This window comes from Epinephelus lanceolatus, chromosome 9 (assembly GCF_041903045.1).
Source record: "Epinephelus lanceolatus isolate andai-2023 chromosome 9, ASM4190304v1, whole genome shotgun sequence".
In the NCBI taxonomy this organism is placed as follows: domain Eukaryota; kingdom Metazoa; phylum Chordata; class Actinopteri; order Perciformes; family Serranidae; genus Epinephelus; species Epinephelus lanceolatus.
Window position 1 is genome coordinate 9557605 of NC_135742.1, and position 288358 is coordinate 9845962.

The window sequence follows — 288358 nt, forward strand, 5'->3', positions numbered from 1 at the left end:
TTTGTAACATACTGCAGATTTCACCTAATTTTATTTTGCTCTTTAGGAGATGAATTCATTTGTCATACCCAGCAGTATATCCTATTATATAATCTTATTTATCTGGTGGGATAAAAGCATACAGATCCAATGTAATATCTCCTTTGATGGTGCCGTTGTCCTGCAAACATATCTGTTGTGCTGTTTACTGTGACCGACCCCTCACGTGTCTGTCCAGCTTCCCCCGAGCTACTTCACTCTTTTACAGATTTCTATACATCATTATGGTATAACTGCGATGATACTTATTGCTTGTGCAAACCCCCCTCCCTGCCTGTCACTGTGAATAAGAATCTGTCCTTAATTGACTTGTCTGGATAAATGAATAAATATGAAATAAACACAAGATCACAGGTTACTAATAATACCCAAAGGGAACATCTGAATGTGTTTGATTGGTCCATCAGCGCAGCACTATGCGTACCAAGCGGGCTCCCAGCCTCTGTGAATTGTCCCTTTGTTGGCATGGTGCTGACGTTATGTTTTAATGAAGAAAGGAGATGATGAGGAGGGGGAGCATTTACATTCATGGCTCCCAGAAGAGCGCATCACTGCAGCATATTATTACATAAAGCAATTAGGGGGCCCCACAGCCCCCAGATTATGGGAGATGCTTTCCCCATGATGACACAGAACGGTGATGACTATTGACTCCAGCCGGCTCAGAGTATGTTGCATGTTTGCAATGATGTCACTGCACAAACCCCAGTGGGAAACTCTCATGAAATGAATTATAAGTTGAGAGGACAGAGGGGAAAAATACCAGCACTGAGGGAGGGATGGTGCAGAGTCCTTTGATTATAATAATAAAAACATTATTTATGGAGTGCCTTCCAAAACACAACTTCCATGAAGATGTGAGGTTAAAGCAGCTAGACTAGATATTTTTATAACAATATATCAAATTACATTGTGGGATGATATGAAAGGAGTCGCTCATAGAGAATTATGACTCAAATCTGCAGCTCCCTTTGGCTTTACAGAGCTGTATAATGAGTTTACACTCATTGTTTCGCTGCCAAGACCATATCTTTTGGTTCACTCTCACTGCTCTAATAGCGTTGTTTTCTGACCGAAGCAGACAAGTGTTTATTTTTTTTTTTTAGCAAAAAAGTAGTCTACTTTTTAGAGCCCACTGAGTGATCGTGAAGCATTTAGCAGCTGACGAGCCAGATAAAAATGGCCAAAAAAATCACTGAATTCATATTGAATACAATTCAATACACTTAGGGTGTTTCCTGCTGCAGCCTTAGTTGGTCCAATATGACCAGTATCTTATGGTGGCTAATGCTAACAAGCTTAAAGCAGATATTGCTGCTTGCATTTCTGCATCAGTTTGCCAACATTACAGCTTTTCTCTGCCTTTCCCTCTTTATAGCGGCCAACCAGTGGAATTACAACTTCCAAGGACTTTTCCCCATTGACTTACAATGTGAAAGAGATCTCTGTAGTCTGTAAATCAGTAGATGAATTTTTGTGTCTCAACCCCAACAAAATGTCTCATTTCACAATAGGGATTTGAGCTATTTGGTCCAATAACATTCCAAAGACTACAAGAACTGCACAACTGACCCTTTGCTAAGCCCCACCCCTTTGTGATGGTCCGACAAGCTGTCGGAGTGAGCATGAAGCCCACACTGTCACTACCTGCACTACCTGAAGAAATATTATCATATTAATATTATCATATTATTGGAAAACTGAAACAGTGATTCCAGAGAGAAGCAGACAGAGGGGTCTACAGTCTGTGTTTGAAGGATATAACCAGGATGTCAAACTGACTCAGCAGCAACAACAGGTTAAAAAGACAAAGATAGTTAGAAGCTAAAGCCGAACTATAGGCTACAGATCTCAGTGTAAAAGTGAACCACCACATCACTGCTGATCGCCACACAAGACAATGAATATAAAGGGAAACTCTGCTGATATTGAACCAGCTGTGTGGCATCACAGTGTGTGCAGATGAATGATGTACCTGGACGATGGAGGTCCAGGTGCTGGCAGCAGCATGAGGGCAAAGCCAAACATCATTCATCTGTGCACACTGTGATGACACAGAGCTGGCTCAATATGAGCAAAGTTTCCCTGCTTCCCTTCACTGGTTCCTGTACAGCAGGGTCGCTCTTTGTTTCACTGTTATAATCATTAAAGAGCAAAAGCAGCATGTGTATACATTCAGTAGGCTATATCTTCAGTAGCTAGCTAGCTAACCCTATACTTTTCAGGGTTTGATTTTGGTTTTGGAACAGGGAAGAAACGTAGATCTTTTTCCAACCTCTCCAGGTAACGAGTATCATTAATACACGACGTGCCCCAGGCACAACATTTAGCTCCAAATCCGCAAAACCAGCCTGAAAATGAAGGAAATCTGAAACGACTGCATTAGAGTCAATGGAGCACAGCTGTGTTGTTGTCGGACCCTGGTCTAAGCCGACCTGATGCTACGTTATGATTGGCCAGTCTGCGTCTTGGGGTGGGACTTAGCAAAGGATCAGTTCAAAAAATAAAATTAAAAGAGGAGACATATAAAATAACCTGAGGAGCAAAAAAAACAAAAACAAATGGGTAAAGATAACAGAATACTTGGGTTATCCTGTGTGTTCATGTGCTCAAAGAAGTCTTTCATGGTGCAAAAGCAAACAGTTTTAAGATGATGAAGACCATGAGACGCAGATGAATACTTGGGAAAAAACTAGTAAGTGTCCCTTGAGTCATTTCTTTCCTATTTCTGTCAAAGTTTTATCATACATTATTGAGAATCTTCCATATGCTCCAACGCTATAATATCACACTTTCAAATAGGAGGACGTTTTTATCACTATAAAGATAAAACAAACTCCTCCAGTTTCGCTCTATGTAGACGACAATCAGACCAAACAATCAGGACATCCAGAAAACACAAACATGTTTTTCTCTTCTCTGTATCTTTAAAGCTAATTAAGCAGAAGTAATTTTATCTGACCCAAGTTTTGGTCAGATAATTATAATTACAGTATCAACTTTACAGTGGACAAACGATAGCATCAATCACCTACTTTCTAAAAAAAGTGTTCTCCAATTTTCAAACAGCTCATAACTAAATGTTGCAGGCTTTGAAGTCCCAGCTATTCAGGGGCTGGGCCCTTTCCTGGTCGGACCGCCCCGTCGGATCTGGCTCGAGGGTGAAAGTCGACTTTGAAGTGCAGACTAGACCAGGGGGAGGTATTTCAATAGGCCTCTAGTTCAGTCGAGGGCTAAAGTTGCAGCCGTGAGGGGGGAGGGAGAAAATGAGAGAGGAAAAGGAGCGAGAGGGGGGAGAGAGAGAGAGAGAGAGAGGAGTCTTTTGAAATGAGGCACCTGTACGTTTGAGGCTTGCAAGAACAGGTATGTTCCCAGGGGTTAGGGGCTTTGGAGAATTCAAAGTCATTTCAGTCAGCTCCAGCGCTCATAATCTGCTCTGAGAAGTGAGGAGGATGGGGGGGATATGATGTTGATACACTCACACAGGCGTGAACATGTTCTCAAAGGACTGGATGGATGGATGGATGGAATCTGTGCTCACACTCACATGCACACACAAAGTAACAAGATAAAAAAAGAGAGTGATTTAGACAAATGTGGAGGCTCACTTTGCTTCATTAGTGGGAAAAATAATCTGTTACAGCCAACAGGAGCTGAAAACTTCTGTTCTACTGATAGGGCAACGTAGAAAAAATACTAAGGTCTTTATTCTGAACAACTGGAAACAGAATATATCAAAGAGAGGAAAAAAAGGGTTAGTGGCTGATGTCCTCATCAATGATCAAAGAGCAGAGGAGTGAGTTGGGTTTGCCTCGTGGCGACATGACGGGAAAGTGGATGAGGAAACAAGACTGGAAACAGGAGATAGATGACGACCCCTCAGGACAGTGTGTGTGTGTGTGTGTGTGCATGGACAACAGTGAGTCTGTTTTCATGTTTTCGAGCTTTTTCCACTTTACTCTCAACTGTTAAAGCTGTCCCGGGAAAGATTTTTTTCATCTAGTCTAAACATCAATTTCTGTTCCGAACAGAAATGAATGTTTCTATGGTCAGACGCAGGAAATATTGATGCACCAGAAGAAAAAAAATAATAGTTTGACATTTTGGGAAATAACTTTTCTTACAGGAAGTATCTGCCTGTTGAATAATCTATCTAGCGGAGTGTCAAGTATTTATGAGTTACCTTTAGAAGTGCTGGAAAGTTGATTTATTTTTAACCTTTGGACAAAGCCAGTTACGGGTGATGAGCAAAAGAATGAGGTTGCCGATACAAGCATCTGAAATGAGTTTCCTCCATGGGGTGTCTGGGCTCAGCCTTAGAGGTAGGGTGAGGAGCTCGGACATCTGGAGGGAGCTCGGAGAAGAGCCGCTGCTCCTTCGCGCTGAAAGCGGTCAGTTGAGGTGGTTCGGGCATCTGATCAGGATCCTCCTGGGCGCCTCTTGTTAGAGGTGTTTCGGGCACGTCCCACTGGTTGGAGGCCCCGGGGCGGACCCAGAACTCGCAGGAGGGATTACATATCTCATCTGGCCTCGGAGCACCTCGGGTCCCCCAGGAGGAGCTGGAAAGAGTTGCTGGGGAGAGGGACGTCTGGAGTGCTTTGCTTGGCCTGCTGCCCCCCCAACCCAGCTTCGGATAAGCGGTTGAAAATGGATGGATGGAGGGACAAAGCTAGTTGTTTCCTGTTTACTGTCGTTATGCTAAGCTAAGCTAAGCTAACCAGCTGCAGGCTGTAGCTTCATTTTTAAAGAACAGATATGGGTGGTATTTTTCTTTTTATCCAAACGCATGTATCTCCTAAAATGTCAGCGAGCAGAGTTACACAGTTCGCTTCAATGCTACTGAGTTTTTTTTTAGCATCTTTAAGCTCCTTGTTTTGGTTTTAGCCCCAAACTCCACTTTTGTTAACCAGCAGTAGCAGCAAGCAGCTGTTTGCAATGACAAAAAAAAAAAAAAAGCTTTGGCAACATATGGAAGACAGACAAAGTTAGCAACTGGCTGGGGAACATAGTGGAGCATTCAGCAGCTACATCGCAGGATACTTTTCTCAGCAGTTGGCGGAGAGCAAAATTAATGCCAGTGTCGCTCCGTGTCGGCAATTGTTTTTTAACATGTTGGCAGTGTTGGCAAGGTTACTCTTGAAATGAAATAGGTTACAGATTACTGGTTACCCATTTAAAGTGTAAATAAGTAAGTTAACTATTTCAATTATTTCATCAAGCTAATGTAACTTATTAAACTTGCTAACTTTTTGATAACTTTTCTGACAAATGTTTTCAATGGGGCAATAAAGCTAGACAGTGTAAAGCTCACAACAGTACTCAACACTGATTACTGTCAAACTTTATTAAAAATTCTTTAATATAATTAAAAAAAACAGAATGTTGTGTTCTGCATAAAAGCTTTTTAAACCCATAAATATATTTGTATGTAACCCCTTTGTAATCACCAACATTTTCATAAGTAACTATGATTCACTTACATAGTTTTCTCAGTAACTGTAACACATTACAATTACATTTGTTTTTGGGTAATACAATAACATAACTACGTTACATGTAACTAGTCACTCCCCAACACCGCAAGTTGGTTGTAACAACTTTTTAAGGTGATAATATGTCAATGTTGTGTTCACAGATGGTTGTGCTGCCCCCAAGTGGCCAAAAAAAGTAAATAAATAAATAAAAATAAAAATAATGCCATTTGGACTAGTGTGCTTCTTTTTAATTTTCTTTTTTTTTACAATAGGAAAGACAATGAGGGTATGCCATATATTCCTCGTTTCACAACAAAAATATGTTTTCTACGGCATTATATTAAATTACTTGAAAAAAAATAGAACTGTATAAAGTTGTTGGACTCATATACCTATCTTTTTGTGCACCTCTGATGTACAGTTAACAATTGTATTCAGCCCGTTCTCATTCGCAGTACATCAAATATGGCAAATTGGTCAGCAGCTGTTGGAGCGAGAAAAGTCCCATTAGGGTGGGACATAGGGTCGGACTTTCATACTGGAGACCAGCGTTCGTGTCCCATGTGAAACATTAAGGTTTTCTTTTCAGTATGGTACATAGTTAACGTCATTTAACATGTGTGTCATGTGATATACGTCACATACTTGTTGACTTAAGGTGTGTGAAAAATTTAGTTCTTTTTTTAACTTAATCATGAGCTTTTTTCTAAACCTAACTAAATGGATTTGTTGTCTAAACCCATGGTAGTTTCAGTAACGGAAGAGTTGGGAGCGTAATGCCGATGACCAAGCTCCTGTATTTGATGAGTCAGGAGTGAGAGCATGTCTTTTACTTTGTATGTTTAAATGTATTTATCTTTTACCATTCACACATATTACTTATTAATTTCAATATTACAATATATATTTTTTATTCATTTATCTTACCCTTTAAAAGCAGTTTAAAATGCTGTTCTTTATAATGCCTTTACATCTGAACATATGTTGTGTTCCTGTTTTGTGAGCAGAACTGACACACAAAGTCTGTTTTCCTCATAAATAAGACGAAATGTTTAGGCTTAGATTTATAGATTTGTAGGCAATAAACTCCATTATCTTTTATCTCTTGCTGACACTCGAGGCTGCCAAATTTCCTCTCCCTCTTCCCCACTCATTAATTGTCATTTCAGACTAACACTTTCACTCTTTCTCATCTTCATTCATCTCCTCCACATCTTCGTCTCCACCTCCCCCCACCAACTCCCCATTGCTCTCTCTGATGGTTCAACATATTCCCCAGCGTCCCATTCCATCGCTCCCTCACTGCGTCTGACTGAAGGCACAGATCATCACTCTGAGGAGGAAAACAATGCATCAGAGCACCAAATCCCAAACATCCAAATCCCTAAATGAAAAGCCGGTCTGCTCATCACTCATGCCGGTCTCAAAAGAGGGGATCTTTGGTTTGCGTGAGAGGACATGCTGACAAAGTACAACACTTTGCCACATGTGCCACCCAGTGGTTGGGTGGCAGTAGAGATGTAAGGCTGGGGGTTGGAGTGAGGGATGACTGGAGAACTGGTCGGGGAGAGAAATGCGGTTCACCATGACTGAAAACAGATCATCTTCCCTCCTGGGTCTCTTTGATGTCTGTGAGACTTATTTTGTTTTCTGCTGATTTTGTGGTAATGGGCACACACACACACGCTCATAGACTCACACACACATACATACACACACACACACACACAACAGCGTAGGATCCAGTTATAGGAGACATCAAAGGGACTTCAGTTCTAACTTAGCCGGTAGACACAAAAATTCAATTTCCCTTGAGAATCAGATCTTTGTATGAAGCACCAGCTCATTGAATTACTGCTTCACTGTGTCCAAATAATTAGTTCGCTAGATTTTCAACTCAGATGTGGGCCAAAACTCTCAAGTGTTGCAAGACTTGTTTTTACTCTTATGTCCTTAAAGAGAAAAAAAGGTATGACTGAAAGGTCATCCTTTACCTTGGAAACAGCTGCTAACAAATCATCTCACTAATATGTCTTTTCAGTGGCTGTCCGGGGGCTTTTGATCATTTTACATGATCTTCCTCGGCAGATGGAGGCGCAAACTCTTTGTGGTGCAAGTATCTTGTCAACAACTATCAAAGTATATTATTAAGAACAGCTTTGTGCAGCACAAAATTTTTTTCTTTTGTCGCCCATTACCCAAAAATGCAACAAAAAAAAGCACCAGTTAAGACAATTTTTTTCAGTACTTTAAATCAAGTAAAGGCCCTGAATTTACTTTGAGCAATGAAGCCAGAGTTTTTTTCATGTTTTGCCAAAATCAAAACAGTATGGGTTATTACCAAAAAGGGATTATCTCCAGGTCTGAAAAGCCAACATGAAAAGTTTCTTAAAGCTGCACTTTCTAATGACCAGCAGGGGGCGACTCCACCTGTTACAAAAAGAAATTTGATCATATAGAGGTCTATGGAAAAACTGACTCTACTTCTCATTTGATTTATTACCTCTGTAAACATTTCCTGACAAGTTTATGGTCTTAATCACTAGTTTCAAGTTCTTCTACAACACAGCATAATACTTAGTTTGTTCGTTATGGTCCCATTAAGAGTAAAATAGATGGTAAAGCCAGCCTGTTCTCATGCCCAGTTCGTTAAACCCACCACCTGTCAACTTGTGATGTCGATGCCATAGACAGTAAAAATAATGGACCTAGCTACCATGATGTCACTCATTGGTTTGTGGACTCTTGTTTTAAAGCTGGGCATTTTGGCTGTCACCATCTTTTTTTTTGGAGCCAGAAGTGACCATATTTGGGCGAGAGGCTGGCGCTGTGGAAGCGTGCGGGGTGGATCTGACTAGGACCCCACAATACCAGAGTAGCGACACATTGGTCAAGCGGAAAGTTGGTCACGTGCCCTCTAGTGGCGGGATAGCGCGTTGCATATCCGACCAAGAACTGACGAAACTTCAGTATTGCTGCATTGCTGCCGACCAGGAATTCTTGTGCGTTTCCGAAGTCAAGCAAACCTAAAAGCATAATCTACCGTAATCTACCGTAATAGGAACATCGGTGACCCGTTTACAGGTAAAAAAAACAAACAAACAAAAAAACAGTTGTCTACCATAATGTCACTCTCTACATTTTGAAACATACTGGACATACTGTATGTGAATGGGTTTTCTGGTCAGAAAGGTAATGCCCTCATGCCCCACTAGAGGGTGCGTGAGGCTTAACTTCAGCATATCACAGGAGTCAATGGAAGTGTTGTCACTCTGGTATTGTAGGGTCCTAGATCTGATTCAGAACCTGAGGATACTTATCAGCAGACAGCCTGTCACTCATAGTGGCCCGCCCTAAATTATGTGCAACTTTGAGCCATAATAAAATGTAAACTGATGAGATATATAAAAATCCACCCCCGTACAGTTGTCACGAAAGGGCGAAATTAGCTGTAGAGACCAAAACTGTTTGCTTTAACTCGGGGGTCTACGGGGATTGATTGGTTTCTGGAACCAGCCTCAAGTGGCCATTCAAAGAACGTTTTTTTTTAGCACTTCTACATTGGCTTCATTTTTCAGCCCCAGAGGTTGCTGCTTGGTCGAAAGGCAAAGGCACCCTTTAGCATTTTTATGAGATGCACCGACTAACTGCAATGTAAACCCATCCGTAGCAATTCTTGATGTTGAGAGCAACTGACGCAGTATAAAGAGCGAGAAAGTCCGCATATGGCGTGATGGAGGGGAGGTGAATGGGTCAAAAAACAGACTTTCACCTAGGAGACCACAGTTCGTGCCCTGTGTGAAACCAAAAGTAAAGCATTGTTTTAACATTACATAATTTATGTACAGTCGTCACGCTGACGTCACTAACGTTACATTATGTTACAAACATTTATATTTTAACCCCATGATCTTTCTTCTGACCAATTAGTTTTGTTGCCTAAACTTAACCGCAACTGTTTCACATTCACCACGGGTTACGGTGTGTTTCATCCGTGCATCACATAAAGATGCTAAAGGGCTCCCTGTGCGTTGGTATCACAGTCTGAAGGGTGTGATAAAGCATCTGTATTTCACAACCAGGCAATGAGGACAGGTTGATAAATTGTGGTATACTGTAGGGCATGGCTATCTTGTGATTGACAAGTCGCTACCACAGCAGTGTCCTTGGGCCCTCAACCCCTTACTCCACAACTCAACTCTCTCATCCAAATATGGTCACTCTTGACTCCAAAAAAGAAACAAGATGCCAACGGTCACAAAGCCAAACTTGAAGCCTCGAGACAGTCATCCACAAACCAACAACTAACGTCACGGTGGCTGCGTCCACTTCTTTTATTATACAGTCTATGGTTATAACACTTGAGAGATGTGAGAGGTTTTTGGTTTGAAGTGGGCGGGACTTGACTGGAAAGAGTTGACGTCACATATTTCCACACACCAATCAGGATTTAGCACCATTTGAATGAGAATCTTGTGTTGCCAGGCACCATCAATCAAGTGCTGACACAATCCCTGATAAAGCAGATTAGCTAAGCTTTTTGATGTGTTAAACTCAACTTAATAAATGTTTGATGTTTTTTTCCCTCCAAGATTTAACTGCTTAATTAATCCTGTGTATTTAATGACATAACAAAATTAAGATTTCAATCTAAGTTCCAGGGGCTTAAAGCACTTCTCAGGTCTCTCCTTGTGCTCCTCTACCTCATTAGATCTTTGATTGAAAGGCATACCAAAATCTGAGCTCGACTAAATTATGATTATTGTCAACATTTATGTAAAATCCAAACACCACTGAAGTCACAGCTGCGTGTGTAAACCAACTTTCATATCGCTTGCTGATGCCACCTTGTCCAAACTGCTGCTTGAGGAGAACACTCTCAGCAGCACTTTAATCAGAAATATAAACTGTATTTCTGTAGTCCTGCTGAAGCCAGTTCTTTCAGGCTATAAATGTCAGTTGTATCATCTCGGCTTTGGTTGTTGTATAATGTATTGTCTCAGCTACTGAGGGTGTGTTTTAAGGCAGCCTGGTCAGCTCTGCCCTGAGCTCTGAGCCATGGAGGCTTTTGGTGAAATTGCTGTGTGAGATGTGTTGGGTAAGCAAAAGAGAAGCTGTTGTGTCAGTGCTGTGCTTGTGAGGAGCACTTACTTTTCACTGTTTTACTTCTGAGGGCAAAAATAAAGTGGGTGGGGAACATTATAGAGCCGATTCAGTCAAATATCTGTATATCTCATGTAAGCTTTTTTATAAAGAAAGACGTCCTGGTTACCTCTATCTTGTAGGTAATGCAATTTATCGCCATGTGACAGCCTCCACTCTTATGCCCCTAAATGCTGTCTGCCATTCAGCCCTTCTTTATCAAAATGTGGGTTGGCCTCCTCTTTCTATTCGAAAGGAACCAGCATTTGTTTTTATTTATTTATTTATATGGTCCTCAGGGACTTCAAAAATTGCCCGCATGTTTGACGTCATTATTACGTTATTAACGTGACGTTATTAACTGGAGAGATGTATCACATAACATACGTTAGAACTAACACTGATTTGGGAAAGATTGCTTTTAGATTCTTTGCACAACACACCTGGAACGAACTGCAGTGCACTTTGAAGCTTGATACTCTGGTTTATATTATATTTGTATTCCTTTTTGTATTTGCTATATTATACTTTTAAAATGTGTTTTATGTCGTTATTTATGTACTCAGGTCTCTCTTGAAAATACAGTAACATTTCAATCTCAACGTGACTTACCTGATTAAATAAAGGTTTATATGTCACCTTATTAGTAACTTAGTATTATCTTTAAAAACAAAACACAAAATACATTGTTATGTTATTTATTTTTTTAGTCTTGCAAAATTCTATTAATTGTTGTTTATTTAATTCTTTATTTTTGTCTTTGTTGCTTTAAGTTTGCTATGTGAAGCACTTTTATCTGCATGTTTGTGCTATATATGGTAAATAAAGATGAGTTGAGTTGAGTTGTCTCTCTATACCCGATTTTATACAGTGGATTAATTTGTTGGATGGTAAGAAGGTGTTTTTTGATTGATTTGATTCACAAGGAGGCAGAAATGAGCTGTTGGCCATGCAAAGTTGTCTCAGTTTCACCACTTTGAATGGAACATCAACTACAAACTTTAAAAAATAGTTGAAAAATATCATGCAATGCTCCACTTGTTGTTGTAGAACTTGTTTACTTGCAAATACAAACCATCAATCAAGATTTCAGTGTATATTTTTAGGTCCAGCCAGCCTTTTTTCTGTACAATAACAAAATTGAAACCACACAACTCAACAGTGGCTTGTGTAATTTGCACACTTAAACACCAGAGGGTGGTAGGACACATGACTTCTGCATGTACAGCACATGCCAGACCCTGACCAGTTAAAAGCCTGAGTGGGAGAAGTTATGCAAAGGTTAATGTTGCGTCATATAAACAGCCTTGTTGTAGAAAAGTGTGCCCCAAACACATCTGAGTTTGACACTAATGAGTGGAAGAGGAAGTGCCAGTCATGGAGAAAGATGCAGGTTGTGATGAATGCAAGATTAACGTGGGTTTCATCACTTTGAGGGCCGAACGTCTTCTGTCTTGCCTCTGTGTTGCATCAGATCAAGGCTGCATCATAGTGGAGCTGATGAGATCTGTCCAAGTTAAGAGCCCATTTCATGCATGTAACCGTTTAATGCTCACCTATTTTGATTGCTGGTCCCTTTGTGGCAGATTTGTAAAGTATTAACACTGTCACATCATATTTTTCACTTCATCATTCCAGTATGGTGCCACTGAGACAAATTAGGTGTCAGTTACTGACTTCAAATTACTTTACAATTTTTGTAATTAGCAACATCTAATCAGATTCAGATTCAGAATACTTTATTAGTCCCAAAAGGGCAATTCATTTCTACAGTCGGCCTGTCCATAGCAACAAAAACACAATGCAACAAATAGCCAACATCCACAATCAAGCATCATCACATCAGCGACAACCACAACCAGTGACAGCACAGCAGAGCGGGATGCAAAATAATTCACAGTTCACAATAATTCACGGTAAAATAAATCACAGTTCATTCTTCAATCCATTGGATTACAGAAAAATGTAATCTGAATACTTTTGGATTGCTTCGGAATTAAACACTGAAAATATTGCACCTTCTACTAAAAAAATGGATGCAGCGACAAAAATTGAAGTTCTACCAATATTCCTTTTATCTTTAGACATTTCAAAGAATTTTCAATGCAAATAAAATGCATTTTGCATAAACCACTGATTATCATAAAGTAGTTTTATAATTTGTACAATTGAAATATTTGCAAGATGTAATCAAAAATGTAATAAAGTGATTCTTGACAACTTAATTATACGGCCCAGGCTACACTGCATGCGTGAGCAACGTGTGACGGCTACTTGCGGTGTTCACACGTACAGCGTTGTTGCTGCAAAGCTGCCTGCTGCTGTATCTACTGTATTTCCACAATTAAAAGCCACTGCATTCTCAACAACACAGTCATGCAAAATTTCACAATAAATAGCCTTGTGTTAATAAATGAAGGGATTCTGTCCTCAGAAACATTGTCAGACTGCTTTTAATTTGAAATGGAAACAGGAAAGGTTTAGTTAAACATGAGTATTTATGTTTCTTCACATCTGTGAATGATCTATGTGTAATGAACGGCTATATAACGTCAATATGACTATCAAAAGACCATTTTCATTGTCTATTTTTGCAGAGAACCGCCCACGCCACACGTAAATAACAGGTGAGCCTCTGAATCTCTAGATGTGCTGCACTTGAGCAGTGCTGCTCACGCGGGCAGTGTGGCTGCTCTGCCTTGTTAACATGGGCGCTGGGGAAAAAAAAGAGGGTCCTAATATAATTTTAAAATTTTGCAAATGTAGTCTGGTTATTTTTTGTAACCTGATTATGTAATCCCAATTACATGTGATGCTTTACGACCCAACCCTTCCTATACATGTACTTAGAACAGACTCACATCTTTTAGGCACAACATACAAAAACGACGGAATGAGCAGCACAGCATCAACAGGTTAGCAACACGCTACTGCACAGTCTTGACTCCCTGTATCTGAACATTACAGTGTTGTCGCTGGCAAACAGTGTTGTTGTTGTTGTTGTTAGTCTGCCAGTATGGTGAGAGCAGAGTAAATGTGGCCCGTGGCACAAAAAGAGCGCTATGTCAGCTCTCTGTACAAACAAAGCACGGCTTATCTGGGCGAACAAAGTGCTTGCAGAGACCCTAAGACAATTACGGAGAGGACGGACAACAAGCACTGTTCCGCTGGTTGCATTTAGGTCAATATATACTGAAAGATGTATTTGGCTTGATTGTTTGATTTCCCAGAAATGTCATTTGGTGCAGAAACTGTTTTATGGAAGGATTCATTAATAATTTGTGATGGATCAAAGAGCAGGGACATTTACAGTGCATGCTACTACTGTTGGTGTCTCTCATCTGTTTTACTGCCTGCTTACACAATAAAGTGTACACCTTATCTACAGATTGGGCTGGCACACATGCACATGCAGTCACACACGCAAATAATGAGACAAGTGATTGTAGGGAAACTGGTGTGGAAATATCACAGAGCTGAATGAGTAACTGCAGCTTCATGCTTCCATGTTATGGTGGAATGACACTGCAGCATGTCGACGGTGCTGCAGGGCTGCACAGACTTTCACACCTTCACAGCACTGAGATGCAAAGAGGAAATGGTATATTGGAAATGATGAAAAAGTAAACGACAGCTTGCTGTGTAAAACACCGGAAAGAAAAATGCATACATCAATATTTGTGATGATTACAGGAAATAGAGACAGAAATTGGCTCCAGAGAAATAACAAAAAACCTTGAGATGAAAGTGACAGAGCAAGAGACATTGAGGAGGTGGGTGGTGTGGGAAGGCTCAAGGCCAAACAAACACCCCAGTGAATCGTGGGTAGGGAGCGAGATCTGCGCTGGGGAGGAGGTTTAAGCAAACACGCCGACCCACCGCCCCCTGCAGCTGGACGCTGTCCCAGGGTGTGACCCCGCTCACCCCTATTGTCCAGCCCGGCTTTGGCCTATAACACCCCCATTTACGCTGGTCGCCGCCCCGGTGAGCACACACAGGCGTTACTGTTTACCCTGCATGCCATGCCTTCGCTGTAGAAACCAGGCCTTTCCTAGAAAAATAAAAAAACAAGCCAAAAAAACAGCCTCTAATAAAAATGCATGAGTATTTTGTTCTTAATTACAACGTGAGCGCAGGAGCAGGCATGCTGCAGTCTGATAATATTGTTTTAATCAAGGTTATAATTAAGAGAGAATGCAGTGGAGTGGAGTGGAGAATATACAGTTGATGTTACTGACGCCAACTGGAGCTGCCAGGAGTCAACAGTATATGCCAATATGCAAATACATTTAATTTGACTGTTTTCAAGCCAAAAATACAGATTGTCAGGACTCAATCCACAGAAAATATAAACCGAATTCTCCTAGATAAACTATTCATCCATTAACTAAATACATTTATTTTAAGGTTACCAATCAGTCCCAAGGTTTCCATGCCAGGGAAGAGGTCTGGCGGCTCACACTACCATATTCTATTGCATTAATATGATTAATTAATTTACAGGAATAACCTTACCAGTTACATAAAACATGCAAATGAATTAACATTTAATTATATTACGAGCTGCTTTTATGTAACAGTTTGTAACAAATTTGTGACATGATTCATTAAACCACATCAGGTGTCTTTATTAGAAGGTTGTTTGGACAGGTAAACATCATACTCACGGTGCGCTGTTCATTAAGCTTTTATTAAGCTAACCCAAAACATGAACTGGCCTAGCTTGAAACCTAAATGTATTAATTTGATGTTAATCAAAGCAAGCTTGTCCCAATAAAAAGATTTCTCTTTTAAAGGAGACTTGGCCGACAAAGAAGCATCGAAACAAACATAATAGTTGCAGACAATAGAAATACCACAACGTACTGAGACGGTACGCCCTCAGTCGGCACGGCAGCTTGAATACCACAGGGTGCAGTTTTATATCTTACATCACAGCTATGTCACCATCTGGAAGAAATAAGTGCGATTTATACACCCTGAGATGTTTTTGGGATTGGTCCATTTTGCATTGTGGTCTCAAGGACCCGCCCACCTTAATCACAGGCTCCAACTTTGAGCTCCAGGGAGGATCCCCACTTCTGCGTGTGTGTCTAAGTACTGGTTGAGCCAAGTCTAGCAGCCAAGGCGGACTATACTTAGGTGTAGCTGTGCACACAGTCTCTCTCTCAGAGCCTCCAAGGAAGATTATTTGAATCCAGGATGTGTATCCAATGATTTAATGCCGACACAGCAAACAGTGTTAGTCAGCTTGTCTCATGCTATGAAATATTAAATATTATGACTCCTTAAATAAAGCAAACACTCCTGCCAAATCAACTCAGCTATTTCTACATCTCTCCATTGCAAATGACGAGGGATTTCTCAGTGAAATGTGTCAGTATTTTAATGAAATTTAAGAAAGTGCGACACAAATTAAGAAATTTCAATTGAGATTATATCTATCTATACAGCTCTTCAAAAAGAAAAGCTACACTTTAAGAGGTTGTTCTTGTGCATGAGTGAATGAACTGAATACACACCGTACTCCGGAAGCTGATCTCTTAAACAATACCTTTCCTTTCCTGGAAGAAGTTACATTTCCAGTTCTTAACTAGGCGTCACCAGTTACAACAATACTCACATCGAAGATACAGTTGGTGACCTTTATACAAAAAAAAAAAAAAAAAAATTTCATGTTGTTGAAATTGTTGAGACATATCGCCTGTGAAAAAACTCCTCTGCCTTCTTTACTGGCTTTAAGAATGAAAACATCTAATCGGAGCCAAGGAGTCACTAACGCAGCTGTTCATTATGTCAATCACTGCTTGTCAGGCCCCCAGGAAACATGCTGAGCTTTATGGTGCATTCGTTTTGTACTCGGAGGTTGGAATTTCCCAGTTCCCAGTCGGAAGTTTAAACTCGCACGCACCCTGAGATCGGATTTCCAACTCGGAAACTCGGAGCAACCGCATCAACCCCAACTTACGAATTCAAGATGGCTGCCGGTCACATACATAGCGAGTAAACACTCTGCTAAAGTACTGTTTATAGCAATTTTATCTAATTGTTTTACATTAGGTCAGCCATACCCATAGTACTGTTCAATTTTTATCCGTGGTCATGTTGCTACGCTGTCTGTATGTGCAACATACCACATAGAGCGTTGTTATCAACTGATATTGCTAACAGTGGCTATGGCTAGCCCAACGGTAGAACGGTAACACCATTGCACCGTTTATATTACGTCAGCCTCATCTGCGGCTTTCATCACTTGGAGTGCATGATGGTTTTGAAGCTGTCTATACTCCGAAAGTGCAAGGGCAACAAAAGCTTTCTTGCAGGCGTCCATGTTTTTTTCTGACTTGTCCACCGTCGTCAACTAGAATGCAAAAACTGTTGTCAACTCGGAGGTGACATCATTTCCACTTCCGACTTCCGAGTACAAAACGAATGCAGCATTTGAGACAGTTTTCAAAGTGGCCAAACAGTGGAATTACAACTCCCGAGCCTGTCACGTGATGCCATTGGACCCAAGAAGACTTTTTCCCATAGGCTTACATCGGGAAAGTGACGTCTGTAAATCAGTGGTACATCACAAAATGACTCAATACACTATCAGGATTTGATCCATTTGGTCTGATAACATTTGGAAAGTCTACCAGAGCTGTAAGATTAAATCTTTTTATCCCCATTCAAGTTAGCAGAGCGCTAAACTGAAAGTAGCTGGTTCAGCTGGCAGAAGTCTCTAATGCACCTGCTCTATGGGCCCAATGATGTGGGAGCAGTGCTCATCATCTGGGTAATTTTATACCACGGAAATTGAGCTTTTTTGGCTTTGTGTGCGACTGAGCAACTTTCAGAAACGAACAGGGTCCCAGACTGTCAAACTAGGCAGCGCTGACCAAATATGAATCAAGATTCTGTTACCGCATTGCTTATTTCTCACCTTAAATGTTTTCAAAAACCAATTTAAGTGTACTGTTTAGCTGTAAAATGGGAAAGTCTGTGACTCAGCTGCCATGTTGGATCCAGTTAAACATAGTACCAAGCACTGCCCACCGGCTGGGCCAACATTCTCCTTATACAGCTAAACAGTACACTAAAAAAGGTGTTTGTGAGAAAAAGTCAATGCCATGCTGCCTAGTTTGGCAGTTTGACATGACTGACAGCTGCATTAGACACTCTTTGGCCCTTTTGGCTTTTGCTGCTGCACCACACTCTGATTCTAACAAGTGTATGAAGAGGAGAGACATGATTTTTTTCACAAACTATCTGTCTCATGTACTTTTTTTTTTTTTTTTAGAATATAGTGACATTTTTAGTTATTTTCATAAAAGACACCAACTGTAACCCAGCCGACATCTGTATGTGGGGCCCATGTGGGTAGTAAACATGCTGAAAAATAGGCCCTATGTGGGATTGTTCATTGGTTACATACCCATACCCACTTGGTACACAGGTAGCCCCAGCATAACCATGTGGGGCCCACTTGGGTAAAGCCATCGATGTGGGCAATTGGCATGGGGCCATTATGTAACCCATGGATGATCCCATGAAGGGCCCATTTTCAACCCATTTACTACCCACATGGGCCCCACATTCAAATGCTGGCTTGGAATAAACAGTTACCATTTTTAAAAGTGACAATTAAATGGTATTTTTCCCTATCCTGTATTCCCATTTCAAATGTTCTTTACATTAAATCCTCGATGTTACTTTACATCGTAACACAGGGCTCTCACAGACTATGTTATGACCACCAGTTTCAATTATTTTAACTTTGTTTCTACAAAATCATGGTTTGCCACTTAGTTTTACTCGTCAGGTTGCTCTAAATACTACAGTACCCATGAGTCTTAGCTGGCGCTGCCATGCAGAGGACGCCAGCCAGAGTCATCTTAAAATCAGTTTTCTCAACAGTGCACTCCAAAGGTTGGATCAGAAGATTACCCACTTTTATATGTTAAATAAATAAAAAGCTATAGCCAGCAGCCAGTTAGCTTAGCTTAGCATACAGACTGCACATAGGAGGAAACAGCTATCTTGGCTCCATTGTTTAACCAGCAAATAAAATGTAAAAACAACAAGTCATACTCATTGGATTTCATTACTGATGGAGAGTACCAGGCTAAGCTAACTGCCAGCTGGCTATAGCTTTTTAAGGGACATAACAAATGACAAAATGTGCTTCTACAGGGTTTCTGTGTACGCAGTCACTTGCTGAAAAGGTTTCTGATTTGGAACAGTAATAAGATGACGTCTCAAGAAGCTCCAGGGCTCTCCTCAAGGCTAACCCTTTTCACATGCATAGTTCAAGATCTCACTCAAGTTTTCTCCAAATGCTCTCCGCATTCTTTTGAATCAGTCGGGTAGCAAAGACCTTTAAAGTTTAAGAGCACCTTAAGCCTCCTTGTCACACACTGTATTCAAATGAGTGGTAATTGTTTGTGCTTACGTCGGGTTGTTACACCCATGTAAGCACATCATGTCATAAGAGGATTTTCATTAAGTACTTAGACAGTATTAGTTTGTGGTTACAAAGCTCTCCTCTATCAGTTCATAATGTTGGTTAAGTCCATCGGCAGAAAGTACTTTACTACTTAAGCACAGTTTTGAGGTACTTGTTATTTACTTCAGTTCTTTGTACTCCAATACATTTATCTGACAGCTATACTTTGCCATTTAGTTAATTCTCTGATCAAGATTTTATCAGTGTATAAAATACATAAAGCATTTCAATGAGCTATAACACTGAAGTACTGACTACATGTAAATTTATCAATAGTAATGCCCCAGTTATATAATGATATAACATGATGGGGCCCATTTTAACCAACAAATACTTTTATTTTTATTGATACTTTGGGTACATTTTGCTGGTAAATAATACTTTTGTACCTTTACTTAAGTGAAATTTTGATTGCATTACTTTTACTCATACTCTTACTTAAGTAAATGATTTGCATACTTCTTCCATCTCTGTCAATAGAGCCATTTAGCTATCAAATGCTGGGAAACAATGTGGACTTAACGCATGCTTTGCATTTCAACGGTACTGCATTTGCAGAACAAAAGCAACTACGTGACTTCGGACTGTCAGTCTGCACGTTTTCTCAAAGTTTGATGACAGATACCCACCGGCTATGTGCAGAACGACTGACACACAAAAAGAAGAATCCCTCGGGCTATTTTGCAGAGACATTTGAATTCCAGCACTCTACACTAAGGATTGGCTAATTGCCTGCAGCAAGGAAAATGCCACGATGGGCTTGTAAATCCAGCAACTTCTAAAGAATTAAACACGTTTTTTTTTCCATAGGTGAAGATGGACGTAGCTAAGGTGCAAGCAGTCTGAGCTGCACATGTGAAATACTCAGTGGTGCCCCCAGAAATTTTTCATAGGGGTGGCCAGATGGAGCCACTGAAAACCTTGAGGGTGGCACACCAAAACCAAAAGCCATAGCTGAACTTCACATATTTGCCTTCGCTGTTGCAGTGCATAGGCTAATGGAGAACAATGTCAATATGAAGAGTTTAAGAATCACACATGGATATACTTTGATCTCTCATTTTACAGTTGATATTACCAATCATCTGATGTGCACAGATAAATACCAGTACAGTTAACATTTTGAGTTCCACACCAAACCTGTTTTAATGTGTTATATATCTGTTCTTCCAATGGGCTGGTTGTTCTTTTCTTGAAAAACACAAATACACAGCTTTAATCTGAAGGAGTACATTGATTGAAGGGAGCCAAACATTCACTGGGAACAAGCCCTCTATCCTTGTTGGGACCATAAACTGTATAAAAACATGGACGACATGACAGCTCCCTAAAACTGCAGCCAAAACATCTCAGCTGGCTGCAGTATAGGTCAATAACCCCACTCCCTCCATGTTAGCAGATGGAACATGGGCCAAATTAAAAAATCAAAGTACAGGCAAAAAAAAATGTTTCCCCAAGATGATTTTTTTTTACTTTAGGTAGTTCTTATCAATCTGATGTATGTCTGAGTGTTTGTTTTTTTATTAGTTTGGTTTCAATTGGTTATTTAATACTATAAAAAGGGGGTCTGACATCACGATCGGTGTGCTTGAGATCAATGGCGCTACTTGCAATTGGTCAGACAGGTGTATGGGTAGGAACACGGCAACGTGGAGATCGCAACTGCACAGACTCTGGCTCCAAATGACATCACCAGTACCATATTGCAGTGGTTGTATCTGGAATATTATCTGGAAAAGTTTGGCTTCAGTTTTGTACAGGAAGTGGAGACGCTTTGTCCATCTTTATATACAGTCTATTGTGGGCGCTCATAGAGCCCATTTTCATTCACATACCTTGAGGTGAGAGTTAAAGGACCCCTTTGAAAATGGCCATGGCAATTGTTCACTTGCCACAATTTAGCCTAAGTCTGGAGAGTTATTAGCCCCCTTCCCATCAAGCTATGCTGACATGGTTGGTACCAATGGATGTACCCATGGATACCTTAGTTTCACAAGATACCCCCTTCACCCTAGCATATAAAGCAAGCACATAACAGCCTCTTAGACCATCTTTCGACAGTCATGGGCTGGTTTGGCTTGGTCTGGGCCGTCAGCCCAGCACAGCAGGGATTTGCATTTCCATTACAAGAGGGCTACCGTCTTGAAGGTGTGTCTGTAACTGATGATGGCTTGTCTTGGGTGATTACATTTAAAAGCAGAGTGATGATCCACGCCTAAACTCCCCTGTTATTTTTGTGGCATGTGTTTTTCCATCACACAGCAGGGCAGGTAAAAGAAGTTTACCTGTTGGAGGTGAGCTGTTTGCAGAGGTGCAGTAAGAGCCTGTTGTCTGCAGCTCTTCATCAACATCTCAGTGTGGTTGTTTCTGCTTTGCACTTTCCTCCCTTCTGTAATAATTAGACTTGACTTTATTGAAGAGAAGCGGCTAACAAAGTTCAGCTAATTCAGTAATATCACATTTAATTTCTTATAGAATCTTCACAATAAGTCCCCTGTTATTTTGTTACGTATAAATTTTTATTGTGAAGCAGCAAAATAAGGTAATGTTGAGTTTTCGAGCAGCAACTTCACACAACTTCTATTATGGCTGATAGCGAACATGAAACAGTAAAATAAAGCAGATATTTAAAGTAAAAACAGGACGCAGGAGAGAAACTTAACCCCAAACCACAGAGATTTAGTTAGAGGCTACAAAAGTGCTGAGAGCCACCACACCTTTCTCTCTGGTTTCCTGTAGACAGAGGTGAAATGAGTCTTGCAACACACACGCTTGTTTGGGGGGGAGACCAGGGGTCATCAGGGGTTGGCGAGACATCACCACTAACCACTTGAGGGCGGGCGGCCTGGCATTTGGACCTACTCCTGAGAGGCTCCATCTCCGGCATGGCTTGGCGTGGCACAGCGCATCTAAACTGACAATGAAAACACAAATCAGCTTGGCAAGGCTTTTCTCAGCGCAGCCAAGAATGACAATGGAAAAAGGGTGTTAAAAGACAGTGATCAGCCTCCAGTTATTTTTGCCAGGGGGGTTACTATGGGGGCCAGCAACTGTATTAGGGGGGCCATGGCCCCCTTGACCCCCCCAAACCTGGGAGTGGCGCCACATGCAGTATGTGTCAGGCACTATAAATCAATTTGTAAAGGGGTAAGTAAAAAATTAGTTCATCTAGTTCATCAACTTTGAACCCTGAAATCTTTTGAGTGGTTCCACCTCTATCCCACTCTGTGTCTGAGAGCTGCACACACTCAGAAGGTCACTTCACTATTTACAATGTAACACTTGTCTCATGCATGATGGGGGATCCCCAACCAACTTTCCATGTCTAAAATAATCGACTGTGTTTCATCGTACACCAAGAGGGAAGGATTTAACATTAACTATCTTCCCTATTTGTTCTCTTGAGTGACATAAAGAAACTTGAGAATAGGAAATGTTCATTATAAAGTTTAAAGGCACACCTATTTCCCTATTTGCTTTAACGCTTGTGGCAAGTTAGTGTAAACTTTCATTCATGCGGCCAAAGGAGTTTTACCTATTCAATATAGTGCTGTAATTACAGGACATCCTATATTCAAATCCTGTTCCTTTCTTTAATACTACACCCTGACACACACACACTGACACACCGTCATAAACTCCGGCTCTCACTTTCTCAGATGTTGATTCTGTAGTGACGGTAAAGCTCTGCAAACAGGCCAGTGTTTGCTTTAGCTGCTGTACTTACTCCTGCTGAGGTGAGAGACGACACGGGCAAAGGCCCTAAAAGCTGTAAACAATAACGGTGGCCAGATGCAGCAAAAACGTGAATTCCTGTTTGAGGACAAATAGGAGATCCAGGAAGAGAGTGTACTTGTGAACTTGCTTGATGTGTTTTTTCAACAGTTTCTGACTGAGGCCTGTTTACTTTGTGGGAAGGCCTTTGTTGGTAAAATGCTTGAAGCCACCTGAGGAGTTTAATTTCATGATGGCATCAATTTCTTCTCACAGCCTTGTTATATAAGTTGTAACCTACGCATTGTCATATTGGATCATGTCTTTTACCTCGAAGCTCTCAGTATAAAACATGTAGTGAACAAAACAGTTCACCTCTTGTTGTGTTCAAAGTTGAGCAACAGTGTGGTTGCTGAGCTGTCTCCTGTTGCTGTCACCATATCCGCTTGCTTTTGTTGTGTTGTAAGGAAACTACTTATGTTTTGTGTTATGTATTACTCCGTATAGGTCAAGCAAAGCACAACTTCACTACAAACAGGAAGTGAAATGTTACAAAAAGTTTCAGGCAAAAATAATGTTACTGTCATGATTTGTTATTTGCTCACAACATAACAAATCAAAACGTACTTTTCGCAGTAACATGATTCCTATTGCTTTCATTTGCAGTTAAATTGGTCGTTAAGGTCTGCAAACTGCTGAATGCTGACGACAACAAAATAAAGCTAGTTTGAAAACCTCCTTCACTGGAGTAAAAATAATAAATGCAATCATCTGACAGACAAGAAAGTGACAAACACTTCATCATTCCAACAGTCGTTACAAGAAATATGAACGAGTGCTTCGCTGAAAGCTTCCAGAGTGGTAAAACTTGTTTTATGTGTGTGATTAGACTCCTTTAAAGATAAGAATGAGGAAACAAAAATTAGGGCACATGCGTCTCACAAGAGGCCAACAGCATCTTGAAACCATAACTGAGCTTTAAAACAAACAAACAAACAAACAAACAAACAAACAAACAAACAAATCTGGTCTAAAACCTCTCAAAGTGTGACTTTATATTCTGCTATAGCATCTATAGCTATTCTGAACTTCTACTGGTATGGCATCCAAAACTTCAATGCAATCTTTGACCTTTAGAGCCAACATAAAGTACATGCAGTAAGCGCTGTTTGTCTTTACTGGAAAGAGAGGTTGTAAATACCATACTTGGATGGAATAGGAACAACATGGTGGGTCCAGGAAACTCCAAATTAATCACAGCTCCACAATCGATCCAGTGAAAGGACTATGGGCTTATAGTGTATTGATGTGAACTGTGGACTGAGCATGTCTGTGCGGGTAAAATCTGATGCAACCCCTGGAAACAGGGATCAGAGTAAACACTGAAATTGTAGTTTACTCTATTTAACTGTGGATTCAGGCTTAAGGGCCGCAATGTGTGGATAGAATAAAACAGAAGAGAATAATAAAGAATATAATAGATAGAATAAGATGGATAAAAATGACAGTGTTGATGCGAAACAGAAATTGATGCCAAGTCTTGATGGGAAATCACAGTTACAAGGAACTTCTGGGTGATTTTCACGCTGCCAGCAGAGCAGCACAGTCAAACTTTAAATGCAAATTACATCAGCACAGCGACCAATCAGAGAGCGTAAACACGTTGCGTCACAGCCGCTGCGAGCCAATCAGCTGTCACCACGATAGTAGAAAAAGATCGCAGGCGCAGCCCATCTTGTTGAACAGTTGAGAATTGCCGGCGGTCGGGCAACTAAAGAAACCATAAGGTTTCTATTGGATTCAACAAGGATACTCGATTATTTCTGATTTCTCACGCCGCCAGCAGGACATATCGACATGGTGGTGGTCGCAGCAGGGACCGGAGGGTCTCACAAAGTGCTCCTGATTTCTGGGAAGCAGACCGGCTCCTCTAACGGCTCACAATCAGGCTTCAACCGGCCCATCTCTGTCGTTTTACCGTCATCTGCCAGCCCGGCGTCGTCGGACTCAGACTCCAACTCCTCTGCGGGGCCGCCGATACGGAAAAGACAGAGGCTCACACACTTGAGTCCGGAGGAGAAAGCACTTCGCAGGTTAGTCTCACTAAAATACCTCTTATTGAACAGTATATTTTGGTTGTAACGTCATTTATAAAGCCTAACGTTACAAGCAGCCATTGTTAAAGGGGTCACAAACAGGGGCACGCCCAAAGATATTGATCCATATGATTTGACGTTTTAACCGCAGCACAAAAAACTGTCTGTGTTAAGTATTAATTAAGACGGTCGTATAAGCTGTTAAGAAGTAGGCAATTTACCCTAATGTCGTTACGATATCACCTTTGGACTTTGAACCGGCTTGTCAAAGTGCTATCTGAGTGATTTGCCTGCCCGCAGACCCGCCCGGCTCTGCCGTTACACAGCAGGATACTGATATCCTGGTATGCCTGCGTGGCAGGAACATGGCCGGTGATTGCGCAGCACTGTGATCTCAAGTCATGTCAGAGGGCTTAGTCAGTACCGTGTAAAGAATGTGTGTTAAATTCCTGTTTTTTTTCCTCTCCTTGTCTATTTTTTTCCAGGAAACTCAAGAACAGAGTCGCAGCTCAGACAGCCAGAGACAGGAAAAAGGCCAAAATGGGGGAGCTGGAACAGCAAGTCCTAGAGCTGGAGCTGGAGGTTAATATTTGATCATATTTCATCCACCTTCACCCACTTTCCTCATGTCTTCATGTCACCAGGGTGTCATTTAAAGCACGGTTTAGACACACAGCATCTTCACTCTCACTAGATATGTCTGTAATATATCCATCTCACACTAAAATAATGGCGCTAATTGCATCACATACACTACAGTTTTTTGTTTTTTTTAGTGTTGCATATGAAATCTAAGCTTTACCCCCCTCCCCCCAGTTTCATTTCAAGCTTCATGCATCACTTCCCCATTAACGGTTGCAAGTTTCAAGTACAACATCTGTTCATTTCTTGTCCTGCAGAATCAGAAACTTCACATCGAAAACAGGCTGCTTCGGGAAAAATCAACTGGCCTAATGACAGAAAATGAGGAATTGAGACAGAGACTTGGGTTGGACACCCTCGACTCAAAAGAGAAGGTAAAATTGCGATGCAATGGCTCGTAGTAATCGTGAAGCATTTCAGTGGAGTAGCCCGAATTCAGTCTCTTCATTTCATTTTCGTCACAGGTTCAGGGTTTGTTATCCACCGGGAACGACGCAGGTTTTGGGATCGGGTCTTCTGAGTCCGCAGCACTCAGGCTACGTGTGCCTCCGCAGCAGGTGCAGGCCCAGCAGTCCCAAAATCTGAAGACTTCTCAATGGATACAGATGGTCCTGACCCTACAGACAATGAGGTAGGTCTAATAAAGATGGCTCCTTTTTATGAAACGCGCATCTTGAGATTTAAATCCTGTTTCCAGCAAAGCTCTGTAGTAACACCAGAGTCAGGTCATGGGTTTGTAGGCTAATCTCCTGTTTTCCCAATTCTCTCCCCCCCCCTCTCATTAGTCTGATTTGCTCTTGGGCATTCTGGACATCCTTGACCCAGAGCTGTTCCTCAAGTCTTGTGAACAGGAGTGCCAGGAGCCGCAGGTGCTGCTGGTCGGAGGGGGGAACCCAGTACCTGCCGCCGCACCTGCGACTCTGGGGGCCCCATCAGTTAAGCTGGAGGCCCTTAATGAACTGATCCACTTTGACCACATCTACACCAAGCCCGTGGAGGAGGTGAGCAGCGGGCAGTACAACGACTCGGAGAGTGACACAGAGGAGAAGATCGACGGTGCAGCCTTCCCCGTCGTCGACGTGGTGGTGGTGGAGGAGGAGACCGTCTGCATCAAGGACGAGCCGGAGGAAGTGGTCATCCCCAGCTGTGACGGGAACAGTCAGGTGACTGACTTCTTCTCCGAAACCTCCTCCCCTGCCCTCAACGGCCTGGATAAGGAAGCCTGCCTTGCGGACACCTACAGCGACTCCGGATACGAAGGGTCCCCATCCCCTTTCAGCGACATGTCCTCTCCCCTGTGCTCAGAAAGCACCTGGGACGACATGTTCGCCAATGAACTCTTCCCCCAGCTAATCAGTGTCTGAATCAACCATCCTCCCAAATAAGTTATAATGTATATACATATAAGAGCTAACGTGTAGTGTTCAGTAACTACAGATAAGCACACAATGCTTCATAGTCACACAGAACACCACTCAATCCGCTCGTATATATAGAGGCTAAAGTTAAGCACATAATCTCCTTTTATTACAGCAGGTCTGTACCACTGGCAATGCTGCATTGACTTGTGGGAGGTGGAGTTCATGACAGCTTATTTTGGCATCATTAAATTACTGCACAGGATTTAAGATTGATCACAAATCTTTCACTCACTGTTCGAGATGACACGTGGGTGGAATCCAGTATTTCTGTAAATTTCTAGGGGGACGGGGACACATCATTTAAATATAACCTTTTTATTTATTTGTTTATTCTGCCTGGAGTCCTTGTATGTTCACATGTAAAAACGCTTTCTTCTAATTTGTTGTCGCTCTCCATGTAGTCGTAATTACTGCATTAAAAAAACTTTTTGCATTGCATCTTGTCTCCTCGTTTCAGTCATTGCTACAGATTATGAAGGGAGAAATGGGCAGTGTTGCTGAATGTTTTATATCTTTTTTTTGGGAAGTGTTACGGTTATATTCCTCCCAAGGAAACGCACACTTAAAAATAATTGAATGGAATACATTATGCAGGTAATGGCAATGCTTCAGAGGAGTAGTTCATGTCTCTATCCCTGAACTCTGCTGCTTTTTAATAATGGAAACTTCTGAAATATCAAACTACTGACCGATCAGCTTCTTAGAAATCTCAATGACAATTTGAGGTCACTAAATGAAGCAAAATCTCCAAATGCTTGTGTAGCTTTTACTGTTAAAATCATTGTAAACCAAATATCGTTGGACTTTGAACTGATGGTTGCACAGAACTATCAATCTTAGGATGTCATGTCGACCTCTGCACAACTGAGATGAGTGTTTTGGGGTATTTTTATAGTAAACCAGCGCCAATCTTGAGTGTCAAGACTGTCCAAAAAGTCCTAGGATCAATCTGAGGGACTGCAGGATGATTAAGGAACAATAAAGCAAAAAAAAAAAAATACAAGACAAAAATCAGTATTTTCTGACATTTGAGAAAGAAAAATCACTTGAAGGCAGCGGCTGCATTACATTGTCCTGTCCGTCATTTTGACAAAGGGTCATAAAAATTCCATCAATGTATTATCTGTCATTTTAAGTTAATTTTTAATGGTAAGACTTTAAATAGCATTTAAAAATGACCACTTATAAATCAATCAGTCACGCCATGTTACCTTGAATTCATGACAAAAACAACAGCAAAACTACGTCAAAACAACTCTCACACAACTCATGCAGTACAACTCAGGTCTCATTTATCGAGTCATTTGCTCAGCACACATGCATTTTCGCTCAAAATAAAAATTCTTTGTGCTGGAGTCTGGCTTTGAAAGCATCACAGACACGTTTCAGTTCAGTTTTAAATAATAAGGTTTCAATGAAAATGCATGTGTTTGGTAAACTACTGAGCTCGTGACTGGATAAATGAGGCTTGGATTATACTGCACGAGCTGTGTGAGTTGGAGACGCATGTTTTGATGTAGTTATGCTGTTGTTTGTCCCCAATCAATTGACAAATCAATATGTTTGCTGTTGGAGGCATGAGACCCCCAGACGTGGTTGATATATCAGGAGTTTCAATTATGCAAATTACAGCTACATTGTTTAGTGTTTCATGTGCTCTTGGTGCCGTGTGAAGGGTCAAAGGTCAGGGTATTCTGAATATTTTCACAAAACAAGTTTATCACACTAATTTAACTGTTATGTTATCTTAAACTCCCTAATATGAGCGATCAACATCCACAACTCAATCATACAAAGCACAATCTGTTCGGTTATCTGTCTGTTCCTCATCTGTGTAATAACCTCACATATGTGCAGATGCAGTGTTGATGTTCCCTATCTCTCCTGTGCCAGCACAACCTTGCTATTCTGAGAAGGAGGCCCGCTGCCTTATTACATAACACTTCTAATGTGACTGGGAGTTTCCTGGGAGTCTAACCTGAGACAGTTTAGGTCTTTACTTCCCATCAGAAATAGGTCAGTTGAAGTATTGTTGGTGTTTTGGCCTGCTGTGAAGACAATAGGCCGAGTGGGGAACACACCTTTCCCCTCGGGCCTTTATCCTCATAACAATGAGGTTTCATTCGGTCTGTTAGAGGAGACAGTTGCTCATTTTAAGTTCCCTGAGGCTGTGATTGGTATGACTCACCCATTGAACGAGAGCCCCCTGAGTCCCTGTTGTTGTATGAGCTGATTAGATCAGCTTTTCACATGCAACACTCATGTAATTGATCTTCACTCTTCAGGGCCTGGCTGCCTGTCTTCGTTAGCTTTAGCTCCTGGTCACTGATTACAAAGCTTTGTGTTTGTGATGTCATCCACTATGTTTCACAGCAGCTACTCACACACGACAGGAAATTATCTGGAAGACGCTGAGGAGGAAAAACAAAATCAGCAACTCAGCTATTTCATAGTAATTTGACCTCCATTTTGTTCTTGTGGTGGGTTGAAGGAAACCGCAACAGCCTTTGACGTAGATACGCCCCAGCTACCCCCGAAAGAGTGTGGTGAGAAATTTACCATTTCCTGTCTCGTAGGTGCAAACCACAGCAAAGACTAAGTCAGCCGTACAGCTGTGGAGCTGAAACTGAAAAATATCTGCTGAAGCAGGTCTTTCAATTTCAGGCTGTGGATTCGGGTTTATTTAAGTACAACAGACTCATCTCTGTTTCTACTCTGTGTGTGTTTGTGTGTGTGAGACAGTCACAGGAGCTGTCTGCATTAGATATCAAAACATTGCCTAATCCCTATAGTCACTGAGACATTGCTCTTTTACTTTATCCTCTTCCAATAAATTCCACTTGAAGTGATTCCTGCTAATCCAGACTGATTGTCCAATGCTGAGATAAAGCACATTTGTATTATTACTGGAGATTTCGATGATGAATTCCCCTTCAAGCACCCGAATAATTCCCTTTCAGCTGTTTGAAACTCAGTTCAGAACTGACATCCAAATCATCAACAGTAAACTGAAGAACATTTTGGGATTTGAAGAGGCTGGATCCAAATGTCCTCCCTCGGGACTTGTGGGATGAGTCCTCACAGACTTCAGTCGTACGCACTGTGACGAGTTCACTGCCATCACGTAAAGTCTGCAAGGGCAGAGACAACAGCTGTTTTAATAGGCTACTGTAACTATTACACACACATAAGTTTCATTTTTTTCACCGACTACTGAAAAACAATTACCACATGACGTCCATAATGCAATGAATTGTGGGCAATTAAATCAGTGAAGTCTACTCAAGTCTGCACCCCAAGCGGACTCTCTGGAGGTCTGCAGAAAGTCCACTTTAGGCCCCTTGTGGACTGGAAGATTTGGACAACCCTCAGCACTCCCAGACTTACTCCGAACATGCCCAAAAGGTCGACGAGCCTGCATGTGCGGTGAAGTCTGGACATTTGGATTCAGCCAGAATCAAAATGTGAACTTTAAGGGACTCTTCCACCTAAAATCAAAATCACATCCTATTCCGTTTACATGTAGTGCTATTTAATATATCTAGATCGTTTTGGTGTTAGTTGCTGAGTGTTGGAGGTATCAGCATTGACATAACATCAGATTTGAAAAACTCAACAGCAATGTCTCCTTCCAGAAGTCATGACCCTGTTACTCAAGATAATCCACAGACCTTGTTGTGAGCAGTTTCATTAGGGAACTATTTTCTTTCTACCCAACTCATCTCCCAACCGTATCACCAAGTAGAAGAAAGCGTGCATAGACTCATGGACAGGAGGCTCCTGATCATAAACATTAATGGCATCATCCTCAACTGAGCTGTAACATTAGCTAGCTCAGAGGTGCTAGGTGAGACAGCAGTGGATGCACACTTCCTTGTGCGTGGTGCTTCAGTTTCTGGGTGTAGTTCAGTAGACAGAAAATAGTTCCTTAATGAAACTGCTCACAACAAGGTCTGTGGATTATCTTGAGTAACAGGGTCATGACTTCTGGAAAGAGACATTGCTGTTGCGTTTTTCAAATGTATTTTTTTGGCACTTTGAGCACCACAAGCCGAGTGCCATCTAGTTCCATTATATTGGAGAGGCAGACATCCCTATGGCTGATATCTCCAACACTCTGCAACCCACACCAAAACAATTAGACTGATAAATAGCACTGCAGGTAAGAGGAGAAATATGCATTTTTGATTTTGAGGTGAACTGCCCCTTTAAGTCAACAACTAGTACACATAACTGACTCTGACTCTTTCATTTGTGATCTAACTGCTGACATCTTGAGAAAGAGTCACTGCCACTGCTTGCAACCTCAGATAAACTCTGTGTGACTGTGTTTCACAACTTCCGCTTCCTTTTTTTCAAACTGTTTTGTTTGGTACGGTGTATGGTGCACGGTAAAAAGCCATCTGTAAACTATTTGCTTACATGCCAGGATGCACAGTGTGTCCTGTAGCCTGCAGAATGAATAACCAATCAAAACCCAGTGCAGTCAACAGGATATCTGCTGCTAACTCATTCTGTGCACCACAGTCTGGATTTAAATAACTAATAGTTTGCCCCAAATTACAGTTATTCTTTGCGTGATTATAACCTGAAAATTCTGATTACAGGGCATGAAACATTCTAGCTTACATGAACCTTTTTCCTGCTATTGTCAGAACTGACATGTGAGATGCCTTGTGACTTAAAGACTGAATTCTATATTGATTCTTCTCGCCTAAGACCTGATAAAGACGGACTCTGGGTCAGTATGTTTCTCCAAACCAGTATAAAACCAACCTGGTTCTTGATGTCAAAGTTCATGCTTAAATTAGAACCAGATTTATCTCGCTAATATGACACTGTCGTCACCTATGCACGGATTTGGATAAACCTGACTGCGGGCCTCGAGTTACTACACTCAGCAGTATTATAAAGAGGATTGCTAAACCCACACTGGCAGCTGCCACTTCAATGTAAATGCGGGTTTTACGGTTGGAACTTTGAAGCTCTTCAGTCTGATGTGTTAACAGTGTGCTAAAAATGTACATTAAATCTGAGAGCGATGGGGTAAAGCTGCTCTGACGCTGTACAACAAGGATTCTGAGAAATAAGCAAAAAAAAAAAAAAAAACCTTCCACCTTATCAAGCAGGATTTAAAGACAAAGTGAGTTTGATGTAAAGCAAACAAGAGGTCAGGGCAGCCATGTGACAGTTTTGTCATGTGAGAGGTGATGTTAATGCTGGGTGAGGGTGAGCTGGGGTCACAAACTCTCTGCAGTCACCGAGGCTCGAGGGCTGAGCAGCTGGAGTCACCTGACCCAAATGAGGAATGTAAATCGACGACCCCCTTTCGGCTTTCTTTATTAAAAGGCTAACGAGTGGCTGATCACAAGCTTGGGAGGGGAGGGGGCATAGCTTTGGTATTTAGGCCACTTTATCTATAGCCATTTATAAACAGAGATTCTGCAATGCTGCTGTAAAGAAGATCTACCATTACGCCAGCTTTGCTTTTTTACATTGTGAAAAGGATCTTGTTTCTCTGCATCCTTATAGTACTTTAATGGCATTTACAAGAATCCACTAATCCAAATACAAGTTTGTGACCCGGCTGCCATGTTGAAACAGACGAATCAAAACCAGTGGTGGCCCTAACACATTGGTGCCCTAGACGAGCCTTCAAGCTTCTTACCAAAAGCTACATTTTACAGGATTACATTAAACACATCATGAGAAAGTTATAATTTACCTCTGCCCAACACTAATTTCACTGAATAGAGCTTGAACGCATCACAGTGTAAATGAATGCAGCCTCTGTGAACTGTTCATTACAGCCACCTGCTGCTTAGAGAGAACGATAACTAGCTGCTAACAGCTAATTATAACTAGCTCTCCTCCTGCTGATTTCATGTCCTTACTCTCCACATGCACTGCTCTCAATAGTGTAGAGGTAGTTGAGAGGGCTCCAGGGAGCTGTTGTCGTTTTGACATGGTAACAATTTCGGGGTTCACATGACATTGGAAAACTCGCTCATCTCCCCAAGCAAATGCCATTAGAAGCACTATGAAGACGAAGACCATGATTTTTCATCTGTCTAATAAACTACTGTGTGGATGTAGTGACAGTTTCAACAAAGTTATTTTTCCTAAAAATTACCAACTCTAGCTTTAACAGCATATAGACAATGCCCCCCATTTCGTGCTCTTCTGGTTTATACAGAACGGTGAGGCGGAATAACAGTGCAATATTAAACAGGCTGTATAAAAAGGGACCGATGATTCAGTTGGGGAAAAGTGTGTCATCGACCACGTCACTGCCAACAAACAACATCTGTCCATCTCTGTCGGTGGCCACGGAGGAACATGATTGACTAGCATGTCAAAAAGCAAACTGCTGCACCCAATCACCTGTTTATTCCAAGAAACAAGGCTTGTTGATCATGTTTCCCTGCTTTAAAAGGTGTGTTTCTATTCTTATCATCTGTTCATCTGGCTTGTTTTTCCGGATTGTAGTCATTCCAAATGATCACCTCAAACACAGTAAGTCATAGTGCACAAAGTAAACCGTCAATCATCAGTCCTTCTTTTGCATCATCCTGTCAGAGCTGCTCCATTCACATGCAAGAAAGAACCCAAAAGAAAAACATTGCTAACATGACAATCTTGCACCTCCTGTCTCGTCAGGATCAAGTCAACTGTGTCTTATTTGCATCACAACTTGAACATGTGTACAAACAGACATACGCGATCAATGAGGCACACATGCACACAGCATGCACTCACATGCAGACTTCACTCTTGTGCTCAGTCAAGGTGGTTTACTTTCCGGCTGTGAGAGAGAGATCGCTATCCTCAGTTACCACTGGCAACAAAGGCCGGTCAGTGGAGTGTGTTAATGCATGTCTGATCCACGGCACTGAGCCAAAGCCCACTGAGAGAACAGTAAGGCTACTTATGGGAGTCAGATGTGTCCCTGAGAGTCAAGAACATGCAGTTCTACAAGTTGTAGAACAGTTGTGGCCCTGTATTTAAAGATCCCCTCCAGATATGTGTAAGGGCATAAAAATACTAACAATAATAAGTGGTTTTGTCACGTTCTTAAAATAACATCTACTCTTTCACCCTCAAGACCTGAACTTATGAATGTGAAAATATTTTCCATTTTAAAAGTTTGTCTACTATACAAAAGATGTCTCCCACTGAAATGAAAAGTCAATTCTCAGTGTGCGCTGGAGGCTTCAAGTTTCTGTTTTAAGTTGCCTTTTGGACACCAATTATGCCAGCCTAGCACCAAATGGCTTTTCAAGTGATTTTGAAGTCTGAGTTTACCTCAGTTGTAATAATTGACATAGCTATCGTGACGTCACACATTGGTTTGTGGACGCCACAAGTTCGACATTTCTGCCGTTGCCATCTTGGTTTTCTGGAGCCAGGAGTAACCATGTTTGAGGCTGGCGATGAGTGAGGGGTGGATCTAACTGGGAACCCGAGGACACTTATTGGAAGACAGCCTGTTACTCAAAGTGGTCCACCCTTAATCAAGCGTAATTTTAAGTCTTAATAAAATGTAAACGGGTAAGTTATATAAAAAATCATCCCCCGTGCAGTTGTCATGTTAATGGAGAAATTAGCTCTAGAGATCAAAACTGTTTTTCAGTCAGGACCATTTTTGTCAAAGAAAATTTTGTTTCCATTTGCAGTATTAAATTTGGTGGTATGGCTTTGTTCTGGGGCCTCTCTGCCCTTCCATGTACCTACATGGAAGGCCCGAGGCGGAGAGAGCACCTCCATGTGGAAACAAGGAAAGCCAGAGACAGAGAGAGCAAACCTCCCTGCCCTTCCATGCCCCAGAAGCAGCAAAAAAACCCTGGTAACAGAACAGAGCAGCATCAATGACAAACAGAAATGACATTGATAAGTCAGACACAGCATGAAAAGGAGGAGCTGGGGTGAAGGTGGGTTGCAAAGTGGCTTGCAGAGGAAGCAGCAACAGTAGGCAGGCCAGAGCAGTTTCAATAGAGTGCTCTTAATGAGATTTGCCAATTGGTTGCATAGAAAGGAATCATGTGATCTATCAGCTGACTCCCTTCCATCAATCAGCTGCTCCATCAGTTGATTGGACTGTTTTAGATCAGCTGATGTAGCTGGGATGTGAGCTGAGCTTCACACTGTGTCCTGCTGTAAACATATTTATTTCTGCCGTAAAGCTGGGCATTTTTTACATGGGGGTCTATGGGAATTGACTGGCTTCAGGAGCCAGCCCCAAGTGGCCATTTCAAGAACTTTGGCACTGCTGTGTTGGCTTTATTTTTTAGCCCTGGAGGTTGCCGCTTGGTTGTGGCGCAGTCCTGTGTTCTCGATCATTTGGTATGAGGTGGTCATAAAACTTAGTCTGAGCTATCTGAAGTCTTTTTCTCATCTTCATGTTCCAAGAAAATCAAATGTGTTGAATATTATTTTAAGTTTTCAGTCTTAGCTCATGCAAATACTGAAGTTAAATCAACAACAACCAATAGCTGCGTTATCTACAGCACAAAACAAGAAGCAGCAAACTCCAGGAAGGCATATCAACATTAACAAGTCATGGTTCCCTTGGGTAGTGAAAAGCAAGAGTTAATATTGAATTCAGCGTGTATCTGATCCACCAACCAGCACGTATTTTAGTGAGAACTTTTTAAACAATTTGCCTCTCAATCCCTCTTTATGGATTATATCAATGCAGAATTGATGAGAAGACTGTCAACATATGATGCTTTTTATCTCATCTTTCTAGAGGTATGTGTTTGTGTGCACACATAAGGAATTGTTAATATGTCATATCATACTTACATTATACATTATATAGTCTTGCAAATAGTGACCCTGCAAGATCCCCAGTCTTTCCAAAAATCTCTCAGCCTGTGACTAAAAACTCACTTTCTCTTTAAATGTGAGAGGCTGTCAGACTGTAGTCCTTTAAAAGGCCGTTCAGAGTCTTTTAGTTTATGGTGGGCATTAGTTACAAGCTAGTTTTCAACACAGATTTTGGTTGAGCACAGAAAAGCTTTCCTTCTTTAGCAGATGAAAACAGCCCTGCACACGCATCACTGCATAGTGAAGGTCAAACAACCAAATAAAGTAACAATCAGCCAAACACACGAGACGATGAGACATTTTGTACAATGACTGACAGCAGGCTATCTGAAACTTCCTGGAGTGATATTTAATAGGCACAAGCTCATGCAAGCTGCGGGAGGACTCGCGTCACACATTACACAAGGCCATTGCCATGGTTTCACTTCCTGTACATGTGGCAGGTCTGCAAGAGGCAGCCCGTCTGCTGGAAGAAAAAACATTAATCACTTGGATTCCTCCTACACAGCGTGGCAGATTCTCCCTTTGAAGCTCCCTCAAAGGCAGCAAACCCACGTAACAAAGATTCAGAGCGGATCAAGGGGATTTAAACTGCACATCATGAATATCTTTTGATATTATCTGAATGCCTTCAGCTCTCATAACCTTGACACAGCTTTGCATTTTACTCGAGCTGCAATCTAATTCAAATTCTGAGGCCCTAACTTTCTAAGATAGTTTCTCTTATACAACTTTTGGATGGCCTTTCACTGCTTGCTCAAACCAGGCCCCTGAGGTTAAAGGCTCATACCTTAGCCTGTGTCTGCCAGCAATTACAGAGTCTGCTTAGACATGATCACAAAGCACAGGCAGACAGGCATGCACACTCATACACAGGCTAAGTAAGGTAATTCCTGTTTTGAATTTCATCTTTCATGTGTTTTCATCAGGACCACCTACGCTATCTGAGACAATAAACATCCCGTAGCTGTCACAGCTTGTACTGCGTCTGTTGCAATATTAAACACTCACGCAGTGACCAGGTGTAGGAGTCATAGATCAATAGGGTTCCTGTCAGGTGAAAACTTTGTACTGGGTGTCAGCTTTTTGGAAACTCAAAAGTGAAAGAACATTTTGCATTACACACTGATATACATTTTTAAACAAGCCATGCTGGTGGCTCTGTGAGGCTGTACATAGGCACAGTGGTTCTTTAGCTAAATGCCAACACTGTCATGGTAATATGCGCACAATGATAATGCTAACAAGGAGATGTTGAGCATGTTGTCATGTTCACATTTTACAGTGTTGTCCATTTGAACTAGGATGTTCGAATTTCTGAGCTCCTATTCAGTCAACTATAATGCCCTATAAAGTCTGATTTTCAACTCAAAAAGCTGGAGGATCCTCACCAACCCCACCTTAAGAATCCAAGATGGCTGCTCCATGCATCAACAGTAGTGACAGCTGTAGTGATATACTGTTAATAAGCACCTCCGTCTTATCTGTGTCTCATCTGTAATAGACACAGTCTTGTCCAACTTCTTTCTGCAGACATGTTGCTACAGTGTTTATATGTGCTAAATCCAGCATAGTGCATTGTGATCAACTGGTATTACTAAACACGACTAACCTGGCTAGAACTGTTGTATGCTAACATTGTGATGCTAACAACATCTTGGTTTTCTGATTTGTTGAACCGGAATGCAGTCATATCGGGTGTAATGTCATTACCAGCTTCGACTTCCGAGTTAAATTGAATGCAGCATTACGCAAAAGTACCAAAAACTGCAGTTCCGCTACTGGCCACTTGAGGCTGGCTCCAAGAGTGAGTCAATCCCCATAGACTCCCATGTTAAAATGCCAAACTTTACAGCAAAAATAAACATGTTTATAGCCTGGTACAAAAATGGTTTTGGTCTCTTTAACTAATGTTGCCCTTCATGATAACCGTACATGGGGGTGAATTTTTATATCACTCACCTGTTTACATTTGTTTAAGGCTTAAAGTTGTGCATATTTACGGACGGGCTGCTTGAGTGACAGACTGTCTGCAAGGTGTCGCCACAGTCTATGAGTCAGATCCACCCCTCGCTCCTCCACAGCTCGCCCTTTTGATCCAGATATGATCACCACCGGCTCCAAAAACCCAAGACGGTGATGGCTGAAATGCCGAACTCGAGGCTTCAAATTGAAGTCCACGAACCAATTGGTGACATCACTGTAACTACGTCCATTAGGCTATTTATACGGTCTATGGTTAGCATGCTAACGTTCGCTAATTAGAACTTAAGTAGATCTGAAGCTGATGAGAGTGTCGTTAGTTCATTCTACTACATGGGGTTGCACAACAAAATTCTAGTTGTAGTTAAGTTATACTTTACAAGAAAATAGCAAAGATATTTTTATGGCGGAGTACAGAGGATGAGGAGTCTCACTGCCTGAGGCAAAAAGCTGCTCTGAAGTCAGGTGATGGATACATCTGTATCGCTCAGGGTGAACAGGCCCTTACTTGCCCAGATGCTGTCTTTTAACATTTTAGTTTCAAAGTTTTAAGTAGAAGGTGAGAGAGACAGAGGCAGAAAAGGTAGGTGAAAGACAGAGGATGCTATGCAGCAAAGGACCCGGGTAGCACTCAAACCCAGGCCGCTGCTGTGAGGACTCAGCCTTAATGGTACGTGCTCCACACAGTGAGCTTTGAGATATAATATTCTGGGCGCTCTGCACTTCACCTCACTGATATCACTGTTGCTTAGTAGATGGGTAACAATGATGTTCTGTGCCGTTTTAATCCGCAAATCATACCAATTTGTTTCCAGTCGGGAGGCTTTCTATTGCTCCACTGTGAAAGTTGACAAGAACTTGCCATGGGAATTTGCTCACTCAAGTTTCCTCAAGAAATAAAGTCGTGTCAAAGCTTTCTTAACCAGGATGGAGATGTGAGATAATCATGTCAGGCGTTCAGTGATGCTGTATCCCAGGAACCTAAAACTCCTCCCTTGCTCCACCTCAGCTCCACTGATGTAGACAAGGGTTGGGGAATCAAAATTTGACCTGATGTTGGTGCTCAGAAGTCAGGAGATCTCCAAAGTTATTACAATTCTTTGTCTGGGAAATATGAATGTCTGTACAAATTTATGCAACCCATCCACTAGATGTTGAGATATTTCAGTCTGAGCCACAGTGGTGAACGACTGACTGGACAGATATGCCTCAGAGCTGCCCCACTGGAGTCACAAGGTTAAAAGTATCGTCTTTATGAAAACATTTGCTTTGGTCATAACATATAAACAGATGAGAGGGCAATGTTATTTCTGCCACTTAAAGGGAAGTGAAGTACAAAATACAGGAAACTACCCAACTTACTTCATGTTCCAAGGAAGATAACGTGATCAATGACAAACTGTACAGTCATAGTTAGATGTAAAATAATTACCAGGGACGGTGGAAAAGCATACTTCTACTACTGTACCCACAACAGGTGGTTTCCCCCAGTGGCCTCAGCTGTAAAAATGTCACATGTGTGTATAGCTAGCACTACGTGGCTATTTTGGTCAGCGGTGAAGACAGCCTTTAGCCGAGAGTGTGTGACAAGTCACTTTGAACTTGGCCTTAATGACATTTGTCACAGTGACATAAAAAAATCCAATGAATCACTAGTTTTTACCCTGATGGACCTCTGGACACAGTGTTTAGGTAGAAAATTCGAGCGTGTGTGACTTTGAGAACAGTGTGGGCAGCCCTCACTGTTTGAGCTGTGATAAGAGAGTATCTACATGAGCAAAATGCCAGCTGTGGGGAATTTATCAGTAGGACAAAGGGCTGACCAAAGGAACATGCAGGAAGACACAATGAGGGAACTGATAAAAGCATGTCAGGTAGCCATTACAGCATTTACTTTAGACTGAACTAACTCAAATACAAGTTTTATGGCCTATTTTCAAACACTTTAAGCGAGCAACAATAAAGATTAAGGAGAACAAATGATCACATATCGTTTGAATGTTAAATTACTGCTGCAAAACTACCATCATATCTGAATGTCACAACCCCCAGTGTCTTAATTCACAGTTGATTTCACTAAAACTTGGCTTCTTTACGCAATCATTTCGAGATCCAGCTTTTCATTGCGCAACTTTTCACCTTGAGCAAACACTTCTCTGTTCCCTGCCATGCAGCCAAATTCACTTTCATAACTACACAAGCACGGAGAGGGGCCGCCGCTCGTAAGCTGGAGAGTAAATATTGAATTTTCCTGGAGGCGGCTCGGTCGTTGTGCTTTTGATATGATGTGACGGAAAGGACACAAGGTTTTAAGATCAGGACGCCCACACGACTTCATCCTCCCGTGTGTTCTGTCATTGTTAATTAAACATATTTTCTGGTACATTTTAACAGAAAGGATTTCAGCAGCTGTTTTTACTCCTGGCTGCTTGTAATGGGGGTGATCACAGGGATTAAGCTTGTTCTACTATTGTACTCATAACAAAAGCTTTCACTAAAGATTCCTGAAATCCAATTTACATTTCCTCTCCTATCAAATTTAAGTTTCAGCTCAAGTATTTTTTGTCATTGGTGCTTCTAAAACTCATCTCTTCATTAGTGTAGTACTGTTGTACTGGGCTCTGCTTTTACATTAGTAAAGATCCAAGAACACTGAGAGTTTTTCTCCTGGACTCCTCTTCTGTCTACTTTAAAATAAAGTGCACTTTCAAGACACTAAATCCACACATACAAACAAATTCAGTGAATAGGTTTCAGATTCTTGACTCCACAGCAACTAAAGTTCAGGCACACAGTACATCTGGGGCCAACCACACAATGGCTGCGGCCACACTCTGTAGTGCCACCAGCAGACCAGCCTCGCAATAGCAGCTGTTTTTGAAAACAATTCTCCCACACACGATGACTCAAAGTCCACCCAGTTTACATCATACCCTGCATACATCTTTCATCATTCACTGTCTGGCCCTCACCACATGCAATCTGTATACACTAGATGGCAAAGGTGCACAATCAGAGGGATCATTTCTGAATACTTCAATGGATACTCTTGAAATTTGGTATTTTACTTCATAAAGTTTAGGCTTGTGAGAAATAGATTCAAAGAAAAATGGTCACATCAAAGCAGCAGAGGCCAAGGTATCCTGACTTAGAGTGGCATCCAAAAAGCATTGGATCCTACAGAATACAGCCTGATAGCATCTCTCATTACACCCTTCATGCCTGATAAATGCCCACATCCATCAAACTTGACATCATACAGACTTTCTTCAAGCCTAAACTGAGATGATCCTGATCACATCATTACATCACCATCTGGGTAATTTGCTTCACATTTCAAAAAAGCTCCCTCCTGATCAACAGATGACTAACTATATTGTCACAAATACAGCTGATTGCTCATTGAGAGGAATCAGCTGTATTTGTTTCCATTCAGACGCTAAAAATATCACAGATGACCGAAACATGCAACCCAAAGGTTTTGGCTAACAACTGCAGTCACATGACACATTGTTTGGGTTAAACATGAGCATGTTACAGTCCTGGAGGATTATTAATGTGCACCTCCTCCTGTACTGCCTTAATATGCACATTCAGCACATCCAATGCATCAAAACATTGTTTTCTAGTTGGAGCCGCGCCTCGTTTTCAAACTGTATGGTTTGACTAAAATGAACAATGACAGCAATATAGTCCACGATGAGCAGCGCTAAAATCAACCTGCGTAGTTGTCCCTCCATTGTGACATTAGAAAGTGTCACATTTATCTTGCAAGTGTACTCTTCTTCAACGTTTGCTTCACTTCCTGGATTTTTCCCACATGGAAATTCTGACCAATCAAGAGCAGCTTTCTCGTGCAAGGCATTTTATCTGGTCCGCTTGTGAATGCTGCCGTGAGAACACGAACCAACTCTAGACAATTATGCAGCTTTGTAACAAAATTTGTTCCTGATTCAGACCAAAGCGAGACAACTCTAGGTCTTAAAGCATCCTTGATGTACAGTATGCTTCTATCTACACCAGCTTGCGCATGCTCACTGCACCTAATGCCCGCCTTTCATCAAATGACTTTTCAAGGGGTTTCACAGTTGCACACAAATTCCCGTCTTGACGCTCCGACAAAATCAAACATGTTTAATATTGTACGTTTTTAGTCTTGGCTTATGCAAATAGTGAAGTTTAATGATGTGAACGTAGGCTGAACAGCAGCAGGTGTGCTTTCTCCAGCACCAAATGAGAAGCAGCAATCTGGGTAGACATGAAACATGGAGAGGACTCCAGAGAGGTGCAAGAACATGAACAAGTCTCAGTTCTCTTGGACTCTGGAAAGTCGGGGAAACTGGTGGAGTTGTGGAGTGAAAAAGTTCACCTCGAAATGTATCTGATCCACCTACCAGCACTGACTTTAGTGAGATATCATAATTGCTGAAACGATTTGCCCCCATTCCCACAGTCTCCACCAACTAAAAAAGCGCAGCTAACCAACAGAGACTGGTAGCGGAAATGGAGTATAATATAATAAGTATGTTTTCTTTAGTGTATAATCACCTGTAAATAAGATTTTTGTGGTTTTGCTACCTTAGAAGGAGCTGAATTATTTCTACATGGGGAGCAGGTCCTTGTCCACAAAGATCGCCATGTTTCTACAGAAGCCCAGAACAGACAAACCAAACCCTCTGACATGAGAGCGTTGGAAAAACACGTTTTACCTGATTTAATCACCTGGTTCATTTGTTTTGGAGAGGAAGAGACCTCTGCGGATAATTCAGCTCTTGGAATTCGACCCGAAATAAACTCTTTAGCGGTTTCCAGTCTGCAATCCTCACCACTTGATTCCACTAAATCCACTAAAACGTAGACACTGGACCTTTAAGGTGACAAAATCCAAATGTAAAGTTTGTCTTTATAGATTATATTGGTGCCAAATTGACAAGAATACTGTTCTGTTTTTGCGGACACATAAGGAATTATCAAGGATTCGTATTTCTTAAAGAGAGTTTTGTGTCATATTTTCCACTGGTAGCAGGACGGCAAATAATCTCAAAAGGCATCTAGTCGTAGTCTTGCAAATCGTGACCATGCTAGATTAGCAGTCTTTGCTAAATCTTATCGTGTGTGACTAGAAATTGACATTGTATTGAGATGTGATGTCAGACTTAAGTCTTCCAGTGTATGGTAGGTATAAGACTCATTCAGCTTCAGACCCTGCTCTATATCCTATTTATGTGCATAACCATAACAGTTTAAATCCACAGATTTGCAGCTATATTTATTATTAGCAGCGTTTTATTTGCCATCTCCCACTTGGTTTGGTCTAGACTGTGTGGCCTGAAGCATGAGCTCTAAAACCTGAGTGAAGAGTTCAAATGAAAGAATGCTTGTTCCCCCCCTCATGTTTTCCTCTGCCGCCCTGCAACCCACCATCCCCCTGCCCAGGGCTAAGCGAGGGGTGTGGGGGCGGGCTGAGCTCCCAGACTGTGTGGCATTCCTGAAATGAGTGCTAGCTCGCTGCTGCCCCTGTTTCCGATCCCACCCCTCCTCTTCAAGGCAAGGCACTTTTCCCTTTCGTTCCAAGCTGCTCCGCCACCATGACAGACTCACAGCCCTGTCTCTCATGGAAAAAGATACAATACATGTTATCAAGAATGGATAAGCAGGCCTAGAAGTTACTAGAAGTCAGAAGCATATTTGTCTGCTTCTTGTAATGATGTGCGATATGTTATCATGTTTGACAAACATTAATTTCCCCTACAAAAAGGCATCTCAGCTACATTAAGTTCAAACACTCATTCACAGGACATGATTTCAGCCACTTTCTATTTCCCCAAAACGCTGGTCGAGGCGCTGAAAAGAGAGTTCATTATTCTTATCTAACAGGCAGAGCTGAAGGTCAGCCGCTTTTATTCACAACCCCATCAGGAGGCGAGGCGGGGTTAAAGGTCAACATGCATGTTTGACTGGGTTCAACAGCACAACTGAGTGTCTGTATATTAGATTGTTCATCCATTGTCCCATTGGATCGCTAATGTCAACTTTGCCCCGCACTTTAGCAGAAAGAAACATTTCAAACAGAGGCCTGTTATATTTTTATGTAAATGCCTTTTATGCTGTTCTCTATAGACAGCTAATACTGTGTGTGATAGTGACTCAACCTAACCGCCTCGGAAAAGCTTCTACAGAACGTCTAAACACTGAGTCAAGTAGGACTTTCCAGGAAAAATGTTCTTGCAAACAGGAAGGGGTGGTTTTTACAACGAATTTTATATTTGGCAACATCTGCAGTGGTTTGTTAAGACTGAATAAAAGAAGAACTTGGTAGTTACAATTGAAATGGCTGCTGCAAGATGCAAGTAAAATGATGCACTGGGACATTTAGTGCAAACAAATAGACAAACACAAAAATATTTGGCCACATAGCACTAAAGAACTAATGACTGAATTACATCATCTGTGGAGACTTACAGAGAAATGTGTTAGAAAACAGTGAGCAGGCATCCAGGAAGGGATTTAGTTGCTCTTTGTAACCCTTGACTGTAGATTGAAAGGTATGCACCACTCAAACATCCTGCTTTCTCCCTCATTGTGTGTGCCTGTATCTCTGTGTTTATCCCGACCTGTACACATGTGTGACCATGTGCTTATTTGGGTAAAAAGTCCTGCACATTTGCAGGCTGTCTACAGGCATCAGACACTTAAATTTAATGAACTTTTAAAGATATTTTTTAACCAAATTCAAAAGTGATCTTTGGACTATTCATCTTTTTTTTTTATTCAAGCACTGCAGGTAAATATAAAGGTAAGTAGTATGTATGTGGTCCTGTGCAGATGTAGGTTTTATGTAGGAATATGGTTATTAGAGTGAGTTAGGTTAATGTACATTTTGCCAACAGGTGAGTGTGAGTAAAAAGTAAAAGCAGAGTATTAGGTTTAGTGGCAGGTTTAACGATTTGTAACATCAGAAATGTGAACTTTGATGCAGAAGATTTTGATTCTTTTTGACAAAAAGAAATAAAAAAGCTGTGTAAATTAAATTACGTGAAATGTTTGTGGCAATTAAGAGCACATACATTCAAATTTAAGACAATGTAAGGGCTTTTAAGGCCTGATATTTATCTTACTATATAATGACAAAAACTCTGTCTGTGTGTGTGTTCCACGTTTTTCTCCTCACTGACTTGGTCAATCCATGTGAAATTTGGCACAGTGGTAGAGGGTCATGGGAGGATGCGAACGAAGCAATATTACATCAATTGGCCAAAGGGGGGCGCTATAGCAACCCACTGAATTTGCAAACTTTGAATGGGCATATCTCATGCCCTGTATGTCGTAGAGACATGAAACTTTGCACAGAGATGCCTCTCCTCATGAGGAACACATTTGCCTCAAGAACCCATAACTTCCGGTGAAAGAGATTTTCCGCCATTTTGATTTTTTTGAAAAACACTTCAAATCGATCTCTTCCTAGGAAGTTTGAGCGATCTGCATGAAACTGAGTGAACTTTGCTCAAACTTTGACATCATTGTGACCTAATCATTTCTATAATTAAGTCCTTTTCTCCACCTATAAAAAATCAAGTACACAGTCAGAGTGTGGGACCCCTTTCTCTCCAACATTAACTCTCTAAATTAGACAATTAATTTGCTCAATAATTCTTTTTATCTCCTTGTCTTTATTTTTAAATTTTTATTTTATTTTATAATTGATTTATAATTGATATGATTTTTTTTCAATTTTTTTTTAAAATTTCATTTATTTCTCATTATTTTATTTTATTTATTCTCTTTTTCTTTATCTCTTCTGGCACTCAACAAAGTGTGATATGTACCCACTAGGACATTTGGGAGGGTGGGAAGGTGATTTCGGGGTGACTGAAGTGTTGTTTGTTTCTATGTTTGTTTATGGGCTGAAAATTTAACACTTTGGAAAATGTCAGACGTCTGTTTTGCAATCAGTACCTGTACTGTCTATTACTTGCTTTGAAGTCTGTTTAATAAATACACTGAAGAAAAAAAAACATCTGCATGAAACTGGGTGAACATAATCTAGGGACCAATATCTAAAGTTCCCTCTTGGCAAACTGTGCCGCACCTTTCCCATGTGAACTACCAGTGCGCCCCACTTTTAAGTCAATACAACATATAAACACTTTAACTGTCTGCCTTTCAACGTGCTACCTCAACTACTAATGTACAGTTTTAGCCCACTAACTATGCCTCTATTGGCAATGGTGCTACTGTACTTTCAATAAAGCAATCGTACAATCAAATTCACAAACACTCTGTCTGAATACATTGCTCTTCTTAATGGGTTCAGTTGACTATTTAATCTGCAATTTCCTATGACCTGTATCCCAAACACACACCATGTGAAACTGTACTTGGGCAACTGTGCACTCAATGGGTATGGACTAGTCTTAAATAAGGAATTAAAGGTATTTTAAGACATTTTAAGGACCTAAAGACACTGTTTTAATCTAATTCTTCCTTGTCTTTCAGCAATTGAGTTTAACTTTAAAATAATAACGATAACATCTTCTAAGTTTGAGTTGCTGAGTTTCTTTTCATGTTATCTTTTACTTATCATTAACCCTGTGATTTGCTTCAAGTTGGCATTGTCTGTGCTGCCAGCTTAAATGCAAAATAACTCTTACTTATCACTTTCACTTATCATTTCCCCCCGTTACTTTTGAGGCTAATTTAGGCGGCTTCAGCCTTGAGCTCACATTTAATTCACCACCTTGGTGTGTTTGTCTTCCCTTCATCTATTTGTCCATGTCTGTAGTCGTCCTCCAGGTCTTAATGAGTGTGGTTCACCTGGTGTTTGGGGGCATGGTGTTACTGTGGGGGCAGAGTGACCCTTGAACGCAACCAGGCATCGTACTCTGTCCTGGGCATCTGGACCACATGTTCTGTGGCAATCTGACAAAGAAGAAGAGAGATGCAGGAGGGATAGTTAAACAGAGGCAGACACGGGGAAAAATATGTCATACTGAGATGTGACAACTGATGATCACAGAGATACTGACGTAAGAAACACTGGACAAAAACTGCCTTGTAGATTAAAATTAAGAGCATATCTTTGTTGGCTTTGTAAAAAAACTCCTGGCAATCATGCCAGATTAAACTTTGGTACCCCAAACCCTGACACAACTTTCCAGCCCACCCTGGTGTTCTCCTGCTGAGCCAGAAATGGAAACCAAACCAGTCATCTGTGGTCTGTTTGATTCAGCTCTGAGCCTCAGAGCAGGACACTGCCACATACTGTCCTGAAAATGAACACCGTGCCCGACCCCCCACCACTGACCCCCTACATCAGTGAGCCAACTTGACCGTCCTCTGGTGTCATTTATCAGTCGGCTTCCTGTCATTACACCTTCAGCTATCTGCTCTGGAGGCTGGGAAGAATCTATTGCCCCTCATTTCTGACCGGTAGGGGCGTGTTCAGAGGGTCTGGAGTCTGTTAGTTTTGGGAGTGGGGCTCATCCCTAATTGATGGTTTGGTGGGAGTAACTGATCGTTTGCTGTCTGGCTTTAAGTTTGGGGGAAGATCAGAGGAGTTGAATAAAATCCCACAAGAGAATCTCTTTTTTTGTGACATGGAGCCTGTGAAAATACATCATGAGAGAACATTTACAGTGGGAACAAGAGAATTTCTATCTGTTATCCAACTGCAATCAAAATTCAGCATCACACATTTGTACAAATGCAGATTGACAATGTTACCCAGCTCAAGGGTCTCATTATAAACCTTGCATACGCACAAAACGAGGCCTGAAAGAGGCGTACACCGCTTATGCTTACAAACATTCTGGAGACAAGAAACTGCCAATGCAGATGGTAGAAATTGTTGAATATTTTTGTTTGTACGTACATTTTTAGTATGGATCCTACTCATTGTTTTATAAATGAGACCACCGAACACAGGATCACAACTGCCCAGATTCCATTTATAAAGATCCATAATGCTACACTTAATTGTGACTATTTCAGTTTGGTCGGGAAATCTGAATCTCAGACTTGTGCAAACTACAAAACCCTAATTTTTGCAAAGTCACCATAATCTTGAAAATCAGCCTTCAGGACCAAATCGGTAATTTAGTTTGCATTTATATCATGCAGTGCTGTTTTGTCTGTTCGTAGCATTTATTAGCCAAGTAATTTTTACTAAATGACACAGTGAAAACACGACAATGGTCAAACTGCTGGTTGATTTTGTGATTTCAGACCTCAAGGATTTGTACTATATCTTTATTATCATACGTGACTTCATCTATAAACATATCTATAAGAACTTTGCTCAAACTTTGACATCATTGTGACCTAATCATTTCTATAATTAAGTCCTTTTCTCCACCTATAAAAAATCAAGTACACAGTCAGAGTGTGGGACCCCTTTCTCTCCAACATTAACTCTCTAAATTAGACAAGTAATTTGCTCAATAACTCTTTTTATCCCCTTGTCTTTATTTTTAAATTTTTATTTTATTTTATAATTAATTTATAATTGATTTATGATTTTTTTTCTTTTTTTTCCATTTCATTTATTTCTCATTATTTTATTTTATTTATTCTCTTTTTCTTTATCTCTTCTGGCACTCAACAAAGTGTGATATGTACCCACTAGGACATTTGGGAGGGTGGGAAGGTGATTTCGGGGTGATTGAAGTGTTGTTTGTTTCTATGTTTGTTTATGGACTGAAAATTTAACACTTTGGAAAATGTCAGACGTCTGTTTTGCAATCAGTACCTGCACTGTCTATTACTTGCTTTGAAGTCTGTTTAATAAATACACTGAAGAAAAAAAAAAAAAAAACATCTGTAAGTTTATTATTTCATTTCATTTTCTCAGCATAATCCGAAGGAGAGAATTATCATTGGTTGCAGCAATTCCTTTCCTATTTCCTTTGTGAGACGTGGTGTGAGGAGGTGTTCTGTGTACCTGGATGGCCACACACAGCTCAGGCAGACAGAGCTCCCACGGCTCCAGACCCCCCAGCACCCTCAGGAAGACCTGAGGTTGAACCCTGAGAGTCTGCTGCTCTGCAAATCCACTCAGCTTCTCCAGCACCCGGCTCACCGCTCGCTCCCTGCACACCTCCTCAGGCAGGCTGCTCAGCAGAGTGGACAGCCTGGTAGAAAAATAACAGAACAAACCACAGTGTCACTGATAACATCATGCTACAGCTCATCAGAATATGATGTTTATTGGCTCTAATGTGGCTATTAACACATATGTATAGGACATGTGAATGCTATCCCACAGATGTGAGCAAACACATATTTGACCTCTGTCCCACCCCAATAAACCCCCCCATCCCCCCGGCTACACATTCCACATTAGATAATGTCTTCAGCAGGTTGCATACCACATATTGTTGTTGTGCGTGTTTTTATTGTTGCTGTTTGGAGCCTCTGTCTCTGGGGACGCGCAGGTCATGTGATGAGGAAGGCCATGGGATTGGGTCACGTGACTCTGGGCTCGATACCTCCGGAGACCGTTGTTTAACCTCTCTCTGGGTGGGAGAAGAAATCTGAATTTAAAAACAAAGGAACCTGCAAGAGCTCACATTATCGTCCACTCAGCACCTGGTTTACATTATAGTGGCACATTGTATTGGACTTATATTTAAATATGTATTAAACACAGACTGACATAACAGAGCACAAACACTGTCATCCCGGTTGATTTAGAGATCTAGCAAGGAAGCTATTTTAAAAATGTGGAACTATTCCTTTAGGTATCTTACTGTATAATGACGAAAACTCTGTGGGTGTGTCTGTGTGTCTGTTCCACGTTTTTCTCCTCACTGACTTGGTCAATCCATGTGAAATTTGGCACAGTGGTAGAGGGTCATGGGAGGATGCCAGTGAAGCGATATTATATCAAATGGCCAAAGGGGGGCGCTATAGCAACCGATTGAAATTGCAAACTTTGAATGGGCCTATCTCATGCCCCGTATGTCGTAGAGACATGAAACTTTGCACAGAGATGCCTCTCCTCATGAGGAACACATGTGCATCAAGAACCCATAACTTCCAGTTATATCGATTTTCCGCCATTTTGAATTTTTTGAAAAACACTTCAAATCGATCTATTCCTAGGAAGTTTGACCGATCCACATGAAACTGGGTGAACATAATCTAGGGACCAATATCTAAAGTTCCCTCTTGGCAAAAGTTGGAAAACTTACTAAAACTGAGCTTCTATAAGGCAATGAATATTGCGGATGTTTGACGGACCTGGCTTTGAGCTCCAGGATGTTGATGTAGCTCTGAGACATCTCCTCAACCCGCTCATCAAAGGCAGCTTTCAGCTCCTGCAGCATGGTGGTCTTGTTGTTGATGAGATGGCTGATATGTAGCAGGGGCTTTGCAGGACAGCTAGATGTAGGAAACACAAAGACAAACAATTAATTAATTAATAGTAGTGGTCATAGATTTATATTCATGATTATGCTGTATAGTGTGTCTTCGTGCAAGCTTTTGACTACTGTGTATATATTATAAGTATGGCGTTAATGTGCTCAAGCTCAGCTTTAATTTGAACTGAACAGTGCATTAACTCAAATTCTTCTTACACAAAACATATTTTACAAGACTAATCAAGATACATTTAAATGAGGTCATCATATTGAATATTTGGTGAAAAATTCTTTGCAGTCATTGACTTTTCTAAGTCAAAGACCCACAGATCTGTGCAGACACTCGATGCTCTGTCAGGTCTGTGCTGCAGCAACCTTCACTTCTTACTTATTCAGGAGCATTTTTGCCTTCAGTCCAGTCTGCAACATGTTCAGCTGAACTGAGGTGAGGTGACTGAGTCAAGAACATTGCTCTGTACCTAAAACTCACCAGTTGATTTGTCTGTAAATTTAGGATTACTGTTGTGCTACACTACTGTACAACTGCAGGATTACATATAAGAAAGGGCTGTGACTTTTATACTGTTTATAACTTTACTGTTTTATGTATGTTTGAACTGTACATACATATAATAGGGCTGCCACTAACCATTATTTTCATTGTCGACTAATCTGTCGATTATTTCTTCGATTAGTCGACTAATCATTTCATCGAAAAATGTGTTAAAATGTTGAAAAATGTCGGTCTGTCTTGCCCAAACCCCAAAATTATGTCATCTAATGTCTTGTTTCATACTCACGCCAAAGGCATTTAGTTCACTGTCACGGGAGAGTGTGTAAAGCTGCCAATATCTGAACGTAAAAAGCTGCAGTAAGAGTATTTTGGGGTACTTTATAGTACTTTTCTATGAAAAATGACTTAAACCGATTAGTCGACTACTAAAATAGTCACCGATTATTTTAATAGTCGATTAGTCATCGATTAGTCGACTAATCGTAGCAGCCCTAACATATAACATGTAAAGACAGAGTACACCCTGTCCTCATTATTGTATCTTTCAGGGCTCAACATTTTAAAAGTGGTGGAACTTTTGGTTGCTGTAACTAGATATATGTTGCCACTTTTAGTCACCTTATATTTTGAGTAATTAAGACACTCATACCTCAGCTTTATAATACAAAATGTGACGTACAAAATGTCTGTAATGGCAGGTTAGTTACTTCTCAGCTCATAGTCAGACAACTTAATTTTGCTTCACGGTTGTCTCTGAAACATGTCTGTGCATGAGAGGCAATGCAACAAGACACATGCAGCTTTGTCTGATTCCAGATATAACTGTAACATCAACATTTAAATATCACTAATATAACAGATATTTTAAAAACAATATTTTTGTTGGGGTGTATGTTTTGCTGTTCACCGTCCCTCCTTTATACGTCTATTTATCTTGAACGAAACACTGAAACATTATAAGATATAGGTATAATATTTTGACAGATGCAATAACCCAGGCCAAAAACTGCAGGTTACATAAGTTAATTAAGGTTATTGAATCATGTATATGAGTCATGGGTGCGGTTGCAGTTGCACCTTTTTGGCCATACAAAACTATTCGCTGTCCTGGAGCCAGTTTGGTCGCCCGTCCTTTGGGGTGACGGCCGTGCTTTGAAGTGAGGTGCAGTCAAACTGGAAGAGAAGACGGTTACAAGTAAGACTTGTTCATAAAAGAGACTGTTGAAATAGGGATAGGTCACATGTGGTACAGTGTCACACCTATTAATACTGGGATTAATACTACAGTGTGTCACCTGAGATATTTCTCCAGATACAGATAAACTCTTGCCTGTTTCACAAAAGCATTTTAAAGGGATAGTTTGGATTTTTTGAGGTGGGGCTGCATGAGGCACTGATCCATAGTCAGTGTATTACCTACAGTAGATGGTGGTTAGCACGGCCAGTTTGGAGAAGCAGGCAGGAGTACCACCACAGAAGCTAAGCAATGTACTGCTGTGGAAAGGGGCAGCAGCAAAATGTATTTTAGCCACCTAAAAAAAGGTGATTTAACTGTACTCTTCATTATGAATATTTTCACCACTTTACTTTGCTGTCAGTTAGCCCCTTCTGATGGGGAAGTAAACTGAAAATGAAACTTTCCTATGCTCTCCATTAACAAAAACAATACTTTTATCTTGCTGAACACAGGAGCTGCTGGTCTACCGCTTCCTCGATCAGTTAGTTTGCTGTTATTGTGTAACTTTGATGTTTTGAAAGGTTAGTTAAGATTACACACAGTAACACAAACAGATCGAGGCAGTGGTAGATGAGCAACTCCTGTATTCAGTGAGGTAAAATGACTGTTTTTTTTGATGATGCAGTCTGGCTTTGAAGAGAGCAATATAACGGCATCAGGCGAAACAGTAAAGTGGTGAAAATATTCTAAATAAGCCGACACTTAAACCAATATTCATTTTTTGTGGGTATGTGGCTGTAGGTAATACACTGACTATTTATAAGTACCTTATCAGCGTATGCTTACACAACGGTTTATATGATAACAACTGAATTAGCAACCCACAAATTAAATTATGCACTTAATGTGGGGTGGCAGTAGCTCAGTCCATAAGGACTGAACTGGGAACCTGAGGGTCGCCAATTCGAGTCTCAGTAGGGACAAAGTATGGAGCCTGGACTGGTAGCTGGAGAGGTGCCAGTTCGCCTCTCACAAGGCACTGAGCCCCCAACTGCTTGGGGCGCCTGTTCATGTGCAGCCATGGGACATCTCTCCATTTAGTGCATGTATAGGTCCTGTTTGTGCATGTGTATGTATTTCAGGCCTGTGTGTATACTGTAGGGCTGCAACGATTAGTCAACTAATCGATGACTTATCGACTATTAAAATAATAAATAATATTTAGTTTCAGCAACCAAAAGTTCCACCACTTCTAAAATGTTGAGCCCTGAAAGATACAATAATGAGGACAGGGTGTACTCTGTCTTTACATGTTATATGTTAGGCCTGCCACGATTAGTCGACTAATCGATGACTAATCGACTATTAAAATAATCGGTGACTATTTTAGTAGTCGACTAATCGGTTCGAGTCAATTTTCATAGAAAAGTACTATAAAGTACCCCAAAATACTCTTATTGCAGCTTCTTACTTTCAAATATTGGCAGCTTTACACACTCTCCCATGACAGTGAACTAAAACCCTTTGGCGTGAGTACGAAACAAGACATTAGATGACATAATTTTGGGGTTTGGGAGAGACAGACCAATATTTTTCAACATTTTAACACATTTTTTGATAAAATGATTAGTCGACAAAGAAAATAATCGTTAGTTGCAGCCCTAGTGTATGTGACAACAGAATGAAAAAAATTTAATTTCCCCTTGGGAATAAATAAAGTTCTTCTTCTTCTTCTTCTTCTTCTTCTAAAGGTATGTAGGTTACATTCAGGAAAAGCAACATGGTGACAACCTACCATAAAATTACTCCAAATTCTCTTGGTCTCACAACATCCCAAACACAAGTGTCCCGGGTGAAAGTCCTATGACCAATCCATCACCCCAACCTGACTCCTTACACGGACTACTTCCTTCTTTGCTCATGTCAGCGCATCGGTTGCATGTTCATAGCCTTCCCTATTACGTGGGTTTTACATGATTTTTTGGCTCATGATACGTTGGATATGTACAAATTGTGATGCATTACTTTTTGAAGGTAAACAGACGAACAGCGATTGAGTACAGCCAGACCTCATACAGCCCTACAAGCTGAAGACAATTTTATTCGCATAGTATTTAGTAAGGCTGGTTTAATGGTGCCATTTATTGTTGGTTTTCTGTTTGTAAATGTAGCATTTAACAGACTGAAGCACTTTCACATGTATTGTAGGGCTAATTGTTCGATTGACTTTCATGTGCTATTGTATTTTATGTACAATTGTTTTCTGTGTTTATATTTGTTGTTTGGATTGAATGCAAAACAGCTGAAATGCATATAAACATGTACTTAAAGGTTTTGAATCATCAGCCATCTGAAGCACAAATGTTGACGCAGACCTTGTTGGCACAAACCCGTAATTACTGAAAGCCGGCTGAGAGAAAACAGTCATCTGGAACATGTAATCAGTCATTGAATGGTGGTAATCATGTGATCACACCTTTAACAGCCAAGGTAAATATCAGGTAGAGAGCACAGATGAAATGTCGCTGATAAACATTTTACAGCTTGCCCTTTTGTCCCCTCAGTCACAACACAATTCCACTGACGCTTTGCAGCAAATTCCTGACATAGTCTTTCAGATCACTGCCTTTAAAACTCTGAATAGGCCAGAGGAGGAATGAAGATGAAGGGGACCAAAAATAGAAGCACAAATTGAAGGGCTGTCACCGCAGAGAGCGTGAGAAGAGTGCAGGTTGAGCTGCTGCTGTCGCTGGCTTCTTCTCTTTACACGATCATGCCGGGGTGACGGGAATATAGCCCCGGTCATGACGGCTTGGACTTTTGTCCTCTTTATGATTACCTGCTGTTGATCTGGGAAATAAAGCCTGGGCTACTGTTACAGTTATTGCAAGTGCCTAAATCATAATGAGAGCCCTGCCCTGTGGAGCAACAGCAGTCAGGGGTAGGATTTAGGATTTATGGCAGAGGGCTGGTGATGACGGCTGGGTTGTAATCTTTTATTCCATGTTTATCTTTCAGGCTGCTGACATACAAGTCATGAGATAGAGGGCTGTTAAAATGTATATTGCAAGTTGAACTTACCTGCTGGTTTGTGAGATTTGGCTCTCTGTCTTGACTTTCTGGTGGACATCTGACAGCGTGTGAAGACCTAGAAATGAAAAAAACAAACAGACAAAAACTGTAATTAAACTTTTTCCCTGCTCTTGTATCCACGTGGTTAATTATAAATTATAACTCTCTCAAGCTCTAATTTTCTAATTGTCCGTGATTAGAAGGGTTTGTACAGCAACAGCTATCATTATCACATGATGTGGAGTTGAAGGAAGGCAGGGTTTCTGGGTCTGGACAGATGTCAGGTCAGGCACAAAGAGGCGCACATTTTCATTGTCACAGCAAGTGCCTACTTTGTGTAAGCACCAAATGTACTTGCACCCATCTGTCTAATCATGGGGGTGTAGGTCTTAAAATGAGGTGTGTTCAGGTGCATTGTTGGCATGTTGCTATTCTGAGGCAGCAGAAAGTGATTGCGCCATCGACCAACAAAAACCTGGTCTAAAGTCAGAATGGTGCAGCATTATCCTGCTATGCAGGTTCACAACGTGCGTACACTCTGCTTGTTAAGCAGGATTTATAACTCTGCGTTGGATCAGTGCCGTAACCTACTGTAGGTCGTAGCCTGACGTGCATCTCCCCAGAGATGTAAATACACATTATGGTGACGCAGACCTCCTGTCTGTTTCTGTAAACTGAAACCATTTCCCTCAGTGGAAACAAAGCTTTCATTTACTTTAATTTCACAGATAAGAAACAATAAATTGTGAAGACAATAAAGCCTCCACAAAAAAAGTCTTGTGTGTGATTGATCCTGGCGTCATGTGAGTGAACCTTGTGAGCTGTAATGGAGCTGAATTTTGTAACATCGCCTGATGACCTCTAAGGTCACCTGGTATACCTGCTGAACAACGGTATTATTCATAAATGGGTAAAGCAGCTCTTAGTTGTTACTTCTCAGATGAGTTTGAGTTGCACCCAAATTCCAACTTCTTTTAAAAGCAGCCTGAAAGAGTTTTTCATCCTTTGTAATTGAATAATTTTTGCTCCTTCATGTGTGCTTGTTGTGAATGGCTGTCACTATGTTCTCTCTGTCTTTCTTTCCTTTTTCATTTTCAGCTGAAGCACTTTGAGCATTTCCCTGTGAATGAAATATACTGTGTAAATAAATAAATAAAGCTTGCCTTCAGCTGTGCCTGACAGATTTCATGTCCTGTGCTGTCAGGATCCCATAAAGGGGTCCAAAGATAAATGTGAGGGCCAACAGGATCATTAAGGTAGAAATCAAAAAGCTTGTCTACACTTTTCTTCATTCATTCATTCATTCATTTTCCGTGACTGCTTATCCTGTTAGGGGTCGTGGGGGGGCTGGATCCTATCCCAGCTGACAGTGGGTGAGAGGCTAATAGCTAAACATATTTTCTTGTGAAATATTGAACACTTTTACCACTTTAGACCTTAAAAAAATCCTTAAAATTAAAAAATCTCCACTCACAAATCATGTTCACAACTGTGTCAAGGTGAAGTATACGCTGCTTTGTTTTAAGGTATCACAGGCCACAAGGGGACCATGGTCATGAGCTCTAGGTAGTGACCGAAAGAATGGGATTTTGGATACAAGCAGCCAAAATGACTTCCCTCCATCGGGTGTCTGGGCTCAGCCTTAGAGATAGGGTGAGGAGCTCGGACATCCGGAAGGAGCTCGGAGTAGAGCTGCTACTCCTTCGAGTCAAAAGGGGTCAGTTGAGGTGGTTCGGGCATCTGATCAGGATCCTCCTGGGTGCCTCCTGTTAGACGTGTCCCGGGCACGTCCCACTGGTAGGAGGCCCCGGGGCAGACCCAGAACACGCTGGAGGGATTACATATCTCATCTGGCCTGGGAACACCTTGGGGTCCCCCAGGAGGAGCTGGAAAGTGTCGCTGGGGAGAGGGACGTCTGGGGCGCTTTGCTTGGCCTGCTGCTCCCATGACCCGGCCCCGGATAAGCAAATGAAAATGGATGGATGGAGGCCACAAGGGATGGAAACTACAGCTTCTGGCTATGAGCCATTTGCACCATATGTTAGTAAATTGCTATCTGTTACATGTTTTCCTGAACCTTCATCTGACCTGTTATTTAATGTGTTTAAGTGATTTTTAATTTGATGATAATCCAAAAATATGAGAAGAACTGTAGCTCCTGCAAGTATCACTGTGATGCATGCATTGCCCCAGTGTATAACAAAGTTACAGTATGAAGATAAAATGTGTCGTCTGTGTTGTTTTCATATATAATCCCATAGCTCCCCCTGCTGTTACCACACTGTCACTACACCATGAAATTGATTGAGAAAGTTCATCCTGCCTGTAATCCCACTAAAGCATCATCTCCTAGTTTAGACATAGATGTCACACACAGCGATGACACAATAAATCTTCACAAGCTTCCCCAGAGTATAAAGCATCCATTAAAATGTTAAATACCAGCCTAAATGATTCAACTTCTCTATGGGCTGTGACAAAATTAATCACACTGTGGCAAATCAGGGAGATGAGGCGCTTATTAAAATGTATAGCTTGATTTCTCACGAGGAACAGCTATAAAAACCTGCAGCCAAAAATGTAATAGCCAATAACTTTTGCAAATTGGCTGGCTTTAGATTGAATAAATAGACTTCTTATTTTAATTATCCCAAATGAATGCGACGGATTAACTATCTGTGCTGCTAAAAAAAACTACTGGGGGAGGCATTGAAATGCAAAGATAAATCTCCTAATTATTCAAACTTTTACAATTCCCTTTTTTCATCAAAGAGTTTGAAAAACTACTTTGCTTTTTTTTTTTTTCCCAAAGTATAGAACTCCTCTTTCAAATTCATTTACCAGGCAAAACAATGTAGTGTGGGCAGAGCAGCACATCTCCAGTGGCCAATTTCTGGATTTGAGACATAACTCTGGGGATTAGCCTGAACAGCAGTTAATTGCTTTAAACCAATGGCGCTGAATTAATCCTTTGATTTTTGGACTCCTTTTATGATTAGAGCGAGAGCGCAGGAGGGAGGGAGGGAGGGAGGGGGGGGGGGGGGGGGGGGGGGGGATGCAAGAGAGTAATGGAGACCAAAAAGAAGAAACAACAACCCGACAATGACTCAGGCAGCGACGGCTAGCTCAACAGTCTTTCATCAGGAGGTAATGATATGAAACCTGTAATCTACAGGAGGCGGGGGTGGTGGGGGAGATCAGATGACTAATTATACTTCGCTCTGAAGCCTGAAGCAGTGCACTCTGGGAGCTAGCGCAGGGCACAGGAGGGCTGAGCCCTGGCAGAAAGGCTCTGATCACCCAGCTGAGGAGTGTTCTGAACAGACCCAGCTCTTATTTTGGTTTCCATTTCGAACTCAGCAGGTGGTGGCTAAGAGTATGTGTGCGTGCATGTGTGCGTGTGTGTGTGTGTGTGTGTGTGTGTGTGTGTGTGTGTGTGTGTGTTGATGTCGTCGGACAGGGAATTCGGGTGCCATCACGTTTCTTTTTTTCTTTTGTAAAGCTGTCTCTCTATCCGCAGGAATAAAGTGACTTTTTAAGGCTTTGTGATCAAAAGTTCATGTCAAACAGCTGTTTCTATGACAACAGAGTTTCCTGTGAGTGTGTGTGTTCATGAAACTTCTCTCTTTCTGTGAACAAATCTTGACTTTCCTGTCCTCACGGTGAGGGTGTTTTCATGGAGAGTGACTGGTAGGGCTGGTTCTTTTGTTCTCCTGGTACAGGGGTAGACAACCTGCAGCTACAGGGCCACATGTGGCTCTTTAGCCCACCTCCAACACATCTCCCATCCAGCACCACAAATACCTCCAATTAATGTTCTATATATTTATATTTTAATAACTCATAACACTACATAACACCAATTTCGCTGGCTGTTTAGCAGTAAGCCACTGGGGACCAGACACCTCACTTCTATTTCTATTTTTTCTTCCAGGTAGGTGAAAATCACAAAGTACAGCTCATCATATGCTGTGTTAATTAATTGCTGTTATGGGGTCTACTAACTATCAAGGGGTCTAAGCTTTTATTTTGCTTGTTTTTAGTATCTGACGTGACAACACAATGATTAAGATGTAGAATGATAATACATCATCGTCATGGGTTGGGAGAGAGTTACTGCCAGCAAGGGAGTTCAAGTATCACGAGTGAGGCTGAGTTGGATAGGTGGTTTGACGCAGTGATGCATGCGCTGTACCGGACTGTCATGGTGAAGAGGGAGCTGAGCCAGAAGGCGAACCTTTCGATTTACTGGCCCATCTATGTCCCAACCCTCACCTATGGTCATGAGCTCTGTGTAGTGACTGAAAGAATGAGGTCATGGATACAAGCAGCCAAAATGAGTTTCCTCAGAAGGGTGTCTGGGCTCAGCCTTAGAGATAGGGTAATGAGCTCAGGCATCTGGAGGGAACCTGGAGTAGAGCCGCTGCTCCTTTGTGTCGAAAGGGGTCAGTTGAGGTGGTTCGGGCATCTGATCAGGATCCTCCTGGGCGCCTCCTGTTAGAGGCGTTCAGGGAACATCCCACTGGTAGGAGGCCCCGGGGCAGACCCAGAACACACTGGAGGGATTACATATCTCATCTGGCTTGGGAATGCCTTGGGGTCCCCCAAGAGGAGCTAGGTAGTGCTGCTAGGGAGAGGGACGTCTGCAGGGGTTGTCTTGGCCTGCTGCCCCTGTGACCCAGTGGATGAAAATGGATGGATGGATTATATAACACCCTGTCACCCCAGGTTCAGTGCTTGGTCCTGGGTATTTGAAGGAGGTTGGCATCAGTAGAGCAGAGACAACGGGAGGGGGAGTGCTGATGAAAGAGGTCAGAGATCTGAAGGAACTAGATTGTTAGGGGTCTTGTAGGTGATGAGTAAGATCTTAAAGTGTATGCTGTGATTAACGGACAGCCAGTGAAGGTCGTGGAGGACTGTGGTGATGTGGTCACGTGTGCAAGTCCTATAGGATAGAGTAGTTAGTATTGTATATCTGTTGGCAGTGATAGCTGTTTTTATTTGGCATTTCAGAATTACAACTGTACTGTTCATAAAGTTTTAAGCAAAGCTAACAGAGCTAACGTCAGCTGTCTGCTGTTGCCCCTGCTGCGCGCTCTCACTGAACATCTGCATCTCCATCTGTCCTCTCTGCCTCACTGACTTTGGTCACCAGGTAATGCTAATGTACTTGCATTTGTATAGCACCTTTCTAGTCTTTCGATCCCTCATAGAGCTTTTATGCTATGGAGTCACACTGACACACACACATTGACACACTTTCGCTGAGGCTATCGTACAAAGTGCCACCTGCTACTCACTTTAAACCAGTGGGTTTTTTTTTTTTTAACTTTTTGTGCCCAAGACACAGCAAAGGGCAGCCAAAATCTCAAGGCACACCTGTATTTATAACTGTGCACAACAGCTTCTATAATGCTTCTATCTCTTACCATGACATAAGACAATAAAAAATTAGTTTTCATGATACTGTCTACTGTTTTTATCCTCCTTTTTTTTAGCTAGTAGGTCGTCTTTGCTGGTGCTTTGTTGTAATTTGCTCCGTACAATAAAGTGATCCATTGTCCCACTCACGGCTGTCTCCTTTAAATGTTATCATCCCTCACACTGGCTGCCAATCAGGGCTTTTGATGTGTCACACATTTAGTATAATTCTCACACACAAACAGCAACAAATAGGTTCCCTGTGAAGGTTTTTTAAATTAAAATAAATTAAATTTTTTCGCTAGAGTTTGCCTCTTTATTAGGCAATAGGTGTGCACAACATACTGATACAGTCAATTAAAAAGTCATTCATAACTTTTTGTATAGGCCCAGTTGATTATTGCAATAATAATGTGTGGTTATCACAAAATCCCACAGCACACCTGGATTGGCATCACAGCACACCATTTGAGAATCACTGCCTTAAACATTCACATGCACTCACGCACTGATGGCACAGCCGTTGGGAGCAACTTGGGGTTCAGCATCTTGCCCAGTGATACTTCAAATGTGGGCTGGAGGAGCCGGGTATTGAACCCAAATGGGTTTGATGTACCTTATAATGCTTCTGGCGTGTTTTCAGATCTTTAGAAGAAGAGGTGTACCTTAAGACGTGTGTGTCAGACACTTTCAGAGCAACCTATACCCCATGGTATCTCTTAGGATTTGGTGAATGAATATAATCCTTATGAGCATAGACAGACAAACGTTGGTGTGATTGTGCTTTTGTGTGTCTCAGAAATGGACTGGGTGTGTTCTGTGCTGCGCTTTCCTTCAACAAAAAGGAGATGGGTGGGTGAGAGAGACTGCATGCACCCCTGCATACGTTACTCAAAGACCTTCATTAATGTTTGACATTGAAATGTTTCTTATATATTTAGACTGTAGACATTTACATCTTCTGCCAGCGTGCAAACATGCCCTTGTCTTACATGTGCTCATTTTGACAACTGTATTACTGTTAAGATGCCTGTTTGACAACTCACACTCTGAAGGAAGTCGGTCCGTCTCCTCTGCTGCTCCTGGACACTCTGTCTCCGTGTTCTCCTCAGCCGCTGGGACCAGAGAGGACATGCTGCTCCCCACAGTGGTGCAGGTGAGGGCTGAGAGGGAGCCCACACTCATGAAGGACGACATCCTGTGGGTGTGGAGGCGCGCAGAGGAGCTGCGAGGGCGCTTTGGATGAGCTCTCTGAGGCTTTGGGAGGGGAAAAGAGGACGAGATAAAAGGTAGTGCACATTTAGAAAATAAAAAAAGACAGCATGTGTTTAGTTTATCAGCTAAAAACAGAATGCAGGGACAACAAACAGTTGTTTTGGTCACAACAGACTTCAGACTTTCAGCCCATAGAGGTCAGTAGAACAAAGCTTTTCTGACAAACAAGATTACAGCGAAGTCGCTCTTACTTCTTAAATCCTAACCTAATTATCTAATTCTAATCCACCCTTTGATAATATTATGATGTTAGATAATGTTATGTTATGATAGATATAATTTATGGACTGATGTTTTTGATTTGTTAATGCTTTTAAATAACATGTCAGTTTTCTGGAGGAGAGGTTGTTTTATTTGTACTATCTTTTAAAGTTCAAATGTCAAATGTGTACCTTTATTATCCCAAACATTTCCAACAATGTTCAAACCCAGACACAAATGTAATTTTATTCAAGGACACGGTCATTTTTGCTGTGGCATAAATTCCCTTTGTGTTGTCTGAGGCTGTCATAAATTGACTTTTTATCCAGTTTTAAGCCACATTTTACAACACTACTTTTAGAGCTTGGTTGTTTTTACTGCATGTTTTCATCAGATGAAGGATTTTAGTATTTGGACACCTCGATCTTAAATCAGAGTAACAAGTTAAGCAAGCTTTAGCGGCAGCTCGGCTTCAGCCCCTGCCGTACCAAACCGCATCAGAAACACACTGAATTTAAACAAGTTACTGCTTTATTCAGTGTTTTTACATGTTTTAATCCCATGATGTGTTTGTTTTGGAAAAAAAGAGACCTCTGCAGATAATTTGGCTCCCAGGAAAAACCTCCTGAACAATGAACACCGAAGGAATCATTAGGCCCCGATCACACAGAAAGCGTTTTGCAGGTTGCAAAATGCCAAGCGACCAGGCAACCAAGGACTCACCTCCTTTTTCTAACCTCCCTGTGTAATCAATGTACAGTTTATTCATTTTAGTTATTTGACAGTAATCAGTATCTAGCCCCTAAAATGTTGAGGCAGAGGGCACTTGCTGTAGCTCTGGTTGAGGGTGATAAACAGAGATCTGTGTGGGTACATGAGACCCTAAAAAAGAGGGTGGGTCATGGGGAGTACCACCAGTTGGTCCAGGAGCTTCTCCTCCATGATGGCCGTTTCCAGGCATGTTTTAGGATGACTCAGGGGCGGTTTGACAACCTGCTGTCTATCGCCGGGCCGTATAGCTCTGGGTATACCACCAGTTTCTCCTCCATTGTTTACCAACTGTAAACTTGTTGTCGTGACCACCACAGGAGGGTCTCTTCTTAAATCATTCCATCAGACTATGGGAAAAAAGATGACGAAAACAGAGATGTCGCGAGGCGCTTTTCCGCTTTGAGTTGAAGTTTTTTCAACTTGAGGAGTTCAGAGTGCTTCTGCAAAAAGGCCAGGTGCCTAAAGCGCAGAAACATGATGCAAAAACAGCGAGCAAAAGGCTTATTCTCATCAAAAACTATTGCAAAAAGCCGCCTGTGGCTGCTAAAACGCTTTCTGTGTGATTATGCAATGACGGCATTGCTCCGTATTTTGTTACTGATTTGATTGAGAGAATTCTCACGGCAGGAAATTACATATTGTATGTAATCAAAACTTGGAACAGTGTTCTCTTGGAGTGGTAGCATTTAGATGTTGTGATGTATGTTCCTGGTTTACCCACTGTATCTCAACCTGCATCGTTTTTATTAGTTGTTTGCTTCATCTCCAAGATTGCCTTTCGAAATCACTTTAAGACTAGCCATTACTTGCTGCTTTCAGTCGAAGATAGATATTTGTGGTGAAAACACCGTATAGTTGGCTGCACAGACATGTCACTAATGACTACTGTCTCTAATGGCCGTCTTTCATTGTCATCTATTGAGGTCACTGTCAACAGAGAATCCATAATTGCCTCTTTTCTCTGTGTGTAACTGTTGAATGTCAGCACAGACTGGAGGCTCTTGATATTAGTTCTGAGGGACTGACCAAAACCTGGCGCTAACTACTGACGGTTGAGATCTTTGAATGTTTTGTTTTTGCATCAAGCTCCACTTTTCGCCACGCTAGAAATATCTCAGTGTGATGTCTCGCCATCTGTGTTCGGCCAGTTATTCATGAGGAAAAAGTAAAGCAAAGCAACAAACAACTAAAAAGCCCAGAAAATGGCAAAACGCTCCTATAATAACAAAATCCGTTCTCTTTAAAGCCTGAGGCAAATTCTTCAATTTATATCAGCTCCTTGTGGAGACATCTGATCCTCATAAGTACTGAAATATGCAAACACACACACAGACAAGCTGACAGGCGGCAGCTTGGCGCACACCCATAGGTAGAGACCCATCTCTCAACTGAGGACGACATATGAGCAAGAGAAAGGAGCCAGACACGTCTCTCCTTCCCCTCTCTCTCCCCTATGCCCTTCCCTCTCTCCCGCCTGTCTGTCAGAGAAGACCGGGGCCTTAAGTGTGTGTGACGCTCCCATCAGCCTAATTATCAGGGTGGAAGGAAGCACAACACTTCAGCAACAGCAGCAACAGCTCTCCAAATGTCCTCTACTGCCACACACAGCCATCCCCCGAGGAATAAGCGTGTGTGTGTGCGTGTGTGTGTGTAGATGGTTTTCACTTATTGAGTCAGTCAGTGAGTGTAAGCATGCATGTTTGACTGTTTAAGTAAGTGTGCCTGTGCATCAAGATTAAGGTTTAGAGTCTATTAAGAGTAGTGCTCAAGCATGAGCGAGTAAATGCATCTGACTTTCTCTTTTTTCTGTGTGTGTGTGTGTGTGTGTGTGTGTGTAGTGTACACCTGTGAGTGTAGGTATCACAGTGCAGGATTTCCTGTCTTTCTGCAGAGCGTGGCAGGTAGAGGACTTTGAAAGATAAGTTCTGGGCAAATTCTAACCCTCTGCTGAGATCAGAGTTTGTCCACAACTCGGGGGGACAGACGCAGAAAATGAATACCCTTCATGGCCAAAAGTATTCGGACACACAAACATTACACCCATACATGATTCTTGAACATCTTATTTTGTAACCGTGGGTATTAATGTGCTGCTATAACACGCCGTTTGACCAAATTTTGGAAGTTGGCTGCAGGAATTTGGTCCTATTTAGCCACAAGAGCATTATAAACATGTTCTACCAAAATTAGCATGTGCATGCGGGTTTTTAAACACAGGTAAACCCACTAAAAATAGTCTACAGACTTCTTTCCAATTGCCAGTAGACCATGTTTGATGTCATGGACAGGCGGGAAAACAGGTCAGCAAAAACGTTATGGAGGTTACTTCTTTTTAAACATCTCTTACTTATTAAGTTTCTCTTTCAAACTCGGTGCAGACCTATTTTGAAAGATGTTAGCACGTTCACACAGGTATTGTGCTCCCATCAGTGTCGAGCGGAGGTGGAGGGGATAAATACCTGTGACTACTGCAGAGTCATTTGACTCAGGTGTGAATGCCAATTAAAACATTTCCCATTGCAGTGAAAAGCCAGATGTTAGCGGGTGTTAGTAGGTTCTTTGTGCAGTGGGAAAGTGGCTCTAGTGAAGTCTGACAATGATGTTGAGCTATAAGGCTTGCAGTCGATGTTCCACTTTATCTTACATGATTCTTGAACATCTTATTTTGTAACCGTGGGTATTAATGTGCTGCTATAACACGCTGTTTGACCAAATTTTGGAAGTTGGCTGCAGGAATTTGGTCCTATTCAGCCACAAGAGCATTATAAACATGTTCTACCAAAATTAGCATGTGCATGCGGGTTTTTAAACACAGGTAAACCCACTAAAAATAGTCTACAGACTTCTTTCCAATTGCCAGTAGACCATGTTTGATGTCATGGACAGGCGGGAAAACAGGTCAGCAAAAACGTTATGGAGGTTACTTCTTTTTAAACATCTCTTACTTATTAAGTTTCTCTTTCAAACTCGGTGCAGACCTATTTTGAAAGATGTTAGCACGTTCACACAGGTATTGTGCTCCCATCAGTGTCGAGCGGAGGTGGAGGGGATAAATACCTGTGACTACTGCAGAGTCATTTGACTCAGGTGTGAATGCCAATTAAAACATTTCCCATTGCAGTGAAAAGCCAGATGTTGTGTTGGTAGGTTCTTTGTGCAGTGGGAAAGTGGCTCTAGTGAAGTCTGACAATGATGTTGAGCTATAAGGCTTGCAGTCGATGTTCCACTTTATCTTTAAGGCACTGGATGGGGTTAAGGTCGGGGCTCCGAGCAGGCCGGTGAAGTTCTTCCGCACCAAACTGAGAATTGTTTCTTTTTTTAAGATATTTTTGAAGGCTTTTTTGTCTTAAATTAATAGGCAGTTGTTTTAGCATGAAGGGGAAGAGTAAAGGGGGATGACATGCAGCAAAGGGCCATAAATTGGAATCAAGCTTGCAGCCTTTGTACATGGGGCACTTGCTCTACCAGGTGAGCCAATGGGTGCCCTAAACTGGGAATCATTTCTTTATGAACTTTACTATTTGCACAGAAACATGAAAAGGTCCTCCCCAAACTGTTGCCACAAAGTTGGAGACACATTTTTGTTTAAAATATTATTTTATGCTGGAGCATGAAGATAATTCTTAAAGCGTGAGTCTGGAAATACTCCATGTTATTAATTTGTGGTGTGTTTTTATGCTTTTAATTTTTCTGTTATTTTTTGAGTGTATATTCTGGTCCTGATCAACTATTTCATTTTCACTGTATCTTTTCTTGATCAAATGAACTTAAACTTTTTTGTTTTTGTTATTATCAGCAAATCCCATGAAAAGACTGTAACCCATGTTACTCCCTCTATTAAAGCGACGCTTTTCTTTGTTTCGGTTAAAATGCTGTTAATAAGCTGACGGCACACTAAAATTTAAGTGAATTCCACCAGAGATAAAAACTCATAATTATACCATTCTCATATGGTTCTAAGAAAACTCCAACCAATCACTGCATTCGGACCGAATGCAGTGATTGGTTGGAGTTGGTTGGCGTCCTGTCTGTCTTCCCCACAAGGAGGCCTCTGACTGATGTAACCGTATCTGACGTTAGTTTGCCTCTAACATAGGCTATAACGTTATATATGACAACACAGCATCCAGTTGCCAATGGCTAACGTTAGCCTACTGTAGCATAGCCTCTGAAACATTAACGTTATCTTTCTTGTGCGTTTCCACTTACTAGTAACGTTAAGGCTACTATCGTTAACGTTAGCACTGTAACCTTATTCTAAAACTCATCAGTCATCACTGACTGCGGTTGAGTTTTAAAACTCCGGGGTTGTGTTTGACTGTCTTGGTTGTAACGTTACTCGTTCTCCTCTTCCGTGTATCTAACGTTACCATGCCAACGCCTACGTCTATCATAGACGTAATGAGGACATAATGGAGGAGGAGGGAGGGAGTTGGAGTTGCAGGAGGAGGGGGATGGGACTTTTTCTAAGTGCTGTGTGAAATGCAAGAAAGGTAAGAGTTGTTTTAATACTTTCCGACTTCTTGACCGTGTCTGAGACCTCATGTTATAGACTGTATGAAATAATGAAAGCAGCCACTGTGACATCAACCATTCATTTGTGGACCCATTTTGAAGCCTCAAATTTGGCATTTTGTTTTTTGGAGCCGGTAACCATATTTGGACGAGAGGGTGGAGCTGTGGGATGAATGAGGGGTGGATCTGACTGAGAGTCCAGAACTCCTGCCACTCAAAGCGGCCCTGCCTTTAATTATGTACACCTGTAAGCCTGAGTAGAATTAAAACGGGTGAGTTATACAAAAATCCAACCCCCTATACAGTCGTCAGGAATGTTGAAATTAGCTATAGAAACCAAAACTGTTTTTTGTACCAGGCTGTAAACATGTTTGTTTCTGCTGTGAGGCTGGGCATCTTAACGTGGAGGTCTGTGGGGATTGACTCGCTTTCAGAGCAACCTCAAGTGGCCATTAGTGGAACTGCAGTTTACAGCACTTCTGCGTTGGCTTCATTTTTCAGTTTTGGAGGCTGCTGCTTGCCCAAAACATTTATTTTTATTTTATCTTATTTTATTTTATTGTCTTAATAAATACCAAAATTGCCACACTTTGTGCTTTATAATGTAAATACAATAAAATAAAATAAAAATAAATAATTCACATAACAATAATAAGAAGAAATAAAATTCTTAAAATTAAAGGAGTAAATAAGGGAGGGATACCTTGGCTGAAACAAACTGCTCCCATTTGCTCTCAATGGCTCTCTCTTTCTTCAGCGTCTTTATCGTGGTCCTGCCTCGGCCAGGGTCTCTGCGAATGGAAAATAATTGCCGCTGTTGTGACACATTCATCACTCTGGTGACCTTCTGCGACTCGCCACTAGTCGAAACCGGCCTTCAGGGCGGAGACAGCTAGAGAGTCGCTCCGGCCATTATCAAAATCATAATTCATCTTATCCTAAAAACTGTGCAGTGTTTTAGATTGATGCCCGACATCAGAGCTGCCCGCCTGGTGGAGAGCCCAGCAGTGTCGTAACCTTGTGATAATGTTTCATTTCATCCTCTCCTTGTCTTCCTGTACAGTAATACCTCAGCTGTATCATTTGGCCCATAAAGCTTAAGACTTTCTGGGAAATTGGATTTGAAGCTGAGTGAAGGCCCCGGAGGCTGTAACACGATGACGTTCAGGTACAAAAAAATTCTCTTTGTAGCTCTTTTCCTCCCCGTCCTTCCGCTCTTTCCTTTTCTTTTTCATTTTTCTATCAATTATTCAAGGCTTACAGTGGTGTGCAATAATATTCCTGTGCTACATCCTACAAGGAGCCATTGCAACTGAGCGCGGTACAGTCGCCTTTAAACTTTATGAATTAATCTATTCTCCCAGTCCAGGTCTCCTCTGACACTTGGAGAGAGAGATCATAAAGATCATCATACATCAATATCAAGACAAGAAAAAAAAAGAATAAAAAGAAATACAGAGAGGGAGCCTTGGAAAGAAGTGGCTTTGAAGAATTAAAGCCGACTACAGATGCAATGCAACAGCAATCCTGTGGGTTAAACATGCGATTTTAAGCACCCCACAGCTGCTGCTTCTGCACTCTCTCTCCATTTCCTCTCTGTGGACACCCTGTGGTGGGTCAATATCACAGAAGCTGAAACCTGGAGGGGGGGGACAAAGATGGAAGAATGCAATCTCCTCACTAAGCCTGGACCCCCTCCGGAGCTTTGGACTTTATATTTCATCCAGCACTGTCAGCGCGTGCCTGCAGCTCCTGATCACCACAGACGCTTCATCACTGGCTCTCTACAGTACAGTGCAACGTCTCTTCAGGTGGCTCGCTTAAAAACAGTGCGGATCTGACAGAAGTTAGTCATCGGTCAGCGTGCAGAGGTCAGCGCTGTAATGAGCCGATCATTGATGGATATGTTGCTCATGCTGCTATGTTTTAGCCTCTTGACTGCGGCTCCAGGCGGTGGAATCACTCTTTAATAGTAAATGACAGTTAATGTATTATGTATGGAGCTTTTTCATGGTATGAAGACAGTCTGTGACATAATCCGAACGCTGTGTGCGTCTGTGTCACATTGCTCACAGTAAACGCACCATTATCCTGTCAGACGTGAACTCACTCTAAAATAACTGAAGGATTATCAGTTCATGAGAATATAACTTACGCAGGTGAGATTTTAACAAATACACACTGCATATTAAAAAGAATATTCTGGAAAACAAATTTCAGATGCACCTTAACTCTTTGAAAGAGTAAATCGGCTTGATTCCATTCATAAAACATGGGAAAAAGGCAATGAGCTATCAAAGAAGAAATGGCCCAAAAAATTAGCAAGAAATTAGTAAGAAGAGAAAATTAAAATAAAAAATTAATTAAAAAAAAATAAAATAAAATTAGTAAAAAAACAGAAAACAAACAAAAAAAATACCTGAATAGAGTGCTTAGAAAATATAATTCTGTAACATAATTTTTAAAATGCAATAATAATAATAATAATAATAATAATAATAATTTTACACAGTTTTCCCAATATTTTTTCTTTTTTTCCCTAGTTTTTTTTATCTTAAATAATTTTCTAAATTTATTTTTTTATTTTTTTGCAATTTGTGGGACATTTCTTACCACATTGCTCAGTGCCTTTTATCCCATATTTTTTGAAAGACATCACACCAATTTGCTCAGGGTTCAAAGGTTTAATTTTATTTATTTACTTATTTATTTATTTTAACCTTTACTTAACCAGGAAGTCCCATTGAGACTGACCATCTCTTTTAAAAGAGAGATCTGGCCGAGGTAGCAGCCAATCAGAACACATTTAAAAAGCAACAAATACAACATATAACACAAAAATCCAAAATAAAACAACTATTGACACATAGTGGCCTCTTAAGAAAAACAAGCACATGTCTCTATCACCATATTCTTTATGATGCCCTTAAAGTCATCGATGGATAAAGTGTTTCTAATTTTAGATCTTTTGAGCAGGACAGTAAGAGAATACAGGTCTCTGTTAAAACCCGGGGTTCGTTAAAAATCAAATGCTTGTGAAAGGCGTCTGAAAGCAGCACAAGAAAAGGGATGTCCCTCCAGGTTTCAAAGGGTTAAAGGGATAGTTTGGATTTTTTAAATGGTGTATGAAGTACGTATCCATAGTCAGTGTATTACATATGGCAGCTGGGATGCCTCCAGTTTGAAGAAGCAGGCAGGAATACTGCCAAGACGTATTTTAGCCACCGCAGTGAATCCAAACTAACCCTTTCAAACACCAAAGTCGCATAATAACACGAACAAACCAACTCACTGAGGCAGCATAGACCAGCAACTTCTGTGTTTTGTGAAGTAAAATTACTATTTTTTTTTATCAAAGGAGTCTGTTGGCTTTGAAGAGAGTACAGATGATGGCCTCAGTTCCCTGTCAGAAATGGCTGACAGCAAGGTAAAGTGATGAAAATATTCTAAATAAAGCGTATACTTAACTGATACTGATGTTTTTTAGGTGGCTAAGATGCATTTTGCTGCTGCCCCGTCGACAACAGTACATGCTTAGCTTCCTTAGCAGTACTCTTGCCTGCTTCTCCAAACTGGGAGTGTGCCGACCAACATCCACTGTATGTAACACACTGACTATGGATAAGTACTTCATAAAATCCCACTGCAAAGAATCCCAAACCATCCCTTTAAGCTTTTGAACCAAGAAATCATCAAACATGACATCTATGAACTGTTTAACAGCTAATGCATTGAAAACGGTTTCCACCAAAGCTGATGCAAAATATTTTATTTGTGCATTTAGAGCATATTAGTCTTGAGTTTTAAATAGGTTGTCTTGATTGGGTGCATTTCTAGATAGCAATCTTGCTCTAGGCAGCTTTAACAGGCAACTTCTTATTCATGTACTTGCTTTAACTGACCACTGGTAAGTTGTGTGTGGGTGGGAAAAACCTTTGACACCAGAATAACTTACTTGGGGTCCCAGCAGGCGGAGAGCGGGCCGACTCTGCTAGAGCGATCCAGAGTCAAGGCCTCCAGCAGCCAACTCAGACAGCATAGCTGGCGGTAGATGACCTCCCTGCAACAGCACACACAGACGTGAACTTCAACATCTGAGGCTTGTTTTTGTTTGTCCAGAAGAGTTTTATTAGAATAATTCCATACACAGCAAACAAAAAAACTTATGAGAAATTATCCAACTCACATTTCCATGATAAAAACGACACATTTTTATTATCCCATTTATATCCAGGCTAATCTTTGCATTTTTGTATTACTTCCATTTATCTGCCTCTCAGTAACAAACATTTCTTGGCTTCAAATATGTATCTATTAAACTCGCTTTAGATTAACTCGTAATGGATAACAAACATGTAGAGTTTAGGTTCAGCTGAAAAAATTCGAATGATTTTATTGGCATTCAGTCGTTAGTCTACAGAAACAGGAAACATGGGCAGAGAGAGGAATATAATATGCAACAGGCGTCAGCCAATAGACAGGGCGCCCTCAGAATAACTTTCACTAAACATTAACAACACCCACTGAACTGTCTGACTTCAAAGGGTCAAAGGTCAACATGCAGAATGTAAATTATTAAGCATCATAGCCAGCCAGACAGTGCAAGGGAGAGCGTACATCTGTACATCCCTCATCTAACCACCAATGCTTCATGAATGGAAAGATCAACACATAGATGGATACGTAGTATGTGGGGATGTTATTTTCATCCACCACATCTCGCTGAAGATTCTCAGTCATCCAGGTCATGGTAATCTTAAGTGCTATATCGAAGGCAACTGGACTTGCTTGTGTTTCTTAAAGACGTTTCGCCTCTCATTCAAGAAGCTTCTTCAGTTCTGGATCATCTACTATGTCATAATTTATGTGGTGACCACGAGTTTTAATTATGTGTACTTTGTTCCCAAGAAATCATGTTTTGTCCATCCTTCAGGTATAGCAGACAGCTCTGAATACTACAATACCCATGAGCCTTGGCAACTTTCCAGGTGGAAGCACAAACCATGGTGGTCGTGAATTCAAAGCGCTTTGTTGAATTTATCCAAAAGTGACCCGCAAATTAAAAGTGAACTTGCAAATTGTAAAATCTGAATCAAAGCTCGATGTTTCCTGCTCAAATGCACCCTGAGAGTTGTAGTTAACTTCAACTCAAAAAGTCTTAACACACAGGATTGTATTTTTGACTTTTTATCAAATACAATCCTGTGTATTTCTCTTTACTTTTTCTCTTTTTATCTGTGATAGACTGATGAAGATACCTATCCCTCTATCTTCATCAGGGTAGGAAATGTATCCATACAGGTATCCATCCATCGGTCAAAACACCTTGGGCAGGTCACCAGACTATCACAGGGCTGACACATAGAGACAGACAACCATTCACACTCACATTCACACCTACGGACAATTTAGAGTCAACAATTAACCTGCATGTCTTTGGACTGTGGGAGGAAGCTGGAGCACCTGGAGGAAACCCACACTGACACGGGGAGAACATGCAAACTCCGCACAGAGGGGCTCCCCCACTCTGGGATTCAAACCCTCCACACTGTGTTGGAACCAAGAACTCTTGCTATGTCAATGCTAACTTCTGCACCACTGTGCTGCATGTGTGTTATGTCTGACTGTAAGACCTTTTTCTTATTTTCTCTTTGGCTCTTGAGAAACAGACTGAATAAAACTACCTGATTTAATAAAGTCACACGGAGCTTTTACATCGTATGAGAAGCCTTCTGAAGTGCTCTGCATCAATGCCACCAAGACAAAGTTAATGTGTTTTGATTCGGGTGAAGTTTCTCCACATCAAAAGGTAAATGGCACTACATTAGGCAATGGTGTAGTGCCCCCTCCAATGGCAAAAAATAGCCACTACAAAACCAATCATACTCTACACCCTTCATTTCCAGTCAAGTCTCCGACTGTGGGTAAAATAAGTGGATGAAAACATTGACACAAGAGGCCCAACTCTTCAACACAAGAGCTGCTGTAGTGGGAACAAATGCAAAACATGCCATCCCTCTAAAAGCGTGGTTACAGTGTCACCTGCAGTCAAGCGGTGCCGTCCGTCACCCCGACACTTTCACGCTTCAAGGCTTTATGACCACATCCATTCCCATGATCTCTCCAAACACATCAAACACAATATGAATTCTGCCTCCTGTTCTGCCTCGCTCCCTCTTCCCCGCGCACAAATGCTGCCGTCCCGGGTCGCTCCGAGCTCTTTTCATTATCGACCAGGCCATTCGTCTGCCAGGCAGATAGTCTGCTAGATTAGGATCTGTCAGATGTCAGGTAACAGCCTTCGAACAGGGTTGTTATTTTCCAGAGGTCTCGCCAGAAAACAAGGCTGTATTCTGGCAGTGGCAACAATGCAGTGTCAGAGGAAATGCATGTGGAGTTGGAGGTGAAGTATCATAAACACAGGCTGTAGATTTGTCCCCGTGGAGCAACATGTAAAACACAGAGGATTCCTGTGTACGTGAAGATGGGTAATGTCATTGTTTGAGTAGCAGAGGTGCAAAACATATCTTGGCCCTTTAAGAAACTACTAATACAACAAGTATTTGCTAGTTTTAAAGCTTAAATGTTCCTGCTTTGCCATTTAATCCTTTTCAAACACATTACACTTGTCACAACATAATGTGTGATAAATTCCGTATTTCACTTGTGTTCAAAAGCCAGTACTGGCGGATTGCAGGCAGCATTGCCATCAATATGAGATCAAAGCCGTGCATAACACTCTCAGAGCAGAAACCACTAAATGTTGCTGTTGTGAACCAGAGCTCTGTATGTGTTTATTGTCAGCCAACACCCGAGTTTCTAACAAGGCAGATTTGTCAGAGAAAACTTTTTCTGACGCATTTTTCAGAAAAGGTTAGCTCCGGTTCACGCGGCATCAAAGGAGTCTGCCGTATGAAAGAAATACAAAATGAAAGCTTCGCGAATATCTGTCAATGTCAGATGTTTTGCATTAAATATTCAGCAATCTGCCTGTTTGTTTTTCTTTGTTTGATGTTTGCTGAGGTGTAGTAACACATCTGCTTGACACGAATCAAACGGATGAACACTGACAGACCGAAAAAGGGTGGAAGAAGCGCAGTTATTCCTTATAATCAAATTCTTTTTCAAACATCTCACCCTCTTTCTTTACTTCTGTGCAGGGTGTGGTGATTCTTGAAAAATACATCAAAACCTATGCCCTTATTAAAACAAGGAGCGACTGCTTTGATCATGATGATTGGAGCAAATATTCACAAGTTATACCTAACGACTACAAATGCCTGAAATAAAAGGTACTAACTGATCTTCTTGAATGTTTACATTTGTCTTTATTTTAATGTTCTGATTGCACAAACAATTCATTTTGAAGGTCAAAACTTTGACATTTCTTATCTAGCTACCTTGAAAACCTCCCTGCGTGAAGTTATATGCGGAGGAAACACAGCAATCTCCAGCTACGTCTACACTACAGCAGTCCTACCTACAAACTGCATGTGGTGAAGTATAGCATATTATTGTATGAGCTCTGTATATCTGAAGGTTATTTACTGAAAGTGACAGGCTGAAGGACAAAGCAAAGAAGCTGCATTTCTCATGTTTTTTCCACTGGAAGTAAAGAATGTGCTGCTGCTGTCAAGCTGCGCGAGTAGAGGCTGCCGAGTGGGTTTTGCAAAACACAGAACCCAGTTCTTAGACAGCTTCTAACCTTGAGTACCATAAAACACCTGAACATATTTACGGCTCGTTTAAAGGCCACCGTCTTGAATATTATGGAAGGGAACAGGCTGCACGGTATATGACATCTTTACCTTGGTGCTTCACTCAGCAGAGGGGAGGTCAGAGAGTGATGGACGGGGGTGAAAGGTCGTGCTGACTTGTTCTTCTTCCTGCGCGGCCACACTTCATTCGCACCTAACCAGCTGGGTCCTGCAGGCAGACGCCACCTGAACTCAGCAGAGATACAGTGGTGTTAGCTTTAAATAACATGGGAGCATATGGATGATGTGATCATATGATTAGCGATTATTCAAGTTCAATATTAGACTAGAGTTAAATATATGGATGTTTTGAAAGCTGATGTAAATACTGATGGCTTAAATGTGAACTAAGCTGCAAATATTTTTGATATATTTCAACCTGGAGCGTATTTTTACCATGTTTTATGTCTAAGTAAAAAACAGCAACTACAGTTCAGTCGGGACCACTTTAGTCAAAGTAAACTTTATTTCCATTTGCAGTATTACATTTGGCAGTATGGCTCTGTTCTGGGGCCTCTCTGCCTTTCCTAGGCCTACGCAGACAGCCTAAGGCAGAGAGAGCAAACCTCCTTGCCCTTCCATGCGCCTTCATGAAAAGCCTAAGGCAGGGAGAGCAGGAGCAAAGGTAAGGTAACAGAACAGAGCAGCATCAATGACAAACAGAAATGACACTGATAAGTCAGACAGCATGAAAAGGAGGAGCTGGGGTGGAGGCGAGTTAGTATTAATTAGTATTAATTTAGAGTTAGAGTTGTGTCTCTGGCCACCTGATGAACATGATTCACCCTCTTTTAGCTTTGTTTTGGTCTCCAAGTGATCTCCCCTGGTATCAATTTCCCACCCATACACCCACCAAACAAATCCTGAGCAGCAATACTGATCGTGAGCACACCAACTGGCACACACAGCTGTCAATCATGACATCAAATCCCCGTTTTATGGCATGAAATGAATTGAACGTAGTGTTAGTTCAGGCCGGACACAATGTCAAGCTCAGCTCACATCCCAGCTACATCAGCCGATCTCAAACAGCCCAATCAACTGATGGAGCAGCTGATTGATGGAAGGGAGTCAGCTGATAGATCAGATGATTCCTTTCTATGCAACTAATTGACAAATCTCATTCAGGGTGCCCTATTTAAACTGCTCTGGTCTGCCTACTGTTGCTGCTTCCTCTGCAAGCCACTTTGCAACCTGCCTCCACCCCAGCTCCTCCTTTTCATGCTGTGTCTGACTTATCAATGTCATTTCTGTCATTCTGTTCCCGGGGGTCTTTGCTGCTGCTCTCCCTGCCTTAGGCTTTCCATGTAGGCGCATGGAAGGGCAGGGGGGGGTTTGCACTCTCTGCCTCAGGCTTTCCTTGTTTGCTTGTGGAAGGGCAGAGAGGTGTGCTTTCTCTGCCTTAAAGGGAAATTTCAGTTTATTTCAACCTGTCTCCTATCGTCCTAAATTTGTTTCAAGTGACTAGTGACATAAAAATAATAGTTAGCATGTTAGCCGTTAGCCTAGATACAGCCGGGGCGCATAGTAGCGTCAGACCTGTTAAAACGTAAGTGAAAGGGCAACCTTCAAGTGCAAAGTTAGTCCACTAAACAAGCTTTTTTTCCCACAAAGACCGCCTCATATCGTTAGGATAAATGTCAGAGAACATACAGAAAACGACATGTAAACGTGTTGTCTTACCTTACCGGTGTGCTGCCATGTTTGTTTACCATTTAGCTCTGCTCTCCAAAGCGCGGCCGAAATATCGCGAGAACAAGCAGTGATCTCATACCGTGCCTGAAATCTTGCGAGCTCTAGATAAAGCCCAGCTGGATACTACTCCAGGTGGAGGTGTCTCGTCCTCGGTCACATCCAGACCTTGAAAATAAGGCTGCAACCGGTCCCATTCCTTGCAACAGAGGCATTCCTCTTCTGTGGGCACTGGGGCACAGCATTCACAGGTACACCACCAATCTCCAGAGCTACGCAGCCTTGCAGCAGCCATTCCTCCTCTCTCGTCCTCTACCTGTTGCACCTCTCTCTCTCTCTCCTCCTCCGTTCTTCAATTTCACGAAGCTCTTCGTCAGTGTATTCTGGCTCAAATAAATAAGGGCGGCCATCAGACTCTGCAAAATCAAATTCTTCCTCCACAAAGTCGAAGTCTGGCAAAAAGTCAGCCATTATTCTTTAAATCTTTCAGCCTTCATGCTCCACTGTCTCTCAGATTAACTCATATCGCAGCGGTGCCTGGACAGCGTGACGTGTGTGGTTGTGCTGCTGCCGTGGTCCTGCCAGATGCCTCCTGCTGCTGCTGCCATCATTAGTCATTAGTCCTACTTCTACTGTTATTATACACATATGACTATTGTCACATATGTATACTGCCAGATATTAATATATACTTTCAACAAATTGTACCACAGTAGCCAGAACTATAACTATAATATTATTACTTTCATTAATGTTGTTGTAAGCTACTGTCATTACCTGCATCTCTCTCTCTCTCTCTCTCGCTCTCTGTCTCATTGTGTCATACGGATTACTGTTAATTTATTATGCTGATCTGTTCTGTATGACATCTATTGCACGTCTGTCCATCCTGGAAGAGGGATCCCTCCTCAGTTGCTCTTCCTGAAGTTTCTACCAGTTTTTTTTCCCCATTAAAGGGTTTTTTTTTTAAAGGGGTTGAGAGTTTTTCCTTATCCGCTGCGAGGGTCATAAGGACAGAGGGATGTCGTATGCTGTAAAGCCCTGTGAGGCAAATTGTGATTTGTGATATTGGACTTTATAAATAAAATTGATTGATTCATTGATTGATAAAATAAATGAATGAACTTTTCAGGCTACTGTCCGGTTCTGCCTTCCAGCTGTTGCTGCTTGTTCTTGCAAGATTTCAGGCACGGCATGAGATCGCTGCTTGTTCTCGCGATATTTCAGCCCCGCTTTGGAAAGCAGAGCTAAATGGTAAACAAACATGGCAGCACACCGGTAAGGTAAGACAACACGTTTACGTGTCGTTTTCTATATGTTCTCTGACATTTATCCTAACGATATGAGGCGGTCTTTGTGGAAAAAAAACTTGTTTAGTGGACTAACTTTGCACTTGAAGGTTGCCCGTTCACTTAGGTTTTAACAGGTCTGACGCTACTATGCGCCCTGGCTGTATCTAGGCTAACGGCTAACATGCTAACTATTATTTTTATGTCACTAGTCACTTGAAACAAATTTAGGACGACAGGAGACAGGTTGAAGGCTTTTCATGTAAGCACGTGGAAGAGGCTTTCTGCGTAGGCCTGAGAAAGGCAGAGAGGCCCCAGAACAGAACCATACCACCAAATATAATATTGCAAATGGAAATAAAGTTTTCTTTGACTAAAGTGTCAGAGAAATGAAGACTTGAACATACACCAGCATTTTAAAATCTACCTAAAATAACAGAAACTCTTTATTTTCTGTGCACTTTGAGTTTTTGGTTTGGCTCACGTCCCATCCGCTAACATTGAGAGGGCGGGCTTTATGACCTGTACTGCAGCCAGCCACCAGGGGGTGATTGACATTTCTGGCTTCACTGTCATTTTGTCCATCTTTATATACAGTCTATGATCTTCACCAGTGGGTCGCTGACTTTGTCTGTCTGCCATTTGGAGCTTAGCAGGTAGCATACACTGTGTGTATCAGAGCCTTTTTGCTGAAAAAACAGCTGCTATCTGCTGCTGGAAAAAGGGCTGATGGGAGCTGTGAGGGTGAACCATGATAGTAAAGTTTCAGGTTGTAAAACCAAAATGCTCTGAAGAGCTGAGGGGAGCAGCAGCGTAGGGTGATAATCTTCTGTGTTTGTCATTATGTGCAATTCTTTTAAGTCATTTGATACACTGTGAATACAAAATTATCGGTTAGTGCAGCTTCAGGTAGTCGAAAAGATGATGAACTAATAAACTAGGCCAAAGAGAAACACTGCAGGAAGAAGTGAAAGTGAGCTGATGTGAGATGTTGCCACACCCTTCTGAATCGCTGTCGGAGTCAGAGGAGAAACTGGGAGGTCGTGGCTCTGTTCTCAGCCGCTCCTCCCTCCTCATCCGCTGCCTCTCCTCCTCCTCCCGCTCCTCCTGTTCCTCTTTCTGTAGGAGGTGGAAGTAGCTCTGGCCCTGCTTAATTGCTGATGCCAAACGCCTACAAAGCAGAGACACACAAGCAGGAGTCATAAATACAGAGTGTCACCAGCGAGTTCTAATGATGATATATGTTCACTTTCCAGCAACCTAAATGACAGGAAAAAATTTAAAACAAATGCACAGAAACCACAAACGCCAAGCCTACACATTAATCTCCTGTCTTTGTCAGACATACAAAAAACATCAAAGCCGATGAGCTACGGTCAAAAGTGCACGCGTGTCATCACAATAATCCCTCACATCCATGCATGCGCACATACACACACACACACACACACACACACACACACAGGCGCACTGTAAATCATCCAAATCAGAGCACAGCAAAGCAGCAGGCGAGCACAAATGACACCAAACTAGAGCATTATGGGAGAAACGTGTTACGTCTGGCCAGATTAATGACTTAATTATGGCGGTTTAGCTTCCAACCATAACCTTTCCTCAAATACTGTTTGCTTGTTTTTCTCATACTGCACGCGTAATTACCTTTGCATTAATGCTGCAGTGGAAAATTAAAAGACGCTGCTTAGAAGCAACTGTCGAGGTGACTTTGCCAGTAGACCAGCCGAGGTAACACACCTCGATGTTTCTTAATCATTTTTACATGAGTAGTTTGCCTTCTTGTGAGTGAAGGAGGCAGAGAGAAGCAGGTCAAGGTGTACGCTGCTATACGACGCACTTATTGTGAGCTGGTATGGAGAGTCAAGGTGGTGTGTGATCCTTTGTTGTTGGAATATTACAGGGTTGTATGTGCTTTCAAATGAAATAAAGGCCGTGGTTCAGCTTAGATGGATGCTGTTGATGTTGGAGGAGGCTCAGCAGTCATTCGGAATTCCAATATGACTGTGACTCTGAGATAAGCAGTCAAATATGTCAAATCACAAAGGCAATATCTAGAGAATAATGCAATAATGCAATATTATTGTTTATATACTCTCAGTGGAACTGTATTGAGAATAATATACTCTCAGTGGAATTATATCGAGATGATGTGAACATAATGTTTTCTTTTCAAATATTCTGCCATACAAATAAAAGATTTCAAACTGGCTGTAATTAGAAAACTCAGTTATTTAAAGGTGGGCGGCACGGTGGTACAGTGGTTAGCATTATCACCTCACAGCAAGAGGGTTACTGATTCGACCTCGGGGTGGAGGGTTGTCCCCATGTCAGTGTGGGTACTCTGGCTTCCTCCCACAGTCCAAAGACATGCAGGTTAATTGGCGACTCTAAATTGTCCGTATGTGTGAATGAGAGTGTGAATGGTTGTCTGTCTCTATAGCCCCTTTTACACTGCCAGATTTTCCTCGAATGTTGGGCCGTTTTGCTGGCAAGCTGCGAGCGTTTAGACACACAGAGTCGGAAAGGCGAGTTGATCCGAGGTGCCCAATTTTCCACCTCGTAGGGTAGTCATATTGGTGGAACCCTTTTAGTTTAAAAAGACCAAGGCGGCCTTCCGCAACGGGAGGGACTGTTGAAGACTTGTGGGAGGAGCTGTTGATGACGTGCAACCCACTGGCAGTGGATAAAAAGGAAACAGCTGATAGCAGGAATTAGCGAGCAGCTAGTAGCTAGAGGGAAACGCAAACCTGACAGACACTGTAAAGATGAGCAACTGGGGAAACAAGGAATTGCGCACTCTCCTTGCCCTCGCAAACGAAGAGGCCATTAACTGTCAGATGACGGGGACGGTGAAGAACAAGCCGATTTACGAAAGAATCGCCGCCTGACTAGCTACGGCTTCCCTTGGAGTACGTCACTGTTTACGTCACACGCTGAGCTACGTGTTTTACTTGCTCACGCCCCCCATTGCCCCAAAAAAAGATGCATTCTGTATAAACAAAAGTAGGCAGGCTGCAATTTTCCGCCCTCCCTGATTTTGTTTTTATACTGCCAATGCTGAAAAAAGACTGATTGGGCTTTCCTGCAAATTTGCACAATTCCTATCTAAAAAAGGCTTTTGTGTCAGCCCTGTCATAGTCTAGTGACTAGGCTGTACCCTGCCTCTCGTCCAGTGTCAGCTGGGACAGGCTCCAGCCCCCCCGCAAACCCTGAGAGGATAAGCGTTTGTGAAAATGAGTTATTTAAAAGTACACTGAAGAGTTTAAAAGCTTCTTCTGTTCAGAATTAGTCAGTTTTTGTTGTGACTAGCACACGCCAGACAAAAAAAGAAAGCTAGCAAGCAAAAATCAGACTGCATCCTTGAGGGCTGAAAAATGAAGCCAATGCAGAAGTGCCAACAACTGCAGTTCTTTCAAATGGCCACTTGAGGCTGACTCCAAAAGTCTATCCCCATAGACCCCCATGGTAAAATGCCCAATAATAGCAGAAATAAACATGTTTACAGTGTCGTACAAAAGTCAATTTGGGTCTCTATGGCTAATTTCAACATTCATGACAGCTGTGGGGGGCTGAGTTTTAATAGAACTCACCTATTTACATTTTATTAAGGCTTGTAATTATATATAATTAATGTGAATTTGTGAGTCTGAGCCAGATCCACACATGGGAGAAGTTTTCCTTGTGCTCTTTCTGACAGAAATCTATTCATCTATACAATCAGTTTTGCCGCTTTACCAATGAGATACAATGACATGCCACATGTCCATGTTTGCCACCACAAAATTTGCCCATCTCCACCTAAGCAGCACTCAAACATAGTTCCAAATTTATGTGCACTGAATTTGAAAGAGAGACTGAATAAGTAAGAAATATAGAAGTAAGGACTGTCAGTTTTCCACAGACCTCCATGCTGCTTTCTACTGTTTATGAACCAGGCCCATCCGTGACACTGAACATCACACATTGTAAAAAAACAAAACAAACAAAAAAAAAACGCTCACATAAATGGACTGATTTGGGTGGAAATGGGGTATGTGAAATTTTTGACATGACATTTCTTGCTGCAAATAAGTCAATTATTATTCTTTGTATTATGGTTTTCTACCCAATAAAGGTTTTACATCTTACTATATAATGAAGAAAACTCTGTCTGTGGGTGTGTCTGTGTGTCTGTTCCACGTTTTTCTCTCACTGACTTGGTCAATCCATGTGAAATTTGGCACAGTGGTAGAGGGTCATGGGAGGATGCCAATGAAGCAATATTACATCAATTGGCCAAAGGGGGGCGCTATAGCAACCCACTGAAATTGCAAACTTTGAATGGGCATATCTCATGCCCCATATGTCGTAGACATGAAACTTTGCACAGAGATGCCTCTCCTCATGAGGAACACATTTGCCTCAAGAACCCATAACTTCCGGTGATACAGATTTTCCGCCATTTTGAATTGTTTTGAAAAACACTTAAAATCGATCTCTTCCTAGGAAGTTTGACTGATCTGCATGAAACTCAGTGAACATAATCTAGGGACCAATATCTAAAGTTCCCTCTTGGCAAAAGTTGGAAAACTTACTAAAACTGAGCTTCTATAAGGCAATGAATATTGCGGAGGGCGTGGCTCATCACATAAAGGTGTATAACATCTCAAGGGTTTCACCCATCACCACGCAACTTTGTAGGCATATGACCACACATAATCTGAGGGGACCCCTCCATTATTGACCCCATCAAACAAAATGGGGGCGCTAGAGAGCTAATTTCTTATCTAGGCCTAACCGCCATATGGATTTTTACTAAACTTGGTAGATATGTAGGACAGGACGCCTCAAGGTGACTGGAGAAATTTAACTCTAATTGGCAACTGGGTGGCGCTATAACAACAGAAAAATGCTTAAAAATGGCTAAAATGCGACCGATCGCTGTGGCTCCCCCTGTGGACCAATGTTGTTGTTTTTTTCTAATTGACTAAGTCATGGTATGGTATGCTGTACATAATCGTGGAAACTGTCAGTGTGTCATTCTGTCAGTCAGTCATTCTGTCTGTCCCATGTTTTTCTACTCACTGATGTGGTCAATTTATGTGAAACTGCACATAGGCATTGAGGATTGGCATAGGTAGAAGGTGACAAATCTACCAATGGGTATGGACTACTTTGTATAAGCCTAGATAAGCCTAGAGCAGAATTTTTTGTCATGTAAGGTCTGTGGGCAGAGCAGGAGAAACATTGATGTGCATGTGCAATGTGCGATCAGCTGGTTTAACCAGGGAAGGACTCTAGTGCTCATGCTCTATGAGCCAGGGCAAGCTTGAAAAAAATATTTAAAGTTTGCAAATGTATTATGGAGGACGAAAAAGTATTCATTAGGTTTGTTCAACTTCATTCAGCTAACACAGTTGTGCACAAAATAAATAAATATAATAAGATGCAGCTTCAATTTCCTGATCAACATGAAGACGAGCGAGGGTCAGAGCCGCAGTGACCTTACAATATTCTCGTGACCTTTCCTTTACAGACGAGCTAGTTTTGTTTGCAAGGGTGAAACCACACAAGCAAAGGCACAAACGCCTGCATATGTTCCAACCCTCTGCTGCTCCGGTTCTTATTTGTTATCTAGTGAGCAGCTGGCTGGTAATATTTCGCCCACAAGTAGAGCCAAGCACTTCAGCCTAGGAGGGGGGCACAGAGCACTTGTGTTCCAGCATGCTAATTTGGCTCTATTCAGTGATACACCGAGTGCACCAGTTGAGCTCGGAGGCATGTCTGTTCTATTTGCATACCACCACACCCCTGATATTACTTATTAATCTTCAGATGTGACATCTAAGTCCAAAATGCAGCAGTCTTAATTAAAGTGTGTTTCTATCAGCATCGCTAATGACTCGTAGCTTCAAATGTGCAAAAAGTTTTTCCCTGGAGTAGCTGCCGGCTGCCAAGAGTGTGGGAGGTGGCTCAGTGACCTTGCCTCAGACGTGACTAATTTTGTTAGCTCTTTGTGCTAAAGTGACTCTTTCACTTAAGTTCAGCTAATGTTTTTTTTTTTTCCTCTCAAATTGATTAATATCTTCTAACGTGTAGGCAAGTGGGTGTCTCTCTGCTTGTGTTTGATGCACCACATGCACAAATGTTTGTGACAACAGCACCGGTCGTGTCTGAATGTAACATGAAAGCTGAACAATAATACGCTGAAGAGGGAGGGAGGGGGGGAGAGGGAGAGGGAGACAGAAGCAGACAGAAGAAAGCTGCAAAGTCAATGACAGGCTGGAGCATTTGGTGTGACAAGAAAATAAAAGGCATTGAGAAGAAGCAATGCATCGTCAATACGTAAACACACAATGAAACTTTTGTGTTTGAAAGCCAAGAAGCTCTGAAGTGAAACCCCATTATGCCTTTTCTCATCACCACCCGCCTGTCCTTCCAGTCAATAACAAGTTATTCTTCTTTGTGAGAGTGAATCATGACCACAAATCAGAGCCGGACTTGAAAAGCTCATTAAACATGACAATGCTTGGATGGGAGGCTTGATCGGTGGTTAAATATTGATTGCAATGTAAAAAATTTAGACATTTGTGCTCTGGGGGAGGGTGGAGGTGGTGGGGGACAGTTTTTAACAGATCAGATCATGGGAGCCCTTGGGTGGCAGCTTGTTGCCAGGCAACAAAAGAGATAGGGTTTGTGGTAGGTGAGGAATCTTTAGTGATTAGACCAACTAAGATGTTGTGTCTCCACTCACCGGCTCCACTCTCACATCATGATAAATTCCCATTTGTGAGTTTTTCAAGTTCCACTGACTCCCATATGATGTCAACAAGTTCGAAGACATTTGATAATTAAATCCCAATAACAAGTCTAGCAGAAGAATGCTACTCGGGAGGTATTATCCGTCAGCTACGACGTGACGAGAAACAGGACTCGTGGTAGTGTTGACAAGACAGCGTGGGATGTTTCATGTCAACATCGCCAGAGACAAATGGCAGACCACGACAACACAAGCTGGCGCAGTCATAAATGACAGAGCGCCACAGGCGAGGGTAAGAGCCAAAACGCTGATTAGGCTTTGTGGTGTCTACTGAGACAAAACGGGGAAAAAAACCAGCAAGAAATACAAAACCAGACTGGACTCTCATGGTATCTGCACACCACACAATTTCATGGAGCATCACAGTTTACCTCCATATTGAGACAGACAACAGTGACTGCATGCTTATGGTGAATGAAGATTTGGTAAGATCCAAAATGGCTATGTACACATGATGTAAATAACATTACAGTTGTGATGCAGGAACCTATCAAATTCAAGTGATAATCTTTAAATGTGTGTCCTAATTTCCACCTCATCTTTAAATGGAGACAATTATTACAGCTCTGTCTAGGTTTTGGGGATTACCTAAATTATGTGACAAATCCCCGTCCTACAGAGGAGGATTAGGGCCATTTGAAATACATTATTTGACACTATGTAATATTGTCGTCCCATTTTTATGATTTATTTTTTTGCTTTTATCTGAGAATTGTGATCTTTTCTCTGAATTCCATCTTTAATCACAGAGCTCCAATGATTTTTTTTCCCTCCCACACCACTCTTTCATTCTCCTGTTGACATATATTGAATTAATGAAGATCTTGACAAGGGATATATTACTTTCTATATCTGGATGTCTTAAAGTGTTATTGCACTCAGCAGCTCTCAGAGAGGAGAAAAAGGGAAAAGTTGTGTTTGAATCATCCAGTTTTCAAAACTTTGTTTGCAATTAGTTTAATGTCATGGTTATGCAAGTATTAGATTTTCAAAGTTATATAGCTTGGGAACTAATATAGATGTGCAGTCTTGATATATAACTTTATGATCAACACATGTCAAACAAACAAGTCGGGCTGCCTCCTGAAAGTAGGAGATTTAAGATTTGGTTGGCGACCCCTCAGTCAACTGAGAGTCTTTGGGTTTGGGTTTTTGGGTCAGTCAGTATGCAGTGTACTTCTGGGGACATTTTGGACCTGAAATTTAGCTGCAGAGTGAGCGCTCCTCGCTTTCACTACGCACTTCTCTACAGGCAGCTGCAGACACAGAGGCAGCTGCAGGAGCAGGAGAGTAGTATTGTGCAGGTTGACCCACAGCCCGCCCAGAGATTCGGGAAAGCTTGTTAGACAATATCTCAGGTTTGGCGGGCAGGTGATAAAGTCAAAAAGTAGCATTTTGATGAAGTTATTGATAACTTACATAAATTCAACTGACACTTTCTCTTCCCTTCGCTTTGTCTTTCTCACACAGCAAGCAGCTATTTACATTTTTTGGTCATAAAAATATTCCCCACTGCAAACATGCAGACCTAACACTATGTCCTAATAGCAAGCAACTGCCTCTCTGTCCTTCCTGAATCTGTTTAAGATCATACTTAAGATTTAACCATGTAAAAGATGGATGAGTACCTGCTGTCTTCCAACATTTGTTCATATTAAAACAGAAAACATATTTTATATTGAGATATTTGCTAAAAATGACAAACAATATAGCCAGCAGCAAGTAGGTTGTTGTTGGTGATGGTCATTACCGGAAAATGTAAGCAACAGTTTGCAGGTCAGGTTTGGGTCACTGACTAAGACGTTTGTTTACAAGTCAGGCAGGGTGGATTGGCTCACATAACGGGCTGCTGCGGATTTTAAAAAACAATGTCCTGCACATTACTAGAGGAGAAGATTTGCACTGTAAGCCTCAGAGTTAACTTTAACTTCTGCCTTCTGCTTAGAAGTGGTGAATTTACAGCTAACAGCAACTTAATGCGATACAATCTGTGGCTTTTGTTTCATATCTAGTGTTGGCGAAAAATATTGTTCCACATTTCCAGTCCATCATTAGCATAGTTAGCTTGTTAAGTAGTCTATATTACATGAATGTCACTGTCACATCGAACGTCCCGCTCAAACTGTTCTTATATATAATATATTCGCATTGAACAGCAAAATCTGATTCAACAACAAAACATAACTCTGAGTCAGGTACAGCCCTACAGAAAAGAATGTTAAACGAAACTGATTTTAGACCCAGCAGCACACCTTTGATAATGTTAATAGAGGAAAGTGACTATTTCTTGGCTGCTTCCTTTCTTTTTGCTTAGCTAGGCTAATCACCCACTGGCTCTACCTTCACACTCTACAATCTTCTCGTCTCACTCTCAGCAAGGAAAAAGAAAAGGCCAAATCCCAACAGGTGGAACTACACCTTTAATCAAAGTGATCAGGCGTCTCATCAAGTCTGTTTTTATAGATCACAACTTTTGCATGGGAAGTGGCGTACGCCGCTTTCAGGCCTCGTTTCGTGAGTACACAATGTTTATAAATGAGACGGCTGTACATTATCTGGAGTAACAAGGAAAAACACACTGCTGTTGTTAATTTTCCAATCTTCATTTTGTCTGCCAGGGAGCAAGTTAAATTACATTCCATTCACTTCCATTGTAGTGGGGTAGAAGGTCAAATGTCATCTGCAAATAAAACTTAAGTTATCAGCATGGCTGGAAATAAATGACATAACAAGCTACCTGTGATTTGGGTGAACTGACCCTTTAGTGTTATTACTGTGGTGAGAAGAGATAACAGTGATAATCAGGTGGTTCATTTAAGACAGTGGTTCTCAATCTGTTTTTTTGGCATTTGCACTTTATTGGACAGGCAAGCTTAACAGAGAAAGAGAGGTTGACATGGGATGGAATCAAACCCACAACCTCTCAGCAACAACGTCACCTTTGTACATGAGGCACCTGTGCTACCAGGTGAGCTCGTGGGCACTCCTGAGGGACACCTAAATTTTACCCATTAGATCACAGCTCCCAGTGGGATCAGATTTCACTTCAGGGGCCTCCATCCTCAAAGACATTGGCTGTTAGATATGATTAAGACCTGCGGTTGTCAACTACAGTTCAGAAGATAACATGGAGGAATTGAAACTTAATTTTGTAGTGAATTAATTAATTAATTAATTTTCTGCAGACCCCCTTGAGCTCCCTCAAGGTGCTCTCCGGACCCCTGGTTGAGAACCACTGCATCACGATACCCATTATGAAATGCAGAATTGCTGAAAAACAGACCACTGTGTATCAAATGTTTCCACCCAACTGCCCGAGCTGAAAAACAAAACCCGGCTGATTAAGTCTAAGAGGTCTGCTGTGGCCAGAGAAGCAGTGAGATGTATGAGCTTTCAACATGTGAGCTGACAGACAATGGGCTGCCATTTGGCCTAAAAGGCATCACAGCCCCAAATCATTACTACTGTATTCACTTGCAGGGATAAACAGCCACAATTCATCTGGGGGTTAGTATCTCCTGTGAAAATGGCAACCCCATAACACCTGTATGAATAATTCAGCACTCTGGGCTCTATCAGAGGCTGTCAGAAATGTCAGCCGGTTGGAAGTACCCTTGGCTGCCCCCAGAGGATGTTGTCTCTACACCCTGTGGTGGGGTTATGGGGTTGCACACACACTCACAACACACACGCTGGACCAAATGCCACAGCTTTTTCAGTGCCAGGACTCCACTGCCTGCAGGACACAGACGCACTGAAAGCTGAGCATACCTGCAGTGAGCAAACTGTTGCATATTTCCCTTCTTTTTTCATGAGCAATGTTATTGTTAAATGTGACTTTTTCCATAAATAGCTGCAGCTATTGCAGCCCTCATCTGTTTCAGGAGGAAAAGCAGCTAGACACCACATATTCATATCAACAGAAGGGATTCATTTGCTCCATATTTGCTACAACACCCACAGATGTGAGTCTCACCTGGCGTGGCCCAGATGCTTCCTCAGGGAAACGATATCTGCTCTTTTTCCAGCTTGGGTACGGCAAACTGGCAAACTCTAAAAAGAAAGTGGATAAAAACAAAGACATAAAAACAAAAGGACAAGCAGCCATTATCTTTTAGTCTTCTGAGTACCTCTGGAGCTCAGAGCACTTTTTCACCCATGAAAGACTCTGCCGCATCCCCATGTGACCTCTGCAGAGGCAAATTGGGCAGCGGGCCAAGAGTAAAGATTGTGACTCTAATATGACATCGCTTATGGAAATGACAGATAATCGGGCAATTAATCTCCACATAATTAACTGCAATGAGTAAAAAAACCTCCCCTTGCAAGATAAACTGATGTTTTCTACAATATAAATTAGATAACAGGATGTGAGAGGAGTATAAATGTGGGCTTAATGATTAACAGTCACACCTTACTTCCTCCTGTGGAATCTGGAGGGCTGCTGTTAATGGATTGGCCGACTATCTTCGGTGGGTCATCTGTAGTCGCCTATGAATAGATCATCACAGTGCAGGCAAAGGGGCATTAGCTCGAACCGGATATTCATGAGGATTTTCTATCTTCAGATTATTCATTTTACTTATTTAGGCATTTACAAAACACATTAAATCCAAGGGATAACATTTCAAAGTGAGTAATTTCCAACATGGTTTCAAACTTTCAAAAACATATGGAGGCATTTAACAAGAAATCATACGATAAAAATCCTTAAAGGGAGAGTTCAACCTAAAAATAAATCATACATATTTTTACTCTTTTCTGTGGTGCTGTTTTTCAGTCTAGATTGTTTTCGTGTGAGTTGCCGAGTGCTAAAGATATCAGCAATAGAGATGTCTGCCTTCTCTCCAATATAACAGAACTAGATGGCACTCAGCTTGTGGTGCTCAAAGCGCCAAAAAAATACATTTGAAAAACTCAACATCAATGTCTCTTTCCAGAAATCATGACCTGGTTTCTCAAGATAATCCACAGACCTTGTTGTGAGCAGTTTCATGTAGGAACTATTTTCTTTCTACTGAACTACACCCATGAACCGTATCACAGCACAGAAGGAAGTGTGCACCTAGTCGTGGATGAGAGGCACTTGCTTGTGACAGCACAAGCCGTCTTTCTCGGCTGAGTTGTAACATTAGCTAGCTCAATGGTGCTAAGTAAGCCAGCAGTAGATGCTCATTTCCTTCTGACCATTAGCTTCAACCAAAACCAAGACCCCAAGTGCAAAAGTGAAAGGAATGGAATACAGCTGTTGATCTGCTCTAACATCAGCTTTAATCAGCATGTCCTGCTGACTAGTTAGCTGCCTAATGTAGTGACTGAGCATTACAAAGGCAAAGGCACATGTTATTAGCTAATTAGGTTACACTCATAACCCTAGCCCTATGTAGTGCCCCAGGAATGAGTCTTAGAACCTGGAAATGAGCTAGCATTTTACCACTCACAGTTCCCTCGTCTCAAAATCAGTGTTTTTTTTTTTAATGGATTTTTGTTTTGATGCCTGAAATGAAGTCTGTGATTAACACAAGCTGAAGAGACTTTCACGTTTTGTTCTATGAAATAAAATACATCAGTAAATACGCCGCTCGTGAACTTTGAAGCTTCAATGTGTCTTAAAAAAGGTGGTTGCTACAAGTAGCTAAATGTGACTACAGAACGTCATGATGCAGAGCCACAGCAAACAAGACTTCACAGCCTCATTCTGGTGGCAACTTTGAGTCATACAATGGAGATGTAGTTTGTTTATAGCTGAAGGTTAGCTTTTTACTTCTGGTGAATGCATTTAGGCTTTAAATATCATGAATGTGGTGATCATCTGTTAAGATTGTCATGCTGAACAAAACATGCAAGTATCATAAACATTTGTTTACCACAGAGCTTATTTCTGCAATAATCTAAAACTAGTCCATATCCACTGAGTGCACAGATGCCCACGTGCAGTTTCACATGGTGTGTGTTTGGGATACAGGTCATAGGAAATTGCAGATTAAATAGTCAACTGAACCCATTAAGAAGAGCAATGTATTCAGACAGAGCTTTTGTGAATTTGATAGTACAATTGCAGCCACAGCGGTCGGTCGCATTTTAGCCATTTTTAAGAATTTTTCTGTTGTTATAGCGCCACCCAGTTGCCAATTAGAGTTAAATTTCTCCAGTCACCTTGAGGCGTCCTGTTCTACATATCTACCAAGTTTAGTAAAAATCCATATGGGCCTAGATAAGAAATGAGCTCTCTAGCGCCCCCATTTTGTTTGATGGGGTCAATAATGGAGGGGTCCCCTCAGATTATGTGTGGTCATATGCCTACAAAGTTGCGTGGTGATGGGTGAAACCCTTGAGATGTTATACACCTTTATGTGATGAGCCACGCCCTCCACAATATTCATTGCCTTATAGAAGCTCAGTTTTAGTAAGTTTTCCAACTTTTGCCAAGAGGGAACTTTAGATATTGGTCCCTAGATTATGTTCACCCAGTTTCATGCAGATCGCTCAAACTTCCTAGGAACAGATCGTTTTTAAGTATTTTTCAAAAAATTCAAAATGGCGGAAAATCTATATAACCGGAAGTTATGGGTTCTTGAGGCAAATTTGTTCCTCGTGAGGAGAGGCATCTCTGTGCAAAGTTTCATGTCTCTATGACATACGGGGCATGAGATATGCCCATTCAAAGTTTGCAATTTCAGTGGGTTGCTATAGCGCCCCCCTTTGGCCAATTGATGTAATATTGCTTCATTCGCATCCTCCCACGACCCTCTGCCACTGTGCCACATTTCACATGGATTGACCAAGTCAGTGAGGAGAGAAACATGGAACAGACACACAGACAGAGTTTTCGTCATTAGTGAGATCCAATGAAAAAACCCCATTAGCTTTTTGAAGAGGGAACCAGGGCAAAGCTAACTTCCGCATCGTCCTACAGAAAAACATAATTCCTGGAGCACTCTATAGGAACAGTACCTAGGGGAGTAGGGGTAGACCCCAGGTTAGACGTCAGCCTTGTTTTTTGGTACACAAAGTACTGGCAAGTTAAATAAAATGCTTCTGTCTTCAGCACATCTGCAGAATTTACTTTAACATCACCAATCATGGTATTTCGACTTCAAAATCGAAACGTCTGCCCCCAAGAGAGTGTTTCTCCCTTACTGATGACAGCTGGCACAACTTTAAATCAAGCCACCACTCAAAGTCTGACCACAGATCAATGACTAAAAGCAAGCCAAAGATCGTCTATTGTTCCCAATCAGTCTTGAGCCTTCTTTGTTTTGTTCACAGAGTCATCTTTCACTCACTGGTTCACATCCTTTCGTAGCCATGGAAAATCAACCTCTTAACCTATACTGACCATTCAGCAGGTCACTTGGTAGAAAGTCAAGCTGTGCAGCAAAACGCTGTTCGAACTTAGAGAACTTGGGATCTCAATGTTGACAATACCAACTATGGCAGGCTGAATTTTGGGGGGACATGTGTCTAAAATGGTGGACAAGCCATCGAGGATATCTCCATTTAATGATGGTGCAGCCATAAAAACAATGAAATCTTGTTGTTTGACTATTTAAATCACTGTCAATGCGATATATCTTCAATGAAAAGTTGATTACAGAATATGAAAGTGCCAGACAGGATTATTTTCCCAACTGTTACGTTAGGGAAAAGGAAAAAAACTGCTGAATTGTTGGTGGTTAATGCAGTTAAAAGTGCTACTCCCCTAAATGTCATGACTTTTTTAGATTTATGGCAAAGCAGCAGATGAACTGGACAAGGACCAAGCTGAGCTCAGGTCTTCGAGCTGCAACATCCAAAGGACAAAAGAAGGTGCCAGAGAGCACGGAAATGCCACGGCCATCATATTTCACAGCGAGGCTCCTCTCTGAGCGATCCCTGTCTCTGCTCGGCCCCTGCTCCGCCCCACCGTCTCTCTTCATCTTCCTCCTCACCCTCCTTCTCCTCATCATCCCCTTGTCCCCACACGCTTCTGCTGATGGATGAGCTCATTTGCTGCAAATCTCTTTCGAGTCAAACCGGGACACTGTTGTTGCCTCTCTGCCACGTCGGTGGACACAGAGAACAGAGACCTCAGCGTATGAATACTGTATGTGCACACACAGGAGGTGCATGCTCCAATACATACATGTAATAGGAAAACTGTTCTTTCTGCAGCCTGTGTGTTTCCATCAACACCCAGGAGGAACACACACACCAAACAATGTTGTTAGTATTGCATTTGTCTTAACAGCACCACAGAGAGCTGAATCAAAAGCATTGTAAATGTAATAACACAGAGCAGGAAACTGCAGACGATGAGATTGCCTTGTTTTCCCTCCTTGGTGATTTACAGTGTATACCGGCCGATTCTTGTTCACTGTAGTCATAGAGACAATGGATTGGCAACAGGCAAGGCTTAACCAATTCAGCAAATACATTTCTTCGGCCAATACCATCGTTTTATGTTACACTGAGGTTCAAGCACCGCTCCGTATTATTTCTGACTCATCGCTGGCTGCAATAACTTGTAAAACTGCTTTCCCAAAATGTATTTTCATAGATAAGCCACTCCATTCTGATGTGTCAGTTTTGATATAGACCACGTCTCTCTATTCGCCGGCCAGCCTCAGCGACTGAGCCAGCCTCACAATAACTATGATGAATGCAGTGTCCACGGGAACAAACCAGCCATTTGACACTTCATCCCCCTTGATGCATTAGCCGCTAATATCCCGTGGATCTGTGGCGGGCTGTTTGAAGCCTCATGAGTCGATGTGACTTGCCACCGCCGAGCCCTCCCCTGAGCATAGGTGACTGTAATCATCGCACAATTGGCAATGTCTTACTTCAAATGCATTTGTTAGTGGGAACAGGCTTTGGGGGGATCAGACGCAGCATCTGTGTTGCTGATTATGAAAACTGACTCTGCAGAGCCCACCGGGCCTTCAAAACTATCTCTGAGATCCTCTCAAACTCAAATCACACGCTGAGGATGGTAAAAATAAACTGAGCCATGGGTGTGTTTCCCGTCCTTTGACTGCACGTCCAAGATGCGTTTTCATCTGGGCTAGAAAATTTCATTTGTGACACACTCAATGTGCTTGAGGGCAGTCAGCGAGCATTTAAAAAGGTCTTGGATTGGACAGCTCTGTTCAGAGGACGGGGGGGCAGCTGGGGTTACTGATGAATGAGAGATAGAAGCGCTGCCATGAAATGAAAGGGATCACACACATATACACAGACAGATATGAAAATATCACTTGAGAGGGGCATTAGCAGTTCAAGGGAGGAAAGGCAGGAGGGATGATGAAGACTTTCTAATCTTTAACAGCTGCCAGATGCGATGGGATGAATCAGAAATCACAAAAAAGATAGCAGAGACAGAGAGAGAGTTTGGGTTGCTTCAAATGAGCCTTTTTTTATTTTGGGTGAGATAAATAAACTGCCAGCCATCTTTGAAGTTAATCCTGATTCAAAGCATCAAAATGATTTGATGATGATGTGTTTACAGGGGTAGTGGTGGGGGAAGTCATCTGAGAGAAGATATTATACAGTCTGACGTTCCCTTTTATACACACAAAGACAAACAAAACAAACTGTAATGAATAATAACTAACAGCTGAAATACCTTCCACACGTGTTGTTGTCTCACACTGCGCAGGATCACTGGTTTAGTCTCAAGATGGGAGGGAAGTCTGGGGGGCTCACTCGGTCTCCGCGGTGCCTCCAGGCAGCCACGCCGGCTCACCTGCAGCTGTCGGCGGGGATGAGTCTCCAGGGAGTCCGGCTCCTTCAGACCCGGACGTCCAGTGACGTTGCTGCTCCGCGCACACACCAAACGACTCGAATACAGCGTAGAGTTTCGATTAATCATGATGAGCGTATTGTCAAGAAGTCGACTAAAGTTGTGCAGAAACACCGACAAATAATTTTACTGAATAAACTGCGTTAAAGTGTTCAAACATTTCTGCCAACTCCACGCGTTGTTGCCCCGCGACCTCCGTCTCTCATGGCAACGGCAAAGAAAGCTCCGCCCACAAGGAAGTGAAAGTTACACTACTATGTGGCCAAAAGTATGTGGACACCCCTCCTACCTTTGTGTTCAATATAATGTTGTAAATCAGCTGAGATTATACAGCCTCATGAAGCTGTTAACATTTCAGCCTCTTGTTTGGTTAGTAAATAATAAATAAAGTCTGTGGTCGCAACTTGACAGCTAATTATATGCAGACTGTGATTTCAACCACTTTAATGTGAAGCACTTCAACAGGTGGATGAAAGTCTGACTAGTTAGTGCGATACAGAGGCATGGTATCATCATGACAGACCAACCACTATTCATATCTACAAGTGAAAATATAAAAGAGATTGTAATGCTTTATTTTAAGCTGGACATTTCATGATGACTGATTTAAAAAAAAATGACCATAGGATTTACTGGTCCATCTACATCCCAACCCTCACCTATGGTCATGAGCTCTGGGAAGTGACGGAAAGAATGGGATTGTAGATACAAGTGGCCGAAATGAGTTTCCTCCTCCGGGTGGCTTGGTTTGGAGGGTGAGGAGCTCGGAGTAGAGCTGCTACTCCTTCGAATCAAAAGGGGTCAGTTGAGGTGGTTCGGGCGTCTGATCAGGATCCTCCTGGGTGCCTCCTGTTAGAGGTGTCCCGGGCACGTCCCACTGGTAGGAGGCCCCGGGGCAGACCCAGAACACGCTGGAGGGATTACATATCTCATCTGGCCTGGGAACGCCATGGGGTCCCCCAGGAGGAGCTGGAAAGCGCTGCTAGGGAGAGGGACGTCTGGGGTGCTTTGATGGATGGATGGATGGATGGATGGAGCATAGAATCTAAAGTCAGGTAATTTGGGACAATATTTGGTAGATTACTAAGAAAACCACCTCAAACTCTTAAGGGTACCTTAAATGTTACTTTTAGGACTTGTTATAGTTCTCTGCTATATTTCTATAAAGAAAATATGTTCATTCATTTTTACATAACCACTTATCCTGTTGGGGGTCACAGGGGGCTGGAGCCTATCCCAGCTGACAATTGGCAAGAGGCAGGGTCAGGTCATCAGACTATCACAGTGCTGACACATAGAGACAGACAACCATTCACACTCACATTCACACCTACAGACAATTTAGAGTCACCAATTAACCTGCATGTCTTTGGATTGTGGGAGGAAGCCGGAGTACCCGGAGAAAACCCACGGACACATGAGTTCGAACTAGCGACCTTTTTGCTGTGAGGTGACAATGCTATGCACTGCATCACCACGCCGCCAAGTAAAATAAACTTTGGACCTTTGACAGTCCCGTGCAGAGACATTTTTGGAGGCAGGTGGTCAAGGAAATTTAGAAAAAAGAAAAGTTAAAAAATGATGTTAGACACAGTAACACATTGTGCTTACATATTTATTTTACTACCATTACAGTGATGCAAACAAGGGCGTCATTTTGTTTAAAGTTTGTGAAGGACATGTATCGAGTAGGGAGGTCTGGGAGTCTGGGAAGTTTTGAGCCTCCAACACTCCATTTCATGCATTCTGGTGAATTTTTTTTCTGCATCAATTTATGACAGAAATGTCTTGATTTATGTAGAGGGAAACAAAATTTGATTTAAGTGCATTAATTGTGGTGACTGTGACAACGGACGTGATGAGCGAGGGGCAGGCCTCTTGCAAACTGGTGAAATTAAAACTCAGATGCTATTGTCAGGCATTACAACATGCTTTTGATGGCGAAATGATGCCATGGGCCAAATTTGAAACTTAAAATATCAAATAAAAACTAGAATATTGAATTAGAAAAAGAAACAAAAAATAAATGTCTTGCAAAAGAGGACACTTATGTAGTCAGAGGGCAGGTGCTTGAGCACTACCTGGAGTCTATCTATGCACGTGCCTGACCTTCAAACAAACCAATGACATGATCAGGTCAAATGGGACAGCTGGTTAGATAATACGGGACAGTCATGTTTGTTTTTAAATGGTTAAATCCATTTACCGGCTCAGTAAGTAATTCATTAAATCATTAATATAACCTCTGGCTATTTATTAAAAAAAATGTCCAACTTTTCTGTCACGCTTTCCCTGTTCTTTTACTGTGCCATATTATCTACACTGAATATGTGTGTGTAGCAGTTATGGCTCATTCTGTACTACTGTGGCTGACGGACTCACTGCATCATCTTTAATATCTTTTAAGTGACAAAAATACTATAAATATGACAGGGTGGCACACAATAGCATAAGTGATTTTATGGCACTAAAAACATGCTGGTTTCACTTTAGAAAAACATTCAATTTTATCTGAAAGCATTAAGTACTCACTCAAAACCCTTTCTCATATTGACTATTATGCTAATGCTTTTAATGTATTTATGTAGTTGAGGGTGACAGATCTGCTCAGCAGATTTAGGCTATACAAAGCAGCAAACATGAAAATTCATGTAAGTGATGGTTGAACCATGGACAGAAATTACACCTGTGAAGCATTTTAATAGGTGAGTCATTCATAATTAAATCAATTGGAGGCTGTGAACAAACTTATATGGGTCTGATAACATTTCAATTAATCAAAATCAGATCTAACAGGATGCAAGTGTTTCCATGACTTCCTGTGCAGACTGATGGCTAGTCTATTATAGTGGTTTCCAGCTGGTGGGTCGCAGGTCCATTCTGAATGGACTGCAAGTGACTCGGGAACGTGTCATGATTGTAAAAAACACACTGTATTTTGACATACAGTGAATTTCTGGGGCATAGCTTTTATTTTGAAGTGCCATTTCCTGCTGTACAGTGAATGATTAGCAAACTAGCTTGTGACATGGCCAAACACAAGTATGAAGCTGAATATACGTATAACTGTGTGGACCTTGAAACTAATGACTAAGGAGAAATCTGGACCCCGTGGCTGGACCAGTTGGGTACCACTGCCCTATGACATCACAAATTTGAGTTTAAGCACTCTAATTTTTGAGTTTTTTGAGAATTGTGCTAAGATTTTGGACTCTCTGACCCCACCACCATGGGTGAAGTTCACCTTTAACTCAGTTTTATGTAATTATGTAGTTGCAACATTTTGCCTTTGTATGGCAATATAAGCAGTGGTATAGTGGAGAGTATACACAGGTTTATGGGGTGTAACCACCTCTTTGGCTGTTTACACTTTATCGTTCTATCAGCCAAAAAGCCACTGGAAAATAAAGGAGAGTATACCCACTTCCTCCTCAGTAACCTAGCCATCTACCAAATAGTACGCCCATCTTATCAACTGCATTGCGAATTGGTCATTATCAATACTAAAACTGGATAACATCATGCTAAGACATCAATTCCATTGAGAATAGATGTATTTTTAAGTGTATTTTTAAATGTTTATCGTCTTTTTTCACAGCAGACAGTTTGACTCTTACAGCACAAGAAGACCTCCAATTAATAACATTTATGATGACTCTGTTCCACTAAATGTCCCACTAAGTCTCACCAGTGAGACAGCAGGCGAAGTCCTGAATGTGACACACTGCACCTGTGTAATTTTCTACCATCACAAGTCAAAATCCCTATTATTAAACACCTATGGTCAGAATAAGGCCACCCAAGGAAAAGCACAGGTGTTAGCCTACTAATGACATTAACGATGGCTCTGTTCTTTTACATTGTCCCAGTTAGCAATGGCACTGTGAATCAGCATGGACAATACCAGGACCCTGAAACTGAAGCAGCTAAATGGAACTCAGCCATATCAATCTTATTATTTATATGTGTGTTTTTTATTTAGAATGTCTGTCATTAATGTCTGTTTGTCCCACTCTCATAAGAGTTACCTGCACACATGACTGTAGAGTAAACACTGGATGCTTATCCTCGGCGACATTAACTTGTTTTCTTCATTTAGATTCAAATCATTCACCGGTGAGATTATAGATATTATAGAACTGTCAATCACACTGAAAATATTGTGACAATCAGCTGAGGTGAGCCAAAGCTTCTGTGATAATTGGCTTTGCTCTGTGTGAGTCTACATGCAATCAATCCACATTAATAAATCAAGATAATGTTGCAGAATCAATAATAATTTTCCCACAGGTCATTAATCTACTTCCATCTCTCCAGCAGCAGTTCAGTCCCTGCCGCTCTGATCCACCGGAAAAACTCTCAACCTGCTAATTGTAAAAATTACACCCCAATCACCTCGTGACCAATTATCTGTCTTAGCAAGTAGACAAAGAATAAAAAAGTGTTGAAAAACATGATGGACCATCATGACGAGTTTACCGAGCTGGACTGATTTGATCCGCTGCCACTAATTAACATCAGCAGAAAAGGAACTAATCAGTGAGATCAGCTGCTGGTGTTTGGATGGAAACCTGCATGTGCGAGTGTGTAAATGTTGTTTTCTGTTACGTACAACAGCGAGCCCACACAGTAATTTATCCTGTGATAAATTATCTCATCAAGGACAAAGAAAGGACAGATGAGATTAGAAGAAAATAAGATTAAGAATTAAGAGTTAAATCTGATATAGAAATACAATTTGGCAGTTTATCTATTTATTATTAGTTTAGTTACTTCTCATTTCTATTAGTTCTGTGGAAACATTTTATGCTTACTTTCTATCAAGATGGCTGCTTACTGTTCACTGTAAATTGTGAAACGTGGTGACAGTGGCGTCCCCAAAGTGGGGCCAGGGGAGCATGACCATCCTGATACAACTGCTGCCCCCCAGGCAGAAATAAACTGAAATCAGAGGCTGCCATTACCGCCTTTAAGAGGTTGCAGGACGCTCAGTTTTTAAAGTGATAGTTCGACATTTTGGTAAATTCGTCTATTGCCGTAATCCCTATAGTCATATGGGGAGGTACATTACCTTTAATTGTCAGTGCCTGCTGTTCTGAGATTGGTGGGGCAGAGCTGCCTGCTTCTCAGCGCACAAAATAGAGGTGAACCGTACGGCCCCCTCTCTCCCTCAAAACTAATCAAATACACCATCAAATGACTCCAAAACGCTCTTGTGGACAACTTGTAGCTTACACATTCACCATGCTATGAATAATATTGTAATATTACGAGAAAGAGTTGTTTGAAATCACTCCACCCAGCAAGTACTGTATGACTGGAATGTAGTTCCGGCTGTGCATTTGGCTTCAAAACAACTCAGTCTCGTAATATTACATTATTTTTGCAGCTGCGTTTGCTGTGCAGCTCTGCCGGACAGCGGGAGTCACGAGGACCCACGAGATCTCACGAATTCACGCATAATTGCGCAATATAACAAGATGTAGTTTGTATAAACAGAACCACAAAACCAGAGGAGTAGTAGGAAGACATCTCGGTGCACCTCCATGATTAATATCTCCTCGTCCATGGTGTCAACAGGGTGAAATGATGTCTGAAAACCTCTGACCTGTTGACTTCAGGCCTGCCTCCGCCCATTATGACATTTTCAAGGTGTAGTGCAGGGAATATGAACGTGAACACTGTGTAGTTTATTATTATTTTGTTTCTGTGCACAACTTCCTGCCCTGCACGATCTGCTCTGTGCTGAATTGCTGCGTTGTGCTCTGGCGTCCGGCAAAAATGGATGTCCTGAGCATCTGTTGCGGAGGGCTCCAGAGCGCCACAGCTGAGACTCACACATTGGCTAGAATTGAAAGGTATCAGCTCTGCCGCCGTTCCGAAGCACAGACGCAACCAACACGCATCTGGTGGAATTTGGGGGTTAGGCTCGCATCCAGTTTTTCCCAGTGGCCACTTGAGGTATTGCAGCAAAAAATATCCCCTGCAGCCTAGCAAGTACTTTCCACATAGGCCACCATTATAAAAGAGATGTCAGTAAAACTACTGACAGGACAACTTTAATTGCAGAGATCAGTTATGACTCTTTTTATTATAATTTTTTGATCCATGCAGGTTTTATATTTGTAAATCTTTCCTCAGGATGAGAAAAGCGATTTAGAAATCTGAGTCATCACTATGTTAAGTCTATATGCGCCAGGCAAGTAACTCCATTAAACTAAATAGGCATCATTTTCACGTCTGATATCTACTTATTATTATACATGTATGCCTTATTTAAGTGTGGAGATGAGTGATACTGACATATCTTAAAACAATATGTCAATGCTGTACAGTGATCTCACTCAAAAGTTTCACCTTTCATACTCAGTTTTCCCAACTAGTTTTGACAAGTAGCATGAACATCTTGGTGCATGGTGGGCATGTGTGCCTTTAATGTGAACAGGATGGAAGTCTCTATTGATGGTTGAGACAGAGGAACCAATTTTTCAGGCGACTCCAGCAGCAGCAGCAGCAGCAGTGAAACCCAATTTAACCTCTCACAGCATATCCTACAGACAGAATCTGTGGGTGAGGCATCACACAAAGTGTCAGAAACATCTGTTCAATCTGTTTTGTGCTCCAGTGGACAGTATGCCAAGATCTCAGGGCACACGGCTCTAAAAATGAAACACTGACAAGTCTGTCACACTTGATAAAAGAGGGAACAATAATAATCCTGTTGAAACTGCCGAGCCAAAGAAAAATGGAGCGGAAGAGAGCTTTGTACACTCAATACACACACATGTCGCCGAAATGTTTCAGATAACGCACAAAAAAAAGATCATTTTGTGTCCTCCTCAGCCTCTAGCTGAGGTATTTCATGCCCCAGACAAACCACTGCCAGTGTGGGTCCTTTGAGGGGTGAGACATACTATCACTGGCTCATGACAGCACTGAGGAACCCAGTCACCAATGACAGGATAGAGTTCACTGGGATGTGAGAAGAACGGCTTTCAGGCAACAGATGCAACAGTTCAAAGACAAACCAGCCTCAGCCAACTGCCCGCTATTTGCCATCGCACCCTTAAAAGTTATAAATACAACTAATTAGTCTGCCGCCTTCCTCAGGCCAGCAAGAGGTAACGGCCTCCCCTCCCCTCCACACCCATCACCTCATGCCCACACACCCTTCTCATGGGACTGGCATGAGTGCTTAATAAGTGCTAAAACAGACAGGAGAGCAGTATATAAAGCCCCTCGGAGATTTCTCCATCTCACCACCCTTAGCATTCCCTCACTCATTAAGCAGATTTTAATTGCTGAAATTTCACTGAGTCAACCCCACAGTCCAAAAGTTACTTGCTTACTGTCATAAAAAAAAGGTTGCCAGTTTTTTTATCGTCTCTATAGGTTTTTTTTTTGCGTGTGTGTGGATTTTTATTCCCAAATCATGAGCGAAGAGGCCAAAACAGAGCCGTCATGTGGGGAGCACAGTGAAGGTGTCCCCTGGTACCCCCTGAGAAAATGGTGGCAGTCCAGCAGGCTTTTCAATCAGGATGTTGGCCTGCCGCCTGTCCTGGAGCCAGGGGACCTTCGGTGGATGGATGTGGACCGGCTCCAGAGGAGTCTGGCAGCCTGTTCCTGGCCAGGGTACATACCCGCTCCAATGTTTGTGCCCTACATCTCTGGGTCGATGCATCATCCCGGCCAAAAGATTAGTAAGGAGCAGTACAAGTGGAGGGTCAACCTGGATGTGTCTCACTTCTTCCCCTCAGAGATTTCTCTCAGCGTCAGAGATGGATTCCTGGAGGTCGGAGGTACACAGCACTGGCTTACACTTCTGTTAATTAAACAGCTCTGAAAGTTCACTTTATTAACATTGCTAATTACTTTTACACACAAGATAGTTTCTACTCTTAATTAATCATCATATCTATCTAATATTATTATCTCAAAGAGTAACAGAGTTATCTAAATAGACTTCTCTCACAGTTCACAGCGTAAACCCCTTAAAACTAAACACTGATGGAAAAAGGAAGCTGAATGTAACAAAATTAGAAAGCTGCTTGAATAATGTGCTCGGGGAAATCACAGCGCTGTGGCAGAAATTAATTTCCGTGTTGAGTGGTTTTCTCTGTGTTACTTGATTCCTCTGTGTGTCCTCACATTCTTCCCCCATAAACGGTAATCCATCCCAAGGGAAACATGAGGAGAGGCCAGACGAGCATGGATTTATTGCCAGATGTTTTACAAGGAAATACAGGTATGCAAAGTAAACACTGATGTCAGCCTGCAGATGATGACGTACACCAGTCAGCAACCAAAAATGCAGCTTTGAGGGTCTGTTTTTGACAGCATCCAATCCCTAAAATCTGATTTTAAAAGTTAGATAACATCCGTTTCAGTATCTGAAAACATTGTCTCTTTGTATGTTGAGACATTTACTACACAAACCTGTATTTTCAGGGTCCCACCTGAGATCGATGCAACCAAAATAGCCTCCACCCTTTCTGTCGATGGCATCCTGACTGTGGAAGCTCCAGTTTCCGAAACCTCTGTTCCTGCAACCGTCATCATTCCCATAAAGGTGATCACAACTGGGAGGTTTATTTACATTTAACAGAATCATTTCATTAAGTTTGCTCCTGCTTTTGCTGTTCAAGGTGATATGAGTTGGATTTCTGGTTCAATAATGCAAAAATGTGAAATGACAACACAATGGAATCATTTGCTAAACTCATTCAGAATCCAATTATGCACCAGACACACAGACACAAAATGCTTTGGTGGAGTTCTGCTCTAAATGCACTCATAAATCATCAGCAGAACATTTTTAATTAAGATATTATGAGTTATTTTGTTTTCTGTCGATTCAAATGGATGGAGAATCTGAACCCAAAAGCCATCTAATGCAGGGCTCCCGTGGATCCTTCAGAAGCAGTGAATTCATTAATTTAAAAATAACTCCTTTATTGGCATCAAACATGTCTTAAATCTTTAATTGTTTCATGTCTTAAATCTAAAATTTTCTAAAAGTTTAAAAAAAAATGCTAAGGCATGTAGAGTAAGATATCCTGAATTGTTTTTTCCCAACGTTGCATTGTAAAATCTCAAAACAATTAATAATATCTTTAAAATAAATAAATTTATAGAATGCTTCTTGCATTAATGTCACACAGATCAGAATACAGGAAACAATTAAAGTGGTGTACATTTACCAAATCCAATCAAATGACAAATTTTCAAGGGAAACCAAATGAATACTTTTGTGATAATATTTGTTAAATGTCATCCATGTATTACACTCTAGAAAGTTTACCTATTTAATATTTGAAGTGGATCATCTAACTCTTTAACTTGACCAAAAGGTCATGTTCTGTGTTACAATAAAGACTTTGTCCCTAAGCCTTAGTAATTTATGCCAGTTTATGTTTTTTCCCCCAATGTTGTTTATTAGAAAATGGGTCTTGAATTTAAATTCGAGTGGCATTAGTGGCGTTAAAAGTCTTAAATTTACTTAGCTTTAAGCTGGATGAGCCCTGTAATAGTAAGATGACCATAAGTGGTGTTAACAAACCTTTTTTGAACAAAACAATTTAGTTCATGCCCATGAATGTAACTATTTTAGTTAATAAAGTGATGATTTAAAACACATTACATGTGTATTTAATATTGTATTATCATCACTGCTCAAAATATCCTGTTTCTTATGTATTGCCCAAAAACAATTTGTTCAATACCTCTTGAGATGAATATTCTGTGTACAAATTCAAATGAATGCATTACAAGCTGATTGTATCATTAGAAAGCCAAACCAGAAGAGAATTATTCATTACCCAGTGGCCCCATGTACTTTAACAGTAGGATTAATGGATTAAAATATGCCTTACACTTTCTTACATCACAGTCCGCCATGTTTGTTGAAAAGGGGGCGTGGCTCTAAATCCAGTTTAAATGATGTGGGACACTGTGATTTGCTTGTAGACATCCAATCAAATAACACTTGGGTGGAGTCAGATGACAGTAACCATAGATCTTTACATCCTAGAAAAGTTATCTGCATTGGAATGGATGAGGAAGAAGGTTTTTCTTTAGGCTGAATGCACAACTCTGGGCTGCAGAGCTTCAGGCTGTTTTTGAGGAAACTGAATTATCCACAGGAGTAATTTATCATGCAGCACAAACACAATTAAAAGACGGTTACTTGCTAGATTTGAGTAAAATGGTTAAAACCAAAATTAGGAACATATATTTAAATCAAGCACAATTATGGCACTATCCCTTATGTTACAGCAAAGTTATCTGGAGTCAAAGGTTTTTAGTTGAACAATTGGGAACGGGAGTCCTCTGGTGCTTGAAGTTTGCAAATTTAAAAACATCCACAAAGCTAAAAGGTTGTGAGTTAAGATAAGTTTAGAATAAATCACATTTTCTTCTGTATTGTGCTTATTAAAAAGAGCTGAGAAAAGGCCCATTTATGTTTAATGAAATGTCTGTTCAAAATCCAGAAATGTTTTGGTGTACTGATGACGGCAGAAAGGAATGGTCGTTAATTTTAATGCTTATAAGCTGGCTACATCTGTTTATAAAGCTCTGATAAAATGTCACAGTGGTTTATTAACTGAGTATAATTTGTAATTTATGTCGCTACTTTGAGTTCTGGTTGCTTTTTCTAAATAATGCTGTCTTGTCAGCCTGTTTGGGTCGGACATTTTTCTAGTTTATATTTATTGAGTTAAGGATTATAACAACACAAAATAAAAGGCATGGAAGATATACGTCTCTTTATATACATCCTCTTTTCCAACTTATTCCCGAACTAACACAGAAGACATTCTCTGCACTTACAAAAAAAAATATAATTTATATATATATACATAAGTCAAAGAAGTCAATCAAACAATCTGACCAAACCAAACCAAACAACAACAAAAAAAATCCAACAAACAGACAGATAAACAAAAATGAAAAAAGATAAAACAATACAAAAATAAATAGATAAATAAGTGTGTAAAGGTTCACAGCATCACAGTTCTCTGGGGTAATCAGGTATGTTGAAGAGATGGTGGCATACTGAGCACATAGACCTACATGGAGACCTCAGTTCATGCTCGTCCATTGGCTGGTCATATTATTAATCAATCAATTAATCAGTTTGACATTTTGGTAGATATGTTTATTTAGTTTCACACCGAGAGTTTGATGAAAAGATTGATAGCACTTACGCTATGTGTCCGATAACAACCCAATTGCTAGAGACTTGTTTTTGCATTGTACATTTTTGCAAAACACAGACACAGATATTTTGTATTGGATATGTTGAAAATTACCATTTTTCAACAATGCTAAACTGAAGATGTGGTTTTAGTTTGGGCACACAAATAGTTATGGTTAGAAAGAGATCATGTTTTGGCTTTAAACACCCACATTTGTGGCGTAAGAGCTACTGGAAAAGCTGAGATGGGTCGGTGAAAACACCCAGGCTTGATGGCTCAAATGCTGCTGGGATATGCAGAGATGTGTCAGTGAAAAACACAAAAGTCAGCGTATATATTACATCACTTTAGAAATGTCATTACGTATAAAACATGCAAATTTAATGTATTCGTGGTTTGCAGAAATGTAATGCGAACATTTTCTTCTGGCAACTGAGCTGCTGATAAATGCAAGTCTACAGTTAACTGGTGAGTTTTAGGGCACTGGTAGTATTTATTTTGAGTCTTTATGCTAAGCTAAGCTAACCAGTTGCCAGACAGACATGACAGTGGTATCAATCTCTTCATCTAACTCTCAGCAAATAGCACATTTCCCCAAATGTCAAACCACTCCTTTAAACTGGAGATTTCCCAGACATGCTCTAAACAATATCTCCTGATTGCACCCAGTTCAACATCCCTCTTCAGGTTCCACTTATGAAATGACTGGTGTGCCTGTTTAGTATTGAGGTGGGGCCTGAAAGCTGAGCCAGCTAACCTTTAATCAGAACCCCTCATTTCATTTCACTGCTGACATTTCCTGCATATTTATGCAAAAATACAGGTGGAGCTGGAGGCGACTGCAGAGAAACAGGAGAAAGAAGAAGCCCCTGATGCAAAACCAGGGGCACCTGAGGCCTCGGATTCTCCATCTGCACAGGGTGAAGGCGAAGAGTCTCCATTAGAGGTCCGTGGTGATCAGGCCCAACCTGGCAGCGCCACAGATGAGCTACAGCAGCATGAAGAGAGGAGGGAACAGGAGGAGGAGGAGACCCATGAAAAGCCAGCTGGAGAGTCCCACCCTTCAGCGCCTGTCGGTGGCGAAGACCCAGACAGTCTTCAAGATTCTTCTCAGCAGCATGAAGCCCAGGATGCAGAAGAGTCCAAGCAGCCAGAACACAAAGAAGCAGCCGTGGATGGAGAGATCCAGGTAATGGCAGGCTCAGGGGAGGCTGCTGAGGAGATCGCCCACCCTGAGGAGCCAGAGCTGGGCAAGAGTCCACCGAGCGAGGTCCAGAGCCAGGAGCTGGAGGCCCCCGACATAAAACAAGAAGGCACTGAGTAGAAACACAAATATGGCCAAAATGTTGCACACAGCATTATGACAAAGTAGTGTCACAGCCTGCAAAGCTTGCACCAGCTCTCCAGATGCATTTTAGTCCATAGGTAACAGCCATATAAAGCATGCTGTCTTTGGAGCTCCAATAAAGCAATAGCATGTGAACATCTTAAATAGTGTTGGTGTTACTCATTATTTCTACATGCTTTAACATCCTCTCAATTCTAAAATTGATGTGTGAATTTTAAACCGTTCATGACTGATAATAATCACAGCATCATATCCGCAAGCACCTCTGAAAATACGTGAGGGCAAAATTAAAAAAGTGATTAATTATAATGCCGTGTCAGCCAACAGGTTCTGACATTAATCAGATGCTATACGTTTGCACAGCTGTGCATTAGTCACTTCTACATGAGTAACTTGTCCAATTACGCTGTTGCCATGGCAGCACAACTCCCATCTAATACCAATAAATACAACAGTTTGTGGGAGCTGGCACATCACACAAAGCGGCGCCTTTGCTCAGCTCAAACTGCGGAGGCCTTTTTGTTGTTTCCACAGTGTGACTCCAGTTTGGAAACTTTTTCAAAAACTGATCATCCCTCTTGATTCCAATACACAGAGAAGATTACATTATTTTGCATCACACAAGATGCAAAGGAACTGCCCCAATTTTTTTTTTTGCACTTGTATACAAAAGCTCTGGCAGTGCTGCCTCCGTGTGTTCGGTCCATTCTGCAGCACACAGCAGTGCCAATCTTACCCAGCACTAAGCCCTCCGCTAATCTGCTGCCCAATTCCTTCTGTTATCCAACAATAACACCACAGACTCCCTGGATCCCTGGTACCAGGCCAGTGAGTGGCACGGTTCTCAATAAAAGACACAGATGTTAAGACACACTGGGAGATTGGCTGGACATTTTTATTGCGTCAGCCAATACAAAGATGTTGACAGAAAAGAAGGCAGGAAACAAACGTCTTTGGCAAACAAGTGAGTCCGTCCGCTCCAACAATCATGCAGCCATCTTCCTGAATGCTCAAATAGAAAAGAAAAAATGCAAACCACATTGCAAAAACCTGGAACACTTCAGATTATTATTTATAATGAATTGGCACATATTGAAGTATATTTACAATACACTTAGGTAGAGTACAGTATTAATGCACACAATTCACCCTCTAATGTAACGTACTTTCGTCTCTTGTCAGTTTAAGTGACATTCATTAACTCAAAAAAAAAAAGATAAACAACCGGAGGACTGAAGGCACTCAAGTGAATAAAGGCACATTTGTCATTTTTTTAAAACCAAAGAAATCACATACAATACATTTGATGATGCGTCTGTTCCACTACATTAATTGCATGTTAATATAAATAAAAATAGAAATTTGATTCACATACAGTGTCATATTAACGTACTGGATATTGCTATAAATCATAATGTATCAGTGGCCCAACAGCTCTCGCCTAACCTCACAATACACCCACACATAATATTAAAGCTGCACAAGACAAGTTAACACATGGAGCGCTCCTGTTTGAACATTTGTGATCTTTAAAATAAAAAAAACAGACATTTAAAAATACTCTCTGCACTTGTGAAGATAAACCTGTGATGGTTATAGATGAGAGGCACAAACTGGAGCTATCAGAAATGATGAGGCATCTTATTATCAAACCAGCTGGTCACCAGCTGGTCTGTTTTAACGTTTTAATAAAATGCATCATGGGAAGTGAAAAAAACATTTTAAGTTTCAAGTTCTTCTGGACCTTTGTGTTTTAGTTTTATATTTGACATGAAGGAGAAGTGATATACCTGAATTTCATTTGTGCAACAGGGCAACTCTAGAACACCTCTGTTATATATATATATTCACACATGCTCAAAATGTCCCCCCAAATATACTGATTAATTAAAAAAAAATGCTATGCTATGACAGGAAACTGCACTGTGAAATAATCACTAGCAAATGTCATCATGATTATAAACAAGCTCAACAAATTACCATTGTTGTCACTATCTGTTCTAGTTTTATGGTTTACTGCAGTTCTGTGTGTGGTTTGTCCGAGTGGTGTTGCCGTACCTCAGCAGAACCCATTGCTTAACTGCTGTGGGTAAAATCAACGTCCTGCCTCTGTATTTCATTACTTTAAAAAAAGGAAAACTAGAGTGCAACATGAGTGATGAGAGTTAAAGTGTCAGTCATTTATGTTGTGCTGCATGTATAATGGCATGTATGTAGGCAGTTGTAGTTTTCATTTATTGCATATTTGATTTGATGTTGACTCTATGGCTAAGTCCTTGGTGAGGAGGCTCTTTTGCACACAATAAAACTTTTCTTGTGCAGCTTTCATAGAGTGCAGCAGGAACGAATCCTAAAACCCAGAAATGAGTCAGCATTTTTTCCACTTCCAGTTCCCTCTTCTCAAGGTTGATTTTTTTAAAATGGGGTTTTCAGTTACATGTAAATGCCCCACTTGTTAATTTCAAAGCTTTTGTATTTTCTCAAAAAAGGCAGTCGCTAATAAATGGCTAAAAGAGACTTACTACAGAATATCATCCTGCTGAACACGGCCTATTGTAGTGGCGACATTAAAGTTGTGCGACCGTCAGTAGCAATCATGGACAAAGATGTCCATCGAGGCCTCAAAACCCCATTAAATGCATTCAGTCCAAAAATGCATTTGGTTAATTTCCCAAAAGACGTAATCATTCAACAGAAAATGATAAATAACACTGCTTGTCTGAACACACCTCAGTCTTTGAACATTCACCTGTGCTCACCTGGCAAGGGGTCGCAGTTGGTAGGGTTTTGGGGCAGTGGTGCACAGTATAGTGCTTTTATGGGAGGTTTAAGGGGTTTGTACAGTAGTTCATTCATTTTCTGTAACCACTTATCCTGTTGAGTTTGCAGGGGGGCTGGAACCTATCCCAGCTGACAATGGGTGAGAGGTGGGTTACACCCTGGACAGGTCACCAGACTATCGCAAGTGACACAGAGAGCACACAGACAACCATTCACACTCACATTCACACCTACGGACAATTTAGAGTCACCAATTAACCTGCATGTCTTTGGACTGTGGGAGGAAGCCGGAGTACCTGAGGAAACCCACACTGACATGGGGAGAACATGCAAACTCAAGGTGTTCGAACCAACAAGGAGTCCTCTTGCTGTGAGGAGACAATGCTAACCACTGCACCACTGGGGCGCAGCTGGGTTTGTAGTTGTCATTGGAAAATGTACCAGTATCAGTGGCCATCAGGGGCCCTTTCCCAACTTTTTAGGGGAGCCCCAAACATACGTGTGGTTTGTCTCTCCTGACGGTGTGGCCCTGGTGACTGTGGTATAGTTAGCTTTGTGAGACTGGAGACTGCATATTTTCTCTGGAGAGTGCTTATTTTGCTAAACAAAACGTGCAAGTTTCATAAACTTTTGTTTGCCACTGAGCTTATTTCCTGTAATAATCTAAAATCCAATGAAAAAGTCACATTGGCTCTTTGTTGAGGGAACCAGGGCGATGCTAACTTCTAGGTTAGCCTATAAATAAACATCATCCCTGCAGCACTCTATCAGGACGTCAAACACTTCCCCCTGACATATTTTACACATTTTCAATCCAGGTGTCTAACAACATAAAGCTGAAGGCCACACATGTCATTATCAAACTTGTAATCAACTGTGCAGGATGATTTGTTATGTTAGTGAGGACATGGGGGAGTGGGGGTTAGACCATAGGGGCCTCTTGGGGCTTGAGGGGCTCCACCTCCTGTGCGTCTCCACCCTGTGAGCCCTCGTTGCTGAAGAGGTAATAGGGAGGCGTCTGCCGAGCTTCGATGATGAGGACGCCCTCGGGGGACAAGGAGGCGAAAACGGTCAGAGGGTCCACATCTATCGGGATCCTGGAGAAACACAAAGACAGCGTATCTGGTTTTTATGCAAGGATACAAGTTGAGATGTTCAGAGGAGCAAAAAGTTTACTTGGTGGAATGTCTGTAAGCTGCTGTGTGCGTTCAGAATGATTAAAAGCACAAGTGGGAGGAACAAAATAAGGAGAGCGGTGAGGAGAAACAGCCGAGAGAAACGGTTCACTTCCTGCTTGGAGGTCATGCAAAACTGTGACATTTTCTTCCATAAGAGCTGCTGTGCAAACATTGTTAAATACTGGGATTTTTTTTTATTAACACTTTGTCAATCCCAATAAACAGCCTGCAGTCGGATGATCTTAGCGCTGCATGTCTCGGGGAGAAAAAAAGACTTGGCTCATGATTTCGACTGTTATTAAAAAACGTTCACCCCGTCCTCCTTGGCTGTAGCACTCATTCTCGACTCACAGAAACTATCTCGCACCCCGGAGATGAACTGAAAGCCATCAGGAGTTTTCATTAAAAATCCTCCAGCTCTGCGGCACAGACAAGGGAGAGAAAACACACAGTGGAACCAGGTGTGAGTTAAAATGAAACCTGATTCCAATTAATGAGAGTGTCTGTCTGCAGGAGTTTAACACCTGTAAATTTCCTTCGGTGTATACTTTCCTAATCTGCTGTTCTCGTCTGTCATATAGGCAACAGCTAATGTTGTATCTGCCATTTTTTTCTTCCTGTTTGCTTCACGTTTTGACACTTCTCATGCTGAAAATGTTATATTTTCCAGTACAGTGTGGGTAATTGGCTTCCAAGACTTGCAGGAAGATAAAGCGTTGATGGAAAATCAGCTTGAGCTGCAGGGTTTACTCCCGTGAAACTGTATATCCACTTTAGGAACCATTATATTTAATGATGTTAAATTATCAAACTGATCGGTATTTAGTGTATCAGGTTAACTTCAAGTTTATTTCCAAAATAATACACATCACTCTGGAATTAAAGGCCTCCAAAGCTAGAAGCAAACACAGAGATCAAGGCGAACGCTATTCATTGTCCAGACAGTGTGGCCAAATATGGGTATTGGAGGTTTTCTGTGTGAGCAGCCAAGTGTCTCTGGGAGTTAACATAAACATCAGGCTGCCCTGCTCAGACGAGGAGACTGTGAGTTTACCCTCCATTTAATTAGACAGGATCCTCCACTGGCTTCCCACACCACTGAGAAATACAAGTCAGCAGGGACTGAAAACTTCAGCACAGAGACACAGACAGACAGGAGGTCAAGTCAGGTCTGTTTGTGTGGTCAAAATATCACATTGAGCTCTGCAGTTCCACTTCAACAACAACCTCCTGACCCAAGTTTACCACCAAGACTCAGATGGCTCGGGATGCAAAAGGAGCCGTAGGTGGGAAAAAGGCAATTACAATGAAATAGAGAATGTTGTGACAATAATAGAAATACAGAGTCTTACAGTAGGATTATAGTGAATCCAATTTAGATAGAACAAGACCAATAAAATACACGCCTGAAGAGGTAAGTTGCAGGAAGAAGGTCTTAACAGCGTTCCAAGAAAGATGGCAGTCAGGAAAATGTGGGGTTGGGTGGAGGGTAAGTGGACAGGGCAGGTTGGAGGAAGTGTGGGGAGGAAGGTTAGCTTGGAAGATGGTGGAGGCCCAGAGGTGAGAAGACAAACAATCACCACCACCACAATTCACTCATTTTTATGGCAGGCTTTTCTAAAAATAGAGCAATTTTTGCGATGAACTTTAACAAAAATATATTATTCATTGTCAGATTACTGCTACTTTTGGGACATTTATTATACAGTGACAAATTAAATCACCCCATTCTACTTACAATCAAAATATTGACAGAAGACTAAGTGCCCTTTCTCACACCTGGCACAACGCAGCACGCCGCCCAGTGCAACTGTCATTGCGAGGTAACTTCAGACCGATGCAGCTGTCATTTTCATGGCCAGTGTCCACGTTGTGTAAGCACTACTTGCGCATGTCTGTGCTCCTATGGGTGCGTAGGTCTTAAAATGAGATGTGGTCAGGTGATTTGTTGCCTTGTTGCTATGTTAAGGCAGCAGAACACAACAGCACAATTGACCAACAACCGCAGTGTTTTCCTGCAATTTAAAGGCACATTACGTAGATAGTAAAATGCGCCAACATAGGTGGGTTCACAACACCTGTACACTCAGCTTATTACGCACACAGGGACGTGCAGATAGATTGCAGGTGGGTGAAATATCACTTCATTGATGAGGTAGTTACATACTCTAAAATGTGAACATAGCAGAGATCAGAGCAGAGCTGCCTTTATGCACAAGGACTAGCGCATCTTTACTGACTATTTCTGAAGCTAAAAGTTTAGTTGTCAGTGAAGATTCTCAGTCATCCAGGTCATGGTAATCATAAATGCTATATCGTAGGCAACTGGACTTGCTTGAGTTTCTTGGAGACGTTTCACCTCTCATCCAAGAGGATTCTTCAGTTCTGACAGACTGGAACGGAGTCACAGGTTTTAAAGTCTGTGTGGGTGTGAACCCTGACAGAGTCGTTGGGGTTACATGTGAGTCGTTGATCCACCTGGCCATTGTGTGTGTCATTAGGGTTAGATGGGTTCAGGTGTGAATGGGTGTGAAGTTGTCTGGGGAGGGATCCCGAGACTGCATTGCAGGTGGGTGATAAGTGGTGTCGTAGGCCACCTCCTCTATGTAAGCAAGTCCAGCTGCCTACGATATAGCACTTATAAAAGTTTAGTTCTGTTTCCTCTGTCAAGGTTAAAACCACAGTTTTTAGTTTTATTGTTTAAATGTCCCACGATATTTGCTGCAGTGACATTACTGTTCCTACTACGCTGCTCCAATTTGCAGAATCCGGCATATAAATAGCAGTGCACCAGCTGCAGGCACACATGGCTTTTAAGGGGAATGGGAAACGACACTAATTAAGGGACTAATTACAACCCCTTTGCCCCTTGCACCTCACTGTGTGCTAGATTATGTGTCATTTAACCAGCAAAAGGGGCGTTGGACACTCCCTAAATGCACTTGCACCATGTACTTCAGACCTTGAGCTATAGCATGTAAATACGACCCTAAGAATCTACAGCCATGTTAGTGGCTCCATTAGACACAGCAGTGCTAACATGCTGATGTTACATAGGGCCTAATTCTGCTGTTGTGCTTTGTGTCTCCATTATCATTGCAACTTTTTTGCTTTTTTATTTTGTAATTCCCCTTTTCTTCATCTACTGCTCCTATTGCGTCCCACTGCAGGGCACACGTAAGCGCGCTGGCAATATCAATTATTTTGTAGAATTTGGATGTAAACTAAAGCAATTATTTGAATGTTGAACACCACAAAGGAAAAATTAAGGGAGTTATTAAGGAGATATTGCAATTCTTCCTGCAGAGAACATGGATGTCTGCACCAAATTTCATGCCAATTAATACTAGAGTTGTTGAGGCATTTAATTCAAAACCATTAATGCTAAACTCATGGATGCGCTATAGAGATAGAGGAAAAGTCAGGGATCACATTGGGTGAGATTGACCCTCTGTTGACGATGAGTATCTGTACCAAATTTCATGGCTATCCATCCATTTGTTGTTGAGATATTTCAGTTTGGACCACAGTTGTTGATGGACTGTGTGACACTGGCATTCACAGAGCCTGACACAAGCTTGGCTCATAATGATTTGCACTGCTCAGTCATATATACTCACATTTTTGAGGAAAAAACAAATTTAAAACCAGTATTTAGAGCTGGTGTAAGCCAGTACTAATGTTGAATATTTTCAATTTTCAATTTCCAACTCTAGCCACACACTCATACACACAGGCTGACACATGTTTCAGTATCTGTCCCCCAACACTTTCCTTCAAAAGCCAATTGCTGTGAAGTAAAGTTGCCCCTTCTGACAAAGTCAAATCACTCAGCCGGCCCATTACGTGGGACTCCAGCAGAAACCTTATCTGTCCAGCTCTGGGAGTTTATTTACCTCTGGCGAGCGCACATTTTATCTCGCACATTGATTTTGTACAGCTGCCAAAACACTGTCCAATATGCTTTTTCCCAGCAGAGATGCTGAGGCAGAGAGACACAAGACAGAACGACCTGACAGAGCCAGTGTGTTAAACATGTAACCCATATGTTGCTGACCTGAGGTTTTCTGGCTGTTTTTGCCCTTAAAAATCATTCAACAACAACAACATATTTGGTTAATAACTGACATATGTCTCACTTGTTTGGGAGTTTAACAGAAAAATCCACCTTTTGACCCTGTTATCAATAATTTCTGTAACGAGCTGATGGTATTTTTCTCTTCAGGAGCATCTACTTTCACTTTAAAGGAATAGTTCTCATCTTTTGAAGTGGGGCTGTATGAGGTACTTATCCATAGCCAGTGCACTACCAGTGTTGGGGATAGGGCTGCCCCCGACTAAGAATTTTCGTAGTTGACCAACAGTCGTCATTTAGGACGACATTAATTTAATGATCAAATGATATATTTTGGGCGGGGCAACACAATGGTTTGAGTTGAAAGTGTGAGAAAGAATGGTATCAGTAACATTGTTAACACTGTGCTACATTACAGAGAAATACAAAACCGTACTAATGAACCTTCATTAATATAGGCCTAAAGATCAGTTTATCCACAAGTGCACGTCACACACTGAGCGAGCCGCCTGTTAATGACGCTGTGGGCTAATGGGCATGTAGCTACTTCCATGTTTCAGATGATACGTCATGTTTGTAGTCGACCGATGAAGATGAGTTTACATATCACCTTGGGTTCGTCCTTCACCTTCTCAAAATGATCCCACACTTTGGATTTCCTGCCCGACATGTTATTAACTAGCCTGTGGAATAACCGCAGGTACCAGCCCTGGAAATTAACCTGACTCCTGTCTGACTGCTGAGCGTGGACACTTCCTGTGTCTGTCCTCTCAAATTAAAACCCCATGTTTGGTTGAGTTATTTTTCTGCGACTAAGCGACTCATGATCTTTCTGGTTGACTATCGTTTGGCAGACTATTAGCGGGCAGCCCTAGTGATCACAAAGAGGTTAATTAGTATATTCACACCGCTTACGTTGCTGTCAGACAACAATTTCCAACGGGGAACTGAAGCCGCTCTCTATTGCTCTCCTTAAAGACAGACTCCATTGACAAAAACAGCAATTTTAACTTGCTGAACACAGGAGCTGCTGGTCGACCGCTGCCTCTATGAGTTAGTTAGCTAGTGTCATTGTGTGGCATTTAAAAGTGTTAATTCTGATTTATCAAAGTCACACAATAACACAAACAAACCAATGAACAAGGCAGCAGTAGATCAGCCGTTCCCATATTCAGCAAGCTAAAATTACTGTTTTTCTCAATGGAATCTGGCGGCACTGACAGCTGCATAGATGAAGAACTGAAGCCAATAACAGATTCGCCATCAGTAAGGGCTGTCTGACATCACGGTGAAGTGGTAAAAAAAATCTCAACCTAGCATACACTTAAGCTGATATTGTTGTTTTTAGATGGTGAAAATGGGTTTTGTTGCTGGCCCCCATCCACAGCAGTACATCGCTTAACTTCTGTGGCAGTACTCCAGCCTGTTTCTCCAAACTGGAGGCATGCCCACTGACATCTACTGTAGGTAATACACTTACTACGGATAAGTAACTCTTACAACTACACTTAAAAAAACTGAACTGTCCCTTTAATCTGCTGCCTCCTCTGTTCATAGTGTGTGAAAGTGTTGCATTCATTTGTAGGTCGTGCATGCAGTGGTGGGAAGTAAAATCTACAAAATACATTTATTCTACTGTGCTACATGAAGAGGAAATATTACATTTTTCCCCTTCATGAATACAACTTTTTTCCCCATTATTATTAACATAAGAAACAGAATGATAAAGTAGTGCTTCAATTAAAAGTCCATTCTAAGCCACACAAACTAGCGCTGAGACTTCTCTGTGCTATCTCTCTGTTTCATATAAGCAGAGGATTTGGGTATCGAGGTCAGTTATTTATATATGACCCCCTCCCTCCTCACACCAGACCCCCCCCCCCCCCCCCCTCTATATATCCAGTCTGTCATTGCTTTTAGGTTTTGCTTAGCTGAGGAGCACAGGCCTGATCTGAGGGCTTTCCAATTAAGAGGATTGTGATATGAGCAGTATGGGGCTAGCACAACTGCTTACTAATTAGCCAACAGGAAATTAGCAGAACTGGAGTGACGCGCCAGCGAGACGGCGATTCACACCAGCGATTAGCGCTGCTGTTTGAAGTCTTCCGGCTTCCCAATTAAAGGCGGAGAGCCGGGCAGGTTGTGTGGAAACTTCTGTGGCCTGTTTGGCTTGGATGAGTTACAATATGAAAAGTCGACAGTATGTGAGTCACTGCTCCACGCCTGCATCAGTATTCTTGTGTTTGTGAGGGCTGTATTTGTCAGTTGCTGCTGTTTGGAGTTGACAGGTTTTGATTGGGGAGTTTGTTTGTCCACTCAGAGCTGGTATGAGTTTGGAGCAGCTGTTCAAAATGTTTTAAAGTGAGAGCAGTGGACCATTTAAATAAACAGCAATGATACAAGATGAGGATGTTGTCCTGCTGTTGAATAAGGAAAAGCTTCTCCGTATACCTGTATGTGGATATATGTATATAGTCTACTATTTAAGAGAAGAGTTAAAGTCTTCCAGGTCAGCTTCTGATCAACTAGCATTTAGTTTACAGTCTATCTTGAATTTTCTGTCCATCTTAAAGTTAAACACAGAGCTTGAAGTGGGTCAGTACCCACAGTTACACCTATCAGGTTCTCTGAGTGATTCATATTCACCCTAAATAAAATGCATTACCCAGGGGGCACTGGGGGCATTATGTAGGCGACCCAGGGGTTAATATGTAATGCTCACCTGTTCTTGTCTGGCCTGCCTGCTTTGCTCTGCTGGCAGTTAGTCTAAGTAACTTTAAATTATGATACTGTTGACCTGGCTCCAAAAGGTCAAAAGTAAAATCCTACGCTACTAGGCCAAGAGCAGCAAGGTAACTTTAGTGCTACCGCCATCTCTTGTGTTGAGAAATCTGATTTGTGCAAGCTGCATCTCCGCGTCTGAATAATGAAGGCAACACGGAAAGTGCCAAATGCTGCAGTTCCTCTAGTGGCCACTTGAGGCTGGCTCCACCCTCTCATCAAAATACGGTCACTTCTGTCTCCAAAAAACCAAGATGGCCAAAATGTCAAACACAAGGCTTCAAAATGGGAGTCCATCAACCAATGGGTGACATCACAGTGGCTACATCCATTATTTTATACAAACAGTCTTTGGGTGTATGTCGTTCACCCGCTACGAGTGACTCATTAAACAATCCTTTTGTTTTTTTAACACACTGTCATTTATGCAGAACTTTTCAAAACAATTGTTAACAGAGGGAATAAAAGTGACAGAGAGGACAATATAATAATAATATTTACAGGAATCCAACATGCACAAATTGCAAAAGTTAAGTTTTGAAGTCAAGAAAAATCATCAGTACTCTGGCTCTCTGTAGCCGGGGTTAGCAGTGTTTTTTGCTTTTGACCCCTGAAAATGAAGATGTGTCCACTTGTTTCCCTTGAAAAAAGATACTGTAAAGAACACTGGTGCAATGTAACCAAATAATAATACTTTGTTAAAGTACATAAGTATCTTTTGGGAGTATCCGTACCTTACTTGAGTGTTTATTTTTCTGTCAACTTGCACTTTTACTCCACTACATTTACCTTACGTATCTTTGTTACTTACTACAAAACAGGGAAGGAAGGAAGGAAGGAGGAGGGAAGAGATGGACAGACAAATGAAGGAAGGAAAAACTGAATTTTTGTTCTTGAAATCCTTTAGGCTGTGAGAAAGACCTCTTTTTTCTTCAAGTGTAATGTCGGCTCCATTTTTAAGCTGGTTTACATTTTAAGAAGAATTGTGACTGCTTGTTTTTTTTCATTAACAGCATTTACTTGTACTTTTACTTTCAATACTCAAGTACATTTAATATAATAAAATTACTTCTGATGCTTAAGCACAGTAAATATCAGATAATACTTTTACTCACGTTTATACTCTAAATGGTGACTTTAACTTCTACCGAAAACATTTTTTGTTAAGGTATCTGTATTCCTACTCAAGTGAGGCCTTCCCTTCAGGTATAAGGAATCAGTCTGAAAAAACAGTATTCATTTTGAGTAGCAGAGGTTTTTTTTTTATGATTTCCTACTCCAGTATTCATGTAGCATCCCATCAGATCCATGAAATGACACCTTGTTGGTCCCCAACCCCGAAGAAGGAAAGCACTGGTGTGCAGCGTTTACATCTTTTGGATTACAGGAACCAACACTAACATTCATCATACGTTAGCTGTTGAATATGTGGTCATAAATATAGTGAAAGTTGAAGCCTTTTGTGTCCATAATGTACAGGGAACAAAAAGAGCCGGTACAGGTATAATTCACTGTGACAGAGTTCACTGAGATCATACTCACTGTATCTTCTTTGTGAAATTCTTTGTCACTATGCCGCCTTCTTCCTGCTTCTCTTCATGTTTTCCTGTTTGACAGAAACATCAGGAAAACATGCGTGAGTGTGTGGAGGGTAACCTTTAATAACCTCAGACGTGATTAAGTTCAGCTTTGTGCAATAGTTTAGTGACCTCATGGATCATAAATAAGTGTCCTCAGCGGTTTAACAGGACATGGATCACATGCACATTTCATGACTCTTATAACTTGTAAATGCATCAATGAGCGCCATCATGGATGTAAATTATAAAGCTGGAGATGACAGTGATATGAAAACACGTTTCATTTGGCACACACTGTTTTCCTTCGCACAACAACAGCAGTGATTTCACTGTGGGGCTGCTGGGTGAGTCGCAATATTAAAATGATGAAACACCCTCTTCCAGTCTCTTCCTCCCAGTAATGACTCTCCTGCAGAAAGACACTCAGGACACGTTGGTCTGAAGTTTGGGAGAACAGCTAAGCCCCCCTCCCGCCTCCACCTTCGCCTCCTCGCTCTGTTTATGGACGTTGTATCTCTCGGGCTTGCTAGCAGCTGCTCTGGGGCTGCTAAATATCACTGCCGCCGCCAGCAGCGCGGCCTGCTCCACCCCTCAACCCCCGTCTGCACTCTGGGCTCGACTATGCGCCACCCTATACCCCCACAGTGACGTCTCTACCAGAGTTCGAGGGTGGAATAAAACTCCAGAGAGGACTGTGCTAAGATCACCGGTGAAGTCATAACATTATTATTTAAACCTCCCCAAGACTTAAAACTGGCCTCCTTTCATGAATAATGGAGGTTTGGTCAGGGAGTCGTCCAAAGAAGCGCTGCCTCTTCTTGTTTTGAACACTTTTACGACGGAGATGCCAAATTCCAGATGCCCTACGTAATGCTCATGATACTGAATGTTCTGGGAGGAGAGACGGACGACAGGATCTTTCATCATGCATAACGTACTAAAAGGTTTTCACAAGTATCAAGGACAGTGGAGCTTTATGATGCTGCTGTTGCTGTGTTTCCTTCAGTCTGTGCTGTGAGCCATCATCAGTTCAGCTCAAACAACTGTCACCATTTGTTCAGCTTTTTAAACCTGCGCTAATGGATATTTATGGATCAAGTGACCATGTGAAGGAGACAAGGAGACAAGTACCCCTCAATATTATCAGGTTCCGTGAGGACAGACAATGAAGTATCATCTTAACATTTAGAACGTGTATTTGTCCTGCCTACATAAAAAACATGAAAGTAGCAGAGGCCTTTTAATTTCAAGAAAATAACAGACAGACTGCATTTTAACCCGTTCAGATCCCCCGTCCATTCCAATCAACATAACTATTCTAGGATGTCAAGATCTATGATTATTGTCATCTGACTGCACCTAAATGCACAGACTTATTTGATGGGATGTCTATAAGCCAATCACAGTAGCCCTTTTTAAATAGGAATTGTGCAAATTTGCAGGAAAGCCCAATCAGTCTTTTTTCAGCATTGGCAGTATAAAAACACAATCGGGGAGTGCGGCAAAATGCCGCCTGCCTACTTTTGTTTAGACAAAATGCGCCTTTTTCGGGGCAATGGGGGGGCGTGAGCAAGTAACAAAACGTGTAGCTCAGCATGTGACGTAAACAGTGACGTGGGAGGGAAGCCACGGCTGGTCAGTCCTTCAGTGATTCTCTCATAAGTCGGCCCGTCCTTCATCGTCCCCGTCATCTGACGGTTAATGGCCTCTTCGTTTGTGAAGACAAGGAGGCTGCGCAATTCCTTGTCTCCCCAGTTGCTCATCTTTACTGTGTCTGTCAGGTTTGTGTTTCCCTCTTGCTACTAGCTGCTCATCCCTGCTATCAGCTGTTTCCTGTTTATCCACCGCCAGTGGCTCGCACGTGCGGCGTCATCAACAGCTCCTCCCACAAGTCATGAACTGCTCCTCCCGTTGTGGAAGGCCGCCTCGGTTTTTTTAAACTAAAAGGGTTCCACCAATATGTCTACCCTACGAGGCGGAAAATTGGGCACCTTGGATCAACTCGCTAATCCGGCTCTGTGTGTCTAAAAGCTTGCAGCTTGCCGGCAAAATGGCCCAACATTTGCAGAAAATCTGGCAGTGTAAAAGGGGCTAGTGTTCCACATCTTCTAAAGTGGACTGCAGTAGAGCCACACCCCCTGTTTTAACAAGCATGGTCAACCATAAGTGCATGGCACGTTTCAGTCTATTAATCATATTGTTAAAATTGTTAAAATCTATTGGAATGGACAGAAAAAGTAGCACATAATAAAGTATCCTAACATTTTTTTTAAATAAATAAAAAAAATTGCAAATGATTTATGATTGCATTTAGAGTATAAATCCAACATAACAATATTTTTTGTGTATCTGGAACATAATTGGGTTCTGAACGGGTTAAACTGATGCAGAAAAGGCACAAATTGTTTCATAAAAATTCATCAGAATGCAAGAAATTAAGAGTTAAATGCCCAAAACTTTCTGGTAGAGGAACTCAGCCCTCCTGTTTCATATGTGTACAAAATGTCAAGCTCAGTCCAACAGAAGTCAGCCAAGAAAATGTTCTTATTATATTAACAGCACCAATGATGCAGTTTAATTGCAGCTATATAAAATTGATTTATTATTATTATTATTATTAATTGTTTTTGTGAATTTAGTTTGTGTCTTTCGGTGAAGTTCATCAGAATCTTTCAGTAAGATGTTAATCAGCTTGAAAAAACTGAGCAACTTTCAGTAAGACTGAGTAACACTTTAAATTTACTTTCGGTGAATGTTACCAGGCAGAAACATGCTCATGGCATCACTCAGCTGCACTCTAAGTGACTCAGCCAGTTACAGAGCTAATGAGTACACTCAGTTCATCGGGAAGATTCTGTTAAACATTTGTTCGTTCATGTACTGAACACCTCCAACATGCCTGTATCACACCGCCTGTCACACTTTTAGAACAGGAGGTCGAGTCACTGCGGCAGACAGGCAGGCAGGCCCAACATGGCGCTGATTGAATGACCCAACTGGCATACCAACAATGTGTTTATAAAAAACTCAGAGTTGGGGGCCCTGCTGTCCTCTGTGCCCTCCTCAGACCCGGGTATCCCTGGAATTCATCTGAAGCTCGGACATGAGGAAGCAATTTCTACAACTTGCTCCCATAATCAGTGACTGAGCTTGAATGTGACACCAGCAGGAATAGAGAGCCTGCACGAGGACTGCTGGGTGAAATCCTATTTCCAGAACATTCTCTCTGGTGTTTAATGGCAGCGAGCAGCTTGTCTTATTGTAAACAGAGACTGTTGTCACGGGCCTTGCCTTAAATCTAAATCGAGCTCATGGGTGACTGAGGGAGTGATTCTTCAGGAATCTAAAACAGGTGTCCGATGCATGAGGATCTGCCTGCCAACGTGCAACTCCCAGTCCCCAAAATCTGTTTAGCTCTTCCATAGCAAGACTCATTAATGCTAAGAGCATGTTATACCAGCGAGGCTTTCATTGTGTTGCTTCAAAACTGCTGCCAAAGGGACAGAGCTCATATTTCTTAGCCAGGTTAGAGTGAGGATCCTCAGAGGCACTCAGCACGGTGTTGTTCAACACTGTTTAATTAAGATTCTGACTTTTTATTTGGCTGGACTGCTGTTCTTGTATCACATAGCAACATTTATGCATGGATAGATTACTAAACAGGACTACTGGGCACAGGCCTAGGAGCCTTCACCTGCAAACGTCACTTAAAATAATATTTACCAAGCCTCAAAATGAAGACAAAGGACACAAGAGATCACAAAAAGACACAAAAAACAACTACAAAGAGACATAATGCCCCCAAAGAGACACAAAATGACTATAAAAATACACCAACAGACCACAAAGAGACAAAACTACTACAAAGAGACATGAAACAACCAAAAAAAGACAGACCACAAAGAGACAAAAAACAACCACAAAATACACAAACAGACCACAAAGAGACACAAAACAACTACAAACAGACATGAAAAAAATCGAAAAGGTCACAAAAGTACCTCAAAGACACACAAAATGCCCTCAGAGAGACATAAAACGACTACAAAAAGACATAAACAGACCACAAAGAGACACAAAATAGCTACAAAGATACATGAAACAATCAAAAAAGTCACAAAAGGACAACAGAGAGACACAAAACAGCTACAAAGAGATGCAAAACGACAACTAAAACGCACCAACAGGCCACAGACACACAAAACGACCACAAAAATACACAAAGACCACAAAGAGACACAAAACAACTACAAAGAGACATGAAACAACCAGAAAAGTCACAAAAGTACCTCAAAGACACACAAAACAACTACAAAGAGACATAATGCCCCTAAAGAGACACAACATGACTCCAAAAAGACACCAATGGAACACAAAGACGCACAAAATGCCATCAGGAGACAAGACAACTACAAAAAGACACAAAGAGACACAAAATAGCTACAGAGAGACATGAAACAATCAAAAAAAGTTACAAAAGGACCACAGAGAGACACAAAACAACCACAAAGAGATGCAAAACGACTACAAAAATACACAAACAGACCACAAAGAGACTCAATACAACTACAAAGAGACATGAAACAATCAAAAGGTCACAAAGCTACCTAAAAGAGACAAAAATGCCGTCAAAGAGACATAAAAGGACTACAAACAGACACAAACAGACCACAAAGAGACACAAACAGGCCACAAAGAAACACAAAACTACAAAGAGACATGAAACAACCAGAAAAGTCACAAAAGTACCTCAAAGACACACAAAAAAACTACAAAGAGACATAATGCCCCTAAAGAGACACAAAATGACTCCAAAAAGACACCAATGGAACACAAAGACGCACAAAATGCCATCAGGAGACAAGACAACTACAAAAAGACACAAAGAGACACAAAATAGCTACAAAGAGACATGAAACAATCAAAAAAAGTTACAAAAGGACCACAGAGAGACACAAAACAACCACAAAGAGATGCAAAACGACTACAAAAAAACACAAACAGACCACAAAGAGACTCAATACAACTACAAAGAGACATGAAACAATCAAAAAGGTCACAAAGCTACCTAAAAGAGACAAAAATGCCGTCAAAGAGACATAAAAGGACTACAAACAGACACAAACAGACCACAAAGAGACACAAACAGGCCACCAAGAAATGCTAAACAACCACAAAGAGACACAAAGAGACACCAAACAACCACAAAGAGACACAAACAGACCACCAAGAGACACAAAACAACCACAAAGAGACACAAAGAGACACAAAACAACCACAAAGAGACACCAAACAACCACAAAGAGACACAAACAGACCACCAAGAGATGCAAAACAACCACAAAGAGACACAAACAGACCACCAAGAGACACAAAACAACCACAAAGAGACACCAAACAACCACAAAGAGACACAAACAGACCACCAAGAGACACAAAACAACCACAAAGAGACACAAACAGACCACTAAGAGACACACAGAGACACAAAACAACCACAAAGAGACACCAAACAACCACAAAGAGACACAGACAGACCACCAAAAGACACAAAACAACCACAATAGACACAAACAGACCACAAACATCAACTCAAAAAGACAACGCTACTAAAAGAGATGCAAAACAACAACAAAAAGCAGCTAAACAACTATAAAATCTGTGTGTGTCTTGCTCCTGTGTAGGAGAGGTGGTGGGGCCCTCTGCATGTCTGTGCCCAGGAACCCATTATCTCATAATCCGCCCATGAATTTTTGTACCAGTGTTCAAATTTACTGTAGTTCTGCACAGGGATTCATGTTTTGATAAATAGCTATTGGTTTATTTCAACTTCTGAGCTTTAATCTTCCTGAATTTAAATGTTGTTTGAGTTCATTTTCCATAGACAGAAATATTGCTGCTTCACAATATAGCTGATTTTTTTTTTTGTCTAATAAGAGACACTAATAGATACTGAGTCCCACAAAACTGCAGAATACTCCTTTAAATGATATGCTATGTAATATACCTCATTAATAACACTGACCTCGGTGTCCTCAGTGGCAGCTGCAGCCCTGCAAATGAGTGTTTTTCACTAACAGATGACTCCATTTGCTTCATTTATTTTGTTTACATTCTCTTTAAGGTGTTTTCTGTTCAACATGCCTTTCATTTGGCCCATTATTTTAATCCTGATTGTTTATTTGACTGATTAAATCCCCCTTGTTTTAAATGCACTCTGGACATTTGCTGTGTCAATGTGCTCTACAAATAAAACTGAACGGATGGTGGTCACAGCAGGAAATCACCAGGTGAGTTCTCTTTAACTTCCAGTCATCGATACCAAAAGTTCTGCTCCCTTCAAAGGCCCTTGTTCCCAAAATGAACCTGATTATAAAGCGTCCTGGAAAGTGGTTATATTTAGTTCAGGCCTCCGCCAGCATCCCAACTCACCTGACACTTCTACAAATCCGTCTCTCGTTTTCACGTTTAACTCCTCCGGTTTGAAGCTGTGGACGTTCACGCAAACTTTCCAGGGCTCCCCCCCGGTGGTGGTGGGCGAGCTCCGCGAGGAGGGCTCCCCGTACCTGCTCGTGTACAGCGTGGGGCCTCCCGCGGACTGGCGCGGGGGGAAACCTGTGCGTAAACTGCTGCCGAAGGGCGAGGGGCTGAGGCGCGTGCTGAGGCGGCCCGGCCGAGCCCAGCCCGGCCAGTCCATTGACAGGTCGTCGGGGAAAGGGGACATCCCAAAGTCATCGTCCATAAACCGAGACGCGAGCTGGTCCCTGAACGGAGACTGATCTCTGAACGGTGACTCTCCAAACGGATCCCTGGGAAACCTCTGCCGGTTCCCCATCGTGTAGAAGTCTCCCTCTGCCATGTCCAGCCGAGTTCAAGACCACTTTAAAGTTCTGCTTGTTCAAAACAACCTCCAACCAAAAGTTTTCCCTTAGAAAAAAAAAACTACTACTATATATACGCGTGATTAAGCTTTATCTCTTTTGGATTTTACGCATCACCGTTACGCAACCCGCTGATCCAACAACAAGCTGTAAAGTATTACTCTGCTATTACTGAAAAAGCGAAACCCTTCTGGCTGTGGGTTTTATACTTGACGGTGGTTTCCCAAACGATGAGTCTGCACAGAGCAAGTGTCGAGAAAGTGCTGGGAGGATCTGGAGAGGAGGCGCACTGCAAAAAATGCGCATATAAGAAATCAACCAGAGTCTTCAGATCTTTAAAGTAACGAGAACTGGATGAAATAAAGACTTGCTCTAATCCAAATAATCTGTTCCAGTTTTTTAAGAGGGTCAAAAACCCTTTAAGACTTAGATTAAGATTAACTGACTTGCTGGTGTGGATATTTTTTGCAGTGCAGGCGCAACAGCTGACCGAAGACCAGCCTCCCTTTTACCAAATTAAGTTAGCGTCCACATGTCGCTCACACAGAGTAGGATCTGCCTCCTGTCGGTGACTCACTGGCTTTTTAATAGAAGATAACGCAGAGCTTCAGGTCAAACACACTGATGTCACAGTACGGATAAAACAAACCAGCTAAGAAGTCAACTTTGTGAAGGCCCCTGTGTTTACTGTGACAAGGAAGTTACTGTAATACATGTTGGGGAGCGGGGGCACCCCTCCCCCCTCCAGTATATTATAAAAATATAGAATAAAAAAAGTAAAATAAAATAAAATACAGAAACTTAGGATCCCTTGATGTTGCTGTCAGTTGTTGATGGGAGCTGATTTGGCCCGATTCTGGGGCGTCATTCATGCTGAGTCTCAGAGTCAGGCACCCAATGTGGCCCGGATGATTTCATTCGGCATGCCGAGTTTGGGCCAATGCTGGGCCAGGTCATTTCTGATAACAGCCCAGTGATGGCATTGTCGGCAGCTGGACTTGGTCCTGTTGATGTGGCCCACTTCTGGGGCGTCATACATGCTGAGTCTCAGCCAAGTTGGGCAACCAGATGCGTCCCGGCTAATTTCATCCGGCATGGCAAGTTCAGGCCGGTTCTGGACCAGGTCATTTTGGCTACCTGGGTTATTACTGTAACACAGCACCAATGATAACACTTCAGTCAGGACATGCATGAAAAGGTACTGTTAATACATCATTTTGCACTAGAACTTTAATTGTGATAATAAATAATATTTTGCTAAAAAGTGTCAGTAATCACATGGAGTGGATACTAAGTTACTTTCAGTTAATCAGCTACACATTTACCCAACATTAACAAGGGTGTTCATGGGTGTTTTCAACTAACCTTAAAGGGATAGTTCAGATCTTTTGAAGTGGGGATGTATGAGGTCAACCTGGTCTCACTCTGAAGTTGTCGAGATCAGACACTGATGGAAAAAAAAACGGTCTTTAACGTTGGCATGATACGCAACCGGTCCCTCTTGTGGTTTAACAGTGCTTTGCGGCGTCAGGGGAAAATGTGGTGGGACTAGAACGAAAGTTAAGGCAGTAAAAATCCGAGTAGGGTGGGTGGGGTTGGTAGTGGTTGGGTCCAACAAACACTGACTTTCACCCGGGTGATCGCATCCCGTGAGATTATAAAGCCGAACCCTGTTCTGTTTTTCATAACCCAACCATGTCAATTAGTTGTTGGAGGAAAAAAATGTCAATTTGCGTTGTTATACTGACGTAGTGCATTTATTTTGAAAGAGACTGTATGTAAACTGTAAATTTCCTGTGAAGACAGAAGTGTATTTTGAAAGAAGTCAATGCACGTAACAGGCAGAACTTGACACGGTGTCCTGGAACGTCAAAAAAACGACGCATCCAGGGTACCTTGCACGTCGTATGGGGACCTCGAAAGTCCATGACCAAACGTCGATATGTGACGAGACACGGAAGCTAAGTAATGTACTGCTGTGTATTTAGCCACCTAAAAAAGTCAATATCAGGTTAAGTGTACTCAATATTTTCTGTACTGTCCGATAGCGATTTCTAACAGGGAACTGAAGCCTTGATGTTATTACTCTCTTCAAAGCCACACTCCATTGAGAAATACAGTGATTTAACATCACTATACAAGAGCTGCTGGTCTGCCACTGCCTTGATCAGTTATTTTGTTTGTGTTATTGTGTGACTTAAGCATTTAAAAGGATAAGTTTGAATCCACCAAAGTCACACAATAATACACACTACCTAACTCACCAAGGCAGCAGTAGACCAGTAGCTCCTGTGTTCAGCGACCCAAAATGACTGTTTCTGCCAATGGAGTCTGGTGGCTTTGACGAGAGCATAGATGAGGAACTTCCTCGTCAGAAGGGGCTGTCTGATGGAAAGGTAAAGTGCTAAAAACACTCTCAATATCCACCTTATTTTCAAACACGGAAGTAAATAGTGATCAACTTCCGTGTTTTTGTGCGTGACTTCCGGTCAGCCGCTTTCCCTCATGCTTTCCTTTACCGGAGCTAACAGTGCAAGCTAATTTTTTTCAATTTTCAATTGTTTATGTTAGTTAGTTAGTTAGTTAGTTAGTTAGTCTGTGTATTTTATATAGATAACTGTGCCCACGTTTCCGTTATCTGGTAATTACCAGTAAAAATAATTCCCTCTAAACGTGAATAAATCACACGTCAATCAAAAACTATGAACCAAAAAGCACAATCTATCCTGAGTGAGACAAACTGCTTGATCCCCGTCTCCAGTGTACCAGCAGAGAACCTGCAGAACCGAATCAGCGAAAAAACACACCGGGCTACACAGCCTCTCTACCTGAGCAGCTGAAGCTGCGGCTCGCACCCCCGACACACAGACACACAGACAGTGCTTCTGCATGCCAGCCACACGTGTGCACAACTGTGAGAAATAAATATGTGAGGTGTACGCTGTTTTTCTATCTTTTTCTATCTTTTCTTTCTTTCTTTCTTTCTTTCTTTCTTTCTTTCTGTCAGCGACATACACTCCTAACACAGGACGGGTTGTTTTAATTGACTGAGTTGATTATTAAGCCATAGTGATGCGCGGATTGGCTCTGATAGCACCCGAATCAGCATGTACGCATCAATCATCCAGCCGTTAAAACATGATTGAGCTAGCAAAGCAGTCTTGTGTTGCTATGTGTGGTATTTATTCAGTTTTGGGAAATCACGATGTCTAGAAAGCATCAGTGGCTGCAGTTGACGGGGACAGCTAACACTAGCAGCAAAGCTAACATCAGGACATCATCTGTTAAAAGCCTCCCGTTGTCGGATACGACATGAAACTACTCCAGTTAGCTCAATCATGTTGTAACTAAGACATCCGCTGGAAAATTTTCAGGGACCGTTTATTGAGTTATTGAGTTATTACAGACACCGCTAACGGCTAACAGCTAACGGCTAACGGTTGACCCAGCTAATCTACGATAACCACGTTATTAATTACAAAACGTGCACACAGAAATAGTAACATTTGTTCAATCATTGTGTTTATAGACTTTACAAACATCGGATTAGTCTAAACAGTGATATAGTGACGTGAAAAATGTGATATATAGCTAAACTCAACAAGGTAAACAACAAGGCGATTCCCATTTACACAGTGGTCAAGAGTGCTGGACCGGAAGTGTCGCACAAAAAAACAGAAGCTGGCTGCGTTCTGTTTTGCCTCCGTGTTTCCGTGAAAAATAAGGCGAATAGCATACACATCAACTGTTAGGGATAGTTTTAGGTTGGACTTTTTAAGGTGGCTAACATATGTTTTACTGCTGCCCTCATCCACAGCAGTTCACTGCTTAGCTTCCCTGTCAGTGCTCCTGCTGCTTCTCCAAACTGGGGATGTGCTGACAGACATCTACTGCATGTGATACACTGATTATGGATAAGTACTTCATAAAACCCCACTTCAAAAAACTATCCCTTTAATGTCTTTATTACATTATATTTGTCAGATAGCCTGTGTGAGGTCTGAGTATAGAGACAGTCATTAATGTTACGCTGCATGTCTCATTTGTTTTGACAGTAACAGTAATTTAGACAACTCAATAGGAAATGAGTTTTCAATTTTTTCCTGAGGGATGGAGGGGCAGTAGCTTTGCCCCCCTCCCTCATGGCTACGGCCTTGTACCGCAGTAATAAATAAAGTGTGTTTTCATCTGTTTTGAGAACATAAAACAAGACTGTTTTAATTCAGAACATGATTTTATAGAGCTTATTCTAAACACGCATTGAAAGGGAGTTCCATGGGGACAATTCAATTTCCAGGTGACACGTTATTACAATGCAGAGTTCCCACTGGCACAAGATAAAATGTGACAGTATGAAAAACATATGCTTTTGCAATATGCTCCTTCATATGGAAAACAGGGAGAGTATACATAATTTAACACTGAAACACTGGATCACTATTGCTGTATGAGCTTGTTATTGGGATTTTTAAAATAACCAAAGACATGATCAGAGGGATCTTCAGCACAAAGACATCTAGAGTCCACTGATTGATGCCTGACACGCACATTGTCTCCTCTTCTTCCACTGGTCAGTGCATCGTATCCATCAAACATTTTAACATCCAACAAGGCCCAAATCACATTCTGTAAATCAAATAATCACACTTTCTGTATAATCTATACAATGCAGATGCATATTTACACCACATTAATTACATATTCAAAATTATCTTGCACGAGAACTGATGTAAACTTTACATTGTGAGATGGGGGGAGGGCCGCCCATCTAGAAAGTTTGTCAACAAGACTCCACAAATCTCCCGCTTGACACGAGTCGTCATCACTTCATAGTTTATGGATGACTTTTGTGCCAAGTCCCTTCCTCTTCCAGCGTCATATTTCCCTCATTCGTCCAATTTAGTTGACATTCAGGGAAATAAGCTGAGAGTATTGAGTGCATAGAGAGCAGTCTATCAGGCCTGGAGCAGTTACACAGACAGGATGACGGGTTTGAAATGAGTGAGAAATATAACTCTCTTAATTATATGGAAAGGCAGTTTCAAACTTATTTTGCAGATTCAAACTCTGAAGTCAGCCTCGGAATTAAATTTGAGGAAATAGTTTGACACTTTGGAAAAAAAAGGCTCAATTGCTTTCGTGCTGAGGGTTATGTCTGTACGAAAGATAAAAGTTATGATCAGCAGCTGGTTATCGTATCTTAGCATACAGATGAGAAATGGGGGAAACAGGTAGCCAGGCTCTGTCTAAAGGTAAAAAATACACTTGCCAGCACATCTAAAGATTCCTAATTAACATGCATGTCTTTGTGCTCAAGCAAAATGTAAGAACATTGGACTATTTCTTGGCCAGGCGCAGTGACTGTGAGGTTTCCAGGCAAGTGGTGGAGATTTCACGATTGAGTTGCATCCAGCCAAGAAATAGTCTGAGACTCTCGTATGACTTGTAATTCTACACTTAAAGGGAAAGTTTGTATTTTTCAACCTGGACCCTATTTTGCCATGTTTTTGTGTCTAAGTTACTAATGTGAACAAGTATTCTTAAAACTGGTCCAATATTGAGCGAGAGCGCTGCAGCCAGCAGCAATGCAAACAGCTGCAATATAACCACATAGGGCATTCGTGCACCAGCAATTTAAATCCATTAAAAGTGCTTGTTTTTGCCACCGACAGGCTCAGATTGTTACTCTAAGTGTCTGACAACATTATGGAAATGATCCCTACAGAGACAGACCTTTCTGTTGAAGAGTACGATCCTTTTTGTTTCACCAGAAACAGCCTTGAAATTGGTATAACAAAACTCACCAAACTCCATTTAAATAAACAGCAACTTTATTATTGTAAAACACACTTCATTCAAAGCTGACAGAAACTAAACACACCTCACAAACACAATTTTGGTTCATCTTATGGCTGTTCCAACAATCACTAACTCTGATTTGGTTGAAATAAATCCTTAATTCATGCAGTTAGATGTGTAAATATGCTGGTTTTACAGTCGCTAAAATTACTGTTTATTTAAGTGGAGTCTGGTGTAACTGGCAACAGCAAGTTCGGGGCTCTTTCTGGTTAAACAAAAAGGATCTTACTCTTTAACAAAAATGTCTATATTAGTAGGGATCCTTTCCATAATGTTGTTAGACACTTAGAAAAATAATCTGCGCCTGTCAGTGGCAAAGCAACAACACTTTTAGTGGATGATCTTTGACAGCGCTCAATTCAGTCTCGCCACTGCAGGCTGCAGCGCTCTCGCTCAATACTTGTTCCATTAGTCACTTGAAAAATACCCAACTTACCCTACAGCTTTTGGCAAGGATTTAACACCTGAGATATATTTTAATGAGTAATCTTTAGAGGAGTTGGTAGACAGATTTTATGAACCTCCTGATAGGAAAGCCAGCTGCTTTTCTATTTCCAGTCTTTATGCTAAGCTAAGTTAGCCGGCTGCTAGCTGTAGCAATTAGGTGGCATCAATCGTTTCATCTTACTCTCTGCAAGAAAGAAAACAACTATATTTCCCAAAATATCAAACTTTAGCTTCTTTTAAGGTCAAGCACCCAAAACAAAAGGTCAGACCTTTTTATCTGCTCCTCCATCTTTTGACTGTTTGCTTCTACTTTGAGGTTTATGTGTGAGTGAGGTGGCAAAACCCAAGAATAATTTACAACAAACCAAAAATAAATTACAGCAGTGTCAGAATAACTATAAATTGACAGTGTTGCATAGAAAGATTGACCACTACTGAGAGGGACAACAAACCAATAAATATTAAATAAGTAATAAATATGAGCAGTGCTGCACAATTACAAACTTGACCTTCTGTCGTGATATAACTCAAGAACAAAAACATCACTGATTTGATTGGTTCCAGTGTTGTAGCAAAAAAAAAAAAAAAAAAAAAAAAACATTATCGTTTTTTTTCTGTGCCATCTTTTCAAATCACAACTATCAAATAAAAATGCAGAAACTTGCATATATTAGTAGAGCCAGCCCAAAATAAATTGTAAGCACTGAAGTAGATAAAAAAGTACAAGTATATTCACCTTTAAGTATCCTTTTCCCTTAAAATTCATTATGTTTTATTCGCCATGAGTTGTCAAGGAAATACCTCCTCTGACACAGGGAGATTTTGTCAAATGAATCCCCCCCTCCCTGTCCCCTGCGCAACGTTTCGATCGCTCTCTGTTGTATTACACGGACTGACATTTCAATTGTTTTCCACTTGATCAGAGGATAAATTAATTTGACATTTGAGCTGACAGGCAGTTTGCTCGCCGTCAGGCCACCCTCGCCGTTTCATTTTTCAGAGGAAACGCGCCTGCTCTCCGGCTTGTGAAGTGCTGAGATCAGAGCAATAAACCTTTTCCTTATCCCTGACAAAGATCCCTCTGAAGCCATTTGTAAACACTCAGATCAAGCGGCTCAAATGTTACCTCAATGCTTCACTTCTTGGGGGAAAATCCATAACATACAGACCTGTGGGACAGTAAATGCCCGACGTTCACCTGGTGCATCTGCTCTTGCATTAGCTAACACATACTGTACATTGCCCCCCAAAAATAACATCAGAATAAAGTCATTTCAACTCTTCTTGGTACGTTCAGGCCTCATTATGCACCATTTTAAAATAAATACTAAGATTAAAAATGTTAAAGCCTTAATTTAAAAGAAAAATTAAATGGGAAGTGCATGGACATAAAATAAAGAACAGCGATGTGCATTGATCAAATGCAGGAACACTGTTTCTGTCTTATGTGCAGTTCCTGTTGTAAATATCTGAGAGATGAACAGTCTCAGGCCATTGTGAGTGCTGATGCAAGAGGATGCAGTACAAGAACAAAACAAACAAACAAAAAGACATTCAGTCTCCAGTGGTCTCTGTGGGCAGAGTGAACAGGACTGCCTCAATGAAAGATGTGGTTGGACCCCTGCGGGGACATTTCCACTCAAGCGTCAAAGCAGGGGCACGGAGACGCACACACTCGATTGCTCCTCCAACATCCACCGTCCCCGCTCTCAAATGGAAACACAACCGGAGCTTCAGTCCCTTAATGTGCTCTCAGAAACCTAATACCTGGTTTTGTTGCGTTTGTTCAACGAACCTCGACTCCGGCTGCGACTGCGGGTCCCAAAGATTGAGTTCCAGGATGAACTGCGGCTGTAGCTCCTGTAGGAGGAGTAACTGTGGCTGCGGCTCCGGCTCCTGCTCCGGGTGATGCTGTGGATCGGGCTGCGGCTGCGGCTGCGGGTGAAGAGGCTGCTCCAGGACGACACGCTGGTGGACCGACTGCTGGAGGAAGGGCTCGGTCGGAAGTAAGGGATGGGTCGCTTCCTGGCACTGTGGAAAGCCAGAAAGGTGAGCGGTGTGAAAACAGACAGGAAGAAAACTCAAACTGCAATGTGTACATTTATACTAAACCTTAAAGCTGCAATGACCAATATTTTAATATGAAATCTGTGTAACCTGGAAGGGGTCGCTCTGGGGACAAACTGACAAGAATTATCAACCCACTCTGTGGTCCCTTTCAGCTCTATGGAGCAGTACAATGTCTTTCAGTTCATTGTTTTAGTTCAGTAAATACACTGGACACTACCAGCTTTGTGACAAACAGCAGACAAGGTTAGCAGCTAGCTGCTGAACATAGCATTTTGGAGCAAATGAGACAGATACTTCCATCAAAACAGAACTTAAAGGGTCTGACGCATGGAGGTGGAACGGTTTTATGTCGGCAGCGTAGTGCCCACCCTTCGGTTCCCCTCTATGTTAACATCATTAGCCCTGTTAGCACTGTTGCCATTGTTAGCACTGTTTGCGCTGTGAGCCCCGTATGCTGCTAGCTGTCAGCTCAGCCACCTCCATGTTGAGAGCCGTATGCAGTCTCTGAATCACAGATATGCTCTGAATGTTGCATACAGCTCCTTTAAAGGAGACTTAGGGCCTCTGCACAGAGTCTGTTTTTTCAGATGCATTTTTCTAGTCCATCATCCAAAAAAAAAAAAAAATTGTTATCATCGTCATCATCATCCACCTGAATATCACTATCTGACCTGTTGAAAGTGAGCGATCTGAGTTATGAAATGATTCCGTGCACCCTGTTCCTCTGTCTTATCGCCACGTCTTCTTCACTGATTCTTGGTCAAACGTCTCTAAAGGCTCTGACGGATGCGAGAAACGCAGAAAATCGAACCTGTTCCAAAAATTTTCATGACAGACAAAAGTTTCAGACTCAGTGTGCAAGCGTGAAGTCGTATTCAGTTTTAGACAAGCAGCAATTTTGAACGAAAAAAATGGACTCAGTGTGCAAAGCCCTTAACGTGGAAACACAACTCCAAATAACACTAATGCTACTCTGTGTCTGCTTGACCTGTAAGTAGGCTAACTGTTTGCGAACAAGTTCCAATATCAATACTGCAGTTCTCTTTTCAGCATATTTTGTGTCTCTCTCTGGTGGCCAACTGGGGGGTAAAATTACCAAAAAAAAAATCTAATTATTAACTTGTTACTTTGTCACTCGCTACTAAAGTGTTACCAAACAAGTTTCCTTACACATCTAGTGGACACGGAGCAACGATTGTATCGTTTGGCATTACATTTCTGGACACCACTTAAATGTAGGTGCAATATTCACTCTCCTTTTAGCTCTTTTTTGGTCTCCACCAACTCCTATGAAAATGACCCGTCTCTTTAGCAGCTAACTTTGTCTGTGTATGAGTGACACTGTTCATATTACAAAGTCAGACCCAGGCCCAGAACAGTGCGGCTTTAACACGATATCGATTAGTGGGGCAGTGATTACATCAAATCTGTTATTTGTAACCTCTCTGTGGCTGTCATGTGCTCCTTTATACATATTTCTGTGTGCTGCTGTCAAAGACCAGCATGAAATAAAAGAAAACTAAAGCTAACTGTGCAGCAAGCAAGATCTGTTTTAAAAAGTGACTGTCACGCTTTGCTTGTTCTTTTTTTCTACATCTCAGATTGCCTGTGTTCCACCATCTGCTTCGCACCTGTGGTGGCTTTGGAGCTGACGATTATCTCATCCTCTGGCTTAATGCCATCTCAAGGTACACAGCTCATCAATACCATGAGAAAGATTTAAGGTTGGGGACTTGTCCAACTGAGGGGGCGGAGGGTGGGAGCAGCAGGACATATTTACATAGAGCACATTTCATAATAATGTATATTGTAGCTGTAAATAACCAGGCTGGGAAAGCTGTACCTTGTGATTCGGCGTGCTTCCAGATGGCTCGGTGAGTCTCTCCTTCTTTTCTTCATAGGAGAGTAGGATTTCCTTCTTTGTCTCTTCCCACTGACCTTATGTGTGTGCTTCATATCTGTGTCTCTGGAGCTGTGTGTTCTCTTTCTGTCTCGTAGTCTGGGAAGCAGCCATGACATCAACAATGTAAATGTATATTTGTTCTCGTACCCCGCTAATAAGGAGTCATTAGCAGCTGAAACATTTGGTAAAGTTCACCTGTCAGCGCTGTGTCTGGAGTAGCTTCCTCTGGAGCTCAGGCTGGCCACACTGCCTCGTCGCCTCAGATCAGCTGAGTAACTTGGAGAGCGTGAGTACGAGCTGCCAACGAGACAAATGACAATTATTATATACAATTACAGATTACAGAAATTTCTGCAAAATAAAATATCAGTTTCCATCAACTTCCTTTGCAAATATATTATATATACACACAACATCAATAATTCTGATTCATTTTTGTTTTCCTTGATGGATTTGCCCCATCTGAACTTTAAACAAACTTTGATCTTAATAATAACCATATACCGGACGCCAAGATGGCGCCTATTCATTCCAATGGATTTGCTTGTCTGCCACATGTGCCAGAATTTTGCTAGCTTCTGGAATTACTTCTGCAGTATGCAACCCACTGAATATGTGCAGTTTCTCCTGCTGCGCACCACTGCAAATTCCTGCTTGTCTCATAGACTTGAAGACTTGTCATGGATTTTTAAATGGCTTTTCTCGGCTCCAGGAAAGTTTTACGTAGCTATATAAAACCCTCATGGCTCAAAAATAGAAAGATTCAAAAGTGACCTTGTTGGTGGACGTCTCTTTCGCAATGGTGGCCAATGGGAAAAATGCGTTTTGGGCCACAAGGGAGTTTTTTGCTGTTACACCATGAGTGGCCCCTGGGAAAAATAACTGCAAGGCTGAGTGGCTTCCCAGGAGGCCTGACCCTGACAAACCTGCTCTTTCTATTCTTTACTTTTTGGGCTCTCAAGTGCACTGTAGGCATGTAATGATGAGTTTCAGTGCATGAATGTGCTTCTGCAACACAGATATACAAGTAGCAGGTACCACCATGTAAAGGTGTATTCAAACAAGACTAAGGGTGCTTTCAGACAATGGGTCCGTCCCAAGTCTCTTATTTTTATAGTGCTACTGCTAGCTCCTTGCTTGAACCGGAAGTCGTTGAGGTCCGCCATCTTCTAGGCCGTCCCAAGTCTCTTATTTGTGCAGCGAGGAGCTGGCGCTAGGAGCTAGCAGCAAGCTTTAAGCAGCTACGAGCTAGGATGGTCGAGAGCTTCCTATCCGGAAGAGTTTTTCAGCTGAACGCCATGGCATATAAATACCCGCCCTCTACATCTGGCATATTTGAACGAGATAGCGGAGAAACAGTACAAGAGTAAGTACCCGTTACATGCATTCTTTGCAATGAATCGCTGTAATTCACATACCTACTTCAAAGAGTAATGATATTTCATGCAAGATTGTTATGTTGCAGTTAGGTTTATTTCAGCCACAACCCCTTGCGTTGTTCATCGGACTGTCGGTGATGTGCGGCTGTGTGTGACCAGAGTCATGATGGCGGGGGGTGGGGGCTACTGTTTTGGTCAGCGAATATGAGACTTGGGATGTACCCATAGTAACGCCAGACGCTGGCTGCTTTATAGAGCAGATCCAGCGGTGCCGCCGTCATCAGAAATGGACGTTGCTTCATGTGATGCTTCAGTGGAAAGGACGTCTCATGTCTCTTAAACCGACAATGCTCGCTTATTGCTCCTAGCGCTAGCTCCTTGCATTTTTTCCTAGGTGGGAGGGGCTAAAGAGCTAGCAAAGTCGGCTAGGTAAGATAACTAGCAGTAATTTAAGAGACTTGGTACGGACCCCTAGAGTTGTCTCGCTTTGGTCTGAATCAGGGACTAATTTTGTTTCAAAGTTGTATAACTGCCTAGAGTTGGTTCATGTTCTCACGGCAGCATTCACAAGCAGACCAGATCAAATGCCTTGCGTGAGAAAGCTGCTCTTGATTGGTCAGAATTTCCATGTGGGAAAAATCCAGGAAGTAAAGCAAACGTTGAAGAAGAGTACACTTGCAAGATAAATGTGACACTTTCTAATGTCACAATGGAGGGACAACTACACAGGTTGATTTTAGCGCTGCTCATCGTGGACTACATTGCTGTCATTGTTCATTTTAGTCAAACCATACAGTTTGAAAACGAGGCGCAGCTCCAACTAGAAAACAATGTTTTGATGCATTGGATGTGCTGAATGTGCATATTAAGGCAGTACAGGAGGAGGTGCACATTAATAATCCTCCAGGACTGTAACATGCTCATGTTTAACCCAAACAATGTGTCATGTGACTGCAGTTGGTTCACATCCAGGTCGGAACACGTTCTCACCACAAACCAACCGCACCAGAGTTCATTTGTAACCAGACTGAGACCACCTCTTCAAGAAGGTCTCGTGTTCACACCTGCCCAAACAAACCGCACTGAGGGGGCAAACAAACTTGAGTTTGATTGAACCGAACCAAACAGGGCAGGTGTGAAAGCACCCTAAGGGACCACCAATAAATGAATAACATTTAATTTATCAAAACACAATTTAATGTGCATGTGTACGTGCATACCTACACATGCCCGCCTACGCTGGGAAGCAAGACATACCAACTTTACTTGGGTCTTGAGGAGCTGCTGTGTTTGTTCATGGACAAACTGAACCCTACACTGAACATTCACTACCACTTGACAACTTAGCTGTTAATTTCTCCCCTGCTTTGATCGCCAACAGCTGTCCGCTCTGATCCAACATCTCTCTTTCTCTCGCTTGACTGGTACACACTCGCTCTGCCCTGAGCTGTTCCTTCAGATGAAACTGACAGGTGAAGTATTTAAGTCCACACAATGAGGAGTGGGTGTACAGATTGTGTGTCCTTCTCCTTTTATTGATGGTTGTTGGTTAGAATACAGTGAAAAAATATGCTTCTATGGCAAATAACTTTGCTTTTATACAGCAGTTGTGTCTTCCTGTTGTGCCTTTTCCCTGTCTGCCAAAGTGGCGCATGGCCTGACAATTTCACGCTACTGCAAACAATCTACCCATATTTGCCAGGTGCTAATTTCAGACCTTGACTATGAATGTCTTTACTAAATTTTGTGCCAATTAATCGAGTAAAAGTGAAAACTTTGACCTGCTGGTGCTGCTAGGAAAAGTCAAGGAATCACCAAACTCTGTAGGAGTCATCCTCTGGGCACCATGAATATCTGTACCACAGTTACACTTTTTTATATGCAAACTGAAATACATGTGAGCAGAAATGTACTTTTGTTGGATGTTAGTCATGTTTAATTTAAAAGCAGTTAAACCCACCTGCAAGATGACAGTGACAGGCTTCGAGAGTAGCGACCGGAATATCTAGAACTCCTCGAGGATCTGCTCCTGCTGCTGGATGACCGGGTTTTCAGTCGTCTTCGAGACGTCTCTCTCATCCTCTGTGAGCAGCTGGAAGTCTTTGGAGATCTCATGACCTCTACCCGACACCCCAAAGTTATCTGCTCTCTGCAAAGGAAGCACGTTTTTCTGCTTTAAGTGACAGAGCTCACACTGTATCCTGGGTTGTTTTAAAGAAATGCTGCCCCTTATTCTCACTGGTAAACTGAATATTTCAAAAGAGGAAACAGAGCGTGGAAACGGAAGACAAACAACTTGCAATTTTCTTTGGAAGCATTCGTTCAGATGGATTATTTATTATGAACGTAACATTACCTCTTGCCGTTTCCAGTGAAAAGGGTTGCAGACAGGCCGTCCTCCCCGTAAGGTTTGCACAGGGAAGCGTAGCTGGTCACAGAGTTTCCTGAATCAGAGGCATTGTCTCTGTCAGTGAACTTCAGCTTCTCTGGCGAGGCCAGACGTTTACAGCGGTTCCTCTTGTTGTCAGTGACACTCGCCTGAGAAACACCAGTTTTGCTCGACGGCGGCGAAGATGTGTCATTCCCAGAATCGTAATCGTGCGGACCTTCGGTCTGGCTTGCTAAATGCTGAGACCCTTTTCCACGTAAAAGCTCGCTTCCAGGTTTTGGCGACAAAATCTGCAAACAGACAAACAGGCTGCAGCTTAAAACCACGTGTGTGTTGACCAATGGAACCTGCTATCTGCTTTGATGCACTGTGAATACTCTAGTACAAAGGCACATATTCCCTTGAAAACACAGAGAAGTGACTTCTTTTTTTTTTTTTTCCTCGGGACAGAAAACTTTGAAAGATAAAGACATCATGCAAATTTGAAGCATGCGATTAACCCCAAAAGAAAGTCTGAACTCAACTTAAGTCAAAGAAATCAACAAGAAACAAATTGAGATAAAGTAAGTCTAAACTAAAACAATTATATGAAAGGAACAACAAAAGAGCAGAGAAGAAAGAAAAACTATGCGTGGAAAGATCTACCGGCTCTAACTCGAGTGAAGAGAAAAAGAGTAAACAATAGCCCCATTGAAAAAGCCTCATTTAAAGAACATTGAACAAACATCACAAAATGGGTATTATGTAGAAATGAAAAGGATTGCAGACAAAGAGAGATCCCATCAGTCTAACTAAGAAAGCCCTCAGAATGGGACAGATGACTGTGCTCTTTCTCCTGTAAGAAGTAAATAATTAGCCTGCACCGACCTACAAGTAAATCCCTAAATCTGCGGATAGCATCGACTTACCAATCAAGATTTCCTCCTTAAGTAGGTAAGGTGTAAGAAAAAGGGAAGAGCGGGCAACATAAGTGCATCATTAGAGTCGTAAATTGCAAGAAAAAGACAATAACCCTCTCTTCAAACCCAGAGCCAGTTAGACTTATATTGGCATGTTCCTTTTTCTTTCCTTAATGGTGTATTGTTTGGGAGTTTTTCAGGAGTGAAAGGTCCCAGAAAACTTGCTCCTATGCGATTAAAACTACTGCACACTAAAGCTATAAAGCATTTTTTTTATTTACTATAGACGGAAAAAGATACTGACTCTCCGAGGATCATAGTTGACTAATCTTATAAAATTATGATCTCTCTTTATTTATTGAATGCGAGGCACTCAGAGGGTTTATCCAGTCTGTCCTCCCCATTATCTAGTCTAGAGTCAACACAACAGACCAACCCTGAGGGAAATTTCCTCTTTACCACTTGCATCGTACTCAAGAGTAAAAGATTTCACTTACAGAAAGACACATTTTAATCAGACACATTCTTCACTGTCACCTGGAGATTTTTTTTTTTGGACAAGGCTGCCTTCAAATAAACATTTCAAATGTTTTCTTTTTGAGCTTTCTTTCCCTTTTGGTGCCACAACGTTTCTTATGCTGCGACTACAAAAAGAAATTCATCACTTATATTCACAGGGAAGGCTGACATTTATTACAATCAACCACATTCATGTCGTTTTTCTGTCCGGTCATACCTACCTTACCCTTTACCGACTGCTTTTTTTGGGAAAGAAATATTCAGCAAAGATCATTCTGCAGTACTTCTGAAATTATGTGCTTTTATCCACCAAAGACTCATAAATAAATGCAAACACCACTTAATAATTGCGATACAGTAAGGCTACCCCTCAGCAACCATGCAAAGTCCTCCTGAAAGGCTTCGGGATATTGAATGCCGGGCATGATTCAATATATGGATTAATTTATTGAATTTCAATTAAAACCCTGTGGTGTGTAATTAAAAACATTCGTCTGCGCAATTAACATAACTTAATGATTGCTGGAGAGAAATTAAATATATTTCATGCTCCAATAAGCATGAGACAATGAGTTTAAGGACACAGCTGTATTTATGAGGCTCTCTGGGAGAACATCACTTTAAAAACAGGAAAGGAAACTCAACCTGCAATAAACAGCGCGGTTTTAAAATTCAAAGTGTGTTTTCCACTGGCTGTCAATCACTGTTTAAAGATGTTGTTAAAAAGATGATGGTTTCATTTCGGCTGCAGTTCAGATCTGCAATCGGAGTAATTGAAACTGCTGGATGTGTAATGTGTGGAAGACGCATGGACCAGAGGGGCCCAAATGAAACGGCTTTATCTCCCCCGCACCTGCTTCTGTACCATGTAAATTCTGACTCCTGATAGAATGCTAGTGTGCATGTATTTAGACGTCACACACGACATACAATATATAAAAAAAACATATGATCATGACAGCAGGTTTGCAGTAACTAAGATTTTCTGACCTGCTTTTGCGGCAAGAAAACGGCATTAACTGCAAAATGCAAAGCAAGTGATCATTCTTTATCTTAGTCTCCTGCTTCAGCCCACTCACCCTAACGATTATGCTGACATTAAACGAGCACGTGATTTGCATCCAATGCCAGCGTTGGGTGCCAGTACAGGAAGCAGTGTGGCAGGTCCCTAACCTTACAGCTTTGACTAAGCACAGTATGTTGCACTATCATGACCTTGGGCAATAAACAAGCGCTTCCTTCCTGCTGCGAGCAGCAACATTGTTTCGTATCAGCGTACTATGCAGTACGCCACAGATCTTACTGCAGACAGCTCGTAAACTACAGGCTTTGTTGCATCCTGTAGGAGTCTAAATCTACACTGACAAAAAGGAAACATAGATACAAGTCTTTTGGTTTTGCTCCCACTTTTCTTCAGGAGTTGAAATAGAAAACATAAAACCTTATTTATGCACACAAAAGGATTAGTTGTCTCAAATTATGTCCAAGTTTTGTGTTTGCTGACTGTCCACCAGAGCTGTTGCCCATGAATTAAATGTACATTTCACTACCATACGCTGTCTCCAATGTTGTTTCTGAGAATTTGGCAGTACATCCAACCATCTTAAAATCTGTAGACCAGGAGGAGGAGGCAGGACCTCCACATCTGGCTTCTTCACCTGCAAGATCATCTAAAACCAGCCACCCGGACGGCTGATGCTACTGGAAACCATCTCAGGTCTGGTCTCAGACAATCAATGCAGGTGAAAAAGCAGTTGTGGAGATCCTGGGTCCTGGGTTACAAATGGTGTGCGGTCATTATGGTAGTGAAATGAACATTCAGTTCGCTGGTAACAGTTCTGGTGGACGTTCCTGCGGTCAGCATGCCAATAGCACACTCCCTAAAAACGTTTGGCATCTGTGGCATTTTGTCGTGTAATCAAACTGCACATTTTAGAATGGCCTTTATTGTAACCAGCACAAGGCACACCTGTGTAATAATCATGCTGTTTTTGATACACCACACCTGTCAGGTGGATGGGTTATCATGTTGGCAAAGTGCTCACTAACATGGATTTAAATAAATTTGTGAGAATTGACCTTTTGCTAAGCCCCACCCCTTTGTGATGCTGTCAGAGTAAACATGGAGCCCACACTGTAACTAACTGCACTCCCTGAAGAAATATTATCATACTTTTGGGAAAATGAAAGAGTGATTCCAGAGAGCAGCAGACAGAGGGGTCTACAGTGTGTGTTTGAAGGATATATCCAGGATGTCAAACTGACTCAGCAGCAACAACAGGTTAAAAAGACAAAGATAGTTAGAAGCTAAAGCCGAACTATAAGCTACAGATCACAGTGTAAAAGTGAACCACCACATCACTGCTGATCACCACACAAGACAATGAATATAAAGGGAAACTCTGCTGATATTGAACCAGCTGTGTGGCATCACAGTGTGTGCAGATGAACCGTGTTTGGCTTCACCCCCGTGCTGCTGCCAGCACCCGGACCTCCACCGCCGGACGGGCAGGGATCTCCGGGGGAAGTCACACAACGTTCATCTGCACACACTGCGATGACACACAGCTGGTTGAATATCAGCAAAGTTTCCCTGCTTCCCTTCACTGGTTCCTGTACAGCAGGGTTGCTCTTTGTTTCACTGTTATAATCATTAAAAAGCAAAAGCAGCATGTGTATACATTCAGTAGGCTATATCTTCAGTAGTTAGCTAGCTAACCCTACACTTTTCAGGGTTTGATTTTGGTTTTGGAACAGGGAAGAAACGTATATCTTTTTCCAACCTCTCCAGGTAACGAGTATCATTAATACACGACGTGCCCCAGGCACAACATTTAGCTCCAAATCCACAAAACCAGCCTGAAAATGAAGGAAATCTGAAACAACTGCATTAGAGTCAATGGAGCACAGCTGTGTTGTTGTCGGACCCTGGTCTGAGCCGACCCGATGCTACGTTATGATTGGATAGTCTGCGTCCAGGGGTGGGACTTAGCAAAGGGTCAATTAAGTGATTTGTGTGCATAGAAAAAGTACTGATCTTTTATTTCAACTCGAAAAAACAGGAGCAAAATCAAAAGTGTTCATATTTCTGTTCCATGTACATTGTAATTAAATATTAAAATATTTTTAAGGTCAATACATAAAGTCTTAACCAAGTGTTTTATTTTCCTTATCTTGACCGAGGTTGTGATGCAGTGTTAATTAAAATAATTCAAAAATATTCTCACTTTGTATTTAAAAACATCACTACTGAAAAACTTTTCAATAATACCTTTAATAAAGGAATACAAATATGCAAGAGATGAGAAATAGCTCTTGTTTGTGTTCATTTTCAATTGAATATGACCCTTTATTTATCATCAGGAGGGATAATAGGCTTTTAAAAACACTCTATTTCATTGCTATTATATTGAGAATGTATCATTTTTCCAGCAGTGTCATTATTGTAATGGGGAGTCTTCTACACCAAGGACTTGATGGTGTTACTTTTAAAAACAGAAAAACAAGAACTGACAAAATTAGTGCAAAGTAAAGGACTCATAAAATGAGCTCAGACTCAGGCCATGTACAGTTTTTGGATTTTGTAAATACTGATCCTTCAGAGGACAGACATATCATTTACTGAAAAATGTTTTTCTTTGGCTGACAAAAATACTATGATGTGGAATTCAAATCTTAATACTGGACCACAGAGGATTTTCTTTATTGAGAATCATTTTCCAAACCCATCTGCCTCACTGTAGGCGTTTTATTTTGACCGACAATAAGCTGTTTTACATGGCCATAACTGAGAAATCAAATTGAACCTGCGGCAGCATCATTAAGAGTCCTAAAGTGTACTTACGGTGGCGGTTGAGAGGATGGAGCGATATTTTGGAGCCGTTTTACACACTGATTTGGTTGCTGGTCTCCACTTCATGTCCGTGTGGTCAAGCACTCCGTTGGTTTCCTCTACTACAGCTGCCAGGTCTCCTAATGCCTGATGTACCACAGATTTCTGCAGATGGTGTCTGTGGGAAAATGCTGGATTTAGTTTTCATGACACGGCATTGTGACATAAATGCTTTTTTTCATTTGGAGCCAATTCTGCACTTAAGAGAAGGGGACAAAAATGAGCCCTTATGCACATTTAATGTTAGTGTGCAAGATTGTCATTTTACTTCAGCTATATTTTTTCTGTTGTTTTGTTTTAGCGATTTAAAAACATTGAATTATAATCTGCTGTTTAATCATAGAAAAACTGTAAAGAAGTGTTTTTTGAGTGTTATTCTACCTGGAGAAATGATTGAGTTTCAGCTGAATAAAATTATTGGAATAAATAAATAAATAAATAAATAAAAACAGACTTTTAAAGTGCTTTGACAAGTAAAGGAAAAGCAGAAACGTAATACTCAGAAGGCAAACAGGTCTACCAAATATAAACTAAAGCTCTGTATGTCTTGTTAAGTTTGAATAATTTCTTTATTTTTGCAAATTTCAAACTCATCAATAAACGCCTACATAATCAGGCTCCCCAGATGCTCAGTGACTTTCTGGTTCCACTAAACCCCTGAGCTTGCCTGAGAAGGACTACATGCACAAACCCACTATCTTACTATATAATGACGAAAACTCTGTCTGTGTCTGTGTCTCTGTTCCACGTTTTTCTCCTCACTGACTTGGTCAATCCATGTGAAATTTGGCACAGTGATAGAGGGTCATGGGAGGATGCGAATGAAGCAATATTACATCAATTGGCCAAAGGAGGGGCGCTATTTTCCGCCATTTTGAATTTTTTGAAAAACACTTAAAATCGATCTCTTCCTAGGAAGTTTGACTGATCTGCATGAAACTGGGTGAACATAATCTAGGGACCAATATCTAAAGCTCCCTCTTGGCAAAAGTTGGAAAACTTACTAAAACTGAGCTTCTATAAGGCAATGAATATTGTGGAGGGCGTGGCTCATCACATAAAGGTGTATAACATCTCAAGGGTTTCACCCATCACCACGCAACTTTGTAGGCATATGACCACACATAATCTGAGGGGACCCCTCCATTATTGACCCCATCAAACAAAATGGGGGCGCTAGAGAGCTCATTTCTTATCTAGGCCCATATGGATTTTTACTAAACTTGGTAGATATGTAGAACAGGACGCCTCAAGGTGACTGGAGAAATTTAACTCTAATTGGCAACTGGGTGGCGCTATAACAACAGAAAAATGCTTAAAAATGGCTAAAATGCGACCGATCGCTGTGGCTCCCCCTGTGGCCCAATGTTTTTTCTTTTTTCCTAATTTTTGGTATGACTAAGTCATGGTATGGTATGCTGTACATAATCATGGAAACTGTCAGTGTGTCATTCTGTCAGTCAGTCATTCTGTCTGTCCCACGTTTTTCTACTCACTGACGTGGTCAATCTATGTGAAACTGCACATAGGCATTGAGGATTGGCATAGGTAGAAGGTGACAAAGCTACCAGTGGGTATGGACTAGTCTTTAAATATCCCATGGAAAGAGACTCTCACTGCAGCCTGTTTTATTTTGTTCTGAAAATGTTGGCGTGCAGCCTCGTTCTGTGGATGATAAACAAGGTGCAGACTGATAAAGGAGGAAATACAGTGAGTGCTGGACGGAGCAGTGAGTGACAACAGCTCCGCCCACATTTAAGGCTATGGTTTGCAGTGGAAGCCCAAGCTCTAGGTACCATGTCTGAAGGGTTACTTTTGGTTTCAAAGGCACCCTCCTGAAAGTGTTGGTGGAAAGGTGGCCTCAGAGCTTCTGGCTCAGTGGAGCAGCCGATGGGAACTGTAAGGTTCCCCTGTGTAACTCCTCATTTGGAAAAACAGCTTTTTCTGTCCGTGGAATTCTTCACCTGCAGAACTCAAATTGGATCCTGATTTCGGTCGCTTTAAACTCAAACTGACACCATTTCTGAAGAGGAATCAGTTCTGCAGCCATGAATAATTTGGTGTTTCCTATTCTATGGTGCTAATTATGTATTGCAGTTTGTGTCTTGTATCGTTCTGTCTGTATTTTGAGTGCTGTGCTGTAAGCTCTCAGGCTATAAATGCTGTGGTGTGTGGCATTTATGTATGCTACATACTTGTAAAGGTTCAGCGTGTAAGATTCAGGGGGATTTATTGGTATACAGAGGTGAGGACTGCACATTGCAACCAGGTGAAACTTCTCCAGGTTAGAGTTCCTTCAGTGTTCATTGTTCAGAAAGTTTTAACCAGGAGCTGAATCCTCTACTGAGGAGACTGAGGTCTTTTCCTCTCCTGCAGATGGGTTTCTAACTGCAGGGGCTGACACGAAGACGCGAAAACGCCAGTGGCCCTATCTAGAGCCAGTGCTTGGTTTGTCCATTGTAGGCTACAGTAGAAACATGGCGGTGCAACATGGCAATCTCCACAAATGGGGACCCATTACCTGTGTAGATATAAACGGCTCTTTCTAAGGTAACAAAAACACAACAATTCTTATTTTCAGGTGATTACTTATTATATTATATTCCATGTCTGCCAATATATCCCCTTAAATCCTACACACTGGACCTTTTAATTATAATTTCTTCTGCTTAATATCCCAAGGAAACTCATGGCAACGAGTAAGTGATGAAGAACTGCACACAGACTTAAAATGGTCATTTCAGAATATCTTCAGATTACTTTATTTTGAAAACTGGACCTCACTTTGAGTTCAAACTGAAGTGGATTTTGTCATGAGTCAAAATACACTTATTGAGCTGTCCCTGATGATGCCATTCTGACTCTACATTCTGTATTCAGCTGTGATCAATGATTATTTATGGATTAATTATCACCAAATGAAGTGTCCAGTTATCCCAGTAGCTACTACAGATCATCACACCATCAACCCTGCTCAGTATAATCCATAAAAACTGTGATAAACAACATCCTTCATCTTTCAGGATTTTGCAATATGTCATTATAATTGAGTGCATCGATCTGTGGAGTGAATATGGGGCCACTTCCTGTGAAGCTGTGATAAGGGCTGGTCGTGCCTGAGATCAGGAAGTCACCTCTGCCTTATCAGTCATCGCTGTGGTGTGACCAGGAACTCGGCAGACACCTCGAGCTGATAAGATAAACTGAGGTAGTGAGGAGGGGTGAGGAAGAGGGGGGAGAGATGGGCTCCTACCTGTCCTCTGTGGAAGATTGGTAAGAAGAACTGTCCGAGTCTGACCTCCGATAGTGCCGCCTCCGCCGTGAGTGAGTCCGTGAACTGAAGGGGGTGATGAGGAGACACAAGTGGATAAAGAGCTAAGAAAACTGTGAATAACCAGTTGACAGGATTTACCTGAATTTTTTTTTGATCAGTTAGTAGTTTATGTAATTTACCATGCATAAATTCCAGCTTCACAAATGTAAGGTTTGCTTCTACTTGTTCTAGTTTAGGGTAAATTGATTACATCTGTAGTTTGTTCATATTGTTCTATACCCATAAGGGTGGGTGGGTAAATTAAAGGTGTAGTTGGTAATTTAAAAAAACAAAACAAAACAAACTTTTGTCTTATTTGCTGAAACTCACTGTCCACACACTAATACATGAGACAGACAATCTGTGAAAAAAACCTGTTCCCCCTCGTCATCATTGCAATTCTAAATGCAAGTCAACAGATATCTGCATATAAATGCAAAGCTAGAAAATGCTAACTTGTCAGCAACATGACAGCTTTTGTTATTTTCTGTAAAAGCAAAGTTGAAGTTGAACTATGTACTGTATTAACTTTTAACAATTCAAAGTATACTTACATATACAAATATAGATCAATACAAGACACTGTCAAGAATTTCACATAGAAAATAATATTATATAGATAATTTAACACTAAAGAACAGTTACAGTACTAATAACAGCAAAATAATCTTAAGCGATGATCAGTAATTGTCTCCTTAACTCAGGAGAGACTCAGCAGCCAAACATCTCTCCAGTATCTGTTGAAGAGCTGCTGAGATTGTCACTACAATGAGAACAGATGGTCCACCTTAACAGTCCACCTTAAATGAGCCTAATCAGGTTTCAATGGGAGGCTAACTCCGCTCGCTAACTTAAGGGCTAACCAGCTTCACTTTAAGCAAGTGGGAAGCAAGACATGGGAACTTGACTTGGATCTTGAGGAGTTGTTCACTGACAAATAGCCGAAACTGTGCACACACTGCACTGTTTCACTCCGGTTGCCACATGTCACTGTCACTGCCAATTGATGCACTGAAATCTGCATTGTGCTTCAGTTGGTTATGTACCGGTTGTCTAAAAACTGGTGGCACACTGTGTTTCGTTACTCAACACTAGTTCCGAGGTGACATTTTGGTTTGAACTTGAACAAATTTAAGGAAATCCTTGAAGGTGTTTTTGAGATACCACATTCATGAGAATTTTCCCATTGGACTTGGACTAGCATTGATGCTGCTTTCCCAGACGTCAGCAATTGAATTTCTAATAAATTCGAAAAGGTCTGGGGTTGCACTCACTGACGTTTTCCCTGTTTGGGACGTCATCTTCTTACAGGGTGTCTACAGATAAAACAAAGTTATATTTACCACTTTTATATATATAAATTATACTTATAAATTTTGTCAAATCTCACCGTTGTCATAAATGCTATTTATTAATGAAATTCCTCGGTCAGTCCAAAAATTGTGAACAGTCATTAGGTCTGTAAGGCTGGAGACATTTTCGCGGTAATGTGACCGAAAATATTTAAGACCTATCAAATCTGAATTTAGACATTTTAAGACTTTTGCAAGACCTGCAGACATCCTGTCTTCCATAGGTAGCTAGCTACCTTGGTATACCCACAAAAAATAAAATAAAATAATAAAAAATTGCTGCAGAAAAATGGCAACAAGTGTGGATGAGATCGGCAGCTGTACAGATTGCTCTAAGTCTACAAATGGGAAAATAAAATCTGCAAACAAGACGTAATAAATTACAATTATCCTTCAACTAGTTATTCTATGACTCCAGATAGCAGATCTGTTTCCACCGACACTATGAACAGACTGTTTTAAGATGAAAAGAATCTTTATTTACAGCCCTGTAGAGCACATATGTAAATTTGCTGGCATTGCAAACTGTTTGGATCCTATTTTTTTCTGATGAATGTGAAATATATACTTGATTTATTTGAAGAATAGGAGAGCGCACCAGAGAAGCGAGAGTATAAAGGAACAGTGAAGGCCTGAAGAGCACAAAGGAGAGAGGGAGTAGAGAGTTGAAGTGAGCTGGAAAGCAGTGATTTCTGTTGTAGTAAGCAGCAACTGAACTTGGCTCTGTGCTTACAAACAATGGCCGCTCATCCAAAGTCGAATTATAAAATGTTGCAAGATCACAGCATGAAATTGGTTTCCCTTACCCTCTTTCACCCCCTTTTTTCCCCTCTCTTTGTGGCTCAAGCTTTCAATCGGTTTTCCTCTTTTATGAGGGTTTTTTTTTACGCTTTGCTCAGAAAAAATAAAAGCCTGCACGTTTCTGTATTCACCCATCGTGTCCCTACATGAGAGCACTTTGGAGGATGCTCTCTCTTTCTTCCTCAGCCATGGCTGGATGGGCTTACCAAGGGGGGAGCAAGAGGAGGTGGAACAGGGGGTCAAAAAAGTTGTGTAGGATTTGGAGAGTACATGATGCTGATGCAGCAATAGCAGATTTTTTTTTCAACAGTTTTCAATAGTGGTGTTCAAGTATTGAAAAATGACAGCTGAAAGACATCTTAATTAGAACCACTGAAGAAACAGTCCCTATGAGAACATATTACTGTGTGTTTTGTTGATTTGAAGTGTCATTTTTCTTTCAAAGATTTTTTTATTTGGCTCTTTTGCCTTTATTGGATGGGACAGATAGATCTGAAAAGGGGGACAGAGAGAGGGGGCGACATGCATTAAAGGCCTGCGGACTTGGGGTCAGGATCCAACATGGCGCGTGTAGTACAGAATAACTGTAGAGTGTAGAATAAACACTAGCCCTTTTTAGATAGGAAATGTGCAAATTTGCAGGAAAGCCCAATCAGTCTTTTTTCAGCATTGGCAGTATAAAAACAAAATCAGGGAGTGCAGCAAAATGCCGCCTGCCTACTTTTGTTTATACAGAATGCGCCTTTTTTGGGGCAATGGGGTCGTGAGCAAGTAGCAAAACATGTAGCTCAGCGTGTGATGTAAACAGTGACGTGGGAGGGAAGCCGCAGCTGGTCAGTCCTTCGGCGATTCTCTCCTAAGTTGGCTCGTCCTTCACCGTCCCCGTCATCTGACGGTTAATGGCTTGTTCGTTTGCGAGGGCAAGGAGGGCGAGCAATTCCTTGTCTCCCCAGTTGCTCATCTTTACAGTGTCTGTCAGGTTTGTGTTTCCCTCTTGCTACTAGCTGCTCATTCCTAATATCAGCTGTTTGCTGTTAGTCCACCGCCAGTGGGTCGCACGTGCAGCGTCAAGTCATCAACAGTCCCTCCCGTGGCGGAAGGGCACCTCGTTCTTTTTAAACCAAAAAGGTTCCGCCAATATGACTACGAGGTGGAAAATTGGGCACCTCTGATCAACTCGCCAATCCGGCGCTGTGTGTGTCTAAACGCTCGGCGCTTGCCGGCAAAACGGCCCAACATTCGCCAAAAATCTGGCAGTGTAAAAGGGGCTACTGAGGCAGTGATGTCCAGACTTTTTTGAATGAATGCCAGATTAGATACTGTGAACATACCAGTTGCTTCTTGCATCATATGGGTTATTTAAGACAAAAATATATGAATACATTTTGTTTGTAATTATTCAACTTTCCACTGCTCCTGAAAGCAGCAGCCCTCGCTGTCGACTTCCTGCTTCTTTGCTGTGGTCATGTCTGCTACCTAACAGGAAGTGTCTGCTGTTGGGTAACCATTCGTTTCCTTGTTTACCGTCTGTCTGTGAGAACACATTAGTTCTGTGTGCTCAGTACCTACTTGTGCATGTCAACAAACTGTATGATAGTCCTGCCATCATAATCTTGTGACCTTGCTTAAATAACCACTTTGTGTGGCAAGCCATATCAGCGTATTTTGAGGGACAAGCTACAGGCCATTTACAAGTGGCCCACGAGCAACGTTTTGGACTTTGGACATGCCTGCAGTAAGGGGCAGATATGACTGCGCTAACATATTTGAACTGTGTGAGATATATGCTGAGAAAAGTCATCTGTCAGAAGTGGGATTCGAACCCACGCCTCCAGGGGAGACTGCGACCTGAACGCAGCGCCTTAGACCGCTCGGCCATCCTGACATATATATAACACCATGCCAACAGTTTCATATTACTAACTGGTGAGTGACTGCTTACAGCTGGGCAAACAGCTCCTACAGGCTGCAGTAACAGCAACATGACTCTGCTGGGTGAGAAGACTGACCTTTTCTTGTGTTTGCGCTCATCCTTCCTCTTATGTTTTAAACTTGAAGAGCTGGTGGGATGAAAGAGAATAGAATCATGAGCGAGGCGTATTAAGCCTGCACATACAGCCTGCTGTCTTACTGATACATAAAGGGCACTGGCTTTCAAGTTGGAAATCTTACAGAAAGCAGAGGCTAAATGTTTACCACATTTAAGACAGAAAGTTTTGCAGGTGAGAACTGTTTGCCTTTAAAGTTTGCTCTTTTAATTCAATATTTTACCCTTCAGAAACTGCACACACACAGCCATGAGATATGCTAAAGTGATGCATAAAATCTTGCAATAATAACACACATACCTGTGTTTTGACTTTTTGGAGGTATACCTGAAAAAGGGAGAAAAAGTATAATTTCAGTCACCTAAAAATAAATGTGCTATTTTGCCAATATTGTGGTAGTAAGCGAGAACTACCTATGCCGCTTGCTTTTCTTGGAGCTTTTCTTCTTCTTCTTTTTCTTCTTCCTCAGAGGCGACAGGCTGTAGGAAGGAGACCTAAAACCAGACCACAAATAAACATGAACTCTTGAGAGTACCAGGCATCCTCACGTACACTTCTCTCAATTTATTTATTTATTTCAGAAAACACGACAAAGATGTCCAACACCACACCTCGCTGCAGAGTCATCTCATTTTGGGAACTGACCTTTTCCTTTTCCTCTTGCGTTCGGACTTTCTCTTCTTCTTCTTCCCCTTGGGCCGAGGGGAGAGTTCCTCATCGAAGGAGGGGCTGCAAGCAAGAGACAGAGCAGAGCGGACACTCCTGTATTAATTCCAGTGATGGGGTATGAAATGTGAAGTCTCAGCAGCAAGAGTTACAGCTTCTGAATCCCAATGTCTGGACTTTTGGAATTTGATTTACAGTATATACCAAGTCTGCTGAATTTGAGTGTTGAAGATGTTAGTCCACCCAAAAAGAAGAAAAAAAAAAGTTAGGTTCTCGCTTACCTCTAGTATTATCTAGTCATGCAGACAGTGCTAGGATTATATGCCCAATTTGCCCACATCAATACTATGGAGTTAAATGGAATCTCAACAGCCCAGTATCCCTAGAAATTAGTCCACACTGGACAATTCTGCAGTTCACAGTTTACATCCAGTGCCAACAATCAGTACCAGCCTGGGAAGTTGCGTGTCCTTTATCGTGAAATGGAAAGTAAGGGTTGCTAGTTAGGGTGGGGAAATAGTGTACAGTATTATGTTACCTCTTTACTAACTTCAACCACGAGCCTTCACTGACCTTAACCACATTGTAGTCACCATGTGCAAATTTTGCAGAAAGTGGCAATTTTTAAAACACTGGCATTTGACTGAAACTAGAATTAATGCCCTGCGAACCAGTCAAGTTGCAGTTTACATGCATATCTGTCTATGTTCATACATAGCCATGAAAGTACACAGTGCTTCAAATATGATACAATTGACATTTTGGATAAAAAATGTCATCACTTAATCATTCAATATTTTACTGGACATTTGTGTGAAATGCTGTCATGACTGGCGTATGAATTCTTGAGTCGAGTGGCCAAGATGGTTATGGTTTTTGAGATCACAGTGAACTTTGAGCTTTGACCACCAAAATCGAATTAGTTAATCGCTGAGTTCAAGTGAAACAAGTCCCTCAAGGTGTTCTTGAGATATCACGTTCACAAGAATGAGACAGACAAGATCACAGTGTCCAGGACCTTCGGCCGCCAAAATCAAATCAGTTCATCCTTGAGTCCAAGTTGATGTTTGTGACAAATCTGATGAAATTCCCTCAAGGTGCATTTACGTAAATCGGACATATGGACAACACAAAAACACAATGCCTCTGGCCATGGCTGCTTCCGGTGCAGACACATAAAAAAAATAAAACAAACGTCAGTGAACATAACCCAGGTTTTGCAGAACTGTCCAATTCTGACATGCTTGTCTGGCAACAAGGTTTCAATGGTTGTGCTCAAAGTATCTGAAAGATGTCTACAGTGGAACGACTGAAGAAACAGTGCCCATGAAAACAGAAGACAGTGTGTTTTGTTGATTTTCAATTTAATTTTTCAGTCCTGTGAGCACCACAAACTAAATTCTATTCACCTCCACTGTTTTGTATTGCAAGCCAAAATCTCTGAGACAGACTCCTCAGATCGTGGGCGGAAAAAAAAAAAATCTAACATCACAAGATAAAATAAATCATAAAAAGTCCTAAAAACATAGAATTGTAAAATTAGAAATCATAAAATGTAGTAAGATTTTGAGAGTTTTAGACCTGTATCAGGAAGTCAGAGTTAGTTTAAGACGAAAGTGAGCAGATACGTTTTTAACTTTCTTTTAAAAATATTCAGCAAGCTAGCTTCCCTGATATTTACAGTTACTGTGTTCCAGAGTTTTGGGGTGTAAATGACAAAGACTGCATCCCCAAACTTCTGCAGGCTGGGCTGTGTGTTTCCCATGTGGGGCTTTGTATACAAGGAGGAGGAGCTTAAAATCAAAATCTAAATGTAACAGGAAGCCAGTGAAGAGCAGCTCAGAGTGGCCTGATGTGCTCTCTCATCTTGGTTTTGGTTGATAGCCAAGCTGCAGAGTTTTGAATATGACTTGATTATATTAGCTTCAACTATAGTGTCATTGCCCAGAGCGCTGTACTGAGACAATGAAGTGCAATTTTGCATCTAAACAGTGGTGAGGAAAGCATGTGTTGTGATAATTATGCTGAGAAAAGTCATTTGTCAGAAGTGGGATTCGAACCCACGCCTCCAGGGGAAACTGCAACCTGAACGCAGCGCCTTAGACTGCTCGGCCATCCTGACTTTCTGCATACCATAGCTACAGTTTCCAATTACTAACCAGTGAGTGGCTGCCTTCAGCCGTGTGTTCAGCAACTGCAGGTTGCATCAACAGCAACATTAACACATGATTATGCTGTGTAGGAACTGTGTGACAAGGTAGTGTGTTCCATAGTTTTGGGGCGTAGTTGACAAAGGCTGCATTCCCGATCTTCTTCAAGCTGTTGCTGGAACCCTCCAATAAACCAGCAGCAGATGATCGCAGTGTTCTTGGAGGCAAATAGTTAACAAGGGAATTTGCAATGTAGCTTGGTCCCAGCCCATGTAGGGCTTTGTATACAAGGAGGAGGAGCTTGAAATCAAAATCTAAATGTAACAAAACCAGTGCAGAGCAGCTCAGAGTGGCCTGATGTGCTCTCTCCCCTTGGTTCTGGTTTGTAGCCAAGCTGCAGAGTTTTGAATATGACTAGATCATATTAACTTCAACTACGTCACTGCCCAGAGAGCAAGTACTGAGACAACAAATTGAGATTCAGCATGTCAACAGAGGTGAGGAAAGCATATCACATATGATGGAATGTGATATTTCTGCTGAGAAAATTCATCTGTCAGAAGTGGGATTCGAACCCACGCCTCCAGGGGAGACTGCGACCTGAACGCAGCGCCTTAGACCGCTCGGCCATCCTGACATTATGCAATGCTATATCCACAGTTTCACATTACTAACCAGTGAGTGGCTGCCTTCAGCCGTGTGTTCATCACCTGCAGGCTGCATCAACAGCAACATTAACACATGTTCTGCCGTGCAGGAACTGTGTGACAAGTTCTTCACCCACTTTCATCATGTGACAACACAGAATAAGTGTTGCTGCTGTTGTTGTTTTCTCTGTGCATTTTAATGCCAAGTGTGAAACTCTCACCATAAAAGTGTTTTCTCCCTAAATTCTTTGCAGACAAATAACCCTGACAGAATGGGTGGGGTAAAATAATCCACATGACTCATCGCTGGCATCACATAACTGCACATAGATGCATCCTGATTCACTCTCACAACACACACAGGCAAGATTATCCATGAACCAAATGTCCCATACGAGATGATCCCATCACAACAGGATGAAGAAATCCTATTGAGACTGGTTTAAAGTACAAAACAGATCACATGCCAGTGAGCTTTCCTGAAGTCTGATGACAACATGGCCTCACTCAGAGGGGAGAGTGATCTATGATACATGGTGTCCACTGCAAGCGCCCAGAACTAACTTCACCGGTTATGTCCGGGAATGCTTCCTATTAAGCCTTGGAATCTGTATTCTGCATTTCTATTGGCTGTTGACTCAGAGGCATGTGTGGCTGTCCCTTATCCTTTGTTCCTTTTTCTTTTTTTCTCAAACAAATTAATAATCATTGATCACTGATGATTCTTTGGTTCTGTCAGTCTTATTCATGATCCCACGTGACTGTCGATGAGACTTTTTAAAATGGTCAAAAATGTTACAGTCAAAACCGAGCTTATCCTGACCTTTATTCTGACAAGAAATGGATTCTACATTAAAATTTATTAACGAGCATCTTATTTTAGACCCTGCCTGCCTGGGAAATACCTGCGTCTTTCTCACCTCTAATTTGTAATGCAGGATTCCTACGAAGAATTTGTAGGAAGGACAATATGGCTGTAAATTTGAATTTTAAGTATTTTTTCTGGAGGAGGACGCAGAACTTCCACTAATTTCTGTTGTTAAGCTGGTGTGTAGACTCAAGGGCAGTTTCTGTAGACGCTAACACTAATGAATACCACTGCAGTGCCCGTTCAAGACATGCCGGTTTGGAACCAGCCTGTGGTATCACTGCTTCCAGCTTTCTCCAGAACAACTTCACACTCGTCACTGTGCTTCTTCGCATCCTGAGCACACACACCATCATGATGTTTAGATATGATTTCAATCGTGATGTTTAGACATGATTTCAACTCACTATACAGTGAAATAGGAAACAAAAGGCTCCCAAAGTGCATTGCAACTGAATGGTATATTACTTCTATTAAAGACGAAAACACTGTAATACTACATTTAACCTACATGACACAGACATGCTACAGGTTTCATTGCAGATTAAGACTGAATTCACAAAATATAACAATTCAAGTGAGTAGAAAAACGTGGGACAGACAGAATGACTGACTGACAGAATGACACACTGACAGTTTCCATGATTATGTACAGCATACCATACCATGACTTAGTCATACCAAAAATTAGAAGAAAAACAACAACATTGGTCCACAGGGAGAGCCACAGCGATCGGTCGCATTTTAGCCATTTTAAAGCATTTTTCTGTTGTTATAGCGCCACCCAGTTGCCAATTAGAGTTAAATTTCTCCAGTCACCTTGAGGCGTCCTGTTCTACATATCTACCAAGTTTAGTAAAAATCCATATGGTGGTAAGGCCTAGATAAGAAATGAGCGCCCCCATTTTGTTTGATGGGGTCAATAATGGAGGGGTCACCTTTATGTGATGAGCCACGCCCTCCGCAATATTCATTGCCTTATAGAAGCTCAGCTTTAGTAAGTTTTCCAACTTTTGGAACATACAGGGGCATGAGATATGCCCATTCAAAGTTTGCAATTTCAATGGGTTGCTATAGCGCCCCCCTTTGGCCAACTGATGTAATATTGCTTCATTGGCATCCTCCCATGACCCTCTACCACTGTGCCAAATTTCACATGGATTGACCAAGTCAGTGAGGAGAAAAACATGGAACAGATACACACACACAGTTTTCGTGATTATATAGTAAGATAGTTTTACTTAACATTACTGAACAGAGAGACCAAGAGTCCTTGCTTGCGTAGATGAGAACATGCTTGACTCTGCAGAGCCCTGAAGCCCCGCCCCCGCCTCTGCAAAGAGCGCTTTATTAGTTTATTAATATTAAATGTGTCGAGATTTGATGTGTTACTTGTCAAAATCACACCAAATTTAATACTGCAAATCTCTGGGTCCCCAGCAGTACACCCGCCAAGTGTGAAGTAGATCGGATTCTGGAGATATGTAAATGACACACACACACACGCACACACACACACACACACACACACAGATTCCTTGCATTTACAGTTAGATGAGCAGAGGTTGCTTTACTGACAGTTGTAACTACCAACGACAAAAACCTATTTTATTTAGTCCTCAAGTGAACCTCTAGGTTGATGCCACCACTGAAAAGCTGTGCTGCATTTCACGGACACCACACGCCTGCACACCGTCTCACGTGCACAGACACACATACTCGTGCTTTCCTAAAATATTCTCTTTCTTCCATCCATTCTTCTCTTGAAGTGTGAATTCATCATTACAAAGAAAAGAAACTTGTCCGATTTCATCTGTTGAGCAGCTTGATTGCTGTCCAGGGGTCCACTTCATTTGCTCTCCCAGAATGACTGATGTAGAAAAGGAGATGAGGGCCTTTGAAGCACCACAGGCTCATTGAATGAGCCTTTCAAGTGCAGACCGACTGAATTTCATGGGAAGCAGAGACAGGTGGGAGTAAGCGAGCATGTAGGGTGAGACAGGAGTACAGGAGAGATGTGCAAGAAGATGCTTTTGACTGCAACTCACCTCGCCTTTGACAAAGAGGTTGAAAATAAGTTTTACTGGAAAAACTAGGAAACAGAGTTTGGTGTAGGTTTAACTGGAAATGATGTGAATTTCATGTAGGAGTGATGGAGTGTTTATATCGTTAATGGTGGGGTAGTAAATAAGGCAGAAGAGGGAGACGCCATGAAGACACGACACACTACAGTTATTGTACCGACATGCCCATTTACTCACATAGAGACAGAGAAATATACGGGTACATGTACCAACTGAAGCTGATGGCAGGCATGACTTATCCGTCATTTCCAATCATCACAGAAACTACCGTTACGGCGACTAAAGGAAGCTATCTGAGCATTTATGACAACAATTAAAGCAACATGTCGTCTGTAAAACGTCAACTTCCTTTACGTTCTTACTATTTCATTTTTATTCTGCACACCAACCTGCTCTCAAGCCCCTCAGATTCTTTTATTTGATCCTCCATCAACGCGATCATGGGAGGAACAACTACAGCTTTGAATCTTCCCAACCCATTCCCCCCTCCATGCACCAGACATATCAAATCTTTCCAGAACCCCATTGGGAAGAATGGCAGAAAACATCAATTTTTTTCTGGCAGCTTTCTTTTGAAGAAATGACTTCAGTGCTCAGTGTCGTCTTGATTTCTGAGCTGTTTTTTCATTTCGTCTGGAAACAAAGCAATCAGTCGATTAATCGAATGACAGCAAATTAATCTGCAACTGTTTTGGTAGTTTATTCAAGCAGAAACACTAAACATTAACAGGCTCCAGGTCCTTCAATGCAATCATTTGCTGCTTTGCTGCTGCTTTTTTTTTAGACAAATTAAGCAAAATAAAGATATCATAACGGGTTTTCCGAACTTGTGTTTTTCACTACTTTAGATATGTAATTGATCTAAAAGATGAATCTGCAGCCCTCATTATGTCAGTAGCTGTGGTGATTTCATCCACATTTATCTCCATATTTTTTTCATTATGGCTCTGGTGCAGTTGGATGACCTTCCCAACAAATGGCAACAAAGGCTCTCATTGGCTCAGTCATTTCACCAAGAGGGGAAATAGCAATTAAGACATCTGCACCACATTTCAATTTTCTATTTTTCGAGTTGGACCTTTCATTAGGAGCGCTGCTGAAATAAACCATTCAGTTATTATTTACTCCACACTCTTGCATCGCAAAGTGCACTCTCACAGACAAAAACTTAACCGTTCATCGCACTGGGTCTCGAAGTTTGCCTCTGCAGGAGCTGCTCCTTTCATCCATCAATCTGATCAGCTCAGACTAGGGCATTAACGACTTTGATTTTTTTCAGGTTGACTTATCTGTCAATAAAGTCTAAGTCAAGTCGACAAGTCATTTGACGACGTCATCACATTGACACGGCGGAGGAAAGTGAAGTATCTCCACACATGTGATGTGTGTCTGTCACTCTCAAGGCCCGAACATACTCGGGCGTACTATTAGCGGAGCGGACTCCGCGAGGAATGTCCACAGTCATTCGGGCTTTCATAGTCGGGCGCACTTGTGGAAAATACATGCCGAGCAGTCACTGGTGCACGGAGCGGAGTACGCGCGGCCGTATAATCTGAACTTTGCTTGCACAGGGCTTGCAGACGTCCGCTTTGAGTCCACGCGGACCTCTGCGGAGTCCGTTCCGCGTACATTCCGCCCGAGTATGTTCGGGCCTTCAGGCGTTTTCTCAGGCCTATCACCTTCTACGTTCTCTGCAGCCATGTTTCTTGTCTTGTTGTGGTCTTGTGTTAATTTCCCCTCTACGTGCTAAGTAACGTTACCGCCCTTTTTATGAAGTGACTATGACTACTGGTTAAAGCTATAGTTGGTAATGCTTGAGAGCTAGCAAGATTTGAAAGCGGCACCTCCTCTAAGCTCCACCCCCTGCTCCCCCTCCCGTCAGTGCTCTGTCCAAAGCCACGAGCCCAGACATGCCTGAATGCGCATCCTGCAGTCAGCAGAGCAGAGGAGAGCTGAGTAAAATAACAAATCCCCCCAAAGCAAAAAAATAATTACCTGTCCAACAGAAAGACAGCAACCTCTGCATCACTTTTCAGGCCCTTCAGCTCCCTCAGTTGTCTCCACCGTTCGAAAGCTGCACCGATGTTGACCATTTTACCCAGTATAACAAAAAGCGTTTCTGAACACGATTACCAACTATGGCTTTAAGTCAAGGATAAAGTATCAGCGTAAGCCAATCAGAGGCAATTGCATTCCATACACAAGCACACAGAGAGAGAGAGAGAGGGAAAAAACACACGACTTGTCGACTCCTCCCGGGGGGTGTCGACTTGTGCCACTGACGTCGACACGTCAACAAATCGACTTTTCTGTTAATGCCCTAGCTCAGATTGATCTATTATCCACCACATAACTAAAATTCCACAAACTGCTGCTGAGGAAACAAAGAACTCATGAAGAGTTACGCCCCTGCTGCATTCACAGACCGCAAAAACCTCTGAATTTAGAGAGAGGAGATTGGCTGATGCTAGGGCCACACTGCCTATGTAAACAGCATGTGTGCATCGCAGAACTTATTTTTTATTTCAGGTGCCCCTGTTAACAGCTTAGAGCAGCCACACTGCCCACGTGAGCAGTCCTGCTCACGTGCATGATGCATGGCTTCAACAAAAATAGACAATAAAACATTTTTTTGATAATCATATTGACCATATATCACCTTTCACTAGTTTTAATATCTCCAACTGTCACAGATATAAAAAAAATATAAATATTACTTTTCAAATTAAACAACAAGAGGACTCCTGTGCAGAGTTTGCATGTTCTCCCCATGTCAGTGTGGGTTTTCTCCAGGTACTCCAGCTTCCTCCCACAGTCCAAAGACATGCGGGTTAATTGGTGACTCTAAATTGTCCGTAGATGTGAATGTGAGTGTGAATGGTTGTCTGTCTCTATGTGTCAGCCCTGTGATAGTCTGGTGACCTGTCCAGGGTGTACCCCGCCTCTCACCCACTGTCAGCTGGGATAGGCTCCACCCCCACATGACCCCCAGTAGGATAAGTGATTACAGAAAATGACTGAAAAATGAACATTATGACTGTGTTGCTGACAATGCAGTGGCGTGCACGGCTCCATCTGCAGTTCAGCAAGGTAGCGGTCATATCCTGCTCATGCAGGCAGAACCTCCCCTCCCCCCTTCATTCAGATTCAGCTTTATGTAAGGACGCACAGGAGTGATGATTTCGTTTTGATTCCCTCATGAAACAGATGCACAAACAAAATGAAGGAAAAGATTGTTGTGGTCAGTATGTTCTCAACTTCTCTATAACCATAACTATAACCAGTTAACAGGACATTATGAGAAAAACAATGCATGAAAACTAAATTAAATAAAACAAGCTTCAGGCTCATGAGAGGTACAAGATTACCTGCTACTTTGCATTTAGACATTAGACATTTTTCCCTCGTTAATGAACAAAAGAAGAATAAATTAATGAGCAGTCCCTTTAGAGATAACAACACAAACAACTTCATCTGGAATATACTAAAACAGTTTTTTTCTTTTAGCGGTTTTATTGAGAATAAAACAAAGGATTATAGACCAGTTTCTGGATAACATTATTAATATCCAGGTGATGTTTTCATAGCACAGATTAAGACTTAGCTTAGCTCTGAGCAGAATACATTCAAATGTCTACAAACAGCAGCTGCAGCAGACATATTTTAAATCATTTTCATGCTTCCTGGACGGTAATTATTTGCCATTTGTGTCAAATATCAGGGAAATGTACCTTTCTGTTGCACAAACAGCAGGTCACGCTAACAGGTGAGCATGATCAGAACAAATCCAGACAGTGACAAACTGCACTCCTGCTTGATGTATGCGACCACAGAGCTCTGGAGACTTTGTGCCTGTTTCATTGAATGCAGAAGACTGTCTTGCTATAATAAATGGCCCTGCTTGGTGTAGTCGGCAGTTTGGGAGCATTAGGAACTGAAATGCATTAGGGCTGATTAGACCGACCAAGCCCAAGTACCCTCTCCTGGTAATGAGAACGCTTTGTCACTCATTAACACCTCTACCATTCTGGCCTTGTAGAAAGAGAGCGCAAGGCAAGCATTTGCATTTTTTCTTGCCAGCAGAAACAGTTTCTTTTGATGAGGTGGAGAGAATGAAAGGGAGAATGAGAGAGCAGTCAATTGCCAGCTACACTGGGAATGGTGATTGTGCGAAACAATGGTGTTTGAAAAAGGGATTTGGGGACATCTGATGAGAATATGCCCGATGCTGAATGCAGCCTATTTTCCTGAAGAGCATGTCACTTTTTTCCCCGGCCGCAATCATGCATGAAAACCATAAAAGTATACATGTAACTACAGCCTAGATATGTCCTTTAATGAGAAATGCATCACTCGGCTGGAGTTAAGTGCTGTATTGGGGTTTGTTCACTTCTGGTGAGGTGGATTTTTTAATGTTTCTGCTGGGGTTTTCAGGTAATTAAATATTTTCAATGATTTAACAGAATTTAACAGACACAGTTCATTTCAGTGGCTCTTTTCCCAGTGAACCAGGTTTGGTAACAACTCTCTAGCTAACACACTGTTTCTAGAAGAGAGCCGGTGTCAGTGGCTTGTGGTTTCATGTTATAATTAACACTGGTTGCTCGGCTAAATTGGGCTGGTGCCGGCCAATTAGCAAGATAACAATCCAAAGAACAAATGTCTTCTTCAACAGAGGAGAGTTTTCTCAGACAGCAACTTGCAGTGCTTTGAAAAGTGAGACAAAGACTTTGGAAATGAATCCAACTCATTAGCCACTTTTTACTAAGTGGAAATGAATAAACAAAGAAAATATTTGTCATCTATTTCTTCTCTTCTTGGTCACTTTTGACCCATTAAAAGTCGGTGATGCATCTGTGGAGCTGCAGAAGCTCAATTAGGGGTGGATGTAGCTGCTGTTCCGTCTCCTATCAGATCTTCAGATACATGATTTTAATCTCACAGACAAAGGTAATATTTTAGAGACCTTTACTTTGTGATTCGTGATGACTGTAAAATATTAGTAATATTTCAGAAAATTGGAGGAGTTGTAAAGTTGAAGTCAGTGTTGTGCATGAATGCACTAAAAGAGAGTGCGTTGAACAGGGTTGTCACACATTTTCATAGACAACATTTCTAAACTCTTCCACAACTCTTCAAGGACCCAGAATAAAACTGAATGACACTTAACAACATGAACAGAACTCCAAAATGTTTATTGTGTGAAAATTAACAGGAACCTTTTCCAATATAGTTGGTTACGTTCAGACCAAACAGTCGATGAGATGAGTTGAAACAGGCAACGACTTGCAATGCGCCGTTCTGCAACGTTCTAATCACACCAATGCGACTAGATGAGACGGTGTATCATCTCTATGCAACAACTCTCTTTAATTCCGTTCTGACTTCCATCTTTTCAGGCTTATTTTGTGACCAGCCAGTTCACACCGCTGCAACTTTTCTCTCCAGCGTTCTAAAATGGTTTCATCTTGTCATGAATCTTTGGTCTGAACTGGGCTTTAGGTTATCCACGGAAGATTGCTGTTACAATTACTTTCAGATAGACTCGCACTGATTACAATTTTTTGGGCCGATACTGATTTCCAATTTGCAGAGTGTTTGGCTGGCCGATTCCAATTTTATTTTTTTCAAACCACTTTACAGCACACAAGATATTGCAATATTTTCTATCTTTCCTTTATTAGAACATTTTAACCAAGATACAACCAGCTTTTCAATAATCATCTCAAACAAACAACAACAGTGATACAGGTTGAGAAACATTTTCCTTTTTGCTCAAATATAACTTCAGGTACAGTACTAAAATAAATAAGTAAAAAAGGCATACATAAATAAAAACATAAATAAAATAATATTCCTTGGTGTATAGCATTTGTGGGTAATTTCTTGAATAGATAAAAAAATAAAAATATCTCCTGTGGAAAATTCACACAGGTCTTCAGGACGCGCCCGCCAGTAAGTGCGCGGACACGCACATCTTCGGCACGTGGACACGCGCCTCGTCAGTTTCAAGTGGCACAGTGCAGCAGTGACAGCTCTGCAGTTCAGTTTAACACGGACAATTAACAACTTTCTCCTTCTCTCTTTTGATGTGTGTGAGTGAATGATTAAGGTGAGAAGCCACCCATGTTTCACTTCCTCACATCACCCAAGCCGTGAGTTGCACATGTGCGTGTGTGTGTGTGCACTGCTGATGTTACACGATGTCAATCATGCAGCGCGGGGGAAATTTGACCGGCGTTTTAAATTGGCATATTATAATTTCACAGCATATTTTAGTTTCACGATCACGTGAAAACCGGCCTGATTCTAAGCACTGCCGATTAATCGGTGCAAGTCTACTTTCAGACAGACAACAAAATTCCATGACTTTTCCAGGTTTTCCATGATCATGAACGGTGAACTCAATGAATCTCTTTGTAACTAATGAATGTGAATGTGAGCGTTGTTCATTCTCGCAATAGTTAATGATACCCACGCACTGTATTTAAAATGCCACCAGACACTACAAGTGTGCAGAATTACCTGACTTTAAAACGTTCTGGTGGCATCTTGGTTGGCTGAACTACCAACTCCTTCATGTACTTCACCACACCACAGACTGTATGGGTAGTAGCTGCTGCAGTAGCGGGCCAATCACATAGCATCCATTTGAAGAATGCTCAAGGGTAATTGTCTGCGGCAAAAAATAAAAAATAGTCTTTTTCCTACATCTGGAGACTAAAAGGATTGAAGGCTGTTATCGTTTGACTGGAGAAGTTTCGATACTACTTGGTGCTGAACTATTTCTTACGTCAAAAAGACCCTACACATGGAAAACGAATGCATTACTCACACAGTGATTTTATTTTTCAGTCTGAATTTGGCCTCAGTGTTGAAGGTGCACTGTGCAAGGTTGTTAAACAAAAATACACCTGTCTGGTCAGTTTAAACCTCACCGAAGGGCTGCAACATTACTAGGGTTTCCCACAGGGTATAGTATTAAGGGTAGTATTAAGCTTAGGAGAAAGTGAGCAAAGGCAGCATTTTTAAATTCTATAACGACTGATTTCACCCTGGATTAACAACTAAATTGATAAAGAGGAGAGATACGACTATGATATGGTGCTGATATTCCTCCTTAGGAATAAAACTGGTAAACACGAGTGTGCTGTGTCGACTTTACTGAAGACATCTCTTGAGAATCCTCAGTACTTCAGTTTCAAACAACTTTGTATATCTCGCTGCTTTTTGGAGTCACTGAAGTCCTCTAGTGTAAATTCAACTCGGAGAAAAAAAGCTTTCAGTTTCAAGGAGAACAAACACCATAAATCTTTCTCACTGCGCTTTTCATATCAGATGTCTTTTCTTGCACGCACAAAACCAGAAAAATGGTTATCAGACGCCTGCATGCCTGCGCGTTCTCTGTGCTCACTGTTAAATTCAAAAACAAAGAGAAGCAGCCGCTGGGTAAAGTTCATCCAAAGAGAAGTGATTCATGTTTATGATCCTCTCTAACACCTCAAATGCAGCTCCAGTCGTGTTTTACATATCACTGGCTGCTTCCCCTGCTGTGTAACTGCAAGAGGCTTTGAAGGTGTCAGATTAATTGAGAGGTTTCTTAAAAAAAAAATCTGCCTGAATCGATTTTTCCCACCTCAGAATCAGAAGCCTGCAAATTATTCTCAGTGTGAAGGAGACTTTCTGGTTGAAGGTGCTGGTGAATGAGAGGATGTGAATGACACAGTGTGGGATTCCTCACAACATGTTTGTATTTCTCCGCTGGGCCCGACCTGATAAGACTGTTTACGTTCCCCGCACCAGAGTATAGAGATTAGCTCTGTTTTTCCTCACTGAGAGTCAAGCCCTGAAGGAGTTTTTGGTGTACTGTTAAAATACTTTATCACCAGCTCTGAAGTCTACAAAAGCACCCCCCAAAAACAAACAACAACGTAAACCATTCATTATCTGAAATGTTTAGCTATGATCAACAACAACTTTAAAGGACGTTGATTTCTCGACTTTCTCTCGCAAGCACTTGTTCTTAGGGATCAGAAAACCCTCCTTGATGATTGTCAAGTGCTCCTGCTCGGGATTTGTGAAAGCATATCTCACCTCCTGGCCCTGCGATGACTGTGGTGTTTGCGTCCTTTTCCTTTGATGCAGCCGTTCCTGTCCGCCGTGTCCACCCTGGTGTCCGCAGACTTCCTCTCATCAGTCTTGAGCGGCTGGCAGGCTGTTGTCTCTAAGCTGTGAGGGAAACAACAAGAAGAAGAATTTAGTTTTCGCTCTCGTTCTTGGCCCTCTCGTGAGAACTTTTCAAAGTGATTTTTCTACTTGTCCACACAGTTAACGCTTCCATCATACAATAGTGAGGAGGATTTTGCATGCTTGGTTAGCCTTATTCCCTCTGGTCTACTGGATATGTGTTTTATTCCCCTCCATTTCTCCCTGCCAGCCATTCTCCGGGAAAATTGGAGGTCAGCCATTTACCATTCAAATCGAGGTGTCAATTGAAATGTAGTTATTTACATGCTTCAGTTGCCCTGACATTTTGGGAAATGGTGTTTTCTATCTCGTGCCAGGCAGATGCAGCCACGGGAGATGCATGGTCATAAGAATAGTTGAAATTCTCCTTGAACTTTTCTTCCTGATAAACCTGAGCTCATACATTTTTTAGTTATCAAGGTATATTAAAGGGGTAGTCTGGATTTTTTTAATGGGGTTGTATGAGGTACTTATTATTGTCACTGTGAGTGGAGAAGCAGACAATAGTGACACCATGGAAATTAAAGGTTCAGTGTGTAGGATTTCGGGGCATTTATTGTCTGAAATGGTATAAAATATTCACAACTATGTTTTCATTAGTTTATAATTACCTGAATATGAGAATTGTTATGTTTTCATTAGCTTAAGTCCAGTTCAGATCAAAGATTCGTAAGAGGACGAGTTGATACAGGCAACTTCTTGCAATGCGCTGTTCTGCAACGTTCTAAAAACCTGCCGATTCAGATCAATGCAACTAGATGAGATGGTGTATCATCTCTCTGTACTTCCATTCCGTTTTCAAGCTTTTCGGGCTTACTTTGTGGCTGAATATAATTTGTAGCTTCTTAAAATATGAATGAGGATAGTGATAATAAGATACTGGCTACAGCTGCATTTGTATAGTGACAAAACCACGAAAAACAGACACAAAACGAGCATCAGATGGACTGTATTCATCATAAATACGCCACAATAATATAAATACTCAGCGCCAATGAGCAGTCAATGAAAATGTGTGTGTATGTGGGTGGGGCATAAGCACACACAGCTAGAAGCAGCAGTGACCCAACGTCCAACACGACACACAATGACGATGGAAACAGAGCACCTGCCGCAGTAAGTAAACACGTTGTCTGTAGTCACTTTGACTTGACCAGTGGACTTTAATACATGCCAACTGGCTGCTGGAAGAGGTGACGTGCTTTACGTTCTGAGTTGCAGGTGACACCATCAGCCAGCTTGAGTTGAGCTCAGACCGGCCAGTTCACACAGTTCTCTGCAACGTTCTCCAACAGTTTGTCTCATCGCGAATCATCGGTTTGAACTGGGCTTTAGAATGAGCTGTATATGTCTACATAAGGAGTCCTCCATGTTGTTCTACAGTAGCCCTGAACGGACAAATCAAACACTGGCTCTAGCGAGGGTCATTCACGTTTTTGCATCGGCCACAGTAGTCCTCCTACACACTTGGCAAACAAGAAAAGTTTCAGTTCTGCAATATCACCGTTGATATATCAGTTTCAAAGTACACTACAGTGAGAATATTTTCACCACCAGACCCCATTGACAAAAACTGCAATTTTAGCTCGCTGAACATGGGAATTGCTAGTCTACCACTGCCTCAAACAGTTAGTTAGTTTGTGTTATTGAGTGACTTTGGTGAAACCAAGCTAACCCTTTCAAATGACAAGGTCACAAAATAACACAATCTAACTAACTTAAAGGCAGCGATAGACCAGCAGCTCCTGTATAAAGTGAGGTAAAAATGACTGTTTTCTCAATGGAGTCTGGATTGGAAGAGAGAAATTGATGGCTTCTGTTCCCCGTCAGAAATTGCTTTCCGACAGAAAGGTAAAGCAGTTGAAATATACTAAATATAGCGAACACTTAAACTGATATTGATTTTGTTAGGTGGCTAAAATACATTTCGCTGCTGACCCCTCTACAGCAATAGATTGCTAAGCTTCCATGTCATATGTCAATCAACATTATTTTATCCGTAATACACCTATTATTGTAGCTCATACAACCCCACTTCAAAAGATATCAACGATCCCTTTAACACAAGCGTAAAAGCAAAATCAAGAAGTCACATATCAGCCTTGTATTTAAACACATTTTCGCAGTTTTACAATTAAGGTAAATTATTTCTGGCTCCTAAACAATGCTGCTATAAGACAGGTATTTACTAATTCCACCACTTCCTCCTGAACCTCCCAAAAACCGTCATTGGCAGTCAAATGCGGGTGCAGAACGAATGACTAAATAAACTGAATGATTAGATGTGAGCACACAGTTCTAGCCCTGCTTATTATCCTCTGTTTTAGTCATGGGAGATTTGAGCGTAATTACACATTCTGCTCTTCTTCGAGTGGCTCCCGTCTGATTGTAATGAGAAGATAATCAGAGCCGGAGATTAGGCCGTCAACGCTGCTGCCTCCTCCTCCTCTCCCCCAGCGACAAGCAGGCAGGAGCCGTCGCTTTCTATCTTCCTCACCTTCACTTTCCTCTGCCTCTCTGCATAAGAGGGAGTGCCCTCGGCAGGGAACTAATAATGTAAAACGGCAGACTGGGTGCTCCAACATGACCAAGTGTTTGAAAGGTGATAGGGGAGATAAAGACAGCCACCGGAAGGATGATTAGTCTGATCAAGGAGGCTGAGGGGGAAGGAACCTTCACATTTCCTGGGGATTCGGGTAATGTTCTCCTACTGTTGTTGGAGACGCAATAAAAGTCTGCTTACATTGTTTCCTGTGCCGTGGTAATTTATACAGTTTGAGGCGACAAACTAAGACATGATCTGATTCTTTTTTGTAGGGATGCACCGAAATTAAAATTTGTGGCCGAAGCCGACGCCGAATATTATTAAACGCTTGGCCGAATACCGAGTACCGAATACCGAATATTGTTGTTTAGTTTTTCATTAGTTTTTGCAGATGAACCCCCTCCAGATTAGTGTTGTCACGGTACCAAAATTGGGACCCACGGTACGATACCAGTGAAAATATCATGGTTCTGAGTAGTATCATGATACCACAGCGAAAATGAGGCAGATGTGCCTTTTGTCATTTATGAAAAGATAAATCACTTTTCTATAATACATCAATGATATTTCAATGGAATAAATTACTTATTGACTTATTCATACTTCAAAAACAGCATCAATAAGTGATTAACATAGGGGGGATCAAAATAAAATAAATAAATAAAATAAGAATCAACCAGCCACCCTCCTCCCCTGACAAGTAAAGAACAGTCCCTAAAGTGCGGTGAGGTTTGTGGGCCGTGAACGGCTTGTTTCTCCTCTGACACATCACATACCTGTGTTCGGCTGGCTCAGCTGTTCAGGTACTTTTGGGCAGTTCACACGCCAAGAAGAGGATATTATTGGAGCTGACTTCCCGTCGCCGGTAAGCCGATGGCCGCCGTATTTGACAGGAATACATTACTGTCTGTGTCTGTGACCCCCGTTCAACCCACAATCGGTGGGATTTGCCTTTCGTTTCTGCTGCTGGTTGAAATCTGTAGGCTGCTCGCACAGCGTGCTGAATGATTTAAGCCTATTTTGCTCACTCAAAACTATTTTTAGTCGCAAATGCGAGTGCCGTGATGGGCGGATCACCACACTGCCGACATTTTACTCTGCCGGTCACGGCACGCTGTTTGATTGCGTTATCAAAACACGCCACTATTATTCGGCCTTGCTTTTAACTTATTTCACCGAATACCGAATGTGTGTTTTTTTGCAATATTCGGCCGAATATATTTGGTTACCGAATATTCGGTGCATCCCTACTTTTTTATTATTCATTTGGACTCACTGGTAACGTTGTTGATGAAGATTCTCAGTCATCCAGGTCATGGTAATCTTAAGTGGCATATTACAGGCAACTGGACTTGCTTTTGTTTCTTAAAGATGTTTCACCTCTCATCCAAGAAGCGTCTTCAGTTCATGAACTGAAGTTGCCTATGATATAGCACTCAAGATCACTGGTAACATTATATCACAAGTTCCGATAAGAGGGTCAATAAGTGACAAAGCAACATTCTGAGTAAGTCATTAATACTGAAGCCTACACAAACACTGCATTATGCAACAGTCCACCTTGCTTCTTTTCTTATCCTCTCTCTCTCTCTCTCTCTCTCTCTCACACACACACACACACACACACGTTGGAGAGTGCCACTACACACAGTCGTAATTGTCTCTGGCCTTGTCTCTGTCTTCAGTCCTGACAACTGTCTTACTGTAATACATAAAGTTGGCGGTTTGTGAATCGGGTCCATCATCGTCTGTTGGAATGTTTCACTGTGGACATCGTCATGCTATTTCAGTAGCGACGCCCGGCCCAGTTTAAGGCCATGTTTACACGAAAACAATCACTGAAAACAGAATCGTTTCGCAATTTCGTTTTGAAAAAAGTTCCGCGTTTAGAAGACAATGTTTGATAACAATCGTCGTGCACACGGATCCGCAAAAATGACCAAAAATGCTGCCGCATACATGCCAGACCAGTAGTTGGCGGTGTGACGCTTACGCTTCCTTCCACAGAGCGGTGATGTATAAAAAAACAAAATGGCAACTGCACAAATGTTTGTCTTGACGGACGACGATGTGGAGTTGCTACAGTAAATCTACACTATGATGGGGAAGTGTTGATAAATTCAACAGGGTGAGCAGCACAGAGTTCGGGAGTCTGCCATTGTTGTTGTGATGGTCGCCTTTCTTGCGCATGCCGAGTGACTGGAAGCACAATGTGCATGTGCGTTTTCAGAGGAACTGCATATTCCAAGTTTACATAACCACAGAGTTGGTGTCGTTTCCAAAAAATTGCACTCTGGAACCCGTTTTCAAAACGTTGCATTTTCAGGCACCCAAAACGCCGCTGTCGTGTAAACGATCGGCCAAAACTCAACTAAAGTTCACCATTTTCAGTTGAAATCGTTGTCGTATAAATGAGACTTAAGCCAATCTCTTCAAGTGTGTTTTCAACTCATTTTTACGTTGATATGTTTGTTAAGCACTTTGTAGCCCAGAGTTACCCACAACAAACAGCCTGAGATTTTAAGGGCATCGCTAAAACTATGTAAACTGTAGGAAAAATTCCTTGATTGTTAACAAATTTATATTGACTTACTTGATATACACTCAGTGGTCAGTTTATTAGTAGAGATGTTCCAATACCAATATTGCAATATGTCTCGGATACTGTCCGATAACACATCATTTATTACTAAACTTTACAGTGGTTTCACACCTGGATAAAATGGCAGTTTTCCTAGAAATCACTTCGTCTTCACTGCTGTAAAAGAGTAGCTTACACAGCAAGTTGCGCTGTGCAGCAAGAATTGATTTCCGGTAACGTAAGCCATTAGCAAAATGTCAAATTAGATAATAAAATAATGTGCTAGGTGTCCACTCTCTGTATGTATTTGTTCATGTTGTACAAAGGGTTTAATCTGAGCCATGCTGTACAACAATGATAGCGATCATTTCACATTCAAACAGGGTTAGTCGGACGCAGCTGTAACAATATATGTATATATCTATTTCATGCAATCGTATCAGATTGGTACTTGGCATCAGCTGATACCAAAGTCCAGGGATCAGATTTGGGAGGGAAAAAATGGTATCAGAATATCTCTATTTGTTAGGTACTGTATATCTTCCAATCGTATGTGACTCTGACCTTTGTTTCTAATGCTAAGATCACACTAAATGGTTGGGACATCAGAAACAATGCTGGGTGCAACAACTTTGCTTTGTGTCACAGAAGATAAGAGCTGCAACACCCATGCTTTGTGACGCTGAATCATAGGAGGTCAAAGGTTAAGTGAAAAAGAAAAATGTTGTTGCCGTCAATGGGAAACAGTCAAGACAGTTCATGGCATCTCTTTTCCGATCACCTGTGTACATTATGAAAGTCATGATTGATTGGTCGGCATCTAACATGTCTGACATGTCTCTCGGCAAGAATTTACGAGTCTATGATCAACTTATATAAACAGTAACCATCTCAATCACCCTCCACATCGTGAGTTTGTCACACAAGCAGATACTAACATAGAAATGTATTTGCATTTAGATGTATGGGAATTTCAATGTTTCTTTCCATATGCTGTTTTACCATCACGTCTTTGCAATCTGACAACATAATCAACCAGAGCAGAATAAGGAAACCATCTGAAACCAAGCAAATGTGTCACTCCTGCAGAGCGACCGCAGTGGCAGCGAGTACGACTGACCCCCACTTAGCAACCTACATCTGGCTTTACCAAATGTACAAGCCACGTCTCTGATGGTTCAAACTATAACCGGCACAAAAATGACAAGAACCAAACCACAGTGTTCTGAGGAGATACGTTAACGTGTTCAGATTATTTTGTTGTATGGAGGAAAACGCAAACAGACTACACTAAACTACGGCCAGTATGGCAGGAACGATAATTAGTGAGAGGAACACCCATAAGTCTTTATTAAACTAAATTATGGTTCTTCAGATGAATCTACTTTTTAACTCCACGTGTCTATTTTATGTTTGAATAGGCCTTGTATAGTGTTGTACACATCTGCATCTATTTTCAGCTATGTTAAGTTATTCCAGTGTAAAAAAGACATGGCACTGACAGTGCACCTGATCTGTTGGTGTCCAGCAGATGCAAATATCAACGGCCAAAATGTCTGGTGGGAAATATGCCAAAAAAAAAAAAAAAATACATTTATTCATAGCATATTAAATATCTAACATTGTGTGACCTACAAGATATGTTGCCAAGAGAACTTAGATATAAACGTATATTATGCAAACCAGATTTTAGGATTTAGGACATCATATGTCCATAATACATCTCAGGTAAGTAAGCACTTTACAGTTTCAGAGTCCATCAGAGTTAAGTGTCCATTCATCACGCTAAAAACTCTTCATGCTGCCACACTTAACACGATCAAAAAATGTTTGCTTTCCCTGTCACACACCTGCTGCTCATCACCTGCACCTTTCTTTTTCTGATCGCCACCTTGTGTACAAACAACAAAACTGCATCTATTTAAATGTAGTCACCATTAGTGAGGTGACAGTATCACAGATAATGTTCTACAGGAAGACCTCCAACACGCTGCAGGTTTCCTCGTAGAACAGACCAGAGTTACGCTTCAATCCACCACAGCAAGTCAAACGGTGGATAGCAGGCTTGGTGACACTTGGTACACTGAGTCCGTTTCTTCCTTTGCCTCTGCCACGAAATCCCTGACTAGTCACTGTTTTCAATAGGCCGCTACTTACTGCAGTTTAAATGTAGGCTGTTATATAGCTATTTAAAACCAGTGTCCAGTTGTTGTTCTCTATGGCCGGAATTCTGGAATAACAGCCATATTGGTTGTCACAAAAAAAAAAAAAAAAAAAAAAAAAAGTCTAGCGTAGACCCAGCCATAGTGCGTCTCTTGCTGTCCGCAGTGACAAAGTGGCTTTATTGTATGTTTGGCTCAATAACTGACATCTTGTGTTTATTAAAAGGACGGGTTCTATTGGCTATTCGACTGTTGTGAATTTCAAAATGACCTTATTTAAAGGCTCCCTTTGAGAATGCTCTGCCTCCTCCGTGCTGAGATGCTAGCTCCACTCATGTGGATACAGGTAGCCAGGCCAAGCCGACCATTAAAACACCTTACTCTTGTATTTCCTTTTTTTTTTTTCACTGATCTGATGTATCTTAAAAATCCACTTTAACAAATGAATTTAGCAAAATCAGTCAATTCACAGCCATAAAGCAAATCTTATATGTATACGTAGACGTCTTTGGCTGCTGAACACTTTCAGTGTGACAAAGAATATTGATGCTGCAGCCAGTGGTAATACTTCCTGCAAAGATCTGAACAATATAAGCAATTAACTTGACACAGGAGAACAAAAGGCTGAAACATTCATACTGGTGAACGCTCTGCTCAGTGTCCCTGAGTGGAAAGCAGCCCAAAGCTCCTTTAACTGGCCCACTCCCCCCGCTTCTTTGTTATTTGCTGTCATTCTAAGAGCAGCATTTGATGAGTTCTAAATGAAATCGATTTCACCATCGCTGATGCACATTCCCTTGATCCGGCCCTGCAATTTATGGCCAAAACTTTCCAAGCTATAAGCACCTGGATTTACCGCGGGCTGTTTGTATCTGTCAAACAATACCCCTCGCTCCTTCACTCTCACACACACACACACGAGCACGGACAATCCTTTTTTTGTAGTTGTAATTCATAACCAGGCGACAGTTGAAGGTATTTAAAGGGACAATTCAAAGCAACAAACTGGCAAAAAGCTTTAAATGAATGTAAATGCTGAGCGGATTAAGTGAAAGTACTTGATGACGAAGAATTACGTGGACACTAATCCTCTGAAATCCTGACTGGATTTGTTTACCATGAAACAGGTAAAATGGAGTCATAGGCTGGGATCAGCTCCATTACACTCCCGGCACGATGCGAACGCCACTCACTGAAACCATTGTCTGTTTACTGCAGATACAGGTAGCATCCCACTCCTTGACTTTCTGACCTCTTTCTCTCATCATACATGTCGTACCACACGTGAATACTTTAGCACAGCTCCACTGGCGATGAGTAATTCTGTCACTGGAGGCTGAGAGGAGTGACCACGCTGTGACTGGCTCTTACTTTTGGTCTTTGTCACAGAGGGAGAGTCTCGCTCCTCGCAATGTGGGGCTCCTCAGCTCCGTCATACATGACTGCTGTTCGCTGTCACGTGGATGGGTAACAAATACTGACAGATGGTGCACAAAAGCACACTGCTAACAGGAAGACAACACTTTTTTTTAACAGGATGAAGATGTGTCACCTCTATTTCCAAATTTGAATGGATAGATAGGTGCAGGGTGCGTGTGTGTGGGTGTGTGTGTTTGTGCCAATGCTGTCTCTGACAAAATATTTGCATTTTACATAGTGGTGATTGGTGCCATGAAAATACCCACACGAACAATGATTTGATTCTGTGAATATGTATCTGTATTTTCTGTGATACAGTGTTTTCCTCTGTGCCATAGAGCTGCACTGTTGTCCATAAACACATCAGTGAGGCACAATCAAATACACTATTTAGATCCGTTTGAATAATGATATTGAAAACATTACAGTGCCCAACTGTCTTAGGAAATTATTCATCCTTTATAGTATAAATAAAAGCATATATATTTTTTGACCTGTTTTAAACACAAGACTCACATCAAGATCTTGGTTTAGGCTAAATAGTCAAATACAGATTAGGGCTGGGCAATAATGGCTAAAAATATTATCACAATAAGAAATTTCATGCTCTTGAGTGAAAATTGAAGATACTAGATGGTTAATTGTGGTGTAAACTATAATTTATTTTCAGAACATGACAAAGATTTGCCAAACAGTGGAACATTTCACAAATCTGAGGTAGATTCAGAACAATTATAATCAAAATAATGTCAATAAATGAAACAATAAATAGACAAAGAAATCTTAATTCTGGTCAGGGACCCTTTGTGCAGAGGGTTTAAAACATTTTGAGTGTTTTAGCTGACAATGCAAACAAAATAAACAGACGAAAGAAAAATCTCAACTATGGTCAGTAGTTTCTGTTCAAGTAATTTCTGACATTTCTCAATCAAAACAATGACAAAAGACGGACTGTGACGACGTTGTGAAGTAACGTGGGATCATTTATCGCCGATGCCGAAGTTTATTTGAGGTGACTAGGACAGAAATCACGTTCAAGAAGGAGAAAACGCATGACAGTTTAATTTACCTTACCTTTAGTCACGCTATGTCATGTCATGATAATGAAATACCTGGTTAGTCAATCACATTAACTTGCTAACTGCCCATTAGCATTAGTGAGTTCCCTACCAAAACAGCTGCTGCAGCTAATGTTAGGTGGTGAATTCAATTGTGGGGTAGTACTTCACTTTTATCTGGGGTCAAAACAGTCATACCAAAAATAACTTAATGAGCGTGTTGAATATTTGTAGCGTTAAAATGTTACTGTCCGCATTAGTGGCTGGTCTCGTCTTTTTCTTCTACTGCTTACGTTACTGCTGCTGCTCCTTTTTCTTCCTCTGATTGATGGAGGGTGGCAACAGGTGTCTTAAGGTGCATTATGTTGCGCTCTATGGGTGTATGGGTGGTTTAACTTTATGAAGGATTTACTGAACATGTATTATATCTTTGTCGAGGAAAATTATAATGAGATAATTATCGAGATAATTATCATTTCATTGCAGCCCTAATACAGATGCAGCTATCTATAATCCGGCCAAAGCGGAATTCTTGATTAGTTTAAGCAAATGATTTAAACAGCATCTGTATGGGAATGATTCTGTCCGAAGCTTTTTAATCCATAAATGTGGTTGATCACTGTAACCTTAATCACTGTAAGAGGTTTCTGTTGTATATTGTTACACTGTCATGCTTATTAAAACAATGTAATACATGTGGCTTGTTTCTTAGTTATATCAGTTATAGCTAAAACGATAAGTTGAGAAATCAATTTTTCAAACCACAGAAATTAATCAGTAGCGATTTTCAAAATAAATTCATCGTCATTAAGTCATCTGTAAAGCAAAAATGCTGCACACTCTTTAGTTTCATCCTCTGCTGGATGTTTGTCAAAGAAGTGTGAACACGTCAGCTTGGTCATTTAAGACATTTTTAACATTTGTGGACCAATCAATTAATCAAAAAACTTACTGTCCAATTAACTGATAACATAAGTAAAAACAACAATAACCACAAAAAACATTCCAAAAAAGTAAATAAAAGAAAGGCAAAGCCAAACATATTTCATTTTTTTCCATCTAACCATCTGCTTGTTTGTTGAACTTCCAGCGTTGCACTGATATATTCATAAAACATCATTGACTGCCAGAGCCACAGGAGGATCATCATAGTTTGTGTACAGTTTCATTGTCCACACCCCATTTACGATGTTAAATTGAGATAAACTGCTACGATGTCTGCCAGGAGCTGCTCTGTAATTTGCCAGCTGCTTTACACAACACTGGCTCGCTGTCGGAGGGCTCAAACTCACAACACCGCCTGACATCGTACAGGTGTGCAAGAAGCACGCAGGCAGCCATTAAACTAACCAGCAAAACAGTGCTACACAGCTACCCGTGTTTGCATTAAAAACGTGTCACAATCACACCTGCGATTAACACAGATTGCATTCTCAGCTGCCTCAATTACATTCTGCAAGACATGTTTTCATCTGCACTCTGCTTTTTCAAATCAAGTGTTGATCAAGAAAACTGCCTGACAGTTTGCTTCTGGACGCCTTCTGGGGACATTCAAGTGTGTGCAGGGCTGGAGGAGTCGAGAGGATCTGTGGGGATACAACAAAACACACAGCGCTCGAATGCAACCTTTTCCTTCTAACCCTTGTGTCTACAGACACCCCACTGTGACAGAACGAGATCTTACAAGATAGAGTTAAGGAACACTCGAGGGGCATTTGTACATTTTCTGTGATCTCATCTGATCCTGAGAGCACAAACACAAATCCACTCAGTTGTGTTGCTGTCTCAGTGTAAATCAACGCATAGTACACAACCTTTGCTTCTCAGGTCCATTTAGTTCAATTCATTTTGGTTTACTGAGACATGTCTGCACTACAAGTGCACACTTGATTGTCCACATACACTTGATTCTAATTCTTTACTTAAAGGTGGTATTTTATCCTCTTAACTACTGATTGGGTCAGTGGTTCCCTCTCTTTGGTTTGTGACCTCTTAAAGGAATAGTTCGCCATTTTTGGAAATACACTTATTTGCTTTCTCAACCCAGTCTCATTCCTAAGTTGTCAAAATCAGCAGCCAGCAGCGCTCTGTACGTTTACAGCTTGAGAAAATTAAATTATTGGCTTAGTCCGACTGAAACTGGACTTTTAAATGCATGTAAACAGCTTAGCGCGACTGAAATTGGACCATCCGTAGCTCGACGAACACAACTAGATAATTCAATTGAAAATTGAACTATTGCTGCTAAATCCACTTAGTCCGACTGGAGTCGGACTCGGTGTTCTGCGCATGCACCACTTTTTCTTTTGCGGGCTTTTACCCAGAAGAAGAAGGAGATGCTGTAACAGCAGTGCAGTTATTCCCGGATAAAAAAACAAACAAACAAACACCATTGCGACTGAGAAGCAGAAGACGCACTTCTGGACGGATGAGGAACGGTACCAATCCCCTTTGATTTGACATCAGATGTGACGGGACAGTCGATATAGAGATACATTTATGTGCTGATTGCAGATAGTTGCATTGAATAGTGGTATTGTGGCTATTTATTACATCGTTATTGTGCCTGATATTCTGGAAACCTGCCTGTGAGGTTTTGGTGACGTGTGCGCACTGTCCGCTTGTCAGCCAAACTTCAGCTTACACTGGCTGCGCTCCCCCTGCGCTGACAGTAGACCTGGTTTCAGCTGGCGAGCTTTTAGCGCACCTTCAGCGAAGCCTTTTGGCACGAAACTGTCACTGCACCAAGCTGGATCTGTCGCCACCTCCCCCTGCTGCGCCGCCACACCCATCTCAGCGCACCTCGGTCTGCCAAACTACCAAACTGAGCACGCCTCGGGTTGCGCTGCTCGAAACTAGCTCTGTGCGGGGTTCGCCACCCTGCGCCACCCTGCGCTGCGCCGGGAAACTAGAGCCCTTAGTATAAATGCTGGCTTTGCGCCAAGAACACCGTGGCAGAACAATGGCAGACTTTGTTTGACAAAGTACTGAATACTGTAGGCTATACCCTCATGTAGCCTAGTGATGTCTGCTGGTGAGTCAGTCTAACAGTGTCGGATGGGTTGAGGCTGTGGATTTGACCAAGTTTGACCACTTTATCACTATTCCCTCTCACTTGTAGCTGTTTTTCGTTATCTTTTGAATTTAATATGAATTATGGAACTGTTTTTGTTCACATTTGTTTCCCCCGTTTCGTAAAATAAATTATTGAAAGTTGCTTTTGAAGTGCGTGACAGAAGTGCGTTTTAAGAACGACCGCAGACTGTCACCTGTTCAACACATCAGTATCTTCGGATGCCATTAAAGTAATAATGATTATAATAATAATGTCAAAATATTATTTACAGACTGATTTAACAGACGATCACTGCTGCCACGATCACTGGAAAGTCTGGGCGAGAGGCTTCCACAGAGGAGCGCCCAGTTTGCACCAGCTTTCTAAAGACGTTATTTACTTCACTCAAACTGTGTGTTTTAGCGGCTGCAAAAGCCACGCAATCCTTTTGTGAATTCGGCCCTCAGTGTCTAATTGTGATCTTAAAAGTGTTTGACTTCACTTTATCAGATAATTTTCCAAAATTCGTCGTACATTTCGAGAAGTATTTAAACTGTTTCACATAAATACAAACAACAAAACCATGCAACAAACATATGTATGTCACATCAGACAGAGTCAGTGTAATCTATTTAGCTACCCCCCTTTACATTTAATGTTGTACCTTTGTACATTGAAGACTACTAGAACCCAAACTCTGATTCAGTGCTTGTGGTTTGATAGACTGATGAACAAGGGTTCTTATCTGCTCAACAGAGCCTGTGCAACTCTAAATCTTCTGTGTGATGGCAAAAGCTGATATTCTTCAAATAAATGTGAGAGGGGGTCTGATGTAATATAACCAGCCAGAGACAACATTTCTTCAGTATACGCAGTTTGAAAACATGACTAGAGCGTTTGACCAACAATGTTTGAGCAAATCTGTAGCAGTCTAGCTTTCAGCTGAACAGAGACAACTGTACCATGCAGTGATTTCACACTGTTACAGACAAATCTCCACCGTGCTATGAACAAAATTCTGATGTTTTGTATGACACTTGAAGATATGTGACTTTTTATTTGCAGTGACTTAATTTTAAAAACACAGATACAGGGCTCCAGCCTCCAAAAATCCATTTTGGTCGAAGCAGTATTATTTCGGTTGCCATGCCATCCTCACAGGTGTGCCATCCTGCTGACTGCTGAGAAGACCCACACCTAGTAGAGCAAGTGAATAACAGACTGTGGCAAACGAGTTAGCGGATATACATGGAAGGATCAATACAGCTAACCCTACAGCAACAACAGAAAAACAACATCAGGCGATCGATGGATGATGCGTCACTTTGAGAAGTCCTAACAAGAAAAATGGAGCATTTCAAGCCAAAGAAAATTGTTTTCCTTGAGATTTGTAAAGCACATTTTATTTCAAACTCAATTACAGAGCTGAAAAAACAAATCAAATGTTGGCTCATTCAACAGCGTCTGTCATTAACTGCAGAACTCTTGAAAGAAACTTTGCTTCTATATAGAGTATAGAGGAAAAAGATTTCCTCAAGAGTGCCGTTCCTTTTGACAGTGGAGCGGCCCTCAGTCTAACAGCCCAAACATCCTGATTATTTAAAGTGGAGGGTTGCCAAATTGTGCAAATTAGCACTTAAGGAGCTCTGTTCTAAGTTACAAGCTTGTAAACACGTCAAGACTATCAGAGCTGATAATGGAGACCGAGGAAGGACTCGCATGACCTTCATCCTCTCAGGAGGAAATTGAGTAAGTGACAGTAAAAGGTGCAGAACTGGGATGCTTTTATTTTTTTCTCCCCATTTCCACAGATGATTTAAGAGTTTCCCCTGCCACTCGTGAGGATCAGGGAGGCTAATAAACTTTTCATTATCCCCGTCAGAGCCACCAGGAACAATTGATTATCGTTATTATAGGAGTGATGATAGTTGAGATAATTACCAGGGAAAGAGATGATCTACTACCACAATTAAAACCCAAACAGGGTGGTCCCAGGGCACTTTGCTTTAATTTACACCGAGAGTGTTTATCCAAGTTTCAGACTCGAGTCGAGAGCAACTTCATCACGGCCCAAAGGACACCAGCGAGCAATTAAACCCACACAAAGTGAATCAAACATATCCCCCACAAGGCTGACTCTTAAAGCTCTCAGAAACCTGTTCCAAGCTTTCAATGCAAGACAGAGACTTTTGAGAGAAGGGTTATTGATTAAATGTTAAGAAGCTGTAATGCAATCATTCAGCTGAAGACGCACATAAACACAAGCATGCAATCAAGCTGTCCCGATCAATTAGGCTCATAAGCAAAAGATGCAACCACTTGATTACTGAAGCTGGCGTCAAAAACCTTACTAAATTTAAATAAGCTTCTGAATAAGGTTTAAGAAAGTATAATATTCGATGTCTCACTACTGAGCAGTTATGTTGCCATGAAATGAAGCTGGTTTGTTTTGCTTCTCTTGTGAAAAAATGTTCTGGGGGTTGTCATGTCCCCTGGAACAAGTCTGTTCATGTAAAAGTGTTGTTTCTGTTCTTACGGGTAAAGAAAATCACCTCATGAATTCCCGCCCCAGCGGAGGTGATTTCTCTCCCAAACGTGCGCAGATGGGTAATAGATTTTTTGCGACGTTCCCCCTGCTAGAATAAATTGCAGGGATGGATGCAAATCCTTTTGGGCGGCTGAGATGAGCCCCAAATTGGCCGCCTCTTCCTCCTTACAATGCATGATGGGAAGGTGGAATGATAGAAGTGAACATCAAAGATTTAATGGCTGTTCGGTCCCAGTAAGGAGGTATCAGTGGCTCCAGGCAATTTCCCATCTTCGCTGGTTTGCTCCGAATGTAACATCCAACTTCAGCATTAAGCTTTGACAGAACATTAGGCTGTAATTATGTAACGATGGGAGTGAGTTTTCTGTTCTCTATTTTAATTTCAAGGTTCATGATTTATCTATACATGAATTCTCTGTAAATGAATTCCCTTTACAATTTGTTCTGAAGAGCTTCACACAATGCAACACAGAGCAATGGTGGAAGGTAACTAAGTTCATTTACTAACACAGATTTGAGGTACTGGTATTTTACATCAGTATAACCATTTCTTGCCACTTCATTCCAGAGGGGAATATTGTACTTTTTACTTAACAAACACATTTATTTTACAGCTATAATTATAAAGAATTTACATGAAAAACACATACGATAAGCTTAAATAATTAAGATATACATTCATTTTGCTACTCTTCAGTTTACTGCACTGCGCACCAAGCAGGTCTAATGGGAGCAAGCTATCGGCTCTGCTCATTCAGCAACTACCTGCTCACCCTTTTTCCCCTTTAAGGGCAGTGGCCTTGTGGGTAACCTATGAGTGTGTGAGGTGTGCTTCGGTGTATATGAAGGGAAGCAGCTCTCTCAGGGTGTCATGATGAAGATGCATACAGCAAAGAGTGATGACAGCAGTGGAATTAAGTGTCTAGTTAAGCTCAGGGCTACTGTGAGACCTCATGAGAAGGCCATGTTAATCAAATCAAATCAAATCAAATTAAATCAAATCAAATCAGGCTTTAATTGTCATCTCACCAAAAATACAACAGTAATGCAGGTAAAATGAAACAGTGTTTGCGGGATGTCGTTCCAACACTAAATTAATAAATACTAATACCATATAATCAGGGGTGGAAGTAACGAATTACAAATACTCACGTTACTGTAATTAAGTAGATTTTTTGGGTACTTGTACTTTTATGAGTATTTTTTTCAAGTGTGTAATTTTACTCCTACTTGAGTACAATTTACACCATGTAATCTACTTCGCTACTTTTAAAATCATAAGTCACTACTGAGTACGACCACAATTTGAATTAATATTCAAACCTTTCATCTGCATCTTTGTAGCCAATAAGGCTGTCGGATTGCGACCGCGCCAATTAATCTATGATGTAAGGAAAGGACAACTCCGCTGCAGCAGGCACAGGTGTCTGGCGGTAACATACCTACACAGCGGAGTAGAGACTAATTTATGGACTGAAGATTTGGAGACAAAGAAGCCAAGGGTGAGTGTCCATGCGCTCCGCGCAAATCCCGTGAGCTCCGCGCCGCAACATAACGGCGACACCGACTCCAGGTCCAGTAATTTCCTCTTTCGTTGTAGTCCAGTAGTACCTGGACAACCGAGGCACACAGGCACACAGGTATGTGGCGTGTCAGAGGAGAAACGAGCTGTTCACATTTCTCTCTCTGTGTCAGTAACGGTCCACAAACCTCACCGCACTTTAGGGACTGTTCTTTACTTATGAAGGGACTGTCAGGGGAGGAGGGTGGCTGGTTGATTTTTATTTTATTTTTTTATTTTATTTTGATCCCCCCTATGTTCATCACTTATTGATGCCGTTTTTGAAGTATGAATAAGTCAATAAGTAATTTATTCCATTGAAATATCATTGATGTATTATAGAACAGTGATTTATCTTTTTATAAATGACGAAAGGCACATCTGCCTCATTTTCGCTGTGGTATCGTGATACTACTCAGAACCGTGATACTTTCACTGGTATCGTACAGTGGGTCCCAGTTTTGGTACCGTGACAACACTAGATGTCACATCCATTCCATTCGGAGTTGTGCAGTGAGGCGGCTCGGGTGCCACTTAAAAAAGTGTTCCCCCACTTTTGGAAGTGGGGGAACACTGCTCTCTCAGAGGCCCAAAGTGTTCCCCTACTTCTAATTTTACAAATTAAGCACTGGTTATTAGTTTGGCTAAGATAAGTCTGCAAAGATATTCACTGCCATTGGTTTGTCTGATATTAAAATAAGACGGAGCTAGCTAACATATGCGCGTGCGTGCATGCATAATTGAGCTACAATTCTTAGAAATGTTTTAGCTTAATATTTGGACAACCACCGTCATTACAATAAATTAAATCTGTAGTCATTTAATACTCACAGGCCTACATTCAGCAGGCCTATATTTTGTGCTAGAGTGACGCTATGTCATATGAAACGTTAACCATGAAAATTAACCATGTCATGTTAGCTTATCGGTAAGGGGGGTAAATAGTGCTCCAAATTTAGGCTAACGTTTAGCATGGAAAACAGGGCACGAGCAAAGGGTCCCTTGTTCTCTTACTTCAAGATACCTGAATGAAAATATTTCGTATGATAAGCGTTACCCCTTTACAGACACATCCACTCCACTCTAATCCCTTGCAGTTTTGTGCAAAACCCACGCGGTTATTTTGCGTGCGGTATTTATGTAATTTCGCCTATTCTATTTTATTATTCCTGCATATTGGTGTCCTTAAACAGTATTACAGTTGGATAATTTGGGGCTGACTGGAAAGCTGTGACTCTTGTGGAGTCAGTGGGCCTCTTATATTCATGTGTGTGCCATGTGTTTACACTCTTGCCTCATAATAGGCATATCATTGCAGTAATTTCACTGTATAAGGTGAGCTGTTTTTGATATTTTATACAGGTGAATCGAATCGAATGCCTGCTATTGACGACGCAATAAAACATCCATCGGTTAAAAGTAATTAATACTCTGAGCAGTTTTTGAGAAGAGTACTTTGTACCTTTACTTAAGTATTTTTTAAACACCAGTACTTTTAGTTGTAATTGAGTACAATTTAAGCAATGTAACAGTAATTGTACTTGAGTACAAATTTTCAGTACTCTTTCCACCTCTGCATATAATCGACATCAATAAAATACGACAAACCCCTAACTATTCAGCAATAAATCACAAACTGAAAGTCCAGTATGACACTCACAGATCACACATCAGCAGTGACCATTTTCAGAGAGAGTGACAGTTGGCATTTAAATGGACCATGTGAGCTAGTCACCAGCTAATAACGAGCCAAGCTGATTTAATGTTAATAAGCCAGCATGTTCCCAACTGCAGGTCAGAGCCAGTAAGCTTTAGCATTGTTAACTATGATGTCACTGTTAACTCTGTTAGCACCAATGGCAGTATCAGCATAGCCAGCGATGCTAACATCAGTCCCTCCAGAAAATCACGATTGCAATAATTAACGTGAATTCAACGAAAGTTTCCAATATTTGCGGGGGGCTTGCAATTTTTCAAAAGTCCAGTGATTTTTCCGCATTTTCTGGCCGGAAGTCATTTGAAACGTCATCAGATGCATCATCTAATGCGCTAATGGCACTGCAGCATGGAGAAATGCTCTGTACTGACATAAGAATTTGCACTGTTCAAATGCAGACAATATCTGTTGAATTTATTAAAACGTCATGTTTACAGAAGATGTAGCTTACATGTTGTTTTACAGTCACATTGTCTGGTTTGAGAGCTACAATATTCACTCAGGATTAGACCACCTCCAAAATTATTGGAGTCCATGTTTTGAAACTAATTAAATAAAACTAAAGAAGAGAACTATAAAAAAACATGTGCAGCTATTTTTGTAATATTCAGTATGATTATTGACATGACTTATTTTTTTGGAGGCAGTAATTTAAAAAAAAATCACATTTTTTTCTCCTTTTGTCATTAGCCGCCATTTTTGTCATTTGCCGCAATTTCCCGCAAAAAAATCACATAAAAATGCCGCAATTGTTATCGCAATTTTTGACAAAATTGGCTGCAAATTCAAGGTTTTTGGGCCGCGAGATCCTGGAGGGACTGTAACACAGATTACAATACCAAAGGGGTTTTGCTGCTCAACATGAAGGTGCTTACTCACCGGGGCTACCTGGGGGGAGACCTAAGGGTTGCCAACATGTTTTCGTAACGCCAGCACTAGCACGGCGTTACCAGCGTTAATCGCAGAATGAATTTCAGTTCCCACACAATCCGGGTGGTGCGCAGTGCCCGGCAGCCAAGGCTTACCCAGAGGGTGGGCAGTGGGCATCATGTTTCAACATGTTAATGCGGCTAGCTGGCTGTCTGTCAGCAAAATCAATATGAAATAAAATAAAACCCAAAACATTAAAATTTCACCTCCTCTACATGGACAGCACTTGGAAATACAGCACTACAGCTGACAAAGTCAATGGAGTGCCCAACCAGAAGGTAAGGCCTCTTGAATTCCACCTCATCTTAAAAATGAACCAGTTAGTTACCAGTTAATGTGTGGGACAATCTATTAATATCTTGGTGATACGTCAGACAAGAGTACTTTTACTGTTCATGCTCTGAGGGAGTTTTGATTTACTTAAGCAGGATTTTAAAATGCAGGACTTTTACTTGTAATCGAGTATTTTACAATGACATATTGGTACTTTCACTAAAGGATTTTGAATACTAAGTGGATTACTTGATTGTATTTCATTTGTATAGTCGATAATGTGGCTTTGTGATTTCATTTGGAGAACAACTGGCCCTGATTATTTCAATCACAATGACTACATGGTCTCTGAATGTGAAATAAGCTCAACATACTCGCCTCACTATCAGCCAATCAGCAGTAGCGAGCCCTTTACCCTTCCAGCGGCCGAGTACGCTGTGAGCCAGAGTGACTTTGATGACAAGTGAGGTTGGTTTATTCAATTATTGTGTCCTGATGATAAAATGGGAGCAACATAATGGCTTGATTAATTTCCTTATCACGGTGAGCACAAAGAGTAATTACAACCAAATCCACCGCTTGGTGAACCACACATCAATCAAATTAAAGCAGTCTCCACTCGGCAGCAATCACTTCCACACAGAACAAATGAGTCGATTGGCTCAGACCTCCGCCTCCGGCCAGAGAAGTGTTTGCCTAAGAACTGTAACTCCAAGCAAAGGTCATTCAGGGTGATCGGAAAGCTCTGCACATGTCAGAAATCTTAAGAGAAATTGCATATGCACAATTATAATGCCAGTGTGAGTGAGGCTGCGGAGGACCTCGGCGAATCTTGACAACTGACCACTTCTAACCAGCAGGAAAACTGTGTAAATGTGGGGCTGTGATCAAATGTCAATGCACAGTAATGCATTAGCAACTCCATGACCTCCAATTACATCTATGACCACTTATCCCACAAACGACGTATTCACAATGCTAATTTTTTGAAGCAGCTATTACATGAAGCTGAATTGGTGATGTGAAGTTGAATATTTTACTATCATAACGTGTAAAGAAACGTACTGCCTCTGTTCTCCTCACTGTTATTGTGAGGTAGAGTTGGTTAATAAAGACCAAGTGAAGCTCTCGGGCTGGTTAGGTCGAGTGGGATCAATGCAGAAAGGAAACTCTGACCTCTGACCTCAGTTCTAACATGGCTGCTCATAAGGGCACTGGCAGGATTCTGAAGTTTCAAGATTTGAAATAAATGTTCTGTGCCAAAATCTTTTTGGTCCTTTTACAGATGTTATAAAGTGACTGTATGTTCAAAAGTGTCTGGTGTGCATTTTAAAGCCAGATTAGCTCCAGTGTGTGCTTCTCATATATTATCATTCCATCCAAATTACAGAGCTAAGATTAATTTTTCTTGAAAGTTAACACCCAGAAGATCCTTTAACAACATCTACCACTGTCCTGAAGTTTCCAGAATCCTCAAAGACTCATATAATAATCTGGATTAAAAAGTTTTCTTTCAAATGCATGATTAAAAACAATTTTAGCCTTTTTCCTGAGTTACATTTTTTTTCCCTATAATCCAAACACAGACTGTATTTAATCGTTCTGAGACCCTGTGTCCTCATATGAGAACATCGCATTTTGGATTTACTTGACCTCACACTTTATTCTACTTTATTCAGACCTGCTGTCCTCGTTTGTGGACACGTTTTGTGCCATCTAGTGGTAGTAAGAGCACAATACACTAATCCATGTAAAAACAAGATGGCAGCCATCTCTGCCAAGTCAGTCTGCAGCTGATCCAGACACAAAAGTGGGCAAGATACAAAACCTGATCACATTTAATGACTGAAACTTGTTTATTTTACTGTTGTCCCATTTGAGGACACTGAGACTTTATTATCGTCTCATTTGAGGACACAGGGACTTAATCATCGTTGACGATGTTTAGTTTTTTATACATATTGGGTCCTACTGATCCCAAATAGCTTGGAGAAATTAAAAATGCATACCAGACAAAAGTTCATGTATCAGGAGGACATAACACCTTACAATGTTTCACAAAGGACATAAACCTGCTCGATGTAAAGTGCAATAAAATGCAAATAATTAAGATTAAATTAAGGTGTTATTTAACAGATAAAATTAAAAATACAATAAAAGCACAGAATGAAAGAATTTAAAGGTATGCTATGCAGGATTTTCCTCACTCATACGCAGGTAACACCTCTCAATCATCACTTATGACCCACTTTAAGTGTTTGGCAGTGTATTTATCTGCAGAGTCTCTGCCCTCTGCCTGTATTTTCTTCTTAATTTGCTGTGTTCAGGACACTTCAGGGCATTGTAGGTGAGGTTAAGACTTCATATAAAGGTAGTGACTAGGTGCCAGACTGTAACCCGCCCACATCCAAGAGAAAGCTACAATAATCGTGGACACAAGGCTAAAACGCAAAGTGGACAACACTGGGGTTAGCTTTTACTTTTACTTTTGCTGGTGATATTGTCTTAAAAACACTGTAGCCAAACATTCCTGCATAAAATGCACTTATAAAATGATGACCTTGACCACTAACGGTCCAGTCTCCTCTGGTTTTTAGCCTTGGCTTTAAGACATAAAGACTGACCAGAGGATCTACAGGCTACACTCTGTATGAGGTTAGAAAGTCAAAAATATAGTGAGCAGCCAATCCCATACACGCCCTATATGTACAAGCAACCAATGTAGAGATACTGTAAATGCAATCTGCTATCTGATCTGAGTGTTGCAGTAATCTAATCAGGATGTAATAAAAGCAGGGGTTACAGTCTCTAAGTGCTTTGCAGATAAAAAAAGATCGACTTCTGGAAATGTTCCAAAGATGCAGAGAGCTGGTTTTAAGTAGAAATTAAGCCCGTTATTTAATGTGATGCAGAGATTTACATTTGAAGAGAAGAAATTTGACTGACTGATGAGTCTGAACCTGTGATAAAACTTCTGATTTATCTTAATTTATGCGTGAAACAGAGCTGCAGCAGTTCATTCATTCATCTTTATTCATCTTCTAACCGCTTCATCCTCTTGAGGGTCGCAGGGGGGCTGGAGCCTATCCCAGCTGACATTGGGTGAGAGGCAGGGTACACCCTGGACAGGTCGCCAGACTATCGCAGGGCTGACACATAGAGACAGACAACCATTCACACTCACATTCACACCTACGGACAATTTAGAGTTATCAATTAGCTGCAGCAGTTGTGTGATATTATTGAAATCAAATAAGATGCAGGTCTGAGAGCAACTGAAACAAATACGATGACTTTGAAATGTCTTATCTACGGAGAACAGAAAGGGAAATAACATATCTCCTTGCTCAAAACAGAGAGCAACTTGTATCAGTTAAATCTGTGTATATACTGATATTCTATTTTAAATGCCATTACTTTTTCAGATAGAGCAAGGACACATAATTACTACCTTGATAGAAAATACAGTCACAGTTTGAGAAACAGGATAAAAAACATTTTTTTTCTTGCAACAGACAAAATATGTTTTCATCCAGATGGTCAGGAGAGTCTTTGGGGATTCTGGAAATACCTTCACAACAGTGGTATGTGTCGTTGAAGAGACTGCCAGGTATTTATTTTTTGGCAAATTGGGTGCTCAGCTCTGTGGGACAAATATAATATAACATGACATGAGAGGCACAAACTGGATGTTGAAGCCAGATTCAACCTAAACAGATACTCTACAAAGAGTTACAGACGGTGCAGAAGTCACAAAGTCCCTCTTTATCAGGAGTAAACTTTGCAAAGTTGATACAACCTCCGTGCTGCCAGCTCAAGCAGCGACTCCTTTTTTTTGCTCCTTAAAATAGACAGCCTGGAGGTCTCTAATAACGAACATATGTTGGAAAAAGTGAACGTATGATGCCACAAAAATATCTGAGTATCAGTGAAACCGAACACTCTATCAACAACCCCGTCTTCGAGTTTGGTACTAAAGTCAGAACATCTCATTAAAATTGAAATTAAAATAGAGGAAATAGATGTTCCTCTCCAGAATTATGTAAATGAGGACTGTAACATCAACTGGAGGATGAGCACTTTTGGAAAATAAATTCATTTTTTTTTGCCAGCGAATCGTAGCCTAAAGGCTTCATTTGACTTGGGTAAACCTGCTCGATTCCATTGGCAGCTCCTTCTATTTGCCTACTCTCTGTAGAGCTAAAAATCAAATCACAGTGCTAGCGCTCGGATTCACAAGAGCTGTTAGCACTGTGGTTCATTATAAGAGTCGCTACAGGCTGAGAGGGGGGAGACGGTGTAGGAGGGAACGCTGAGGAATGTCAACATTTGAATAACGTCTTCATACGACATGCTGCTGCACAGAGTGTGCGACTAGAGTAGAGAATGTCTTATCGGGTGGTGACATGTCAAATATGGTCACATGTGTGTGTCAGTGCTGTCTGTGTGGTAATATTTTATGGCAGGATGAGCTCATGTCAGCGTCAGGGCAGCAGCACTTCCCTGTGAATTGGAGGCTGAAGCCCGAGGCTCAGAAAAAAAAAAGATGGCACCATTCCTCGTAGCTGCTGCTTTACATTTCATTCCTGTTACAAGCCGCTTTGGCTCGGGAAGCAAAATGTTAGGCGAAGTTTATTCCAGCATTGAACGCAGAGCCAAGGCTGACGGAGTAATCAGCAGCAGTTCAGTTCCAATAAAAAAAGGGATTTTCACATGGGCATAAAGACTGCACCCCCGGCAAACAGCAACATGCACAACAGAGCTCGCCTGACTCTCAATTAGCCCCGAACCTCATATAAATGCCAACACTGCGGTGCTGTCATCATCATCACGCTGTCATCATCATCATCACTGTCATCGTCATCGCCGTTAAGCCCTTTGTGGTCAAAATCAATGGTGCTATTTCAGCAGCATTTAGCAGAGGAATAACTCCGGCATCACATGGTCCTCTTAGTCCAAATTGTTAACATCTAATCTGGTGGTGTTTCTCCTCTTTCATGCATCATAAACCGCACGTGTGCACCAATTGCTTGCTTCCAAATCGAGTTAGAAGTGATTAGAGGGTTCTTTGTGTGAAGGCGGAGGGAGGGAAGTGGACATAGTTGGGTTTAATTAGCAGCTTGTGAGGCACACTTCCTTATTGCACTTCTTCCTGTGTAAAGGAGATTACTGAAGAGCCTTCTGCAGATGCTAATGTGGCTAATGTGTGGAGTGCGGCGAGCAATAATCATCACGCACCCCGTGTTTAATTAGCATGGCTATGACACCAGAATGCATCAGGAGGAAGCTGCTGAGGAAAAGAGGCGATGGGTGATTGGCAGAAGGTGCTCCTGCTGAGTTTGACCAAAGAAGAAGAAAGGGACTGGAGCCTTATTAAAAAAAAACAAAAAAAATGGATCAGGGAAATGGGCTTGCGAGTCTGTGAAAGGGGTCTCATTTTTACCAATGAAGTCTAATTTGCTCACTCACACAGCAGCTGACAGATGGGTTCAGGATTGGACATCTCCAGTTTGAGTGTGAGTTTTCAGGCCTGTGTGAAGAAACACTAGTTTTGAGCTAAACACAACTTTAGCAAGCACACCTCTCCCAATTAATTGAGACAACAGACAGAAAATAAAACTGCCATCTGGCTGAAACTTAATCAGCCAATTAAACAAGTAATATTTACCAGCAAGTGCAAAGAAGACTGCAAATAACTTTTTCCATGACACTGAAGCTAATTTAGAACTTGCCTTGACAGACCAGCAGCCATAGCTCTTTGCATTAAGGACCTTCTGAGCCGCCTTTCCCCGCTTCTGCCTCCAATTATCCACCATCACGTTTCCTCGTAGATGCTCTATGGGAATAATTCATAGCATTAACTTAAGGTTTCCTCCGCTCTGCGCACCTGTCTGGATGTATAGACCTCGACAGGGAGAACATATTGGAACCCTACACTTTGCTATTTCAATCTGCCCCTCCGGCCTTAATGAGCTGCTGCAGTTCCACACTAATTTGTGTCAGTAAACATATCAGGTTTGCAGCCGGCCATGACAGGGGGAATGAAACTCAATGGGCCAATCGACACCTCAGCGCGGGAGAGAGAGTGAGGGAACTCCTGACAAGATCTAGATATACGCGGGTAATTAGAGGACTGGTTCAGGATGGACCAACAGTGTTCCCTTAGTTTCGACTTTGTGTCTCGCTTTCTTTTTCTTCAACCTCATCCTCAGCTGTGACGCCCTCTCCTATGCAAAACAGCCACATGAATTGTTCATGAGCTTGTTTCACAGTATCTGTTCCCTCATTAGATGATCAATGTCAGCAGAAGAGAGAGTTGACCAAAATTTAGAAAAAATATAATTTTTTTTTCCTCTTTCTGTTGACTGATGTGACCTCACAGGAGCAGTGTGTGATGTGGCAGGGAGGGGCTGATGTCACAGGTGGATAACAACGTGTTTTCACACTTCCTGTTCATGTCATGTCCACACTATTCCTTATAAATTACAAATATGTTTATGATAAATTACATCTTGGTCAGAAAATGGCTAACAGTGAGGTTGATGATGGATTCATGAAATGCAATTTATTCTAAATTATACTTAAAATTGAGCCGCATGCCTGCCGTACAGAATTAGAAGTCAACTTTTTTTTTTTTAAATCAAGACACTTGCTCAGGCAGCCCAGGTGCCAAATTAAAATATCTGCATTATTGATCTTACAAACTATGAATATGTTACATTTGTATGTTTCATGCATATCACTGTTTCTAAAGTGGCGTAGTATATGAGCTGACTCTGTCACCAGAAGGTGGAGGGGTTGATGGACGGCCATCCACACCACTGTGGACCGTCATTTGAGACCAACAATCAAAAAAGTAGCTGGGTTTTTATCTAACTCCTGTCGTGTTTCCAGCCGGGATAGTCCCACAAAAAGCATTTTAAGTTTTTTTAGCAAGACATCGCTGCTTTCAAGGAACTGTATTGCCACAAAAAGCTGTTCTTTTTTACCAAGACATAGTGTTTTTCCAGTCAGGACTGTGCCATCAAAAGTGTTTGTTTTTTATTGAAACATCATGGTGTTTATAGCGGGGATAGTGCTGCCAAAAGAGGTTGTTTTTTTACAGGGACACTGCTGCGTTTCCTGCCGGAATACTGCCATCAAAAGAGGGTATTTTAAGCAAAACAGGATCTTTTCCTCACCATAACCAAGCTGTTTTGTACCCAAACCTAACCACACGTTAACCAAAGCATTGTTGAAAGGTAAAGAAATGTAAAGTTTCAATGTATCCACTACATACATTTTTTTGGAGGTGCTTTTACATCTGCCCTGTTTGGTTCGGTTCAATCAAACTCAAATTCATTTGCCCCCTAAGTGCAGTTCGTTTGGGCAGGTGTAAACACAGCAATCGCACTCGGGTGGACACCAAAACAACCGGACCAAGACCTTCTTGAAGAGGTGGTCTCGGCCCGGTTACAAACAAACTCTGGTGCGGTTCGTTTGTGGTGAGAAGGTGTTCCGACCTCGATCTGAACCAATTGCAGTCACATGACACATTGTTTGTGTTAAACATGAGCATGTTACAGTCCTGGAGGATTATTAATGTGCACCCCCTCCTGTACTGCCTTAATATGCACATTCAGCACATCCAATGCATCAAAACATTGTTTTCTAGTTGGAGCCGCGCCTCGTTTTCAAACTGTATGGTTTGACTAAAATGAACAATGACAGCAATATAGTCCACGATGAGCAGCGCTAAAATCAACCTGCGTAGTTGTCCCTCCATTGTGACATTAGAAAGTGTCACATTTATCTTGCAAGTGTACTCTTCTTCAACGTTTGCTTTACTTCCTGGATTTTTCCCACATGGAAATTCTGACCAATCAAGAGCAGCTTTCTCACACAAGGCGTTTAATCTGGTCCGCTTGTAAATGCTGCCATGAGAACACGAACCAACTCTAGGCAATTATACAACTTTGTAACAAAATTAGTCACTGATTCAGACCAAAGCGAGACAACTCTAGGTCTGAAAGCACCCTAAGAGGAAAAGTACCAACAAAGGTATAAAGGTATACTATGTAGGAACTGTTAATGAAGAATATTGCCAGCAAAAGTGAAAAAGCTGAGACCACTATCTTTGCAGCTTCCTCGTGCGTCTTATGCTCTGGTTGCTACTTTTTATAGGTTCCCCACCTCACCTGTGAACGTGCCACACATAACAAATAACAAGAAGATAAAAAAAAAAAAATACAGGCAGATGGCAGGATCTCTGCTGATAAATAGACCGCCACACACTGCTAGAGGGTCATACATGATGAGTGAGAGGGATTACTTTTGTATCAGCCCATACAAATCCTGCACCCTTTAACACTGAAACTGCACAACAAAAGACATAAAAGGCATCATACACGCTTTCTTTTTAGGTCTGAATTACCTGACACCTGTCCTTTGTTCCCTCACCTGAGCTCATTACTGGTTTCACACCATGCGCTCTGTCTCATCATGCTGCTTTTGGCGTGAAAACACGAATAGGTAAACTTTGCCCATGATCCTTCCTCATGTTGTCATCACCGCTTCATCTTTGCCACCTACCAGGTGTGCCGCACAGGCAGATGGAGGCGCAGCATCCCACAGATCCAGCAGATCTACCAGCATTTTGATGCTATAAATCCACCTTAGTGCATCATATGCAATCTCCAGCCAACTAACTCCCCGCTGTCTTCATATGTTTGTATCAGACCTCCGGGCTTGTTCCGTCTTCGCTTCTGTGTTGCTTTAACCTTCCGTCTCTGTCTAGTTGAGTCTCGTCCAAGAAGCTGAGTCTTGGTTTTGCGAGTAGAGCTCCACATTCGTAACACCCGCTGTCTGTGGTGTATCAAAGTCAGGACCTCCTCCCACGTCCGCTACTACACCCTGTGGGCTGTTACATGGGCCACGGGTGTCATGTCCTCAGTGTAATCTCTCATTCTCCATCTTTCCTGTTTTCCCTCTCTGTTCACTTGGCTGCGTTCTTTGTCCCTTACATTGTCTCAATCTCTGTCCTATATCTCTGCTCGTATCTCAATCCAGTGTCCTCAGAGATTCATTTTAAATCTTGTCTGTTGCAGTGACCTCACAGCGCTCTTTGCATCATTATTGCTTCCGAACACCATGTCCACCACTCATACGCCACACCAGTTGAAGAAAGTGATCCACTGTTGACAGGCATGACTGTGCATGTATGTATATGTGCATACTGTAGGAGTGTGTGCAGGCGTTGGTTACAAGAGTGACATATTGTGGGCTCTCGAGGAGACATTTCATTAGCTATGCAACCTGACATTCACATCTAAAATAATCATCTTAAAAATGGAGCAGGGCACGCCGAATGTGACGACTACAGAGAGCAATCAAGACACCCGCTGACTTCCCCGTCCTCCGCCCACCTCTCCTCTCCCCCTCGATGCTAATCAGTGTGGGTGCTGCTGGCTGTCTGCTAGACTTGATCTGATTTTGAGACAGAAATGCAGTTAGCCTGTAAAAGATAAGAAGAGTGGTCTGCACAATATCCTTTAATCAGAGGTGGCACGGTGGTCCAGTGATTTCTTTATGCTACATATAGATCCTGTTGCATAAAATCTGCAGGAAAAATACATCATTATCAGCTGCAAGGGTGTTCACCTGTGACTTCTCTTTGAGAGAAATACACCCTTTTTGGATTGTTTAACGACCTATGTGCTTACCTGATATCAGACAATTGTAACTCTCTGGGGAGGGAGGGAATTTGAGGGGAATATACTTTTCCCTCACTAATCACTAGAGACCAATGCATCGATCTGACGATGACGCCATTTTAATCCCAGTTATGCATAGCCAGGCCAACATGGGGCAGAGCAACGTAAAACAAACGATGTTGAAAAGACATGTCGATTGAGAACAGCCTTGACAGCAGTGTCTTCCTTGTTGATAGCGCCAACCACTGTTGTGATCACTCTTTATTGGTTCTGGCGCACTTCTTGACAATGGGGTTAATTCCGCTGGTGCCGCTAATGAGCTAATCAAGTCTGTACCCAGGCAATCCCTAATTCATTCATTCATTTTCCGTAAATGCTTATCCTGTTGGGGGTCATGGGGGGGACCTATCCCAGCTGACATTGGGTGAGAGGCAGGGTACACCCTGAACAGGTCACCAGACTATCACAGGGCTGACACACAAAGACAGACAACCATTCACACTCACATTCACACCTATAGACAATTTAGAGTCACCAGTCGTTAAAGTCGTACCAGCAGAGGTATGAAGATGCCAGATGGAAATTTTTACTGCCTATCTGGCCTCACAATTAATTGAGATTTGTGTCACAGACCAACATCATGATTTAGTCTGGTTAGACTAGGTTTGCATAACAAGCAGGTTTTCTGCAGGTTTTCCATAACATATTGTATATTTGAAATCCCTCTTACACACAGTATGTATTTAATTGCATTTGTTCTTTGTGGGCCACAAACAGCTTTTTTTTTACACTTGTAGTTTAAACTCTTCAATGTCTGGTCTTTCTTGTGCAACATGGAAAAGATCACATGTGGCAAGTCAGTGTGAAGACGCTGAAAAAAAAAAAAAGGCCGCTGAGGCCGCTTGCTGACGCGTCACTCCAGAGAAAAGTAAAAAGAAAAGGACGTTGAATTTGTCTTGAAAATGATCCAGGTTTATTGTAACAAAAGGATCAAAAAAGGCAGCAATCAATTATTATAATGCAACAATAAAATAACAAACAATAAGTACTTGTGTGGCTAAAACAAATGGGAAACGGTGACGGTCAACAAAAAATATTTCAGCCTACCATAGGAACGCTTTCCTTTGTCAGACTCCCGCCACCACACAACCCCTTAAATAACCAAAAAGCCACATCCATAAGCCCCAACATGATGACATAACATAAGCATAATTTCTATAATTTAAACTTATCAATAACATAAACTTAAAGTAAAAAAAAGTAAACTTCATTATAAGTAGGCAAAAGCAAATATATATTATTTTGGCTGCTACAGACGCATAATCATCATTTATAGGTGGTATATTTTCTTATTCTGTGAATTAGGCACAACATACTGCAACGAGGCTATCACATAACCTTAAATTAAAACCAAGCAGCAACCTCAGAGCCTGAAAAATGAAGTCAGCATGGCAGTTCATCAAATGGCCACTTGAGGCTGTCTCCAAAACGAAGTAAATCCCCATACAACCCCATGTTAAGATTCCCAACTTTACAGCAGATGTTTATAGCCTGGTGCAAAAAATGGTTTTGGTCTCAATGACCAAAATGACTCCACATGCATGATATCTGTACGTGGTGTGACATACTTTTTTTATAACTCACCAGTTTACATTTTATTTAGGCCCAAAGTTACACATATTTAAGGGCAGGGCTGACTGAGTGACAGGCTGTCTGCGAGGTGCCCCCACAGTCTGTGAGTCAGTTCCACCCCTCCCTCCTACACAGCTCCAACCTCTTGTCCCAGTATGGTCACTTCTGGCTCCAAACAACAAGATGGCAATGGCCCTAATACCTAACTCGAGGCTTTAAAACAGCAGTCCACGAACCAATGGTTGACGCCACGGCAGCTATGTCCATTATTTATACAGTCTATGATTAAAACCCAGTCTTTGAGAGACATGTCAGTTCAATAAATCCATACGTCTCACTGTTGTTCATAAAAACAAGCCCTTCACATCACCATAAAATCAAACAGTGACTCACAGCAGCTTTAATCTATGCTAAAACAATACTGTTCCACAACACAGCCCTAGTTCCTCCCCGGAGGATTTCCAACCCTTGCTGGTGATGGCTGGAGGTGACCTCGGTCCATGTTGGTACACATAATTATCATTTCCCTACAGGCGAACAGGTGATCAATGAGAGAGTGACCTTCCCCTCCGTACGCACCTTCTTCAAAGTCAGATAATAAATTGGTTCATCTCACCTCCCCTACCGTCCGTGTTATTTAGAGGGCTATCCGAGGGAGTCCATTACCTTTTTATGGAAAGGAGGTTCATTCAATTTGCTGGCGACCCAATAAGAAGTTCTGTATGGATGCACGGCGAAGGGCTCAAGGGCAAGTGAATTATTCCATTATCTTTAATGTGTGGGAAGGCAAACGCCGTCAGGGTCCTGAGGGGATTTATTTAGCTGTGTAACCTCTGTTCCTGGGCAGGAAACAATGAGAGTAAATAAAAAGTCACAAATAGGCTCTCTCTTGCTCATGCACGGCTGTTTAATTGCTTTTAGGAATGTATTCCTCTTTAAACCAGTGTATTGAATTTTTTTAAGAGGTTTCTGTGGATTAAATTTTTACATTATTATTATTATTAAACACTTAACAACAGCTTATTTTATAGTCGCTATAGATGCAGCCGTCATAATTTGCTTTTTAGGTTGTTGATGCCAATTATTTTCTGTCTTTCCGCCTGTTTGTTGCACTGAAAATAAAGCGATTACATATACAGTAACCAGCACCGGAGCATCGTCTTCATTTTCTCTTTATTCCGGGTCAAAGGCCAATGTGACGAACATATAACTCTAATGACATTTAATTAAAAAGCATCACAGCCACATGGCTTCAAATGATTTGCCTAATTAAAGAGTCTTCTTATATTTGGCTTAAACCTTATTAAAGGATAATCCCCCTCAAAGTCAAAGGTGGCGTTTAAAGGATTCACCATGCAGCGTAGTCAAGCTGCTCGTACTGTACTGTATTAATGTGGGCATAATGAGTGGTATTAACTGTACAGTGACATGCACATATGGTCTGTATAACTTTTACTTTGTGTAGAATCAAGATAAATGTAGTTTGTCGGGTTCACAGCTGTTTCGTCATTACAGCTGATGATTACAGAACTAACTTCGCCCACTGTGGCAAAGTTTTATGCATTAAAATTAGTTTTTTCATAATGAACACATCGATCCTTAAATACTATATTAAAACAATTCCTCAACATACTCTTCAGTTATATTGGTAGAGTTTGGCCTAAACAACATTCACATTAATGTAGTATTTGCCATTTGCTGCATGAAGTGGTGTGTTTACTCTTTTCCCCAAAGGTCTACAGCTTTATTTCATGAAAGTTATATTAAATACAATTAGGGGTAGGCGATATGGCCCTAAAATAATATCACGATATTTCAAAGTATTTCTGCAATAATGATATTCTTGATGATATGACAAACTAGTAAAATAATATTTTATCATTAATTTAAGAAAATAGAATTGCAACAAAATAAGTAATATAGTTTCACAGTTTACCTTCGAATATTCAGTAAAACTAAACAACAATGATCTCTCATTTCTTTAGTTTGTGAACAACAGCAGTAACTCAGAGTGAGATTCAGATTCTGTTACAATATTAATAGTTCAACTTAATAAAATCTACCACAAATTACACGATTGATTTTTTTTTCCCACCTGGACCTTTATGCTCTTCCATTTCTCCTGTTATGCTGTAACCTGTGACAGGCTGTTACGCTACGATAACTATCACACATTCACATATATGTAGTTTTTTTGTTGAGCCGCGAGGGTCACGTAGGTTTACATTACCAAAGGTTTATGACAAAATCACTCGACGACACTGACTCCCAGGTGCGCAGAGTGAGAAAGGAGAGGGAGAGATGCTGTGCTGCTGCCAGAGGAGCCGCTGAATGAGTTCCCTCTGAGCGGTAACTTGCTAAGAGACTCTGAAAAATCAGAGGCTGTTCATAGAACATTCAGGATGCCCAGGCCTAACGACATCTTTCTGGAACCACAGTGGAGTCGGTAGTAATTTTGTTTTTAGCCATGCTTGTTGTTGCAGTGGGTAACAGTATAACGTCAACATGTCAGCAAGTCGAAATATCGCGAGTATCATGATATGAATTTTTCATATCATATTAAAAATGATACCGGTATAACCGATTTTTACAAGTGTGGATGATCAAAAAGCCCCACACAAACTGTGACCTCTCCACTCACAGTAGTATTAGAGGAATATTTTGACAGTTTGGGAAACTTGCTTCTTTCTTGTTGAGAGTTAAATGTGAAGATTGATACCTCTCACTCTCATATCCATACATCCATCCATTTTCTAACCGCTTATCCTCTTGAGGGTCGCGTGTGGGCTGGAGCCTATCCCAGCTGACATTGGGCAAGAGGCAGGGTACACCCTGGACAGGTTGCAGGGCTGACATGTAGAGACAGACAACCATTCACACCTACGGACAATTTAGAGTCACCAATTCACCGATCCCCAACCTGCATGTCTTTGGACTGTGGGAGGAAGCCGGAGTACCTGGAGAACATGCAAACTCCACACAGAAGGGCTCCCGCACCCGATCGAACTAGGAACCCTCTTGCTGTGAGGCAACAGTGCTAACCACACCACCGTGCCGCCACTCCGATATCTGTCCAGTAAATGTAAAGCTGCAGTCATAGCCTGCTAGCTTAGCTTAGTACAAAGACTGGAAACACGAGGAAACAGCTAGCCTGGCTCCGTCCAAAAGTGACTAAATCCAACACCTCTAAAGCTTTTTAATGACAGACATCTACTTCGAGCTTACCTAGCACCACAAGGCTAGCTAACGTTACAGCTCAGCCAAGGAGGTCGTCATTCATGTTTACTTTCGCACTCTCGTTCATGAGTAGATGCACGCTTCCTTCTGCGTGGTGGAGAGAAAAAAGCTCCTACATGAAACTGCTCACAACAAGTTCTGTAGATTATCTTGAGTAACCGGGTCATGGAATTTGGAAAGAGACATTGCTATTGAGCTTTCTTTTTTTCTTTTCTTTGAGCACCACAAGCCATCAAAGTCCTTTTATACTGGAGCGAGGGCAGACATCTTTACAGCTGATATCTCAAACACTCAGCAACTCACACTTAACAATTTACACCTTTAAATAGTATTACAGGTAAGAGGAAATATATGCACTTTTGGTTTTGGGTTGAACTGTGCCTTTAAGTGGTTGAAGGTTATTCAGGCATAAGTGGGAACTCTCTATAAAATGAGTAAAATAGGATTTTTCTTATTTCCTTTATCATGAACAAAAGGTCAAAAGTCCAGGCCAGCTAAAGTGCAACATTTCCCTGTTTCTGTTGCAGTCATTCTCAAGGTGAAAACAGATCCCATCAATGCAACAGGACAAGCAGTGTGTGGGCATACTGAGCGAACTGAATCCTGATCTATTTTGAGAGCTCTCTGAAAAACATCACGGCTTCATAACATAGGTAAACAGGCGTAATATTGTAAATTGCATATTTCATATCATTTTCCACTGTGCAGGACATATTGGGAAATAAGATATGTTCAAAAATAATCCCTTAAGGCATGTAAGAGGCATCTGGCGCAAAGCCTGTCAGCTGCTTTGAATGTCGTCAGCGTCTTGACAGCATGTTTTTTGTCATTTTACTGGCAAAGGCAGTGAACATGAAGAGCAGCGGTGCCCGGGAAGTGTGCGGATAGATGTAAACTTGAATCTCTCCCTTTTGCCACAGAAATCCTATAAGCACATTTTCCAGGGAGGGAAATAATAGCGAGGGAAGGGCGAAGTAAAAGTGACTCAGGGAGTGGGGAGTCCACTCTGCGGTCTCAGGGGAACTGGAGGAGACACGGTTTAAAAGAAGGTAAGTCTCATCCTGCGGTGTTCTGACTGGAGGCAGATTATGAAAAACAGAAGACGCCTGATGGAAAGTGACTTAAGCCTTATTCACATGGGGATACGACTGTTCAGTGCGTCGGGAACTTTATGCAATTAATGAATAACCCTGTCAGCCTCTGTATCCTTGACTACAAACATCTAAATATGTAAGCTGTGTCATTCAATGCAGTAAAACTACCACTTAGGGCTGCACAATATGCAACAATAATGAATATCACATTAACAATATTACATGCGATAAATACAAAGACATTAAAGTGTATACAGTTGTACAATTCTGCTGCTTTCAGTAGCCCACTAAAATGCAAGGAGGTTATTTTCAGGTAATCAGTTAGTTATCACATATTAAAATCACCAACTAATTTGCTAACCAATTAACTGGTTTGAGTAATTATTTAACAAAAAAAAGTCAAAGTTCTCTGATTCAAGCCTCTTAAATGTGAATATTTTCTGTTTTTCAATCCTCTTTGACAGTAAACTGAATGTCATTGGGTCATGGACAAAGCAAGACATTTGAGGACGTCATCTTGGGCTTTGGGACACTGATCGACAATGAAAAACAAGAATGACACTTACAGTTAAAAGTGCGTTTTTCTCCTGATACTCAAAAAAATTCAGGAGTGTAATCTTGTCTCGACTGTCACGACTATTTTTTATAAAATTTAAGAAATTAGACATTTAAGAGATCAGGTTATTGCAGATCAATGAAAGCAACCTGGTTATTCAAATGCATACAGCAGTTCATAACAGTGGCAACAGTTTGTCCAGTCAAAGAAGCGCTGGTTAGGTTCAGGCACCCGAAGCACTTTGGTTCAGGTTAGGGACAGATTGTGGCATGAAGTACAGAAGCCCTGTCTCGTTCTTCAAGGCACTGTTGAATTCTAACCCTTTTACCAAGATGATGATCTCTCCCTGATCTTAACCATGTGCTTTGTGTCCCAACAGTGTTGGGCAGTAACTATTTTTATTACTGTAACAGGTTACTAGCAACAAGTTACAGTAATAAGATTACTTTTTCCAGGATCAAGCAGTGTAACTAATTACTAATAAAATTTCAGTAATAACTAGGGCTATCAGCATTAATGCGTTAATCGCAATTAGATTAATGCAATCCATAACGCGTTTATTTTTTTTAATTGCATTTTAATTTCTTTTTGTCCCTTCTACTCACCCGTAGTCGGCTCCTCTAGCTGTAGCGTCATGCTGCAAAGCGGCTTCCTGCAGTAAACTTACCGCGGTGATGGAAAGAAAGAGTGCTACTGGACTTTTGAACGGCTTGTTTAACTTTGAAAAACTTCCAGACGGTTCAGTTGACAAGTCAAAAGTAAAATGCAACCTGTGTCAAACGGAGTTTAATTACCACTGGAGTACGTCGAGTTTGAGTTACCACCTCCACGCTAAACACCCAGGTGCAGCCAGCGCACCCCAGCCAAGCAAGCCTCAGCTCCGCCAAAGTACCATTTTGGAGTGTGGGAGTCGCTGCAGACCCGTGGATGAAAGTACGTCGAAGAAGTTAACTAAAGCGATCGCTAAATGGGTGGCAACTGACTGCAGACCAGTCAACATTGTAGAACACTCAGGTATTGTATTAACGTGGTCTACATGGCACTTTTTTGAAAGAAAATACAAAAGGTCAAAAAGGAAATTCTTTCTTTGTGTTGATTTGATTCCCAGTTAAGACACTCTGGTAAGAAATGCTTTACATTATGGGCTTAAAACTGCCTTGAAATGCAAAATAACAGAATTTTAAACATGCAATTCAAAACACAATTATTCGCGATTAACTATGGAAATTCTGCGATTAATCACGATTAAAAAAAATAATCATTAGTTAGTTACTGATTAGTGTAACAGAAAAGTAATATAACGAGTAGTGTAACAAATTTCTGTTGGCAGGGAGTAATAAGTGAAGTAATATTATTAATTTTGCAAAGAGTGACGAGTAATGAGTAATATATTACAATTTTAGAGTAACAAGCCCAACACTGGTCCCCAAGCAAAACTGTCAAAAATGTTAATTATGCATTAGCTGTTGCAGGTGGGTGTTGTAGGAAAACGGAACACATTTGTTTGGCAGGTATGATCAGTAGGAACATTTTGCAACTTGGCAGCTACTCCACATCGAATCAAGTCTGAAGCATTTCCTCATAATGTTGATAAAAGCATTATTTGTCTCCCAACACGTAGTCGCTGTTGCAAATTAGAAGCCTGTAAAAGCAATTTCTAGGGGACTGGGCTGGAACAGAGCAATCGTCCATTTCAAAGGGAGAAAAATGCTGCAGAATTTGATTTGCAGTGGATTAGTATTATCAGGGGAGCTCTGTCTTCCTTATAAATACAGTCAGGAATTCGCCCTCAAACTTCAACTTTACAAATTACAGACGTGGTAGATCTGCACAGGATTAAAATCGCCGTAAATCTTTGAAATTATTGCAAAACCATCTCACGTCCCAGAGCAATATTGGTCCTGTGGGAATGGGGAACGAGGCTTTAGGCCAGGATTAGAGCTGATAGTGCAGGTGATGACCTGAGGGCTAAGATGGTATGTTGCTAACTGGCTTTTAAACTTGACTCCTCCAATCTAACGTACCTTAACCTTGGTGGCTGTCAGTCAACGAATGCAGCGGTCTGTCAGTCAGGCTGGACGACTGTCCTCTCACCTCAGAGTTTATGAGAAAAGATAGGGCGTCTGTGAGATTATTCTTCTTTTCCAATACCATATTAGTCCCTAATCTCCTGCCTCTCTCGGCCCATTCTCAACAGGATGAGGTGTTGTTAAGGGCAGCGACAGCTGGAAAGAGGGACGGTGGAGGACTTAGGAGTAAATATGTCAATCACTCGAAGCGTTGAGAGGTTTTCTCGAAGAGGACGAGAGGAGAGTCAACAAGCCAACTCTGTTCCACTCCGATGTCTCCACATCCAGCGTGTTCAGGCTTGTTAGTACACCACAGCTCATGTCTGCTGCTGGATACTTATTATGCAGAATGAGTTTGGATAAAATGTTATCAACACACGCACGCACACAGTGGTTTTGATTCATGTGCAACACCTGTATTTCAAAAGTGCTGCGTTTCAGAGGCATTTTTCATGAGACTGAATAATGAGGCAAATGTGCAGAAAATCAAGGACTCAGATAAAGTGGATTAAAAATAGACTCCATTCTGCTCTGTGACTTTGACGTTGATATCTCAGTGCATTAAGTTTGCCCTTTGGCCATCATGAGGAGGATTATGCCACCAGTCAGGATCTATTTGTTTACGCAAATCATCCCTTGATAGACCAACCCTGCCCCCACCTCGGCTGAATATATCAAACAAGACGAGGGCGTCCTGAAGTCACATTGTAGCCGGCAGCTAAATGTCCATCACATGATAATGTACCTTGCTGCATTCTGCTGCAGTAAGATCCGAAATAATATCCAAATATAGACAATGTAGGTTAATGTGGAAGTATATTAGAGTAGACAGATGTTCTGCAACTCTATGAGGCATCATGATTATTGCAAATATGGTTCAGATTATTTCTATTTTAAATCTTTGGATTCTTTGCCAAAGGTTCCCTCGGTGCAATGCAGGAAAAGAAACATCAAAAAGTCAAACTTCTAGCACAGCCTTAATAATTTAACAGTCTTCCACAGAACTAGGAACTCATTTAGATGAGGACAAAAGGCACTCGTGCATCACCCTGGTCGGATCAAAGGCAAATCATTAATTCTGAGCCTCCTGTTGTAGTCAGATCTGGTGTTTTATTGCGACTAGATTTCCTTAAACTGTCTTCGGAGTCAAAGAGAGTGCTGAGACAAAGCAATTCTATTTCTCCTACAAGGGCACTGCTGAGCCCAAGTTTAAATTGAATGCCCCAAAATAACCGTTTAATTATGTGGCTATCGGAGAGCCTTTCATGTTTTCCAAATGAATCAGGGTGAGTGCGATAACCAATTCTTTCATCAATGCAAAACTGGAGAAAAAAAAGAAAGGAAAAAAAAAGCTCCCCTCGCTTCTATCAAAAGTGATAGGAAGCCACTGAAATGAGCTCATATGCCAGAGACATTAATTATATTTCTTATAATTAGGTAGAATATCCCCAGATCACCCCGATCCCTGCCAGATAAATTTAATTAGTGGACAAATTAAACAGCACATGCAGTGTCCATATCTTTATTGAGCAGTCCTTCTGAGGTTGGGAGATGCCACAGTTTCTAATGTTTTACTGTCAAGGTATGGTCAAAGACAAAGTTCCACTACAGCAGGTGATAAAGCTGTACTTTTTTTGGAGACTCCAACTTAATGGGGCCCTTGTTAAAGAAAAATTGAGGGATTTCACCTGAGTTGAAGCATTTCACAGACATTTACTGTTTATGACTCCATGTGATCATAAAGGTTGCCTATAGCTAATGAATTACTGGCACTGAATATAAAGCAGATCACCTCTCCATGATGAGGAACAAGGCTTTAAACTTTAAATGCTGAAAAGTTAATTAAACTTGGATGGGGAGGACTTGCCTCTGTGATGGCACAAAACTTTCGTCGACTCATTGATTATTTATGGATTTACAAGACTAACAAGACAAAATGTTACAGTAAACAAAGGACACTTTTTTCCCACACGCTGACACAGGACAGTGACACATGAAATACAAAATTACATTAAGATAAAAGATGATTTATATCTTAACAAGACTTGGAATCCCTTTACACCTTCCATCAAAATGCATCTCATGTCGACATTGTATCTAGGTATGATTTAACCTCATTGCATTTACCTCGAGTTAAAGTATGTGTCTCCAGTGTCCATATTGAGATCCGATTGTTCCAAAGGCTTGCAGCTTTTCTTTACCAATTCTTCAGCCATTTCTTATTAAATGCAGGGTTTCACACACATTTATTTGTAGTGGCCCATCATGATTAAAACATCTGCTGCTATGTTTTGATTTCTATTTTTGGCACTGGAACGTTCACTGGAAGCGCTGGTGGAGTAAATAAACTGTTTGGTTATTCATTGCTCCACGCTCTCGCAGTACCGAGCGTACTCTGGGCACAGACGGAGCAGCAGAACATTAGGAACAGTGAAAAGTGAAACCTAACTGTTGACTGCACTGGGTCTAAAAGTAAGTTTGCCTCTGCAGCAGCTGCTCCTCTTAACCATCGATCTGATCTGATCAACTCAGATCGGACAATTATTTGCCCTGCGACTCAATACTCAAATTGCTGCTGAGGAAATGCTCATTAAGAGTTCCACCTGTGCTGCCTTCAAGGACGCACAAAAGCCTCTACATTAAGAGAGGGGACACAGACTGAGAGGCCGTTTACACGTACACGGTGATTTTGATAAACGGAGACATCTTCCTTCGTTTGTGCCCTTCGTTTACACGCAAACGGAGATTTCTCCTCTGAAAACGAGTCTTTCTAAAAACTCCGGCCAGAGTGGAGATTTTGGAAAACTCCGGTTGCGCGTTTGCATGTAAACTGAGATAAACGGAGATAAACGGAGTTATAGGCAGCCGACGTCACAACATGCGCCGGAAGTTGCGCCTGTGTCAAAAGTGCGACCTATGTTGCTATGGTGACAATGGATACATGGAAGGCTTGAGCCTCTCGTTACACTGCCACCTACAGGTTTGGCATGCTCTTGCGTGTATATACAGTACAGGCCAAAAGTTTGGACACACCTTCTCATTCAATGCGTTTTCTTGATTTTCATGACTATTTACATTGTAGATTCTCACTGAAAGCATCAAAACTATGAATGAACACATGTGGAGTTATGTACTTAACAAAAAAAGGTGAAATAACTGAAAACATGTTTTATATTCTAGTTTCTTCAAAATAGCCACCCTTTGCTCTGATTACTGCTTTGCACACTCTTGGCATTCTCTCGATGAGCTTCAAGAGGTAGTCACCTGAAATGGTTTCCACTTCACAGGTGTGCCTTATCAGGGTTAATTAGTGGAATTTCTTGCTTTATCAATGGGGTTGGGACCATCAGTTGTGTTGTGCAGAAGTCAGGTTAATACACAGCCGACAGCCCTATTGGACAACTGTTAAAATTCATATTATGGCAAGAACCAATCAGCTAACTAAAGAAAAACGAGTGGCCATCATTACTTTAAGAAATGAAGGTCAGTCAGTCCGGAAAATTGCAAAAACTTTAAATGTGTCCCCAAGTGGAGTTGCAAAAACCATCAAGTGCTACAACGAAACTGGCACACATGAGGACCGACCCAGGAAAGGAAGACCAAGAGTCACCTCTGCTTCTGAGGATAAGTTCATCCGAGTCACCAGCCTCAGAAATCGCAAGTTAACAGTAGCTCAGATCAGAGACCAGATGAATGCCACACAGAGTTCTAGCAGCAGACCCATCTCTAGAACAACTGTTAAGAGGAGACTGCGCCAATCAGGCCTTCATGGTCAAATAGCTGCTAGGAAACCACTGCTAAGGAGAGGCAACAAGCAGAAGAGATTTGTTTGGGCCAAGAAACACAAGGAATGGACATTAGACCAGTGGAAATCTGTGCTTTGGTCTGATGAGTCCAAATTTGAGATCTTTGGTTCCAACCGCTGTGTCTTTGTGAGACGCAGAAAAGGTGAACGGATGGATTCCACATGCCTGGTTCCCACTGTGAAGCATGGAGGAGGAGGTGTGATGGTGTGGGGGTGTTTTGCTGGTGACACGGTTGGGGATTTATTCAAAATTGAAGGCACACTGAACCAGCATGGCTACCACAGCATCCTGCAGCGACATGCCATCCCATCCGGTTTGCGTTTAGTTGGACGATCATTTATTTTTCAACAGGACAATGACCCCAAACACACCTCCAGGCTGTGTAAGGGCTATTTGACCAAGAAGGAGAGTGATGGAGTGCTGCGGCAGATGACCTGGCCTCCACAGTCACCGGACCTGAACCCAGTCGAGATGGTTTGGGGTGAGCTGGACCGCAGAGTGAAGGCAAAGGGGCCAACAAGTGCTAAACACCTCTGGGAACTCCTTCAAGACTGTTGGAAAACCATTTCAGGTGACTACCTCTTGAAGCTCATGGAGAGAATGCCAAGAGTGTGCAAAGCAGTAATCAGAGCAAAGGGTGGCTATTTTGAAGAAACTAGAATATAAAACATGTTTTCAGTTATTTCACCTTTTTTTGTTAAGTACATAACTCCTCATGTGTTCATTCATAGTTTTGATGCCTTCAGTGAGAATCTACAATGTAAATAGTCATGAAAATAAAGAAAACGCATTGAATGAGAAGGTGTGTCCAAACTTTTGGCCTGTACTGTATATACACGGGTAAGTGTAAACGAAGATCTTTTTGAAAACGGAGATGGTGAAATGTCCGTTTATGAAAATAGCCGGCGACGTGTAAACCGCCTCTGATACACAAGGACAGACAGAGAATGAAAAAAGCAGCACCCAAACTTAAGTAAAGGACAAATGAAAAATTTGACATGCTGATGTGCTAGAGCAACACATACGGGATCAAACTGATAGCAATTAATTCTGACGGGGACATGAAGGGCTGCGCCAAATTCCATGGCAATCCTTTCAATACCTGTCAAGATATTTCACTCAAAACAACATGTGAACCTCATGGAGGCGCTAGAGGACATGTCAGGCGATCACCAAAGTCATTAGGCTTCATCGTCTGGGAACCACTATTGTCTGGATAAAATTTAGAAACAATTCACTCAATAAAGGTTGTCAAATTTCTGTCTGGACCATCTGATCGACAATATCTGCCCAACTTGTCTTACCACTAATTTTTACTACACATCACAGAATTAAATACATCAACATAAATTGCATTACTAATTCATATAACACGTCTTCCATTAATACCTCGAGTTAGCTCATCATCAAACCCTCAAACTACTCCAACAAACTCCAACAAAACAAACATCACTGAGGGAATGAATCAGCAACACCGTTGCTAAACTGCATCTGCAAAGTTATTTCTCCATCCACAGCTACTGAACCGCTTATGCTGACCACATTTAACATATGTCTAATGACTGAGCAGCTCAGTCAAAGCTGTTGCTAAACTTAATTAAGGAAAGAAATGAGCCATTTCCGGAAAGCAAAGCAACAGAAACACCACTCTTGAGATGTTTGGGCACTGTGCTGATGTCAAGTGAAAATGATAACTTTCTTTAGTGATTTTTCTGTAGTCTGCAAATATTAAATTGCATGGTAGACCTATACTTTGCTGAAGTCATTATAATTTGAGAGATCACTTATCAGTGACAAAGAGAAGCAAATATGTTTTGCTGTTTGTCATTTGGGGCTGTTATTAGGTGGTGATGGCTCAGAAAGTCTCTGTTTTTTATTATAAATAATGAAAAAAAGCTGTACAATCATACAGACAAAAAGAGGTGATTCAAAGTTTGCTAAAAGGATCATATCTCCCGTCTTGTCTCAGTGTGATCTAGCCTGACAGAACAGGAGATTTCTACTCTACTTCCTTACACGTCTCTCTCACTCCGGGAACAGCGACAAACCTGTCAGCTCCATTTGTCCTAATCAGGTCTCAGTGGGATGTGCCGGCTACTGGAATGTCATGGGGAATAACCCTCACGCTTGGAAGTAGCACACTGGGAAAATGAGCCTTTGAACAACAGTCTGTGCCCTCTGCACAGCTCTCACCGTGCTTCGCCATCATTCTTTGACCTTGGTGTTGACCTTGACATGGGAGCATCTTCGACTGCTCAGAATCAGCTTGTTGCTTGGCGTACCTGATCTATGTTCATCTGATGTGGCATTAGGGAGTGTGTGCCTCGGAAATTTGACTGGAAGCTCTGTAAGGCAGCTGTGCACAGAGGTGGGAAATGGCAACGAGAGCTAAAAGCTGAAACTTTTAACTTAAAATGAAAACATAACTTTCCATCTTAGCTTTTTTAAGTGGTATCATTGTGACCGCAGCTGTCGGAAAGACAAGCTGATCGCTTTCCATTTTCCTCAGAGTAATAATTACCAACAACACAACACAAAAATTCACTCATTTAGTAATAATGGAGACCTGAAAGCAGATAGGAATAGTGCCAATCTGTCAGCCTGACTGGATCACCAGTTAGCCATAATTTTCCCAGGAGATTTCATACCTGTGGCAGACAGAATTGTATAGTGAAAGCGAGGTCTATAGGGAACCAATCTAAATGACGATGATGGTGTCATTATTCTCTTGCCATTACATTGTGCAATCACCATTTACTTCTTAATGATAGGCTGAAGCAAAAAACTTGCCTATTGGTGCTTTAAATGTCAAGAAATTGTGTCATATTTCTTAAACAAACAGCATCTACAGTATGACGATGGATTTAATGAGTCCAAGTCTTAATTTCACTCTAACTTTAATTCAGAACTTCATGTGGGTGCAAAAGCTGCCATTATGCAACACCAAAGTTTCAGTTATGCAAATTTCATATATTTATTTCATCACATTCTGATCATACGATATATGGACATGACCTTGATCATTTTGATGACCTTGATATTGCCCATTGTGTTTATGAATGTCACCCATGTTTTAGCCAATATGATGTCAGAATAAACAGCAGGGTTTCCCTGACCATTATAAGACTTCAGCAATTCTCCCTTTTCATTCTCTCCATCCCCGCCTACTTGTGCTGGTCAGCAAGAAATAAAACAACACTTTAAAGATGACACAGCATAGGCTACCGTTAGCCTTAAAGGGATAGTGCACCCAAAAATGAAAATTCAGCCATTATCTACTCACCCATATACCGAGGGAGGCTCAGGTGAAGTTTTAGAGTCCTCACAACACTTGCGGAGATCCAAGGGGAGAGGGAGTAGCAACACAACTCCACCTAATGAAGGCTTACAGCGCCCCAGATTTAAATGTCGCGAGACCAGCGAAAGCACGTGAACACCCATGAAGGCGGTGCCCATGTCTCACGCGTGTGCGCACACACGTGAGTGGGTGTACAGAGAGGTAGTTAGAGCTACAGGCTACAATGAGGCTAAAAACAGAGTTCAAATGATGTTTTTCCAAACAACTTTTTATGTCGGGGCTTCAGGACACTTGGATCACTACAGACGAGCAGTATGGAGATATTTTGTGGTTTCAATTATGTGTTTTTGGATGTTTGAATCTGGGGCGCCGTCAGCCTCCATTAGGTGGAGTTGTGTTGCTACCCCCTCTCCCCTTGGATGTCCGCAAGTGTTGTGGGACTAAAACTTCACCTGAGCCTCCCTCGGCATATGGGTGAGTAGATAATGGTTGAATTTTCATTTTTGGGTGCACTATCCCTTTAAACTGCACCTTTGGAGAGAATGAGGCACAGTCCTGATAGTTGTTAGCTTGCCAAACCCTAGCAACGAGCCAAAACTCTATAAATCCACCAGGAAACTACCCGGTTCCCAGGCCGTCCATCCCCGGGATCCAACTGCAACACACTGGCCGAATTATGGAGGTGACTGCTGTGTTCTTGGAGCTTTGTTAAGCTTGTCTATTAGTCGCTCCTTGGTTAGGTTTTTCTTGGTCAAATCTGCATTAAGTCTTCAACTGAGTAATTTAAGGCTACTCTTATAAAAAAAAACTATACTTTTACATATACAATGTTGTATATATTATTATATTATCTCATATTCTAAAGCCAATATTTGTCTTTCGAGAACTAAAAGTTGCTCCTTGAAATGATCATATCAGTGGCATAAAATGGTCCAAAAAGGATAATGATATGGTTTATCGCAAATATTGCTACAACAATATATTGTCCAGCAAAAGTAGCAACCCTGACATGCCTGGTCAAATTCTTGGTTCAAGCCCAACTTTATGATTCAGACATAGTGTGACTTAAGGTCTGGCCACACCGGAAATAAATACATCTTCACAAAACAGCCAGTGCTCAAGGTTTAGTAATGTAAGGACTATTTACAGGGCAAGTTGGTGAACTATAGTAGCTGGTGAGCAAATGGCTAACACATACACTAGTGCTATAACAGCTCTCTACTGTAATGTTTAATCCCCCCCTGACATATAATTGTCATTTCATTTAAGACAGTGTTATTGAAGACCAGGATAAAAACACTCCAAACTAGCTCGCTTACTCACTTTTAGTTGGCTTGCTGTCAATTAGCGAGCTCATTAGCCTGACTCTTGTCTTATGTCCATCTGAAAACCATTCCTCTTTGTAGAGCAGTTTGTACCCCGACAGAGAAGGTGGTGCAACACAGCTGACAGCCTTCTCTTTTTTGGACTCTCTGGCTCTCGAGGTCAGCCCTGTCAAAACTGGCTTGCTAAGCGTTCACTGTGCAAATCCACTGATTTTCAAAACATTTTGCCATTTTAAAACGTGTGACCGAGCCTTTTAGATCCGCAGCACTCCACGGACAAAAAGAAACAAACTGACATATTCATTTATTTATTGCTTCTCACGCTCTCTAAGTTGCTCGCTTAGTTAGTCAATGCGAGGGTGAAACAGGAGTGAAATTATCTCCCCATCCTGTTGGGTCATGATTCATTTCTCCTCAGCTCATCACAGCCCCGTTATTTATTCTCTTTGCCAAGCCTGTCCCAATCCTGATGCCGTTCACATTTCACTCTATTTTATTTCAACACCGAGTCATTATTTTTCATGCTGAGTATCACAAAGCTACCACCCAAAGAATAATAGGCAACGTTGTAAATGTTTAACTTCAAGGTTCCCACATTTAGCTGAACTAATCCAGCTCCACTTTGCGAAAACAAGCCAATGTGTAAGTGATTTTCTGAACTGACAGACAACAGACTGAACCAGGGTTGTTCACGTACCACGTCTCTGTGATAATGTTAAACTGCGAAGGGTGCTTCACTGTCTGTGACACCGAGTGTCCTTGTTACATTAAAATATTCCCTTGAGCGGCTATAACTGCGCTAATGACTAGCTGTTATATGCTGAGAGCGTCTTAAAATGGGGAGACACTGGTATTGATCAACAACCCTGTCAACCCCTCAGATATAATGTAGTCATTTTACTGCTAAAAGGCAGTAAAAGTTATATTATCGCTTTAAAAAGGAATGAATCCTGGCCGGTGGGTACATTTTTATGCTCATATAAGAACGGTAAAGCACAAGGCAAAATAGATTCATTATTTATGACTGAATATTGAAAACAGGAATAATAACATAATGAGGCGAAAGTGTTAAGACTACTTAACTGGAATCATAAGAGGTTTAGAGGCATAAATTCTTAATGCCGACATTTTGTGGCTCTTTGAAATGTTCTCTTTCATTGATTGAAAAAGGGCCAAAGCACCCAAAAACAAACATTTCAAAACCTCAACAAAGCAACTGATCTCTGACGCAACTTCACCGCAAAGTTTCTACAGGGCACCAAAACACAAAGCAAGCCTGTCTTTCACCCAGTGTGAACTTTAAAGGTGTTACAGTTTTTTGGAATCGCTTGTCATTGCGTGACATTTCGTGTCAAGAAGCAACGGCAGAGGTGAAAGCGGCAGGCAGAGGGGGAGGGAGTAATGCTGCGGGGCCAATTAATTCCTCCGCTCCCATCTCCGATTGCATTCGTGACATCAACACCGCCACAGCTTGCACCCTTACCCCTGCATCAGTTATGCAAATGGTGGCAATTTCACATGAATGGCAGATCGTCTTCCTGAAATGAGGATGGGCAAGAAGCGAAAATGAAAAATGGAGGAGGAGGCCAAGACGTGGGAGCCAGTCAGCCTTGAAATGATTTAATTTAAGCGATGAGGAGTTGACTTTGATAAGTTTGCATTTTAATAATGAATACTATGACCGCTTCAGGGGTCCAGTTACAAAGAAGTAGCATACTTGGCAAAAAATGAAAAAGAAAGAGGCCCAACAAGGCTGACAGTCTGAGCCTCACTGTCTGAATGTCCTCTGTGTGTTAGTGTTAGTGTGTGTGTGTATCTGCATATATGTGTGTGTGTGTGTGTGTGTGGATATATCGTAAATAAGATGCTCCTGGGAGTTTTTTGACTCTGGAGTTAAATTTGCTGCCAGGGGAAAAAGGCTTCACCCTATTATGTAGGATTTTTTTCAGATTTTCCAATATGCCAAGTCTGGGTTGTGTATGCATATTTAATGAGGCCTTTGCCTCGGTGCGATTTTAGACTGAGAGGGATTTCAGCCTACTGTCATTATGAGTGATTGTGCTTCCTCATGGCATACTGCATACCAGTTGGATGTGGCAATAACTATCTGTCTATCCCCCAAAGCACCACTGATCTTATTATGATTATGACTTTTTCGGCTGCTGTATATTCAAAAGCCGTCGCATTATATTATTTATGTCGGGGCTCTAACAAACTTGGGGAATTCATCACACAGGGTGGTAGTGTCATAGAAAATATCGATGTATCGACACATATCGATTCTGAATATTTGAAATGGTTTCAATAGTTGTTTTCTGCAGTATTGATACATCGCTGCCAGCTGCATCCAGTCTCTGCTACTAACCAAGATAAGAAAGGTTGTCATTGTTTTGTTATAGTCTTGTTATATTAATCATATGATAAGAGTTTTAAATTGTATGCCCTCAATGTCAACTTTTCCCTGTGGTATTGTGAAAAATGGTATTAAATACAGATATTTTTTAAGGTGTTGAGCATTTAGCAATTCCAGTATTGTGACAACACTATAGAGGTGCATGTTTATTGTATGTGAGAAGTTCTAAATAACAGTTATGGCACACAATGTATGTTAAAGGCCCAAACACAACTGAAAATGACGGAGGTTTCTCAGTGCCTTACAAAGCAGTTCTAATAACAGTTTGTAATGTTGCAGCAAGTCAATTGAATGTAATTAAAACGCTGCATTCAGTGGTAGGCACAAATAGTTTTTAAATGTTTTGGTTTTTTTTGCTTGGGGTATGCAAAATGTCATTTCGTTTTTGTGCTGTGCATAAAAATGACAAACAAAGAAGTTCAGTTCAGTTCATAGCGTTATATATGACAACGCAGCATCCAATTGCTAATGGCTAACATTAGCCTACTGTAGCGTAGCCTCTGAAACATTAATGTTACTATCTAACGCTACTATCTAACGTTAGCACTGTAACCTTATTCTAAAACTCATCAGTTGTCACTGACTCTGGTTGAGTTTTAAAACTCCGGGGTTGCGTTTGACTGTCTTGGTTGTAACACTTGGTTACACTTGCTCTCCTCTTCCGTGTATCTAATGTTACCTTGCCAACGCCTACGTCTATCATAGACATAATGAGGATGTAATGGAGGAGGGGGGAGTGGGCCTTTGTAGGGAGGTGGAAAGTGCTGTGTGAAATGCAAGAAAGGTAAGAGTTCCTTTCAGCGGTCCTGCCCTTAAATATGCATAACAATAAACAGGTGAGTTTAGGGTTGCAGCGATATACTGATTTCAAGGTATAACATGATATAGAAGTTGACGATTATCCCACCGTGAACATTTGCTTATCTACGATACTGAAAAAAAAAATGCAGCTGGTTTTGGTTATTTTCAAAAGGCAGACTTTTTACACACACTTCCATTAATAAAATGGTTTCAAGTTTCAATTATAGTTATAAAATGTTTGTTCAACCAACAATAAGCTTTCTGTTTTCACTCTTTAAGGCTCATTCTGACTGATAGTAGCCTAGTAGTAGTATACAAATTTTGAAAGACAACGATACTGTGAAACCACAACATTTTCTGAGACGGTTATTGTACCATGAAAATCTCATACCGTTGCACCCCTAGGCGAGTTAAATAAAAATTCAACCTCCCATACAGTTGTCATGAATGCTTAAATTAGCAATAGAGACCAGAACCCCTTTGTGTTGGGTTGTAAACATGTTGATTTCTGCTGTAAGGCTGGGCATTTTAACATGGGGGTCTATGGGGAAAAAAAGACTCAAGTGGCCATTCAAAGAACTTCTATTGGCACGTCTGCATTGGCTTCATCTTTCAGCCTTGGGCACTGCCGCTTGGTGGTAAGTAGGGAACTCTCTGCCGTATACAAAGCCTATTCAGTGAGTTCACTGATCTGCTGTGTTGAATTAAATTTTGGTGAAGGTTAATCTGAAATTATTCAGATTAATTATTACCTGTTAAGTCAAACTCTTCAGTAATTTATGTGACTAGACTTCATAAATTACATAATGGGACTTTAAAAACATGCAATCTCATCATATTTTACATTAAGAAGTGAAATTCGTCTTATTTGCTTTGCTTTTTGTTTCTCCTTCTCTGCGATGCCTCTGTGCTGCAGGCCAGATGACTCGCAGTTAAAGCTGAAAGTTGGCTCATATCTTTTTCATGCGCGGGGACATCCCTGGTTTGTGAAGATCTAATAGGTCATAATGAGCGAGCCGTCCCTCTCTCAGCCACCACGCTCGCCGGTAATGAATGGCTCAGAGGAATAGGTCATCTCTTATACTGTCTGTTAGATTTACTACTGTCCATTTCATGTAGAGCCAGTGTGAGGACAAAGGGGTGTTTCACCTTCTCTCTCGTCGTCTGTTATGAGTTTATTCAATGCTGTACATTATGTGCCTACATATAATTCAATTCCCTTTGGCCAAGGCTCAAGAAAGGATTTCTATTCATGGGCTGGAATGTGATATACAGTAAAATGTAATAACCTTGGCTGCTCCAGTGTCCTGAAATGGACAATCTCACAATGTCACTCATGCTTTGGACTGCTGTACATTGATTTCCATCCCACCTCTTTATTGAAAACCATAACAATTTCTACTCTTCATCCCCCCTCTTTCTACCCTTCATTGTTTATTTCACAAAGTACAGAAAACAATTACACAAAGCTGCTTGTTGCTGCACACACAACTTTTCCACACGTCTAAAGCACCAACCAAAGCAAAGTCTGTGTTGTCTGTGTTCTCTGTGTTTTTTCTTTCAGCCGATCCAGTTGAGTCAGCTTTAACCTTGTGTACTGGCTTTTTTAATGTCAAAAAAATACACAATACCTCCTTTTGAAGCATTTGAACAAGGTTAAGCTATGCAGCCGTCACAGGAAACGAAGCTGAAAGTCCTGTGAAGTATCTGAGGCAACATCTGTCCGTGCGTGTTACTCACATCCCTGAATAGAGTCGAGCAGTCAGAACATTACAGGCCCAAAGCTCGGAGAGATAAGAAGCCTCTAATAAGGTTTGAAAGACTAAAGCAAGTGATCCTTAACAGTTTCTGCCAAAAAAAGAACCCCACAGACCCTCAGAATCTGTATCAACTAACCTCCTGAGAAAATATTTCAGTCTTTAAAGGAGAAAATGGCGTCTTTACACTTTAGATATGTTCTATGTACTGTGTCTGCATCTGTTATGTGTACTCTTGCAGGGTGTGACAAAATGACAAGCACGTGCACACGCACATCTCATGAACAAGCAAACATAATTTACTATGTTAATGGACTTAAATGTCATGAGACTTTTTAAATGTCAGTGCGTTCGATTTGAACATAAAGTAAGTGCAACCAGGTGCAGAGCAGATTCATACTGCTGCAGTTCAGTCCAGATTTGTATACATGAACAGTTCAACATTCAATGAACAAGACAGTAACTTTCAAACAGGCCTAATGTTTTTTTTTTCTCTCCCCCTGTTATGATTATGGAATTAAACTAATTCAGGCGTAAAAATGCAAGCTCAGACTAAATCGTTTCACCCTTCTCTGCCACTGGAGCAGAAAATTTCTCCTTACGGCATGACAGATTACATTCTTGCCTTATGTTTTACTGACACTGATTGAACATCTACATCTTTGCACATAGCTTTAATAAAATATATCCTGTTGTCTTAGTGTCACTGTTGGTGCTAAGAGTTGGAAAGTGGTCTCATTCAGCTTCTGCAGTGCAATTCAGAAACTGAACTTTTGTATTATGTGTGTTGTATGGCATCACAAAGAGAATTTACACTTACTTTTGGTATCAAAGTCTTGCATTACAAACACACGACCAGCTTCTAAAATAAGATGATTTTTCTGTCTTGTAGCCAAATGAGGTAAATACAGAGTCATTAGTGCGAGTTAGAAAAATAAGATATGCAGTCACCCACATCCTTCATACAGTATCTGAAGTTTAATTCTGTGCAAGAGCACGAGTGTTTGTTTTAATCACTTTATTTTTACACCTTGAAAAACTTCCATATTGCATAATATTAAACTACAAGGAAATGTTCGCATTAATAAATGTATTTACTTACAATACCTAAGCCCATGTTAGCTCTAAAATGCACTTTTACTTTGGTTACATTCTTAAAGGAGGACTTCTGAAGTGGATTGAAGAGATTGCAGTGATCTTCCTCAGATGGCAATTTAGTCAGGTGTGAAAATGTTCCCTTTCCCCCGCTGTGTCTCTGACGTCCAACCTCCCCCTTGTTCTTCTCTTGATATGTTCACATCTAACTGGGTGAGTTAATGGTTTATTTCAACCAAACCAGAGTTGGTGATTGTTGGAATAGTGGAAAGATAAACCAAGATTACAGACACTTAGAATAACAGTCTGAGCCTGTCAGAGGCAAAAAAAAAACATTTTTAGTGGCCGTACACTGGCGGTGCCAAATGCCCTAACTTGCTTCTTTGCACCCTGTTTCCACGTGCCAGGGGCAGCCCTTTCGCTCAATAGAGTGGTGCAGGACTGAGTCCTAAAACCTGGAAATGAGTCTGCATTTCAGCACCCATGGTTCCCTTGTCTTAAAGTCAATGGGCTGTTTTGAAAAGGTTTTTGGTTAGATGCCTGAAATAAGGTCTGTGGTTAACACAAGCTCCATAGAATTTCCTGTTTTGTTCTACAAAGTCTTCGAGCTGCTGTGAAACTGCAAGATAAACAGTTTATCTTGGGTGCGTCCGTATAATGGACGACCAAGAAAGGACGGCAGAGGATATACCCGCACACCAGTGCAACTGGGCTGGACAGACACAAAAAAGGTTCACAGGCTGAGATCGATGCAAAGAAAAGGTTAATTTGTTAGGAACATCCGTGCACAAAAAGAAGGGTGCTCAAAGTGCAAAAAATAATAAAAAGTGAATATTAGTATCCCTTTGAAGCCTTTAATCACAATGTTCCAACAACCATGGCGGATTTAAAATGCCGCTGAATTACGAGACACTTTGCAGCGTATAAATGTGAACATGACGGCAACTCAGTCAAAACTTAACCACTAAAGTAACATCTTAAATAAATAAATTGCCTCTGAAATGTGGGGCACATTGAACCTTGCAGATTATCTGACAGAAATGATAGCAATTCACTTTAAAGTTAATAAAACATCATTTAATTTATAATTAAATTTCAGCTGAAATGAGAGGCATTTTGCTCCGTGCAGTATGAATGTAAACCTGCACATTATCTGACAACAACTCACTTAAAGTTAACAAATAATATGACATCTCGCTCTGTAGCCCCCACTAGTAGCGGGCGGCTGCATGACAGTTAAGCAGCCTTGTACATGAATAAAACACCAATTGATTTAACCGGCTAATATTTCTGGTGCTGACTAGCGAGGGGGCGGACGTTTAATCGTTTAGACATCTAATCGCGCGCATCCCTTCACTGTACTGAACCAATTTTAAAAAAAATGTTGCTCCCATTTGTCACTTCGACACAAGAACATGGGAAAATAGGGTCCAGTTTGAAAAATACCAGTTGCCTTTTCACGTGTGGTTGAAAAACCGCATAACTCGACATCGCTAAGTTAAAGTCTGACACCACTAACACAGAGTCAGCAGGAGTCAAAGATACCTTAACAGTTTATCATACAGGAATACTAATAACCAGGATAATCATGTTCTAAGTAAAGAGTGTATCCTGGATATGGTTCAGTATTAGGAACAACACAGGGTTCCCAGTGTGAGTACAGTTGAATTGAATTAAACTAAGATATCATTAAGTTATCGGGCTCTGAAGAAGGTCAGGGGTGCCAGCTGATGTCCAAACAGCTCTGCTGCTGTCAGACCGTCATTACACTTGACCTTCAGCTTTGTAAGCAAAGCTGTTTCCCCCCCAAACTAGAAAATTATTTCTGGACTGCATGAAAATGTGCTTCTCAGGATATGAGACTTCACAGTAGCCAGCAGCAGCTGCAGGAGCAAAGCAGTGTGCGGTATTTTCCTCACAGAGGTGGACCACAGGCTGGAAGCTGTGATCCCTGAGGGGAAATTTCACAGCGGCTTTGAGCCGATGTTTGAAGGAAAGGGTTAACTCTCAGCTCTTTGCTTTCATCTCGGAAAATGCTGCTGCTGCTGTTCAGCTCTGGAGGAATTATCATGTTGAACCCCCCCCTACGGTGTGATGTGTGTCAGTCTCCATATGGACTGTACAGTATGTGCATGTAAGTAGGTACCTGCACGTGCATTCTGTTGGTTCTGTTCCTATAAGGGCCGAATGTCTTCACAAGAAGAGGAAAATCCTTCAAAGTGGGGCCCTTGCTTCCTTAAGGTTTGTTGTTGTTATGTTTATTATATTAGATTGTATTGTAATGAGGGTTAAGGTTAAGGTTAATGCGACTGTATACATGCTGCCAAAGCAAAGATAAACAAACACTGGCAGGCTTACAAAACCAAAATGCATGTTTGAAGAAGAAAAATGCGCCGCGTTGACTCCAGATCTTTGCAGAATCAATTTCACATGTTCTTTAAAGTGACAAAGTGTTCAGTTTTCCTCTGTTCACTTTTTTTAGTCAACTGCTTTTGTTTCAGCCCAACCTTTAGTATTCAATTTTTCACAACATCTTGCTGAACAAACAAAAGATTGTCTTTTGTTGGCAGATGGATTCAATCTGCCGCTGCTGTTGTTATTCTGAGATTATTCATTTCTGTTTATGTTTTTTGATGTTATAGCAACCTCTTTATATTTTTCTTCATGTTGTCTTCCTGGCATGGACAGTAAAACAAAGAACATGAAAACTGCACACAGATTTGTATTCGAGGGTGACACAGGAGTGGATTTTCAAAATTTCCTGTCCTGTCGCTGTTGTGTTTTTAAATATAAAGAAAAAAGTGAACTGCATTTTTATGTAGAAAACTATGCATATCCAATTAGTATAGCGTAACGCTGTGGGTAATAAGCGGGCGACAACATTTGTATCTTCTTCTTCTTTGTCTAATTTTTACCAACACAGCTGACAGTACCACACATCCCAACTTAGGGGTACCACAACGTCTCTTCACTGTTAAGCACAAGGCACTCACTCCCTCTTGTGTATCACTCATACTTGTCCCCACAAAACAAGGCCAGGTAGGAACAATTAGCTCATAACTCAAGGAACACAATGACTCCACTTGAACACTGCGCATTAAAATACAAATGAAACAAAGTGCTATAAATAGCCCCTTTTACACTGCCAGATTTTCTGCGAATGTTGGGCCGTTTGCCGGCAAAGTGTGAGCATTTAGACACACAGAGCCGGATTGGCGAGTTGATCCGAGGTGCCCAATTTTCCGCCTCGTAGGGTAGTCATATTGGCAGCCTTCCACCACAGGAGGGGCTGTTGATGACTTGTGGGAGGAGCTGTTGATGACGCCGCACGTGCGACCCACTGGCAGTGGATAAACAGGAAACAACTGATAGCAGGAATTAGCGAGCAGCTAGTAGCAAGAGGGAAACGCAAGCCTGACAGACACTGTAAAGATGAGCAACTGGGGAGACAGGGCATCGCGTGCCCTCCTTGTCCTCGCAAACGAAGAGGCCATTAACCGTCAGATGACGGGGACGGTGAAGGACGGGCCGACTTACGAGAGAATCGCAGAAGGACTGACCAGCCGCGGCTTCCCTCCCACGCCACTGTTTACATCACACACTGAGCTACATATTTTGTTACTTGCTCACGCCCCCCATTGCCCCGAAAAAGGCGCATTCTGTGTAAACAAAAGTAGGCAGGAGGCATTTTGCTGCACTCCCCGATTTTGTTTTTATACTGCCAATGCTGAAAGAAGACTGATTGGGCTTTCCTGCAAATTTGCACAATTCCTATTTAAAAAGGGCTAATGACAACTGAATAATTATTATCGCATGTACCTTCTGTAATTATGACCCTCAGCCCACACCGTAGTTTGGGAAATCAGGACGCGGTGCAGCAGTAACATTATGGATGGCAAGAAAGGGGTCTTTGGAATGGCAGGTTCAGCTCCAGAGCTCTGCCACATGCTTCTCTTGACAAGACCAAAGTTATTTGCATTTACCACTGATGTGAATTGAGTTACCACCCAATGCGTCAAGCAGCTTAAAAAAATGCGATGTTTAGTTAACCTTGACAAGAGTAAGGTTGGACACTACATTGTGTAAGTATTGCTTAGTAATGCTACATTAGGGTCAATATGTCCATCTGAAGTTGCTTGTTGGGTTTGAGATTGCCATTGTATGCTTTCAGTATATTTTTTGAGCACGCAGTACCTTTGAGGTAATTCTGGAAAATATTCTGGGCAGTATTTGTCATTGTTTTGGATTGTTGCAATAATAATAAACACACATTTGCATAAAGCAAGCATATCTGTCCACTCCCACGTTGATAAGAGTATTAAAAACTTGAAGAATATCCCTTAAGGTACATTTAGAGCAGATAAAAATGTGCAATTAATTGCCAGTTAACTACGGACAATCGCAATTAAATAATTTAATGAAGTGACAGCCCTGGTTCTGATATTTTTTTAAAGAATATTTTTCATATTTTTATTGTAATTTTTCCATTCTGCCTTTGTTATTGACAGCTGCAGTGCATTGCCCTCAATTTTATTTCCTCTTAATATGCTTATTGTATGCCCCAAACACCGAGGCAAATTTCTTGTTGTGAGAAGAGTTTTCTGATTTTAATTGCTCCAACCATGAAGCAAATAACAAGCGCTAAGTCTGTTAGCTCGATGCTAACACATAATTACCATTGATGGAAACAAGCATTACAATCGCAGTAGTATTATCTTAATGATCCATTTTACTTTACATGCTTAACATAAAATGACATGTGAGGTCATACTTAGAGGCATATATTTCCTTTGCACTTGTGACAACAAATGGCTAGTTGCTGACTTCAATATTATTATGATTCCCATCTGACTGTTTTTTCTGTCCCGTCCCAGTCACGTGATGAATAGAAAAATTAACTCCCCCACCGTGGGAACCCCACAGAAATCCCATGACCAACAGGATCCCTGTAAAGATGTTGGCCTCCAATTAGTTCATGTGTAGATTCTATTTAGGCTTGTTAAAGCATGTTGATGCCTTTAGGGATATTGAAGAACTCAAGCACTGAATACAGTAATAATAATGCATATAGCCTACACAGTGGTACACAGAAGGATTCAGAGCAGCTCCACACTCTGATGCGTAGCCCCCAAAAAAGCACACAACCTGACATCTTTTCATGAAGAGTGTGTATGAGAACAAAAAAAGAAAAGAGAGATTGGCTGGATTCAAATATCAAAGACTCTTTTGAGCGCCACGTTCACAGAGACTTGCTGTTCTTTGTTACCCATCATGCTTTGGCTATATCAAACATCTATTACAAGTTAGCACTCAAGTGCAGCATATTGCCACATATCGCATATCAATGGCGGTGTCATTAGTAATTTCTCACCGCACCAGGTTGAGCCTTTTTGATGCAGAGACGAGAGTGAAATCTGGAAATGTCAAAGTGAGCTTCAAAAGCTGGAAATATCATTTTTTACATTAAGACAAAATAAGATCACAACAAAGGGAACTTTACATTTTGTACCGCAGCTATACTGCCGCAGTACTTGGAAGGGATTAGACTCGGTACAATATAACCCTGCAGGTAGGAAGAAATATGGATGGTCATAGTGTTGCTAACTGGAAAGGCAGAAGCAATCACGCTGGCTGGCCTCTGCAGGTTGCCTTCGCCGTAACATAACTGCATCACTTAAATTTGAGTGAAAACCACCTCAAAGTATTTATGATGGCGTGTCTGCTGAATTAAAGTGATGGAAAGAAAATGGATTTTCTTCTTTCACTCATTAAGCCTGTGTGATAAAACACTTTGCAGCTCCATTAAGAAAACACTATGTGAGTTTTGAAGGGGAAAAAATAATACAATAATATACTTATTCTCCCAAATGAAAAGTAAATTTCACAACCACATTCAACATGATACACTTAGTAATTTTACTGCTGCAACTTTACTTGGTCTGGTATGAGCAGTAGCATGTAAGGTGGCTAATGTTATTTGATTTGATAACAAACATCCGGTAAATAGTGTATATTGGACATTAGTGAGTCAGTTCTCTATGAGAATAAATATGGCAAACAGGAGGAAGATTTTGGTTTTCTACAACATTTTGGTGACCTCCCTTAAAAGTACATCATTGTCTGCTGCTAGAATTATTCCTTTACTTGCTTTTGTTGTGGGGAAGGTTTTATAATCCTTTGAAACCCTTCTTATTTTAGCTGAGTGATTCAGTGTTTTCTGATAAATGGGGGATGTTCTAAGAATCTCAGTTCTTATGAAACCTTTAAAAATCCCATTGGACAAGCTCAAATATGTTCCATCTTTAAACTATAATTTCTCTTTGTTACTGAAAAGCTCATGTTTTCAGCGGAGGTCTTCACCCAACGAACAAATTAGCAGTCTTTGTCTTTCTGCATCACACCATACACGAGACTTTTATCAACAACACTAAGGCTTCTGTCAAAAACCTGGGTAAATGGACTGCAGTTGTAGTGTCTTCTAGTCTTCTGATCACTCAAAGTGCTTCAACACTACATGTTGCATTCACCCATTCACACACACTGATGGCCGAGGCTACCATAAATGGTGCCACTTGCTACACAGTAACCACTTGCCCAAGGATGTTTCGAGATGCAGACAGGAGAGGCGGGGGATTGAACCACCAATATTCTGATTAGTCGCAACCTGCTCTGCCATCTAAGCCACAGCCAGGTGTGTCTCAGACCCCAAACTCAATTGTGAATTGCGTATTAGCAAGGTCGTCCAATTTTGTTTTTGATATTACCAAAATGAGTTCATTCCAGAGCCACTGAATCCATCATACATACATTTAATTTTCTCATTGTTAGTTTTAAGGTCTGGGAATCATTAGTCACCACGACATAATTTTATTACGATACTTAAGTCATTGTACAATATTGGAATTTGCTGAGTATTTCGATAACATATATTGCAGTATACTATGATTTATCATCTTTTTTCAACTGCAAATTATGTCCCCAAAGGAAAACTTTATCAACATTGGTTTTATCTAATAATACTACGTTTTCAGTCTGTTTATCTTACTTCAATCATTTTTATTGCAGTTGCAACAAAGTTGATAGTCCAGTGGGCTACCAAAAGTTTAACTTGTATTTGCAATATTATTAATTCACATGACAAAAAACTCATAGTATCGTCCGTTGGCATGATCTCAAGAATCCAGCTGCCTCTAAGCTAACGTGATTAGGCCAGACGTGGAGGAGGAGAGTGAAGTTGGCAATACAAAAACCTGTAAGACTTGAAATGATTCTTCTTGGGAACAAGAATTTTAGTTTTACTGTTTCGAGTCTTTGGTTTTTAGTGTTGTCTCGTGAGGCAGCTGTTTCTTGTTTTTTTTTTTTTAATGTACGGAAGTTCCAAATTAAAGAAGGATATGATCAAATGGGATAAGGTATGGGATTTTAAACCACTTCTTAATTGAATTTAGAACAATTACTGTGTCATGCTTTTACCTATACAATGATGGAAAAATTTGGCCATACCGCCCACCCCTAGTTAGATTATTGTAATGTTCTTATCTTAGCAGGCATTCATCTGGAAATCAATTAATACATTTTACAGAATTCTGCAACTAAACCAGAAACAAAGACAAGTACAGAACATGTTACCCGCCTTTTAAAGTCTCTACCAGTTTTCAACCAGTTTGTACCATGTATGTTTGTATGTACGATTTGATTAAAATGTTGACTTTTCCCATGTATGACTTGATAAGTGCTTTTACAATAAACTTCATTATTACCTTGGCTTCCTTAAATACCTCCTAGTGCATGCTGCAACAGCATGTCAGGTGTTAATCATGACACACTGGTTCGATTCAAACGGATTAGCCCAGCAGAAATCAATGCCAAATATAAATCAACTCCACCAACTAGCACCTCTGTTTCAGCTCCAATTCCTGTGACATACATAATGCATCCTGAAACACACTCGAACAGTATTTAAAGTGTTAAGCCACAGACTGGTTTGCAATAAATGCATTGGCTACGTGGGAATCAATATCGAATGTGAATCCATTGCGGTGACAAGTCCGATTCCTGCCTGGGGTAGTCGGCATCATCTCCTACTCTCCTGTCTGCATGCCTCAGTGGCCGCATCCTGTGTGCTCTGAGTAATATGACACAGACACAGAGAGGGCGAGTCAACGCACACTGAAAAGATACCAAGGGAAGGACAGAGAGAGATACTGATGTAAGGAGAGGGAGAGAAGTCGGGCTAAAGATACTCAGCTATGAAGAGAGCAGAAGCACAGACAGAGAGATATAGAGCGGCAGACAAACCCCTCGTCCGTCACTAAATCATGTTTGTCATTCTCGCAGAGAGAAAGACAGAGAGATGCGTCGTCCCTGGGGAAGCTCTGACTGCTACTCCTTGATGTTTTTGAGACTCCGTATCCTCTATTCATTTATTCCCATTCTCAGAACATTTTATGTCTGTATTTGTGTGTGTGTGTGTGTGTGTTGACAATTTCCAACATGCTTTAACACTGAGGTGGCCACTGAAGAAATTCAAACCCAAGGCAAATCGTTTTCACTACGACCACACAGAGGGTGGACACAAACACATTCTTATTTATTACAACCTGGAAACATCTGATGACACCACAAAAAGCAGCTCTGATGGGACAAAGAGCACGAGCAATCAAACAGTCATAGAGATTGTAAACAAGGCTCCCTACTGGTTGAACTTATTTTGAACAAAAATTGACCAGAATTCAAAAGTGAAGTCTTTTAAAGACAGAATATGTACTGTAACTTTTCTGCATTAAATTATCTAAAACAACGAGACCAATATAATATATATTATTGAGTTGTTACTTACATTATCCCAAATGTTGCCAGAAATGTTTAAACCCAGTAAACTCTGTAATTTTAATCAAGGACAGAGTATGAGTCATTTGGTCGCCTTCGAGTTATTCTCTAATTTCAACATGGCAACATCTAAAATAATTGATTTGTTCACATGAAACAACTAACAACTAACTAAAATGTGACCTTTTTCATAGGACATTTTCATTTCAAGGTATGTATGCTTTGATTTCAATCACAAAATATTAAATAAATGATCATAAATAGTTCACCTGTGTGTGTTTCCTCTGATTATTTTAAAATCACAAAGATATGATATGCACTCTTTCGTCAGAAAAAATATCCCAGCTTTAAATGTTGAGCATATTAACAGTACAAACCTGGTCAGTGAACTATGAGGGCAAAAACCAAAAACAAAATTAGCGTTCATTAATCGTAATTGTGGTAAAATGTTCAATTAATCGTGATGCTGATTTGAGGTCATATCGCCCAGCCCTACATCATAACCCTTTGCAATGTCTACTAGAAACTGTCAGAAATAGAGTTTTTATCTAGTTTTAAACCACATTTTTCTGATATTTTTTTTTTAGATCTTGGTTGTTTATAACTAAATATTTTAACAAGATAAAGGAATTCAGTCATCCGATGTCTGGATCTTAAGTTATCAGACAAACAAGCTGAGCAAACATTAGCAGCAGCTCCTCTCCAGCCCCTGCTCTACCAAACAGCATTGGAGAAACAATAATTTTAACTGTAAATTGCTTTATTCAGTATTTTTACCAGTTTAAACCACAGGATCTGTTTGTTTTTGAGAAGCAGAGTGCTCTGTGGATAATTCGGCTCCCAGTAAATATCTCCTGAACGTCTGGGTCTTAAGTTATCAGAGAACAAAGGTGAGCACATGTTAGCAGGTGCTGGGCTATCAGCCGCTCTATGAGAAACACTGATTCTTAACATGGAACTGCTTTGTTCAGAGATTACATGGAGCAGGTTTAGGGCTCATTTATACTCCCTTTACATACGAAAATGTATACGTCCGTTTCAAACGATGTTACCGTCACATACTTCCATGCGCTCTTTACGTTGGCATGGATGTTAACCAATATATCCACCAGGAGGCAGCCCAGAGTCAAAAGTTTATGACAACAACAAACTCAAAAACAAACATGGCGACTGTGGATAATGTACCTCTTGCATAAAAGACAAAAACAGGGGCAGCGTTATAGGAGGCGGTGGTTGGTGAGGCTGTTAAATACAATGTGACTGGAGGACGGAGAATTCTTTTCTCTAGTACTGCCGATGAAAGAAATTGAATTGTTATTTCTTCTTCGTGTCTCACTAGAGCTATGTATCGGGTAGTGACAGCAACACTGCCCCCACGGTTCCCGGTGGTACTGCTCCGTTTGGCCTGTATCCGTAAGCTTTATGGAAACGTGCAGAAATACTGACGGAATGAACGCGGAGCACGGACAGAAGGCTCCGTCCGTATCCGGATCCTTATTTAACGTTGAGCATAAATGAGCCTTTAAATCACCTGGTTCGTGTGTTTTGGAGAGGAAGAGACCTCTGCAGATAATTTGGCACATGATAACAACCTCCTAAACAATTAACGCTAAAGGCATTCTGACTGGTGGAAACCGAATGCTGCAACATCATTGATCCGTCTTTTGCTATTATTTTGATCGAGAGATGCAGATAATTACATATTGCACATTTAAACTGCAGAATATTGTCAGTTTTCATAACAGCAAAATGTCTAGGTTTAATTCAGCATCAGCAGTGGACATATGGTAACAGATTTTAGCTTGGTGGTTGGACGTTTGTTGGTATTAATGTTTCAACTGGGAGTGTTTCACGCAGATCCAAGCTGTGGAAGAGCTCCAACAGTCAGCCACGTCACATTAACTTTCACTTCCAAAACCAGGGGCACCCAATATAGCTTGTCCTATTCTATAGCATTACTTTCAGGTACACTCACTGTCAGTTTTACCTCAGAATAAACTGGTTAAGATAATTTGGCATGTTAACACTCTGTCTGATCTTCTAATGTGTTTTTTTTGCTGTATTCAAAGATTGCAGCTATTTAATTGGTGAGCACAGTGTTATTATAACTGATATGATGACCTAAGTCACGATGTCCAAGCTTTAATAAACTTGAATTATTTTTAATATAATACAATAGCTTTAACAGAAAATGTTGAGGTATTTTAGATTAAACTGTGCCTTCTAAAGAAGAAGACATTGCAATGTAAACTTCTTCCCCAGCTAAATGATCACATTAGGGACATTAAAAGAAAGTGCAGGAAAGCAGAAACAATTTGGAAAAAAGATAAACTTAATGATTCTTAATGTACGCTGAGAAGTCGAATGAAAATCCTGCAATCTTGTGTAAAACAAGCAAAGAATACATATTACTTCCACCTGATTGCTTTTTAAAGCCACAATTCCAGGATTTTATTTCAGATCATTGACTCAGTGATCAGTCCTACTCAGTTCTTTGGAGTCAACACGGAAAAATATGAAGAGGTCCTTAATCACTTTATCAATAAACCAGGCTGGATTATTCCCCCATCATGTGACTGTGAAATCGACACCAATCAGTCTGTCAATCCTGAATCAATCCTTCGCCTCAGGGAAATCCTTTTCCTGCCCTCTAGATTTCTGTTTTTCTTAGTTTTAAAATCAGTTTTTCACACCACTGGACGTAATATTCTCTCCATTATTAACTGTTATCTTTCCACTGGCACTTTTTCATCTAATTTCAAGCATGCAATTGTCCAGCCTTTGCTGAATAAGTTCATCCTTGACCCACTGGTTTTAAATAACTGTAGGCCTGTCTCAAAGCCTCATTCTTTTTAACAGAGATTATTTATGATTAGCCAATTCTGCTCTCTGCCGACAGCTTGATTTGGGTTCTGCACTGAAGGGATGGAGCCAAATATTGAACTATTTGGACATTCGGTCACTGGGAAGGTATTCCATTTTAAATTTGGGGTTTAGACATTTTTGTTTGGGCTTTTGCTTAAAACACACCAAACCTTAGAAACTGTAGAATAACTAAATACTTAAAATTGAATGCCATGATTAAAACGAAAGACATATGCGCCAGAGCCCAAATTCTGGCACAGTTTCACTATCGCCTTACTTGTGGTGTCCCCCAGGGAACAATTTTAGGTCCTCTTTATTTCCCACTTCCATGCTGCCACTGGGCCACCTACTTTAAAACACTATTACATGGATGTGCCAGAATTTTCTACAACTAAACACAGACAAAACTGAGATAGTTGTTTTTGGCCCCAAAGAACAAAGATCAATAGTCAGTGCTCACCTTGACGCCATGACACTAAAACCTACAAATCAAGCCAGAAATCTTGGTGTAGTACTGTACTCAGACCTAAATTTCAATAGTCACATTAAGACAATTACTAAATCAGCCTACTACCACCTTAAAAGCATAGCAAGAATAAAAGAATTTCTGTCTAAACAAGATACAGAAAAACTTGTTAATGCTTTCATTTTCAGCAGGTTGGACTATTGTAACGGTGTCTTCACAGGCCTGAGTAAAAAATCAATCAGACAACTGCAGCTCATCCAGAACGCTGTTGCCAGAGTCCTCACCAACACCAAGAGAGTGGAGCACATTACACCAGTACTTAAGTCACTGCACTGGCTTCCTGTGTGTCAAAGGATAGACTTTAAAATCTTGTTACTTGTCTATAAAGCACTAAATGGTCTTGGGCCTAAATACATCTCTGATATACTTGTACGTTATGAAGCATCCAGACCCCTCAGATCATCTGGAACAGGTTTACTCAGTGTTCCCAGGATCACAACCAAACAAGGTGAAGCAGCCTTTAGTTTCTATGCTCCCCGCCTGTGGAACAAACTTCCAGGATATCTGAGGTCGGCTGAAACTGTCAACTCATTTAAATCAGGGCTTAAAACATTACTATTTACTGCAGCTTACCAGTGAACTAGATATGTAACTTATTGTTAGGATAATCTGTAGCTATTGTTTTTATATTTGTCTGCTGTTGCTTTTACTTTATGTTTGCTTTTTAAATGCATTTTCTGCACTGCTTTTAACTATTTATTTTCTTGCTTTTAGCTCTTGTTTTTAATGATCTATTGTTTTTGATGTATTTCTCTTGTAAAGCACATTGAATTGCCTTGTGTATGAATGGTGCTATATAAATAAAATTGCCTTGCCTTGCCTTGCCTACTGATTTTCATGTTTACGCTGATGACACACTGCTGTATGTTCCCCTTTAACCTGGTGAGATCTTAAACATAGCCCTACTCCTCAGCTGCCTTTCTGATCTCAAACGGCTGGGTGGCACAGAGCTTTCTTCAACAACATTAATCAAAATCTGAAGTTCTTTTGATTGGCCCACCTTCTCTGTCAGCTCCTAATCTTGGTTGTTTACCAACATATGTCTTATCTTGCAATTTAGGGCTTATATTTGACCCAAGCCTGTCATTAAACAACCAAGCAGCAAGGGTTATACAGTCATGTTTCCTTCAGTTAAGGACTAATATCTAAAATCAAATCATTTATAACAGCTGCAGATTTTGCAAAAGTAATCCATGCCTTTATCTCCTCTCAGTTGGACTACTGTGATTCTCTTAACTCTTAAGTCACTTAAGTAAGTAAGTCATTTGCACGCCTGCAGCTCATCCACAAGGCTTTTAAAAACTCTGTGAAATCAGATCACATCATCCCATTCTCGCATCTTTGCATTGGCTCCCTATGGGTTTTAGAATTGATTTTAAGATTTTGCTAATAAATGGTTGGACTTTGCACGGTCATGCCCCTAGTTATTGTTGACGTTAATCCGTTATGAGCGCAGCCTGAGATCCTCGGGCAGGGGTCTCCTAGTTGTTCAAGAATCGTTTTGTTTCCCGAGGTAACTGGGCCTTTTTTCAGTTCATGCCCTTCAGCTTTGGTACTTCCTGCCTGGGTATCTCAAGCTAGTCAACTCTGTAACATCTTTTACCTCACTTCTTAAAAGTCACTTTTATCGGACAGCCATTTTTTAAATTGTAACTGTGTCTGCATCCTGTTTGACCTGATTTTTCTGTGCTCCTCATTGTTTTACTGTTATGACCCGTGTTTTATTATTAAATTAATCTTGTAATCTCATTAATTTAGCATTTTTACGGTTTACTCTCTTGGTTATTCCTGTTAAAGCCCTTTGTAATTCTGTCTCTAAAAGTGCTATATAAATATTCTTATTGTTATTCTTCTTCTTATTATTATTATCAATTTTGTGTAACAGTTCTGTAGTCAGTATTTTTTTAATGATTCATTTTTGTTTAGAACATTTCAAGCGTGGTGATTCGACCTTATGGTCATTCTTCAGGCTGTAGTTGGATTGCACTGCGCTCTGGTCTAAGGTGTTCCTGTTATTTTGTCCACCCCGCTGTATATTCCCACTGGTGCTGTCAGTGTACAAGCCCCTCCAAACCCTTTCCCTCTCTTCCTCGTTAAATCAGCATCTGCTGAGGTAAGAGGGCCTGAAACCCCCTATCACACACAAACACACACACAAACACACACGTTCCCCCCTCCCTTGCACTGCATTCTCCCGAGCCTGCCATCTGCCACAGAGTTGGACAAGACCCCACTAACACGGCAGCCGCACACGCACACACACACACACACACACACACACACACACACACACACACACAAGCTTACACCCTCATTTCAAACCCTTGCAATTGCTGGAAAACACGTCCAGTACAGATGCACATGAATGCACACACACACACACACACACACACACACACACACATCCCAAAGTTAGCCAGGCTGCATATTTAATGAGGAGCCCCCCCCCCCCCGTGAACAAAACAGCTTGCGGGGTCATAATGGTTTCGAGCAAAGCCCCACCCCGCTGCACAGAGCCAGTGAACTCCTCCCCTCCACTGTGTGACTGGCCTGAAGAGGAGCAAACAGGGAGGACAGAGAGGGGAGGACAGAGGGTGAACAACAAACTCTAATTACTCCTCTGTGGCTCATGGGCCCCTCCAGCATTTTTATTCCAGGAGTAAAGAGAGAGGAGGAGGAGAACAGAAACGAAGGGCGAGGACGGTGCAGGCAGAGAGAAAGAAAAAAAAAAAGACCCGTGCTGATTGAACATGAAACATCTCCCTGTGGTCTCTCTTCTCTCCCTCTCTGCTTGTTGTACATAATGCCCCCTCACTTTCACTGCAATTGTTCATCACCCCTCAGTTATCCACAGTGAATAATGATGTTTCCTCTTGGAGAGGAAGAGGCAGAGGAGCGAGCCTAAGGCCATGCATTCTGATGGTCTAAGCATTCCCCAGTCACACTCTGCTCGGGCAATATCAACAGTGCAGCAGGGAGGGAGGGGAGGAGGAGGAGGAGGACGCCTGAGCCTCCTCATGCATTCATATTCTCTAGGTGTGTGTTTGTTGTGTTTTACCCATTATTTACAATCCGTATCACCCAAAAGTCCCTCTGCATTTCACCCTTCCTGCAAGAACACACCGAGGCGGGACCAGAGAGACGACAGCGGACAATGGAGACGCCGCTGTCGTCTTTGACTAACAGACTCGGGCGAATTAGCAACATTATGTCTGCTCTCTGGGGACGTTCGGTCTCGCCTGCCTCTGCCGTGCTGCCATCATCGTCACTGTCACCCCTGCGAAGCCCGAAGAGGGGCAAAGCCACTTGAGGAGAGCTTCCTTCCTCAAGAAGCTAAAGCTGAAGAGACAGCTGGGCCCCGCTCCAGAGTCTCCGGCTATTTTAAAAAAAACTGCTCAGTTCATGGCAGCCAGCCACATTAAAGTTCACTTTTTTGAAGGATTTTGCCTGTTTCCCTAAATAGATTTGAATCTATCATCTGTACAATGTTACGGTTGATTGACAGAAAAATTAGTGCTACAGTTGTTGGGTTAGATTGCTGGGCTGGGACATAACGAAAAAAAAAAAGGCATTTGGTCATATTCTTCCAATAAAGTGTTTTTTTAGTCATATCCTACAAGCTAATAAAATCTTTTATAGCTAGACCATGTGCAGCATTATGGGCCTGCTGTAATAGAACCCATTAAAGACACATTATCTGGTTCAGTGTGTTGCGCTGCCTGTGCCGATGTAGGATGAAATGGGCCATTCTAATCCTCATTAACATAGCTAATTTCACATAAGAGAAAGTTGATAGTGGGTGTCAAAACCATTCAAAGGTCACCCGACCAAGCTACATCATTTGATATGCGAACGCGCATGCGCAAATCTAAGTGTGGTTGTGTAAATGTTGTACCTGTTTGAACATTCATTACGTGCTCTGTTACATACACTGTGAGCCGTTCTCAAAGGCAAAATGGTGTCACTGTCTGTGTTGTGTGGTGTTTGACAAACAGGCAGAGCAGCGCATGACAGAATATATAAAGTTGTCAAAGCCAGCATGTGATATTTGATCGTGCACACAGGAGCAGATATGGGATTAAAATAAAGGATAAGGAGGAGAAAAAGGGCAACGTCTCTCCCTCTCCTCCGCTCTTAGGCTGTGAGTGTTCCTGCTAACCTTTGGTCGGAGGGATGAAAGTGGAGGAGCAAACACGTGACACGCTGCTCCGTCAACAGACGCTGGCACAAAGCCATGTCACAAGGGGAAAGAGGGGACAAGTGTGACATTAGAGGCTTGAAGATGCTGCCATGTGACCTTTAGAGGGGACAATTAAGTGAACGTCACACTCTTCATGCCAGCTGTGTTTGGCTGTATGTCACATGTGTCGCACGGCATACAGAAGCAAAGAGAGACCATATAAATTGGTGATCAGTTGTGAGTCAACACTGAAGACATATTTTGAGCTTTTATCATCTTTAAGCACTGAAAAAAAAGATTCCTGGGTCAACACTGGGCTAAATTAAGATGAAAGGTTTTAAGACAAGTTACATATGAGTGCTGGTTATATGAAACCTACACATCCAAAATGTAAAATTAATTTTTGACCAAATTTACCCCAGTTTTCAGTTTTCTTTTGACCTGTAAATTACCAGAAACATTGTCTTTGTGGCTACACGAACTTGCATGATATGATCAACTTCTCCCTTGTGCGACATGCAAGAAATCCGAAAGCAAATCTTACAATGAAAACTAGAACCTTTACGAATGTCTTGGCATAAGCAGACAACAAAGATACCTACAGTATGTGACACAAAATATGAGTTTAGAGGTTCTGACATCAGTACGCTTAAAATATTGCTCCCAAACATCAGTCAAAATTCATTGCCACTTGCTGATGTTTTGTATGACCAAACGTGTTACAATGGAGAGTTACTTCCTCAACAGACGCAAAGAACAGTCTTTGAACACTCTCACTGAAGCAGCTGGAGAGCAAACACATTTCAAACATGGAAAAAACACACTCCTACTGCGATTATAAAGTGGAGAACTCACTTGTTCACCCTCCTGCGGGCGGTGATGCTGGCCACAATGACGCTCTCCGGTCTCGGGGTGGCCACAGCCTTGAAAGTCCCCTTCCAAAACTTCTCAAAGAGCTGCTTCTCTCCCAGATGCTGGAAGCCGACAGTGCTGCTCTGCGATCCCAGGGATGGAGAGGGGCCACAGGGGCCGAGCTGGAGCGAGCACGGGGGCTCCATCTGTGCTTCTTTGGTCTCCGAATCAAAAACGACAGAGTCTACACACTCATGGAATCACACACACAAACACACACACACACACAGCCGGGCTGGTTGTCGCTCAGGAGCTGTCCAAGTACTGAATCAAACATGCAGCAACTGTTTTGCAGCGTCCTCTCCTCTCACAGCAGCAGGTCAATGTGTCAGCGCGTCTGTCTGCTCTGAGCGTGAGGAGAGGGACAAAAGCTGACCCTCTCCAACTGGAGGCTGGGTATTGTTCTTCCAGATGAAGGAAGGAGGGGTAGGGGAGATTGTGTTTCTTTCTCTCCGCCTCTCCTCTTCTCTCACATCTGCTGCTTTCTGGGACGGGGTCAGGGTTGGGAGTCGGAGCGCTCCTTGTTCTCCCGCGTGCTCCTGCCGGCAGCCTCACACAGAATTAGGCATCACTCACAAGAGACGGAGCATGTTTCAGTCCTGAGGGGTGAGAGAGACCAAGTGGATTTCTTGTTGCTGGAGTGCAATGTTTTGGTGTAGAGATGATTGGACGCCTACGCACACCGGCTCAGGGCTGAGCGGGTGCCGAGGCAAGTGTCGCGGCGTGTCTGAGGGCAGGCGTGAATGTGCGTTGGAGAGTGTGAGTGGAAATCAAGTGAGGAGCTCAGCGGAGAGCAGCTTGTTTTGTGTCTCTCAGCCTGTGACGTCAAAGCTGGGGGCTGGACGCTGGGGAGAGGGACACCTTCTGTCATCCTCTCTCTGTCTCCCTCCCTCTGTCTCAGTGCATCACTCCACTATAACCTTGATTAGGTTCACTTCTCATCCTGATGTGTGCCGTCATCACTTTCTGTCTTCCTTTCTTTATCTGTTTCTTTCATTCTTTGTGTCTTTCTTTGTCATTTTCTCCCCTCAGTCCTCCTCATTCTTTCCTCCCTCTGTGCTCATTTATTTCTCTTTCCCTTTGCCCCCATCTATAATCCAAACATTCTCCGTGTCCAGGGTCTCTAATATGAGGATTTGTTGCTCATGTGTTTTTATTTAAATAATTGTAAAATGAACATCTTTGTTGGTCAGACAAAACAAGACATTTATAGACAGACGTTACCTTCAGCCTTGGGAAGTGATAACGTTTATTATTTATTTATTTTACTGTTTTCTGACATTTAAAGGCCAAATGATTAATCAATAATAGAAATAATTGGAATTGCAGCCTTTTAAATTCACCGTTTAAATCAAATAATGCTTGTCTGAATGGAGTTTAAAGGTTTTTTACAGGTGTTCTTAATAAATAATTGGATTATTGTCTGGAGTGAAACCTGCTGCTTTTGTTTATTTATTTTTACATTTTTATTTACATGTGCAATGGGCAAAAATCATAATCATGATTTTTTTTGGTGAATATTGAAACCACAGTTACTTAATATGATTACTCCCTGACTTTGGAAACATCCTGCGTTTATTGAACTTAAATTTAAAAAAATTAAATTTTATTTCATGAACCTGAAATATAATTTAACTGAAAACAAAAAAAAAAAAGACAAAAATTGACAATGTCATAAAATAAATAGTGAATAAATATAAACACAGCCTACGAGGGATCCCACGTCCTTTGTGAAAGGGCTCTTTTACTCTGAGCAGCATGCATTTGAATGAACTGCAATAAAATTTAAATATAGGCTACTTCTTTTTTTCTGCCCCAGATGGTCTGAATAAGCCACTAAATTTGTTGCTAGTTACTTTTTAGAAATTAAGTCTCTAAGGGGGTCTGCAATGTTGCTAAATCTAGCAAGAAAGTTGCCAAGTTCGCAACACTGCTGTAAAGGAAAGGGGTCATAAGACAAAAATGAGAGCGTTATTGTGATACAGACTGTGGCACAACAATTGGGGTCCATGTCATTGGTCCGACACCCCATTGGTCGGACATCCCATTAGTCCAACGGTCCACGGTGCTGAACGGCTCCCGGCGGGCGTATTTCTACCTTGGTGGTGCACCGCGACCGGCTCTGGGTCAGCTGGGAAAGGCTTGAGGCGGAGCAGGCTCACGGCTTATGTGTTTGTCACTTTCTTTTTCATTTTAACCCACACCATGATCTTTTCCTGACCCTAACCAAGTGGTTTTTGTGCCTAAACCTAACCAGACCTTAACCACAGGGCATCATGATGATTTCGGAACAACGGGACTTCGGAACAATGAGTTTAATATGGTCGGAACAATGGGATGTCGGACCAATGGGCAGTTTCCCAACAATTGTTTTATCTCAATTATCTTGTTTTCAATATCATTGGAAGACAAAATTGTAATTGAAACTTAAGCTTGATTACTTGCCCAAACTTACTAGGAGTATACAAATAGTAGACAGAATAATGTGGACAAAATAACCACAGAGAAACTCCTCATGTTTTGATTGAGTACTATGCTTTTGGCTTTCATGAGATGACGAGGTGACAGAAGGCAAACTGATCAGCTCCCTTCAGCTTTTATCAACATTACATCCTCCAGTCAATCTTTCTGTAATATGTCCAGCCCAAGCTGCTAAGTTTTAAATACTGTTGAAAGAGTTCATTAAATAATAGAAAATGTTTACAAAACTACAAAAACAATCTGGAATAATCAACAAAGAGTCAGATCAACAACTTTCTCACCCTGTCTCATCAACAATTGAACATTTTCAGTTTCATGGATGGGTTTTATTTAATGAGTAAGTATTGCATGGGTTGGTAAGATATTATTATGTGCACCATTATCCACTAAATATGTGATTATTGATACATCTACATATAATCTACAATATGCTGTAAACTATGTCGTTCCATCTCTCTTTCTTGTCTCTTTCCCTCCCTCTCTGTCACACACAAACACCCTCCATCAGTGTCTTGGACAAAAGACTGAGTAAATCAGCATAACAAAAGGCCTGGCTCAGTGAGGACCAGCCGGAGCATGTGGCTGACACAAACCTCCCCCAGGAGGTTTCAGCTTTTCCCTGCTGTCGGATACCTCCTCCTCTCCTCTCCAGTGTGCTTCTACACGACACATAACACGGAGCAACAGCTCGACAATCTCCACCCCAGCCCTCCCCTCATCCCTCCCTCCCTCCCCTCTCCCTTTCTCTTCTTCACTCTCTCTAATGCTGCAAGTCATCTGCTGCTTGCCACTGCTGTAACGCACTGGACTCTGCTTTGAGATTTTGGGAGGGATTACTGACTAGTACAGGGATGCCACCCTGTTTAGGCAGCAACAGAAAGTCTGTGTAATACTTTAAGAGATAAATAGTATTTATAAAGTTTTGGAATTGCTTACACGCTTTCACATGAGACAGCAAATTCATCTGATAATTTTTGTCAGCCTTCATGAGGAACAAGTACTAGGGATGCACGTCATCGATATTGGCAGATATTGGCTTAAAAATGAACAGAATCAGCCAACATGCTTTTTCTTATTTTGTGAATGAATTAATTTTATCCCTATTTGTTATTGTAACATGCGTCCCGCAGAGGCAGAGGTGTAAAACTGAACATTCTCTACTAATTTTTGGCTGCTTTTCAAAATGCTAATCAGAGATTGTGCTATAGCGGCACTACAAAGTCCCTTCTTTATGCCGCCTTTGCATTTTTACACAGAGCCAACCAACCGCAGCATGATGCCGCTCTCAGTGGTAATTTTAGACAGCATGCCAGTATTGCAGAATCGAAAGAGGCGTGAAAGGAGTGACATGTAACACAACTGCATCAGCCTCTAGTTTGACATATAACAAATGCGTCAGCAATAACAATTGTAAAACATGGCAATAACAATCATTTACCGTCTCTGTTATATGGTGGTTGATCTCGTCCTGTGCTCGTAGGGTTAGGAGCTCCTGGACTTCATTGTTTTCCCATTTTGCAGACATTTTCGGTTGCTGTTGGGTCTCACGCAGGCGATATTCCAGCCTTAAAAACACAGAGTAAAAGGGGCTTTTATCAGTGACTGCAACAAAAAAGTTACCAATTAAGGTCATGACATATTTTACACAACATTTGCTGCTGTAAAGCTTTTATGATTTTATTCTTGTTTTCATCCTTCCTCAAAGATGAATACTTGCAAGACTATGGCCATAGATCTACGACTTGATCTATGGTGTCCCTGTTTGAACTCAGGAGCTCTGAAATTAACTACAGACCAAATTCTTTGCATATTTCTCAGTAATATTCCAGAGCATACTGCAAATTTTTAGATTGGTTTCCAATTTTCCAGACAGCCATTGTCTTCCATTAATCGCAGGATACCATGAAAATCAACCATTAACAATTCCGCCACCTCTTCCTTAATTTATGGTCATGTGGTACTTCTGTGTGTGTGCAGCTTTTTTTGAGCAGGGCAAATATCAAAATTGACTGTGGCAAGTAGCTGTAGACGAGAAGCCCTGTTTGATTATTTTCATTATCTCCCAACTATGTTAAATCTATAAAATGTCAAAAAAATACTGAAATCAATCAAGTTCCTGGAACCTTAATCACTTCTCCAAACAACAGCACCACCAAAATCTGGAGTACAAATTGTTTTTATTTATTTCTCATACATCTTTCTGATGCTGATGGACACTGTTGATAATAAAGATGATATATGAATCTTGTTGGTCAATCTTAACTCTTATCAATCTTCACTTTTAATCGCAGTGAGAAAAAGAATCTAAATACTATTAATTTGGATTGTATGACAGTGTTCTTGTTTTCAGTAGTAAGAAACGGCAATGTTTCCCATGTTCGCTCTGAATTAGTGACGAAACAAGTTGTTACTTAATCACTTTGTCAATCCACAACATTTTCTGATAACTGAATTAATAATTTATTAAGCAAAGGCACAAAAAACAGCGTCTGTAATGTTACAGGTTTTTGGTTTCTTTGAATTACATCATTTTAAACTTATTATCTTTGGGTTTTGGACTTTCCATTGGACAAAACAAAGACATCACATTCAGCCCTAATTGTAATCAGCATTTTTGCATTATGTTTTGACATTTTATAAAGGCAACAATTACATGGTTTAATGAAAAATAAATAAAGAGATTAATCATTTATCAAAATAATCATTAGTTGCAGCCCTACTCTATAGCACACAGTGCATAAAAGACCACAATTTCTTTTGGGAATACAGCCGTGTAAGGTAACTGAGTACATTTAATCAAGTACTGTAACTAAGTACAGTTTTGAGGTACTTGAACATGTGCATTTTATGCTATTTTAAACTTCCACTCCACTGCATTTCTGGGGGAAATATTGTACATTTTACTCCTCCACGTTAATTTGATAACATCAGTTACTTTGTAGTTTCGTATTAATTATACAAAATATAATCAAGAAATACATTATGATGTATTATTACGGATAAAGGCAAGACTTGATTGATCCCTTGATAAAATTCCCAAGCTACCTTGCAGTATAAACAGTAACAAACCTTAAAGTACACATTAATGCTAGGGCTGGGCGATCTGGAGAAAATAAAATATCACAATACTTTTGAACAAATTTCTCAATATCGATATTGGGATGATACTGTAAGTTTGACTGTTGGTGCTTTTGCTACAATCACCACTAATGTAGATACAATGACTAACAGGGCAAAGGCAAATAATAGGGCCGTCTAGACCTAGGGTTTGCTTGCTAATAGCCGACCAAATGTTAGTCGACCAGAAAGGTCATAAGTCGTCAAGATTTCATTGGTCGCTTAGTCGCAGAAAAACAAACAAACATGAACTCTATTTGGAGCTGCACCTTGTCAAAATAAATCAAAACCTGTATGACTGGAGTCAGACAGGAGTCAGGTTACAAACCAATCACAGCTGACAGATATGTTTCCCTTCTTCCGTAAATATTCAGTCTGATAACTACGGAAAAGTTGATCATGTTAGTGCAGGGCTACCCAGAGCTTTACATCTGTCCCACAGACGATAGGCCTACACACTTATAAACAGCTCCTGGAAGAAGGTCAATAGGCCACACTATGCTTGTTAAAGGATAACTTCTGTATTTTTCAACCTGGGCCCTATTTCCCCATGTATATGTGTGCGTATAATTCATAGGTACAACTTGTTTTAAAATTGGTTCAGTATTGAGGGAGGTGGATGCAGCCGGCAGTGAGCCGGCGAAACGAGCTAAAACGGTAGATATGGGGGCAAATGCGTCCCGTATAAGTTTGTGCATTAAAAGTGCTTTTTTTTTCACCACTGACCGGCTCAGATCGCCAGTGCTATCTCTGTAAATAGCATACTAAGTGTTTCCCTTACCCTTCATTTCCTCTGGGCTGTGTGTGATGTCATCTCGCGAGAGCTTTGCGTGTTGCTGGAAGAAAACAGAGGAGCCATGCTGAGCGCCGTTCAGAGTGGCACTGGTTGTCCCGGAGTGAGAGTTTTACTGCATCCATTGAAAACAATGGTTCGTGTTTGTGCTTATCCGAATTGCAAGAACAGGATGTCGCGCAACACTCCGTACAGCTTTCATAGGCTGCCTTTGTCGGACGACGAGATGCTGAAGTTGTGGCTAGTTGTGCTACAAATGGATGCTAACACTCCTGTCCAGACACTGCGCCTTGCAGACCGTCAGGTCTGCAGTGCTCACTTCTCCAAAGATGACTACTGCCAGCCGAAGAAGAGAAGACATCCAATCCCGAAACACCTCTTCCTCAAGAAAACGGCTGTCCCACAAGTAGAGAGAGCTACAGACACAGTGGAGGTAATGTTATATAAACAATGTTCGATTATTTTCCTTTTCAGCAGTAGAAATTCATAATTATACGATATAATCGATAGAGGAAGATGCAGTTGTCTGTTTGAACGGTCAGTGGCAAAAAAAAAGCACTTTTAATGCGCAAACTTATACGGGACACATTTGCCCCCATATCTACCGTTTTAGCTTGTTTCGCGGCTGCCGGCTGCATCCGCCTCCCTCAATACTGAACCAATTTTAAAACGAGCTGTACCTATGAATCATATGCACACATACACAGGGGGAAATAAGGCCCAGGTTCAAAAATACCGAAGTTATCCTTTAAGGCTACTTAGCAATCTCAGACCCAACCTGCTGCCAAATCTTGAAAGCTGGCACAGAAAAGGCACTAGAGTACCTTGCGTTTTCCAGGCAGTTAAAGACGCAGCATGTGTATGGCCTCTAATTTCCAGGGCTGGTACCTGCGGTTATTCCACAGGCTAGTTAATAACATGTCAGGCAGGAAATCCAAAGTGTGGGATCATTTTGAGAAGGTGAAGGACGAACCCAAGGTGATATGTAAACTCATCTTCATTGGTCGACTACAAACATGACGCATCATCTGAAACATGGAAGTAGCTACATGCCCATTAGCCCACAGCGTCATTAACAGGCGGCTCGCTCAGTGTGTGACGTGCACTTGTAGATAAAATATAGGCCTATATTAATGAAGGTTCATTAGTACGGTTTTGTATTTCTCTGTAATGTAGCACAGTGTTAACAATGTTACTGATACTATTCTTTCTCACACCTTTCTACACTGTGGTGTTGCTGCTTTTACTTTTACTGCTGAAGGTAAATACATCTGCTGCGGATGACTTTGACTGGATCTTTCTATGAGGATCAGTGCACTACAGGATACAAGGTGAACCAGGATCATCACGCCACAATATTCCCTGGCTGTGTTTGTCATAAACAAAAGTTTCCACACACCGCACTGACAACATTGTCATGTGAACTTCTCCTTCCCCTGATGAGGAGTTGTAAGCGTGGGTGGGAATTAATATCTCTCCCCTCTAATAGGTATGCATAAAGACATAGCGCCGTACCTCGTCTGGATTAATAATGCATATATTAGCTGATAACATGAAACCTTGATGTATAACAACGGCAGCCACTTAATGATAAGTGGCTGCTTCATCAGTGTGCTTTGCATAAAGATGGAGCAGAGGCACTCTCGAATCAAACCAGAGGGCAGAGACGAGCTGGTCCTGCAAAACACCAAATATGTTTCATTTATGGTGGGGAATATCAAACAGCCATTTCTGCCGTGAGATGAAGTCCAGGTTATATTGGAGGGCTGTGCCGAGGGCAATGGGGTGGACTTCCTCCTGCTGAGTGTTTTTATGAAGTGCTTTTGCTAGCAGTGGTATTATATGGAAAGTTGAGCTGAAGGACACAAAGCTGTTATGGAAAAAGTCATTAAACTGTGGAGAGACAATCATTTCATGTTTTAGCCTTGGTGTTTTCACAGAGAGAATTGCCCCTGGCGACAGTAAGTGTAACATGGCATCACATACAGTACAAGAGACTGAAAACTACTCATCATAATTGGTACTACACATATTTCTGTGGTAAAGACATTAAATCAATATAGCACCAAAAAATCTGAAATCATTTCTTATTGCACTGCAAAAAATCAGTGCTCAAAAATGAGGAAATAAAGCAGCAAAATGGGGGAAAACGTTACTTATATCAGGCAATTATCTGCCAACAGAACAGGAATTTCAAGCGGGGTCGCAGGGGCAGCAGGCTGAGCTGAGTATTTCAGATGTCCCTATATTTGGTGTTTTTTAAGAGAAGTACAAACAAGCCCATTTGATTGGATACGAAAAGTTTTAATAACTGTTCTCTCAATATGCAGGAGACTGTGCTGAATTTTAGTAAATGCTAGTCCTACTGTCTTGATATAAGGCTGTATGTTAAGGAATTGGTGCAGTTGTTAGCACCGTCCCCTCACCGTAAGAAGGTTCGTGATTCGTGTTCGTGTTCTCCCTGTGTCAGTGTGGGTTTCCTCCAGGTACTCCAGCTTCCTCCCACAGTCCAAAGACATGCAGGTTAATTGGTGACTCTAAATTGTCCGTAGGTGTGAATCTGAGTGTGAATGGTTGTCTGTCTCTATGTGTCAGCCCTGCGATAGTCTGCTGACCTGTCCAGGGTGTACCCTGCCTCTCACCCAATGTCAGCTGGGATAGGCTCCAGCCCCCCTGCGACCCTCAAGAGGATAAGCAGTTAAAAAATGGATGGATGGATGGATGGATGGAAGTTCTCTTTTAGATTTCTGTTCCTCACAAGACAGGCTTTCCTGAGTTCAGATTTGAACCAGCTATCCTGCAGTTCCAAATACGTGTGTTTACTGTTGCCATGTGCTATGTCCACTCTGCAATGGACTCTATCTTCAAAAATGGGGAGGAAGATGGGTTACAAGCCGAGCAGAGTCGGAATTTAAGGGAACAAAAGCAACAAGTCCCTGCCACAGCCCCAGTCACAGAGAGGCTAGCTATTCCAATAATTACTTTGAACTGCGGCAACAAGAAAGGCTTGAATGGCACAATCTTTAAGATAGGCATATGCTACTAGCAGGAACAACCAGGTAGCCCTTGGACCTGCCCCCCACCATGCACAGGGATGTTTGAGCATTGGGAGCAAAATATCGGTGGGAGCTGCTGTGGATGAGGGGACAGTGCCTGAGGTTTAATAAACATCATACTTGCCAGAAGCAGGGAAGTCCACCTCTGTGGGTGAGAACTGCAACACCGTGATGGGATTGGTTGTTAGCCAGCAGGGAGTTTGCACTGGGCATGCTGAATTAGAGATGCTATTCGAGCAGCTTGAGGTCTGTGTGTGGTTTGCCTGCTTTCTCGTTTTGGCTTAGTTTTTCTTAGACCGATATGAGATCATGCTACTTGTAGATGACCCAATTAAAAGCGTCACCTTCTTCTTTCCACCTCTGCATTTGAATTCTATCAATTCAGGCTTTACAAAAATTGATTTAAAAAATTGTAAAAAGAATTATCATTATACATAAGTGAATCGATTTTTCTGCGCCCCTCACATCTTAACCCCAGTTCAGACCAAAGATTCATGAGGAGACAGGTTAAAACAGGCAACTTCTTCCAATGTGCCGTTCTGCAACGTTCTCAAAACCTGCCAGTTCACACCAATGCAACTAGATGAGACAGTGTATCATCTCTGCAAGAACTCTCTGTACCGCTGCTCTGTTTGCAGCTTTTCAGGCTTATTTTGTGGCTGAATATAATTTGTAGCTTCTTAGAATAGGAATGAGAATAGTGATAGTGAGATACTGGCTACAGTTGCATCTGTAGTGATGAAACAGAGAAAAAACAAGAGCATCAGATGGACTGTATTCATAATAAATACGCCACAATATTATAAGTAACCAGCGCTAATTAATCAGTCAGTGAGAATGTGTGTGTTTGGGCGGGGTATAAGCACATACAGCGAGCAGCAGCAGTGACCCACCGTCCGACACCGGCACACCGTAAGGACTGAAACAGACTCAGGCTCAGCGGGGGCAGACCACCTGCCGCAGAAAGCGAACACGCCGTTTGTGGTCATTTTGACTTCACTACAAGCTGATTGGCTGTAGAAACAGGTGACGTGTGTTACGTTCCAAAACCAGCTGCCGGCGATTCGACCAGCTGAGCTGCAGGTGACACCATCGGCAGTTCAAATGAGATTTGATAAGTGAACTGTCCTTCTTCTGTACTGTATTTTGTCTATACGAATACATGCTGTAGTGTAATATAGACCATGAAACAACAAATTCCATTTTGTCATTATCTGTTCTTAATGTGAAGAGATGACAAGATTCAGCGGCGGACTTACCATTAGGCAAAACTAGGCGGTTGCCTGGGGCCCCAAGTTTCTGAGGGCCCCATAAAACTCCTCATACATTTATGGTTAATAGAGTTTTTTCTTATTTGCACACATTATTTATGTTTTTGATTTATGTTTTTGTCTCGGGGCCCCCCCTTCAGTCCCCACTACATTGGACTAGTCCATCTTACTGCGCATGTGCCAAAAGGGTTCAGGAAGACAGCAGCAAAACAAACGCCTTGACACGGAGAAGAGAAGAAGAGAGAAGAAGAAGACAACGACAACTACAAAGTTGAGAAAAGGAGAAAGGAGGAGAAGAGTAGAAAATTTGTTACAAAATTGACAAAAGTCACTAGTCCCTAGTTTTTTCACCATCACCACCAGCAACAATCAACCGGCAGCAACGACGTCGTCGACATCCGTTCAGGAGGGTCCGTCGTGAGGAGATCGAGATGAACAACCAGTGAGTAATGTTATCAAAACTGTCCAAGTAAATGTATGTAAGTAATTAACAACTACTCACTCTGCATTAAAATGATCCCTGTCAGTGTTTTAGCTTTGTATTAATATCGCTTTAATGTGTGTTATAATTTACTGCTGTAGATGTTTAAGGTTGAGGAAAAAGGAAAAAAACAAGAAAAAGGGACAGAAGAAGAAAAAAGGGAAACGGAGACAACGAGTAAATGGACAGAAGTATAAAAAAAGGGAGAAAGACAATGACAAAAATGGACAGGAAGAGAGAGGGACAAAAGGTAAAAAATAATACATGTGTTTTCTGTTAAAATGTATGCATCTGTATAATTGACCTGCTGTTGTTTTGTGTGTTATCTTCTCATTTCAGCACCACAACATAGAGGACAGCATCTACTGGCTGAACCTGCTTGCTGCTGCTGCCCATATTTGAGCTGTGTAAAGGTAAATCATCTCTGTCACATATACAGTCATGAAAGTACAACTTATCTAGTGAAATCAATTCTCTGTATTTGACCCATCCTAAATATTCTATCAGAGAGCCCGCTGGTAAAAAATAATATGTGACTATTCTGTTCAAATGTATGTATCTGTATAATTGACTTGTTGTTTTGTGTGTTATCTTCTCATTTCACACCACAGCAATAAAAGGATCAATAAAAGGATGTGGAGGGCCCCAAGCCTGTCTTCGCCTTGGGCCCCAAAATGACTAAATCCGCACCTGTTAGAACCAGTGATAAAATCTCAGTGACATGTTATCATTTCTATAGAAGATAATTAAGGACAAAAAGCTTGAAACAAGTAACATGCTCTAACGTAACACTACCCTATATCTTGCCAGACAAAAAATAGCATACCAGAATATTGCCTTGATTTAAGATACATCTTTGCAGCATGAAAAATGCAGCCCTACCCACACCACCAACTTAAATCCTATTAACAAGGCAACTGAAAAATCCTCCATAATTTTCTGGGTTAGCTCATACACAGCCACAGCTAAGCATAAAATGCATCTATTCAAAGTACATCACAAATTAGGTGGTTTTTTTTAAAGAAGCAGAGGGAATATATGAACTGTTATTGGCGGGGCTCAATGGCTTTGCTCTGTCAGATCTCAAGCTGACAGTAATTGCAGTTGTTAGCGTAGATGGATTCGTCTCTATGGAATTTTCTTTTTTAAGTCCCAAATATATTCAACAAGAAAGGAAAAAGGCAAATTGTTCTGGAATGTAATGTTCCTTTCTCTTCACCAATCAGAGTTCAAATCAATACCTTTCTTTTTGTGCAACTTCTGCCACTGATGCATAATTTCAAAGTTATTTTTGTTCTGCTGAAACTCACATGAGAATGGGGGGGGGGAAAGGCAGTAAAGCTAAGCCTCACCTTTCCTTCAAAACCCTGAGCAGTACTTTCTTTTCATAGCATTGTTCATTTCTTTTTCATTTTCACTTTCAGCATGCACACCTCCACATAACTTCAAGAGAAATCAACCGCAGGTATTATCTGGGGATAAGCTGTCACCACAGCATTCAGGACAGCCAGGCTTACTTTTTTTTAAAAAAAGTTTTGAAGAGATATGACACTAATAACGTTTCTTGGCTCTACTTTTTATTCTTACTGTATGTTTGGTTTTAAGTAAAGGATGTGGTTGTTAGCTTTATAGCTCAGATAATAAGCCCTGCATATGAAAAGAAATGTGAAACAAAGAAAATGTGCAGGCTCCTTTTCTGACAATTTCTGGTTTCTGAACATTTGTGATTCATGTTGTTGTCAGAATGATTAAACGAGTGCTTCTGAGCCTCCTTGACTTATTTTCATTGGTTTCATCGCAGCAGCTGTACATCTGTCCAGGTTGGGGTGCTGCCTTAGGAAGTCCAATACAAACACATCTCAGCTTGAGCTGTACTCTGCATTACTATTTGTCTCATCCTTCTCTGAGGGGAGAAGGTATAACAGATGTCAAATTGGGGGATATTAGATGAAGCTGAAGTAAACTGCAGTGGTTTGAAAAAGGCCCTTGCTTGCTCAAAATAGATGAATGATGCAATAAAAATGCTACCAGGGAGGATTGCCAGTGTATGGAGGGGTACCGCAGAATGTAGACCAAGACGGGAGAAAGAAATGTGAAGAAATTATATAATTATTCAAGTATTAATTTCTGTGAGTGTGCTATTGAAAGAGCTGATATCTATAGAAATGAATGTGAAATTCGAAAATATAGAGTAATTATCAACTGCATAGAAATCAACCTATGGTCAACAATCACTTTTAATAGTGGAAAAAAAGCTTATGCTTATTTTTCTTTTGTATAAATAAATGAGATATTGTTTGTTTACAACTGCGATTGCAATTCATTTCCTACTTCCGGCACCGTTACGCTCTGTTTCTTCCATCTTGTCAACCCCCGAGTAGGAAAAATCCAATGCCTCCACGGTCCGACGGTCAACGGAACCGCTGCCGTGCTGCACGCTAGTCCGTTACTACCCGTCATTGGAATGAATGACTTCCGGTCAGTGTCAATCCATCAATGCGTTAGGTTGTGCACCTAGCTTTAGGATTCAGCACCTCCAAGTCTAAGGCCATGGTTCTCTGCCGGAAAACGGTGGATTGACCCCTCTTGGTTCGCAGTGAGTTTCTGCCAAAAGCGAGGGAGTTCAAGTATCTCAGGGTCTTGTTCACAAATGAGGGCAGAATGGAGCATGAGATGGATTGGCGGTTTGGTGCAGTGTCAGCAGTGATGCGGGCGCTGTGCCGGACCACTGTGGTGAAGAGGGAGCTCATCTACGTCCCAACCCTCGCCTATGGTCATGAGCTATAGGTAATGACCGAAAGGATGAGGTCACAGATACAAGCGGCCGAAATGAGTTTCCTCTGTGGGGTGTCTGGGCTCAGCTTTAGAGATAGGGTGAGGAACTCGGACATCCAGAGGGAGCTCGGAGTAGGGCCACTGCTCCTTCGCAGCGAAAGAGGTCAGTTGAGGTGGTTTGAGTATCTGATCAGGATCCTCCTGGGTGCCTCCTGTTGGAGGTGCTCCATGCACATCCCACTGGTAGGAGGCCCCGGGGCAGACCAAGAACACACTGGAGGGATTACATATCTCATTTGGCCTGGGAACGCCTCAGAGAGACAAGGCAACGTCTGGAATACTTTGCTCAGCCTGCTGCCCCCGCAGCTTTCAGATAAGCAGTTGAAAATGGATGGATGGTTGCAACTGTTAAAATCAGTTGGGCATTTGAGGCTTAGTAGCAAGGGTTGGGTACCAAACTCTGTACTTTTAAGGGTACTGACCGAATTACACCGGTACTACAGATTACCGAATCACAGTAAATCAATCAGTGCCAACTTTTGGTACCACAGAGAGCACCTGGGTGGAAAGATCATGAAGTGCATGGAAGCCAAGAAGCCTCTCAGCTTCTCAGAAAGCTACTGTAAAACTACTTTTAGTTTTGTTCCATCTGGTAGGTTTTCTTCTCTTTTTAATTTTAGAAATAGCCTGGTATCACTGCTGTTTGTTTTTTAAATAACATAATATTTCCCCCTATTCATCAGCTGTGTCTAAACATAGATGAGCAGAAAAACATGCATGTGTGCACACACACATGCAGTCAGACAGATGGAGACGCTCTGTCTGATTAGAAAATAGCAGAGAAACAGAAACGCTTTTTGATTGCAGCTTGTTCTAAAATTACATTTGTGTTATTAGCCTTCAGAGAAAAGGAAAATTCAAAATAAGAGCTCTTCTTTGTCCAGCCTATTTCTCCTACACATTCCTGAGCTCAGTTTAACATCAATGAGATTTTGACCATTTTCTCATGGTTCTTAATTTCAGCTCCTGAGAAACAGCGTTCCTCTTGTCTCAGCCCGATCCTAATTTAAAATCTTAAAATGCTTTTTTTTCCTCTCTCACTGCAGTAATCTTTAATTGTCTGAGATAATCAGCTCATGAGATAACAGTAGGATCTAAAAGAAAACTTGACTGGCTTATAAATGAGCCAGCACAATTTCAGAAATTTGTCTCAGTGATCAAATTCAAATCTCAGCTCTGAGTATCTGATCTGTTCTCAGAGTTGAGAAACCTCTGAGAAGCCTATGAACACAGCAAAAGAACTTTTTCTTTTGTTCCTTATTTCTTTGGAGGGTGGGTTAATAGTAAGGCTGTGCCCGACACAGAATTGTGTCATATATATAAACAAGCTAATGGTGCTAATGTGGGATCAGAAATGTTAAACACTATTTTTTGCCAGAGACTGTACTGTATCGAGTATCTGTGAGCTGTAAATTCACCACTTCCAAGCAGAAAATAAAAGTTAAAGTCTTGGAGCCTTACAGCGCAAAGCGTTGTGTCTGCAGCTCTCTGAACCAAAGAGTAGCGTGAAAGTCAAGAGCGCTCAATCTGTGGCTAAATCTGGAAACCAAAACGTCCCCAGAAGTACACTGCAAGGCACACTGAATAAAAGAAGACTGCTCGACTTGAAGTAGACTCACAAGTCAGTCTTTAGACGCTTTGCTTAACTAAAGACTGATGACTTTCTCCCTGATTTTGTGTTTAGATGGGTGGATACAATTTCAGAGTTTAAAAAAACTCCCGACGTTGCAGAATCAATAGTAAATCTGCAGGGCAGTCCTTCGGTGGCTCGCTGAACTCTTGTGCTTGTAAACATAATCCCACTAGAAACACGTGTAGCGGTACAAAAGTTAGTGGATGTTTGTTGCGTTTGCGGCGACACATTCTCGCCAACTAAAAGAAACAAACATAATCTTTTACAAGGCCATGACTCATCCGTCCGTCCGGACTATAGAGGGAATCACCTATACATATATATATCACATTTTTCACATCACTGTATCACCGTTTAGACTAATCCGATGTTTGTAAAGTCTATAAACACAATGACTGAACAAACATTACTATTTCTTAGCCGTTAGCAGTGTCTGTAATAGGTAATAACTCATTAAACGGTCCATGAAAAAAATATCTTTTCCAGCAGATATCTTAGTTACAACATGATTGAGCTAGCAAAGCAGTTTTGTGTTGCTGTGTGTGGTATTTATTCAGTTTTGGGAAATCACGATGTCTAGAAAGCATCAGTGGCTGCAGCTGACAGGGACAGCTAACAGCAGCAGCAAAGCTAACATCAGGACGTCATCTGTTGAAAGCCTCCCGTTGTCGGATACGACATGAAACCACTCCAGTTAGCTCAATCATGTTGTAACTAAGACATCCGCTGGAAAAAGTATTTTCTTCAGGGATGAGCACACGTTTGATAAAATGGAGTTTAATCTCTTGGGATCCATTTTCAAGCTCTCTGTGTGTTTGTTTCTTTGCGGACGAGAAAAGGGGGAGCGCACATTTCCGAGAAGGCGTGTCCTTTTCAAAAATGCAAGAGGCGTTGCTTTGTTGCCGGCCGTTTTCGCCGGCGTGTTAAACACACTTTAGAAAGGAGTGTCCCCAGACTATCAGAAGGTGGGAAGACTAGACTTGAAGCCACTCAGTCGACTGAGGGATCTCCGACTCATGATTCGAGTGTCTAACTTTCAGGGGGCAGTGCTAGTTATGGGAAACTGGTAATCTCCAAATAGGAAGCTGATTTATTTCGAATGAGACAAAGAAACGACTGCTGTGAACAACAAAATTTGCCTCTGGCCCTACAGACAGGGTAAAGAACCAAAAAAAGGTACTGAGTACCAGTACCAAATTCCAAGTACCAGCACCAGTATCGTTTGAATGTAAATGTACAGTACAGGCCAAAAGTTTGGACACACCTTCTCATTCAATGCGTTTTCTTTATTTTCATGACTATTTACATTGTAGATTCTCACTGAAGGCATCAAAACTATGAATGAACACATGTGGAGTTATGTACTTAACAAAAAAAGGTGAAATAACTGAAAACATGTTTTATATTCTAGTTTCTTCAAAATAGCCACCCTTTGCTCTGATTACTGCTTTGCACACTCTTGACATTCTCTCCATGAGCTTCAAGAGGTAGTCACCTGAAATGGTTTTCCAACAGTCTTGAAGGAGTTCCCAGAGGTGTTTAGCACTTGTTGGCCCCTTTGCCTTCACTCTGCGGTCCAGCTCACCCCAAACCATCTCGATTGGGTTCAGGTCCGGTGACTGTGGAGGCCAGGTCATCTGCCGCAGCACTCCATCACTCTCCTTCTTGGTCAAATAGCCCTTACACAGCCTGGAGGTGTGTTTGGGGTCATTGTCCTGTTGAAAAATAAATGATCGTCCATCTAAACGCAAACCGGATGGGATGGCATGTCGCTGCAGGATGCTGTGGTAGCCATGCTGGTTCAGTGTGCCTTCAGTTTTGAATAAATCCCCAACAGTGTCACCAGCAAAACACCCCCACACCATCACACCTCCTCCTCCATGCTTCACAGTGGGAACCAGGCATGTGGAATCCATCCGTTCACCTTTTCTGCGTCTCACAAAGACACGGCGGTTGGAACCAAAGATCTCAAATTTGGACTCATCAGACCAAAGCACAGATTTCCACTGGTCTAATGTCCATTCCTTGTGTTTCTTGGCCCAAACAAATCTCTTCTGCTTGTTGCCTCTCCTTAGCAGTGGTTTCCTAGCAGCTATTTGACCATGAAGGCCTGATTCGCGCAGTCTCCTCTTAACAGTTGTTCTAGAGATGGGTCTGCTGCTAGAACTCCATGTGGCATTCATCTGGTCTCTGATCTGAGCTGCTGTTAACTTGCGATTTCTGAGGCTGGTGACTCGGATGAACTTATCCTCAGAAGCAGAGGTGACTCTTGGTCTTCCTTTCCTGGGTCGGTCCTCATGTGTGCCAGTTTCGTTGTAGCGCTTGATGGTTTTTGCGACTCCACTTGGGGACACATTTAAAGTTTTTGCAGTTTTCCGGACTGACTGACCTTCATTTCTTAAAGTAATGATGGCCACTCGTTTTTCTTTAGTTAGCTGATTGGTTCTTGCCATAATATGAATTTTAACAGTTGTCCAATAGGGCTGTCGGCTGTGTATTAACCTGACTTCTGCACAACACAACTGATGGTCCCAACCCCATTGATAAAGCAAGAAATTCCACTAATTAACCCTGATAAGGCACACCTGTGAAGTGGAAACCATTTCAGGTGACTACCTCTTGAAGCTCATGGAGAGAATGCCAAGAGTGTGCAAAGCAGTAATCAGAGCAAAGGGTGGCTATTTTGAAGAAACTAGAATATAAAACATGTTTTCAGTTATTTCACCTTTTTTTGTTAAGTACATAACTCCACATGTGTTCATTCATAGTTTTGATGCCTTCAGTGAGAATCTACAATGTAAATAGTCATGAAAATAAAGAAAACGCATTGAATGAGAAGGTGTGTCCAAACTTTTGGCCTGTACTGTAAATGTATTTTCAGAGTAACTGTGTGTTGTTGTTTATGTGTTAGCCTCTCAAGTTTATGTTCATGTGTTGGTGTCCACATCCTGTTTTATTCTGAAATGTGTTCTCATTGTGTTTAGTGTTTATTTACTTCCTGAGTTTTTCCGCCTTTGTTAATTACCTCATGTGTATCACCTGTGTCTTGTTCCACCTGTGTGTAGTTAGTAATCAGCCCTTGTGAATTTTATTCAGTCACCAGATTGTCATTGTCACCCTAGTGTGTTCATGCTCTCCAGCCTATTCCTCATATTTGATTTTGACTCTGCTTGGATTTATGGACTTTGCTTTTTGTGTGATTTACCTGAATGGACTTTCCTGCCTCAGCTGACTGCCTTCACGTATTTGACCCCTGACCTCCTTAGTAAAGATTTGGATTTGATAAACTTCTTGGAGTTTTGTGTTTTCCTCCGCAACTGAGTCACAGTTTTGTACCAGATCGTTACAGTTAAGGATTAAAAAAATAAAAACATCTCACAACTGATCGACAATGGCACATCTCTTCTTTGTGTTATTCCTCTCGTCTTTCAAAAGTGTTTTAGACAGCTATAAAGCTTTAATCAATTTCTCATCCACTGTTTACGTGCCAGGCAGAACTGTTGTTCATAAAATGGTTTACATCAATGAAAAGTTTATCTGTGACCCATTTTTCTCAGAGTTAGCCAACTTCTTGCAGTTGCTCAGCTTCATACAAAGCAGGACAACTTGTGCTCAGCGTTGGAAGAAGTAAAAGTCATACATATAAAATTTTCTTGAATAAAAGTGTAAAAAATAATTAGCATCAAATACACTTAAGACAGTAAAAATACTTCTGATGCAGGATGTCTCATTGAAGAGTAATGTATATTTCATTATTGGCGCACAGTCTGTTCATCACTTCTATGATGGGGTTGGTATAAGTGGAGCTTATTTTAACTGCTATTTATACACACACTGCTAGCTAGCTTGTTCATTTTCTCCTAGAGATTAAAAAAAAATCTGATCTCACCCTCTAATAATACATCATAATTTATTTGTCTTTGATTATATTAACCTGAATCTACAAAGCCGAAGTTATCAAATAAATGTAATAAAGTAAATGTACAATACTTGCCTCTGAATTGTAGTCGAGTAGAGCCCTTAAATTAAACTATTCAAGTTAAGTTTAGTCCATTTAAGAGTATAGTGCCTGGGTAAATGTACTTAGTTACTTTCTATTACTGCTTGTGCTGATTGTTAACAGTGTATTTAGGAATGCTATATATTTGACCAGTGCTGGCTATTTGGGGCTTCCTCACACCTGGGCATATTGCTAATGTAAAGATGGTGGTGATCAGCCCAGGATGACCCGGTGACCCCCCACTAACGGTGTAACTATGCACGCAGGTACTGTATAGCCCTGTTTCCATCGAGCAGTATGGTACGGTTCAGTTCGGTACACTTTTTTCCGTTTCAACTGTGACAAGTTGTGGATGGCACCAATGGAACCGTTCCTAACTGTCGCCATCTTTGGTCCCCCCTCTGTTGGGGTACCTAGCACACAGATCTGGTGCTAAAAGGTGGAGCTGTGAACACTGCAGTCTGATTGGTCAGTAGAGGACGGTCACTCTGCTCAGGGCTGAGTTGTGTCTGGTTTTGAGGCTCATGTAACCACTGTTCATACTGTGGAGAGTTTTATTAGTAAACTGTAACTATACAGTGACAGGATGTTTTGCTGCCTCTCACAGCAGCTGGAGTCGGAAACAAAAATAACTTTGTCCACTGTGCTGACTGCCGAGATTTTTAAGGTGGAGCATTATGTTACACAATGCACGAACTGACGACGTGACTCAATCAACACACCTTAAATATGCTATATTACAATTTTGACCATTACTTAAAGGGCCAGTGTGTAATATTTGGCATGGTTTATTGTCAATCTGAATCTGAATCTGAATATTCTACCCATTAATACGTTTATACAAGTGTATGATCACTATAAAATAAAATTTGTTTGGTTTTCGTAGCCTTATAATTATGCTTTTATATATATATATAGCAAGGGCCTTGCTTTAGAGAGATCGCCATCTTGCGCCGCCATGTATGTACGGCAGACCGAGTGGACAATCCAGCCAGCCAGAGAACGCATTTCGCGTGTATAAATGAACCAATGAAGACAGCGGAAGGAAGGAAGAAGGGGGAGGAAACAGCAGAGAGTGTTAGTAGTTCGTCGATGGAGAGTAGTGAAAAGGTTTTTTAGTTATAAGGTTTGCGAATGGACCACATTTACCACGCAACAGGAGAGAATGAACCCGAACCGTCATCTGCGAGGAAAAGAAGACGTAACTTCACTCCTTGTGATGCACTCTCTGCGGCGCTTTTCCTCCTGGTGATATATCTCCCCAACAATGGCAGCAGTAGCACCGAATCCCATTCTGTGCATTCAGCCTCTCTTCTCGCCCGCTCAGCATCAAACACATGGAGTTCCTCATCTGTATGCTCCGGCTCAAACAGGTATGGCTCTGGGTCTGTGTCCGCTACAAGAAACTCTTCAAAATCGCGTTCAAAGTCATCCATTGCAGCTACTATAGTCCGGAGATATTGCTAGGCTAAATAAACAGCTGAGCACTGTTTACAGGCTACGCTGTCAGTCAGTGTGCGGGCTGGAGATTGGCGGAGCGGAGAGGGGAGGGGGGTCCCCACTCGGGATGGTAAACGAGTATGTGTGTAAAGTTATGAAGTGTGTCTGTTACGCTAGAAGAGTCAGAGTTTGGGACGGAGTGGAGTGTTACCGGAGTTTTTGGAGTGCTCAAATAAACTGGCCTTTTTCCCGAACGCTTCTCTGGTCTCCTGCTTGTGAGGGATTCATTACAATATCGTAACATGGTTTAGATTTCTAAATAAACATACACCTTGTCGCTAGATAGACCTACTCCTGAAAAACTTGTGTGCAAGGCTTTTGTCCCTACGAGGCCACCGTCATTTACCCGAAGGGAGGGGTGAGCGAGAGAGCCCTGCAATCTAGAATTTGACCACTGATGTCACTGTTTTCAACCCATTTTACACACTGGCTCTTTACGTTTTTATATGACATAAACTTTTAGTAATGAGTGGATCTTCAAGCGTTTATATGTATTGATTTCAGCCGGGTTACGTGAACTGCATTTATTCTAATCCTCACTCGGAGAAAAGGGTCGCGTAGCGTCGGGCTACAGCAACACTAAACCCCTGAGCTTGCCTGAGAAGGACTGAGTAGCACAAACCCACTAATTTTAAATATCCCATGGAGAGAGACTCTCACTGCAGCCTGTTTTATTTTGTTCTGAAATGTTGGCATGCAGCCTTGTTCTGTGGACGAGAAACAAGATGCAGACTTACCTCTGTGTCACCGGTAATGAGGAAATACAGTGAGTGCTGGACGGAGCAGTGAGTGACAACAGCCCCACCCACATTTAAAGGTACGGTTTGCAGTGGAAATGCTAGGGTCTAGGTACCATGTCTGAAAGGTACTTTCGGTCCCAAAGGTACCATACCGAAAATGTTATGTGGAAACGGGGCTTATGTATACGCATTCATAAAGGTGGTCCATCACCTCCAGGTGACACCGACAGAGTTCAGAAATATTTGACAGGACTAAAATAAATCTTCTGGTAAAACTTTGAGGCTCCTCTTTCAATTATAAACTACAAATGACTTTTTAAAGTAGGACAAACACATTACAGAATAAATCCAGCCTTGCACTGTTACTGTGTTGTAGGACGGCTGCCAACAAAGACACAGGCTCTTTGATTGGTTGAACTGTTTATTCAGAATCCCCTCATTAACATGTAAACCCTAAATTCTAGGTGCTTTGGCTCGGGCTGCTCAAACCTGATAAGATATTTCATTTTCAGGCAGCTGCAATTTTGGAAAGTAAATAGACCTGGTCTGACTCTATTGTGTGACACGGCACTGGGAAAGGGGGTGGGGGCAAGGTGTGAGGAGGATGTCCGATAAAAGTAGAATTAACAAAAGGAGCAGAGTTACAAAGGCTGACGCTGCTGCACAATGAATGCAGCAGCTTGGGGAGCTAATACTGTTGGTATGTTTGTTAAACTGAACAGTGTACCGCAGCATCCAAACAGGCAAATAACAGCAGTGCTATCACAATGACTGATTTAGCTTTACAATAAAAATCAGCGCAGACTGATTGGAAATGTAATGGGATACGCTGCTTTGTACTGAACCTTTCTATTAGCATATCATACTGGATTTAAATGGATTCTCATCCCAGCTCTATCTCCCTATCAGCACCGTCACACACAGAGGGCTGGATACATGTAGAAAAGTGTCTCAGCTTTAGAGACATTGGATAAAACCAGCAAAGCAGTCAATCTGGCAGTGTAATTACCCATCATGCCGTAGCTCATAGCTCCTCTTCAGCCCTCGAGGTGCATGATGAGATAAAATAACGATAATCCCTCACACCCAACCTAACTCCACATCCCAGTGCTGGTTGTCACCATAGAAACTTGGAGCCTAATACATGTTATGGTTAATAAGAATGTGAAAATTGCCCACTTTAATCTTGTACTTAAACCAAAGAGCAAACCACAGAGTGAAAAGTTAAAAGGTTGCTCTTTGTTTATGATGTCAGATATTAAAATTACTCACATCTACTTGTAAAAACAAAATAATTATAGCCGCCAAGAGCACAGTGACACAGAGGTACCACAAGCATGAAGGACCTGCGCAATATGGCTGTATAATTTAAAACATGCATGTCAGAGCAGCTTTTGGCTAAATAACAGTTCAATAAAACGCCTCAGGAAGACTTCTCTCTTCACATATGGTATTCTATATGCTCGTCTGATGACTGACATCAGCACACACTTTCAGCAATCAATACATCTTATTGCCCTGATAAGCAAAGATTACTGCAGAGGTGAACAAATTGAGAGACTCGCTGCAGCCATTAACATTACATGACTTAAAAAATGTTTCCTTGGGGCCAATGGCAACAGGCACATGCCTTTTAGGTGACCTAAGACAGAACATCTTTTTGTGCTCCTGACCAAACACGTTTGCAGCAGTAATAATTTAGAAAGTCATTTAAACTAATTTTCATTAGCTGAAGCTGGCATTTCAACTCCAGTGACAGCAAATACCTGCAGAGACGTGCCTGAAAATATGAACCTCAGAGCTGGAGTTTTATTTAATCTCATTCACAAGTGGATGAAATCTGAATTGTTTTGACACTGAATATGACAAGTCAGTCTATGTAAAGTCTCCTGCATGTGTAGGTGTAATCATACCCTGAAATCCAGATTTGCATTTGCTTTCTTAAAGAGGTAATTACAGACAGTCAAAAAAATGACGACATCAGTCAAATGTTCAAACTTATGTCTACATTCTCTTGACAAGCAGCCTCTTGCAGGCATGGATTTACTGTAGGTATAATGACTGACTTTTCTCAGAAGTAAAGGTACTGTGGTGTGGTGAGGTGAGGTGAGGTGAGGTGAGGTGAGGTGTTGTTTCATACTGCCACAAAAACTCCTGAGGAAGGGCAACCCAATTGCCACAATAAATGTTGGTGTTGTACTTTTTAGCCACGGATACGTCACATTTGTACATTATTGTGTAGTGGATACATTGAAACTTTTGTTAATGTGTGGTTAGGTTTAGGCGCAAAGCCCACTTGGTTATGGTTAAGAAAACCTAATGTTGGCGCTTCAAAAAATGGCTCTGGTGGCACAATCCCGTTTGAAAAGAAGTAATGTCTCTTTAAAAAACAACCACCTTTTCTGGGGACTGTCCTGGCAGGAAACGCAGAGATGTGTCAGTAAAAAACAACTACTTTCATGTCACTATCCCGCCTGGAAACACAGCGATATCTTGGTAAAAATCAATCGCTTTTAGTGACACCATCTCCGTTGGAACAAACAGTAATGACTCTAAAAAACAACCAGTTTTGTTGCTTGTTGGGCCTCTAGTTTCCCGGTGCGGCACAGGGTGACGAACCCTGTGCAGAGCTAGTTTCAAGCAGCACAACCTGAGGCGCGCTTAGTTTGGTAGTTTGGCAGACCGAGGTGCGCTGAGATTGGTGTGGCGGCTCAGCAGGGGGAGGTGTCGACAGATCCAGCTTGGCACAGTGACAGTTATGCTGTGAAGGTGCACTCTCAGCCAACCACAAACAGCCACAGCATCAGATAGGGAGTATATATTCAGCATCTGTCATCTTAGAAAAGTCAAAAGAAAAAAAAATGAGTGAGACTGCGAGAGAAAAAGAGAGAGCGCGCACGAGGGAAACGCAACATTGATTTACAATTGTGGTGACCTCCTCCCAGGCTACCTTTGCATCATCAGCCCGTGGAGGTCTGCTCGCAGTTCCGTGTATTTGGACACTGTGAGCTTGGACCTCCCGGACCAAAACATCAGTTTGACGCTGCTGCTCTCTTCTGCCATGGCGAATTGAGTAAACTCTCATTACGCCTTCGCGCGGCACATTTAAGGGCGAGGAGAGGGGCTCATTTGATTGGTGTGATGTGTGTAAAACCCACTCCACGCCTTCTCTCCTCCCTCTTTCTGACTTGCGCCGCTAGGAGGGACGGAGATGGGAAAGAGGAGTAGCTGCGCCAGTGCGCACAGTGTGCTAAACTTGCAATATCTGCCTGGCCACACCCAGTTGGCGAAGCACAGGTGTGCTGCGCCTCCGCCTCGCCCGGTCTGCATAACTAGAGGCGTTGGTCTCGAACAGTGGTCTGAAGCTTGGCATGCGTTTTGCATAGGTCCCACGCCATCCACCATCCCCTCCACCTCTTGGTGACAAAGTCAACTCATATACTGCGTCACTTTAGAAATGTTGATATGAAACGTACAAATGTAATGTGTAGGTGGTTTGTAGAAATGTACAATATCAGTATTTTCTTCTGGCAACCGGGCTGGGAGGAGAATAAAGTGCATGGATGGCTGTGCAGAGTGAGAAAGATTGGCGTTGCAGACGACCTTTCACATCTGTTCTTACCAGCGTCAGCATTATTTTTTTTATTTGTTTGTTTTGTTTTTGTTTCTTGTTTTACCACGATCACAATCTTTTCTATAGGCCTGTACCTGACTCAGAATTATGTCTGTGGAATCAGATTCTGCCGTTTAATACAATTATTGATGATTCTGGTGGGTTTTTTTTTTTTTTGCATCAGCAGAGCATTCAAAGTGACAGCAGCATTTAAGTTATATAGTAAAAATAGAAGCTAACTATGCTACCGATGGATCGGATCATTTTTTGCAAGCACTAGATACCCAATTGAAAAGCCAGAGATTTGTCGATGTAAGTATGTGTGAGCTTTAAATTCACCACTTCCGAACAGAAGAAAAAGGATAATGTTATTTTGGAGCCTTATGGTGGAAAGTTTCTGCATCACGTCCCCAGCTCTCTGTCCCAAAGAGTAGTGTGAAAGTCAAGAACGCTCACTCCATAGCGAAATCTGGGGACCAAAACATCCTCAGAAGTACACTGCACAGCACAAAATAAAAGAGAAAATATTGCTTGACTTGATGCAATCTCAGTCAACTTGGGAATCTAACTGGTGATTCGACTTTCTGACTTTCAGGGGGCATCCCTGCTTTTCTACATTTAATCAACTAGTTCGAGTTGGCGAAACTTTTCTGGTCAAATGGGTATTTTTTTAACTTGGTGACAAACTTTGAGGGGGCTTCACACTGTTTCGACAGGCTTTATAAATACATACTACAAGCAAAAAGTTATAATAGTTGTATCACAAACATCACATCAAACTGTATTACAAGTCTGCTCAGCCAAGTGACACAAAGATGACTGTGCAGACAGCACAGTGCAGTCAGTCTGATATAAATAGCTGCTTTTATAAACCTAAGCAGATGCTTTTTCCACGTCATGCTGCAAAAAAAAGCAATGTTTTATCCTGTGCTTGCCAAATTAATGACTTTATTATTTAGATAAACACAGGTGCAAGGGTTAGTGCTGAAATAATTGTGCTGCCTGCCAAAATTAAAAAAGCATGAGTGTATGTTTTTCACATTACTGATGACATATCATTCTGGGCTGAAACATTTTGACTAGTTTCCTAAGATATTTAAAAGGTGATAGTGTTGTTGGCAAAATGCACATCCCAACATTACTTTAGCAAACATCTGCAAGTCTTTCTCTGGCTTCTTCCATTACATAACAGGCACGCACACTCTAAAATATTTCATACAGTGACTCAGCACAGCGTAAGCAAGCCAGGCAGGTGAAGAGGCGGTCAGGGAGGGCCGTGTGAAGGAGAGACCCAGCTGCACAGGGCAAGGGTAAGAGGACACTCCCATCTCGCCAAATTAAATCACGAATCTCCATCAGGGTAAATAAATTGTAGGGTTGGGGGAACGGCTCTGTGCAGCAGATCTGCTTTTCCTGCGGCCCCTCGAGGACACAGAATAACGCTCATCCGTGGTGATTGTGTGCCGGGCCATAGAACGTTGCGCAGAGCCCCTAAAGATAAGCTGAGGGTCACCTCATGAGCTGTCATCTGAAAGGACAGCGATCATGTTGTGGGCCTCACCCTGAATTTAAGGACCTCTGGCACAAATTGAAGAAAATTATTTGTGTCTCTGTATTGTAAAAATATTTTTTGAAGCTTTCACAGCTGCCTTTTTAATGAGCCTGTGATGATTCTCAGTAGTTAAAACCCTAATACATCAAGTTTGCTGACTAACATGAAACTGCTGCAGCCTTGTTTTACTGCTCCTGTTGATGCATGCACACTTAATACTTAAATATTACAGGATACGTCTAAGTCATGAAAGAGAATCTATGACAGCCAAATTAATGAGGTATGGCTGGATAACTTGTGGTTTCTTTACCTTTATGTACACAAGCTACTCAGCATGGCCAAAAACCTGCTCTAAAAAATAGCCCCCTTGACAGATGGCAAAGATCCGGCAGTTGCTCCACTCGACGTGCAGCTCTGCCCCCCAGGACCTCCCGGCTGAATCCTTTATCTATAAATACAGTTGGCAATTAAGAAAAGGTGGTGGGTGATGCCACATGTCTGATGTTCATTTGTAGAGCGAGACTTTCTGTTGCCCTGAGAGGACCTGCTGTGACACAGGCCAAGACTCTGTCACTCTCAGTGTCAGTGTTTCCATTATGTATTGGTGGAAAGTGGAAGGCTTTGAATATAAAAGTTGGGTTTTTTTGCAGACAAAAACAAAGTCAGACACTCGATGAATAGTTTATAGACTTAATTAAATGTTCTGGAGCTTTTACGTGGTATTACAAATACCTAAAGGGGCAGTTCAGACTTATTGAAATTGGGCTGCATGACGTAGGGTTGCAATGGTATGAGATTTTCGACACACAATGATTCTGATAATAATAAAAGTAATAATTGTGTAATACCATGAAGCCATAACAGTTGTTTTGGTTGCAAACACTTCATTTTAAGTGAAACCTTTTGAAGCCTGACAAGCAGTTGAGGTGGCGAGGAGCCTAAATCACAGCAGCTGTTTTGAGCCTTCCACTGTACCAAATATTGTTATTTCAAGCTAAGGGCTAACATGTTTTCTCTCACCATTTCTCCTTCTGTTATTCGAAGAGTTTGTCATCAGCACTGCTTCCCATGCACAACAGGTTCAGAGCTGCGCCCCCTCAGTGCGTCTTCATCTTTGAGTGCACAACAGTCCATGGCAACACAGTGCAGAGATTATTCAGTTCCCCATTGGAAGGGCTGTCGGATGGCAAACTAAAGCAGAGAAAATATTCTAAATATAGCGCACACTTCAACACTTTTCTAGGTGGCTAAAATATGTTTTGTTGCTGCCCCTGTCCACAGCAGTACATTACTTGGCTGCTGTGGTGGTTCTCCTGCCTGCTTCTCCAAACTGGGGGTGTGCCAACCGCTATATACTGTGGGTAATTCACTGACTAAGGAAAAGTACCTCATACAATCCCACTTCAGAAACTCCGAACTATGCCCTTAAACAGTCTCTTTTTACTCTGAGAGAGTAGAGTGAGAGAGTGAATCTTTACCACCTTCCTTGAATATATGACATCACTATGGTGTCTCTTCGCCAGACTTTTCACATTCTCATATTAATGTGCACATGTAAATAAATATTCCTTTCTTTAAACGAATCTCTCCCGATCTAACTGGGTTCAGTGGCTTCTGCAGCTTTTGCACTTCAAACTGTGGCCTGTTGCAGCCCCCAAAAATGAAGGGGAGCTGCAGATTCAGGTGGCAATTTGAATTGAAAAATGCTTGAAAATAAATCTGTACTGTTTTTGTATCACACTGTGGTCTGTACATCTAGGTATCAAATCCTCTGAAAGGGGAATACATGGTGCCATGCCATCATCCCAATGGTCCCAATAATCCAAAAATTGCCCACTGGAGAGAAAGCCCATTTGTCCAACAGCCCATTATCCCGAAAATGAATGTGCATTGCTCTGAAGAGCCGTTTCCCAACAGCACTCACCCAACCAAAAGCACATGGCTAATTAATATGTAGAATGCTGTTATCAGACCTTCCTACTCTGACAACATGAACTGCCTACTCTACCTCCAGTTGGCTTACCTTGATATTCTTCCCCTAACCCAAACTAACCTCTCTCCTCGTGCCCAAACCCAACCAATCAAACCAACAAAGGCAATGAGAACTGGCCAATTAGAGGCAAAGTAGGGCAGGTCATGCCTTCACCATATCAGGAAGATCCAGTGATGCCATTATACATAATAATTAGCAATGTGCATCTGTTTGTGAGAGGGTGTAGCCTACTGCTTTGGAGCAATGCACATTTAATATGGGAAACCAGGCTGTTGGACAAATGGGCTTTTGGTCCAGTGGTACTTTTTCACACTATTGGGATTTCGGAATTATGAGCTGTCAAAACAATGGCCAGTCCCCAGATTCACAGTCCAAGTTGCAACGTATCCTGCATTCGTTTATTTGTTTGTTTTTGGCACCAAGAGCGTATCTGTGCAAACCTACCGTCCTTTCAAATCAGAGTCTGAAACATGTACCATAGACGCCATGCAGTAATTCACACACTGTCTATAATCCTCAGGAATTCACGTATGAGATAAAACGAAACACACATGCCATAAAAAGACTCGGAGGAAGCTTTTGTAACAAAAATTTAATGAGCTTTGGACATGAATAAATAATCCCTGTTCTGCAGCATGAAGTCCATTTAATTGCATTACTTATCAACTTGTCAGAGAAATCCATAGCTGGACGGCAGAGAATTTCCCCACAACAAACCCAGTCTCTTATGGACCTCAGCTCCACAACAGCTGTGTTTGTCAGATCGTCATAATTCTTGTTTATCTTATTCAAAAATTACTCATCCATGTCAAATAGAATATGTGGAAGGGAGATAAAGAGGGAGAGAGACCCAGACAGACACAAGAGTGGCAGCCATGGTGAGAACACAGAGGGTAAAATGCAGTCAAGGTAAACAGAGAGGGAGGCAAAGACAGGGAAAAACAGAGATACCTCCAGGCTATGCCTTTTTTCAAGTCACTCCTGTTGGCATTTAGAGTCTGCCCTGTTTGCTACTGTCTTTATAAACAGCAAAATCAATATGGCCGCTGCTTTGACCCGGGGGCTGGAAGAGCCCATCAGTGTATTCACTTACTAAACAAGTTGTTCAGGAAGGGCATCACTGGGTGCAGGACAAAGAAAGTTTTCAGTTGAGAGCTCTAAATAAAGAAACTGCTGTCTTTTCTACTAGGGCTGCTCCCGACTAAGAATTTTCCTAGTCGACCAACAGTCGTCATTTAGGGCCATTAGTTGAGTAGTTGCCCGCATGTTTATGATATTAATGTAATGATTAAATGATATATTTTGGTGGTTTGAGTTGAAGGTGTGAGAAAGAATAGTATCAGTAACATTGTTAACACTGTGCTACATTACAGAGAAATACAAAACCGTACTAATGAACCTTCATTAATATAGGCCTATATTTTATCTACAAGTGCACGTCACACACTGAGCGAGCCGCCTGTTAATGACGCTGTGGGCTAATGGGCATGTAGCTACTTCCATGTTTCAGATGATACATCATGTTTGTAGTCGACCAATGAAGATGAGTTTACATATCACCTTGGGTTCGTCCTTCACCTTCTCAAAATGATCCCACACTTTGGATTTCCTGCCCGACATGTTATTAACTAGCCTGTGGAATAACCGCAGGTACCAGCCTTGAAAATTAACCTGACTCCTGTCTGACTGCTGAGCGTGGACACTTCCTGTGTCTGTCCTTTCAAATTAAATTCCCAAATGGTCCAGTCATATAGGCTTTGATTTATTTTGACAAGACGCAGAGTTTTTGTTTTTTTTTCTGTTTGTTTTTTGCGACTAAGTGACCAATGAAATCTTGCCGACTAATGATCTTTCTGGTCGACTAACATTTGGTTGGCTATTAGACGGCAGCCCTATTTTCTACGTAGAGATGCCCCGATCTCATTTTTTGCCCTAATATCAATTTCCAATCGTCTATAAGCCATATGGACCAACACATGGCCAATGCCTATTGTTTTGTTAATGCTGCTGGTACAGTTATATTACAGTATGGATCAGCGCTGAGCAGTCACTGATTTGCTTGTCACTAGTAATCTCATATTTCCACTCAATCCTTCCCTTAAAGCCATAAATTGTCATGTTTACATTTCTGTTTGTGAACAGATTAAACAGGCAACACACAATGTGTTAATTAGTGAGCTTTAGAGGTGTTAGCTAGCTGTTTCCTCTGATCCCAGTCTTTATATTAAGCTACTCTAACCATGCTCCAGCTTTGTTCTTAACACACAGACAACAAAGTGTTACTGATCTTTTAGTCTCAATCTCAGAAGGAAAGCAAATCTTACTATATCTTACTATATAATGACAAAAACTGTCTGTGTGTGTGTGTGTCTGTCTGTGTGTCTGTTCCACGTTTTTCTCCTCACTGACTTGGTCAATCCATGTGAAATTTGGCACAGTGGTGGAGGGTCATGGGAGGATGTGAATGAAGCAATATTACATCAATTGGCCAAAGGGGGGCGCTATAGCAACCAATTGAAATTGCAAACTTTGAATGGGCATATCTCATGCCCCGTATGTTGTAGAGACATGAAACTTTGCACAGAGATGCCTCTCCTCATGAGGAACACATTTGCCTCAAGAACCCATAACTTCCAGTTATATAGATTTTCCGCCATTTTGAATTTTTTGAAAAACACTTCAAATGGATCTCTTCCTAGGAAATTTAACCGATCTGCATGAAACTGGGTGAACATAATCTAGGGAGCAATATCTAAAGTTCCCTCTTGGCAAAAGTTGGAAAACTTACTAAACTGAGCTTCTATAAGGCAATGAATATTGCGGAGGGCGTGGCTCATCACATAAAGGTGTATAACATCTCAAGGGTTTCACCCATCACCACGCAACTTTGTAGGCATATGACCACATATAATCTGAGGGGACCCCTCCATTATTGACCCCATCAAACAAAATGGGGGCGCTAGAGAGCTAATTTCTTATCTAGGCCTAACCGCCATATGGATTTTTACTAAACTTGGTAGATATGTAGAACAGGACGCCTCAAGGTGACTGGAGAAATTTAACTCTAATTGGCAACTGGGAGGCACTATAACAACAGAAAAATGCTTACAAATGGCTAAAATGCGACCAATCGCTGTGGCTCCCCCTGTGGCCAGAATGATTTTGATAATAATTGCTTAATAATATCATAAAATATTTTCAATACAAAAAATAAATAAATAAATAAAATTTAATGCTTTATAAGAGAATGTGTTTGTCCCCATTCTTGCATAAAGATAGGGCACAAGCAGTATCCCATTTATAAACTGAACTTTATGCATTATAGTAGCACAATTGTCGGGACTGAGACAAAGACAGAGTCACTGACTGAGCGCCGCTGCCTGTGTGTGTGTGTGTGTGTGTGTGTGTGTGTGTGTGTGTGTATGACAGAGAGAGAGAGAGAGAGAGAGAAGGTGGAAGGAGGACAACTGCATGCAACATTTCTGTGAGTTACTAACTTAGGACGCTGCTTTGTCCCTTTTTCACATTTGATATTGTGATATTTTTCTAGTAAGCTTACCGGTTCTGCCACATTACTACCGCTAATAATAAACTGACAAATGGTTTAATAACATCTTTAGTACCTGCAGGTCAAATGCAGATATTTGGGATATTTGGATATTTATATATTATAAAATACATACAGAGAATCATAGAAAAAATGACAACAAATATCAGGAAAACTGATCACTGATGAATTAGTTGTTCTGTATTGTTTTCATTATGCATTGAACATGAAATATCTATAAAATAAGTCAGAAGTTTTCAGTCAACTCACTGATACAAAAGGCGTCCCTTGAGGAAACAGGCTGTGAACCACTGTTCTATGGCAGTGCTGTTCGCTCCGCCTAGTGCAGCTTTAATTTTTGTATTTTAAGCCAGTATCACGTTTTACTGCAACACCAGAGTACACTGCATCAAATTAAAAAAAAAAAATCACCCAGTAATAACCTGTAGATGCACATCACAGCGGTACATGCACTTGTAAACAGTGACTAGGACTTGAAATCAAAGACAGCTGTGGGAGGGTGGATTGTGTGTGTGTGTGTTGTGCCCAACATCTTCCTAAGATGACATCTGACAGCACAAGGTAAATGTAGCTCCCTGACGAGCACGACAGCCTTCGTCTCCAGGACAGCGAACAGCAGAGGTACAAAGCAAAACAGAAACCAGCAGACAAACACGATCTGATGGCCTCAGCTTCATTCTGCCAATCTCTGCTCCCCAAAATATCCCTCTGACTTTCACACTTTCCCTCCTTGACATAAAACAAGATCCACTCCCAATACCCCGACGGAATCTGGGATTTATTTTCGCTTACGTGCCTATAAAATAGACTCTTATGCAAGTGCTCCAGATTTAAAGCGCTCAGAGGGGCTGAGAGTCCATATTGTGCCACTTCTGTGCACTGAGGGAGAAGAAAAAAAAGAAAAGAGGAAGATGATGATGACTTGACTGAACCCACTCTAATTGATGGGTCCCTTGGCCTGAGGCCTGAGTGCGTATGCGCTTGTATATGTGTGTGTGCACTCTCATTCAAGTGCACGCTTGTTCTGTGCAGACTAAATCATTGTAATGGAGCTCTTATGCCAGAAGAACTCAATGGGAGAGGACACTCACAGAAGATGGCCTCGGAAGAAAAATCATTTGAAGGCAAATCGCTTTTATGTGTGGTTTCTCATTGAAATGCATGGGCAATGAGGTGTTTTTGTTCCTCTCTGCTAGAATGGCCTTAACCCGCCAGACATCACTAATCGCTGGACTGCTTGACAAAAAGTGCGGCGAGTTCATCACTATATCTTGGGGAAAATCAGATTTGGGGGCCCGCTGGTGTTCTCCAGCAGAGTTAAGTTGGTTTTCTGTTAAATAATATTTAGCTTTAGAAATGATGATGATGGAAAATTCTTTTATCTCGCTTCAAGCACCACTTACCAGGCAAGATTTATCACTTTGTGTATCAATGTGCATTCACACAAGCAACACATAGGGATGCAAGCATTAAAGGCTATGGTTTGGCAAATTCTCCACCAGCTTGGGCTCCAAAAAAACTAATCATAGATCATAAACGTTTCTTGAAACCAGAGGTACCCACTACTTTCAATGATATATTAATATAATCTGATACATCTGAAGTACAGGAGCATTTCTGTAACAAGTTGCATAAACAGTCTCCACAACCTCAAGTTATTTTCAGGACAATGACTACGTTTACAAGTACAAAATAATACATTTTTTGCCCTTATTCCAAAAAAAGACAACATTCCTACTAAGCTGTTACATGGCAAATTAAAATAGATATTCCACTAATATTCCCATTTACATACAGCCATACATACTCTGATTAACATGCCCTAACGTGTCGCTTATTACAGTTGGAGCAGCTTGTGCCATTTTGCTTCATTGTTTTCCACTGGTACCGGACTTTTTCAACCATGCAAAAGCAGCCTCCCTCTTTAATTCGTTCAACGACCTTCTTAAAAAGGTCTGTGCTGTGATCATGACGTTCAAAAGGAGGTGTGTTTCTTCATCCAACCAGAAATGTGGGCTTTTCATTTGGGCATGAATCTCAACCTTAGCCTTCCAAACTCTCGACTCGTTGGTTTTTGCATCAACGACAGCACACAGCGCTGACCGTAAAAAGGCACAACAACCACGTCAAAGTCTTCAGTGACTTCCGTTGTCAGACACCAACAAAAAAAGTCGTCCTTTATCGTCGATGTCAAACTTCAAATTAAATTATTTGAAAATAAAATAAATGTAAGAGCAGTCCACCAAACAAAGTTACTAATCAGAGAGGATGAGTAGCAGAGGTGAACGAGAAAAAGGACTCGGTAAAGGAGGCACGAAGCATCACTGTGAAGTCCTCCGTGATAACACTCAGGGAATCGCTACGCCATCAGGCCCGTCGTGGTGAAGCGTATCTCTGGTCTGATCTATAAGGAGATCTCCAGTGTGCTAAAAGTGTTACCAGAGAATGTGATCTGTGATGCAGAGTACACACACTTCCATGAATGTAGTGTACGCTCTGAGGCAGAGATGCAGTCTGTACAGCTTTGGTCAATAAAGCAAGTCGGTCACACTCCAAAGTCTCTAAACTCCAGCGCTTGGGCGAAGACTTCCGGCGTTAGAAAAAGTTGTCCTCTCATGTCGGCATGATACATGGCCAGTTGCAATTATAGTTCAACAGTGGCCAGCAGCATTAGTAGGAAACACAGCGGGACAAGAAGGAAAGATAGAGCGGCGAAAGTCTGAGTAGGGTGGGTAGGAAGGGTGGTGGATGGGTCCAACAGACATCCACCTTCACCCGGGAGGGCGCTGTCTGCATCCGGTATTACAAAGCCAAACCCTGAACTTTTTTCCTAAACCCGGCCACATGCATTTGTTGTTGAAGGTTGTGTTGTACCGACCTATTGCATTTATTTTGAAAGAGACTGTATGTAAACGGTAAATTTCCTGCGAAAACAGAAGTGTATCTTGAAAGAAGACGATGCATGTAACAGGCAGAACTCGACAAGGCGTCCCAGAACGTCAACAACCAACACAACCAGGGTACCCTGCACGTCATATCTGGACGTGGCATGACCAAACGTCGATATGTGACGAGGTCGGAGTGAAAATGTGTTGGGGAAAAGGCTGTGGTAAAAACCCCAGTTAAGATGCATATTCCAAGAGCACTGTATAAAATTAGAACATTGTTGAATTTATGCCACATCGTAGGTATAAACTGATACACATGTAAACTAGTATTTATAAAGGAGGAATGGTCATACTTCAGACAAGGTGTACACACTGTTTTCTTTAAATAGCTGTGGGTGATGTGATAAAGTGCACATCAGAAGTTTAGGTTTATGCTGTTTGCCAAATTCATTGATTATTATTTCATACAGAGTTCTGTAAAATATCAATCAGAGCTGCATTTATAAAATACATTTAAAATCATGAATTTTATCTTTTTATTTTTACATTCCAGTCGTCATTTCACTGTTAATAATCTTTTCATTTTATCCTGAATCATGAGGCACCTTGTAAAGTGTTTGAAAATGAGTGCTATAAATAAACGGTTGATCATCTTGAAGTTAAACGATGATGACTGGGTATCACCACCGAAGCTTGCAAATGCTACACAGTCGATAAAATTGCACTTTGCAATTCTTTACACTGACAGGTCTGATGGTGGTGGAGCAAGCGCAGGCATCAATATGCATGGGGCGTGTTTATGTCCATTTATGTCGAACTGTGGAGAAGAAAATGAGGCTGGTGCGTGTGCGCCCAGTTCCACAATGATTTAGATTGAAGAACCAGGAGTACCTGCAGCTTTATAAATCTGATGAAAACAAAGCGTGTGCATGTTTCTTTATGTGTCCTGACTAGATTGAGTCTGACTAGTGCCGCCAAATTTTAGACCCAAACGTAAATTAAAATCTTACAGATATATTTTTAATTCTATTTAATTCATTACAGATGCAAGGCGCTGCTGTCCTCTGTCTCCTTCCTCTTCCCATTTCTTAATAAACTACATTTTAAAATAACTGATCCCAAACCTGTCCTGAAACTTTAAAGCTCGCACCCAACTTGAAATTCAATGCACGTTTGTTAGATCTCAAGGATACACACAATGCATTTTAGTGAATAACACTTGATGTAAACAGAACCTTTGTTTGTTACTAGAAATATCTAAAGGGCAACTTTAAGAGAACAAAATACAAGCTGCTTAAAAAAGTTCCAGTGCTTCATGCTCTCACAACAGGCAAAGTTGAGTGATATTTTGGTAGCAACAAAAATCGGCCTCCTTTTCTGATTGATAAGGTCACGAAAACATTTGAATATTTTGTAAATTTATGTGCATTTTTGAATGGCTTGTAGCAACTTCCCTTCACCTACTGACCTTAACGCGGCAGTGTACAAACAAGTCGAAACAAGGAAGTGTGAGCATGGCTGAAATAATAATAATCCGTCCTCAGATGCAAATCGTTTTCTGAATACATACATGACAGAATACATGAATACTGTATCCATGCTCAACAATTCTAATGACTATTACAGATGATGGCGTTGTGGGGATATCTGTGCGCTCTTTTTGCATACTGTGATGCACACTGAGAGCTGAGGGGGAGAAAAGTCAATACAAACAGAGGGGATTTATGACATGGTGAGATGAGGAAAACAAACGTTATGCTACCAGTAATTCTCCTTTGATCAATTGGCCAAGGAGGGAATCTGTATTTTCTTCTGCACAATGCATTTTCGGATAATTAATTTTGTGGTCATTCATAAAAAAAGAGTTCTATTAATTCCACATTTATGATGGTTTGTTCACGGAGTAAACAAACACTTGAGGTAGATTGTAAAGCTGTGCTGTCGCTCACACACTTTGTGCAGATTTGTTATACATTCACACATCATATTAGCAATCTATCTGTCGTGCATGTATATTACTGCCGGCATAATGGAAATGAAGAATTTCAAACCTAATCACAGAAAAACAACCATGAAAACAAAACACCTACTTAAAATCTCCTTAAAAATGAAGGCTTCATATTTGTCTGTTTTGGTGGGTACAATCTATCAATCCTGATTTTAAAACTGTTGAACAATAAACCTCACTTGTTTGGAACATAATTATAAAGCTAAAACATCATGAAGACCAATTTTTGATGATATGCTCATATGAACAAAGTTAGGTTATATTCATTTAATAAGAAACAATTCTCGGAGCAGCACTAAAACGTCTCACCAGCGCTCATTTTCTTTATTAGGCCTCAGTCTTTCTTTTCACTTCCCACATGACAAGCACACTGTTATAACATTTAAAAGGATACATCCTTTTCTGCACATGCGTGCACCTTGTGTGCCATTCGGAATGAACAATGTGTATCAGTTTCGATGCATTATGTTAATAGCCACCCACATTCTCACACAATATAGTTTTATTTTTAGGTCCTCCTTGGAAGAGGTAATACGATCCTGACGCAGATTAAAACCTCTAAATACTCTATTAAAATAATATATGGGAGAGTTTTCTGGTTACACTGAGCTAATTAAGGTTTTACAGTTTGTAAAAAATGACAGATTCAGCGGCCATGATAACAGACACGCCTCACAATATAATACAACTGAACACCAACACAAATTACAGCTTCAAGAATTACCATGTAGTGGAATTGGCACTCAGCAGCAATCATTCACTAACACTCCAGTCAAACAATATACAATGATGGGGAGTCTTTTTGTTTACATATGTACTTGACACAATTCAACTCTAAGAAAGTATTGTGAGGTTGTGTAAGTGAGTTTGAGGGCTGAAATCTGGACTCCAGACTATTTTATTAGCTACCATCCTGACAAAACAATTCTGACAGGCCCAAAGCGAATGTAAACCAATCCAAAATCTAGGGCTGCCCCCCAATAGTCGAGCAAAGGTTTGTCGACCAAAAAGGTCATTAGTCGGCAAGATTTCACTGGTCGCTTAGTCGCAGAAAAAAAAAAAAAAAAGTGAAACTCTATTAGGAGCTGTGCCTTGTCAAAATAAATCAAAACCTATATGACTGGACCATGTGGGAATTTAATTTGCGGCATGTGTACGGCCCCTAATTTCCAGGGCTGGTACCTGCGGTTATTCCACAGGCTAGTTAATAACATGTCGGGCAGGAAATCCAAAGTGTGGGATCATTTTGGTGAAGGACGAACCCAAGGTGATATGTAAACTCATCTTCATTGGTCGACTACAAACATGACGTATCATCTGAAACATGGAAGTAGCTACATGCCCATTAGCCCACAGCGTCATTAACAGGCAGCTCGCTCAGTGTGTGACGCGCACTTGTAGATAAAATATAGGCCTATATTAATGAAGGTTCATTAGTACGGTTTTGTATTTCTCTGTAATGTAGCACAGTGTTAACAATGTTACTGATACTATTCTTTCTCACACCTTCAACTCAAACCATAGTCTCGCCACCAGACAATCAGAGATCTCCGCCTTCTGATAGTCTGGGGACACTCCTTTCTAAAGTGTGTTTAACACACAGGCGAAAACAGCTGGCAACAAAGCAACGCCTCTTGCATTTTTGAAAAGGAAATGTGCGCTCCCCCTTTTCTCGTCCACAAGGAAACAAACACACAGAGAGCTTGAAAATGGATGCCGAGAGATTTAACTCCGTTTTATCAAATGTGTGCTCAGTCCACAAGATTGTAGAAATGAAGGACTTACAGCGACTTGAGCCATTTTGTACCGCTACACGTGTTTCTGGTTGGACTACGTTTATGAGCACAAGAGTTCAGTGAGCCACCGAAGGATGGCTGAAATGAAAAATTTATAGTTTAATAATTAAATTAATATCATAAACATGCGGGTGACTAGTCGACTAATGGCCCTAAATGTGGACTACTGCAGAGACCAAGACAGGTCTTTAACAAAGCTAATTTCCTCTTGATTGGTCCGTCTGCAAAAATGCCTATGCCAAAGTGATTATGTGATAAAAGAATCAGTCATCATTTGTGCTGACGTTGTCTTCTCCCATTGGTAGGATTAGACCCAGCACCATCGTTAGCCCCCACATGACACAGATACAGGGAATGACTCTAAAGCATCATCACCTATACTTGTTAGTGGCATAATCTCATAATCGTCTTCACTAGCAGAACTAAAATGTAAAAACTGACGGTGTCTGGTGCCCACCGGCTCCTAACAGCTAACAGCTTTTCTATCATCCCTGGGACGCCGCAGAGTCCTGGCTAGAATGGAGAAGGACTGCAGAAGAAAGCATTATAGCATTTATGCACCACATGAATTCCTCCATCTCCCATGTTGCTCTTTCAGGGTTATAATAAATGAAAGCAATATTAAGACATGAAGTATGCAGCAATTTTCTTTCTTTCTTCACACTGGCCTTTTCTTTAAAATAAGGAAAATAGCTCACACAGGCAATAGCCCAGCAAGCAATAGAAGTGATTTAAACATATTGGCTATATTTAGCTCTGATAGCTTAGCTCTAGCTACATGTAACCCAAATCTAGCCAATTTAATTTTGAAATTGATTAAATGTAAATTTCGCCATTGCAGATGGCGTGCGGTATGATATTCAATCACGTATGGAGAGTCAACAGTAATTAAAATATGTTTATCTCCATTTTTTGGACATGGTCTCTACATAGCCGTATAATTGATGACGTCTACACTTTGGCTATGGTTAGACGTCTACCAAATTTTCACTGACAGCCCAAATTCAGCCGTGATTTAGCCTAGACATCAGGTCTTCATGTAGACGGCTATTAGACGTTTTTTAAACCAAAAAATGCTTGCTGGGAGGATAAACATTTTCCCAAACTGTGTTATCAGAATTACAAGTTAGTTAAGTGTTCAGTTGCGCAATAATTGTAGGAATAATAGACGTTTATAGTAAACTTGTTAAACTGGTATATCTGAATGAGTATATAAATGGTACGCAGACCGAATCATAACAGCAAGGTGAACTACAGAATATGCTTTTTAAAGAAAGTCTGTCTCCTGATACTATATCACTGTACAAAGTCCTTACACGAGTCATTTTGTATTTTTATCCTAAACCTCTCCAACTTTTTTCATCACGTTTCGTTGCCCGCCCATGTGAATGTTTGTAAGAATTCATTACTTGCAAGATTCATGCCTCTAAAACGCTATGTAAGAATTCTTGCTTTGCTCAGTTTGTGGGTAAAGTTTTTTCTCAATCACCCGACAATCTTCACACTGAGGAGCTTGAAATCCTTCTGTCAGATATCAGCATATGGAAACAAAATAAATTTAGCAGTGTCAGTAATATTTGACTTGAAGTTCAATGCCAAATCTTACGCTTTACTAAAGCAAAGTGGTACATGACTTCAATATGAGCTTGTCGAGGGGATGAGAGAAGACATCACAGTACAGGTGATGTTACACTGTCAGGTTCACAGAGGAAATTCCCCTGGAAAGCCATGTCGATGGAAACCCTGAGGTAGCTGCTGAACTGTGAAAAACAGCTTATGATTTGTGGAAGTTATACCAAAATACGCATGCCAACACAATAAAACAAACAAAACAAAAACAGACAGAGAAGTAGACAGAGAAGTAAATTGGCAAGCCACAATACATGTAACAGCGATACTGTGAACAGAATATGAATTACAATACATTGTTTTATTGCATTTAATAAGTTTAATTTTAGTGGTTTTAGTAGCGTAATTAAACTCAAAATGTACAGGGTTTAAAGCAGGTGGCAAGGAATATTATTAATACATGACTCTGACAACACGCCTGCACTCATGAATCAGTTTATACCAAAAGCAGATTTGGTGAATGTGACCATCTGTTGTTGTTTTTAACAATAATAATACTAATAAGTTTATCTGTAGAGCACTTTTCAAGCTGAAAGCACAAACTGCCACATACGCCTACACCAACATATACACTTAAACATACATGGTTGCATACATACGTACACTCGCATACACACAGTAAGTCTATCAGCTGTCAAGGCCAAACTGTATACTCAGAGGGAGGTTGTTCCAAAGCCAAGGAGCAAGAACTGAAAAGGCTCAGTCACCGTTTTTCTTTAACCTGGGGCCGTTTTCACAAAGCTTCCCCATACTAGAGTTGCTCCTAGTGACGAAATACTCAGAACATTTTCTTAGAATTTCCCCTTAAAGTTAAGACTAGGTCCTTGTAAAGATAAAATTATTCACAAAGCATATCAGACCTTAAAAAAGCACCTAAAGTGACAAACTGTTAGGAGCAGGGAGGAGGACATTTAAGAAACTTCAGAGTTTCTTAATCAGAGGAGAAAATGGTGGAAACACAAAGAGGTCGGAGAAATATTCTCCAAACACTGCATGACAGTGAATAAATGAAATGCTACAGATTCGACTGTGCAGGGATAATATGTGTGGTTGATCTCATTAGGGATACGCACACATTTCCCACCTAACACAATAACTTTATAATGCCAGAAATAAAATGATCACAGTCGACTTGGGTCTGTCTACACCTTCCATCAGCAGTGATCACACCAACAACGACAACACTTTCACAGACAGCAGTTCATTTCATTTCCACTGGGTGTTCACACCTAGGGCGTGTTTGTGACAACCAATCACATATGTTAAAAGAGTGCATCACACCTAGCATCGGGGTCAACCACACCTCCTCACTAAGGTAAAAGTTTCCGTCGCTTCCTTGCTCAGAGTTGCTCTGAAAACTTCCCTAAATCACTCCTAGTCTAGGACTTTTACTGACCTCTCTGCAAGTATTCTCAGAATGACTGTGAATACGACCCCTGGACTCTGGAACAGTTACGAGAATAGCAGAGCTGATGGGTCTGTTTGGACGGTACAGTGTGAGCCAGATCATTGAGAGCCTTGTAAAATGGATTCTAAAAAAGACAGGAAGCCGATGCAGAGAGGCCAAAATAGGTGTGATGTGTGAGGATCGTTTTGTTTTAGTCAAAAGCTGATGTATAGCTTGATTGCTTAGCTGGGCGAACAAGGCACTACAGTAATTAAGGCTGGAGGATATAAGAGCATGTATGATTGCTCTGTGTTACTGAAGGACAGAAGTGACCTTTATTTGGAGGTATCCCTAAGCAGCTTTTGTAACTGTTTATATGAGCCACTTCTTACATGAGGCCAGATACTGCGTGTAAGTGCAAAGATGAGGAACTTAACTTCTCTTGCTGCTTGTGCCACGAAGGGATTCACTTGTGTTCATTTGTTGTGTGGTGATTGGTTCAGAGACATGAGTGGAGGCCTGCTGAGCATCACACTGACGCTGCATCGGTTGCCATGGGATTAATGATATGCTGTAGCTCCCCGAAAAAAAGAAAAAACTGCCATTGTTGCACGCTGTTCATTATAATTAGCTTTAGATTGCCTCTCTGTTCTCTGAGGGCATGAAGGAATTGGAGTGTTTCTGAGCTGCTTTGGAGTTTTTCCTCACTGATGGATGGTAGCATTGGTGTTAACTGCTTTTCATGATGCTTGAATTCAAAGCAACAATATAAATATAATGTAAACCAAGGTGTTGCAACAAATACACAATAAACAGTGGGTTTAATGTTGCAAATATATCTCCACAGTGACTCGGAATGACACGGAAGCCGCTTTCTTTCCAACAAAGTAATACCACAAATTATTAATAAGCATGGCCAGTTTCTCACAGACGTCAGACTGTGGTGCATGATATGCTGGACTGTCAGAGCAGCTGAGCTTGCAATGCTGTAAAAACATATTACAGTCAAGAATGTACAGTATGTAGGGAGGGCTATTGCTTGTCAAAACATATATCCATGAAAGACTCTCCGCTCTGTACAACCTTCACACTTGTTACCTTTAACAGTGATACATACAGCTGTCACTAGGTTCAATGTTGAGGGGCATGCATGGGTTTTGAACATGGGGGAGGGCAGCATGCAAAGGAGAGAACAGCTATACTGCAGGGGTGGTCAATGAATCAATATCCGATATCTGATTAAGTGTTTTGTGATACAGCAGGCGACAATATCATCACACTGAGATATTCCTTGTGCATTTTAATTATGAATTACAAGCAGGCCGTGTTTACCTGCAGGAGACTCGCGCTCTCTCTCACACACACACACGAATACCCAAAACTGATCAACCAGGCATACTAGTTAATCATCATTTCAATAATTGTCCTGGATACGCGAACAGAAAGAGGCTGCTGCTTAAAGGTCGCAGTAGCACAAATATGTTCCATCACTTTAAGAAGTATTTCACCACTGTAAAGTTTTCATAAATCTAGGCTGTCTATGCAGTAGAAAGACGCAAATACTCCTGATATTGGTGCTACATGATCAGAGGAAACAGAGAAAAAGGACTGTGGCATTTGCTTTTGCTCAAGCGGTGAAACAACTACAAGAATGCACAGCGCCACACGGAACCAGTAAACGCTTCTACTGTTCCCAAACAGTGACAAACAGCTTCCCTGTGAAGGTTATTTAAATTATATTAAATTAAATTACATTTTTTAGCTAGAATTTGCCTCTGTATTAGGAAATGGGTGCACACAACATACAGATACAGTTAATTAAAAATTCATGCATAACTTTTTGTATAGGCCTGGGCAAGAGGCGGGGTACACCCTGGACAGGTCACCAGACTATCACAGGGCTGACACATAAGCCCTTTTTAAACAGGAATTGTGCAAATTTGCAGGAAAGCCCAATCAGTCTTTTTTCAGCATTGGCAGTATAAAAACAAAATTGGGGAGTGCAGCAAAATGCCGCCTGCCTACTTTTGTTTACAGAATGTGCCTTTTTCGGGGCAATGGGGGGCGTGAGCAAGTAACAAAACGTGTGGCTCAGCGTGTGATGTAAACAGTGACGTGGAAGGGAAACCGCAGCTGGTCAGTCTGTCAGCGATTCTCTCATAAGTCGGCCCGTCCTTCACCGTCCCCGTCATCTGACGGTTAATATTTTGTTTCCTGTTTATCCACGGCCAGTGGCTCACACGTGTGGCATCATCAACAGCTCCTCCCACAAGTCTTCAACAGCCCCTCCCGTGGCGGAAGGGCACCTTGTTCTTCGTAAACCAAAAACGTTCTGCCAATATGTCTACCCTACGAGGCGGAAAATTGGGCACCTCGGATCAACTCGCCAATCTGATTCTGTGTGTCTAACGGCCCAACATTTGCCGAAAATCTGGCAGCGTAAAAGGGGCTATAGAGACAGACAACCATTCACACTCACATTCACACCTACAGGCAATTTAAAGTCACCAGTTAACCTGCATGTCTTTGGACTGTGGGAGGAAGCTGGAGCACCCGGAGAAACCCCACACTGACACAGGGAGAACATGCAAACTCTGTATAGCTTAAACAATCCAACCCAAAAAAAAAAAAAAGTGCCAGCCAATCAGAGGGAGATTAGGGTGAGTCATGCCTTCGCCATCCCAGGGGAAAAAGGCCTACAGTAAGAGCGTGTAAGAAGTGGCGTCAAACCATACAGTATTTTGGTCAGGGCTTACTGCATTTCATCATAACTGGTCGAATTACTGCATTGTGAGTATTTGACTGCTTCAGGACCTCCAAGGAGCAAAATGTGTTCAAAGCTGGTGTGCCGAGAAGGACAGTAAAAACTTTAGCAGGCACTGGATTTGGCATTTATGAGACACTTCAACAGAAACTGATTCTGAAACTGTTACACTTGAGAGTAGAGACACTTCAGTGCAGACTCGGGAGGCAGAGCAAGTTTGGTTTGAAAAGAGAAGGGCTTTACTTCACCTTAGAAGTCTTAAAGTTGGGAACATAAAGGCAGCCAGAAAAATAATATAGACAGACACTTAAACACTAGAGAGTGTGAGCAGGTCTCTACTTGGAACGACACTAAATGCTAACGAGGAGTAGCTGCGCAGGCTCATGATTGGATCAGGTCATGAACAGGATCCAATGGCAGCTAATGGACAGGTGAGAATCAGCATATCTGCAATGATGGAGGCAGATTCCTCTGTTTTCATCTGATTGGATAGAAATTAAAATTAAGAAGGGGGGAATAATCCTTCTGCAAACTGGATAGTAAGACATATCCATAAAGTTGGGACAGAATAATGGCCAGAAATATGTGCGTGTAGGTGTACAACAGTCCTCTTAAAAAATTATTGGCTGAGTTTCTTTGTTGATTGAAAATAAAACCAACAGGACAGATACAGTATGTTACTCCTGATTAGTAAGGGCAAAGAAAATTTTAAAAATACAGCCACCTCCAAGTAGAAAACTGCAGAACATGAACACAACTGAGCCAGAATGCACAACTGCAACAAGGTCCCATTAAAGGAACTATAGCTGTCCCAGCTATACCTCCGACCTCTTTGTACCGTACACGCCATGACGTACTTTAAGGTCCTCAGACAGAGGTCTTTTTCATGTTCCAGAGGTCCAGCTGAAAACTAAAGGGGACAGAGTGTTTGCTGTCAGGGCCTTGAGGCTCTGGGACAATCTGCCCGAGGAAATCAGGTCGGCCGAGTCAGTGATCTCTTTTAAGTCCCTTCTTAAAACATACTTTTATCGGAAAGCCTTTCCCGATTTTACCTGAGTTTTAAGTTCATTTAGACTGCCAACGTACTACTGAAACATAATATCTCCCATCACTACAACCTACCTGTGTCCAAATGTCCCCCATACATTTAAAGGCAAGATTTAAGCCTGCAGCAGACTTCTCAGTCTTTGATTTTAGAAGCTGTCTCAACATGTTTTATTTTTCAACCAAACTAAAAAACAGCTACTGTTATTTGGTTAAGCTGCACATTATAGCCATTTTATATCTAAATATATTTTTTAAATCAGAGTGTTTTGTGATGTGAACTTGAATCAAAGACTGCCATATTGCACTCAGATTTGAAACAGAGAATCAGAAGAAATGTGCACTTTAAAATGTGAGTATCATTCTGTTTTTACTGGTGTGTTTTGTGTTCAGTTCAATTTGTTCAATAAAGGTATGTTGGATAGAGATTCCTTTCATTTTTAAATTCAACTAGCAATTTGAAGGGCTGAACTGAGTACAGTTTAACATGTTTTTTAATGTTATCACACATGACATATTTTCCTAATATTCTGCAGCTATTATCTGGTAAACATGCATCTGTAGGCTTAGCTAAAGATGGTTGGTTGAAAAGATAAAATCCAATTATGCACATTTCAATTTTGAAATAGTCATTCAGAATCACCCATTTTGGTGTTCAAAACTGACTGCACATGTCATAATCCAGCCCAGCATATTATAGCTAGATAGCAGTCGAGTACTGATCACCAGCTGACACTGGCAGATCAGAATCCCTGTGCTTTACTTCATCAACAGTATCCTCTCATTTTGAAGCAGCAGCTTGTTTGTCAACGTGTGCAATTATAATGTTTGTTAACATTAGCTCCATAGCTGAAGAGGAGACTGAGAGCTGCCAGCAGGATCAGTGTATTCAATATCTGACATTTTGAGCTTTAATTATCAGACGTGACTTTCCACATGTTGGCTGTTATTACCTTTAATAGACAACTTCAGCATTCACCACGGAATATAATTACACTTCTGAATGATCGAAAATAATGAAAGGTGAGTTTATGATCACAGTAGCTTTTGCCACTGAATGTGAGCGACAGGAATCTGTGTTTCTAGATACAGATGCATTATGAAGTGCTTTAAGTTAACTTGAAGAATAGTGCTGATTTAAATGTTTATCCATGGTAATGTTAAACCCTGATTAAACACAGTGGTATTCTTGATTATCCTGTTTTTTATCCACATAATTTGATTTGATTAAATTCAATTAAACAATTTCTCTTTTGTTTCGAGTAAAATACGTCTAAAATAATACATCATATTATATCAGCTCTCATGTACTTTTTGATATTATTCTGTACTCCCTGCGTGTACAGTTTTCACAGTATTGTTTATTGCCTTCTTAAATGAAGCACTGACCCCCTAGGAAAGTCTTCCTTGGTCCATATGACCCCCTTCTTCACATATATGTAGGTTAATAGGTTTTATTAACCTATGTGCACTTCACTGGTCACAGAAATACCTCCACCAAGGAGCGTGATTTCACAGTGTTGCCACATCCCTCATACAGCATTTGGAGCGCTCGCCACCCTCCAGCACTTGCACTGATCATGCAGGTTACGTCAACTGAATTCTGAAAGGGCGGTTATTGACAATCATGACACTGATAGGCTGGCACCGGCAAACCAAGGGGAGACATTTATCTACCAATCATTCAAAACATTTCAAATAATACCCATGTGAATAATTTGCACCTTGCTCAGTGCCTTAGCAGCTTTAAAAAACACAGATCTCCCGCTGGCTCAGCTCATTCAAATCTACATGGATAATTGCACGACTTGAGGTCTAAATACAGACACAGAAGGCTAGCAGGGTGCCTATTCTCCTCACAGATAATAACAGTCTGCATATAAATTTTTTTCTTGTCACAGGCGCTCAGCACGATACGCAGAGAACAGGGCTGAGGGGGGGGGAGCAAAAGCACATACGTACAACAAAAGCTACGATGTTTGTTGTTGTAAATTGTTGTTGCTACTCTGCAGAACAGCCGAGAAAATCTATGATGTAATTTACTGTGGGATTAAAGGGGCATTAAGTGATCTATAACTCCTTTCCCTGTTCCTGGCAATTTGGAGAAACTGCAACAATAGGGTAACGTCTCTGGCATCTTCACCTCTTCTGCCCTGCTTCACATTGTCATTTAGATGCAGGTAGATCAGCTAATCACAGAAAGCTCTAGTAATACAAACACTGTGACCAGAAATTCAATATACTACTAACACTGCTTTGTTTTTATCTCAACAATGCTGTTATGGCAGTGAAATTACACTTACTGCTCCTTTAAAGGGTGAGCAAATGAAAATTGTACCCATCCCCAGACAGATCTATCAGCTTCCTTTGTAAACACAAACAACTCTATCTCAAAGCTATTCCCAGTCTCTGCTGGCTTAGCTGTGGTTTATCTGGCTGACAACCAAGAACTCCACACAGCCATTAGACCCCTGCCAAACCTGGCATGACCAAGGCATGACTCAAGACCTGGCTAATTTGGCTTTGACAACAATGGCCACAGGATCACAGTGGCATAATGATTACCAGTAAATGACTGTAAATGTGTTGTGAAAAAACACTGTGCAATGATCAGCTGTTATTTATAATGGTGTGTGTCCACATTAGGGCTGCCCCCAACTAAGAATCTTCCTAGCTGACCAATAGTCATCATTTAGGGCCACAAGTCGTCTAGTCGCCCGCATGTTTATGATATTAATTTAATATTAAGTGATATATTTTGGGTGGGGCAACACAATGGTTTGAGTTGAAGGTGTGAGAAAGAATAGTATCAGTAACATTGTTAACACTGTGCTACATTACAGAGAAATACAAAACCGTACTAATGAACCTTCATTAATATAGGCCTATATTTTATCTACAAGTGCACGTCACACACTGAGCGAGCCGCCTGTTAATGACGCTGTGGGCTAATGGGCATGTAGCTACTTCCATGTTTCAGATGATACGTCATGTTTGTAGTCGACCAATGAAGATGAGTTTACATATCACCTTGGGTTCGTCCTTCACCTTCTCAAAATGATCCCACACTTTGGATTTCCTGCCCGACATGTTATTAACTAGCCTGTGGAATAACTGCAGGTACCAGCCCTGGAAATTAACGTGACTCCTGTCTGACTGCTGAGCGTGGACACTTCCTGTGCCTGTCCTTTCAAATTAAATTCCCACATGGTCCAGTCGTATAGGTTTTGATTTATGATAGCACAGTGTTAACAGTGTTACTGATACTATTCCTTCTCAGACCTTGAACTCAAACCAGTGTTGCCCCGCCCAAAATATATAATATATATAATAATAATAATAATAATATATAATCTAATAATAATAATAATATATAATCTAATAATTAAATTTTATATATATGTAAGTTAAATTCCCACAAGAACAGCTGAGAGGGTCTGATTCTAGGCTGAAAAAAACTTTTCTAGGCAGGTTTTTTGAATACTATACATGATTTTAAAACTGTCGTAATTACTGCACATTCGCTGTGTTTTTGAGACAAGCCAGCTGAAAGCAGGTGTAGTTGAAGAGCAAAAGGTTGCTGCATGCCTTGAGTATTTTCAATTGGAATTCGAATAAACATGCAGTTATTCCATGTAGGAGTGAGAGCAGGACACGGCTTCTAAATGGAAACACTGCAATGTTGCAGATCTCCAACATAAACCAGAGACACCACCCTATGAAAGCAGCTGGTTGTGTTCTCTCTCTTTTTTTTTTGTTCCCATTTGGCCACAGACCGAAACCAATGATGTGGAAGAATGTGCAGCTTCTTTATTGGAAATCTTAATGGTGTCTGTATTTCATGTAGTACAGGTAGAGGTACACAGTACCTCCCTGAAGCGAGCCCCCAACCGTGGTGCACAAAATGGCTTTGAAGTGTTTCCAGTAATTGTTCCCGCTTCACACAGAGAAGAAAAGCAAACATTTGTAAGAAGAAAGCTTTGTCACTTGAAAGCCATCTTTACGCTGTCTTCTTTTTCACATCCTGAGTTAAGATCCTGAATATAAAAATTAGCCTGGATCCTGTGGTCTCGTCTTTGAGGGCCAGCAGTACACAAATCGACAATGGAGAGAAGAACTTGTGCTAGATAGCTCATCAAACACTTTGTTTATGATACTGTTTCTGGCTGCTCACACAGCATGGAAGAAATTAATGAGTCAGTCTTTTTACTTTCTGGCACTTATCGTCCCAGAAACGAGCTGCCATGAAAGACAACTTTGCAAAAATACCACTATGGGAGAAAATGGATTAAAATACTAGCCTATAAACTAATAGAGTTGGGACGATTCCTGGTTTGGCCGGTCTGGTCTGGTCTGGTGTCAGAGCTTTACTTGGTTTGATTTTATGCGAACCAGCTGAACTGGCATTTGTCATTAGTCATGGCCATTTGTCATATATCAGCA

At 41.4% G+C, this 288358-nt stretch overlaps 5 protein-coding genes, 1 long non-coding RNA gene and 3 other non-coding genes across 12 annotated transcripts; 3 read left to right on the forward strand and 6 right to left on the reverse strand.

The window, feature by feature from the left end:
* Positions 1 to 21656: 21656 nt before the first annotated feature.
* Positions 21657 to 94667, reverse strand: LOC117253004 (coiled-coil domain-containing protein 60-like). 4 transcript variants are annotated; one of them, XM_033620322.2, is made up of 15 exons: positions 94299 to 94667; positions 89105 to 89182; positions 88668 to 88744; positions 78878 to 79048; positions 74948 to 75082; positions 71095 to 71199; positions 67843 to 67930; positions 61424 to 61634; positions 54966 to 55032; positions 51785 to 51880; positions 50072 to 50212; positions 49198 to 49344; positions 48771 to 48960; positions 46646 to 46750; positions 21657 to 22055 (listed from the first exon to the last, which is right to left on the reverse strand). In XM_033620322.2, exons 1-14 carry the CDS (start codon positions 94542 to 94544, stop codon positions 46667 to 46669), a joined length of 1836 nt encoding a protein of 611 aa, XP_033476213.1. In that variant the 5' UTR covers positions 94545 to 94667; the 3' UTR covers positions 21657 to 22055; positions 46646 to 46666. The 4 variants fall into 4 exon arrangements, with proteins under 4 accessions (XP_033476213.1, XP_033476212.1, XP_078026670.1 ...); XM_033620321.2 differs by having other exon boundaries at positions 21657 to 22060; XM_033620323.2 differs by lacking the exon at positions 21657 to 22055 and adding an exon at positions 28788 to 30150.
* On the forward strand, positions 24579 to 27457 carry xbp1 (X-box binding protein 1). The gene is made up of 5 exons (XM_033620324.2): positions 24579 to 24953; positions 25442 to 25538; positions 25856 to 25972; positions 26063 to 26229; positions 26384 to 27457. The coding sequence occupies exons 1-5, from the start codon at positions 24718 to 24720 to the stop codon at positions 26559 to 26561; spliced, it is 795 nt and encodes a 264-aa protein (XP_033476215.1). The 5' UTR covers positions 24579 to 24717; the 3' UTR covers positions 26562 to 27457.
* A 7240-nt stretch (positions 94668 to 101907) lies between the features above and the next one.
* On the forward strand, positions 101908 to 107103 carry LOC117252588 (uncharacterized). The gene is made up of 4 exons (XM_033619618.2): positions 101908 to 102274; positions 102657 to 102720; positions 102924 to 103044; positions 106497 to 107103. The coding sequence occupies exons 1-4, from the start codon at positions 101908 to 101910 to the stop codon at positions 106995 to 106997; spliced, it is 1053 nt and encodes a 350-aa protein (XP_033475509.2). The 3' UTR covers positions 106998 to 107103.
* Positions 107104 to 107902: 799 nt separating this feature from the next.
* On the reverse strand, positions 107903 to 126516 carry hspb8 (heat shock protein b8). Its single transcript, XM_033619823.2, has 3 exons — positions 125849 to 126516; positions 119379 to 119442; positions 107903 to 110899 (listed from the first exon to the last, which is right to left on the reverse strand). The coding sequence occupies exons 1-3, from the start codon at positions 126273 to 126275 to the stop codon at positions 110725 to 110727; spliced, it is 666 nt and encodes a 221-aa protein (XP_033475714.1). The 5' UTR covers positions 126276 to 126516; the 3' UTR covers positions 107903 to 110724.
* A 5012-nt stretch (positions 126517 to 131528) lies between these two features.
* On the forward strand, positions 131529 to 132031 carry LOC144464248 (uncharacterized). The gene is made up of 2 exons (XR_013492000.1): positions 131529 to 131665; positions 131878 to 132031. It is a non-coding gene; the product is annotated as an uncharacterized LOC144464248 (long non-coding RNA).
* Positions 132032 to 134220: 2189 nt separating this feature from the next.
* srrm4 (serine/arginine repetitive matrix 4) lies at positions 134221 to 238152 on the reverse strand. Its single transcript, XM_033620540.2, has 13 exons — positions 237710 to 238152; positions 167678 to 167812; positions 153814 to 153897; positions 153582 to 153662; positions 153469 to 153495; positions 153130 to 153180; positions 148908 to 148991; positions 145607 to 145772; positions 140312 to 140634; positions 139916 to 140104; positions 136772 to 136873; positions 136517 to 136672; positions 134221 to 134634 (listed from the first exon to the last, which is right to left on the reverse strand). The coding sequence occupies exons 1-13, from the start codon at positions 237910 to 237912 to the stop codon at positions 134364 to 134366; spliced, it is 1872 nt and encodes a 623-aa protein (XP_033476431.1). The 5' UTR covers positions 237913 to 238152; the 3' UTR covers positions 134221 to 134363.
* Positions 152923 to 153005, reverse strand: trnal-cag (transfer RNA leucine (anticodon CAG)). The gene has a single exon. It is a non-coding gene; the product is annotated as a tRNA-Leu (tRNA).
* Positions 155874 to 155956, reverse strand: trnal-cag (transfer RNA leucine (anticodon CAG)). The gene has a single exon. It is a non-coding gene; the product is annotated as a tRNA-Leu (tRNA).
* On the reverse strand, positions 156539 to 156621 carry trnal-cag (transfer RNA leucine (anticodon CAG)). Its single transcript has one exon. It is a non-coding gene; the product is annotated as a tRNA-Leu (tRNA).
* Positions 238153 to 288358: the final 50206 nt, after the last annotated feature.

Bases quoted from the DNA above. Each gene is read 5' to 3' on its own strand.
- LOC117253004 (XM_033620322.2), bottom strand. From the start codon at position 94,544: ATGATTAATCGAAACTCTACGCTGTATTCGAGTCGTTTGGTGTGTGCG. The intron at 55,033-61,423 runs GTGAGTTGTCAA...TTTCATTTCTAG, and splicing joins GGACCGACTTCCTTCAGAGT to GTCTTCACACGCTGTCAGAT. The intron at 49,345-50,071 runs GTCCGTCAAACA...TCTCCCACCCAG, and splicing joins ATCCTGGAGCTCAAAGCCAG to AGAGAGGTTAAACAACGGTC.
- LOC117252588 (XM_033619618.2), top strand. From the start codon at position 101,908: ATGAGCGAAGAGGCCAAAACAGAGCCGTCATGTGGGGAGCACAGTGAA. The intron at 102,275-102,656 runs GTACACAGCACT...ATCCATCCCAAG, and splicing joins TGGATTCCTGGAGGTCGGAG to GGAAACATGAGGAGAGGCCA. The intron at 103,045-106,496 runs GTGATCACAACT...GCAAAAATACAG, and splicing joins CCGTCATCATTCCCATAAAG to GTGGAGCTGGAGGCGACTGC.
- srrm4 (XM_033620540.2), bottom strand. From the start codon at position 237,912: ATGGAGCCCCCGTGCTCGCTCCAGCTCGGCCCCTGTGGCCCCTCTCCA. The intron at 140,635-145,606 runs GTAAGTACACTT...GTCTGTTTGCAG, and splicing joins CCATCCTCTCAACCGCCACC to ATTTTGTCGCCAAAACCTGG. The intron at 134,635-136,516 runs GTACAGCTTTCC...GGCTTTCCACAG, and splicing joins GAAGCACGCCGAATCACAAG to TGCCAGGAAGCGACCCATCC.
- xbp1 (XM_033620324.2), top strand. From the start codon at position 24,718: ATGGTGGTGGTCGCAGCAGGGACCGGAGGGTCTCACAAAGTGCTCCTG. The intron at 24,954-25,441 runs GTTAGTCTCACT...ATTTTTTTCCAG, and splicing joins GAGGAGAAAGCACTTCGCAG to GAAACTCAAGAACAGAGTCG. The intron at 25,539-25,855 runs GTTAATATTTGA...CTTGTCCTGCAG, and splicing joins TCCTAGAGCTGGAGCTGGAG to AATCAGAAACTTCACATCGA.
- hspb8 (XM_033619823.2), bottom strand. From the start codon at position 126,275: ATGGCAGAGGGAGACTTCTACACGATGGGGAACCGGCAGAGGTTTCCC. The intron at 119,443-125,848 runs GTGAGTTGGGAT...TCTGTCAAACAG, and splicing joins CGGATTTGTAGAAGTGTCAG to GAAAACATGAAGAGAAGCAG. The intron at 110,900-119,378 runs GTGAGTATGATC...GTGTTTCTCCAG, and splicing joins AATTTCACAAAGAAGATACA to GATCCCGATAGATGTGGACC.